This window comes from Balaenoptera physalus (genome assembly GCF_965194825.1).
Source record: "Balaenoptera physalus genome assembly, chromosome: 16".
Taxonomy (NCBI): domain Eukaryota; kingdom Metazoa; phylum Chordata; class Mammalia; order Artiodactyla; family Balaenopteridae; genus Balaenoptera; species Balaenoptera physalus.
In genome coordinates, this window is record NC_138898.1 from 45,281,133 (window position 1) to 45,493,067 (window position 211,935).

The 211,935-nt window shown below is 47.5% G+C and overlaps 4 protein-coding genes across 23 annotated transcripts; 1 reads left to right on the forward strand and 3 right to left on the reverse strand.

Moving 5' to 3' along the window:
* Positions 1–3,565: 3,565 nt before the first annotated feature.
* Positions 3,566–30,997, reverse strand: GINS1 (GINS complex subunit 1). 4 transcript variants are annotated; one of them, XM_082428650.1, is made up of 7 exons: positions 27,322–27,538; positions 22,603–22,667; positions 19,004–19,102; positions 18,301–18,391; positions 15,804–15,920; positions 10,916–10,990; positions 3,566–8,012 (listed from the first exon to the last, which is right to left on the reverse strand). In XM_082428650.1, the coding sequence occupies exons 1-7, from the start codon at positions 27,394–27,396 to the stop codon at positions 7,944–7,946; spliced, it is 591 nt and encodes a 196-aa protein (XP_082284776.1). In that variant the 5' UTR covers positions 27,397–27,538; the 3' UTR covers positions 3,566–7,943. The 4 variants fall into 4 exon arrangements, with proteins under 4 accessions (XP_082284776.1, XP_082284775.1, XP_082284774.1 ...); XM_082428649.1 differs by lacking the exon at positions 27,322–27,538 and adding an exon at positions 27,117–27,304; XM_082428648.1 differs by lacking the exon at positions 27,322–27,538 and adding an exon at positions 26,606–27,019.
* Positions 30,998–31,286: 289 nt separating this feature from the next.
* ABHD12 (abhydrolase domain containing 12, lysophospholipase) lies at positions 31,287–104,864 on the forward strand. 7 transcript variants are annotated; one of them, XR_014254559.1, is made up of 14 exons: positions 31,289–31,632; positions 78,996–79,120; positions 85,486–85,591; positions 87,815–87,934; positions 90,531–90,561; positions 90,996–91,041; positions 93,093–93,222; positions 94,359–94,396; positions 94,732–94,811; positions 95,759–95,841; positions 97,455–97,533; positions 98,525–98,652; positions 101,581–101,668; positions 104,329–104,864. XR_014254559.1 is itself a non-coding variant. In XM_082428611.1 (13 exons), exons 1-13 carry the CDS (start codon positions 31,442–31,444, stop codon positions 99,196–99,198), a joined length of 1,383 nt encoding a protein of 460 aa, XP_082284737.1. In that variant the 5' UTR covers positions 31,287–31,441; the 3' UTR covers positions 99,199–99,605. The 7 variants fall into 7 exon arrangements, 5 of the variants coding, with proteins under 5 accessions (XP_082284737.1, XP_082284740.1, XP_082284738.1 ...); XR_014254560.1 differs by having other exon boundaries at positions 101,592–101,668; XM_082428611.1 differs by lacking the exons at positions 101,581–101,668; positions 104,329–104,864 and adding an exon at positions 98,973–99,605 and having other exon boundaries at positions 31,287–31,632.
* PYGB (glycogen phosphorylase B) lies at positions 102,321–162,206 on the reverse strand. The gene is made up of 20 exons (XM_082428595.1): positions 161,840–162,206; positions 143,275–143,376; positions 127,243–127,321; positions 124,962–125,065; positions 122,088–122,219; positions 120,257–120,368; positions 119,882–119,964; positions 118,927–119,070; positions 118,314–118,406; positions 117,218–117,364; positions 116,379–116,542; positions 115,571–115,685; positions 114,547–114,648; positions 113,812–113,959; positions 110,476–110,534; positions 108,583–108,724; positions 106,809–107,016; positions 106,103–106,237; positions 104,886–104,952; positions 102,321–103,776 (listed from the first exon to the last, which is right to left on the reverse strand). Exons 1-20 carry the CDS (start codon positions 162,080–162,082, stop codon positions 103,624–103,626), a joined length of 2,532 nt encoding a protein of 843 aa, XP_082284721.1. The 5' UTR covers positions 162,083–162,206; the 3' UTR covers positions 102,321–103,623.
* A 12,162-nt stretch (positions 162,207–174,368) lies between these two features.
* ENTPD6 (ectonucleoside triphosphate diphosphohydrolase 6) lies at positions 174,369–195,274 on the reverse strand. 11 transcript variants are annotated; one of them, XM_082429764.1, is made up of 17 exons: positions 194,571–194,721; positions 193,892–194,132; positions 193,298–193,439; positions 191,132–191,249; positions 190,365–190,697; positions 188,668–188,744; positions 186,260–186,403; positions 185,270–185,345; positions 184,142–184,177; positions 183,323–183,411; positions 182,051–182,130; positions 181,305–181,369; positions 179,563–179,664; positions 177,337–177,477; positions 176,400–176,456; positions 175,402–175,514; positions 174,369–175,298 (listed from the first exon to the last, which is right to left on the reverse strand). In XM_082429764.1, the coding sequence occupies exons 5-17, from the start codon at positions 190,654–190,656 to the stop codon at positions 175,200–175,202; spliced, it is 1,371 nt and encodes a 456-aa protein (XP_082285890.1). In that variant the 5' UTR covers positions 190,657–190,697; positions 191,132–191,249; positions 193,298–193,439; positions 193,892–194,132; positions 194,571–194,721; the 3' UTR covers positions 174,369–175,199. The 11 variants fall into 11 exon arrangements, with proteins under 11 accessions (XP_082285890.1, XP_082285891.1, XP_082285888.1 ...); XM_082429765.1 differs by lacking the exons at positions 193,892–194,132; positions 194,571–194,721 and adding an exon at positions 195,137–195,274; XM_082429762.1 differs by lacking the exon at positions 193,892–194,132 and having other exon boundaries at positions 193,353–193,439.
* Positions 195,275–211,935: the final 16,661 nt, after the last annotated feature.

The window sequence follows — 211,935 nt, forward strand, 5'->3', positions numbered from 1 at the left end:
GTTGGTAGGACTGTAAATTGGTACAAGCTTATGGAGAATAGTACGGAGGTTCCTTAAAAAACTGAAAATAGAACTACCATATGATCTAGCAATCACACTCCTGGGCATATATCTGGAGAAAACCATAATTTGAAAAGATACATGCACCCCAACGCAGCACTATTTACAATAGCCAGGACATGGAAGCAACCTAAATGTCCATCGACAGATGAATTCATAAAGAAGATGTGGTACATATATACAATGGTATATTATTCAGCCATAAAAAAGAACAAATAATGCCGTTTGCAGCAACACGGACGGACCTAGAGATTATCATACTAAGTGAAGTAAGTCAGACAGAGAAACACAAACATTATATGATATCATTCATATGTGGAATCTAATTTAAAAAATGATACAAATTCTGTTTACAAAACAGAAACAGACTCAGATTTTGAAAACAAACATATGGTTACCAAAGGGGAAATGGGGGGGGTGGGGGAAGGGATAAATTAGGAGCTTGGGATTAACATACACACACTACTATATATAAAATAGATAACCAACAAGGACCTACTGTATAGCACAGGGAACTCTACTCAATATTCTGTAATAACCTATATGGGTAAAGAATCTGAAAAAGAATGGATATATGTATACGTATAACTGAATCACTTTGCTGTACACCTGAAACTAACACAACATTGTAAATCAACTATACTCCAATAAAATTAAAAAAAAAAAAAAAAGTAGGTTCTTCTAAATTAGAATTCAAGACCAGAATGACATCTGGAAAATCCCAAATATTTGGAAACTGAAATTACCCACAAAGCAATGAAAAAATTAGAACATATTTTGAATTAACTGAAAATGAAAACATATTAAAATTTGTGGGGGTGGAGTAAAAGCGGTACTTAGGGGAATATTCATAGCACTAAGTAAATGGATCATAAAAGAAAGGTCTGAAATCAGTGACCTCAGCTACCACCTTAGAAAAAGAGCCATAAACCCAAAGTAAGCAGAAGAAAGGAAATAATAAACATCACTGTAGGAATAAGGAATAGAAGAACAGGGGTTGGCAAACTTCATGCTGTGTGTGAAAGCTAGCCCCATGGCCTGTTTTTGTGCTACAACTGAGCGCTGAGCAGCTGTAACAGAGACTGTGTGGACTGCAGTCTAAAATAAAGTTTGATGACCCTAATAAACTAAAAGACAAAAACTCTATGATCATCTCAACAGATGCAGAAAAGGATATGACAAAATCCAACATCCATTCCTGATAAAAACTCTCAGTGAACCAGGAACAGAAGGGAACTTCCTTAACCAGATAATGGGCATCTACAAAAAACTCAGAGTTATGTTATACTTAATGGTAAAAGACTGAGTGCTTTCCACCTAAGATCAGGAACAAGATAGGGACTTCTCTTCAGACCACTTTTATCCGGTACTCTCCTAAAGGTTCTAACTAGTGCAGTTAGGCAAGAAAAAGAAATAAAAGGCATCTGGATTAGAAAGGAAGGAATAAAACTTTTGATTCACAGAAAACATGACCGTGGCGTAGAAGACTTGATATAATTTACAAAAAAGCTATTAGAACTAAAAAGTGAGTTTAGCAAGGATGCAGGACATAAGTTCAATATCAATTGTATTTCTATTTATAAACAATTAGAATGTGAAATTTAACAATACCATTTACAACAGCATCAAAACTATGAAATGCTGGCAAGAGATACGATGGACCTGTATACTGAAAACTACAAAATACTGCTGAGAGAAAAGGAAGAAGACAAAAATAACTGGGCTGTTTATGGGCTGAAAGGTTCAATGTTGTTAAGATGTCAATTCTTCCCAAATTGAATCACACAGATTCAATGCAGTTCCAAACAAAATGCTACCAGGTCTGTTTTTGGTAGAAACTGACAAGCTGACCCTAAATTTCATATGAAAAGCAAAGGACTTAGCACAGCCAAGACAAATAAGAAAAAGTTGAAATTTGGAGCAAACTAGATAATGCTATCTATTTCTAGAACTATTCTAATCAGCGACCTCAGCTTCCACCCTAAATAACTAGAAAAAGAAGAAGAAATTAAACCAGAAGTAAACAGACAGAAGGAAATCATGAAGATCACTACAGAGGTCAAGGAATAGAACAGAGGTGGGCAAACTCCATGCTGTGGGTGAAGCCCAGCCCCAGGGCCTACTTTGTGAATAGACTGCTTGGCACAGCAAACCATTCACTTGCATATTGTGAGAACAAGGTACTAGAGCAGTTGAATATCCATATACCACCCCCACACCCCTGCCGTGACCTTGGATCCACACCTTACACCATATACAAAAATTAACTCAAAAGGGATCATAAACTTAAGTGTAAAACCTAAAAGTTTCCTTCTAGATGAAGGAAAAAAATTTTTGTGACCTTGGGCTGGAAAAAAATTTCTTAGATATGACTCCAAAAGCATTAAAAAACACGAATAAATTTGATTTTATCAAAACCAAAAATGTCTACTTTTCAAAAGCTTCTGTTAAGGGACTGCCCTGGTGGTCCAGTGGGTAAGACTGTGCTCCCAATGCAAGGGGCCTGGGTTTGATGCCTGGTCGGGGAATTAGATCCCGCATGCATGCCGCAATGAAAAAGTCCGCATGCTGCAACCAAAGATCCAGCATGCTTCAATTAAGACCTGGCACAGCCAAAATAAATAAATAAATAATTTAAAAAGGAAAAAAAAAAAAGATTCTGTTAAAAAAAAGGAATAGACAGACAAGCCACAAACTGGGAGAAAAATCTTTGCAAAACATATATCTCATACAGGACTTATATCCAGAATATATAAAGGAACTCCCAAAACTCAATAAGAAAACAACCTAGTTTTTTAACAAATGGACAAAGATTTAGACAAACTCACCAACGCAAGATATACACATTCCAAATAATCACATGTAAAGATATTCATCATCATTAGTCATTAGTCATTAGGGAAATGCAAATTAAAATCTTAACAAGATAGCACTACACGCCTATTAGAATGGGTAAAATTTAAAAGGCTAATCGTAGCAAGTGTTGGAAGAACTGGAATTCATACACTGCTGGTGTGAATGCAAAATGCACAACCACCCTGGAGGAGTTTGGAAGTTTCTTAAAAAGTTAAAATTACACCTACAGTATGACCCAGCCATTTTACTCCTAGTTATTTGCCTCAAAGGAAAGGAAATACATGTCCATAAAAGACTTGTATGCAAATGTTCCTGGCACCTTTTTTGTAACAGCCCCAAACTGGGAATAACATACTATTAGCAAAGGGGGTAAGGGGGAGTGACTCTCATTATTTCTGGTGGTAGTACAAATTTTAATTCCTACATATTGTGGCAAAACCCATCAAAATTATAACTGTCCTATACACAAAGCTGTATATGTATAAAATGATATATGTACAAGGTTACTCACATAGGTTTGTCTACAATAGCAAAAGGATGGGAACTGTTCAAGTGTCCATCAATAAGGAAATAGATTTTTTTTTCAAAAGGTATTTAACACACTCTATTAGTTTGCAGGGGCTGCCAAAACAAAATAATACAGACTGGGTGTCTTAAACAAAAGAAATTTATTTTCTTACAGTTCTAGAGGCTAGAAATCCAAGATCAAGGTTATTAGCAAGTTTGTTTTTCCTGAGGCCTCTGTCCTTGACTTGCAGATGGCTGCTTTCTTTGCTATTACATTTTATACTATATGAAAACATTGTTTTTTGTAAAGTTACAAAATAGAATAAATTCAACTCATCCAAAAATACTATCAATTGTGAAAAGCAATAGATCATCTGAAATCTACATCTCCCTCCTCTAAATCCTAAAAGATTAATGCATTATCATTACAGATACTTCTTTTAGTTATATGACTAAGACAAAAAAGGGAAGACATACATATTAGGAATGACCATATGTAGAGAAAAGAAAAAAATTCCTCAGAACATTTGGAAATATAGAATAAAATATTTAGAAAAACATGATTAACTGAAATTTACTTAAGAAAAAGTAGAAAACTTGACCATAAACTAAAGAAAATAAAAAATTCATCAAAGATCATCACCTCTCTCCAAAGAAGACTCATACTGAGATGGTTCTGTAGGTATTAATGCTATTTTAAAAGGTACATTTCTATTAGAAATAAAGTAACAAGCACCACTAAAAAGAGACACCAGAACACTGACACCCCATCTGACTGTGGGGCCTCTCATTCTGCCTTCATGTGGTTCACGTGGCCTCCTCACTGGATCTGGGGGCCTATGACTGTATTAATTGACTGGATTTGGCAGAAGTGGTACTAGTTCAGTACTAGGCCGAGCCCTTCAGAAAACTAGCAGTGGGACTTCCCTCGTGGCACAGTGGTTAAGAATCCACCTGCCAATGCAGAGGACACAGGTTTGAGCCCTGGTCCAGGAAGATCCCACATGCCGTGGAGCAAATAAGCCTCTGTGCCACAACTACTGAGCCTGCGCTCTAGAGCCCGCGAGCCACAACTACTGAGCCCACATGCCACAACTACTGAAGCCCGCATGCCTAGAGCCCGTGCTCCACAACAAGAGAAGCCACCGCAATGAGAAGCCTGCACACCGCAACGAAGAGTAGCCCCTGCTCGCCGCAACGAGAGAAAGCCCACACGCAGTAACGAAGATCCAACACAGCCAAACAAATAAAAAAATTTTTTAAACAATAAAAAAAATTTAAAAAGAAAGAAAACTAGCAGCACCCACATCCACCCTCTTAACCCTGCAGGAGTCCTAAGCTGCCAGGTGAGAAGCCCAGCCAGCTTGCTGGAGAGAACCACGGGAGAGGCCCACATGGAGACCAGAGGCCAAGCCATCCCAGCCAGGCCACCACCTGAATGCAACTGCATCAGGGACCCCAAGCAAGATCTGCAGAACCTCCCAGCTGAGCCCAGTCAACCCACAGAACTGGGAGAGCTAATAAAATGGTGTCATTTAAAGCCACTGTGTTCAGATGGCTGTTTCATAGGAACAGATTATTGAAAACACTGACAAAGTATAGACACAAATGTGAAGACACACACGGTTCCCTCTTCCCAAACACTATAAACCAGCATCACTCACAGTTGCAAAATTCCACAATAAAATAACACCAAATCAAATCTTGCAGTTCACTAAATGATTAACACACCACAGCCAAGAATGTTAAAAATGGAATGCAAGATAGTTCAACAATAAAATTCTATATATGTAATTCATAAACTTTAGGGAGTTAAGTGAGAAACCATATATGATCATCACTCAAGTTCCCAAAGTGTACGTGGAAGAATCATGTTTGTTAACTACCACTGTTTTGTTTTATTATGGTATTAAATTTATTTTGAGGTTTCAAGTTGCACTGGCCACAAGTTTTGGTAGTTTTCCTGGAGAAGTATGGGATAGAGAGATTAAGAAGACTGTGGCATTCCAGTGAAGTCAGGAAAAAGATAAGTTGTCAGCTATTACCAGCAGTAGTCAACATTTTTCTGACAGTTCTAGACAACAAAATCAATGTGAAAAAGAAATGAGTTTATATAGGAATGTGGCCAAATCATCATAATTTACAGCTTTTTTATATGTATCAGCCAAAACCAATCAGAAAATATAATCGAAAAGAAGATTCCATTCATATTAGAAACAAAAACTGGAAGGTAATTGGGAAAACACTAAAAAGAAATGGGCTTGCACTTATATCCGTAACCAGTTAACAGTGGACACACTGGATGGTGGTACTCATTTTTTACACTGTATTTTTTTTTTACCTTTTTAACTGTGCATATATTACCTCTATAATAAGAAAAAAACATATATTTTAAAATTCTAGCCACAAGTCTAGATCCAGTCAACATAAATCAATAAAACCTACAAAATTTTAACTTTTCAACAAGCATACATTCACTTCAAATAAGGAATATACTTATTATATTCTGGGAATTAAACAGAAAAGTACAACATATATCAATAATTTATGTACAGGAATGATGCTGGGCTGGCAACAGGGCAATGGCCTTCACTGCTGTCTATCCTCACGGCTGATTCACATGGAATCTAGGATCACCTGCACGTGGTTCCACATGCTTGGAAGAGCAAAATGCAAGGGAAGGAAGTGACCATTGATGGACAGTTAAAACATCATCCATCCCATTCACTAGGGAAATATTCCATATTGTTTATTGGCAGAGATTCAGATGAAAATCTGATGTGGCTACGAACCTATGGGAGGAATTATTTTTAAAAATGAGGGAATTCCCTGGCAGTACAGTGGTTAGGATTCTGTGCTTTCACTGCTGAGGGCGTGGGTTCAGTCCCTGGTCGGGAAACTAAGATCCCGCAAGCCGAGTGGCACGGCCATAAAAATACATAAACAAAAACAGTCTGTCAAGGGCTGCCTACTGACCTAGGTACGTGTGTTGTGAAAATATGCAGATCCACACCCTAGGTAGAGCCTCTCTATAGCTTGATTTCTTGACTATAATTCTGGCCAGAAACATTCTCCTGTTTAAGAAATAAACTGCACAGAGAGTGTCAGGTACTGGGTTTATCAGGATTTTAAATTTGAATGCCTCTGAGATTACAGCCCAGCATCATTCCTGTACGTAAATTACTGATATATGTTGTACTTTTCTGTTTAATTCCCAGAATAAAATAGTAAGTATATTCCTTATTTGAAGTGAATGTATACTAGCTGAAAAGTTAAAATTTTGTAGGTTTTATTGATTTATGTTGAGTGGCTCTAGTCACTGGTCATGGAGGGGACTGGTGCGGAAAGGCCACTGACCACCAGGCAAGACCACTCTGTGCCTCTCCAATGTCTACCATTTTCAGTTTATCAGGCAACAGAAACTGCGCTCCACTTAGCTGACCAGCTCTTCACGTGACTTTCTGGTCATTGGGACTGTTGGGGGGAAACTGCACAAAGTTCCTTTCCTAGCCCCAATTCCAGTTTCCCTTTCCGAAGGGGAGATCCTGGTGCTCACCCCGCAGGCTCGCAGACAGGCATGAGCCAGATCAGCCACCACTGCTGGAAAAGGGCAAAATCCGTTGTGTCCTTCCTTTCTTCCTAAACAGCCAGGTGATAAGTTAACATGTTATTAAACATTAAATATGCTGAAAATTTTATAGGCCATCAGCTCCACCTGCCCATGTGATTTGGAAACATGAATTGCAGAAATTCAGCTCCCCGGCTTGCACAATGCACACTTCCAGCAACACAAGATGCACCAGGACCCCCTATCTCCCTATACAGCCAGGTGAAACTTCCTCATTGTTTAAAGGAGATTAAAATGTAATATTGATAATTTACTTTCATTAAACAAAAACACACTATAGTATTTTGGGAACTGTATATAGTATTTTGGGAATTGTATACAGTATTTTGGGAATTGTATACAGTATTTTGGGAATTGTAGGAATGTTGTGATTACAGATACAACTTACCACACAAAGGGGAGAATCCTGTACAATAGAAAAATAAACCACTTCCACCTTGTGAGCACAGAATGAGAAGATGGCGGTGTATGAACTAGGAAGCACTCTCTTCAGGCACAGAATCCGCTAGAGCCTTGATCTTGCACTTCCCTCTAGAACTGTGGACAGCAGATTGGATATGTGGAGTCTCTGTATGGCAAGAATTCAAACTCTCTATTGAGAACTGATGCTTCAAAATGCAAGCATACAACATAGATTCAAAAATATGTTTACCATGGAAGGTTATAGAATTATATTTGGAAATTAAATAAAAGAGAAACTCAGGTTCAAATGAAAAAAAAGAAAAAGAAAAACAAACCATACTCCTTGGCCAAGCAGTCCTGGTTAAAGAAAGTCTAAATTTTAAAACCAAAAAGTGGTGGGCCTGGGGGAGGTGGAGAGGGAGGTGGAGAAGTGTCCTTGGTTGGGTCCAGCCTTGAATGGGGGAAGCCTTGGCAGCCATCTGGTGCGAGGTCACGATAGCACGTGCTCCAGAATGCCTTGTCTAATCAGCTGCTCGCACTTCCACCGAGGTAGAAAGTGCTGAGGGAAGAGGGGGAGGAAGAAAAAGGAATGAAAAGAATGTTAAATTATACGATGCATCATTAAGAAGCAGCAACGCATTATATATATATTTCAAACTCCACCAGCTAAGTAGTTAAAAGCTAAACTTAAGTATTTTTGCTATTTTAATCAACTGAAATGGATGTCAGCTAGAGCTGTACTGAAGTCTGAATTTTATAAACAAATTCATGTTTTGCTTAAGTTAAATGTAACTATAGAGTTCTGAATTCTAGTAGGTATTTTCCTTCCTGTTTGCATTTTAAAATCTACGCACAGAAAACCCAGGTAGGTGAGATTTGGGGCGCTGGATCACAAGTGGTGCAGCAACAGCTCATTAGGAAGGCAAGCGGAAGGAGTGTCTTCTCCACTAAACCTCTTCTAGGATCTGAGTCTGAACTGTCATTCTTCTACTAACAGTGCAACTCTTCTCCCATGCTTCCCAAGGATTAAAAGTCATGGTAACCTATGACATGGGTGCTGGTCACACGCTGTGTGTGAGGATGCCAGTGCCTGGCTAAGGCTCATCCTCAACGTCTCCTGAGAGGACACTGCTCTCGTTCTGAGGTGGAAAGGAGTCTCCTTGTCTGATTCCCTCTCAAAACACCAGGGCTTAAAACAAAAGTGAACATTTACTAAACTCTGGAGCGGGGAGGTGCTCTGGAGGTGAGGCAGGAAGAATTTCCAAGCTCACAAGTGACCAAAGAAATCTCAAAGACGAGACAGAGATACTTGGGTAAAAACAAGAAACAGTACATCAGAAAGTGCAGTGTAGATAACCCTAGAAAGTAACTGAAGGAGAGAGTATGCAAAGTATTCAAGGAAGCGGATGCCACTTCAGTGCACCTGACAGTCCTCCACAAACTCAAAGACCTCAGGTGAGACCCATGACCAAAGAAACTCCTCCAAACCAGTCATGAAGACCCATGGGCCAAGGACTGTTGTCTAGCTTAACTGAATTTTAAAAAATCCTTAAGAATATAAAATGTAAAAAAAATAATAATAAAGAGAGAGAGAAAAAACTATGGAGTTGTTCATTTAACAATTATTCCAATATCTACTAAAAAGAGGGAGTTCTGATTTCTGGACAACCAGAGAGCATGCTTGCCATAGAGTCAATAATAGAGGAATGTACAGTAGGAAAATGTTTACCTATTAATATTTTACATTATGTGGGTGATCTACAATACAGATTTTATAGAAAACTGGTTTCAGATGTGCTCAGACATTTCTGAAGCCCCTTAATATCAATTACAGTAGATTATGCTTTTAAGTTTCCCCGTTTTTATAGGGTGATACTGAGAGACAAAGTCTCATTAAGAGGAAGGCTTCTGAATGCGCCACACAGTAAACAGCAATCGTCTAACAGCAGCAGACGGAGGAGGGACTGGGTTTCGGCTGCCCTGGCCCCACCCAGGCCCTCCCTGCTGAGGAGTCTTAGCACACCTGGTGGGAAGACTGGCCACAAAGCTGGAGAAAGAAATTCAACCACGGGACAGTGTTTGGGGTGAAGTGCATTTTCTCAGATCTTGCTTTATGAGGCTAGCTTTGTTCTTGTGAACCCAGAGCTTCACCATCTATTTTCTATTCATTAGTATCCTTGGAAGGGAAACTTTTGCCTTAACAACCAAAGATTTTAGGGTACCCTGAAAATCTGTCTTTAATAATTTCAACTTTTGTTTCAGGAAACTAAAACTCCAAGGGTACTAGTAAAATAAGAGACCAACTCACCCTCCCTTAGGGAAATGAGCTAAGAACCACATAACCAGAACCATTCTTCGGCTCAACAGAACAAACAGAAGTCAACAAAAGTGACTAGGGTCATTAAATACCGACCGTCTCATAACAAGATGGCAGGCAACAAAGGAAAGAGTGGTTTTTACTAGTTCACCTTTCCTCCTATGCTAATATGACTACAGAAAATAGAGATAGGATAAAATAAATTTAGCTAATGTGAATTCATCTAATGTGAACTTGAAGATTTCTAAGGAAACAATAAATTGAGATTCTTCGTAAGGAAAAATTTAGTGAGTTACAATTTCAGTCTTTCCCTATTAACTTCTATTATGTTTATATATTAAATACTTAGAAATTTTTTGATCCATATCACTATTTGTTAACTAAAGAACTAAGATTTAAAAGGTGAAGAAGTATAGGCTGAAAACTAGTGCTTAGCACCTTTTTAATAAATAATAATTTGAAGAAAGGAGCTAAATGCAACAACTTAATAGCCCCTTAACTAGAATAAGACCCACTGTGGCAACTTCCCAGGGAAATGCTTAGTATTAAATTCAAGCAATACCCTAGTAAATTATAGCTAATGCTTGAGCATGGGTTTGAACTGCATGACTCCACTCAAATATGCGGATATATATATATATATATATATATATATACACACACACATATATAAAACCTGTATTGTCATTTTACAGATCTTTAAATTGACTAAGTATGGGGAAAAGTTTGTGTTCGATTAGAGATCACAAAAGGTGGGATCAAAAGAACTAGGGCTTGGGTCCTAATTCTATTCAAACTGTTTTAGCTTCCAGCCTTTGGGTGAGTCATTTATCAATCCCTTTGTTTTTGAGGCAGAGATAGAAGTACTCAGATTTCCGACTGTGTGGGGAGAGGGGAGTCTGTAGGCACCCCTAATCCCTGTGCATTGTTCAAGGGTCAACTGTAATTAACCCTTTCTTACTATATGCAACGTTTGCTTCATGTCTTTACATATTTAGAAAAAGGACAAAAGAGTATTTTATAATAAACATAATTCCTACAATACAAATGATCATCACAAGGTGATACTTACTTTGCTACTGATTCCAACATTTTCGTCATTCAACACTCTTACAAAATTTAAAGTATCTTAAGACAATAAATACCTGGCTATTTTTTTTTAATAGGACTGAAGTACCATCATCAACTTCAAATTCTCCATAGTCTTTTAGACACCGCACCTGAAAAGAAAAACTGATGTCTTATCTAAATTACTTTATAATATGTAGAAACCATAAAGTAGATGGGGATTTATATATACCCATATGAAAAGTATTAGGCTTTCTCTTTATTTCTTCTCTGTGTACTTAGGCCTAGTACTCCTTCCTGTGGTATTCTAGTGGTTCTAATTGTCCTGTTTTGATGGGGAGGAAGAAAAATGGCAAATCTCCGAATATATGTGTACGTCAGCACTGACAGCAAGGAAACCTAAGGAGCTGCCAAAAAGAGACAACGTCACTGGATTGTTTTCCCTCTGCAAATTGTGAAAAATCAAGCAGTTGAAAACACATCTACAGGGACTTCCCTGGTGGTCCAGTGATAAACAATCCGCCTTACAATGCATGGGACGCAGGTTCAATCCCTGGTCAGGGAACTAAGATCCCACATGCCATAGAGCAACTAAGCCCATGCAACTAAGCCTGTGCACCATAACTACTGAGCTTGCGCACCTCAACTAGAGCCCACGTGCCGCAAACTACAGAGCCCACGCACCCTGGAACCCTCGTGTCACAACTACAGAGCCCACATACCCTGGAGCCCATGCACCACAACCAGAGAAGAGAAAACCCGCACGTCACAACTACAGAGAAGCCCGCGCACCACAACGAAAGATCCCTCATGCCTCAACGAAGATCCCACGTGCCACAAACTAAGACCTGACGCAGACAAAAATAAAATTTAAAAAAACCCCAAAAAACCCCCCATATCTACAAAGAAAAGAGAACGTTTTAGATCTACCCCAACCTGCCTCTTACAGATTCCTCCCATAAAGTATCAATATCTGAGAACAGGACATAAATCTACAAGATTTGTTTTACAGATTCTGCCAATCTCCTTTGATTGATTGATTCAGACTCTTTCCCAGTATTACTTAGAAGCACACTAGGAAAGAAAAGATACAGACTCATGCTACAAGAATCAGGAGAGGGTCTTAGTTGGACGGTGGGAGGGGTAAGGAGCCTGATAACCACTTCTGCAACTGCAAAGAAGGAACATTCAAAGGCAGCCCCAGAAATCTCAGACCTGGCTCAGCTTCAAGTGCTGCCACAGGAAGGCGGGCGGGCATTTTCATCTCCTATGAGAGTTCAGACCTCAGTTTATTCTCCAGAGTACTAGCACTGGTGTTGGCAAAGCCAACTCCAATGGCAAGTCTCAGATTCCTACTATTCCTGGATAATTTCATGTCCTGTGATTCCTCTGCAATCCTACCATGACTCCCAAAGGTATTTTAAGTTGGTTTGAGAAATACAAGAAAAATCCCCCCCACCACCAGCATTTTGCTTCTTTAAATAGACTTTTATTGTGGAAAATCTCAAACACACTGAAAAGTAAAAAGGCTAATAAACTCAATGTCCCACCAACTGGCTTCAACAACTATCAGCATGTGGCCAATCTTGTTCCCTCGCCCACTTCTGGGTTATTTTGAAGCGAAACCTAGACATCATTTCATTTAATCTATAATTATTTTAGTGCTTATTTCTATAAAATAAGATTTTTTAAAAAAAATCCCAATTATCACATCTTATTAATAATTTTTTAATATTATGAAATACCCAGTTAGAATCCAAATTTCCCCATTTTGTCTCATGAATTTTTTTTTAAAGTTGCCATGCTCAAATGAGAGTCAAACGAGAGCTACACATTACACATTTCTGATATGTCTCTAAGTCTCCTTTAATCTACAGGGTTCTCCCCCTTCCCCTTCCCCTTGGCAACTTGTTTGTTAAAGAAACTGGGAAGTTTGGTAGTTTCCCAAAAAATAGATTCTGTTGTGGACTCCTGTGGGGTCATTTAACATGTTCCCCCATCCCTGAATATCCTATAAACTGGAAGTTAGATGTAGGGGCTGGATCAGATCAGGTTTAGTTTTCTGGCAAATGGTGTTATGATGTTGTGAAGCACAAAATGTCTGGTGTCCCTTTTTGTTTTTTGGGTTTTTTTTTTTTGGCTGTGTTGGGTCTTCATTGCTGCGTGTGGGCTTTCTCTAGTTGCAGCGAGCGGGGGCTGCTCTTAGTTGCAGTGCATAGGCTTCTCATTGCAGTGGCTTCTCTTGTTGCAGAGCACAGGCTCTAGGAGTGCGGGCTTCAGTAGTTGCAGCACACAGGCTCAGTAGTTGTGGCACACAGGCCCTAGACCACACAGGCTTCAGTAGTTGCAGCATGTGGTCTCAGTAGTTGTGGCATGTGGGCTCTAGAGTGCCGGCTCAGTAGCTGTGGCGCACGGGCTTAGCTGCACAGGCTTAGTTGCTCTACAGCATGTGGGATCTTCCTGGACCAAGGATCAAACCTGTGTCATCTGCATTGGCAGGCGGATTCTTAACCACTGTGCCACCAGGGAAATCCTGGTGTCCCTTTTTGGATGTTAAGATTGATCAATGGGCCTAGGTGCTATCCATACCCATCCACTACTAAGGTCTCTATTAAGCTTTTCACCTAATGCTTTAGCAGCTACTTGCCTCCATGCATTAGGGCTACAAAACGGCATTAATCTAGTTTTTTTATTCCTGCTGCATTTATTAGCTGGAATTCTTCTATAAAAAAGAGATTTCCCTCGTAAACAATTTGGCTACCCTGAGATAGAATTTGTGCAGTAACGGCAGATGGATGCTTGACTCCATTCTTTCATTTACCATTTTCCAAAATGAGTTGCATCCTTCATATTCTCCAAGGAGCCCCAAAGAGGTTTCAGTTTTAAAACTGTTATTTTTAGGTGTCATTATCATTCATGCTTCTAACGCAACTGATGTGATGCAATTCACTGCAGTTTATCATTTTGATGCTCAAATTGTCCTTTCTTTGGCTAATGCGAGCTCCTTCGAATTAGCTCCCAAGTCTTTTCAGCACTCCCCTTGTAGTCCTTGATACTTTCTTTGCTTTCCATGCTCAGCTTGTACATCTTTAATCTATATGAGACCTGGAATCAGCCATTTTCCCCCCAAGAGTCCTGGTTTCCTTTCACGGGAAATGGCATATAGACTCAAGAATGTGAGGCTTCCCTGGTGGCGCAGTGGTTGAGAATCCACCTGCCGATGCAGGGGACACGGGTTCAAGCCCTGGTCTGGGAAGATCTCACATGCTGCGGAGCAACTAGGCCCGTGAGCCACAACTACTGAGCCTGTGCGTCTGGAGCCTGTGCTCCGCAACAAGAGAGGCTGCGACAGTGAGAGGCCCGCTCACCGCGATGAAGAGTGGCCCCGCACTAGAGAAAGCCCTCGCACAGAAACGAAGACCCAACACAGCCAAAAATAAATATAAAAATAAATTAAAATAAATTAAAAAAAAAAGATAGGCCTAGAGCTAGAGAAATTCCCTTTAAAAAAAAAAAAAAAGAATGTGGATGCTCATGGCTACTGGGTTGGTCCTTGTTTCTAGGACTTTTCAGTGGACAGAGCTAAGAAATACTTCTTTAGAAGAGATGATTCAACATGAGTCCATGCTATTACTTTTTTGCTCTATTCTTCAATATATAAACTGTTTATTATTTAAAGAATATTATATTATTCTTAGGAATATTATTACTAATAACATTATTATTAATAATATGATTACTAAAAACAGGTTAAGATTTCTTTGTAATTCTTTTCATCCTTAGTATGTACCCACTAGGGAAATACAATCAATCTATGTGTTTTAAAGTAATTTAAATAACCCCAGTTTGACTAATCTACCAACATGAAACACAGGTTCATTTGTTTCATTTTGTTTTCAAAATGTGTAGGTTGGTTTTCCACTTTGATTTCATTTTGTTTTAACAATATGTAAAATATTTACATGGTTCCAAAGTTAAAACTTTTAAAACAGGTACAGTCAGAAAATTTTGGCTGTTCCATCCTATTCCTGCCACCACCTACAGGTAAAATTTTGGTTTGAGTTTGTTTCCTTTCTTTTTTGTGCTTTGCTTTATTGTGCTTCTCAGATATTGCGTTTTTTACAAATTGAAGGTTTGTGGCAATGCTGCATTGTCAGATGATGGTTAGCATTATAATGCTAATGCATATTCAACAGACTACAGTATAGTGTATACATAACTTTTATATGTGCTGGGAAACCAAAAAATTTCGTGACTCACTTTATTGAATATGCACTTTATTGTGTGTCTTAAACCAAACCCATGATATCTCCAAGGTATGCCTGTATAAACTAATATATATTCATATACCCCTTTTCTTTTTTTTTTTTTTAACATCTTTATTGGAGTATAATTGCTTTACAATGGTGTGTTTGTTTCTGCTTTATAACAAAGTGAAGCAGCTATACATATACATATATCCCCATATCTCCTCCCTCTTGCGTCTCCCTCCCACCCTCCCTATCCCACCCCTCTAGGTGGTCACAAAGCACTGAGCTGATCTCCCTGTGCTATGTGGCTGCTTCCCACTAGCTATCGATTTTACATTTGGTAGTGTATATATGTCCATGCCACTCTCTCACTTCGTCCCAGCTTACCCTTCCCCCTCCCTGTGTCCTCAAGTCCATCCTCTACGTCTGCGTCTTTATTCCTGTCCTGCCCCTAGGTTCTTCAGAACCATTTTTTTTTTTTTAAGATTCCATATATATGTGTTAGCATACGGTATTTGTTTTTCTCTTTCTGACTTACTTCACTCTGTATGATAGACTAGGTCCATCCACTTCTCTATGAATAACTCAATTTCGTTTCTTTTTATGGCTGAGTAACATTCCATTGTATATATGTGCCACATCACCCCTTTTCTTAGACAAAAGTCATCACAGTCTATGCATTAAAGAAAAATCCATTTTAAAAAGGTATACTTACTTCTATATATAGGCTTTTTGGAGGTTTCATATCCTGTGTGATGTCCAAACCTTCATCTCCTCCCAATGACCTCATGTAGGTAGCAAGGGACTTTTTGTAATGATTGAACCATTCCATCTACAAACATAAAGATGGCCATTTGACAAAGCTGTAAGAAAACAAACTTGCAGAAATTATATACTAATCCTTTCAGAAACAGCACACATCCCCACATGGATCATTACTACGACCATTCATTCAAACTACAAATATTAGTGACTGCCTGTTATGAACCAGGCACTGGTCTAGGTACTTAGGATCATTTAACAAAGTGAACAAACATCTCTGTTCTCACAGAACTAGTATCCCAGCATACTTAATCACAGACCTAAGGAACTTTCCACCAGAAACCAAACCACGAAAAATACACCATTTCAGAATTATGATCTCTTCAAACTTCAAACTCTGTATTGACAGGTTTTCTGAAAGCTATAAAATGCTGTTGAGAAAAACACCCAAATGTCCATCAACTGATGAATGGATAAGATGTGTACATCCCTACAATGGGATTATTCAGTCATAAATCAGAGTGGAGCTCTTATATGTGTTACCACATGGATGAACCTTGAAAACATGCTGAATGAAAAACACAAAAGGCCACATATTGTATGATTCCACTCATATGAAAAATCCATACTACGCCAATCCATGAAGAAAGTAGAGCAGTGGTCTCTAGGGCCTGGGAAGAGGGGACAGAATATGTTCTGGATAAAATGGTGGTGATGGATGCACAACTCTGTGAATATCCTAAATACACTGAACTGTATACTTTAAAAGGATAAACTTTAGGGGATGTAAATTATAGCTCAGTAAATCTGTTTTTTTTTTTAATTGTTGAGAGAAATTAAAGAAAACCAAAATATGTGGAAGGATATACCACTTTCAAGGATTGGGTGATTCAGTATTGTAATAATGTCAACTGATCTATAGATTCAATTCAATCTCAATCAAAACCCCAATTTTTTAAAAAATGGAACTTGATAAATTGAGTCTAAAATTTGCAAGGGAATGCAGAAGGCCAAAAGCAGTGAAGACATTGAAAAAGAAGAACAAGATGGGAACACTTACTCAAGACTTATTATAAAATTCCCATAATTTAAACAATATGAAATTGGTACAAGGACAAATAGACTAAGAAGAGAAAGTCCCCCATCCAAAATCCACAGATATATTGACATTCAATTTATGACAAGTGGCACTATGCACAGAGCAAGGGGAAAAGAGGACCTTTTCAATAAATGATGCCATCTCAACATCCGTACTCGAAATGCAACTAGGCTCTTACATTATTCACAAAAATCTATTCCAGTACTGTAGATCTCTTTGTGAAAGGTAAAACAAGATAACTTCTAAAAGACTATACACATAACCTTCATTAGTAAAGTGTGTGTGTGCGCATACATACACACACCCCTCCCTCAGGTTCAGTAATTTGCCATAATGACTCACAGAACCCAGGAAAGCACTACACTGACAATCACAGTTTTATTGCAGATACAAATCAGAACGAGCCAAAGGAAGAGACATCAGGATGAGGTCTGGGAGTCCCAAATGTGAAGCTTTGAGTATCCTCTCCCTGAGGGATCAGGACACACCACCCTCCTGGCACAGTGATATGTAACAACACACACAAAGTACTGTCAACCAGGGAAGCTCACACAGCTCTGGGGTAACATTACATAGGCTTGAGAGATTGATCAAATCATGATTGATTGAATCACAGGTGACTGAGCTCTACTTCTAGCTCCCCTCTCCTCTCTCCAAGTTGGACTAATATCAAGAGGCTAAAAGCCCCAAACCTGAGGGGATGGTGGGAACCTCTGAATTTGTAGCCAGCTGGTCAGAAGGGAGGGTGGCCTTGGGAACCTCAAACTTTACGGCTGGTATCTGAAGTGAGAGCAGTCTTAACCTATGAAGTTTGGTCTAACTTTAGGTAGTGTCCAAAGTCACTGCAACACCGTAGGCAATATGACCCTCACTTTGTAAATGAGGGAATTTAGGCACAGGGAGAGGTCGAGTCACTTGCCCAAGATCTGACAGTGGCAGAGCCAAGGTTTGTACACAGGTTTGCTTGGCTCCAATCCTGTGTCCTTAAATATTGTCCCTTAATGACTGGATAAATCAAGAATTCAAATATTCACATTGATAAGCAAATTATGTATACCCACATATTTTATGGAAAATCTCCCAATAATAATGACAGTTTTCTCATCCTACTGATGGATCACTAACAAGTAACATAATGGGACCCTTTATTTTGTTAAGTAATAGTAGTTTTCCATATAGCATTTAGAATTACTCCTACCATTCTCATCACAGTATATACTACAGACCAAAAATTACTGAAAAACAAATGCTAAAACAAAAAAAGAGAAATACTATAAATACTATTACAGAACACTGCCATAACCTCAGCGATTTTCCAAATTCACAAACTTGAACAACAGTGCTGACTTACTTCTTCAGCAGACATGTGAAATCGTAAAGCACTTGGCAAGACACTGCCACATTCCCACCTGAGTGCTCTAATCCGAAGCAATCGGTCATACCTAGGACATTAATAAGGTATTAGATGGCATAACAGAGGGATATCGGAAGTTGTTTTGATCAAGAGAGACTCCAGACTCAACCACCAAAATTTAACATGTGGACTTTTATTTGGTTCCTGAGGCAAACAAACCATTGTAAGAGGACATCTTTGGGACAACAGGGAGAATAGGAATACAGACTGGATGGATGCTGTGAAGTCAGGTTCATTCATTTAGGTATGAGAATCATAGTGGTCATGTAAGAAAAGGTCCAAAAGGTCCTTATTTCTTAGAGATGCATACTAAGGTATTCAGTGGTAAAATGCCCGATGTTCTACAATGTTTTAGCATAGACAAATAAAAGAAGATGAAGCAATTATGGCAAAATGTTAAGAATTGTTAAGCCTATATGATAGCTCCATGGGGGTTTGTAACATTATTCCCTAATTTTATGAATACTGCAATTTTTCATTATAAAAAATGTTTAAATAGAAAAAAGAGAAGAATTTAGAATGCTTATAAAAGAGAAACAAATCTAAGAATTTTTGTTATCAATATAAAATGGTTAATTAGGAAACCACATGGGAACCCTCCACTGCTCCCTGCCACCCCAGCAAACACAGAGAAGCTCACAGGTATGCTACAGTGCAGCGCTGATTTCTTAACAAAGAACAGTGTCGAAACTTGATGGTTGGTATCAAATCACTTCGTCCACCTGACTTCGCTTCATTCCTGGTAAAACATTTAAGGAGGAAAAGAATGTCTATTTCAGTATAAGTCGAATTTTCCAAGCCAACTAACAACTGACTCCATGCTTGTTTTTATCCATTTATGTTAGCAGTTAACCTACCCAAATAGTACCTGCCTCCACATCAGAGCTTTTGCTAACATGTTAAAAGATAAAAAAAGCCAAAAGCTAACTAATTTGCCTAGGATCACACTCCCAGTGTTTTGTTTAGCCATGTGGCACTTTGCATTTTGCACACTGATTAATCTTCATTGTCTCCAAAAGACAAATAACGTGTTTCTTCACTTTTTGGAATCCCTTTTTCATGGTGGGATAAGAGACAGATAGAATATCAAGGTGCATAAGATTATGGCCTCACATCATGTTCTTATCCTATGGAGTCCTCTTTTTGTGGTACTTCCAAATCCTCATTCTAATAAAGTGAGCTAAGAATTCTGGAGTCAGATGGTCCTCCACTCATCCAACAAATATTTATTGATCTTCAACTATGTGCATGTTCTGTACTTTAGGGTCCTTCACACAGAGAGGGAGAAAATTTTGGTTTTACCCTATAAAATATATATCTCCTTGGATATTAGACGAGTATTGCACTTTGAAACCAATGTATGGGAATTCCCTAGTGGTCCAGTGGTTAGGACTCTGCACTTTCACTGCTGAGGGCACGGGTTCAATCCCTGGTCAGGGAACTAACATCTCGCAAGCCTCAAGGCGCAGCCAAAAAATAAATAAATAAAATAAAATAAAACCAAATGTACGATTGTTTAATGGGTATAGTGTTTCAGTTTTACAAGATGAAGAGTTCTAGAGATGATGGTGATGGCTATATGACATTATGAATGTACTGAATACACTGAATTGTACGCTTAAAAATGGTTAAGATGGGGGACTTCTCTGGCGGTCCAGTAACTGGGACTCCGCACTTCTGCTGCAGGGCAGGGGGCAGGGAACTAGGATCCCACATGCCCCACAGTGTGGCAAAAAAAAAAAAAAAAAAAAAGTTAAGATAGCAAATTTTATGTGATGTGTATTTTACCATAATAAAAAAAAACTGGAAACAAAACAAAACAAAGCCAGGTATACAGAATGAATTAGAATCTAATCTGGGGTTTTAAAAGGAAACAAATACAAAATATATGTGCCTGCTCCAGGCCCTGAAAATAGAGGTAAAATATATGTCCCATTTTACCATGTCTTCTAGATCTGTTCTATACACTTCTGCCACTCTACAAACGTTAGATTTATTCTCCACATTTTTTTTTGTGGTTTTTTGTTTTTGGCCACACCAAGAGGCTTGCAGGATCTGAGTTCCCCAACCAGGAATCGAACCCGTGCCCCGTGCAGTGGAAACACAGAGTCCTAACCACTGGACCATCAGGGAATTCCCTATTCTCCACATTGTTTACAATGTGCTCTGGATTATAAAGAAATAGCACAAATAAAATACACCCAACCTAACATCAGAGTACTTTATTAGGTACATAAGAACTTCCTTAAAAAACTCACATTTACGCATGAGTAATTAAATAGGAATAGATTTCTTCTGACAAATAATTTTAACCAGAAACTGGTAATAGTGACTGACCCCCGACAACCAAACTAGGAGGACAGGGCACAGAATTTTGGATCATGAATTTCCAGATGGTTGAATACAGGAAAATCATCCTCTTACTGGACCAAGGCCTGTTAGGCCACCTCCTAAATATGTCTATAAACTGTTCACTTTCTCCCTAGTCTGGCTTACCTCTCTTGTCACCTGCATGACCAGCATGCCTCCCTATCCTCTCAGCCCCTCCGTCTACTATCCACACAGAAGCCAGGGTGGTCTTTTAAAACACAAACATGCCTCCACCTGCCCCACATGCTTAAAAATCTCACCCGGTGTCACCCTTTGCCTGCTCACTAAGTTTCAGCCACACTGGCTTTCTTTAATGATCAGTTCCCTGAGCATCCCACCCTCTTTCATGACTCAGGGTCTTTGCATATGCTGTTTCTTCCACCTAGAATGCTCTCTGCCCCAATTACTGCCTCGCTAAAACCTGCTTCTCCTTCAGGCCCCAGCTGAAATGTCTCTTCCTTGGAGAGAACTTCCCTGATTCCTCAATCTACTAATATTTTCAATTCATTATTCTCTCTCCTAGTGTTGTTGTTTTCCTTCATAGCATGTATTCCAACTTGGTGTATCTGTATTTAATATCTGCCTTCTGCCTTACACTGTGAGGGTCATGGGGGCAAAAATCTTGATTATGTTGTTCACAATTGAAATACCAGAGCCATTTATCAGCTCATAATTGTTTAGTACATATCTGTTGAATGAGCAAATGAACAGTTTGGGAACCTGAGTTCAGGACTTTACATTTCCCTTACATTTACTGCAGACCTGCTGCAGTTCAGTTCCTTGTTCCATCTTATCTATCCTTAAATACAGTAACTGCAAAATGTGCCTACTGTTCTGTGTACTCCACAAATCTTAACAGCATGGTACTGATTTCTATGTCCAACTAACTGATGAAAACACTCCCTAACAAGGCCAAACATGAAACCTCATATTGCAGACAGGTTGAAATCTGAATACCTTGCCTTTGATCCAGCAGTTAGTACTCTGTGTCTTACCCTTCACCAAATCACAGGACCCTATGAAGTTGGTCATTCAGCCCAAATTCTCCACTGGGCCAACTACCATGCTTGGCTCTAAATAGCCTGTAACTCAAGAACCCTCTCACCTACCAAGCCTTCTGTAGCACTAGTTCTCAGTGAACTCCATTCAAGATATTGCAAGTCACTGCTGCTCCTGCTAAGTTTACAAACTGCCTGTTCTCCTTTTAACCCACTAAGTCTTCTACTAATGAAAACAAGCAGTGGAAACAATACATTTCACTTATTAAGGTTGTTACTTACTCCTGTCTCATCTCTTTTAGGTCCACCCCGATTCCTTTCAAGTCATATCAGTCAAACAACAAATATTTATTGAACATCTACCATGTGCCAAGCACTGTTTGAATCCCCATGGACATAGCAGTGATTAACACAAATCCTTCTAGTTCTGTATAGTTAGGGTATGATCAGGCTCACAGAGAATTAGAAAAAACAAATCATATCTAAAATCTAATGTTGGGACTTCCCTGGTGGCGCGGTGTTTAAGAATCTGCCTGCCAACGCAGGGGACATGGGTTCGAGCCCTGGTCCAGGAAGATCACACACGCCGCAGAGCAACTAAGCCCGTGCGCCACAACTACTGAGCCTGCACTCTAGAGCCCGCGAGCCGCAACTATTGAAGCCTGCACGCCTAGAGCCCATGCTCCGCAACAAGATAAGCCACCTCAATGAGAAGCCCGCGCGCAGCAATGAAGACCCAACGCAGCCAAAATTAATTAATTAATTAATTAAAAAAATAAAAAATTAACAAAAATAAAACTAATGTTAAGATTATCTGATTTCAATATCATACTTCTTAAATTGTTTTAAAATATCAATCTTATCAACTTACACATCAGATTGGTTTTGTTCATATAAAGCTTTCATCTCCTCCAGAACTTGCCTGAGTCCATCCTCCTAGAACATATAAAATTACACTCATTAATTCCCCCACCAAGTTTGTAGCAATATTTTATCTGTTTATCTTTGATTTATGTATGTTATCAAAAACCAATAGTACGGGACTTCCCTGGTGGTGCAGTGGTTAAGAATCCACCTGCCAATGCAGGGGACACAGGTTTGAGCCCTGTTCCGGGAAGATCCCACATGCCGCAGAGCAACTAAGCCCGTGCGCCACAACTACTGAGCCTGCGCTCTAGAGCCCACGAGCCACAACTGCTGAGCCCATGTGCCACAACTACTGAAGCCCGCATGCCTAGAGCCTGTGCTCTGCAACAAGAGAAGCCACTGCAATGAGAAGCCCATGCACCACAACAAAGGGTAGCCCCTGCTCATCGCAACTAGAGAAAGCCCACGCACAGCAACGAAGACCCAACGCAGCCAAAAAAAAAAAAAAAACCAATAGTCCTTCCACACCTACTAGGATGGCCATAATAACAAGTGTTGTAGAGGATGGGGAGAAATTGGAACACTTGTACAATGCAGGTAGGAATGTAAAATGGTACAGCTCTGTAGAAAACAGTCTGATGAGTCCACAAAACGTTAAACACAGAATTACCATATTATCCAGCAATTCCACTCCCATGTATATACTCAAGAGAACTGAAAACCTATGTTCATACAGAAACTTGTACACAAATGTTCAGAGCAGCATTATTCATAACAGCCAAAAAGTGGAAACAACCCAAATGTCCAATTGATGAACAGATAAACCAAATACTGTATATCCATTCAATGCAATATTATTCAGCCAAAAAAAGAAATGAAATACTGATACATGCAACAACATGGATGAACCTCGAAAACATTATGCTTAGCGAAATAAGCCAGACACAGAAGGACAAATATTGTATGATTCCACTTATCTGAAATAGGCAAATTCATAGAGACAAAGTAGATTAGAGGTTACCAGGAGCTGAGGGGAAAGAGGAGTGGGGAGTTATTGCTTAAAGGTTATAGAGTTTGTTTGGGGTTATGAAAAGTTTTGGAAATAAGAGTGATGGTTGCACAACAATGTGAATATAATTAATGCCACTGAAGTGTACACTTAAAAATGGAAAATTTTAAGTTATGTATATTTTACCATAATTAAAAAAAATAAAAAGGAATGAATTACTAACACAAAATACACAATTAACATACTGATTAAGGATAATCTTGAATATACGGTACTGAGAAAAGAAGTCAAACAGAAAGGAGTACACACTGTATGCTTCCAACTGGCCCAGTCCAGAAAAGTTTGCAACTCCGAGCATGCTGACTCCAGAAATACATTTAAAAAGACAAATATAATCTGTAGCACAGAAAGAAAATCCATGGTTGCCTAAGGTTGCAGATGGGAGGTAGCTAGTAGCTACAAAAGAGAAAAGGGAATCCTTGGGGTGACAGAAATCTTGATTGGGTTGCTGGTTATAAGGATTGTATACATTTGTCAAAACTCAAATGTCTATTAAAATGTGTATTTTGTTGTATATAAATTATACCTCAATAAAACTAATGACAAAAAAAAATCAATAGCCCTACAGAAGCAATAATGCATGACAAAAGTACATAAGTAATTTATTATTTACTGGAAAATGATCTTAAAAGGTTACTACCAAAAAAAAAAAAAACCACTGCTAGAATAGAAAATAGAAAGGTCAAAGGAGATTTTCTACTTGAGCAAATCATTAGAGAAATCATTAGGCAAATCATTAGAGACAAGCAAATCAAAACCACAATGAGGTATCACCTCACACCAGTCAGAATGGCCATCATCAAAAAACTACAAACAATAAATGCTGGAGAGGGTGCGGAGAAAAGGGAACCGTCTTGCACTGTTGGTGGGAATGTAAATTGATACAGCCACTATGGAGAACAGTATGGAGGTTCCTTAAAAAACTAAAAATAGAACTACCGTATGACCCAGCAATCCAACTACTGGGCATATACACTGAGAAAACCATAATTCAAAAAGAGTCATGTACCCCAACGTTCACTGCAGCACTATTTACAACAGCCAGGTCATGGAAGCAACCTAAATGTCCATCAACAGATGAATGGATAAAGAAGATGTGGTACATAAATACAATGGAATATTACTCAGCCATAAAAAGGAATGAAATTGAGTCATTTGTAATGATGTGGACAGACCTAGAGTCTGTCATACAGTGTGAAGTAAGTCAGAAAGAGAAAAATAAATACCGTATTTTAACGCATATATATGGAATCTAGAAAAATGGTACTGATGAACCTAGTGGCAGGGCAGGAATAGAGATGCAGACATAGAGAACAGACTTGTGGACACAGAGGGGAAAGGGGAGGGTGGGACGAACTGAGAGAGCAGCACTGACATATATACACTACCATGTATAAAATAGATAGCTAGTGGGAAGCTGCGGTATAGCACAGGAAGATCAGCTCGGTGCTTTGTGATGACCTAGAGGGGTGGGATGGGGAGGGTGGGAGGGAGGCTCAAGAGGGAGAGGATATGGGGATATATGTATACATATAGCTGATTCACTTTGTTGTACAGCAGAAACTAACACAACATTGTAAAGAAATTACAATCCAATAAAGATATAAAACACACACACACACACGAAATTTTCCCTTGGAAGGATAAAAACATTAGAATTATAAAATTCATAAATGTCACACAAGTCTGTCAACAAGCAACCCCTACACCTGAAACATTGTAAACCAACTATACTTCAATTGAAAATTTTTAAAAAAGGAGAAAAAAACCACTAATGCTATAACAACAACCAAAAAAAACCCACCCAAAACAAAACAAAGATAAGCAACCCATCTACTTTTAGAGCCAAAATATATGCATTAGCAAAAGTGCTTTGGCACTACTGGTATAATTACAGAATTACACTTTACTTAACCCTGCTCGAATATAAGAAATGATTCCTGATGAAAAATGAAAGCATGATTTCTACCTTCTCTTTCATCAGCTGGTTAAAAAGAGATCATGGAAAAGTCTGATTTATTAAAATTCAGTTAAATATTCCATTTATTACAAATATTATTTTAAGGAATAGTTGAAACTCTTGCACAATTAGTAGATCAGCAGGTATACAAAAGAGAAGTGTGAAATAATTTTGTAAAGATACCTAAAATAATTTTCCTAAAAACTCACTTAAACTTTTACCAGTTCTGCATGTAGAAAGTGCATAATCATTCCAATTTGCTGAATACAGCACCTAACCATGAGGGATTCTGGAATGAACAAGGCAGAGTCCCTGCTCTAAACCAGCCATCATCTGCCTGGGAAGAATAATTCTTGAAAGTCTGTGTGGTCAAGGGTGTGTGGGGTCAATCAGATCAATTCTTGGTCTCAGCTCAGCTGTGCCAGTGGCTGGCCCCGAAGGCAGGCACGACTGCAAGAAAAGGTGCACCTCCGCCAACTAAGACCCAGAAAAGCGAGTGATTTTACAACTTCTAAGTCCGCCCCTGAGCCCCCCACCCCGAAGTGCGAAACCAACACTTATCCTAAAATGTGAGTGAAAAAGAGAGCTGGACTAAGGGTCTGAATAGCCAGCACCGTGGGCAGTCTCTGAGCCTTTGGGCTGGTTTCCTCCCATGTACCACGACCCCCAAAGGACCTAGTCTTCTGACCCCAGCGGGGCCACATTTGACAGCCTCCACGCCTCTGCATTCCAGCGTCTCTACTGAACCTCCCACTGTGGTCTCCTAACTTTTTAGATGAAGTAACTGTCTGAAGTTGCAAGAACAACAGACTGGACTCTAGGAAACCTGTATTCAGATTGAGGCTCTGGCTCCAATATGCTGCAAGTTCAGGCAAGTTCCTTAAACTGGATCCATAATTTCCGCGGCTCAGTTTCCCCATCCGTTAAATGACCTAAGTGTCAAACTAACTGCTCTTTAATGTTCAAAACAAAACTCACCTTCTCCAAACACTCTTCCTGCTGACCTCCGATGTTTACTCCGCTACCAGAGAGAGAAGCCTCCCGAGATGCCGACCTCTCTCCTCCCCCACTATCCATCCCGTCTCCAGCCCTGTCCTCGTAGCTACAAGTCCTGCTGTCGCAGGACACGGCTTTCAGCGCCCGTTGACCGGGCCGTTCGGACCATACACAACTCTCGTGTGGTCTACTGTAACCATCCAGAGCCATTCTTTCTTCTCTTCGATCCATTCCCCAAAGTGCCGCCACAGTTATCTTCAAAACACGAAGAGTTACCCCATCGCTGCCCTGAAATGCCTTGTGAGTGAACAGCAAACCTCCCGGCCCCGGAGCCCCCGTGCGGCCCGCGCACCCCGCGCCGGTCACCCTTCCCCGGCGGGGAGAGGGTGTCCGCACCGCCGGCTCCCCGGCAGGGCTGCGCTCACCGCATCCTCCCAGGCGCGGCCCTAACGCCCCGCTACCCCGGTCCAAACCTCCCCAGTGCAACTCACACCTGCGTTCCAGCACCCGTCTCCGGGCCTCTCCAGCGCGTCACCTGGGCGAGACGCCGACCGTCCAGCCCGCACGCGGGAAGCCGCAGAAACCAACCCGGCCACATCCACCGCGGAGAACCACGGGCACACCCGCCGTCCCGTCCCGGCTGCACAGCCCCCAGAGAAGCCACCCCTGGGAGGCGCCCGCCCGCTCGCCGCCCTCACGTTGAAGGCCGGCAGCCTTCCCTCGGCCGCGCGGTGCAGCTCGCGGACCAGCTCCATGGCCCTCTCGCAGAACATGGTGGACGCGCCGGCCCTTACAGACCACCGGCTCTCAGGCAGACGGCCGCCGACCAGGCCCTACGGTTTCAGCTCCTACAGGTCCTCGACGCGCGGGGCCAACCCCGCCTCCGCCCCGCTTTGGCGCCCAAACACGCGACCAATAGGAGCGCACTGCCGGCCTCCAGGCTACGGCGGCGGCCACGGGACATTTGCCTCCGCTGTGCAGCCGCAGTGCCACAGGGAGCCCCGCACCTGGGCGGTTGCGGACCTTGGTGTAGCTTCAGCCCAGCCCTCCTGTCCAGGCCTCGGTCTGAGCTCAGGCTGAGCCGCAGGACAGCTCCCGCGCAGCACAGCTCGGGATGGACGTACGTCCCCTTTTCCGTTGGATTCATTCATTCTCGTTTAGGTTAACAGGGGCGCGCACGATGCGGTCTACAAGGCAGACCCGGAAAAGGTGTGCAATGATGCTAGCACCCAGCGTTGCGTCTGTTCGGTTTTGCAGTGTGGGTTTGTTTGTGTGATGGTAAAGGGAAAACAACTTTTATTGGGTATCTCTTGTGTGCTAGAGACTGTGACATACTTCACGTAATTCTCACGATTATCCTTAAAGTGGTTATTAAGACTCTTGGTACTGATTAGAAAACAGAAGTTAGAGAACTTGCCCAAGGTCACACAGTTCGTAAAGTGACAGACCCTGTATTTAAGCCTTCAACTCCACCGTACTACATTTGATATTAAATCAGTCATTTAAAGACTTGTGTACAATAACTCACAAGGTGGTGGTGGGGGATTGCCCTAGATTAACATGAATACACATAGCCATATTCCCGCCGAGATGATTACGGAGATTTTCATAACCATATAGAATCAAAGGTGGGAATTACTGCTACGGAAACAATTCGTTTTATTTGGCTTTTTTTTTTTTTTTTTTTGGCCCCGCGGTGTGACATGCGGGGTCTTAGTTCTCAAACCCATGCCCCCTGCAGTGGAAGTGCGCAGAGTCCTAACCACTGGACAACCAGGGAATTCCCGTGGCTTTTTTTTTTTTTTAAACAGGGTTACTTTGGATTTCTGTGGAAGTCCAGTGGTTAAGAATCCACGCTTCCACTGCAGGGGGCGCTGGTTCGATCTCTAGTCTGGAACTAAGATCCCACATGCCAAGCGGCCAATAAATAAATAAAACAAACGTTACTTGGATTCATTCTATCTAACCCTAGAAACTTTGTTCCTCTTTTGCAAGTATAGATACAGTAGATGTGTGGTCTGAGAAATGAGCCTGGGAATGGCCTACAAAGCCTCTGAATCTTATCCTTACGTTGAGTGACCTTTCCTTCCCAGCTCTACAGTAACAGATAATTTAGCTAAGTGTTTTTATTAAATACACAGTTCTGTAGTGTAATCCAAAGAACACCAGTATCCACAACCTTCCTTTGCCATAAACCTTTTCAATTTCAGACCTCAGGCCTGAGACTCACTTCCTTACCTATACAGTGGGGGCAGTAGTACCCACTTCTGGGGGGTTGTGATGATTCATTATTCCTTCAGCAAATATTTATGAAGTGCCTATTCAGCATTGTTCTAGACTCTGAAGATAAAGCAGCAAAGTCCCTGTTGTCAGAGTCTAAGTTCTAGTGTGGGAAACAGCAATACGCAGATACAGATATACTGATGACAAATATATTGGTGAAAAGTGCTAAGAAGAGTATAAGTCAGGGCATATATGTATAAAATAGTCAGGGCATATGGGGAACTCTGCTCAGTGATCTGTGGTGACCTAAATGGGAAGGAAATCTAAAAAAGAGTGGATATATGTATACATCTAACTGATTCATCTTGCTATACAGCAGAAACTAATACAACAGTGTAAAGCAACTATACTCCAATAAAAATTAAAAAAAAAAAAAAGAGTATAAGTCAGGGAAGGTGAACTGTGACAGTGAGAGGGCCAGAAGGTTTCGAGTTAGTGTTCAGAGAAGGCACAGACCTTAAGTGGAAGGGAGTTAGCCATGTGGATATGATGACTCATGTACATGCCACCCACACCCTGGGGCCCCTGCCTCAGCAAGGAGGCAGTGATGCTGGAGCCAGGTGAGCTAGAGAGAGGCTGGTGGCTGAGAACAGAGTGAGGGCTGGAGGCTGAGGCCAAGTCAAGTAGGGCCCGTTGGCCCATTTCATAAGCTTTCAGTTTTATTTTCCACGAGGTGGGGAGCCATTGAAGTGTTTTGAGCAAATAAGTGACAGAACTGGATCTAGGGTTTTTTAAAAAGACCTTTGTGGCCACTGAATTAAGTAGACAGAAGTGAGGCAGGAGACCATTTAGGCTATTAAAAGAATCCAAGTGAGGGATTATGGCACTTTGGCCCATGGTGGAGGTGGTGAGAAGTGGTTGATCCTGGATAGATTTTGAAGGGAGAGCTGACCAGGCTTGGTGATAGACCTGCTGTGTCCTGAGAAGGGAGGAATCAAGGATGACTCCAAGGTTTTGGCCTGAGGAACTCTAAGGATGGACTTAGCATTCTGGAGGTGGGGAAGGTTATGGATGGAGCTGGGGTGGGAGAAGAGCTGAGAGCTCAGCTTTGAACATGATTTTAGGTGCCTGTAGGATGTCAGAGTGGATGAGTAGACCACTGGATAGAGGAGCCTGGAGTTCAAGGAAGAGGTGTGGACTGGAGATACAAATGTAGGTGTCCCCATTGTAGGGTGGCCTGGATAAGATTACTTATACTTATAGAGTGAGTGTGGACCAAGAGTTGAGGACTGGATGAGCAAGGCCTAATACCAGCAAGAAAGACTCAGTACCCCTTAGTCTCTTCTTTCCAGCCCTCCCTTCCTAGCTTTTTTGTTTTCCTATTGATTGGAAAGGATTTAGTGAGTGATAGAGTAAAAAAATGTTTTACACTTTATTTTCTGGATTCCCAGTCTCCAGTATGTGCTTCTACATTACTTTAAAGAATTCACCAAAAGTATATTTGGACAAATATGAATGCTGGTTGTGATATTTAGTAATATGGTCAGTGAAATTCTTTTGCAATTTCTAAGTATCATTACTAAGCTAATATAAGGAACTATTGAATTTCTAAAGACGTTTCTAATTGATCTTAAATTATCAGTTGCCAATAGTTTTCACTGGCACAAATGTTGAAATTACAAGTTACTTTGGAATAAATAAGCGAATCTCTTGGTTGTAGATCATTTGTAAAAAAAAAAAAATAATGCCATACTAAAGAAAGCCAAAGCTATAAAACTGAATAGGTGAAACTGCTCTTTCTTTTCTGTTTTTAGGATGGGTTGAATTAGTACTTAATTTGTGTTTCACAAGTGGGAATTTGTGAAATGGATTCTTCCCCCATCAGCTAGTTCTGCTTTATAAAAATCTAAAATCTAATACTGTTTTTTTAAAAAAGTAAAATTTTTAAGCAGCTCAGTTTTCAAACGTTCGGCCCCCCAAAAAATAAAAAGAAATATCTATACATTTCTGTTTCAAATTAATAAACAAAACTACCAGATCACATAGTTTTTAAAGAAAAGTCCTTGTGGGAAAATAGTTATAAATCATTATTAGGACAGAATTGTCATGCCACCTTTTTCTTTTTGTTGTGTAAATTCTTATAAAACCCTGTCGGGGGTTTCCACTGTTGGGAGGAGTCAGAGAGCCGGGGATATGAGCGGAGCACCCTTCGGGCCGCTGCAGTGGGCACCAGGCGGCCTCGGGTCTGACCTAGCCCGACCCCTGCCCGGCGCTACTCTGCCAGTCAGCCACGCCCGAACGGTGACGCACCTTGCGGCTTCGTTTGCCCGTGTCCAAGATGGCTGCGATCGCCGCTGGGGATGTTGGGCGCGCCGGGCGCCGGGTAGGGGGCCCCGGCCGGCGAACCCGCCTACAGCCACTCAGAGCCGGCCAATCAGCGCAGGTAGGCCACCGGCCCCGCCCCGACCCCGGCCGGCAAGGACGTCAGGGCGGCGGGCTCGAGGCGGTGGCGGCTCACCTGAGCGGCTGCTCCCCTGAGCGGCGGCCGGCGGCGAGGGCCGGGGCGAGGGTGAGGCCGGCGGTGCTGGCCACGGGATGAGGAAGCGGACCGAGCCCGTCGCCCTGGAGCATGAGTGCCACGCCGCCTCGGGCTCGTCCTCCGCCGGCTCGGCCGCCGCGGCGCTGGACGCCGACTGCCGCCTGAAGCAGAATCTGTGCCTGACGGGCCCCGGGCCGGCCGAGCCGCGCTGCGCCGCCGACGCGGGCATGAAGCGGGCGCTGGGCAGGTGAGCGGCGGAGGCGGCCGGGACCCACAACCCTCCGGAGCTACTTGCCCTCCACCCCGCGTGCCCCCCGATCCTCTCCGGGCGTCCCCGGGTGCCTCCCCCGTGGTCCCCCTCTGGCCCCCGCACCCCCTTCCTTCCCGGGCGGGCCTGGGGGCCCCTCTAGCGACCGGCCGGTGAGCGCCTCTCGACAAGGGTGGCGAGCTCCTGGACGCCTGGGAGCGCGGACTCCGCTCCGACCTTCTCTGCGTCCGACTCCGACCCATCGTCCTTCTCGCTGGGTGGGCAGCTCCCCGGTGCCTGAGTCTCCGCGGCGCCCTCTGCTCGAAGCTGCCGGGCCCTCGGGGACGGTTGAGGGGTCGGCCGTGTCCAGGGGCAGGGGGTGCACCGCGTCCTCGGGGAAGGTTGAGGGGTCGGCCGTGTGCAGGGACACGGGGTGCACCGCATCCTCGGCTGTCGAGGGCGTGGGGGGGAAGCCCGGCGTTCGCGAGCAGCTGGCTGGTGGTACGTGGAATGTGTCCACAGGAGTCGTCTCCTTGGGAATCTCCGTCCCGTCCGTAAGTTACCTGGTTATTTTCGGTCTCTCTTTGGGGAGATGAATGCGTTTATGTTAAATTAATCTCACAGTTGGGATAGGGGCATATTTCACGCGGGCAAGTCTCTCCCCGTAGGCTGGCTGTTTGTAGAACATATCACTCATGGCAGTTTTGAAGTCTTGATGTTTCATGGTGTTTGAAGAAGTTAGTATGTAATATTCTCAGGTGTTGTAGCAGAGTCACTTATTTTGGGGTCAACTGGAATGCCCTTAATTGACACTGGCCACTTCCGTGTAAAATACTTACCCAAATAGCCCCTAAAAACATCAACTGCATTGCCTGAAAGATTATGAAATTAAACTATATACTTCTCTAAGTCAGTGGTTCCCAGTCTTGCCAGAAGTTCAGACACTGACAGTATTTTTGTTTTTGTGTAAAATTATCTAGCAACTGGTTAGTATCTTTTGTGAAACTAATCTATTCTGTGGAAAGGTTTATTTGCATTAAAAACTCACAATTGGCTTTAATGCACTTTTAGTAACAAGGTTGACATAACACTTAGGTTGGGAACTCTTCCTCTGAAGAAATCACGTTGTGATGCACAATGTTTGGGGAAACAGTGCTGGCCTGGCACCTTCCTTGAAAGATGTACTGTATTAAAAGGATCTGATTATTTTTATTTTTGAGTTGAGGACAAAGAGAGACATTCAAGTGGTGCCATATCCTTTGGATAAACAAAAGGCTGTTACAGGAATAAAAAGAAAAGCAGAGGGCGGGAAGGCCAAATTTGTGTGTTAGCCCATGGCTTCCTTCCCTATTGCCTGAAATGCTCTCCTGGACGTTCTCCTGCTGTGTTTTCTCCTTCAACCAGGTCTCTGCTTTACTGTCACCTCTTCAGAGAGGCCTTCCCAGACCAGCACATCCAAAATAGCCTTCCTGCCGCCCCCAACCCCCCTATTCTGTTTACTTGTTTCTTCATCGCACTTATCCCTTAGCTCAGGGGTCCCCAAACCACCCCCCCACCCCGCCCCCAGGCCACACAGCAGATGAGCAGAGCAGCGGGCAAGCAGGCAAAGCTTCATCTTCCGCTCCCCGTCACTCCCCATTGCTCGCGTTACCGCCTGAACCATCCCCCCCATCACTCACATTACTGCCTGAAACCATCTCCCTCCCTTCTGTGGAAAAATTGTCTTCCATGAAACTGGTCCCTGGTGCCAGAAAGGTTGGGGACCGCTGCCTTAGCTGACGGTGTGATTGCCTGCACACTTGACTTGCTTTGTGGGTAGTCTCCTTCATGAGAATGGAAGCCCTCTGAGAGCAGGGACAGTTTTTCTCTCAGCGTCTGTCTCCAGGGCCTGGCACATAGTAGGTGGGAGAAAATACTTGTTGAATGAATATCTAGAATAGATTCCTAGAATTGGAATTGCTGAGCCAAGGGGTGTGTGTTTATGACTTTGAAAGCGAGGGCCAAAGCGCCCTCCCAAGAAGTTGTACTGATTTGTACCCCCTCCAGTAGTGTCAGTTGCCTCCCCCCGAATATTGAACATTACCAGATATTTTGATCTTTTTCTACTTGATTGATGAAAATGACATCTGATTTGTAACTTTAATTTGCATTTCTTAATGGTTAGGTGGCAATTTTTGTGTGTTTTTCTAAGCTCATTACACGTCTTTGGGATTATTTATGTCTTTAATGACCCGCCTTTGTTTGGGTCCTCCTGCACATTTCTTTTAACCTTCTATTGTGCACGTGTTCAAATATACAAAAGTAGAGGAGACAGTATAATATAATATAATGAATAGTCAATAGTTTTCCATGTTTTGCCAATCTTGAATCATCTCTTCCTCCTCCCCTCCGTTTTTAGTATGGTGGGGGACTAGGCTATTTTAAAGCAAATGATTTCATCCATAAATATTTCACAGTATATCATGAACAAATAAGGACTTTTTGAAATATATCTAACCCCAAAGCTATTATCATATTGTATCAAAATTAACAATTTATAATCTGTAATTAATTTAATATTATCTAATATCCCGTCTACATATACATTTCCCTGTCTCAGAAATGTCTTTTTAAGTTAGTTTTAAAATCCTGTACATTTCTTAAGTTTATTCCTAGTTATTTTATCTTTCTGTTGTTATTGAAAATAGAATATTTTCTTATATTACATATTGTAACTGGTTGTATTACTTCTGTAACTAGCAACTTACATAGTCTTAGTTTCAAGTAGTTTTTGCAGTTGCTTCTCGAATTTTCCAGGTATACTATCATGTCAGCTACAAATAATAAGAATTTTGTCTCATTTTCTACTTTCTTATGTCTTTTGTTTCTTTCTCTTTTTTGGTTACATTGTATTTCCAGAACAAGGTTGAATAATAGGGATGATACTGGGTATCTTTGTCCTGTTCCTTACTTTAAAGAGAATTCTTTTAGTGTTTGTGCCACGTTAGTTATTTTAGTAAGGGGTGTGTTGCTGTTTTGTCTTTTTTTAAATCAAAAATGGTTGTTGAATTTTATTAAATGCTGTTTTAGCATCTGTGAAATGATCATATAAATTTTCTCTTGACCTGTTAATATGCTGAGTTGTAGTAATAGATTTTATAATATTGAATCATCATTTTATCTTATTGAATCATCATTATTGAATCATCAATGATAACTCTTATTATGTAGAGATACAGGACACAAATCTCACCAACGAGGTGCGAAGTCCCAGGGTCCCTATTCTATTTATTAATATTTTACACCATTATTTGTGAGACTAGTCTGTAATTTTCTTTTTCAATGCCATCTTTACCAGTTGTGTTAATGTTTTCTATAGCTTTATTAAAAAGTTTTCTTTTTCTCTTCTTTAGCCAGTTTAAATACTTTTGATATGATCTCTTTCTTTAAATTTTGGTAGAATTCACCGGTAAAACTACCTAAGCATGGTGCTTTTTTTTAGACTGTAGCACTTTGATAACTATTATAGTTTCTTAGATTTGCTCTCTCTTTCTGGGTTCAGTTTTGGTGATTTATATGTTTATAGTAAATCATCTTTTATATCTAGCTTTTTCCTCTGTACCTGGGGCTGTTCCCTAGTCTTGTTTCCTATTTTATATACTTATACTTTTTTCCCCTTTTTTCTTGCTCTAGTACGCACACACATACACACACACACACACACACACACTAAAGTGGATTTTTTCCTAAATAAAAAAATATTTTTTCCCAAAGAAAACCTTTTTTTGTTTATTATTCTGGGAGGCCAGGATGGAGAAAACGTGTTCTATCTGAAGGGGGCAGCAGCTACTGCATTCTCTCCTGTTGCTCCCCAGCAGGAATGTGGCTCCAGGGCAGCCAGATCTTCCAGTCTTTCCTGAAGAGTAGCTGAGTGTAAGCCTGCATCTGTGATCTCTAACTTTTTAAATGTTGCTGGCAACTAATTCAGATGAAAACAACAACCTTGGAGGTAAAACAAAACCAAAACCAGTTTGTGTGTGTGTTTTTAATTTTATTTATTTATTTATTTGGCTGCCTTGGGTCTTAGTTGGGGCATGTGGGCTTCTCTCTGGTTGCGGCTTGTGGGCTCAGTAGTTGTGGCGTGCGGGCTTAATTGCCCCAGGGCATGTGGGATCTTAGTTCCCTGACCAGGGCTCGAACCCGTGTCCCCTGCATTGGCAGGCCGATTCTTAACCACTGGACCACCAGGGAAGTCTATGTGTGTGTGTGTTTAGTATAGTTGATTTACAATGTTGTGTTTCAGGTGTACAGCAAAGTGATTCAGATATATATATATGTTCTTTTTCAGATTCTTTTCCCTTATAGGCTATTACAACATACTGAGTATAGTTCCCTTTTGGTTTGTTTTAATTGTTGGACTAAAGGGTTATTTTTGAAGGTAAATGTTTATCTGACTTACATGTCAACTGTGTACTCCATAAGAGGAGGGACTGGATACTATTTTTGCTTTGCGTATGTCTGGTACAAGGAGGCAAATGAGGGATTCTGTGGGCCTTTCATTTTCTTTTCTGTAATCTTGGAGTTCTTGGCAATATGCAGTAAAGGCATAAGTGGTCTAAATTGGCCCTAAGGAGGCAGTAATGAGATGTATAGGTCTCTGTTTCAGTCAACTAGACTGTCCTTTGACTGTCAACTCACAGGCCAGATCTACCAGATAACTGAGATCAGTGGACGGCCTGGGAGATTTCACAGCAGATGACCTTTGTTTGTAAATACAGAAGAACTCAGGCATCACCCTTGGTTCCTTCTTCATCCAAAAGAAGGAACTGCATGCAGGGCTGCTAATGGCTTCACCATAACCCAGAAAGGCAGGTGACCAAGGTGAATGTCTGTCTCGGAGCTAGGTTTTGTCCTTAAAGTCTGGTTTTCTCCATCCCCCTTCTCCTCCCACTCCCCAGAGCAGAGTCTGTGCCTGGACCATGACAAGCAGGGGGGCAGGCTTTGTTATGGTGCCTCAAATGGGGCCCCCAACTGGGTCCCTCTCTTCCCAGTTGTGGTTTATCTTATCAGGGACACAGTCCAGCCCTGGACCCGGGACCCTGGGACCCTGGGACTTCGCACCTCGTTGGTGAGATTTGTGTCCTGTATCTCTGCTTGTTTCCCAGTTCCTTTCAGCCAGCATATACTCTCCCTTCTCAAGGGAGTGTCTGTCTTCTACAGTAATGTTGAGCATACACTGCTCAAATGCAGGAGATTAAAATCTCCAGAAGATACTTATCACAGAGGTAACCTTGGAAAGAGGCTTAGAAGATGGGTCATCTTCTCAGGGTTCTGCTGACAGCAGTGGAGACAGGATGCCTTTCCAGACTCATGATCCTCCTCCTCCTCCCACTAGAGCACTTTTCTTCCAAAATGCAGTCTATGGGAAAATTTTAACTGCAATATGATCTTGAAAACTGACAGATTAAGTCAACGCTTTTCACCCGGACGTGATGCCACAGAACTTGGGTGTCCACATGGAGAGTGGGTAGGTCATTTGTCTTTTCCTGAACTGAGGGCCAGGGTCTGGAGTGTCAGTGAGGACACGGGCTGCTGACACAGGGAAGTGTGATGCCAGGAAACCCAGCCTGAGGTGTCCAGTTGGTAGAAAGACCCGTTGTTTAGGCTTGCTGCCCGTCTTAGTATTGTTTGATATTTTAGGGGAAAGCTTGCATGGATAACTGAGTCTCGAGTGTTTTCAGGTTTGTGGCTTGGGGTGAGTTGCTTAACTATGAGTTTGTTTCTTCCTCTATAATGTGGGGATAAAAATATCTTCCTTATAGGATTGGGGTGAGGGTCCAGTATATGAAAGAGCCGGGCACACAGTGAGCACTCAATCAGTGGCATCTTGGTCATCCCCAATATTATTGCTAGTGTTATTTGTTGGGAGTATTGAGAAAGCTCTGTTAACTTAGGTCAAGAAGCATGTACCCCTCCCTCCCTTTCTGCCCCCAAACTTTTTTTTTAGTTAATTAATTTTATTATTTATTTATTTTGGCTGTGCTGGATCTTCATTGTGGCACACAGGACCTTTAGTTGTGGCATGCGGGCTTCTTAGTTGTGGCATGCGAACTCTTATTTGTGGCATGCATGTGGGATCTAGTTCCCCCACCAGGGATGGAACCTGGGCCCCCTGCTTTGGGAGCACGGAGTCTTACCCACTGGACCACCAGGGAAGTCCCTGCACCCAAACAATTAAGTATGTCTTCTCAGCCAATTGTCATGCATGTAGTTGTCATCATGATCAGTTAACACATCTGTTGGTAATAGAACGTTTTAAGCAATACTTTTTGGTTATTCAACACTTTTTTTTCACTTGTTCATTTAGCAAAGTTTGATGTATGTACAGTAACTCTTCTTAGTGCTGAGGCTGCAGCAGTGGACGTGGGTCATGTCTTGTGGACTTTACCTTCTGGTGGCAGAGGCAGGTGACAAGCGAACAAGTATGTGCTGTGTCAGGTGCTCAGGGCTTGAGGAGGAAAGTAGGGCCAGTAAGGAGCAGCTGAGGCGTGTATACAGGAGGCCTTTCTCATAAGGGGACATTTGAATGGAAGCCACGGGCTGCTTTAGAGTGGAGGAGTGCCTGGGTATGATGTATGTCATTGACATGTCACTCTGATTGCTGGGATGAAGACAGACTGGAAGGGCAGCAGGAGCAGGGGGACCCGCTAGAAGTCATCCGGGCAACAGATGATGGGGACTTGGGCCTGGGGTAGCTGTGGATGTGAGAAACGTTGCATTCTGGATCTGTTTCCAAGGAGGTGTCAACAGGATTTGCTGATGGATTAGTAAGAAAGAGCGAGGACAGTCACAGGCTTCACCAGTTCTCTTCTGAGCAGTGGAAGAGTGGAGCTGCCATGTGCTGAGATGGGGCAGTTGTGGGAAATGAGTTTGGTTTGGGGCATATGGAGGTGCCTATGAAACATGCAAGTGGAATAGGAAGGAGGAGTTGGAGTTCAGGGGAGAGCTGGGGCCAACATCTGACGTTAGCCTGCAGATAGTGTTCAGAGTCACGACAGGATCCCAGGGCTGGACCCTGGGCCCTGGACAGGTAGGGGCTGGAGAAGAGGAGCCTCAAACCAAGGAGACCTGGAGGGAGGCAGCTGAGAGGAGAGCTGGGACGAAGGGGTCAAGGGAGCTACTGGAAGAAAGCCTGTTGCAGAGGAGAGTGTGATCTGCCATTGGATTTGGAGACATAGAGATCAGTGGTTGTTAGTGTGGTTAATTTGAGTGGTGGAGGCAAGATCCTGATGGAGTGGCTCAAGGGAGAAGTAGGGAGAAGAAATGCAGATAGCTTTTCCAAGGAGTTTTGCCATAAAAGGCAACAGAAATGAGAGGGTGGGTAACGAGTAGGAGGAATTTTCTGACCCGTGCTGTAGAGTGCCTTGGTTTGCTCCTGGGGATAGTCCAGGAGGGGAAAGACTGGTGATGCCGAGCACTGGTGGCGTGGTGTCTTTGGGACCCAGTACCCCAAGGCCAAGTCAGCGGTCCCCAGACAGGGAGGTAGGCCGAGGGTGCTGTGAAGTTGCAGGGAGGTGGTTAGATGTGTAGGGGGAGCACTGGAGGTTCTCTTCTGGGTGCTTCTGTTTTCTCTGTGAAATAAGAACAAAGCCCTGTGCCGAGGGGAGAGGAGGTACTGCAGGTGTTTCCCTTTCAGTTCTCAACCTGGACCCAGTCTTACCTCTCTATCCTTAACCTAATCAAATGTTTCCTACCATTATTTGCTAAAGTCTCATTAACACGGACAGTCAAGCTCCTTGACAGAGACTCTTCTTTTTGACATGTGGTGTTGCAAAAATGGATGACAGAAGTGGTTCTCATGGGAAGTCGTTTCAGCTGTGACTTGCTGTGTGTCTGAGAAGCCATGTGCGTTCTGCACAGCTGAGTACTGCCTGGTCCTGGGGGGCCTGAGGGCAGCTGCCCCCCGGAGGGCCCTGCACACGGCCCAGTGACGGGGGTGTTAAGCTGGGTTTGAGGTGGAGGTGGGGAGAAGATCAACATAAACGGAGGGCAACACAGAGTGAGTATGTGGGACGTAGGCAGAATTCTTACCTCTCAGGTTTTGCTAATACACAAATAGAAGTTTCTAAATAGAATTTGTCTTGAGGTGATACTTATGGGCTTTAATTGTCTTAATCATGTGTCATCTGTTTACCAGGTATGGAAATGGCCTGAGAAGGTAAAAAGAGGAGGGGGTAGATGAGTGTCAGTGTGAGGAGTTTCAGAAGGAATTTCATTTTGCAAAGATGAAGGCAGAGAAGGAGTGTCAATGAAGGAATACAAGCACATCTCAGGAATGCTGCAATTTAGGGTTTGTCCTTGAAGCTTGAAAGTTGTCCTGAGCTTTAGGGTAAAGAAAAGAAAGTTGAAATTATTTTCAGTTCTTATCACACTTTCAGATTTCCACATAAGGTTTAGAGATATATATACATATATATTTTTTAATAAATTTATTTATTTATTTTTGGCTGTGTCGGGTCTTTGTTGCTGCGCTCGGGCTTTCTCTAGTTGCGGCGAGCAGGGGCTACTCTTCATTGCAGTGCGTGGGCTTCTCATTATGGTGGCTTCTCTTTTTGCAGAGCATGGGCTCTAGGTGCGCAGGCTTCAGTAGTGTGGCACGTGGGCTCAGTAGTTGTGGCGCATGGGCTTAGTTGCTCCGCAGCATGTGGGATCTTCCAGGACCAGGGCTCGAACCCGTGTCCCCTGCATTGGCAGGCGGATTCTTTACCACTGTGCCACCAGGGAAGTCCCAAGGTTTCGATATATTGACTGAACTATTCGTAATGGGAAGGGAAGAATGTTCAGTGTTGAAGCAGGTCGTTTGGATGCCGTAGTTCAGGGTCCTGAAAGAGATATATGCCTTTTAACTTTCAACTGTTTCTTTCTCCTAATAATGTGTACAACACAGACTCTTTACCGTTTCATGTTTGACTTGTGCCATTCCTAGGCCTGGAACATCATGTGGTTCCTACCTGAAAGTGGCCGTGTCAGTGTTGGGTGCTTATAGGTTATTGTATTCAACAAACAGTTAACTTGCTTCTATTGTTTGTTTGATGTCAAGCTAGGCACTGGGAAAGCTGAAAGATGGCAGTATCTGTACTCAGGGAGTGTGTTGTCTATAAGTTTTTATGTGTGGCAGCCATCTGCTCTAATACTCAAACATTTTTTTTAACGTTTTTATTGGAGTATAATTGCTTTACAATGGTGTGTTAGTTTCTTCAAACATTTTTATGATGTCTATAGAAGAGACAAAATGCAAGGATGGCTGGAGATGATTAGTCTGATCTCATATTCATCCTTTGTTTCTCTGACATTTTTTGTGCAGATTTATCTTCACAGTATCTCATCTTTTAGGCTCCCACTTCAATGACAGGATATAACTCATCCTGTCAATGCATCCCTGGCATACCAAGCTTTCTGTAGATAAAAGAAAAGAAATGTTCGCAGTTTAGGGACACGGCACACCTTGACAAGGCATGTCATGGCAGAACCTACAGGAAGGAAAATAAGACTGCCATTCTAGGACATCGGATACTTGGTTTTGGGTTCCAGATGGAAGGGACTGTTACACCAGTGGAGGCCAGCTGGGAGCCTGCCAGTACAGCCCCAGGGCCTCAAGAGAAAGCACAAGGGAGATTCTGCAGCGACCAAGGCAGGGATCTCCAGGTATGAGGCCACAACAAGGGATGGCAACTGCCGTGGTGAAAGGCAGCCCTTGAGAGATCCTGTCTCTTTCCCTCTGTTCCTTTCTCATTTTGTTTTTTTCCTGATTACAAAAGTAAAAAAAGATTTCTTAATACAAATTTAAAACAGAGAAAGTGGAATTATCCCCTGGATAATTACTGTTAACAGTGTGACGTATATTGAGAAGATTGCTTGCATGTTTATTCTTTTATTCATCTAACAAATACTTGTTGAAGACGTACTGTGTGCTGGAGGCTGTGGATAAAACGTTACACAGAGTCAGACAGATCCCAACTCTTGTGGAGCTCACATTCTCCTCGTGAAGGAGAAAGAAAGCAAAAAAGGTACATGTAAATACACAGTAAATTTCAAGAGGTGGTAAAGTGCTATAAAGAAAAACAGGGCTTCCCTGGTGGCGCAGTGGTTAACAATCCGCCTGCCAATGCAGGAGACACGGGTTTGAGCCCTGGTCTGGGAAGATCCCACGTGCCGCGGAGCAACTAAGCCCGTGAGCCACAACTACTGAGCCTGCGCTCTAGAGCTCACAAGCCACAACTACTGAGCCCGCATGCCACAATTACTGAGCCTGTGTGCCTAGAGCCCATGCTCCACAACAAGAGAAGCCACCGCAGTGAGAAGCCTGTGCACTGCAACGAAGAGTAGCCCCCGCTTGCCGCAACTAGAGAAAGGCCGTGTGCAGCAACGAAGACCCAACGCAGCCAAAAACAAATTAAATAAATAAATAAATAAAGCAAGATAGCTTTAAGAAGAAGATAACAAACCCAAAATGGAGTTGCTTATGCTAAATAAGCCCCACGTCACCGAACGGGGACTTAACTTCATTACAGACTCAGCTCTCCTAGAAATGGGTTCTTAAACCAGTCAATCAGGAATCGCCTGGTTAGCACTAATGTGGTCATCTGCCTGATAGACCCCTGTCGTCTCCTAAAGGAAAGTGGCCATGGAATAAATAACCCGCTCCTTTTGTCTTATAAAACTTACTTGTTCCCGCTCTCTTCTCCCTGTGAAAGTCTTTCATTTTGTACAGCTCCTTGGAGTTCCTGTTTGCTGCATGAGATGCTGCCCGATTCATGAATTGTTGAATAAAGCCAATAAGATCTTTAAGGTTTGCTCAGATGAATTTTGTTTTTTAACAGGAGGTAAAACAATTGTGTATGAAGCACTTGAAAATAAGCTATACTATAGTGATAGAACATCCTTGTCACTGTCAGGAGAATAAGGCCTTTTCACAGTAGGTCACCCAGCTGTTAAACTCTGCCAGCATCCTCATGACTTTCTGTTTTCTTCTCTGGGAACAAAGACATTTATGGGATTTCACTTGTGTATTTTATTAAGGCCTTAAAGCTTTTAATTCTGTTCAGTGAAATTACTCCCAATACTGTGTTTGAATAAGAGTTTGAAGATTGTTCTTAAGGTTTCCACCTATAAACTAGGTAGAAATCCACCTATTAGTCTTGGGGAGTGAATTTTGGATTTATTCTTTTGTTCCTTCTGAGAGAATATAATGAGATAATAGAATAGAATATATATATGTATGTACACATATATATATGATGGAATATATAATATAAGATGTATTTTGGAATATATCTATTAATATAATGGAATAAAGCCAAAAACTCTTCCTTAATGATTTTGATGGTTACAGTAATGGAGGAATTGGTGAAAACTAAATATAGATACTTTTTAATAGGAATACAGTTCTTCCACTTCTGGCCACTGAAGATAGAGTAACAGGGACTGAATTTACCCTGAAATAACTAAAACAACAACAAAATCCAGACAAAATGCATGAAACAAGGTTTCAAAACACTGGCCACTGGCAACGAGAGACAGTAGTCTCTGAGAGGTGACAAACAAAGTGAGCCCTACAACAACTGCAGCTTACTGCCGTGTGAGAGTTTCCCCGCTGTATCACAGGGACAAGGAAATTGATGTGGAGCCTGGTGGACTTCCTGAGCTGTGGATAAGGTGCTGAGAGTCTGGGGACACCAACATGCCTACAGTTTATAAGACAGGGGACCAGGGAGAGACATCGGTACAGAGAGAACTCTGGAGATCTGCAGAGGAGAATCTGGAGATCTCTACACCTTGAGTATTCAACACAGTGCTGCTCAGCACACGTGTGTGAGGAAACTATCTGAGGCTGGGGAGAGAACTTCCCTAAAGGTTTAGATGAAACAGTTCCAGTTCCCTCTAACAAGACCATAATTCACTGAACATTGGGTAGAACACTCAGGAATGTCATGCTTCAGTAATGGGAAATAATTAGCCCTAGGCAGAGTACTGCTCTGGACCCACCTAACAAATCATAAAAACAAAACCCAGAAGAATCAAACTGTTTCCAGTTCACTGCATCCTGAAACAAGATTCAATATTTATAGGAATATAAAAATAACCAGCACCCAACAAAGTAAAATTCACAATGTCTCGTATCTAATCAAATATTACTAGATGTATTAGTTTGCTTGGGCAGCCATAACAAAGTACTACATACTGGGTGGCTGAAACGAGAGAAATTTATTTTTTCACAATTCTGGATGCTAGAAGTCTGAGATCAGTGTGTTGGCAGCATTGGTTTCTTCTGGGGCCTCTCTCCTTGGCTTGTAGATGGCCATGTTCTCCCTGTGTCTTACATGGTCTTTCCTCTGCATGTCTGTCCAAGTTTCTTCTTATAAGGACACCAGTCTTATTGGATTACAGCCTACCATAATGACCAATTTTTCTTTTTAACATTTATTTATTTAGACTGCGCTGGGTCTTAGTTGCAGCATGCGGACTCTTAGTTGCGGCATGTGAACTCTTAGTTGTGGTATGCATGTAGGATCTAGTTTCCTGACCAGGGATCGAACCCAGGCCCCCTGCATTGGGAACGCGGAGTCTTACCCACTTGACCACCAGGGAAGTCCCCACTAATGACCGAATTTTAACTTAATTTAACCTCTAAAAGACTCTATCTCCAAATACAGTCACATTCTTAGCACCTGGGGTTAGTATCTAAATGTATGAATTACAGTTGGGGAGCACAGTGCAAGGAGACAGGAAAATGTAACCTGTAATGAGAATAAGCAATCAATGAAAACCAATCCAGAACTGACACAGATGTTACAGTCAGCAAAGGACATTAAAACAGTTATTACAACTATATTCCATGTGTTCAAAAAGTTAAGTAGAGTCATGGAAGATATGAAAATTACCCAAATCAAGTTTTTAAAGATGACAAACTACAAGTGTGTTAAGTGAAAGATACACTGAGGGGCATTAATGGCAGATTAGATGTTGCAGAAGGAAAGATTCAGTTATCCAACATGAAACATATAAAAAAGAATCAAAAAATTTTCAGAAGTAGCACTGAACTGTGGAACAACTTCAGGCAGCTTAATATATGGGTAATTAGAGTTCCCACAGAAGCAGGAGAGAAAGAAGAAATAGGTGAAAGAATAATGGCCAGAAACTTTCCAAGCTCGATGGAAACTGTAAACTCAACTCAGTGAATCACCCACACAAAAAACAGGAAGAAAAACTATACCAAGGCACATCATAATCAAATTACTCAAAACCAGTGATGAAGAGAAAAATCTTAAAAGCAGCCAGCGGAAAAAAGACATGTACAGAAAAGCAAATATGCAGGTGACAGCAGATTTCTTGTGAGGAAAAAAAAAGTAAGAAGGCCATGGAGCAGCATATTTAAAACACTGAAAAAACAAAAAAAGAAAACCAAAAAACCACTGTCCACCTAGAATTTATTCTCTCTTTCTTTCCTCTTTTCTTTTTTCTTTCCTCTTTTCTTTTTTCTCCTTCCTCCCTGCCTTCTTTCCTTATAAATGAAGTATAATTGACTTACTATATTAGTTTCAGGTGTACAACATAGTGATTCAGTATTTTTATACATTACAAAACGATCACCATGATAAGTCGCTACCATCTGTCCCCCTACAGAGTTATAGTATTATTGGTTATATTCCCTGTGCTGTACGTTTCATCCCTGTGACTTATTTTATTGGAAGTTTGTACTTCTTAATCTCCCTAACCTATTTCACTTATCCCCCTACACGCCTCCCCTCTGGTAGCCACCAATTTGTTCTCTATCAGTCTGTTTCTGTTTTGTTATGTTTGTTCTGTTCTTTAGATTCCACATACAAGACAAATCATATGGTATTTGTCTTTCTCTGTCTGACTTGTCTCAGCATAATACCTTCAGGTCCCTCCATGTTGTCGCAAATGACAGATTTCATTTTTTAAAAAAATAAATTTATTTATTTTTGGCTGTGTTGGGTCTTTGTTGCTGCATGCAGGCTTTCTCTAGTTGCAGCAAGTGGGGACTACTCTTCGTTGCGGAGCACGGGCTCTAGGCACACGGGCTTCAGTAGTTGTGGTGCTCGGGCTTAGTTGCTCCGCAGCATGTGGGATCTTCCTGGACCAGGGCTCAAACCCATGTCCCCTGCATTGGCAGGCAGAGTCTTAACCACTGCACCACCAGGGAAGTTCCCAGATTTCATTTTTTTTTAATGGCTGAATCATAGCCTATTGTGTGTGTGTGTGTGTGTGTGTGTGTGTGTGTGTGTATCACATCATTATCCATTCATCTGTTATTTGTTGTCTTTTTTGATGATAGTCATTCTGACAGGTGTGAGGTGATATCTCATGGTTTTCATTTGCATTTACTTGATGATTAGTGATGCTAAGCATCTTTTCATGTGTCTGTTGGCCATCTGTGTATCTTCTTTGGAAAAATGTCTATTTGGGTCCTCTGACCCATTTTTTAATTGGGCTGTTTGTTTTTTGATGTTTAGTTGTATGAGTTCTTATACATATTGGCTATTAACCCCTTATCAAATACACTGTTTGCAAATATCTTCTCTCATTCAGTAGGGTGCCTTTTTGTTTTGTTGATAGTTTCCTTCACTGTGCAAAAGCTTTTTAGTTGGACGTAGTCCTATTCGTTTATTTTTCCTTTTGTTTCCCTTGCCTGAGGAGATACCAATATATCTATATATCTATATCTATCTGATGTCAGAGAGCATACTGCCTATGCTTTCTTCTAGGAGTTTATGGTTTCAGGTCTTACATTTAAGTCATTAATCCATTTTGAATTTATTTCTGTATATAGTGTGAGAAAGTAGTCCAGTTCGCTTCTCTTGCATGTAGCTCTCCAGTTTTCCCAACACCATTTATTGAAGAGGCTTTCTTTTTCCCATCATATATTCTTGCCTCCTTTGTCATAGATTAATTGACCATATGAGTGTGGGTTTATTTCTGGGCTCGCTGTTCTGTTCTGTTGATCCATGTGTCTGTTTTTGTGCCAGTATCATACTGTTTTTTTGGTTTTGTTTGTTTATTTATTTATTTATTTATTTAGGCTGCACTTAGTTGCGGCATGTGAGATCTTTCTTGTAGCATGTTGACTTGCAGCATGCGGGATTTTTAGTTGAGGCAGGCAGGTTTCTTAGTTGTGGCACGCATGTGGGATCTTTTTCCCTGAGTAGGGATTGAACCCAGGCACCTTGCGTTGGGAGTGTGGAGTCTTACCCACTGGACCCCCAGGGAAGTCCCACTGTTTTTTTTTTTTTAATTGAAGTATAGTTGATTTACAGTGTTGTCCTACTGTTTTGATTACTCTAGCTTTGCAGTGTAGTTGGAAATAATGGAGCATGATACCTCCAGCTTTGTTCTTTCTTAAAATTATTTCAGCTATTTGGGAGTCTTTTGTGTTTCCATACAAATTTTGGCATTATTTGTTCTAGTTCTGTGAAAAATTCTGTTGGAATTTTGATAGGGATTGCATTGAATCTGTGGATTGTCTTGGGATTCTTCCAATCCATGAACATGGTATATCTTTCCATTTGTTTCTTTTTAGTTTCTTTCATCAGTGTATTATAGTTTTCTGGGTACAGATCTTTTCCCTCCTTGGTTAGATTTATTCCCGGATATTTTATTCTTTTTGATGCAATTGTAAATGGGGTTTTCTTAATTTCTCTTTCTGATAGTTCATTGTTAGTGTACAGAAATGCAACAGATTTGTATTATTTTGCATCCTGCAGCTTTACTGAATTTATTGGTGAGTTCTGATAGTTTTTTGATGGTGTCTTTAGGATTATTTTTATATATAATGTCATGTCATATGCAAACAGTGACAGTTTTACTTCTTCCTTTCCAACTTGGATTCTCTTCATTTTTCTTGTCTGATTGCTGTGTCTAGGACTTCCAATACTATCTTGAATAAAAATGGTGACTGGGCATCCTTGTCTTGTTCCTGATCTTAGGGGAAATGCTTTCCGCTTGTCACCTTTTTGTATGATGTTGGCATAGGTTTACCATAGATGGCCTTTGTTATGTTGAGGTATGTTCCCCCATACCAACTTGGGTGAAAGTTTTTATCATAAATGGGTATTGGATTTTGTCAAAAGCTTTTTCTGCATCTATTAATATGATCTTATGATTTTTATTTTTCAATTTGTTATGTGGTGTATCACATTGATTTCTGGATATTGAAACACCCTGCATCCATGGGATAAATCCCACTTGATTATGGTGTATGATCTTTTTGATGTATTGTTGAATTCATTTTGCTAATATTTTATTGAAGATTTTTACATCAGTGTTCATCAGGGATATTGGCCTCTGTTTTCCTTATTTTGTGGTATCCTCATCTGGTTTTGCTACCAAGGTGATGCTGGCCTTGTAGAATGAGTTTGGAAGCACTCGTAACTCTTCCTTTTTTGCAGTAGTTGGAGAAAGATAGATATCAATTCTTCCTTAAATGTTTGGTAGAATTCATCTATAAATCCATCTGATCTTGGACTTTTGTTTGTTGGGAGTTTGTTTTGTTTTTTGTTTTTGTTTATTTTGCTGATTCAGTTTCATGACTGGTAATCATTCTGTTCAAATCTTCTGTTTTTTTCTGATTCAGTTTTAGGAGATTGTACTTTTTAGGAATTTATCCATTTATTCTGGGTTGTCCATTTTATTGGTGTTTAATTGTAGTAATCTTTTATGATCCTTTGTATTGCTGTGGTGTCATTTATAACTTCTCTTTCATTTCTGATTTTATTGATTTGGTCCCACTCTTTTTTTTATTGATGAGTCTGGCTAAAGGTTTGTCAATTTTGTTTATCTTTTCAAAGAACCAGCTCTTAGTTTCATTGATCTTTTCTGGTGTTGTTTTAAGTCTCCATTTATTTCTGCTCAGAACCTTATTTTTCTTTCCTTCTACTAACTTTGAGTTTTGTTTGTTCTTCTATTTCTAGTTCCTTTAGACGTAAGGTTAGATAGTCTATTTAGATTTTTCTTGTTTCCTGAGGTAGGCTTGTATTAGTATAAACTTCTTTCTTAGAATTGCTCTTGCTGTGTCCCATAGGTTTTGGATCATTGTATTTCCATTTTCATTTGTCTTCAGGTATTTTTTAATTTCCTCTTTGATTTCTTCAGTGACCCATTGTTTGTTGAGAAGCATATTGTTTAGCCTCCACATGTGTGTTTGTGTTTTTTGCAGTTTTTTCCATGTAGTAGATTTCTACTCTCATACCACTGTGGTTGGAAAGGGTGCTTGCTATGCTTTCCATCTTAACTTTATTGAGACTTGATATATCTGTTAAGTTCATCTGGTCTAATGTGTCACTTAAGGCCAGTGTTTCCTTATTGATTTTCTCTCTGGATGATCTGTCCATTGATGTAAGTGGGGTGTTAAAGTCCCCTACTATTATTGTGTTACTGTCAGTTTTTCCCTTCATGTTTGTTAATATTTGCTTTATGTATTTAGTTGCTCCTGTGTTGGGCGCATATATGTTTACATTTGTTATATCTTCCTATTGGATTGATCCCTTGATCATTATTTAATGTCCTTCTTTGTTGTTACAGTCTGTTCAAAAATCTATTTTGTCTGCTATACGTATTGCTGCCCCTGCTGTCTTTTTATTTCCATTTGCATGGAATACCGTTTTCCATTACCTCACTTTCAGTCTCTGTGTTTTTAGATCTGAAATGAGTCTCTTGTATTCAGCATATAGATGGGTCGCGTTTTTTTTTTAGTCTGTTCAGCCATTCTGTGCCTTTTGATTGGAGCATTTAGTCCATTTACTTCTAAAGTAATTATTGATAGGTATGTACTTATCACCATTTTTTAAAATAAATTTGTTTATTTTTGCTTGTGATGGGTCCTCATTGCTGCACACAGGCTTTCTCTAGTGGAGGCAAGCAGGGGCTACTGTTCGTTGCGTTGTGCGGGCTTTTCATTGTGGTGGCTTCTCTTGTTGCGGAGCATGGGCTCTAGGCACGTGGGCTTCAGTAGTCATGGCATGCAGGCTCAGTAGTTGTGGCTCGCGGGCTCTAGAGCGCAGGCTCAGTAGTTGTGGCGCACAGGCTTAGTTGCTCCGCAGCATGTGGGATCTTCCTGGATCAGGCTGGAACCCATGTCCCCTGCATTGGCAGGCGGATTCTTAACCACTGTGCCACCAGGGAAGTCCCTACTTATTTCCATTTTGTTAAATGTTTTCTGATTGTTTTTATAGTTCTCATTTGTTCCTTCTTCTTTTGCTCTTCTGTGATTTGATGATATCTTTAGTGTTATATTTGGGTTGCTTTCTCTTTGTGTGTGTGTGTGAGAGAGAGAGTTGTAAGTTTTTGGTTTGTGGTTACCATGATCATACATAACAATTACAGACACACATATGTAATATATGTTAGTAATAACGTGTTATTATTTTAAGTTGATGATCTTTTAAGTTGAAATTCAGTCTAACAACCCTGCATTTTCATTCTCCCGCTATGTTTAATTTTTTTGACATCATGTTTTACATCTTTTTGTTTTGTGTATCCCATAACTACTTATCATGGATATAGATGATTTTACCACTTTTGTCCTTTACCCTTCCTACTAGCTTTATAAGTGGTTGATGCACTACATATACTGTATGTTTGCCTTTACCAATGAGATTTTTTCATTTCATAATTTTCATATTTCTAGTTGTGTGGTTTTTTCTTTTTTTTTCTTTAATCCTGCTTAGAGAAGTCCCTTTAACATTTCTCATAATGTCAATGCAGTGGTGCTGAATTCTTTTAGTTATTGTTTATGTGTAGAACTTTTTATCTCTTCTTCAAATATGAATGATAGCCCTGCTGGGTAGGGTATTTTTGGTTACAGTAAGTCCCCTATATATGAACCTTTAAGTTGCAAACTTTCAAAAATGGAAATGTGGGGCTTCCCTGGTGGCGCAGTGGTTGAGAATCTGCCTGCCAATGCAGGGGACACGGGTTCGAGCCCTGGTCTGGGAAGATCCCACATGCCGCGGAGCAACTAGGCCCGTGAGCCACAATTACTGAGCCTGCGTGTCTGGAGCCTGTGCTCCGCAACAAGAGAGGCCGCGATAATGAGAGGCCCGCGCACCGCGATGAAGAGTGGCCCCCACTTGCCACAACTAGAGAAAGCCCTCGCACAGAAACGAAGACCCAACACAGCCATAAATAAATAAATAAATAAAAATTAAACTTTAAAAAAAAAGGAAACGTGCTCACATGTCCAGTCATGTAAGTTAGTTCATGTGTCTGGCATACACTGTCACATGCATGCATCCTCTACAAGTGGTTGTCCTTTTGTGTACTTTACTGTACAGTAGTGTATAGAGTACAGTAGTACAGTGTCTTTATTTCAAGCCCAGGATATCTGGAAGCAAGTGTAAAAGCAGTGATGATGTAGCTGGACTTTTCAAGGTACTGTACTGTAAGATTTAAAGTGTTTTCTTTATTTTTTGTGTTTGTTTTTTATGTATTATTTGTGTGAAAATTATTATAAACCTATTACAGTACAGTACTGTACAGCCAATTGTGTTTGGGTACCTAGGCTAACTTTGTTGGACTTACGAACAAATTGGACTTAACAAATGGACTCTTGCAATGGAACTTGTTTGTATGTAGGGGACTTACTATATAGATTTTTTTCCTTTCATTACTTTGGATATATCATGCCACTTCCTTCTGGCCTGCGAAGTTTCTGCTGAAAAGTCAGCTTATAGTCTTTAGGGAGTTCCCCTGCACATAACTAATTGCTTTTTTCTTGCTACTTTTAAGACTCTTTATCTTTAATTTTGCCACTTTAATTATAATTTGTCTTGGTGTAGATCTCTTTGGACTCACCTTGTTTGGGACTTAGTGCTTCCTGGACTTGGATGTCTGTTTCCTTTTCCAGGTTAGGAAAGTTTTCAGCTATTATTTGTTTGAATAAGTTCTCTGCCTCTTTCTCTCTTCTCCTTCTGGGACACCTATAATGTGAATGTTAGTATGCTTGATGTGGTCCTAGATGTCTCTTATTAAACTATGCTCATTTTTAAAAATTCTTTTTTCTGTTCAGGCTGGATGGTTCCACTACTCTGTCTTCCAGTTTGCTGATTTGTTCTCATTCACTGTCCATTCCTTCCAGTATAGTTTTATTTCAGTTATTATGTTCGTCAGCTCTGTTTGATTCTTTATATTTTCTAACTTGTTGAAATTCTCACTGCATTCATCCATTCTTCCCCCAAGTTCTTTAAGCATCTTTATGAATATTACCTTGAACTGTTTGTTGGGTAGTTTGCTTATCTCCATCTTGCTCAGTTCTTCTTCTAGGGTTTTGTCTTGTTCCTTTATTTGAAACAGATTCCTTTGTTGTTTCATTTTGTCTAATTCTTTGTGTTTATTTCCCTGTATTTGGTAGGTTGGTTATGTCTCCTGATCTTGGAAAAGTGGCCTTATATAGGAGATGTCCTGTGTGGCTTAGCAGTCTACTCCCCTCTGGCCACCAGAGCTATATGCTCTAGGGGTGCCCCCTATGTTGGCTGCATGGGCCCTTCTGTTGTGGCAGGGTCTACTACTGTGGGCATGCTGGGAGGTGGGCCTGGACCCGGGCCAGGTTGACTGCCAGGTCCTGCCTCATGCGGTGGCTGTTGGCCCATTGGTTGTTGGGGCCGAGTCCTGGTACATCTAGCTGCATGTCCTGGGGTGTCCTGGGGTTGTTGCCAGCCTGCTAGTGGGCGGATAAGCCCCTGACCCTAATAGGCTAAAGGGAAGACTCCAAAATGGTGCTTGCCAGTGCCACTGTTCTTGTGGTAGAATGAGCTCCCCAAAATGGCTGTCACCAGTATCTGTGTCCCCAAGGGGAGTCCCAGTTGCCTCCTGCCTCTTCAGGATGCTCTCCAAGATTAGTAAGTTGGTGTGACCCAGGCTACTTTCAAATTACTGTCTCTGTGCTGGGACTTGGAGCATGTGAGATTTTGTGTGCACCCTTTAACAGCACACTCTCTGTTTCCTGTAGCTCTCTAGCTCTCCTGTATAGAAGCCCCACTAGCCTTCAAAGCGAGATGTTCTGGGGGCTGATCTTCCCGGTGCAGGAACCCTGGACTGGAGTGCCTGATGTGAGGCTCAGACCCCTCACTCCTTGGGGAAAACATGTGCCATTGTGATTATCCTTCTGTCAGTGTGTTGCCTACTTGGGGTGTGGGTCTGCCTCTCCTATCTGTCTCATTGTGGTTCCTTCTTCATACCATTAATTCTGGAAAGTCTTTTCTGCTAGTCTTCATGTTCTTCTCATAGACAGTTGTTCTGTAAATAGTTGTAATTTTGGTGTACCTGTGGGAAAAGGTGAGCTCAGGGTTTTCCTGCCCCACCATCTTGGCCACACTTCACCTAGAATTCTTTACCAGGTGAACACGTCTTCCAAAAACAAAGAAGTTTTCAGACATATGAAAGCTGAAAGAATTAATCACCAGCAGACCCACACTGTAAGAAACGTTAAAGGATGTCCGTCAGGCAGAAGAAAAATTATACCAGATGAAAACCTGAATCTACACAAATGAATGAAGAACACTGGAAATGATTATGAGAGAAAATATGTAAGCTATATTTTTTATTATTTAAATATCTTTATATTAAAATTGCTTACATAAAAGTAGTAACAATGCTTTGTGAAGTTTATAACATCTATAAAGTAAAATTCATGACAACAAATGGATATAGGCCAGGAGAGAAGAAATGGAAGTAAACTATTATAAGATCTTTATGTTATATGTGAAATGGTATAATCTCACTTGGATGGCAATATGATAAAGATGGATACTGTAAACTTTAAGGCAGTCACTAAAGTAACAAAACCAAGAGTTAATAGGAACCCAACAAAGGAAATAAAGAGAAATAATAAAAAAATGCTTGGTTAATTCAAAGGAGGGCAGAAAAAGAGGAAAAGGGGAACAAAGATAGATGGAACAAATAGAAAACAAAAAACAAGATGGTCTAAACACCCAATTATAAGGCAGAGATTATTCAGATTGGATAAAATAACAATATCCAACTATGTGATGCCTACCAAAGAAAGGCATTTTAAATATAAAACAAAAAGGTTAAAATTATATGAATGAAAATATATACATACCGTGGTAACACTAGTTAGAAGGTAGCTGGGGTGTCTATATTAATATCAGATGAAGTAGACTTCAGAGCAAAGAATATTACCAGAGATAAAGAAGACCATTTCATAATGACAAAGGGATAAAATAATCAAGGGGACATAACAGTCCTAAACATTTAAATACATAATTGACAGGGCTTCAGAATACATGAAGCAGAAATAGAACTGCAAGGAAAATAGACACATCCACAATTATAATCAGAGATTTCAATAACGGATAGAAGCAGGAGGCAGAAAATCAGTAAGGATATAGTACGCTTGACCAACATTGTTCACCAGTTTATCTTGGTTGCCAGTTCCCCCAACAATAGCAGGTACACATTCTCCTCAAGTACACATGGAACATTTACCAGATAGACCACATTCTAGGCCATAAAACAAGTCTCAGTAATTTAAGAGAATTTATGTCATGCAAAGTCTGTTTTCTGACCACAAAGATTTAAATTAGAAATCAATAATAGAGGATGTCTGGAAAAATCCCCAAACATTTGAGTACTGAATAACATACATTTGAATAAGCCACCAGTCAAGGAAGAAATCAAAGGGGAAATTAGACAGTAGTTGGAACTGAATGAAAATAAACATGTATGCCCCTAAAGCATCCTTGGGGAGTTTATAGCACTAAATACTTACAGTAGAAAAGAAGAAAGGTCTGTAGTCAGTGACTTTAGCTTGTTTTAAGATACTAGAAAAAAAGAGCAAATTAAACCCAAAGTAACCAGAAAGAAGCATATGATAAATACCAAACAAATCAGAAAAATAGAAAACAGAAAAACAATGTTTATAGCAGGTTTAATGTATAACAAGCAAGTAATGGAAACAACCCAAATGTCCAACAACTGAATGTAAAAACAAATTATATATCCCTACAATGGAATATTACTCAGCAATCAAAAGGAATGAACTTGGAACATAGAGGATATATTGGGCAATGAAACTACTCTGCATGGTACTACAGTGGTGGATACATATCATTATACATTTGTCCATACTCTTAGAATGTACACTGTGAGTGAATCCTAAAGTAAGCTATGGACTCTGGGTGATGATGTGCCAGTGGTGGTTCATCAGTTGTAACAAATGTATCACTGGTGGGGGATGTAATAGTGGGTGAGGGGACTTCCCTGGTGGTCCAGTGGTTAAAACTCCATGCTCCCAATGCAAGGGGCATGGGTTCGATCCTTTGTCGGGGAACTAAGATCCCGCATGCTACATGGTGCGACCAAAAAAAAAAAAAGTGAGTGAGGTTGGTGGGGGGGAGGTGTTGTGTATGTACCTTCTGCTCAGTACCGCTGTAAAGCTAAAACTGCTGTAAAAAAGTTTTTTTTTTTTTTCAGGATTATTCTCTCTTTTTTTTTAATTTATTTAATTTATTTATTTTTGGCTGCATTGTGTCTTCATTGCTGCACGCGGGTTCTCTCTAGTTGCGGCGAGCGGGGGCTACTCTTCGTTGCGGTGCGCGGGCCTCTCACTGTGGTGGCTTCTCTTGTTGCGGAGCACGGGTTCTAGGCGCGCGGGCTTCAGTAGTTGTGGCTCGTGGGCTCTAGAGCGCAGGCTCAGTAGTTGTGGCGCACGGGCTTAGTTGCTCCGCGGCATGTGGGATCTTCCCGGGCCAGGGCTCGAACCCGTGTCCCCTGCGTTGGCAGGCGGATTCTTAACTACTGCGCCACCAGGGAAGCCCAAAAAGTTTTTTTAAATGAGTGAACTATTGATACAGACAGGAGTAAGTGAACAAATGAATCTCAAAATAATTGTGCTGAGTGAAAGAATCCATTTCATTTAGGTAAAACAAGGAAATTCAAACTAACCTGTAGTGATAGAAAGTCTGTGGTTGCTTGGGGGTGGGGAATGGGGACCAGAGAGGGGCAGGAGGGAGGAATTAAAAGGGGCAAGAGGAAACTTCTGGGGTGATAGGTATGGTCATTATCTTGAATGTGGTGATGGTTTCACAAGTGTTTAATAGGTTAAAACTTATCACATTATACACTAAATATGTGCAGTTTATGTCAATTATATCTCAGTAAATGTGTTTAGAAAACAAAATAAATATTATTGAGCTTTTACATGAGCATTTTGAAAAAAGTTCCCCCAGCTTTCATTCTTGTCCACGTTGTTGTCACCACCTGCTCAGTGTAGAACTTCTGTTGGTTTTATTGCCACCAGCCTCTGAAATTACGGGCATTGTCAGGTGAGTTGAAACACCAAGGAGAAACCCAGGTGAGCTGAGGGTCAAGTTACTTTTTGGATTTCTAGCAATGTTTAATTCATTTCCAATGAGGATTTGGTGGAATGGAAAGAGTGGGCCAGACTGAGTGGCCCAGGACACGAGCTCATCCTCAGCTGAGGCCTTACCTTGAGCAAGTGAATTAATAACTGTGAGCTTAGTTTTCATATCTCTAAAATGGAAGTGTTACCTATTTTACCTGCTTCATGGAGTTGTAGTAATATTTCAACAAGTTTATATCGGTATTATACAAGTATAAAGTGAGTGGTATAATGGGTTTTTTTCCCTGTACACTTACCCCATCTACTTTTTCTGTTAATTTAAAAGAAGTTCACAAGAGACACCTGTTTTACATGTTAATTTGTTTTCCTTGTTTTTATACTTTTTTCTGGAGATAATTAAATTACCTGTATTGTTAAGTCCTTATTTTTTTGCTTTGTATTGCTACAGGTTTCAGAACTTTCTCAGATACTTTTTTGCTATGAAAATAGCACTGGAGAGTAAGTAGTTTCTAGTTGGTAGGGTGCTTACTACTTTGCTTAGAGACTTGTATTGTCTCTTACTGACAATTCTAGTGCTAGGCAAACAATGCTTCTTGAGTGAAAAGGGAGTTATAATGATTTCCCAAGTGAGACAGCCTTTTAAAAAAATTTATTGTGGTAAAATATACAAAGCAAAATTGACCACTTTAACCTTTAAGTGTATAGTTCAGTAACATTAAACACATTCACTGTGTTTAAATGTCTGTGTTGCTGAGGGGGCCTTTGTTAAGAGCCAAGGCTACACTCAAGGTCTTGGTCTGCAGTCCCTCAAGAGCAGGAAGGCTGTGTTTGCTGAGCTTTTAAAGCAGTACTCTTGTATCCTGGATGCCCCACTGTCTTTCAAAAAAAGCATCAAGCAAGTTGGTATTTGCTGAAGATGGGGGCAAGGAAAGTGAAGGAGAGTGGTAGAGACAGAACAAAAAAGAAATGAAGAGAAGGAAAAGGAAAGAATCAATAAAGATAGTCACAGAAAGAGTTAATAAAAATAACATTGAGGGGCTTCCCTGGTGGCACAGTGGTTGAGAATCTGCCTGCCAATGCAGGGGACACGGGTTCGAGCCCTGGTCTGGGAAGATCCCACATGCCGCGGAGCAGCTAGGCCCGTGAGCCACAATTACTGAGCCTGTGCGTCTGGAGCCTGTGCTCTGCAACAAGAGAGGCTGCGATAGTGAGAGGCCCACGCACCGCGATGAAGAGTGGCCCCCACTTGCCACAACTAGAGAAAGCCCTCGCACAGAAACGAAGACCCAACACAGCCATAAATAAATAAATAAATAAATAAATAAATAGATAGATAGATAGATAGATAAATAGATAAATAAATAAATAAAAATTAAACTTAAAAAAAAAATAACATTGAGTGCTTTATACCAGATACCATTTTCTTAAGCACTTTACATGTTTTAACTTTTTATTTATTTAAAAATTATTTTTGGGCTTCCCTGGTGGCGCAGTGGTTAAGAATCCACCTGCCAATGCAGGGGACACGGTCTGGGAAGCTCCCACATGCCACGGAGCAACTAAGCCTGTGCACCACAACTACTGAACCTGCGCTCTAGAGCCCGCGAGCCACAACTACTGAGCCCGCGTGCCACAACTACTGAGCCCGCGTGCCACAACTACTGAAGGCTGCACGCCTAGAGCCTGTGCTCCACAACAAGAGAAGCCACCACAGTGAGAAGCCCGTGCACCACGATGAAGAGTAGCCCCCATTCGCCACAACTAGAAAAAGCCCGTGTGTAGCAACGAAGACCCAATGCAGGCAAAAATAAATAAATTGAAAAAATAAATTGAAAAAAAAATAAAAATTATTTTTTATTTATTGTTATTATTTTTGGCTGCACCATGCGGTTTGCAGGATCTTAGTTCCCTGACCAGGGATTAAACCTGGGCTACCACAGTGAAAGCACTAGTCCTAATCACTGGACCACCAGGGAATTCCCTGTATTAACTTTTAAATGTTTACAACTACCTCACAAGGTACTGTAGTCCCCATTTCACAGATGAGGAAATCAAGGCACAGATAGGTAGCTTGCCTAGGGTCACACATCCACTGGAGGCAGAGCAACAAAAATTGGTTGTGAGATATAATGGAAGAGAAGACCAAATAAAGTCAATAACAAAAAATGCCTATAAGGAATAATGCCTTGGAAAGAAGTATGCAAAATCTGTAAAAGGAAAACTTCAAACATTCTCGGAGGACACAGAAGTAGACTTGAACAAATGTAAGGACCTATTTGTTTTTGAGTTGGAAAGCTCACATCATAAACTGCCTAATCTCCCGAAGTTTGATTATTCATTTAACAAAATTCCAAGTAAAAATGCCAACCTGGTTCTCTCGGGTTCCACACGAGCTGATTCTGAACAAACAACATACAGGAGTGCCAGGAGCCCTGTGGAGGGGAGTGTGAGTAGAGACTGGACCATGCTGCCGTGTTCAGGTTCTGCAGGATGGCGGCAACTCTGAGTAACAAGCCATTGAGACAGGACGGAAATTCTAGAAACATGAATACAAAGAACATCTGCATGATATCACTAATGAAAAAAGAAAAAAATATTTGCAACTCATTTAGATAAGGAGCTAATTGCTCTAATAGATAAAGAGGTTCTGGGAATTGAAAAGAAAAAGATCAAAACCCAATGAAAAATGTGCAAAGGGCATGCATAATTAATAGAAAAAGAAATACCATATCCCTTCAGTATGTGAAAGGGTGCTCAACCGTACTTATTCATAATTAGAGAAATCAGATCAAAACTACACCAAGATGCCATTTCTCACCTATCAGATTGGCACACATGCATCTTAGACAACCATTTTGCTAGTGAGGCTTTGAGGGGAGCAGGAATTTGAGAGTTATCTCTTAATCACAGATGCATTTACTGTTTGATCCAACAGTTTCCATTCTGGGACTATCCAGTGTGCACTTGAACATACAAAATTGCAGTTGTACAGGTGATTCGTGGTGCACTGACTGCTGGAAACAGCCTCAGTGTCCAGTGGTAGGAGACTGGTTTAATGCCCTAGGATGTATCAACCCAATGAAATATTGTGGGGCTGCAACATAGCTGTGAATTGACAGGGAGAGACTGCCCGGGTATATTGTTGAGAGAGAAAAATCAAGATGTGAAACAGTTTACAGTGTGTAGTGTGCCCCCTTTTGTATGAGAAAGAGAAGGATGAGAACATGTACATGTATTGCATAAGGAAACACTGGGAGGATAAATAAGTATCTAATAAAAGTGGTTATCCAAATGCATGGAGGCGAGTTGTCAGTGAGACTATATTGTTTTACTTTTTGAAATATGTCAACATGTGACCTTTAAAAAATTTATTGGTAAACGAAAAACAAAAATAAGCATGTAGAATATAAGCTCATGTCAGCATGATACCAGCTACTTTACCAAATTAGTACCGACAACCACACGCACATTGCCAGAATCACATTGCTCTGGTGAGCCTGCTCACCCAGCTTCGCCTGCTCCCCAGGTGGGCTGGAAATGTAGTCTGACTGGAAATGTAGACACTTCCATCATCAGCTCTGCCCTAGGGAAGGGTGAGTACAGACTTCTGGAGATCTGCTAGCCATCTCCACCACAGATCCTGACTTTATATGGAATCAAGTTTATAAGAACATACTATGCTAGTATATTAACAGAGGCTCCTATAGGATCATATGATTTGAGGTTATTTTTATTCTCTTTTCAATGCTTTTATGCAGTTTGCAAGTTTTCTACATTTATCTGTTATCAGAGAGGGCATAAAGCTATGAAAAAGTAATCCCTGTTGAATATTGTGAGCATATTCCATTTTCCTCTCACAGACTGTGTTACAGAGAGGACATCTGTAACACGAAGGCAGAGCCTTCCTGACATGCTAGAATGCTGTCCTCCTTTGTGGTCAGTCCTTCAGAGTGGATGGAATTGCTTGGTCAGAGAGCAGGGCCCTCTGGCAGTGGGCAGGGTGTTTGCTCATACTTACTGTTTTGGTATTGTCAGTATTCTTTTTTTTGCCACTGCGCAGCTTGATGGATCTTAGTTCCTGGACCAGGGATCAAACCCATGCCCCCTGCAGTGGAAGTGAGGAGCCCTAACCACTGGACCACCAGGGAATTCCCTGTCAGTATTCTTTTATACATATAAATTTATTTATTTATTTTTATTTTCGGCTGTGTTGGGTCTTCGTTGCTGCGCGTGGGCTTTCTCTAGTTGCGGCAAGCAGGGGCTGCTCTGATGCGGTGCGCGAGCTTCTCTTGTTGCGGAGCATGGGCTCTAGGCGCACAGGCTTCAGTAGTTGTGGCATGCGGGCTCAGTAGTTGTGGCTCACGGGCTCTAGAGCGCAGGTTCAGTAGTTGTGACGCATGGGCTTAGTTGCTCTGTGGCATGTGGCATCTTCCCGGACCAGGGATCGAACCCGTGTCCCCTGCATTGGCAGGCCGGTTCTTAACCACTGCGCCACCAGGGAAGTCCCCCCTGTCAGTATTCTTATTCTTTGCCAATAACATAGGTGAAGATGGAACTTCATTGTTTAATGTGTATTTCTACATGTGCTACGTGTTTCAATAACAGGAAATGTCACAAAATACTGTAGCTGTGTAGCCCTTTGCACTGAAGATAAATTCTCACAGTATTGTCTCATTGTGAGTCTTTGTTTTGGTCAAATGAAAATGGAAGGAGAATGAATTCAAGAGCTACTTCAATAGAGTCTCAGAATGGCCTTGACCCAGAGGGCAGGATGGCATGGTCCTGGGGCATTTGGTCACCCTGTTTCCTGCTGTGGTGCAGCAGGAGGCTTTTCTACTCCATTCGCGGCGGCTAGAGAAACACCAGGCTTAGAGATTCTCAAGTGGATGGATATGCAGATGCTTACGTTTGTTTTTTCTAAAGCTGCCTTTTGTACCTTCATATTCTACTGTTTCATTGACAAGTCTACTATCTATTACACTTAACATTAAATATTGATCAAAGACATCTATCTCATCAACCAACATTGTAATGAAAAGTAAAATGTCAAACATTTTATTTACTGCCTGGCACGTAGTAGATGCCTGATAAATATTTGTTAGATGAATGGAAATTGAAGTGGAGAAGCAAGACTTTTCATCTGCACTCACTGCTACTGTAAAATATTATTCTGAATACTCTAGATATTATGGGAAGTTAAGAAAATGTTAAAAGATAAACCTATAAAGAGGAGCAAAAATTTTCATTGCTTGCTTGCAGATAATGAATTTTTAACTGGAAAACTCCAATAAAACTCAACCAAAAAATTCTCAGAACTAATGGAGCTCAGTTAGATTTTCAAATGCAAAATAAATATACAGCAATTAATAGCTTCCTTATATACCAGTAACTAACCAGCTAGAAAAATGTAACAGGATAAGCTCTATTTCACATTAAAGACAAGAACTGCATAATATCTAAGAATAAATATACAAGAAATGCATAGCATCTCTATGAAGAAAATTATTCAGCTTTACTGAGAACATAAAATAATACTTGTTTAAGTGGAGAGATACATTTGTTTTTAGATGAGAATCCATAATATTGAAAAGATGGTGTTTCTTTCCCAAATAGATTTAATGCAGTTCTGCCTGGGATCAGTCTGCCTCAGTTTTCCTTTAGGGAAGGCAGGACGCAAGGTCATGAGTAGTTCCGAGGAACACACGTCTCCCACAGTTGCAAACAGGAAGCCAGGGGCCGGGGACTGGGTGGTCAGCAGAAGGGTAGTCAGAGTGGGGAGGCTGCCCTGTATTTTTTGCTCCTGAACTCACCACCTCTCTGGGAACTGAGGAAGAAGACTGGGATTCTCAGCATTCTTTTCTAAACTTTCATGTATTTCTTCTGTTTTTTAGAGTATCTGGCCCTCTGTAGTCCAGAAACCTTCTGTTTACCTTTTGCAGAGAATAAACCTTCAGTCTTTTGGTGGGGTGGGGTAGTGGCCCCACCAGTGAAGTAGGAGTCCGGAGGGATTTTTCACATTGTCCTCCTGATTTGGGTCCCAGCCTGAGCCCCTTCCACAGGCACTGGAGCCACCTGTCACGTGCCTTATCTCTTTGCATGCTGGATTAGGACTCTCCTGGGGTGTCAACTGAATTTGGAAGCTTTCCAGCTTCTAAAATTTGGGTGTCTCTCCTCTCATTCTTTGCCCCTAGGGTTTTATGCTTAAAAACAAATTACTGTCATTTTTGTGGGGTTTTGAGAAAGAACAGTTAAATCTACCATCTTTAGCCTTGTATATAAAATTTTAATGTCTCTTCAAGGTGGCATTTTAGATGGAGAGAAACTTTTGGGTAACTATTTAGGAATATATAAACTCAATCCTTCTTCCCACCATATTCCAAAATATATTCCAGGATTAAATGTAAAATGTAAAGCTCTAAAAGAAAAACAAGAAAAATTTTTTTTTTGAAGTATAGTTGATTTACAGTGTTGTGCCAGTCTCTGCTGTACAGCAAAGTGACGCAATTATACACATATATACATTCTCTTTTTATATTCTTTTCTGTCATGGTTTTATCACAGGATATTGAATATAGTTCCCTGTGCTATACATTAGGACTTCGTTGTTTATCCATTCTAAACGTAATAGTTTGCATCTACTAACCCCAGCCTCCCAGTCCATCCCTCTCCCTCCCCACCTCCCCCTTGGCAACCACAAGTCTGTTCTCTCTGTCTATGAGTCTGTTTCCGTTTTTTAGATAGGTGCATTTGTGCACCTATCTAAAATAATATGGCATTATTTCATTCTTTTTTATGGCTGAGTAGTAGTCCATTGTATATGTGTACCACATCTTCTTTATCCATTCATCTGTCAGTGGACATTTAGGTTGTTTCCATGTTTTGGCTATTGTGAATAGTGCTGCTATGAACACAGGGGTGCATGTATCTTTTTTTTTTTTTAATAAATTTATTTATTTTTACTTTTGGCTGCCTTGGGTCTTCGTTGCTGCATGTGGGCTTTCTCTAGTTGTGGTGAGCAGGGGCTACTCTTCGTTTTGGTGCGTGGGCTTCTCATTGTGGTGGCTTCTCTTGCTGTGGAGCATGGGTTCTAGGTGTACGGGCTTCAGTAGTTGTGGCACGTGGGCTCAATAGTTGTGGCTTGCAAGCTCTAGAGCGCAGGCTCAGTAGTTGTGGCACATGGGCTTAGTTGCTCCACAGCATGTGGGATCTTCCCAGACCAGGGCTTGAACCCGTGTCCCCTGCATTGGCCGGCGGATTCTTAACCATTGCGCCACCAGGGGAGTCCTGCTTGTATCTTTTTGAATTATAGTTTTGTCCAGGTATATTCCCAGGAGTGGGATTGCTGGATCATATGGTAATTCTATTTTTATTTTTCTGAGGAACCTCCATACTGTTTTCCATAGTGGCTGTACCAACTTACATTCCCACCAACAGGTGGGAGGAGGGTTCCCTTTTCTCCACACCCTCTCCAGCATTTGTTGTTTGTAGATGTTTTAATGATGGTTATTGTGACCAGTGTGAGGTAGCTACCTCACTGTAGTTTTGATTTGCATTTCTCTAATAATTAGTGATGTCGAGCATCTTTTCATGTGCCTACTGGCCATCTGTATGTCTTCTTTGGAGAAATGTCTTTTAAGGTCTTCTGCCCATTTTTCGATTGGGTTGTTTGTTTTTTTGTTGTTGAGTTGTATGCGCTGTTTATATATTTTGGAGATTAAGCCCTTGTCTGTCGCATCATTTGAAAATATTTTCTCCCATTCCATAGGTTATCTTTTCGTGTTTTTTAAGAATATTTATCCAGTGTCAAGGTCAGAGAAGAATGTATACCCTTAGAGGAAGAAAGCATAAAGAAAAAGACTAATACAATAAGAACAGAAAAAAATTAAAAATTCTCTTATAATTACAGATATTCCCAAATAAAAAGACAGATGACAGAGGGAAATATTTTAGAAATATATAAAATGTCAGACAGAGGGACAATATCCTTAATATATAAGTAATTGTAAGAGGAGAGCACAATTAGATTGAACAGCCAGGGAGACTTTGGAGCACACAGCCTTGAAGCTGAAACCTGGAGGAAGCACATGAACCAGGGACATGAACCAGTCTCAGAGGTAGGGAAGCATTAGGCCCGTGCAGGCAACTGATAGCTGGAGGGTCAGAGGTGGGCAGTCCTCCCGGGACCTGTTTCAGATGCTCTTGCATGTAAAGGTTTAAGTGAGACAGTGATATGACCAAGTTTGCCTTTGAAAAGGGCCTCTCTGGCTGTATAGCAGGCAGGCGGAGGTTGGGGTTTCCATTTAAGAAGTCTCTTCAGAAGACCAAGGTATTGATCTCCAAAATGGGATGGGTTCACCCAGGAGTTGGGTGAGACACAGTCATTAAGATATGGGAAGGAAATATTGGGACTTCTAATTATATTCATATTCAGATATTAACCACCCAGTTATACATGTGTATAATTTAAAACGAACGTATATATTGAGGACATGTTCCAAAAATGTTACTGATTGAATGTGTAATCAAGAAAGTTTAGGGCTGCTGGTCTAGGTAAGATATGTGGCTGGCCTGGAGCAGAGAGGCAGCAGACGAGGTGACTAGAGGTGTATGTTTTGGAATGTTTTGGAATCTTGGTGTGCATTGGAAGTGGAGGTGGGGCAAGAAGGGGTATCAGGAATGACTGCTGGGGGTCTGCCACAGGCACAGGTATTTGCTGAGATGGGGAACTGGAGGGGAAGCAGATGGAAGCAGAGGGGCAGAGGGTGGAAGATCAAGCATTTGGTTTTGGACATGGTAGTTTTGATCTGCCTGTGGGACTCCACATGGAGACACCGAAGATAGCTGGGTATACAGCGCTGCACCTGGAGCTCAGTCCTTTGAGGCCTGCACGTTGTTGATCTGGCCTGAGTGTTGGTCAGGGCAGACCAGGTCATGCAGCAGAACCCCTGGGTCACTGGTGTATTTCTTACCCCACTGTGTGTCTGGTGTGGCCTCTGCTTGTTGTGGTCACTGAGGATCCAGGCCAGCAGGGCCTCCAGCTCCACACACCCTCGCTCCACCTTGTGGGCCGTTGCTGCTCCTGAAGTGGAAGGGACATGGTCTCTCTGCTCACGTTTCCTTAGCCAAAGCAAGTCACTTGGCCGCCCCTAACTCTAAAGGGGGAGGGGGACGTGCCATCCTACCCTGGGCCCAGGAAGGCACAGAGCCAGAGAGAACGGTGAGCAGCACTGGCGACTGCCATGTAATTGTGTGCAAGAGCTGATGGGCTCGGCCGTTTTTAGCCGATGGCAGTCGAGTAGCACTGGGCCCGCGCAGCACAGAGCACTGGGCTCCTCTCTTCGCTGCCTTAGGGCACGTCCTGGGGGCCTAGGGCAGAACACCACTCAAGCTGAACAGGAAGGTCCCGTGACTCTGCTAGAAAACGCAAGTGTCCTGGGGACCGAGGGCCACAGAAGTGAGGTGGGTCTGCCTGTGAGCTGCCAGGGCCGGGTGGGGTCCACCCCGGAGGAGGCTGGCAGCCCCACCACAGCCCTGCACCCGCTTCCCGCTTAGCTTCCCTTCTGATGCTGCATGCCACGTTACTGGTGTCATTCCTGAAGCATGAAACCACTGCTTTTAAGCACTAACGTGGTTAAAGAGTAATTGTAATTTAGGATACCAGAGCAGGAAATTAGAGCTCAGCTGGGTAGTTCAGCCAAGCAGGGCTGGACAAAGCCAGCCCAGGACAGAAGCTGTTTCAGTTTAGCTCAGTGTTCCTTCTCCATGTGCGAGACCAAGACCATGACCGTGCTGAGCATTTCATGTCCTTGTTCGTTTACTCTGCACAACGGGCCTTTCAGGTAGATTCCATCAGAGTGAGGGAACCGAGGCTCAGAGAGTCGGACTGTGAGGAGTGACAGGCCATCTCTGTCTCCACTGCTATGCAGAGCCCAGGTTTGGGAGCACGGTGCCTCGCACTTTACAGGTGCTCCCGCTGGAGGGAAGCACCGCAAGGGCCCCAACTGCCTGAGGGGCTGTTTTACTGGATGGGAGCCGTGCTCTGAGTCTTCACCCAGCACTCTGTTCCCTCCCCTGGCAGAGGAATCAGGCAGGTTATTAAAACATCTAACTTGGGAACAGTAAGGTGAAAAGCAAATCACTGTCAATTTGGAAATCGGAGGGGAAGCAGGTGCCATTCCTGCACCTGCCTCCTGACTCTCACACATTTTCCCAGAACTGCAGCCCTTCTGCCTTTCTGGGCGCATCTGAGGGTTGCTCACCGGGGCTCGTGGAAGTGGAGTCGGTCCCCAGGTTGGTCCCTGAAGGGCTCCAGTCCTGGTGCTAGAAAGGTGGACACGTCCACGGCAGCAGTGGGTATGCTGGCTGAGGTCACACGTCCAGGAAAGAGAGGGTGGCCAGTTCCCAACAGTTTTAAACCATTGGGTGTCAGAGCAGCGCATGGGAAGCGGCTGTTTGGAAGCAGATAGGCTTAGTTGCATAGAGACTCTTGCAAGCGCTGAGCATTTATTGCCTAAGGAAAGTCTGAGAGCTTGTGCCAGCTGCCCTGCAGAGGGCCTGTGGGAAATGAAGCCTCCTCAGCGTCAGGTGCTGGGAACAGGCAGACCAGCAGGAGTTACTGTGGGGGCCTGGCCTTAGGTATCATTTCTCCTGTTCAGTTTGGCAGGTGCTGTTTGACTGGAACACACTAAGGTATACTTTTGTTTTTCATCTCCATAGTGCAGGAACTATATTGATATAAACAAGCTCATTCACTGAAGTTTTCCTCAGTAAAGAGCATCTTTTGGGCTTCCTTGGTTCCTAGATTTGGCTTCTGTTCTTTCAAGAAAGGTCTCTCTCTCTCTCTCTCTTTTTTTTTTTTTTTTTAATTTTATTTATTTGGTTGCACTGGGTCTTAGTTGCAGCAGGCGGGCTCCTTAGTTGCGGCTCGCCAGCTCCATGGTTGTGGCATGCGAACTCTTGGTTGCGGCATGCATGTGGGATCTAGTTCCCTGACCAGGGATCGAACCCTCCCCCCTGCATTGGGAGTGCAGAGTCTTAACCACTGCACCACCAGGGAAGTCCCAAGAGAGGCCTCTCTTTATCTACCCATCAGTGCTTCATATTATTGCCCTAGTTTCACAGCTCAAAGTGGGGAAAAAGAAGACAGCCTCCTTAAAGTATAAATGACAACTTTCATTTGGTGGCATGCAATGAAAAATCTTTAAAAATATATACCTTCTCAGTTTGCTCAAAGAAGGGGTTTTGCTCTTTTAGCAGGAAATGGTTAAAAAAAAATTTTTTTTTTAATGACGGCTCCATCCACAGGAAGTTTTCTTAGGCTGAGCTCAGAGACACAGCCTTTCTCATTAAACGTGATGAGCGCAGCCTCATTCTTATTTTGTCTTGACCTTAAAATGGGGACAAGGCTTTGTTGTTTAAAATCTTCATTTGTTATCTGCCTGTTTTCCTTTGTTAGCAGAGAATGAGAGTGAACCCCTCCTAGTCTTGATGTCCTGCATGAACTGTTTTCCAGCTGCAGATTGACAGAGTATCAGACAGGGTTCACTTCTTAACACCTGCTGCTTCCATATAATACAGAATTTCCAGCTCTAGCCTCGCAGAGGACATGGTAGTGTTTATATGAGGTGGGGGCCTTTGGGAATGATTGTACTGTTATTTTTCCTATTTCCTGTTCCAAAGACAGACTTTGACAGCTCAGACCTCTTACAAAGAAATAATGCTTCCATTGTTCAAAGCAGTTTAATTATGTTTGAGTATCTCTTTCGAAGGCACAGAAGGAGAAGAAAAAGAGAGGTAGGAAAGGGAAAGCCCAGGTCAGATAAGCGAGCAGACAGAGAAGCGATGGGGCCAGTTTCTTGGTCTGAACTGCTGGAGGGGGTGTGAAGACTGTCGTTCTGAGAAGATGGGACGGATGGCCAAGAGCTGAGCAGACCAGACCAGTTCGTTTTTCTTCTAGTGTAACCTTTATTAATTTTTTCTGACAGTACAGTCCTGTCTTGCATAGGATTTTGCGGACTCAGTAGTTTGGCTTGCTGGATTTTGTTTGGTGTTGTCATGTTCCCCCGGTCGCTTGGGATCCTATGTGTCTCTGTGAATGGTCTGACCCAAGAATGTTTGTCTCGGACATCAGGAAAGATGGGCTGCGTTCAGTTCCACATGGACCGTGTGCTCGTACATGAGCCTCGGTTTCTCATCTGGAACCTGGGACTTATATACAACATTTTAGCCCAGAAGGCATGAGGCCTGGCAATTGATGTCGAAAAGCCAGAACGCTTAAAAAGTCAGCCATATTGGGCTTCCCTGGTGGCGCAGTGGTTGAGAATCTGCCTGCTAATGCAGGGGACACGGGTTCGAGCCCTGGTCTGGGAAGATCCCACATGCCGCGGAGCAACTAGGCCCGTGAGCAACAACTACTGAGCCTGCGCGTCTGGAGCCTGTGCTCCGCAACAAGAGAGGCCACGATAGTGAGAGGCCCGCGCACCGCGATGAAGAGTGGCCCCCGCTTGCCGCAACTAGAGAAAGCCCTCGCACAGAAACAAAGACCCAACACAGCCAAAAATAAATAAGTAAATAAATAAATAAATAATTAATTAAAAAAAAAAAAGTCAGCCATAAATGTGAGTGAACTTCTGTGGAAGGACCTATTTTGGCACCAGAGCTGAGGTCAGTTGCGGGAGGGTCCTCCCACTGTGGGCACTGTGAGCCAGTAGGTGTCTCCTTCACTGCCCTTCCTGCCCATTCCCGTCCTGCTTCTGGGACAGCATGCACCCCTGTGTCTGGCTTCCACCTTCCACAGCGGTGAACTGGCACTGCAGGTAGGAGCAGTCCTTACGGCCAAATTCTGGTGGTTGGTTGTTTGCTTAGTGCCAGATGCAGTTTCCTGCTTCATTGAGTTTATTTGATCTGTCGAGGCCAGAAACTCCTTTTTGATTGTTTGCTTATGAAAGTGGTTTAAGTCTTAAAATTAGAACCTTCAGGTCCTGTCCTGAGAGATTAAAGGGCTCCTTTGGCCACTCCAGGGTGGCTTCCTTTGTCCCCAGTTCTCTGTCCCTCCTAGGTTTTTACGGAGACTCTCAGGAAGGATTCAGGCGTGCTCAGCACCCTTACTGGCCTGTTCCAACCCCAGGGGAAGGGAGATGCCATGGGAAACTCTGAAGTGCGGGTGATGGCACATTAATGATCATGGGCATTGAGTCTGGCTTGGCAGGGACAGAGGGAAAGGCCACGAAGGTGAAGTAAGTGGCAGTGTCGCAGGAAACAAAGTGGGGCCAGAGAGGATGGTCACGTCCCAGGTCTCAGGTTAGTCCCTGGGACGGGGGATGGCCGCCAGTGTGGGTTCTTGGCTTTGCGCAGGAAAGAATTCAAGAGCGAGCCATAGTAAAGTTATTAGAAAGTTTATGCGGGGACTTCCCTGGTGCGCAGTGGTTAAGAATCTGCCTGCCAACGCAGGGGACACGGGTTTGAGCCCTGGTCCGGGAAGATCCCACATGCCGTGGAGCAACTAAGCCCGTGTGCCACAACTACTGAGCCTGCACTCTAGAGCCCACAGGCCACAACTACTGAGCCCACATGCCACAACTACTGAAGCCCGTGCACCTAGAGGCTGTGCTCCGCAGCAAGAGAACCCACCGCAATGAGAAGCCTGTGTACCTCAACAAAGAGTAGCCCTGCTTGCCGCAACTAGAGAAAAACCCATGTGCAGCAACGAAGATACAATGTAGCCAAAAATAAATAAATAAACTTATTTTTTAAAAAAGGAAGTTTATTCAGGGAGATACACACTCCATAGACAGAGTGTGGGCCATCTCAGAAGGTGAGAGGCACCAGGGTACGGGGTTGTCAGTTTTTATAGGAGTGGGTAATTTCATAGGCTAATGAGTGGGAGGATTATTCCAACTATTTTGGGGAAAGGATGGGGATTTCCAGGAATTGGGCCACTGCCCACTTTGTGACCTTTATTGGTTGGCCTTGGAACTGTCATGGCGCCTGTGGGTGTGTTATTTAGCATGATGTATTACAGTGAGCATATACTGAGGCTCAAGGTCTAGTGGAAGTCAACTCGTCCACCATCTTGGAGCTAGTTGGTTCTAACCAGTTTATGTTGTGTCCTCGATGGCTGTCATTCTTTTAAAGGTTACGCCCTGCCCCCTTCCTGTCTCAGCAAGTGCTGAGGTGCTCAGGGGCTGCTCAGGTGGGCAGACGGCTGTGGTCTCCTCAAGTGTGGTCAAGTCATACTTCAGACCAATAAAACTAGAATTTCTTTTTTTTCTGTCTTTATTTTTATTATTATTTTTTCTTTTTCCTGTTTTGGCCATGCTGCACGGCATGCACGACCTTAGTTTCCTGACCAGGAAGCAAACCCATGCCCCCTGCAGTGGACCGCCAGGGAATTCCCCAAACTAGAATTCCTGAAGCAAGTTCCAGGCATTGATATTTTGTAAATTTCTCCAAAGATTCTAATATACAACCAAGTGACTGTCAACCAGAGTAACTTTCAGTGTAGATGCTTGGTTGAAGACACAAACTATGAACTAGAAAAAAACTGTGGAACTCTTAAGTGTAGTGGGAGCCCAGAGAAGTTGGTTGTGGTTCTGATAATTTTCTGCATTAATGATCATGGGGCAGTAATTCTTTGATCCAACATTCACTGAGCACAAACTGTAGGCGTGGCGTTGACTTAGCTACCACAGAGACAAAGGTGAAAGACAGGGTCCCTGCTGGAAGGACTTCATCTGTTGGAGAAAGAGGGCCAGACCCCATGATTATGCTGCTGAGAGAAAAACTTTTCCAGCATAAATTTAGATCTGAAGTAATTGATAATAGACAGATTAACAGGAGAAAAGTTTATTATGCATGTGGGAGTGCTCTATAAAGAGAGTAGCTCCCCAAACAGCCAGAGGGAAAGGGTTTATATTGCCAGTTTCATAAAGGGGAGGGGCAGGACTAGGGCTTTTAGGGCTTTTAGGATGGAAGGTTCCGATGAAGCTTGTTGATACAGTGTTTTTAGATGTCCTGTGCCCAAGGTCAGTCACCTCCCTGACTGGAGACCTCCCCAAGGGCGGTTTGTGGCAGCTGCTCTTCTAGAGCTCTGCCTTAGGCAGAGGAGGGAATTTCCAATGAGATTTCTTTCTGCATCTGTTAGAAATCAGATGTTTTCATTTTGAAGTAATTTTCACCATTTCTTTTGGGTTATCAGTCCCCACATTCCCCCCAGTTGAAACTTCCCAAGAAGTTTCACAAGCAAGGAGCTGGTTGATTGCTGCAGAGAGAAGACTCAGCTGAGAAGGTGAGAAGTAGGCAATCTGCAGTAAGAAAGAAGACCTTGGGTTAGAACAAGCAAACAAAAAGAAAAACAAAGGTTAATGGTTGGAGCAGATTCTAAACCCATTTTCTGAGTCCAGAGGGCAGTCAGTCGAGAAGACATTTAAACATTGAGTTTGAAGCATTTTTAGGTGGTGGAGGGAGGATGGCAATAAGATGGATTTCCTGGTTTGCAGTTTGAATGTCTTTGGTAATGGCATCCCACACATGATCTGCTGTGGTGAAGCCTCAGAAAGGTTTACATCAAGTTGACCAGCTTCATCCGGAAGGACTTTTCAGATCCTCGGGGAAGGGGAAACTGCACGACAGCCTGGAGTCCCAGTGAGGATCTGGGCAGTCAGGTCACCTCGAGTCAGGAGGGTGTGAAGAAAATTAGAAATGTTAACTTGGAGGGTTGTAACCAGGCATTGAAGGAAACCCAAAGAATTGAGAATTTGGTGAAGACTGATAAAATGTACAAGAGGGCAGGATCTAGACCAGTTTACAGATAGATAATAAAACCTCAAAGATAATGAACAGGACTAGAAATCTGAATAACCCACAAGGGTGTGTTACAGTTTTCTGTTGAAACATAAAATTTCTCTCCACAGTCGTGTCCTTCTTTGATCAGAGATACTCAAAAGTAAGATTATTTTTCTTTATTTAAAAAAAAAAAAAGATTTGGCCTAATCATTTACGTAAGTGCAGCAAGAATGCCAGTTGACCACATAAGCCTCTTAAAAGTTTGCTTTGCTGGAACGTTTTATAAGGAATCTCAGACTTTTAAAAGTCTTTCACAGCTAGGAAGCCAAGCCAAGAACTGCAGTACCTATAGATTTGGATGAATTCCTATCTTTCTGAAGTCCTTAAAATATCCTACAGTTTTGGGGGCCTGCCAGGAAGTGACCTGTAAGTAAGGCTGGGAACTATGTAAATTAGGTACCAGGCCTGTTTTTCTAAGAGGTGTTTCTAAACATTGGTTCCATAAAGTCAGCCTTAGTTCCTTAAAGCTGTCTGGTCGTATACAATTCTGTGAATCATTTTTAAATATGCCATTCCAGTCAAAGCCTTGGTTATATAATCAGTGTTTCCAATTGTGTTCTGTACAAGGAGGACGGATTCTTGCTGAACTTATGCAAGTAACTGCATTGCCATGAAAATAAGAATAGTCAGTCAGAGTCTCTGAATTCTGGAAGGATCAGGCAGGGGGAAAAAGATAAATGTTTGTTACCAAAGTTAGTGTGCCCAATGCGCAGTGAGGCCAAACAAACCAGAACATCGGAGTTTGGAGCAGAGAAAGGTTTATTGCAGGGCCAAGCAAGAAGAACCCCGGTGGCTCGTGCTGAAAAACCCCTGATGGTTTTGGTGGAAAAGTTTTCATAGGCAAAATTTGGGGTGAGGGCTGCAGGGTGTGTAACTTTCTTCTGATTGGTTGGTGGTGAGGTATTATGGTGGTGCTACAGGAATCTTGTGCTCAGCCTGAAATTACCACCCTCCACCTGGGTGGGGGCCTTAGTTCCTGCAGAAGAAACTCAAAGATATTGTTTTGTATATCCCTTGAGGAGGAACCAGGACCCTGCCCCAAGGGTGCACTGTTGTTCTTGACTGCCCCTCCCTTGTTTCTCCATTGCCTCCCTTCCCCAATTAGCAACTGTTTGAATCTGCCCTTTGGAAATCAGGGAAGGTCAAGGAGGCTGAGTGAAGCCTATCTCCTAGAAACAGGGGGTGCAGAAGGGCTTTTGTGCCCAGGAGGGCCCCACAGAGTCCTGCTTGGTTTCAGCTATTGTTGAAAAATCCATTCATAAAACTTTTATATCACATCAGCCTGATACACTGGTTCTTTTATATATCTATACATTTATTTATTTATTTATGGCCACATTGGGTCTTCGTTGTTGCTCATGGGCTTTCTCTAGTTGCAGCAAGCGGGGACTACTCTTCGTTGTGGTGCATGGGCTTCTCACTGCGGTGGCTTCTCTTGCTGTGGAGCACGGGCTCTAGGCGCGCGGGCTTCAGTAGTTGTGGCTCGTGGGCTCTAGAGTGCAGGCTCAGTAGTTGGGGTGCACGGGCTTAGTTACTCTGCAGCATGTGGGATCTTCCGAGACCAGGGATTGAACCCATGTCCCCTGAATTGGCAGGCGGATTCTTAACCACTTCGCCACCAGGGAAGTCCGATACACTGGTTCTTAACAGTTATACTGGGATTGTTCATGAATGCTGTAAGCTAGCCATCATCAAGTTATTTCCCTGTTTATTATTTTTATAACACGTGTGTTAGGCAAGTTTCAAAAAAAAAAATCACAGAATAAAAACCTTAGTTAAATACGTGGGTTTTGTTTTATTGCTGCACTTGATATACATGAAATAATGGATTTCAAGCAATTTTACTGCATATCTACTTGTACTTTTATTCTTAGGTTGAGTTTATAATTTTTATAATCTTAATAATCTAGTATATTATATTAGGTTGTTATTCTACCTGGGTTTATTAGTCAAATAATGTGTGCACATATTATACTTAATGCTGATAACTCAGAGGGAAACCATGCACTTCAGGTGGGACTTGAACCTATATGCCGGGAGTCGAACCTGGTCAAAACCCACTGTCTTTTAATTGAGGTCACACATCTGGTCTCAGGTCTTAATGAAGCTCAGGTTCTTTATGTCTTGTCGAGTGAGAGACAAAGTGATAGGTAGAAGTGGATTTATTTAGAGAGGAACACACTCCACAGAGTGTGGGCCATCTCAGAAGGTGAGAGTCCCCGAAATATGGTGTGGTTAGTTTTTATGGGCTGGGTAAATTTCATAGGCTAATGAGCAGGAGGATGATTCCAACTATTTCGGGGAAGGGACGGGGATTTCTAGGAATTGGGCCACCGCCCGCTTTTGGCCTTTTTTGGTTGGCCTCAGAACTGTCATGGCACTGGTGAGTATGTCATTTAGCTAATGCATTACAATGAGCATATAATGAGGCTCAAGGTCTACTGGAAGTCGAATCTTCCACCATCTTGGATCTAGTTGGTTCTAACCAGTTTTTGTCATGTCCTTTGGCTATGTCATTCTTTTAAAGGTTGTGCCCTGCCCCCTTCCCTCCTGTTTCAAGAGGACAACTGCTTTTATTAAACTGACACCACTAAACTGGTTTTATTTATACATGAGCTTGAAAAATATTTGGGTTCTTATACTTCTGGGAGTTTTAGGAATATTTAATTTGCCACTTATTTCTCTTTAAGCCAATTGGAACAGAGCTCCTTAAAGGGATTTTATAAATTAATTTGGTAATAACCATCCAGGGCTAGGAAAACATCACAAATACAGTGGACCCTTGAACAACACGGGTTTGAACTGTGCGGGCGGGTCCACTCATAAACAGATTTTTTTTCACCAAAGACGTACCACAGTACCACATGATCCACGGTTGGTTGAATCCACAGAAGCAGAACCGCAAAAATGGAGGGCCAACTTCAAGTTATATTCAGATTTTCAGTTGAATGGAGGGTTGGCACCCCTAACCCCTTCGCTGTTCAAGGGTCAGCTGTAGGTTACATACGTACATACATACACACACATATGTCCATACATATGTAAACAGTCAGTCAGATACAAAGAGATCTTACTGCACTCATCCTGACAGCTGAGCCACCAGTCAGCATAATCACAGTCACACAAAACTCAGCAGTTTATGTAATGTAAGAGTTGGTTCTCATCTTTGCCCTGCTTTATTTATCTTTTTATCTGAATTTAGTTTTGGGGAAATGGAACAATTTAAGGTAAACTGCTCAAGATGAGGACTAATGCTTTTTTACTATATTTGACTTTTAAGATTTTCATTTCCCATGATATGTAATCTTGTGGAGGCAATGGACTAAATTTCAGGTGAGGGACTTTTTGAGAATACCAAGCAGCAGTCTGGGTGTTTCCACAGCCCAGCTGCGTGGGTAAAACATCCGACCTGTTTCCAATTTGTCATTTTTCCTTTTCATCCTCAGGTAGAGGCTGTGTGGAGTCCCTGAGTCCCTTAACAGCCCCCCGTGGAGGCAGGGGCCTAAAGCTCTAGTGGCTGTAGGGAGGTGGGGCTGGGGTGGGAAGGAAAAGGCCTGGCAGGGTGGACAGAAGGAGCCCGTAGAAAGGTCAGGCCCGCATACAGCCCTGTCTGGGATGCCTTCTGAGGAGACGGCTTGGGATTTCCAGACAGAAAGTAGAGTTAGGGGATCAGGGGATGAAAAATTATTGAGGAGACATCAAGGGTGGGGGGACTCTTGCTAAAGGCAGGTCAAGGGTTTAGACGTCAAAGGTGGGGGGATGAGGGACTTGATCAGATATCAAGGTGGGGGATGACTTAGCAGGATTCTTGCTAAAGGCAGGTCAAGGTCAAGGCAAGAGGGCTCAGTTCTTGGTAAAAGCTGAGAAACTAAGTGAATGTCTAATGACTGCATAAAAATTTTACAAGTCAGGTGGTGTCAAATTCTTAGCTGTCAACAAAAATGAAAAAGGGCTTATTTGAGTGTTTTTACTGTGTGATTTTGAGCATATAACCCTGAAGAAGTGGTGATACTAGTAAACTTCCATTCCCTTTTACTGATGTGAACAAGTTCTCAATACTTATATTTTTAAAAACCAAAAACAGAAGTAGAATTAATGCTAACCCCCCCTTTTTTCTATCAATAAGTAATATATAGAGACATGATGCATTTGGGAAAGTAGTGGAATCCATCTCATTTAGTCTGTCATACAGAGTGAAGTAAGTCAGAAAGAGAAAAACAAATACAGTATGCTAACACATATATATGGAATCTAAGGGAAAAAAAAAAAAAAGGTCATGAAGAACCTAGTGGCAAGACCGGAATAAAGACACAGAACTACTGGAGAATGGACTTGAGGATGTGGGGAGGGGGAAGGGTAAGCTGTGACAAAGTGAGAGAGTGGCATGGACATATATACACTACCAAACGTAAAATAGATAGCTAGTGGGAAGCAACCACATAGCACAGGGAGATCAGCTCGGTGCTTTGTGACCACCTAGAGGGGTGGGATAGGGAGGGTGGGAGGGAGGGAGATGCAAGAGGGAAGAGATATGGAAACATGTATATGTATAACTGATTCACTTTGTTATAAAGCAGAAGCTAACACACCATTGTAAAGCAATTATACTCCAATAAAGATGTTAAAAAAAAGATGTATTTTCAATAAAATTTTACTTTTCATGCTTAATAATAATTTACCAAAAATATAACATATTTGTCATTTTGATTAATGTGTATGATAATAATTATAATGATAACTCAATCCAGAAGAAAATGATTTTAATGTAGAAGAGCCTTATTGCTACAGGTATATAAATTTTTTTCATTTCTATTTATATATATATTTTTTGTTCAAGAAGGATATGACAGCTAATAAGTGGTAGATTGGATGCTGGACCAGATCATTTGACTTCAGAGCCGGCACCTTAACCACTACATCCTATGCCTTCCCTCAGTGAACGGGTAGATTGTGCATGGAATTTAAGATGCCCTTTTAAACTTCTCCTGCATCATCTGGTTAACTCCTGTATTCCTGACTTAGTGTTTCCACCAGTGGCCCTTTCCCTGGAAGCCCAGACTAGGTCAGGTCACCCTGCACCAGATGCCTCTCTCACAGCCCTTTGTCTGCCCTGCTGAGCTGAGAGCACAGCAGAGACGCAGATGGCATCCTCTGCTGCCCTTATTGTCCACTGCCCCAGGAGTGCCCAGTGCTCAGTAACGACTGGTGGATGAGCCAGGTGAATGAGTGAAAGGATTACATTGTCAGATATGCATTTGTCAACAGCTTTATTGAGGTATTATTTACATCAGCTTTGTTGAAGTATCATTTACATGGGATAAAATTTACCAACATACACATTCATGTGTCCACAACCACAGTCCAGATAAAGAACATTTCCATTACTGCAAAAGTTGCCTCGTGCCCTTTGCAATCTCTTCCCTCTACTCCCAGCCTCTGAGGTCACTGTTCTGCTTTTCTGTCTCTGTAGTTTTGCTTTTTCTGGAATTTCAGACAAATGGGATTATACAGTATGTAATCTTTTGTGTCTGTCTTATTTAACTTAGCCTAATGCTTTTCTTAAAAAAATGTATTTATTTTTATAAATTTATATATTTATTTTTGTAAATTTATTTATTTATTTTTGGCTGCATTGTCTCTTCGTTGCTGTACTTGGGCTTTCTCTAGTTGCGGCGCGTGGGCTTCTCATTGTGGTGGCTTCTCGTTGCGGAGCACTGGCTAGGCGCGCTGGCTTCAGTAGTTGTGGCACGTGGGCTCTAGAGCGCAGGCTCAGTAGTTGTGGTGCACGGGCTTAATTGCTCTGCGGCATGTGGGATCTTCCCGGACCAGGGCTCGAACACGTGTCTCCTGCATTGGCAGGCGGATTCTAAACCACTGTGCCACCAGGGAAGTCCCTAGCCTAATGCATTTAGATCCTTCTGTATTGTTGCATGTGTCAGCAGTTCAAGGTGTATTTTTTTAAACCACCTTACTTTTTTCGAAATAGTCCAGAAATAAATAACTAAACCCATTGAGGTTGAGACTTGATATGCTGAGATAAGCAGCAGTTTCCATGTGTGCTTGGGTCTCATGGGGTCCCCAGAACCCTTCAGCATGTCCGTGAGGTCAGAGAGATTTCATGGTAACACTGAGATGCTGTTTGCCTTTTTCACTTTCATTCTCTCATGGGGTTTCGGGAGCTTTCCAGATGCTGCGTGACGTGTGGGATTGCAGCAGATTGAATACAGAAGCAGATACGAGAACCCATCTGTCTTCTGTTAAGCTGTCTGACTTAAAGAAATTTGTAAAAATCTCACTAAAATTTTTCATTTTGGAAAATATAATCATTTTTTTATAACAGATGTTAATTATATTAACATGTACTGGGTTGTTTATTGTTATTAGATGACTTAATAGATATTTTATATTTTTCTTTAATTTCTCATAAAACAAATCATGAACAGAAGCTCTTTGGGGCCCTCAATTTTTCAGTTGTAGAGAGGCCCTTAGTCCAAGAAGTTTGAGACTCTCTGGGCTAGGGACATTTTTTAACAGGAGATCAGGAACAGGATGAGGAAGTCTTGGAGCTGGTTGTGGATTAGAAGAGAGTCTTGAGACCTGGGGTGATGACCTGGCCCGAGGTGCCCAGAAAAGGGGCCTCTGGAGGGTATGCGGGCAGAAATATGAGAACATGCAGTGATGGCCAGAGCCTTGTTCTCAGCGCCTGCTGCCTCCCGGGACCTGGTGTGGCAGGTTCTGTCGCATACGTGCTTCCTCTGATAGGTAGCCCACGCTTGCTTGCAGGAGGGCAGTCAGAGGCTCAGGGGCAGCCACTCTCTTGAGGTGAAGTTGCAGCTACTGTCTGACATGAAGTTGGGCACTTTCTGAGGATCTGATGGCTGTGCTGGGTTCTGATCCCAGGGCACACAAAAGAAATCAGCAGGACTGTTTCTTTGGCTTTCAGGAAACACATTTTACCCTTCTGGTAGAGTTCTAAGCACAAATTAAAAGGAAAAGCAGGTGGGAGGCTCCTCTTATCATTGGTGATATTCTTGTTGGAAACAGTAGGTGTGGATCTTGGTCAGTGATTTTGACGATGCTGTTACTAAACCACAGCAGACTCACTCCTGTCTTTGACCTGCTCACTGCTCTTCTCTTGCAGGCGAAAGAGCCTGTGCTTCCGACTGAGGAAGATACTCCTCTGTGTCGTGGGGTTGTACGTGGCCATTCCATTTCTCATCAAACTGTGTCCTGGGATACAGGCCAAACTGATTTTCTTGAATTTCGGTAAGTGCTGTGTGTCCATTTTTCCTTTCATTTTAGTAAGAGTTCATTTTCATGGTGATTTATGTATTTATATATTCACTACTCAGATCAGGAAATAGAGCCTTTTTATTGTCCAGAAGGTTCCCTTTGCCCCTTCCCAGTTAAAAGATGTTTGTAACGAGGGCATTGCTCTTCAGGGTTGGCATTTGTGTGCACAGGTGACTACTGCATGGTTGCGGGGGGCGGGGGTCTTTCTTCAGCTGAGGTGGGTAGAAATGTTGATAACATGGAGAATCTTCTGCAGCTGTCATGTTGGGGATGCTCTGTCCCTTGTGCAGTCTAGGAGGTTAACTATCCTTGGAAAAGGTGCCCACTGAAAATTGTGCCTTAAAAATAATTAGGCCTTTTTTCTTTAAATTTAAAAAAAAAAATCTTTTTTTTCCCCCTTAAAAAACCCTGACATACTTTGGTTTCTGTGGAATTATATGCTGGCTTTAGAGGTGTTATAGTCTCCTTCAGTTAACTTGGACCTGGTGTGTTCCAAAGTTTGTTTGTTTGTTTTTTTCATGCTATATGTTTACTTTTGGGCAAGTGGGAGGACAAAGGGTAGAAGTATCAAGTTTATGAAGTGGAAGGTATACGGTTGCCAGGAATAATCCTTTTATGGAGCATCCTTTTACACTTTCAAGATGAGGCCAGGCGGGAAGAGACTGCGCATGTGGGCGTTAGAGGTCAGCGGATAGAACGTGGCGCTTGGCACACAGCAGGTGCCTCGTGAGTGATGGCCTTGCAGTCGGGTGTGGGGAGCACTCAGGGCAGATGAGGCAGGCTCTGCACGCTCTTGGCTGTGCTGGTTTGCAAAGAGCGGGTTTGAACTTGTGTGTGTCGGAGCTGGAGGCTTGGGAAGCTGGGCTGGTGCTATGGAGGCAGCAGGGGAGCTGGTGAAGAGGAGGTGGGGGGAGAGGACAGACAGGAGGTGTTGAGGTGTCCTGTGCGACTGGCCTGGGGCAGCAAGGCAGGGGGTGGGTGGCCCCTCGTCTGTAGTAACACCAGTGCTGCAGACTCTGCAGAGGCCCGTGTGCATTGGGGCATATGAGTTTGGGGTGTTAAGTCTGCAGTAGACTTGATCACAGAAAAGTGGACGTCGCTGCTAAAAGGGAATGTCTGCTCTAAAGAGAAGCAGGAGGAGGAGGAACAGAAATAGTAAGGTGGATATTTAATACTTCATAAATCTAAAATGCGTTTTTTATTTGGGTGTCATAAAGTAAGTGTAAAACACATGTAGGTACACTAAGAGGCATTTGATTTTTCTATCATAAACGTGGCTACACTTCCAGGAATTTATCATCCCTGAGTTTTCACCGCTTGTGAGAAGCACAAACTTAGAAGGAACTCACAACCTATTAAAATCAAGAAAGTTTTGGTTTTTTTCTGACTGTAATGTCCCTTAAATGTCCACAGTCAGTCTAGCACAGAAGAGAGTTTGGGTAACACGCAAACACGAAGCCACAGGCTGCAGATTTCCCGATAGCAGACCTTAGAGTCAGCCCTGCACAGCTTTTGCACAAGGCAGGCCTCCGGACACCTTCAGGCCCCTTGGGCAGGTGTCTTGGCAGCAGGTGGCCTGCTGCCCTCTGGGCTGCCACACCGTGGGGTCCCAGCAAATATTTGAATTGAGTTGATTTCCTTTAGGTCAATCCTTGGGGTAACTTTAGACACAGCCCACAAACTTTGCGCTGTTGATTTCCTACTGAAATGGCAGGATGTTCCTGGGTTCTCTGGGTCGGGCTCCATGGCACAGAAGAGGAGGGCCAGGCTGGGCCGTGGGGCCGCCCTGCACCCCCCAGAGAGACACCCGTCCCCAACTCCTTGTTTCCATATGCCTGCTGTGTGGAAGCGGGATAGTTGTCTGTGCCCCTCTCCTGTGGAGGAGATGGGGATCTCCAGGCTGTTTTGCAGTGTGACTTGGCAGTTTCATCTCATGCTTCTGGAGGGCCTGCGTGTTCGGGGGGCATCTTCGTTCTTGTCTCCTCAAGATGTGAATCGTGAGCTGTGGATTTCCATTTGGACATTGAAGGAAGTGTAACAATCTTTTGGGCCCCAAAACATGATTAAAGTAGTCTTAAGTTCATAGCAACTCTATCTGAAACTAAATGTGTAACTCAGATAAATAAGCATTAGATGAAGGATAGCATCTATGATTTAAGGCATTATTCTACTTAAAACATATTTTTATAAACAAAAAATACATGATCTTTCTAAAAACAAAAGATTAACTGAAAAACTCTGAATGGCATGAAGAAGAAAATGAAACTTGTTCAGAGAAAATTGCTGTCACATTGTTTATTTCCTGCTGGTCTTTTTGTGTGTGTGTCTGTACATGTAAGCATAAATATATGTGCTTTTCAATACTCACATTCAAAAGTCGGTACCCCCGCCTCCAGCCCAGCGATGTTGTGGTGATACCAGCCCCTTGTCACAGTCTTTGCCCTGGGATTTAGAACCATCTCCTGGCGGGAAGGAGTGTTTCACTTCAGAGGCTGGTGCAGAACTGCTCTTGTCTGCACACTGCCTTGGGCCTTTTTTGGAGATTAGGGTTAATATATGAATTGCTCATTTGTTGTTCAAGCAGAAGGTCAGCCTGTCCACTACAGCTTTCATGGGATGGCAGTCCTTCAGCCTCCTTTTTCCTTCCCCTTAGCAGTCCCTGTGACCCCTGATAGCTTTCTTTCCTTATCCCTTTCTTCTTATGGAAGCCCAGAGCCCGTGGGGAGCTGGAGTTTGATAAAACCCAGAGGGCCTTCCCAGCCCTTCCCTTGTCGGTGCCCCACCTCTTCCCGTATGTCAGGGTGGTCTTTACTCAGTGCCTGGGATGGGGCATAGCCCCGATGTTCAAAGTTCTCAGGCAGTCAGACGTGTTCTCTGCAGCCCAGGAGTACTGGCCTCTCACCCCACCAGTATCTTCTAGATTGGCTGAGGAAAGGATGGCAGACTCAGTTGTTTTCTGTTCATTCATGTGTTTACTCACCGTTTACCGAGCACCATCTCTTGAGGGTCCTTTCTAAATCGCTCTCGATGATGTTTGTGGTTGCTGATAAATGACAGTGAGGCCAGAGGGTGGATAATACACAGCTGGGGAAGCAGGAGAAACCAGAGGCCTGGTCCTGACAGCTGCACGGGCCTGTGTGCTGGGTCCCTGGGCTGTGCACTCAACTTGTGTGTGAGGCGGAGCTTGTAATTGATAGCGATGAGGAGCTGGGTGGCTGTCCCCGGCTCCCGATTCCTGCCCCTGCCACCTCAGGGGACTGCTGGCAGGCTGGGTGCTCTCTCCTTGCTTCAACCCTGCGGTGGAAGCAGGGGCCAGGAGGGTGGGCTCCAGCCTGCATCCCAGAGTCACGGGCCAAGGGCTGTGGCCACACGAAGGCCAGCAGGAGTGAGCCACGTTCTGGTCCAGGCAGATCCTGGACCCTCCTCAGGCCAGCCTGGGGCTCTGCAACCCTTGACTCCGTTCCTTTGTCTTGCAGCAGTCCTGCTTGCTTTTACCAGTAGTGGCCAGGTGGTTCCTCTGGGGCTGTCTCATCCCCCGGGACTGACCAGGCACCTCTCGCTAGCTGGAGGGGAGGCACACGGGCGGCACCTGCTGCACGTGGTACATTAACTGCATCCTTTTCCACGTTGTTTCTAAAACAGAAATGAAAGTGAACCGGAGGACGGGCTTGGTGGGATGAGTCTGTCCTAGAGCAGAATTGAGTTTCTTGGTTCTAGATTTCTCGGGCTTGGAAGCTTTTAGGATTAACTGCTAATCCTTGGAAGACGCTTTTCACTGGTAGGGGCCCTCTCAGAGCTCTGGGGCAGCGTGTAAGCCGCATGGCCACCTTTTCTGGAGAGAACCCATGAGGCCTGACAGCAGTGCCCTCAGCCCTCGATGGCGCGCCCCTTCCCTTTGGCACGGGCACTCCAGCCTCAGGAGCAGAGTTGATTGAATCAGCACTTGTTGGACATATTCAGAGTTTTACTGACAGAGTCGTTTCCCCTCAGTGGTCAGATGATGAACTGCCACCTGATGCTGCAGCCTCGGCTTCCCCAGCACGGAGCGGTCACTGGGGATGGCAGGAGCGGGCACCTCTGTCTAAAAGAGACGCGTCCAGGGGAGACCTTTCTAGGCCTGCTGGTCAGGAGCCCTCCCTGAGGATGTTGTCAGAGTGAACTCTGACTCCACAGCATAACAAACACCACAGACGAGGTGGCTTAAAACCACAGAAATGTATTCTCTCCCAGTTCTGGAGCTTCGAAATCCCTGTGTTGGCAGGCCTGGGCTCCCTCTTCCTTGCCTCTTCCCAGCCTCTGGTGGTGGCTGGTGTTCCTTGGCTTGTAGCTGCACCACTGCTGCCCCTGCCTCCGTCACACGGCTGCCTTCTCCTGTGACTTCATGTTGTCTTCCTTCTGTCTGTATCCAAATTCCCTTTTGATAAGGACACCAGTCGTATTAGATCAGGTCCACCAAATGACCTTACTTAAGCTCGATTATCTCTGTAAAGACCCTGTTTCCAAATGAGGTCACCCTCTGATGTGCTAGGGGTTAGGACTTCAATATATCTTTTGGGGGGACCCAATTCGAGAACATTCAGGGCCCACCAGGATCAGAGCCAGTTTACCTTCTTCACTTCCTGTCCGATTAGTCAAGAGTGTGGGCTATGGAGTCGGGCTGCCTGGGTGCAAATCCCAGAATCATCACGTGTGACCCGTGGTTGAGCAAGTACTGTGGTCACAGTGGTACCCGCTTGTTTCAGGGACGGTGTTCAGAGTACCGGGAAGGTGCGCCAGTAAATAGGATGCCACCTCCTTTGAGTGCCGGTTTTCTTTTGAGAGAAAATAATTAAAGTTTTTAAAATGTAGCCTGCTGCTTGGAAAAGAGATGGATTAAGAAGCTGGAGGTTCAAAAGCAGCCCTGGTGGGAGGATTTGTCTTCCCCGTGGTTTGAAATGCTCAGGGAATTCCTGGGGGAAGGAGCGTGTGCGTATCCCTATGTCCTCGTGAGTTGGCTATTTCATTTCTTCAGTGAACGTTTACTGAGCCATGGGGACATTTGACGAAGTAAGAGCTGGAATGTAGGTATGTGGGCGCAGAGTATTGGGGGGGCAGCAGGTGCAAAGGCCCTGGGGCATGAGGTAGGCATGCAGGGCTCTGGTGCCGAGAGGCCGTGTGAGTTACACAATGAAACTACTCTCTTCACCAAAGAAAACCAAAAAGTTGCATGACTTCCTTGTTGAAGGTGGGACTGGCTGGAAGTCAGGGCTACACTGCCCATTGTCCCCACCCCCTCTGGGAATTGACATTTTATAATGTGAGTAAATCCCATCTCAAGGTTTGGTTTTTTGTTTTTGTTTTTCATTTTTCAACTAAATATAACTTCAAAAATTGTGTTCATCTCAAGCAATAAAAGTGCATTGGTATACAAGGGGAAAATTACACGCTCGCCTCCACCCCCCACACACACACTTTAAACCCATGTTCACAGCCTGGTGTGTCTCTCTGTATTTCTTTCCAAGCCACACTCAGTGTTGGTGTTGGTATTGGCGTTGGTGTTGCTTGCTTGTACAGTGATGACATGGGATTACGTAACAGCAGCACAGTGATCTTACCCTCCTTCCCTGCTCTTCTCACCTGCCTGTAATTCACGGAGGTTCCTCGAGGTCTGTGGATATCGGTTGCCTCTGTCTGAAGGCCCAGGGCTTCCCATCGGTGGGTACACCGCAGTTTATCAGCCGTTGCCCTGTCGACAGGTCACCTGTTAAATTCAGGGCTGAATGAGTCGCTGCTGTCTTGTTCCCATGACTTCGCTCGACTCTGTGTGGCTTGTGGGTTCTGTGGATTCCTCCACCTCTGGCACCCACTCCTCATCTTCGGCCTCACTCTCTGTTAAATGACAGCACTGGAAACCTCAGAATCCCACTTTCCTGGCCCGCACCCACATTCAGGTGGTCATCAAGCCCGTGGCCCCAGGTCCAGAACACACGTCCATCTGTCGCCTTTCCCACAGTCCCTCCCCCAGCACCCTGGCTCCAGCCTTCAGTCGTAGCCTCCTTGTCTCAGCCTCTCTCATGGCCAGGCCGACCCTCAGGTCTCCCAAGGATCTTTCCTTCCCTCCTTTGCATCTTCTCACACCTTGAACAACCTTCAGTGGGTCTCTGTTTGGACCTCGTCCTTGCCGAAGGATCTGTAGACACATCTACCTCCAGCCCCACCCGAGGCTGGAGGGCCCGGTGCCCCAGGCAGTATGGCGTTGGGAAAGTACTTGGCACTTTTTGAGAGCTTCACCTCTGCTGTGTACGTGTGTGTCCGTCCACCCTCACTAATCCTGGTTTCCATCTCTTTGTCCCCCACAGTTCGCGTTCCCTATTTCATTGATTTGAAGAAACCGCAGGATCAAGGTTTGAATCACACCTGTAATTACTACCTCCAGCCAGAGGAAGACGTGACCCTCGGAGTCTGGTGAGTGTGCAGCCTCAGGGCTGCAGGGCCGGGCGCCGGCTCTGCGGCCTCTCCAGGAGGCAGAAGGCCTGTGAGATGTGGCCACTGCTGTCCTGACAGCGGAGCCGTCTCTGAAACTCTAGCTTGTCCTTTTTTACCTTTTACCTGCTGTTTCCAAAGGAAAGATCTCAGCTAAATTCCTTGATAATGGGGCACGAGATGGCAGCACCAGCTCTGTTCTGAGGTTTGCAAACCAGATTGGTTTTTGCAGAAAGCCTCGTTTCCAGGGGAGAAGAAAGCCAGAAACAGAGAATATATCACAGAATCGTGAGCGCAGGCTTGAGCCACACCTGTCTTGCAGAGAAAGGCCCACCCAGTTGTTGAAAACAGCTGCATTTCTTTCACACACAGCACTCTCAGCTCTTGATAGTGGTGGTCTTTGCTCTTTTCTTAGCGTTTACTTTTTTAGCCATAAATTTCGGTTGGGCCTAAGTTCTGTGACTTCTTGGCATTTCTTTCGAATATGATTTAATGCTTTTTTCTATGGACTAGTTGGTGTTTACAAACAACAGAACCAGAGCGGACCGGCTTTCCTGTGGCGTCTTCTCTTTCTCTCAGAAGCAGCTCTGAATTGCTGCCTTTGTCTCAGTAGAACTGCTGTGGACGTGAGAAGCTTCTGAGTGAAGTGCTCTGAATCGCTTCCCTGTGCTGTGTGGAGGGCAGGGGGTCCTGCGTAAAGACCAAAGAGTGAGAGGGAGGTTCTGGTTCTTAGTGGCTGAGGCTGGGACTGTCTTTGGTCATTTCTGGTTGGGTTTAATGGAGCATTTACAACCAGTGTGTGCATGCAGGCCGCTGTGCATTTTCATTTTCAGTCAGAAGCCTGACATGTTTTGCTCAGAGCTGTTTGGGGGAATTGGCGGCTCTCCTGATGGTTAATAGGGTCTGTGCTTTGAAGATGTGGGCTCAGCCAGGCTTCTTCCTCGAGCAGAGCAGCCGTGTTACAGGACAGGTATTTGTGGACAGTTACCTGTGAAGGTTGTGTTGGTGATGACCACGTGAGTCTCCGGGAAGCGACAGCCGCTGTGTGCTGGTGGGCACCACTGCCCGCCCAGGTCTGCACCCTGTGCTGTCTTGATGGCAGTGCGGGCCCTTGGGTGGCAGCAGCTCCATTCACCACCTGCCCTCACTGGCACCTCGCCAGGTCCTTCTGCTGCAGAGGAGCTGGAGGCGGGTGGTGGTGGGAGGGCAGCTCCTCTCTGCTTGGCAGGGGGAGGAGCCCAGGGATGGAGAGCTTGCCTGGGCCTTCGTCAGGAGCTCCGAGTTCGGGTAGGCTGGCTACTGGAGGCGTATCAGCTCCCAGCACCTTCCAAGTGTACCTTTCCATCTCATAGGTTTGTAATTGTGGGAGAGTGATAATTGCAGCGGTCAGAACCACCCAAAATGCAATCCTCTGAAATGGGTCAGAGAGACACGTTAGAAACGAGATGCTAACACTTAGAAAAGAAGAAATCGGCCATGTAATGTTTTTAAGACTTCCCAAGAATGAATTTGAATAAGTTTTACAGAAAAAAAGTATTAAATCAGACCCTCCCCAGTGATGAACAGTGACTTTGATGTGTCCTGAGTTAAGATGAACCAGAGCACCTCTCTAAAGGAGGGTTTGGCCACATAGACAAGTGTCCACATGCCTGGCCAGGCGTGGAAGGACTGCCCACGTGGGCCTGTGACATCTCCTGCAGAGGTGCGTCTGTGCCAAGACGGCTTGTGGACAGGCTCTGTGTTAGAAATGGTGCTTTAAGGGTGGCCGGGCTTCCAGTCCAGCCCGTAGACCCGTGTTGCTGAATTAGTACATATAACAGCACGACATGTCTTACGTCGTGAGTTCAGTTATGTACTTCAAGACATGGATGACTTTGAGGGGACATGGCGTTGCTCAGTGTCCATTCAGTGCCCATTCTGTGCTGGAACCCAGCTGGAAGGGGTCTTAGCTCACATAGCTTCCCCTTTATACAGGAGGAGCGGCTGTCGCCCCACCCCTAGTAACTGCTGCCGGGGCAAGCTTCTGGGGCCCAGAGAGGGCCCATCCGCGAGTCAGGAAATGACCTGCCTCAGCTGCCAGAAGCTGCCCTCACAGCTTGGAGTCAGCCCACCCGGCCTCCTGCTCTCCGCTCAGTTGTGACTTGAGCCGTGGGCATCCTGTCTGCAGGCGCGTCACCTGCCGCTCCCCTCTGCTTCTGCTTCCAGGCACACTGTCCCCGCTGTCTGGTGGAAGAACGCCCAAGGGAAGGACCAGATGTGGTATGAGGATGCCTTGGCTTCTAGCCACCCGATCATCCTGTACCTGCACGGGAACGCGGGCACCAGGTGAGGAAGGGCTCCTTCATGGGACCCATCGCAGTGAGAGCGTGGGTGCACCTGGGACATGGGCGTCCTGAGAACACAGGAAGAGGCAGGGTTTGTCTGGGGTTTGGGAGAAGCTTGCATGAAGTCGTGTTCCCACAGGCCCAGAGCGGAGCAGGGCTGTGTGCAAGGCGGACCGGGCCTGTTTGCTTGGAAACCACCTGCTGAGCAGATGTGGGCAGCTGTGTCCAGAAACCCCTGGTCTGAAGCTCGTGCCTGGGGTGGGATGGAGGTTGCTGCGTCTGTCAGAGCGACCCAGAGCCTCAGCCAGAGGGGTGTCCTTCTTCCTGGGTTAGGGAACAAGGCTTCTCAGTGGGCAGGAGGCATGGTCCCTGAGCCGAGGTTTGTTGAGACCCTGCAGAGCCACCGTGTGCCCAGGAAGTCGCCCCTGCTCACCCAGCATCTGCTGTCTGGTCTGAGGACACTTTCTCGCTGGCAGGTGTGCCCTGCTGGAGGGGGAGGCATGCTTCCTGGGGAGGGGCGAGGGTGACGTTGAAGGTGGGGTAGTCCCATGAAAAGACCCAGCTGATCATGCAGGGACAAGCTTGTCCTCGGGGGCCGCCATGCCACGCTCTCAGGCCAGGGTACTTCCAGCCCTGAGCCGGCAGTGCCAGCGCATCCCACTGGGCCATCAGGGAAGCACCTACGTCTGTGCAGATAAAGCCCTCGCCCAGGTTTATCCCAGGTGCTGTTCAAGAGTAGGTTTAATGGATGTCTTTCAGACTAGCGGGGATTGGAGCCGTTGTTTAAAGAGGGCTCCTTCCAGCCCACATGGTCAGCCTTGTTGAGAAGAGTCTGCAGGAGAGCTGGTGGGGTGAGAGGAAGAGGGGCGTTTTCTGAACAAGCATTGCCTGAAACTCCTGGGAGGGTCCCTGTTCCTTGGGTCTCGTGAGAGAGAGCCAGCAAGAAGCAGCAGGAGGCTGGGCACCACGGGGCCAGGCTGGGGTCAGTCATTTCACAGGCAGAACCGGCGAGGAGGACAAAGCAGGCCACAGCGGGCGTCTGGGCAGAGGGGCTACACAGAGGATGTAGCAGGATGTCCAGGAAGTGGGGCCCACAAGGACACTCTGAGCCGGGAGAGCAGAGCGCTGAGCTACTGACTCAGCACGCACTTGGCAGTCTGCTTTCCCTTCGTCTGGGACAAGCTACAGCGGGTTTCTCTTCCGCTTTTCAAAGAGCAAGTGAATACAAACAGCTCCTGTAGCCTCTTTCTATAAATGAGGGAAGTTTGGAGTTCTTTGTGAGCAGTGCCAATCACATGGTAAAGAAGACAAAGTCTATCTGTAACTTCAGGATGGAAGGAATCTTGTGACTTTGAGGGTTTGTGGCCCCCCCCCAACCCCGCCACGTCCCCAAGGACTACTCAGGCTGCAGATCTTGGCGGCCACCCGGCCGGGCAGGACAGCAGCAGCCATAGTTCCCTGAGACTCGGACCCGCAGGATTCCCCCAACCCCATCACGCTCTAAATCCCCCTTCTTGCTCAAGGTAGGGTATTGGGAAAATTTAGAAAAGAGCCATGACCAACTGTTGCAAAGATAACTGAAGACACTGCAGTATTTCTTTCTGGTCTTGAAGCTGAGTCCTTGGAATGTTTGTTTCTGGGTTATATTGGCTTTCCTCCTTCGTCATGTTCTCGCCTCCCCTGAGGACACTCGCTCCGTGGACACACACCCCGGAAACTGGCCAAATGTTCCTCATAAAGAAGGGAAGGAGCTGAGAAGTCTGGCGAGGGTGAGCCTGCCTGCTGATGTGCTTCCCGCTCCCGAGGCAGCTCTGTCCCCGCTTGGGTGTCTGTGCACGGTAACAGCCGGCCAGCATCTGGGCAGAAAGTGGGAGAAAGAGATGGACAGAGGTGCAGGCGTGAGGTGGTGCCAGCAGTGGCGCCTGCTTGGCCGTGGTGTTTGGCCGAGCCACTGAAGCTGGAGCCTGCTGGTGAGGGGCTGGGAGGCTCACAGTGGCTGTCAGATCACGATGGCACCTTCAACCCAGCATCCACCCGCGGACATACGTGTGTGGAAGGACATCGGGGGGTGACCGCAGCAGCAGAACCTCAGTTAGCAGCAGGTGGGAAAGAGCCAAAGTGACCACGAGGGGAGGGGGTGAATGGCCGAGGAGGAGAGTTCTGAGAGTTGGCTGTGGCTCTGTAGGTGAAAAGGTTGGGGCAGGAGGTGCCTGTGGCCAGTCCCCGTGGTGTGTGTGCCAGCAAGGAAGTGCTTTCCTCCTGTTCATGGGTGGTCCTGGACACTAGGGAGCTGAGGGGCCCTTTGTGTCTTCTGGGGTTTGTACTGAAGGTTTGTATGGCCTACTCAAACCAAAGGTGAGGTAATAGTTAAGAAATATCCCCCAAATGCTCAGACTGTCTCTTGTTTGGCACCATACTGTGGAGGCAAGCTGGGAGCCATGTAGGTGCCCTGAGGAGGAGGTGACCTGTCCATCACCCTCCCGTGTAGATTTGGGAACCAGGCACTAAGGGCCCAGATGCTACAGTGTTGATCCTGGGCCCCCTTTCTGAGAAGATGCACTAACAGCCATGCTTGTTTCCTTTCCCTGATGATCTAGAGGAGGCGACCACCGGGTGGAGCTTTACAAGGTAGGTGAGGACGGCACACAGTTTATGATGGACAGAGCGGTGCCCTTAGCTTATGACGGACAGAAGAGGCCACACAGTGGACAGATGGATGGAGCAGTGCCCATGGGGTGTGACCCACATGGTCTGTGGCAGATAGAGCGTTGCTTGCCTCCTGCTTCTGGCTGTTCTTTCCAGGACGCATGAACAGAAGAGGGTCCCCCTAATAATTTTGAGTTAATCCTCATTGGTCTTTTTAACACTGCCTGTTATGGACGTCTCCCCATGGAATGCTTCCCATTTTGCTGCCTCTGGGGATAGTTTCCAAGATCAGGATGAATGGATTTTGTGGATCATATGCCAGAAATTGGCAAATTACATAAAGTCACTTAAAATTGTTTGGGTTTAGTGGGTTTAGCCAGAGCCATGTTGCCCAGGTGTTTGTTTTTCACTTCCAGGTGCTGAGTTCCCTTGGCTACCACGTGGTTACCTTTGACTACAGAGGTGAGGGCTCCGTACTTGCCCCGCTTCTTCCAGGTCGGTGTGGGATATGCAGGTGTCGCTCTGAGAGGCTCCTGCGCGGCTGGCGGCTCTGCCGTGACCTGTGGCAATTGTGAGCACGTGGAGGTGGTGGAGGTTCAGGGTCTTCGGAGGTGTGCCCTGCGTGCATCCGCCCCTGTAGGGTGCCTGGCACGCCAGCACACACCCTCTGTCAGCCACATTTTAAAAGTAGAAAGTACTGTCTTTTCTTTATTGGACTCAGACTTTCCCCACAGCTGGGCACGTTTCATGCTCAGCACAGCTGGTTTTGTTGACGTTTTGGAGACAGGGAAGAGAGAGACTCATCTTCTCGCCCCTCAGTATTTCTTCTTTCTGGCATCCCACAGTTTGATGTGTGAGGAAAATGCTTTGTGTTAGCAGGGAGCAGCTGTGTGGGAAGTGTGTGCCTTGGACAGTCCTTGGCGGGAGAGGTCAGAGGGCTAAAGGCCTCTTGTCCAGCTCACCCTGACTGGGGGTAAGGGGGACGGTCCACATCCGCAGACCCAGGAGCCGGTTGACATCACCTGAATGTGAACTTTGGAAGAGTTTCCTCTTGCTGCTGCAACAAGTTACCACAAACGTAAATGTCTTGAAACAGCACGGACTATTATCTTGAAGTTCTGGAGGTCAGAAGTTCAAAGTCTTTAGCCACTGGGATAAGTGAAGATGTGGGCATGGCTGGAAGCTCCAGGGGAGAGTCCAGCTCTCGAGGCCATCCTCAGTCCTTGCCTGTGGCCTGAGTCTGCATCACTCTGGCTCTGACTTCTGTCTCCCTTCTGATCATAAAGACCCTGTGATTACTTGGGGCTCACGCTGATCGGGATAATCTCCCATCCCAGGGTCTCCTGATTCGCAGCCTCTTTCCTTCTGCACCCTTCATTCCCCTTCCGTGTAAGGTACCAGAGGCACAGGTTTCAGGGTTGGACGTGGACATCTTTGGGGGCCATTATTCTGCCAACCATAGGGTGAGGGATGGTTCTTTTGTGGAAGAGTGTTCCATCAGGAGGAAGGTGCTGGGCTGGAGAAACTCTGAAATGAGGCTCATCCTTTCCTCCTGCTCCTGCTGCTGGAACCTCGGGGTAGTGAGAGGGGTGGCGCTCTTCCTTGTTCGCCTCCTGGTGCTTCTAGCAGAAATAAAATCCCATCTAGCACTTCCTCTTTTCATTTCCTGTTGAGGCTCTGCCTTTCTAAGCCGTACAAGAGTTTGTCCCTGTCTCTGTCTCTCTGTGTCTCCCCCTGTCTCTTTGTCCCTGCCCCCACCAGTGCCCCGAGCCCTCACACTGCCCTTGTCCCTGACATTGGCTCCTTCCCTAATCTGGGTCTGGGATGCCCCGGGGAGGTGGCCGGTGGTGCCGCTGCCTCTGGGTTTTGCTTGTGTAGCAGGACTTGCTCTTTCTGAGCCTTGTGGTGCTTTCAGATCATTTGATGATGACTCACTGCTGAGCTGCTGGAAATGACAGTCACACTTGACTTTTCTGAGAATCTGGAGGGAAGGGCCCTTGGGAGGTCGAGGTTTAGGGGCCGAGACAGTTGGCTTTCCTCTGTTAAGCAAACCGGATGCTAAAAGCCCCTTCCTTTCTGGGTCAGAGTTGCCCTGAGCCTGGAATCTGCCTGTCTGAGGGCCTCTCCACGCCTGTCCACAGCTGGGCCACAGCTGGGCCATGGAGTCAGGGCTGGGCTCAGGGGCCCCAGGGCGGACTGGACTCTCACTGGCTGAGCCTGTCCGTGCCTCATCCTGGTGCCAAGCCCCAGGTGTTGGTGCCAGCAGCGGTCTGTGTGTCTGACCACCCCGTCTGCTCAGCTGCTCATCGAGACTCAGATGAAGGCGAGTGGATGGCCGTTTGGGTTCAGAGGTTGTGACAGCTGAGGAGGTGGGAGAAGAAGAGCTGGCTTGGCCAAGACCTTGAGGCCCCGGACGTTCTGGGCCTCCTGCTGAGAAGGGGGAGGAGGTGGGCTTGCCCCTCGAGGTCCCCTGGGCTGCATGTGACATCCTACTCTTGCTGCTGCTTTCCCAGGTTGGGGTGACTCAGTAGGAACGCCGTCGGAGCAGGGCATGACGTACGACGCGCTCCATGTTTTTGACTGGATCAAAGCGCGAAGTGGAGACAACCCTGTGTATATTTGGGGCCATTCCCTCGGCACCGGGTAAGAATTCCCCGCATGGCCTTTGCAGGAGCAGGTCTTCACGGGCGACTGTCCAGCCCAGGCTCTCCTAGGGGCCCCGGTGTCCTCTGGACCCTGTAGCACCATTAGTGCTGTGATGGGGGCAGGGGATGAAGCACCACAGAGACCACGAAGGGCTTGAGATGCTTCAGCTCCTCAACCCAGGAAGTGATGGGAGGTACAACAGCAGTCGTGGAGGTGCCGTCTCCTCCGCAGGGAGGATGCAGACGCGCCTCAGCAGGACTGTGCCCTGAGGAGGTGGGTCCGAGCAGAACAGGACAGGGCACTCGGGCTTCCCTTGGCCTGGCTGAGGACGCATGTGCTGCCCAGCAAGCTCAGGAGCCGGGGCCTTGATTCTGTTTGCAAACAGTGGGCCCCTTAGCCCACGCTTGGCGGCGTCACCAGAGAACTTGGGGAGGCAGCAGTGCTGGTTCCCTTCCTCCATCTGCCAAGACAGGAAGCACTTAGATGTTCCGCGTGAGCCGCCTGCATTGCTTCCACGGGCTTAGGGGCCAGTGTTTCTAAAGGAGCCCAAGACCGGCACCTGCTGTTTTTCTGCTGCCTTTCCTTTGGACGCGGTGGCTGCAGGCGGGTTGGGACCGCAGGCTGGGCAGTGCTCGGGACAGGGCCTCCTGGCCCGCCCTCGCGGGGAGACTGAGCCCTGGACAGCGGAGCAGGCCATCCTGCCCTGGGTGTCTGCATGGGACCCGCCCAGGTTGGTCCTGGGAAGGCAGGAGGCCCCCAGGCCTGGCAGACTGCAAGTGCTGCCGCCCTCAGGAGCCATGCAGGCAGACTGCAGCCTCCTCCCTGCTGACGGGGCGGCCCTGGGCCCTGCTGTCCTCCTCCATGTCCCGGCGGCACCCATACGGGCCGGGTGTGAACTGGGGCACCGCTGTGTGGCCTGAAGGGGCTGCTCCAGGTGAGGTGCATGCCTTGGGGACATGGAGGTGCCCTGTCAGAGGGGCTGGCTGACGGCTGGGGCATCTGTGCTCCCCCTGCCCAAAACCCCACTGGTCACTTCGCAGATCCCGGCTTCCTCGGTCACCTTTGAGTATTAGGATGATCTCATCTGAAACAATTTTTGTCAAAATTCAGCTGAACTTTTTTCTTCTTTCCAGAGTGGCCACAAACCTGGTGCGGCGCCTCTGTGAGCGAGGTAGGGGCTCATGTGGGGTCACACGTCGTGGGGATGGCCCGGCTCCCGTGGGCAGGTGGAGTGTTGGGGAGCCGGCTGTGCTCCAGGCGCTGGGGCTTCTCGTGAAGTGGGTGGTGGTGGACGTGCCGTGCGGTGAGACGAGAGCCAGCTGCTGAGGTGGGGGCCTGAGCAGACCCTTGAGGGCCCACTCCCATTCCCCCAATCCGCCAGCGGCTGGCGGGGCCTCACCGGGGCCGGGGCTCCGCTGTCCTGTGGAGGGTGGGTGGATGGGGGCGGGAGGAGCGTGTCTCGCTGGGGCGTCTTGCTCACCTCTCAGTTCCTGTCTGTTTATCTAGAGACACCTCCAGATGCCCTCATACTGGAATCTCCATTTACTAATATCCGTGAAGAAGCTAAGAGCCATCCATTCTCAGTGGCAAGTACAGATCTTGTTAAAAATGGACTTATTTTTATAATGAAAATAATTGCTATAAAATATAAAAATGACTAAGTAAATATGTATAATAAATAAATTAAAATATCATAAAATTATTATTTAAATAGTCTATAAGGAATACAAACTTTATTAAAAGTTAATTCTCATTTAGTTCTGGGGAGAACCAGAACCTGACTACAGAGCCGCTCAGGATGTTTGTAACTTCGTGCCAGGTAGAAGGATGAGGTCATAGCCAGGTTGCCTGAGGGCGGCTGTACCCACAGGAGGCCTTGCCCCCTGGCACGGTTTGCCCCCCTGGCATTGCTTGCCCATGGGGCTGAGTGCAGGCTGAGGGCGCTGTCCTGGCTGCCTCCCCAGGAGTGGAGCTGGTGGGCACCCCAGGGAAGCCCTGGTGGGGATTACATGCTGTTGGGCCGTCACTGGCCGGATTCGAGGCCTTGGACTCTCCATTTACAGGCTGGGCCCAGAGGAGGGTCCTCTGTACCCTGTTGCTTCCTCCTCCCTCTGCTTCCGTGTGTCCAGGGGAGCCATGTCGGCCCCACCCGACCTCATGCTGCTCCGCTGCAGACAGAAGAGTCCTTTGTTGGGTCTCCTTTGATGTTGCTCTTCTCCTGAGTTGCACAGACCCCATTCCTTGGGGGTGGCAGCCTGTTGTGTGTGGGAAGCCTGGTCTCCTAGTCTGAGGTGTGGGAGCCCTGTTTGCAGGCAGCCCCCCTGCAGCCGGTCTGGGGCCTCTTGAGCAGGGAGTCTGAGGGCGGGGGGCAGGGAGGGCAGGGGCGCCCCCCCCCCCAGCTCCGGGGGGCCCACAGGTCAGCCTGCTCAGAAGCAGGAGTGACCCCTGGGCACACGGCACCTCTGTCTGGACCCTCAGCCCTGCGGGGGTGTTTTAATTGATCCTCTGCTTATTGTCTACATGTTGCCTCCAGATCTATCGATACTTCCCTGGGTTTGACTGGTTCTTCCTTGATCCCATCACAAGCAGTGGAATTCAGTTTGCAAATGATGAAAAGTGAGTACCATGGAAGAGAATTTAGAAAAACCCCAAGAACCCCCAGAATAAGTGTCTTGAGTCACGTTAACCAAGTGGGATAGGATTCTGAATACATAGGGATCTTTTCTAAGCAACACATCTCTGTAAAGGGAATGTCAATTAGAGAAGGAGAACCAGGAATGTGGAAAGACTGTAGGATTAGATTAAAGAAGTAGGAAGACAACATATTTTTGGTCCATAAAGCTGTTTTATTTGAAAATTATCTATCAAAACCAGAACTCCTAAACAGGTATTAAAGCAGTAATAGTAACTGTTATTCAAAAAATGACTTTGCCTCAGCCATTTGTTTTGTGTTTGGTTATGGAAAGATGTTACGAAGTTTAATATTAAAAATATTTCTGAGGTAAACCAGCCGTTACATGTTCTATTTAAGGACTGTTTGAACAACGTTCAGATTCTGTTGACATAATCTTTGTGATATCTTAATTTCATGGGTTTTAATTTCTTCAAAAAAAAGAAAAAGGAAAAATCCTTATCTGAATATGCAGTTAACATTTAAAAATCTACATTTTTTAAAGAAGGATTATCTGAATAGACTGGGTTCCCTCTAAAAATGACAATGGTGAGAAAGCCACCTTTGGCTGTCCCCCAGCTGAGCCTGTGTGAGTGCTGGTGGGCTGGCCGGCCCTCACCCACTGGAAGTCAGGAGCCCCTGCTTGGTGGGCAGGTCTGTTTCCAAATATTTGGTAAGGTGACAGCATGTGAGGGGGGCCTCCAGAGTCAGAGAAGCTACGGAGCAGCTTCGTGGGTGGAAGTCCAGAAAAGATGTTGCCCAGCAAAGCGTGACTCGCACACCAGCAGCGCTCCACCCTAGGAGTGGAACGCGGTGGGCGGGTGAACTTGCGAGCCGCTAGCAGCAGTTGCAGACTGCCAGAGTTAGGCCTCTGAGGGGCGGCGCGCCCCCAGGCCTGGTCCTGCCAGGTGCCAGGCTTGCCCCAGGGCTGCCCTCGTGAAGCCCCCAGATCAGCATGGGATCGCCAACAACAGGTGTCTGCGTCCAGCAGCTCCCCGTGAGACCTCAGTGAGGGGCGGCTAGGAGACCCCGGGCCCATCCAGTCCTTCTGTTAGGTGGTTTGCTGAAGGACAGGATCCTGTGAACCTGTTGAGAATGTTAATTTACTTGAAACTCTCAGGAATGACCTTAAATGTCATTTACACGAAAGATAAATTAGAGGGTGGCTCTTTTGCCAACAGATGTCCAGTAAAGTTCATTTGCGTGAGTTTCCTGGCCCACCTAAATTACTTAGTTTGTAAATATTGTTTTGTAACTTTTTAAGAATAGTCTACTGGCAAAAGAAATAATTTTTAATTTCCAGGAAATATTCAGGGACCCTATTTGGTGAATGAATTGATCTCTAGATTTGACTGACACCTGTCACCTAGAATAGATATTGATGGAAACATCTAAGAAATCAACTGCTAGTTCTCTATTAAAATGCCCACAGTTTGAGGCGTTCCACACCACGGTGAAGCGCTCCCTAAGCCAGGTCCCTGCTGTGGGCAGGACTGGGAGCCCAGGAGACCCCAGCTCCTCCTGAGGGCCGATCCAGCGCCTTTCTCCCTCCCTGCAGCGTGAAGCATATCTCCTGCTCCCTGCTCATCCTGCACGCCGAGGACGACCCGGTCGTGCCCTTCCAGCTCGGCAGAAAGGTGGGTGTCCGGCGGGCGTCGGGCAAACTCATGTTCGGTCCAGGCTAGGCCAGGCAGGTGTGGAGGAGGGTCTTGCTGCTGGCAGGGCCCCTTGTGAGGGAGAGGGCAGAGAAGGTTGGCAGCAGGGTCGGGGCGGGGCTGGACAGCTGATGCCGCCCCAGAAGGAAATGTGAAAATAAGCAAATGAATATCTCCTGGGTCCCCCGTACAGGGGACTCAGCCAGGAGGGCTTGCCAGTTACTGGCTGGAGGGAAAGAACCCTTGATGGCGAGGCTCCCCCAGTGGCTGGAACTGGTACAGAACTCTCACCTGTTCTCTTGCCTCTGGGATGGAACTGACAACAGAAGGTGCCATGTTGCCTCTGTGTCAGCTTTTGCTGTATTTGCTTAGCCTTTGCTGCCAGGAAGCCTGATTAGATTTGTAGGTGGGGGTAGGGTGGGAGAGAGCACTGTCTGGCCGTGGCGCTGGCAGGCTAGAGGGCGCGACGCCCAGGCCACCTCAGACCAGGCCTGAGGCAGGTGTGCGAGGGCCAGGTCCTTCCCTCCAGCTGGTCCGGGCACATGACCTGGCCATCCCGGGCTGGGAGTAGGGGGCTGAGGTGGCATAGATCCTGAGCCACCTTGTTGACGGGCCTTGACCCAGGCACACGGCAAAGTTTGAGGCACACAGCCCACCCAGCCCCAGGGACTGAGTTATCGAGGCTGCTGTTGGCACTCGGGCCACCACCGCATCCCGTAGCAGGTGGCTCTCTGCAGTGCTGCAGGCCCCTGAGGAAGGGCGGTCTGCAAGACGGGCGTGAGGACGGAGAGGGTCTTGAGTGGTGGCCCTGAGGGTCCCTGCTGTGGCCGAGGAAGGCTGCAGGGTGCTGTGCATGGGGGGCTTGGGCTGCTCTTTGGAGACAGCGGCCATGGGCTGCTCTCTGTTGCAGGGGGAGGCCAGTAGGCAGGTCACCCCCAGGCCCCGGGCGCTGACCCACCTCTCCCTCCCCCAGCTCTACAACATTGCTGCACTGTCACGCAGCTTCCGAGACTTCAAGGTTCAGTTCATCCCCTTCCACTCGGACCTTGGCTACAGGCACAAGTACATCTACAAGAGCCCTGAGCTTCCACGGATCCTGAGGTGAGGCGCTCTCCTCTCACCTGCGATGCCGTCCTGCGTGGTGATGGCTCAGGCAGGCGTGTGCGGCCGCAGCTACAAAAGCCATTTCGGGGCCGAGTCACAGTGAGGGGTCAAGAGTGTCACCCCTCCCTCCTGGGCCGTCCCCACGGTCAGTAGGGCTGTGATCTCCCTGTGGTGCAGGTCGTGCAGTGCAGACACCACAGCTGCTTCGGGTCAGGCCTCCGTCCCTTCCCACAGGCCCGTCAGGTTGCTGCTCCTGCGCGTGGGGCACAGGGGGATGCAGGTCTGGGCCAGCTCCTCAAAAGCCTGTTTGTCCCCAGCTGCTTCTGGAAGGGAGGCTGTGCCCCTGGCTGCACTGCGCTGGCCGAAATCCTGGGCCAGGATGTGGGCTGCCGCCCCGGGCACCCATCTCGAGCTTGGGCGCAGAGCCTGAGGATGAGGGGTGTGCTGGTGGCAAAGCGAAGGGTTTGGGTGGACCAGGCACTCCCTGCCTCCCGCTGGAGGGTGCAGGCAGCCCGCACGTCCCGGCTCGGGGGCCTCTGCTGAGCCCGGGGTGCTGGAATCGGCCCTCGGTGAGGTGTGTGCCGGGTGGTTACACTTCGCCCTTGAGGTTCCAGGGGCGTTCCTTTGCAGTTTCTTGCCTCACGGATGTAGGTTGCTGCGAGGGGACAGTGACGAGTATGGGTTTGCTCTGGGACTGTGGCTTTTCCCCATAAAAGGAATACATTACACAAAATGTAGACCAGAGAATGGCTGCAACATTGGGGTGCAATTAGTGACCCCATCCTTGCTCCTGTGTGTCGGGACTTGACTTGGGTGCTGCTGTTGGCACCCTGGTTGTTTAACTCCACGGGGTTTTCTGAGCGGAAGTGTGGTCCTCCAGGCTCCTTTGCGGCCTCCCCGGGTGGGCTGTAGGAGGACCACAGGAGGTGGTGTCTCAGGTTTGGCCTCAAGAGGTTTGGCCGACAGGTGTCCTCCTCTGGTCCAGGGAATTCCTGGGGAAGTCGGAACCAGGGCGCCAGCACTGAGTGTTACTCGCCACCTGAAGGAGCATGAAGATGTCTGCCCTTGTCCCCCGCTTCCTCTGGCCAGCCCGGCACCCTGAAGATGCGCCTGGAGAGAGAACTCGGATGCCAGCGGGCCAGGGAGAGGAGGCCCTGGCAGACCTGAGGCACCCGCCCCGGGTGGCTGGGAGCACAGGTCTCTGTGGACAGTGTGGGTGGCGGGCATGTGGCCCTCTCTCCCTCTTGCTGCCACTCAACCTGAGGTCTTGTTGGGAAGACGGTGACAGAGCTTTCTGGCCGTCGGCTGGTTGATCCCACACTTCCTGAGCTGGGCACCGGAAGCCTGGGGCAGGAGGCGTGGGGTCTTGGGACCACGTTGAGCTTTCTGACACCACTCTCGAGAATGTGGGGAAACTTGGGTTCTTTCTGTCCCTTCCCAGAACGGACTCTAGTGGTTCCATCAGCCCCTCCCGCCCTGTGTACCCCGCTTGCCTTCCTTGGTGTCCCTGCCTCCCTGGGCGGCCCCACTGCTCCCAGCGGGGGAGGTGCCCATGGTCTGCCTTCCTCCGATTTCCACCCACCTGTCTACCTAACCTGGCCTTAGACTGAGCATTTATTTAAGAATAAAATCGTGGTGGTGGTCTGTCTGTTTTCTCAGTGACACCTCCAGCCCAGGCCCTATGCACAGCCCCAGGCCACTCTCAGGACCCGGCTGTATGGGAAGAGATGTTGGCTCTGTAAGGCCAAGGATCATGGGCCCTTCTTTCCCGCTTCCTTCCAGACACTGAGGCCCAGCAGGGAGGGGCATTATCTCTGGGGAAAGGCCTGTTCACGGTGGGGAGGTGGGGACGGCTTCTCCAGGTGGAGCAGATGGCATTTTTCTAAAAACCAGGCCTACACAGGTGACCTTTCCAACCTTACAGTTAATAAGCTCATTGAATGTTGCCGTGTCGATGGACAGGTGGTGGGGTTCAGGCTGCTGGAGTGCAGGGACTCTTCTGGCCCACGAGCATCGCCCTGTTCACTCACTGGTGGTGGCGCTTGTGTTGGGCTTTTTGCCAACCCAGCCTCCCTGCACGTGTGCCATTCCCAGCCAGCGCCTGCCAGCTGTCCCACTTCTCACCTCCCTGCTAAGTGACCTCTCTCCCAGGAGAGGGTGTGTGGCTTAATAAGGGGGCTTTGAGCTGTGCAGTACAGGGTTTGTCCCAGGTCGGAGGACTTCAGTCCACCTAAGTCTCTCCTGATGGCAGGCCTTCCTCCCCTAGATCGTCAGGCTCTGGCACTTTCCAGTCCCGGCAGCACAGAAATTCCCCAGGGTGGGAAGGGGCTTGTTTACCTGCCCCCCTTGTGGCCTGTTAGCAGCTGTGCCCTGGCTGGAGGCCCAGAAGCAGGTTACACCCTCTTTCTGAAGCACCTTAGAGCTGCCCATGGTGATTCTCATATCTGGAAAACCCACGTCTCTCTTAAACCAGGTTTGAAACGGAACAGACTCTCCTGAGGTCAGTTTGTCAGTTATCTTCTACTGGATGGGTTTGCTCTGCGCTCCTGGTATCTAATTCAGGTGTGAGCACGGCTTGCAGGGCCCCACCCCGTCCCCCAGCTTTGTGTCTCCTTGGATTTCCGTCAGAGCTGGGACACCCATCCCCACCTGACACTGTCTTCATGTAACTAAAGCATGAAGTGCCCGCCTGGCCAGGGCAGCCCCTTCGTGCTTTTCTTAGTCACTGAGGCTCCTGGAGGCTCTGCAGCTCAGAGCCACATCCCCAGCTCGTCTTGACCAATGAGGCCGTCTAGACCTGGCCTGCTCTGCCTGGGCTCAAGTCTGCATCTTGTTTTTCTTAAAATTTTGTGTATGTAAGTTGCCTCAGATTTTCTGGGGGGGGGGGAATAAGGTAGGCTATAAAGTAAAAATACAAGCTGTTAGTGTTTTTACAGGTGTCTGACAGTCCGAAGATAAGGAAGCATAAAAAGGGATCGTGGAGCTGGTAGCTGCCGCCCTTGTCAGCTGTCAGGTAATTAGTAATCAGGTCTACACATCTCTGCCTGGTGGCATCTCAGCTTATTACCTCGGTCCGAGCGACTAAGCTTAAACTGTGGGTTAGGACTGACCCTTTAACGGGTCACAAAAGTCAGTCTGTGGTCAGGAACAGCAAGAAATGTGCACAGCTGTGAACTGTGGTCGTCAGATGCATGTGTCCCAGGAACTGCCCCAGACCTGAGACCAGGAATGTGCATCTCAGGTGCCCCCAACCAAGGGGTGCCTTGCACACCCAGCCACCAGCAGGGGTCCACGGTGTTCTTGGGTACTTTGGGTAACAATGAGCCCCGAGTCATATCCCTCTGGGTTTTTGATTTAACCTGCAGCCATACAATTTGGGGTGGGGGGAGAGTTTTGGTCCCCAGGGCGTTCCACTTCCCAGGACCAGGAGTGGGTAGCAAAAGATGGGTGCAAAAACCAGTACAATTCACACCAAAAATGCCAACACCCAGGAGACAGTTTTCCAAGTGGCTGGGTTTGACAGTTCAGGCACTTGTGGCTCTAAGTCCCACATGCAGCTGGGGGTGAGAGAACTTTCTGTTCTCAGTCCTGGAATGATGGACCATAATTTAGCCCGGCTGGGACATGGACTGCCCTGGGCACAAGAGTGACACACAGAGGCCAGATCAACTGAGCACAAGCAGGAAGGTTTAATCCATTTCTCACACGAGGCAGTGACAGTGAGGGGCACAGTGATGGTTACACTCAGCCTAAGGGACGGGCAGCAGAGGGTGCTGGGGATGCAACCACAGACCCTCATGCCTCTGGTGAGGTGAGCAGTCAGGACGGGGATGAGGGCAGGACCCTGTGCCACCCAGGTCCAGCATTTGATGAGACAGCCTCAGGAAGCTTCCGCCCGCAGCTCCTGCCTGCTCCCTGGCCCTGTCCTTCCCTGGCCCTGTCCTTCCCACCTGCTCACCCGCCCTCCCCAGCACCAGCCTGCTCTCTGGGCAGAATGGAAAGTGGGCTCCTCTGGGCCCACTCAGTCCTTTTCTAGACCAGGTTGTCATGCTGCTGGAAGGAGGGAGGCTGGCCTCCTGAGAGACCGGAAACGCACCCTCCTGGACTCGACGGGCACAGGGAGGGCACAGATCTGCAGCGGGGCTGGGTGTTCAGCTTCACTCAGCAGAGGTGGGGACCCCACCTGGGTCCCCAGGGCCAGGTGAGAACATCCCAGCATTGCCTCCCCAGGCACTAAACTTCAAAAGGGCTATTTTTAGTTGCTAAAACAAGGAAAGGCTTCAGCTAGTTTCATTTCCTTGTGAAAAATCTTATGAAAAAGCAAAACCAAACCAATTCTGCATCAGCCAGCCTTGTCCCAGCCAAAGCTCCCTAGATGCTGGACACAGGTGTCGTCCCCAATGTCACTCTCAGTTGTCCTGGGGCCTCTTTATCTGATCAATCTGGAAACCCCGGGCAGGGTGCCCACACAGCAGCTATGAGGACATGGCCTAGCACACTGGACCCTCCCTGCATGGCCAGGAGGCAGAGCTGGGCCAGGGAGGACTGGGGCCACACTGGACGGCCAGCCCAGGTGCTGCAGAAACTTACACCGCCCCAGGCTTTACCACGGCTACCTGGCCGGACCCCAGAATCCAGAGGCTCAAAACTAAAAACGAGCTCACACAAGGTGTGTGCAAGGCTGCGAGGAGCCCAGCAGACAAGTCCACCTTCCCGCACCTCCAAGGGGCGGGTGGGCAAAGCAGCAGGCCGACTGCCCTGCTCAGTGCTGCGGGCTCCGCTTTCCTGCAGGGAACGGGGGAGCATCTCACCTCAGCATCTTCCCCCAACCCGACCCCTGAAAGCCGCCACCCGGATCCCTATGGCCCTCCCGGAAACAGCACTGAAAAAAGCAGGGTGCTGGCAAAGTGCTTGGAAACGGGCAGAGTCAGCAAGAAAACAAATGCCTCTGGTCGCGAGGGCGGGGGCCTAATCTCTGGGGAGGCTGGGGGGCGGGGTCTGCAGGGCAGAGGGCTCCACGCCCCAGATGTCCCGGGCGTACTCCGTGATGGTGCGGTCACTGGAGAACTTGCCCGAGCAGGCGATGTTCCTGATGACCTTTTTGGTCCACTCCTTGGGGTTCTGCAGAGGGAAGCGGGTGCTCGGTGACCTCGGGCTGTTCCCAGATGCACTTAGGCCCTGGGCAGCCTGACGGATGACGAGCACTCTACAGCCAAGAGTTCACCGGGAAGGGGGCCCACCCACCAGGAAAGTTTCCAGATGACTAGACAGAGGTCCTGCTGGGGTGCGGCACACACAATGCACAGACACTCCACCAGAGGAGCATGCGCCCCCAGACTGCGGCCAGCACCAGGAGGGGCCTCCCCGAAAGGAAAGCAACGGTTCCTCCCGGAGCCCAGAAGATCACTCGGTTTCTAGGCCCCCTCCTGTTCTGTCACAGGAGGGAATATCAGGGGCTGTTTCCTCGAGTGGGGGGGGAGGGAGGGGTGAGACGTGGGCAACAGCTCAGACACCCAAACCCCTCAGGCCGCGTCCAAGAATCTGCTTTAACGGCCTGGGCCATGAACCATCTGACCCAACAACTGCACAGTCACGCCCCCGTCGCCAGTGTCCCCTCCTGCTGCCGTCCTTGGCTGGGTGCACCGGGTGGAACACCCTCCTTTACCTCCCCAGGTTCAGGAGCTGAATCTTCCCAGGAGACCCCACTGGACATGCACGCTCTCTGTGGGCCACGCCAAGGCAGGGACACAGGGCCGTGGACTGGGGAGCTGGCTCCCACAGCCCCACCTTAGAAACTCCGCTCCTTAGAGCTACAAGTCCTTGTTCTACTTGCTGTCAGATCTGTCACTTTTACAAGGAATTGTTCATCTTCTCATTTTAAGCACAGAAAGGTCTTCACTGCTCACAAGGCCCATCCCTCACCTCAGGCTCTCCTGATCACACCCACATGGGCCGTCAGACCGCAGGCTAGGGTGTGCAGAGCCTCCAGAAGGAAACTCCTGCCCTGCTCACCTGCGCTCTGTGGCAGCTGCCCAGAGGCTGCAGGGGAAGGTGCGCTGGTGTGGACAGCAGCCTGGGCAGAGGGCTAGCCGAGTCAGTCCCTGGGCAGGAAATGAGGAAGCCCAACCTGCTCTGGGCCACTAGATGAACTGTGACCTCCTGGGAGTGGCCCGAGACAGCAGGACACAGTCACGCCCTGCTGCTTTCCTGCCAGGGCCCAAGGACCTTACCCGGTACAGCTGGTCCACCCGGGCCTGGCACTCCACGTATGCCTCATAATCCGCAAACACCTTGAACCTGAAATGGGAGACAGGAAGCTGGGCTGGATGGGTGACAAGTGGGAGGTCAGGAAACGGGCCTGGCTGGCTGCATCATCATGCTCTGCAGGACAGGGGTGGCCACGGGGACTACTCTGTGAGCAACACTTCTGTCCTGGGGACGCTATTCTAGAAAAACCTTATTTTAACCCAGTGTTCTTTAAAGAACCCGTGCACATGGGTTAGAGCTGCACAGGCTGAGGCCTCCCGCCAATTTCACCTCCAGGGGAAGGGCACAGGGTGAGCACAGGCTCCATCACCATCTGTTCTCAGGTCTCACAGGCTGAGAACTGGTGGTGCAGGATTTATGGACACAGAAACGTTTTGTTTACGATTGAGTCAGAAACACAATTCATAAAACCCTGTAAAGTCTCTCCTTGATCACAGACCTCAGCAGGGCCAAGCTCCCAGCCCCAGGCGTGTGTGGAGTTAACGATTGGGTTTGACAGAAGCCAGCTGACAGCATTCGTCAAAAAGTGACAGACTAAACCAAAGGAACTGAAAGTGGAGTAGAGGTGGCAGCATTCATCAAAAAGTGACAGACTAAACCAAAGGAACTGAAAGTGGAATAGAGGTCGATTCTCAGCCTTTGACAGACTCAGCTTTTACCACCTGGGTGGAGAAGAGGCCTGTCGTCAGAGGAGGAGGCACTGCCAACCTATAACAAGTGCTGTGCAAGGCTGTGCCCCGGGGCGGGTGGGGGGAGCAGAACCCTGTGTCAACGGCCTCATCATAAAACACCAACCATGTGGTAACTCATGGCCTCACAAGCTCATTCCACCTGAACCACTCCTGGGCTCCCCGTTAAACCCAGCCTCCCTCTGCCCCAAGGAAGTCGCCTCCAACCCACCCAGGTGACGCTTGTCACTCCCGTCCAGGAGGTCAGTTGGTGCCGGGGGCCTGGGGCTGGACCTGGCAGCTGGCAATCCTGCCACCAGGCCCCCAGGCTTGCTGAGCACCGTCAGAAGCCCCACAAACCACGGGCCCTGGGTGTGGCCGAGCCTCTGGCCGTGGGCTGAGGTGGGGGTGAGCCTCACCGAGGCCCAGGCTTGGCCCCAAACAATGTGCAGTTTTCAGCCCACCAGGGGGACCCTTTGACCCATTGGGGAGGGACAAGGGGCCTGCCCCACCTGTCATGGTTCAGCAGCATGTCGACGACACCCTTGAAACAGTCAGGCTCCCTGGGGGAGAAGAAGCCGCTGCTGATCTGGTCCACGGCCTGCCGCAGCTCGGGCAGACAGTCATAGTACTCCCGGGCGTTGTACCTGCGGGGAGATGGCAGCCTCATGGGCAGGTGCTGAGGCCGTTTGTGCCCTGGGCCCAGGACAGCCAGGTGGGGTTGGCAGCCGCAGGCACTGGGAGGTGGACATGGGCCGTGAGCACATCAATTCCACCTCCTCCTTTTACTGTTACAGACACGTGATTGCTAGAGGCCATACAAGTCACGTGCACGGAGGAGGACGGCTCTGTCGCTGTCCTCCTCGAGAGGATGCTCAAGCAGCCCCGCCCCCGCCCCCAGTGCCAGGATGTTGCAGAAGAAAATGACATGTGAAACCAAGTTGGGGAGACACCCTGCAGCCATTAGGGAGTCTGGGGAGAGGGAGGCGTGTGGCAGACGTGGGACAGGGCCAAAAGGGCCAGCGCTCACAGGCTGACAAGGTTCTGACTGTTTGGGTTCAGCAGCCGGTGCCTGAGGCTTCAACAACTCCCCTGAAGAATTTTAGGCAACTAGGCAATTTCAGTTGCACAGAATTAGGCTGGGCTGGGACCCCTCAAGGTATCCAAGGGTGTGAAAAACAAGTAGAGGAGATCTGAGGTCTTGAGAGGGACACACACCCTTTCCGGTCCAGGGCTTCCACGTCCTCCACCCGCAAGCCAAAGATGAAGAGGTTCTCCGCCCCAGCTTCCTCAGCCATCTCCACGTTGGCTCCGTCCATGGTGCCAATGGTGAGGGCCCCATTGAGCATGAACTTCATGTTGCCTGTGCCCGAGGCCTCAGTGCCCGCGGTGGAGATCTGCTGTGACAAGTCGGCGGCGGGGATCACTGCAAGCGGGCAAGAGCAAGACCCGTCAGCCATGAACCACTCAACACGAGAGCAATGGGAACAGCACAGAAACACCACGCACTGCCCGCACCACCTATACGGCTCCCTTTTTTGACCCAGGGCAGCCTGAGGCAGAGGATCCACAGTGGAGACGCCTGAGAAGCCCTGCAGGTGGCAAAGGACCTTTGTTCTGGAAGCTTCCGCAGACGAGGGCCAAACCAAAGCCTGGCGGTGTCATCATTCCCTTGTATCCTGACATCACTGCTGTCTTATTCGATCAGCCCCGCAGGCTCCTTAAATGGCTTAAAGAGGAATCCGACTCACAGCACCAGAGGACTGGGGACAGCGGGGGGACAATCTTCTTGTGGCCACATGCACCGAAGTCACTCTGTGCCGTTTACAGACTGGCATAGCGGCCAAGACACGACCCCATCCACGGCCCTGCAGCTTCTCCCAAGTGTGGGTTCCCTGCGTGAGTTTCTCCATGTGGCAGCAGAAACGCAGCCTCCGTCCTGCCTGCCTTGGCATCCCTGCCCCCACGTCCTCAGCTCGTCCTCAGAGCTGATGCTGCTTCCCTAACCCAGCTGAAGGGCACTCAGGGTCAGCCAAGACCAGAGCCCAGCCCCTTCTTCAAGGTCAGGTCCAGGTGCCAGGATAGAGAGACAGGCACCCCCGGCCCCTCAGGCAGAGGGACATGGGCAGACGGGATGGTGGACACGTTACCACAGCCAGTTCAAGAGCTGGGGGAGGGTGCGGGGCCCAACCCCAGGCTGGCTGTCCCCAAGGTCAGTTCTAAGGAAGCGCAGGAACTGGCCTGGGAGTGCCAGGCGGCGGCCGTAAGTTGCTTTAGAAGCTCAGTGAAACACTAACCCCAACCCAACCCCCGAGCCACACATGGTCCATGGCAGCGGCGGGACCACAGGGATGGTCCTGATGACCCGGCCGCAGTGGAGGAGGAGGGAGTGCGTGAGCCTGCCCTTCGCTCAACGGCTGGAGGGCAGCGCGCAGTCTCATGGATCAGAGGGGCTGCTACTCGGGCCACAATTCCAGGCTCAGGTGTCCCAGCACTTCCTGCCAGGTCTCCGGAAGTGGCCGGCTTAGAAAGGACTGTCCAGCTCAGGACAGCTATGCTCCGAGGCACATTTGGCCACAGGCCCTTCTCCAGATGGCAACACATAGCCAGTACCCCCGAAGTGGAGTGGCCCCAGGCTAGACCCTCCCAGAGCAGGTGCAGGACGCGAGGCCAGAGTGAACAGGTGGGGACGAGCAGAAGCATCCTCTGGGGGACGGTGAGGGCCAGCAAGAGGGAGCCCCGGGGCAGAAAGGCCAAGCTGAGGGGCAGAGGAGCGAGGAGGGGGAGCAGTGGGAAGTTCAGAGAGCAAGGATGTGTGAGGCCAAGGATGACCCACAAACGTGGTGGCAGCAGGGCTCCCCCAGAGCCAGACCGGGGGTAGGGGGGGCCCTCCGGCTGGGCAGCCTGGTGTTGGGGCCGTTAATCTGTTTGAAAGCAAGACAGGCCCTGACCAGAGAGGACCACTGGCTGCGCCCAGGGAGGGCAGGCTCACCTTTCTCGGCCAAGGACACTCTGTAGTTCTCCAGGAAGATCACTTTGAGCCTGTCGCCCACAACGGGATCGTGGTTGACAACGTCGCCGATGGACGTGACCAGCTTGATGATCATCTTGGCCATGTGGTAGCCGGGCGCTGCCTGGAAAGGGGGAGGGGTGCTCAGCAGACACCCTGTGCTCAGGTGCAGGGCAGCGGCGCTGGAGCCTGGGCTGGACACGCCCAGCCTGGACACACCCAGCCGAGTGGCTCTGCCAGCAGGGGGCGGGGGGCTGAGGCCATGGCTTCCCTGTGTGTCCTGCCCTCAACCTGGCAGACGGACCCACGGGGCACGGCGCCCCACCCGCTTCGTTTCCAACCGAGCACCTCTCATGACGGCACCTCACCCACGTGCACAGATCTGTCAGCCTCAAGCTTGGTTTTCTGATTCTAGTTGGTTTTTTCAGAAATGGAGAGAGAGAGGGAACAAGGACCTCTGAGAACTGACTACCCACTTACAGGAAACGCAGGGAGCCAAGGAAGGTACTGGGAGATACCAGAGGGACATGGTTTGGGGAAGACACACAACATGATTTCTGTAACAAATTGCAGGGGGAAAAAAGAGGGGGACATGGAGGAAAACTTACAGATGAAGAGATTTAAGAGACACAGCCGCCCGTCGCCACGTGAGAACCTTGCTGGGTCCTGATTCAAACAAGCTCAAGATATTTGTAGCTGTCACAAGACAGCTGCATGTGGCCCTGGCTGGATATTTAATGATGTGGAGGAATTCTTGTCAAGTGTTTTAGGTGTCATGGTGGCGCTGTGTGGTTTTGCAGGAAAACATCACTGTGAAGACAACTGATTAAGTTCTTAGGGTTGAAGTGTTATAATGTCTGTAATCTACTATGAAATGGTTCAGCAAAAGTCTGGGGGACAGGTTTGTGGATGTTCTACAGTTCTTTTTTTCTCTTTTTAAAAATGTTAATTTTTAAAAAATTAACATTTTTTAACTTTTTGAAAGTCCACATCTCTAAGAAATGCATATGGCAATACTGACAAAACAGCACGCTGGGGTGGGGCGGTGGTGGGATGAATTGGGAGATTGGAATTGACATATATACACTAATATGTATAAAATAGACAAGTTAAAAAAAGAAAAGAAAAGAAAAACCCCAGCACGCTGTCCGGAGTCTGCTTTAGAAACATCAGGAGTTGGTGGGCCAGGGGACGGTGGCAGAGACAGAACAAGACGGGCCTGCCCATGAGGTGCCTCCACCTTCATATGTGCTCAAGTAAGAGGCAAGGACAGTCCTGGGCCCACCTGCAGCCCCCGTGAAGCAGCTGTGCCCAGGCTTCTGGGAAAAGTGGCAGAGGGTGGGGACGCAGGCCCTAGAGTGTGGAGCCCGATGAGGGGACCCACTGATGCCTGCCGGCGATACCCTGGGACTCTGAGATCCCATGTCCAAAAGCACATGTAAATAAAATGAATAAGGCCAGGCTGAGCCGAGAGCAGGCGCACATCTGGCTGACGGAAGCAGCCAGCGACTCATGTCCACTCGGCACACAAGTGCAGCGGAGGCGTGGAAAGCCGGCAGTTACACAGAGAAATGGTGCTGCCCCATGAGAGGCAGGGGCCAGCAAGCCCAGTAGAGACTGGCCCTTGGGGCTGGGGACCCCACTCCCCTGGGCCGGGCAGACAGGGGCCCCATCCAGCTCCCTCCTGTGGCTGAGCTGATGGAGCCTGACCTGGCCCAGAGGCACACCTGGGGCCAGGGCCTCTGGGCTCTGTGTGCAGGTTGGCGCCCGGCCACCCGCAGCATCCAGCCCCGACGCAGAGGCACTGCTGAAAAGCATGGTGGTTTGTGCATCCCCAACCAACGCCAAGCAGGAGCAAAGAAGACGTCACCTCACCTTGCCCCCGATCATGACAGTCCTGGGCACAAAGGCCTGGGCTGGGTCCTTCTTTATTCCTGCAGGACAAACAAAAGAGAGCCACGTGAAGCCCCTGGAGCCAGACATGCCTGAGCCCTGGGACAGGCCTCAGTGACAGCGTCCTCAGAGGCCAGCCCAACACAGGTGTTGCACTGCCAGGAGCTCCCGCTTACAGAATTCTACACTTGGTCCAGGTTGGTTTGGAAGGCCAGCCAGGAGCAGACTCTTCCAGAAGGTTCAGTGGAAAAGCTGTGCCTTTGCGTCCAAAACAGCCCAACACAGGAGCTTCTTTGGGTCTGGTCACCAGGACTGAAGGCCCTTGCATGTGATGGGTACTCAAAAATGGGGTGACCTTGGGATGGTGATGATTCACCGTCAGCCTGCGAGGGATGTCAGTGAGACCCCAAGCCCCCTCCGTCACTGGGACAGAGGGTAAGAAGCCCCCCCCAGACCTTTTCTGCACAGGAGCAGACAGCTCACCTCCAGCCCCAGCAGAATGAGGTGTCCTCACCAGGCCACTGGTTTCCAGATTTCAGCTGGGGGTTGGGGGCAGGGAGTGTCTACAGAAGTGACAGGCTGCCCTAGATGGCATTCACCAGAGTCAGGAATCGGCCGCAAGATTTACAGGAGCCACTAAAGGGTCACGGCTGATCTTTAACGTCTGACTTCAGGTTCTAGTAGGAACGTGACCGCCCCTTAGTTCTGAATCTTCCCGCTTCCAGATTGTGGACAGAGTAACAAAGAGAACAGGAAAAAAAAAAAAGCCAAAGACCCACAAACTATATTTTTACTAAAACTAGTAAAGAAGAAAAATACGCTGACTCCAGATCATTGAGCAAGTCCTGCCGGGTCATGGGATGGGTGCGAGACAGGGCTGTGAAGTCAGGGTCTCAGGAACCCCAGCCTCCTGGGGGCTGTGAGCGGGGGAAGGGGAGGCAGGAAAGAGCCCCAGGGGGCCAGGTGGGCAGACCCTGTCGGCACCCCTCCTACAGGGAAACCTCGGAAAGGGGGTCTGGACATCCTCGTGGACAGAGGCCCACAGGGCCATGACGCCTCCTCAGCCAGCCTGGACTTGGAGCCCCAGAGAGGTGTCACAAGCTGGGGAGGCCTGCGGCTGCCTTGAGCTCACGAGGCCCGGCCAGAGTCCTGACGCAGCTCCTCAGACACAAGCGACCAACCCGAACACACAGCTTTGCCACAGACGAGGGAAGTGGAAGCAGCCTCCCTGTGAGTCCCCAACCTGTGAGGACTGTCAACACAGACAGGAAACCATAGCGCCGAAACGCAAGACGCCGGGAGAAAGCAGAACACAGGCGACAAGGCAGAACCGCCCCACAGAGTGCAGCCCGATCACAGAAGCCAGGAGGGAGGGGAGACGCGCAGAAAACACAGAAGACACACACAGCGTGGAAGCGGGACCAGCAGACAACATGGAACAGAAAAGGAGGGAGAGCTACCAACAGGCAAAAAGAAGGTGGTGGAAGAAACCAACCACACACCTCACTGGAGCCGCAGTAGAAGAAAGCCAAACACATGTTTTAATGTATTTCAAGGAAACTTCCTAGAAATGATACAAGATATCAACCACCATCCTCAGAGTGCCGGAGCATCAGGAAAATTGACCCACAACAGCCGGCACCCAAGACACAGCCGAGTAGAATGAGCACAGGCCAAGAGAGCAGCTCACTCCGGACCCACCCTCCAGATGGTGCCGCTCAAGGAAAGAATGGGAGACTGAGAACATCGCTTCCGCGGAACCACCCTTCCTGCAAAAGGCCACAGACTGCTGTGGACGTGGAAGACCTCGGGGCACAGGAGCTGGGCAGAAGGGCGACCGGACGGCCCTGTAAGAGGACTGGGCGTCTCATCGCAGACTGAAACCCAGGTCAGATCGAGGCGAGGATGGCAGAGCAGCACCACGTTGTGCGCTGCATACACGCAGGTGGACGAGCGGGTGGGTGACACGTGCCCTGACGGCCCCATCGGAATGCCGCGGGCGCCCCGGGCGCTCACAAGCCGAGCAGAAGCAGCACCCTGGGCAGCAGGAAGGCAGCGGCCACAAGAGGTGACGGGAGGAAGGGCAGGCCACCCAGCGACTGGCCCTGCTGCTCATAGGCAGGGGACTCGGGGACACCGCCGGGGAAACGACAAAGAAAATGCAGAAAAATCACAATTGCAGAAGAAAACCACGGCAAAGAGCACAAAACGAAGTCTCCGTGAACTGCTGTTTCTGGGCCGGGAGGCACCCCCTTCAGCCACACACACAGGAAGGCCCTCACCTGGGCCTTTTCTGAGGGTCGGGTCAGAACCACTCAACCCAAACTAGCATCCGTCCTGTCACTTCACTGTCTCACGAGCGAGCGGATCCCTCAAGACAGAGTCTCCCTCACTGGCAACTGGAGACCTGATGTCCTTGAGGGGAGCTCTGCGTCTTGGAAAGTATTTGGTTCCTTCATTTTCAAAATTAGTATTTGCTTTACTACATTACAAGATTTTAAGAACCAAGTTTTGGGCTTCCCTGGTGGCGCAGTGGTTAAGAATCCACCTGCCAATGCACGGGACACAGTTCGAGCCCTGGTCCGGGAAGATCCCACGTGCCACAGAGCAACTAAGCCTGTGCACCACAACTACTGAGCTCACGTGCCACAACTAACTGAAGCCGGTACACCTAGAGCCTGTGCTCCGCAACAAGAGAAGCCCGCACAATGAGAAGCCTGCACACCGCAACCAAGAGTAGCCCCCGCTCGCTGCAACTAGAGAAAGCCCGTGCACAGCAACGAAGACCCAACGTGGCCAAAAATAAATAAATTAAAAAAAAAGAACCAAATTTTTCCTTGAGGCTTTATTATCTTATTTATAGAAGTAGCAAATGTTCATAGTTACTTTTAGGTGGGTCTTTGATTCACATGTGCTTCAAAATCAAATGCCACTTAAATAGTTTAAGGTGTATAGATGTAACATACTATTTCATCTTCTATGAGTATACTTCAAATGCCTCACCTGCTAAGTATAATCTCTCCAAATAACTTGAGAGGAGTCTAATAACGATAATACCTAAGTATGAAAGAAATGCTACACCAGACCTAAAACCCAGCCTCCAAGTACCCCCAAGCCTCCACTCTGGAGGAGGTGCAGCCCCTGGGCCTCAAGCTCCCCAACCTCTGAGTTCACGTCTCACTCCTTGTAGCTGCTCTGCTCTGAACACAGAAAACCAGAAGGCGCCACTCAAAATGAATGTGCAATGTCCTCCCCAGTGGCCATGTGAGAAAAGGGCCTGGTCGGAGGGTGGGTGGGGCGCAGGGGCGGAGCACTCACGGTTGTACAGGGTGACCACGTGCAGGCAGTTGAGCAGCTGCCGCTTGTACTCGTGGATCCTCTTCACGTGCACGTCGAACATGGACGAGGGGTTGACCTTCACCCCGTACTCCTTCTCCAGGAAGGCAGAGAACTTCGCCTTGTTTTCCTGGGAGAACAGAGGTAAGGATGGTGGGATGTTCACAGGGCCGAGCCCCCAGGGCTGGTGTCAGAGACGCAGCAGGGTGGGGATGCCCAGGACGCGCTGCCACCCCAGGGAAGACACAGAGGGACACAGAAGGTCACCGGAGCCTGGTGGGCAGAAGGGGGAAGCGTGATCCTGAAAGCGGATCCGCATGAGAGCACGGAGATAAACAGGGAAGTAGACACGCAAACCCAGGAAGAGGAGCAAAGGATGAGAAAAGCAGAAAAAGGAGACGAGGAGACCTGGGGCGGGGGCGAGACTCCAAAACGAAGACTATTTCTGGGCCCCCGAGGCCAGGCTGTTGGCACAGTGGAGGGTCAGTCTCGGTCTTCAAAGGCCACCCAGTGGGCCAGGCCGCCTGGCGGTGAGGTGGCCACAGGGAGGCCCAGGTGTGTGGACAGCATGTCAAGTGCAGACGCGAGACCTGCATCGATTCCCACTGCTTCCCTCCAGAGGAGCTCTCCTCCGGACCTGGGCAGCGGTGCGCTCAGGGGTCAGCGGGGCCCCCTCTGCAAGGCTGAGTGGGGGGATGGGCCCCTCTCCGGGCCTACCTGCTTGACCTGGGCCACGTCCCTGATGAGTGCCTCGTCACTGACCAGCTGCAGCAGTTTCTTCAGTTGGCTCAGGTCCGTCAGGAAACCCTCCCCGATTCTCTGCCGAGCCATAAGGGAGATGCGGTTTCTGCACCTCTTCTCCCCCCCTCAGCCCCAGGCCCGCTCCTCTCCCACGACACCCCCTCCCAGGAAACACCGCACACCCGGCGCCAGTCAAGTCCCGACCACTGAAACGTGCCCTCAAATGCACGCGCCTCCCCTGGCTCCCCACAGGCCTGAAACCTGGGGTCCCGTCTCCGCCCACCCCCAAGGCCCGCACCCACCAGAACCGCGAATGGACAGAGGCTTTCCGGCTGCTCCCGCCCGGCCTGGGCACCCCACCCTGCCCCCGACGCTGCAGCACAGCGCTGTTTCCAAACGAACCCCAGCTTCAGTCTCCCTGTTTCTAATTTAGGACCGAGAGGAAAACTCCTGGCCTCCAGACACCTGGGCCGTCTCCGTGGCCTCGCCCTGCACCGAGGCCGCACCAGCCAGGCTGCGGGTGGTCACGTCCCTGCAGCGCTGCTCCCGGGCCCTCCCAGTAACTGGGCAGGCAGACCTCGGCTCTGCCGTCCCTTTCCAGAGAAGCCTCCTTGACACACAGCCCGCCCCCCAGCACCCCCGCCGCATCCCCATGTCCAGCATGCGGCCTGGCCCCTGCGTGACTTGTCTCCTTCCTCGCTGAGCGCGTGAGCACGGGAACAAGTCAACAACGACCGCGTCCCTGGCTCACAAACCTCTTCAGGGGCAGCTGGGCCTGAAGCCTAGGACTTCCCCTCTGGACTCCTGCACAGGCCGCCACGGCTGCTGACCGACCGCCCGGCCCCCCACACCCGAGGCGACAGTGGGTCCCCACCGCCCGCACCGTCCAGGAGCCATCACTGTCCACACACAGAGGAGCAGGTCGCCGCCCACACGGCCCCAGGCAGCTGCCGCTCTGCCTGCCCACAGCTCCAGGTGGGCTCAGAGGCGCCGGCCTCACCTCCACGATGGTGTCCGCCAGCCCCGGGTTACACAGGAGCAGCCACCGTCGGGGCGTGATGCCATTTGTCTTATTCTGGAACTTCTCTGGCTCCAGCTCGTAAAAGTCCTTAAAGCTAAAAACGCAGACAACGGGCAACTGTCACAAGCGCTGTTTCAAACAAGGTGAGCGAGAGGCACAAGGCCCTCTGAAGGGAGCTCCTGGGCGATCCAGAGCCCAGCCTTTCTGTTCCAGCCCCCAAGGAGCCCAACTCCACGCCAGCATGTGGCTGAAGCCTGGCCACCTCCCAGTTGTCGTGACAGTGGAGAGTGGACGGACAGTGGGGATTAAACAGTACATCACACAAAGCCTCAGGCCAGCACCGAGGACACGGAAGCCGCCACACGGACAGACCCGTCCAGGACTGCCGGGCGCTCACACGAGGCGCTCCACAGGTCTGGGGCGAGGATGGAAAGGAGGAATTCCAAGACCACATCCCACGAAGAGGGGGCAGAAGCAGGGAATCTGACCTAAGAATTCCTCCTTCCTCTCGGGGACGAGCCCCAGCCCGTCACACCCTAACCTCCACCCTGGCGGGGCCCAGGACTCTTGTCCCCAGGCGGGGCGCCGAGGCCCACAGCCAGCGGCACGCGCTCCAGAAGGAGAGCCTCTGCCTGGACAGACCGAGAACGCAGACAACGGGAAGGGCTCCTGGTGACAAGAGGGCTCGGCTCCCCAGCATCGTGCACCGAGTCAGGGCCTCACCCTCCCACCGCCGCGCTCTGGCAGTTCACGCGCCCTGGCGCAGGCAAGCGCAGGCCCCACTCACACTGACTGCTTCACGATCTCCGAGTGGATCCTTGCCACGCCGTTGACAGCGTGGGACCCGATGACACAGAGGTGGGCCATGTTGATCCGCTTGCAGTCCCCTTCCTCGATCACGGACATCCTCCGCAGGCGGCCCACATCCCCGGGGAACAGGGCGGCCACGTGCTGCCGAGACAGAGCAGTGAGCAGGAGGGCGGGGGGCTGCTTTCCCCAAGAAAGGCCCAGGGCGGCTGCAGCCCAGCCTGACTGGGCCCCGGGCGAAGGTCTGCCTCGGCCTGGGGGCAGCGGGCCCGGCCCATGGGCTCGGAGGGGCTGAGGAGGCGCCGTGTGCTGTACAGGAAGAGATGGGGATGCTGCCCGCTGGCCCAGGCAGGGTGTAACCGCAGTCTACCAGTGAGAATAGCTACTCTTTCACCGAAAGATTAAAAAAATGAACTATAATCACACCTGAATTCTAAGTTCCCCTGTGGTGGACCACTATCCTTTCTGTGGGTGACAGAGGAAAGACAAAGGTGATTTGTTTCCAAATCACCCAAACGCTGCAGTGATGTCTCAGGACAAAGGCCTCTGGCATTCCAGGAACAGACACTCACATCTAAACCTGCTCAGAAATGAGAAGACTCCCCACCACGCAGCAGGGGTCCAAGCGAGGGGACCAGCCAACAGCTCTGCCAAGTGACAGCCCCAGACCCCAAAGTCCTCTTCTTGAACGGCTATTCCCTTCAAGAAGTAAAGCACCTGTCCCGGGCCAGACGATCTGACGTGGAGGGCAGAGGAGGGCCTGTCAGAGCAGGGCAGCCCTCTCCCCTGCCCGCATCACCATAGGAAGGGCGTGCTCACATCCAGGTGCCTCTGGTTGATGGCGTAGACGATCTCCAGGTGCCGTGGCAGCAGCTTCTCAAACATGGACACAGGCCAGCGCTCCAAGGCCTCGGGCAGCACCGTGTGGTTGGTGTATGCACAGGTCTTCCTTGTGATTTCCCAGGCCTACAACATTCCAGAACACCCCAATGTTTTATTCAGAAAAAAGCAGCTCGTGGCCAGATGCCAAGGTGAGGGGAACGTGTAGGGTCAGAGGCAGGTGTTCAGATGCCACCAGGGAAGGCCCCGCACGTTTCTGCTCTCCGGGGCCCAGAACTTCCTAAACCCACAGTGAGCCCTGCGCCCTTCACTGTCCTGACGCGCCCCACGTGCACCTCACATCCTGACCCAGAGCACACGCAGAAATGAGCACCTTACCTGCTACCTGGGAACCACCGCAGGTGGTTTTCCTCTGTAAACCAGACAGAGCTCCAGGCAGCTTTGCTTTATTTCCACCAAACTGACTTCACACCCACAGTCCAGAGAAAACTGGTAAAGTGTGTGGCCCTGCCCTCCGCTGGCCAGGGGTGAACAGGGTCTGCCCAGCCCCACCCAGAAGTGCAGCCCCAAACCAGAAAGGGGCTCTGGTGCTAAAAAATGGGGTAAAAATGGTTTTATATGTTGATTTAAGTAAATGAGATCAACAAAACCCCACTAAAGAATCTAGGACCAAAATAAGTGAAGCAGGGAGAACAAGCCTATAAATGTGTAAACGAAGTATTTCTTTAAACTGAACACTTCTGGGTTTTTCGCCACAATTCTAAGATGAAAAAATATAGGTGAGAAGCTCTCAGAAGTGTCGGAATCCTTTTCTTGTCTTCCAGAAAACCACCCTTCTCTGGCCTTTAAACGGCTGCTCCCACTCACTGTGTCCTGCCCTTGGGAGAAACCCAGACCCGCTCCTGGAACGTCCTTCTCCCCATAGCCCCGTCTTCCCAGGGACAACTTCCTTCTGTTGTCCCGAGGCCACCAGAGAGGCCTCCCTCTGCGTCCCAGGACCAGCTGTAGGGAGAGGCGGGGAGGTCACCCCGTGCCCCGGTGCTCGGGGACACTGCGCTCGGGCGCTTGGGCTCACCTTCTCCCAGTCCACCTTCTCCACGTCCACCAGGATCCGCATGAGCTCAGGGATGGCCAAGGCCGGGTGGGTGTCATTCAGCTGGATGGCCACCTGCGTTTACACGGGGTGACCCCTTCAGTCCCTTGCCTGCGTGTGCAGAACTGGGGTCCTCGGCTGCCTGCCCCGAGGAGCCTGGCCATAGGGCTGGCAGCAGGAAGCGGACGGCGCTGCACGGGCTCCGGGCCCAGCATGGAAAGCCGCGGAGGAGCAGGGAGCAGGTCAGGGTGGAGGACCCGCAGGCCAGCCCCGCAGCACGCGTCCAGAGCCCTCCCCGCCTTGGAACGCTGCTCCTGCCCGACGGACACTGGCCGGTTGTGTTCAGATCACTGAACTGAGCCTGCAAACTGGCCGCTGGGCCCGACGGAGCCTTTCACAGCGTTCCCTGCTGCCTCGACGCCTCCTGAGGCCCAGGGCAGCCCTGGTCGAGGAGGAAGGCGGCCTGGTCCCCGGGCACGAGGAGGCCCAGGTTGGGGAGCGGCTTCCCGCCCCGCCCCCACTGCAGCTGGAAGGAGGACGCCCAGTCCGGGAACGGCCCGTCTCCGGCACAGCGCTCACCCCTCTACACACGCACCTTGTCTGGGAACGTCTCGAAGGAGGTCCTTACGGGGTCGCGGCAGCCGAACTTGGACGACTTGAAGCGCCGGATGATGTCTTGGAGGGTGGCGGCCACCACGAAGTATTCCTGCTTCAACCGCAGCTCCTTCCCCTCAAAGAACTGAGGACACGCCCGGCTCAGGCCCCGCTGCATGGGCCCTTGGGGCCCCCGAACCCAGGACAGGGCCCAGGCTGGGGTGCGGCCCAGGGGTGAGATGCCTCGATCCCCGGTGCTGGGGCCGAGGCCCGGAAAGCAACCTCCCGGGTGCCTCACGTTCCAGGAGACCTCACGCCTGAAGCATGAGACTCTGCTCGGAATCTCGGGGGGTGCTGGGGGAGGGCATTTTCTTATGAGCCTTTCAGCACAGGGGCCTTTGCACATATTTCCCTGATAAAATAAGAGAAACACACAACCCACAAAGATGGGCAACTCCTAAGGGCTCGTTTGGTGGCAGTGGATCATGTGGCTGAGGCCCCCGCCACACAAGTGGGGACACCCGCTAAGAGCGTTCCAAGCCATGACCATGTGGCGTCTCAAGGCGTCCCTGCAGAATAGGGACTGCTGGCCCCACGCGACAACACGCCACCCAACTCTTGGGGAGCTGGCACCAGGTTCTGAAGAGCAGAAACGGCTGGACGTGAGGTCAGGGCTCCGCGGCCCTGCACTCGGCGGTCGTGTGTTTATGGGGAGGAGCGTAGGTGTGAGGCCAGGAACTTCCTAAGAGCTCCCCTGGGCGGAGGGCAAAGGAGGGGCTACCAGCACACAGGTGCTCCTGGACCCCGTCAGGGATGCCGTGTCCGCCCTCACTCTCGTGGCCTCACCTGACAAGCCTGAGGCCAGCACAGGGGCCCTTCTGGAGCCCAGCCCTGCAGGGGTGCTTCCTACACTGGAGGAACGGCGCGGACGAGGACCTCCCGCAGCAGCTACTCACGTTGTCGTTGGGATACAGGACTCTGGAGATGTTCTCGGCCAGGTTCCGGTCCAGGACCGCCTCGATGTAGCCGCCCACGTTGACTGAGGGCAGAGAGCGGAGTCAGGACCCGCGTACCCGCCGAGGCTCCCGCGTGCCCTGATCGGTCTGAGGGCAGCGTCCCCGAGCAGAAGGCGCCCCGCAGCTGCTGTGCCGACCGGCCCACACGCCGCCCCAGGCCCCTGGCTCTTTCCGGAGGGCGCGGGGTCCCTGGGAAGTCCAGGGCTCACAGGGAACCCGCCCTCAGCCCTCCCGCAGTGGGGAGCCTCGTGGGCCGTGGGTGCAGACGGGGTCGGTCTGGGATCAGCCACCGGATGGGGACAGGAGGGGACGCACAGTCATGGAGCTTGAAGTCGTTGGGCGCCTTGGCGGACCACAGTCTCATGGTGTTGACGGTGTCGTTCTTGTAGCCCGGCACCGGGGTGTCGTACGGCATGGCCAGCACCACCTGCCGAGGGAAGACACGGTTCCCAGGCCTGGGCCACCTCCCCCCATGGGCTGGGGCAGCTCGGCCTCGCAGGAAGCGGCCCACCGGCCCGCCCTCCTCCGGCTTCGCTCCTTCCTCCTCAAACACACCCAACCTGCCCCGTGTCCCTCGCACCTGCAGCCCCGGCTCGCACACGTCCTGAGCCGGGAGCACCCGAGGCCGCCTCCGGTGGGCCCTGACCACACGCCAGGCCTTCTCTAGCTTTACCTTCGACACCGGCGTCGACTGTCACCTGGCTCCTCGGTAGCCCCTCCTCCCGTGTCCTCGGCCTCCCCCTCCACGCCTGCCCTCTTCTCACTCAACTCTGCGTGGGCGATTTCGGGACTCACCTAACCTCTCCCCACAGACAGCTGCTATTTCAGACCATCTCCCACGTCTGCGGCGAGGCTCCTCCTGTTGCCTTGACCTCGAACTTCAGCAAAACCAAAGCAGCCTGCACACTCCCTCCCGACAGAAAACACTGGACCTGCCCCCCACCCCCGTCCCAATCCCCACCTGTCCAGAAGCACCAGCTCTGCTCTTGCCGAGCACAGGAAGAGGTGCACAAGCCTCAGGTCACTTCCACCCGCAGACCCTCCCACGGGCTTCTCACACTCAGGCCTGCTTTCGGGGTGCTTCGTGTGCGGCTTCAGGAGGTGAAGGCAGCTCCAATGGCCACAAAGGACTGCGGGGCCCCCGGGTTAAAGCCCCAGCATCACCCTTCCCTTCCCGTCTCCCCGCAGCCCTGCTCCGCAGCCCTGCCTGGCCTTGACAAGCCCTGTAAAGCACGTGCAACCTGCTCCTTCCCTCCCCACGGCCAGTCCCCCAGGGGAAGGCCCTCACTGCATGGCGCCTGGGGTGCCAAGTGGTCTCCAGGCCTCCTTTCATTCATCTTCTACAAGCACACGCACCTAGAAAACCAGACCCCCTTCTCTGCTTTTCCAAATTAAATACAACTTATTCCGGCATCTTAGGCCACCAGCCTGCCCTGGCTCCATGAACCGCAGTTAAGACTTGAATCTGGATGACTCACTTGACCCCTGTGACTCACAGGCTTGCCCTGTTTATGCTCTACTGCCCACATGGCTGCGGTGGCGTCTTTCTTACTTATTGCAACCCCCCGCCGCCGCCCGCCCCCCGCAAGAAGCTCTCCTCCGCCCTCCGCGGTCTCTGAGCCCGGGCTGGACTCCGCGTGTGCACCCGCCGGTACGGCACCGCGTTCCGCCAAGCACTCGGTGCTCCTGCCCTGGCGCCCCCAGGGCCCAGCTGGGGGGCGGGGGTGCCGTGCTCCGTTGCAGGGCATCCACCCAGCCACCCCGCACGCCCAGAGCTCCGACAGCTCAGAATAACCAGTGAGCTGCACTGAGAGCCGGGGCCACAGGCGGGACCGGGAGCGAGGGGTGAGTGCCTGCCCCACGGGGATGTGGGGCTGGTCCTACCCCCTCTACTAGGGTCGGGGCGGCAGGGGTCAGTGCCCTGCCCCTCCCAGCGCCGATCCGCTCACCACGAGACCCCGTCAGTCTCAGCCGACACGGCTCCCGTTAAACTACAGAGTGTGGCTTCACAGTTGGTGTCTGGACAGTCCCGATCAAGCGTGGGGAGGTGAGTCCCACAGGGAAGCCCCAAGGGAAGCCGACGCGACAAGGCGAGTCGAGGGTCCCCGTGCTCAGCCCCCCACCCCCCAAGAAGCGCCCGTGGTACCTGTGTGTCCAGCCAGCACACGCCCTCGGGGCTGTGCTCCACTCGCCCGTAGAAGTGCACGGGCAGCATGTACTCCGGCCGCGCCTTCTCCCAGGGGTTCCCGTAGCGCAGCCAGTCGTCCGCCTCCTCCACCTGGAAGGGCGGCAGGTGAGGGCGGGGGAGACGGTCCCGGGCATTGGCGGACCCTGCCCTCCGCCCGCACTGGCCACGCCATCCAGACGATGCTGCCCGGCATGGAAACAAAACTGCAGCCTATTTACAGCGCAAAGGTTTCCAATTCTGGTCAAGGCTCTGTTTAAAAATGAACACTTTGGACTGTTAAAGAAAAAACTCATATAAAATTAGAAGAATAAATCAAAGTAAAAAGATGTTAAGAATTGCTTGAATTCAGCAGTAAAAGGAAGAAGTCCTGGGGCACATCAACGGACCTCGAGACGTTACGCAGGGTCCACACATGACTCCATCCACGTGACGTGACCAGGACGGCCAAGTCACAGACAGAAGGATGGCCCTGTCTACACCACACGTCCAGGACAGCCAAGTCACAGACAGAAGGATGGCCCTGTCTACACCACACATCCAGGACGGCCAAGTCACAGACAGAAGGATGGTCCTGTCTACACCACACGTCCAGGACAGCCAAGTCACAGAGACAGAAGGAAGTCAAGTCCCCAGAAAGAGCATCTGGGTCATGCTTTTAGGACGGTGACGTGGCTGAGGTTACTGCTTCACTGTGCCCGTCTCCACAGAACTCCCGGCAAGACTGTCCTGCCTGGTGCAGGCAGATACTCATCACAGGACTGGTCCTGCCTTTGACCTCCTGTACGTTAGTGAGATTCCAACATCAGAGCCTGGCCGTCTCCACAGAGCAGTTCAATGAGCTGTCTACAGAAGCAGCATCTTCCCAAGTACACGAGGCAAGGGGGTCTCCCTTCTGGAGCCCCTTCTCTGATAGGAAGGCTGGTCTGTGGCCCCCGTTGGCCACCAATGCTGCTTTGTGACCACTGCCCACGTTTACTTGTGCTAAAGCTAAACTCCGCTAAAAGCATTCTGACTGAGCAGCTCCCTTGACAGAAGCGTGGGAGTTGACAAGTTGACCACCGGCCTCTCATCCTAGGACTGTCTTTAAATTGTTATGCAAGATGGCAAGAGGCACAGGAACAGGGAACCAGAAGGAAGAAGTGTCTGTGGTCAAACAGATGGAAAGAGACAGAAACGACCACCCAAACCTTCCTCCTTACGACCGTAACACCCACCGGGCAGGGAGGAGCCGCAGAGTCTCTGTCTTACAAACACACACATCGCCTCAACTACGAAAGAGCTGGAATGGGCCACAGACCACACGTGTACAAAGGCTGGCTCACATCTGACAGATACACACACATAAATAACTGTGACTAGGGAATTCCCTGGCAGTCCCGTGGTTAAGACTCCGCACTTCCAATGCAGGGGGTGCAGGTTCAATCCCTGGTTGGGGAACTAAGATCCCATATGCAGCGCGGTGTGGCCAGAAAATAAAAAAAAATTAAGAAAAAGAAAAAAAAAAAAAGAACCGTGACTAAAATCACCCAGAAGGTGGCAGGAGGAAAAGTGCATTTCTCCTTTCAAGGTCAGAGGGAGTATTTCTATAAATTAACCAGTGGCTACAAATCTGTTTTGTTTCCTTTTACTTTTGGCCATACTTTTCTTGGCTAACGTTTTATTATGAGCATTTTCAAACGCACAGAAATGCCAAGGAATTGACAGTGAACTGCACACCCTCCACCCAGGCTCTGTCACTGCTACCATCTTGCTGTACTTGATAACCACGTCTCCTTCCATCCATCCATTACTTTTCTGATGCATTTCAAAGTGAGCAGTTCATCCCAGACATCTGTCCACTCTTCCCCTGAACACTTCAGCAGGCATGTCATTAAGGACAGTCCATCACGTGTTTATTTTTTAGGTTAACAGACGCACAGTGAAATGCATAAATCTTAAGGACAACATTGGTGAGTTCTGACAATTGCACACACCTGTGTGACCCAAACCCCATCAAGACAGAGGACATTTCCGTCACCCCGATCATTAGCTTCTTCGTTCAGACTGTATGACTTTCCTGTTACCAGCTTTTTGATCCTAACTCCAGCCCTGCTTTATCTGTGACTTTTAGACCCCAAATTATTTAAACTATTCTCCACCCAAGTGGAAGAGTGCTGCCTTCCTTTTTGAAATGCCAAAGTGAGGGGAAAGGCCCACCTCACCTAAGAGGAGGAAGGTGGGACTGCGTTTTGAATCCCCCGTTTACCAGCAGGGTCTTGACCGTGTTACTTCTCTGCCTGACGCTTTAGAATTGAGGCTCATTCTTCCTAAGAGCCACATTGCTTTGCAGAGTCAGCCCCTAACCCCACAGGACGCCACCACCTCGCTGGTGTCAGAGAGCGAGGGCAGGTGGGAGCAAAGCCTGCAATAACTGTTCTCCTAGCGACTCCAGGCCAATCCTCCTCTGCGGTGGGGGTGGGCTGAGGGGGTGCCTTCGCTCTGTGAGAGACGACAGAAAACAACACCAGCTGGTGGCATCCTCAACCCACAGTGTCTCCTGTGAGGCCCAGCTGGGCTCTGGCCCCAGCCCACCAGACGTCCTGTCGCCACGCAGAAGCCGTGTGCAATGAGCACATGTGGGCGACGGGCCCTGCCGGCCGTGGGGACGATGTGGAAAGCAGGGAGTGCCCAGAACTCCCAGCACTGCCCACCTGCCCACCTCCGCTCTGCCAAGGACCAGCACGCAGCCTCTCCAGGAGGAGCAGAAAGCCCAAAAGCAGAACCGACAGTGCCTGGCTACTTTCTTGTGTGCATGAGAGCTGCAAGTGAGCAAAGGAAGGAAATCGCACCCACCTGCCAGCCATTGACAATCTTCTGGTTAAAAATCCCGAACTCATAGCGGATTCCATAGCCGTATGCTGCCAGGCCCAAGGTGGCCATCGAGTCAAGGAAGCAGGCTGAAAGTCCAAACACAAAGAACTTCTTGGGATCAAAGACAGTCAGTAGACCCAAGGCCTCTGGAGTCAAGGCCCAGACACCAAGTCAAGTAGGCGCCGGAGGGCCGGCCCCCAGGGCGTCAGGCAGTGGCCCAGTGGTGACCGGTCACCTTCAGGTCTCATGAAAAGGAAAATGGAACCCCACTCTGATGCCCTTTGGCTTGAGAGCCCAGGGCCAGGCCAAGACAACATCCACACGGGGGTTACTTGGGGGTGTGGGAAGAGGGACGAACCCCACAGAGGACACTGCCAAACTCAGCTCATCTCAACACACTGTCCCCTCCTGCCAACGTTCTCTTAGGGACCCTCGCTCAGTCTGCAGGCCTCCCCACCCTCGCACGTTCTACTTGAAATCCAAGCAACACCACAAAACATCTCCCCACACACTGGTAAAGAAGGCACAGAAGTGGGGCCTGCAAATGTACATTTCAGCACCCACAGCGCCAAATACCCAGGTGCCAAAGTGCCACCAGGGCCCCCGGAAGGTGCCGCCAAATGGAGCCCTTGTTCCGATCAAAGTGTCTTGAAAGCAAACCACCATGATTTGAATAAAGATTCAGAAGGCAGCCTTATTAAACTTGTGGATTAAAAAGAACACAAAATTTTAACAACGGAACACCAGCACATAAGATACATGCCAATTTACCAAACACGCACAGACCTGGGGGTGCCAGGCCCTCTGCTGAGGAGGAACGACAAGAAGACCCACAAACTAAGACCTGGGCTCTCGCTCTGAGGAAATCATTCTTGCAGGAAGGACGCCGCACGCGAGCTACCGCAGGCTGGGGGTGACCCAGGTCTGCACGGCGAGGGGAGCCGTGGAACCAGAGGGGCCCAGAGGAGTCCAGGGGGAAGGCCGGTGGCGCCGCCCAGTGGCAGGAAAGGTGCCTGGAGTGGACGCGAAGCAGCCTGATGTGGCCTGAGGACCCGCGGGGCGGAACGGCCCACGAGCTGACACGCCGGCCTCAGGGTGGGCGGCCTGGAGCTTCCCTCGAGCTTGGGGAACAGGTTCAGTTTTTACTGACTGAGCAAGGACTAAGTGGGGAGATGACCACGCTCAACGGAATGCCGTCAGGGCAAAGGGGACCGAAGCCCGAGGGGCTGCCCTCTGCCTGCCGGCCTGGACGCCATAACGCCATCTGCAGCGGGAAGCGACGGCTTAGCGTGGTGCGTGTGACCTCACCTTCGCAGGCCACACAGAGCCCGCACCCGCCAGTGGGGCACACACGGCCCTTCCTCTGGAGGCGGGGCAGGCCTGGCCGAGGGTTAACCTAGAGCCGGGTGCTGCTGTGCTGGACAGAAACATACGCTGCACCTATAAGTTTTCAAGAATTTAACTTAAATTCTGAAAACATGAACACATACACACAACTCACCCAGATAAATTTTAGGGCGTTTGCTCCCTTTACAAAATGACAGCTCTCAAAAGGGGCAGTAATGCAAAGTGTATTACTTTAGGGCCCCGTACACACAAGGGCAGCACAGAACTTGATCATCTCTGCTCCAGAAGCACTGTGCCCAAAAACCTTGAAGGACACAGTGACATCAAATCTCACTGTGACTGCTGTTTCCACTTCTAAAGTTCTTAACCCAGCTCCTTCCCCCCATAAAGGCTGGCGAAAATAATTAAAACAGAAAAAAAACCTACAAACTTCAAACTGGGTATATTCTCAAATAGGGTGGCCCAAAGGAGCAGTAGCTCCAAGAGAAACAGCTCTGCTATTTTAGAGCAATCTGTTTACTGTAGTAAAGCAGGAACAGTTGCTTTAAGCTGGGCTACATTCATAAATTGTGCGTGTGTGTTTCTAGCCCTCTGTCTTTCTCCCAGTTACTGGCTGTGGAGGTGGTTGGTATATTGCAAACCCCTTCTGGCACCAGTTCCCCAATACTGGCAAGCCTGGTCACCATAATTATGAAGCGCCCTTTGTCTGAAAGAGAATATATAATTTGCATTTTTTTCCCCTACTGGTGGCAAAGATTTTGACCCGGAGGACACACTGTCCCATCCACTCTGAGGGACCAATCTATCCCCACGGACCAGTGCTGGGAGTATGGCTGATCTTGGCCTTGCCATGTGCTGCTCTCTGACCAAGGCACTGTGTCAGGAAAGGTCTGTCCTGGACAGGAGCCCGGGTTACCTGCCAGCCTCCCCAAGCCTCCGTTCCCCAGGCCGGCATCCTCTTCTATTTCCTCCAGTTCTTCCAAGTCCAGCCCCAACTGTGAATAAAAACAGAGGTAACATCTTAATATTACTTAACATTTTCCCTCAGTGATAGGTGGAAAGATATTTAAATCTTATGAGCTTATATCAATCAAAGGTTAGAGTCTGCCTTCTTTTAGACTTGCAAATACAACATTAAAATCTGGTGTTAGGATGCGGAGAAAGGGGACCCGCCTACACTGTTGGTGGGAATGTAAATTGGTGCAGCCACTGTGGAAAACAATATGGAGGTTCCTCAAAAAACTAAAAATAGAATCACCATATGATCCAGCAATCCCACTCCTGGGCATACATCTGAAAAAAACTCTAACTGGAAAAGACATATGCACCCCAATGTTCATTTCAGCACTATTCACAATAGTCAAGACATGGAAGCAACCTAAATGTCCATCGACAGATGAACAGATAAAGAAGATGTGGTATATAATCTACTACGGAATATTACTCAGCTATAAAAAAGAATGAAATAATGCCATTTGCAGCAACATGGATGGACCCAGAGATTATCATACTAAGTGAAGTAAGCCAGACAGAGAAAGACAACTATTATATGATATCACTTATACATGGAATCTAAAAAAATAGTACAAATGAACACATTTATAAAACAGGAACAGACTCACAGATACAGAAAACAAACTTATGGTTACCAAAGGGGAAAGTGGGGAGGGATAAATTAGGAGTAGGGGATTAACAGATGCACACTACCATATATAAAATAAACAACAAGGATTTACTGTGTAGCACAGGGAACTATATTCAATATCTTGTAATAACCTATAATGGAAAATAATTGAAAAAGAATAAAACTGAATCACTTTGCTGTACACCTGAAACTAACACAATATTATAAACCAAGTATACTTCAATTTTTAAAAAATCTGGTGTTTAATCAATGCATGAAAATGAAAGCTTCCAGGTGTTTCAAAAGCTGCCGAATGACTTAAGAATTAAGTCAAAATGAGACATGGTTTAATAGCCAGAGATATTGACTGCCGCGTTATTAACCTACTTACAGTGGTCAGATTATAACATGTATCCTAAAAAGAAGCCAATGCTTTTAATAACTCTCTACCTTCCCATGGTCTAATGATATTTACACGACATCTTGTAAAGCCAAAGCCTAAAAGCACTTTTCCTATCTATTACAACTGCATTCAAACAATCTTGTGAAACAGATATAGTAGGTTAAACATCAGAGAGAAAGCACCTGATTTAAAACCATTCAAGAATGCAGATCTTGGGGCTTCCCTGGTGGCTCAGTGATTAAGAATCCGCCTGCCAACGCAGGGGACACAGGTTCGAGCCCTGGTCTGGGAGGATCCCACATGCCGTGGAGCAACTAAGCCCGTGCGCCACAACTACTGAGCCTGCACTCTAGAGCATGCAAGCCACAACTACTGAGCCTGCATGCCACAACTACTGAGCCTGCGTGTCACAACTACTGAAGCCTGCACGCCTAGAGCCCATGTTCTGCAACAAGAGAAGCCACTGCAATGAGTAGCCCGCGCACCGCAACAAAGATTAGCCCCTGCTCAGCACAACGAGAGAAAGCCCGCGCAGCAACGAAGACCCAACGCAGCCAAAAATAAATAAACAAATAAATAAAAGAATGCAGATCTTAAGGCTCTCAATTAGGATAGATGGATAATTGTTCCATTAATCTGGCTTTAGTGTATTAAACTTGACAAATTGCTCATTAATTACTTTTTTTTTTTTTTTTGGCCATGCCACATGGCTTGTGGGATCTTAGTTCCCCGAACAGGGATTGAACCCTCACCCTCCACAATGAAAGCACAGAGTCCCAACTGGACTGCCAGGGAATTCCCTCATTAATTACCTTGATCAGTGTGGTTTCTAAACTTTTTGATTTCAGGAAGACCTAAAGAGTTACTGTTTATTGAGATTATATCTATCAATATTTATCAAATTAGAAATTAAAATGGAGAAATTTTTTGAAGTATATATGAATTCATCTTAAAAGAACAAACCCATTACATATTAACACAAACAACACTGTTTAATGGAAAATAACTATATTTTTTAAAACAACCAAAAAAAATAATGAAAAGGGTGGCACTGTTTTACATTTTTATAAATCTCTTTAATGGCATTCAGTCTGTTAAGATATCACACACAATAGAGCCTCTGGAAAGCCTACCGTACATAGACTCATGCGAATAAGAATAAATAGTTCTGACCCAGAGGACCCCTTGAAAAGGTCTCAGGGACCCCGGGGATCTCCAGACCACACTTTGAGGATCTGACAAACTGCAAAGGGTGGAAGCTAAGTTGTGAGAAAATTAAAAACATTAGTCATAAAGAAATGATTTAGTATCTATTAAATCAAATGGTATTAACACGTACAACAATCTGATTAAGATTTCAAAATAGTGACTTCCAAATTTCAAATTTGAATTTCAAAATACTGACTCTTACAGCAATTTCAAAGAGTGTGTTCCACCAAAATATTTTGGGTGTGTGGGGGAGACAGGATGTACCTAATAACACGTTACCAGCTCAACGTTAAGAAACGTGTTTAACTGCCACATTTTCCAAACTTGACGCTGGAACCTCTTACTCCTGACACGTCTCTTAGCTCAGAGACCAGACACTCAAGGAAGACAGGCCCAGGGTGCATGTGGGCAAGATGTTTTGTTCCTTTACGTTTTTACCTGGAATGTTGTAGGCACACCTCAGCCTAGGAAGACAAATTTTGCCTTGATTTTGAGAGCATTCAGAAGAGGCACAGAAGTAGCTAATTGACAGAAAGTCTAAAACCTTCCTGGGACTTCCCTGGTGGGGCAGTGGTGAAGAGTCTGCGCTCCCAATGCAGGGGGCCCGGGTTAGATCCCTGGTCAGGGAACTAGATCCCACAGGCACGCTGCAACTAAGAGTTTGCATGCCACAACTAAGAGTTTGCATGCCACAACTAAGGAGCCTGCCGGCCGCAATTAAGACCCAGCGCAACCAAATAAATAAATAAATAATTAAAAAGGGGAAAAAAAACACCAACCTTCCTAAAGTGGGCTTCGGAAACAAAGACAGAAACTGAGCACAACAGAGCTCTCTTAACAACCTGACTTTTCCTTATTGAGTTATAACCCACAGACCACAAAAGCGAACAAGTTGATGGTTTTTAGCATATTCACAAAGCTGTGCAACTATCACCACTATCCAGTTTTAGAACTTCACCCCCCCAGAAAGAAACCCCCTACTCAGTAGCAGTCACTCCCTATTTCTCCCTCCCTCCCTTTTCTACTTTTTGTCTGTATAAATTTGCCTGTTCTGGACATTTCTTGTAAATGGAGACATACAATATGTGGCCTTTTGTGTCTGGCTTCTTTCAATTAGAATACTATTTTCCGGGTTTATCCATGTTGTAGCCTGTGTCAGTACTTTTATCACTGTGTAGTAGTCCGCTGTATGGCCACGCCACATTGAAAGACATCTGGTTGTATTCATCTTTTGGCTATTATGAATAATGCTGCTATGAACATTCATGTACAATTTTTTGTATAGATGTATGTTTTCTTTTTTTAATTTTAATTTATTCGTGTATAGTTGATTTACAATGTTGTGTTAGTTTCAGTTGTACAGCAAACTGATTCAGTTATACATATATTCATTCTTTTTTAGATTCTTTCCTCATATAGGTTATCACAGAATATTGAGTAGAGTTCCCTGTGCTGTACAGTAGGTCGTTGTTGGTTATCTATCTTATGTACAGTAGTGTGTGTATGTTCATCCCAAACTCCTGATTTATCCCTCCCCCCCCGCCACTAGAGGTATGTTTTCATTTTTCTCAATATAAACCTTGGAGTGGAATTGCTGGGTTACACGGTAATTCTATGCTTAACTTTTTGAGTAGTTGCCAGACTATTTTCCAAAGTGGCTCCACCATTTTACTTTCCTACAAGATGTGATGATGAGTTGCTGCCTCGGCATTTTACAGTATGACAGCTCTGCTCACACTCAGAGTCTGGGCATTTAGATAAGGACTCAAGCTGAGAATTCCCAACCCACGTTCCCACTTTGCTTTTCCCAGTAAAAATAACCTTTTAAAATAACCACTTAGAGTTGGGCCTGAAACCACCTTGTAAGTACTAAGTGCTTACTGCCCTGCTCTCTATCTCCTGCTTGCTAGCAACCTGGGACAGAGGACTGCCCTTCCCCGCAACCCCCATTTCTGTAAGCAACAAGTCTTGTGACTTTACTTACTTTATGTGGGTGTATTGCAACTGTACCTTCAATCAAAGTGATCCCAGGGTGTGTCTTTCCCCAGAGTGGGAGCATGGATGCCGACCCCACGTGGGTGGCTTGTGCCTCCTCTTTCAGCTGGCCATAATTTGCATATTCTTAATTTAATACACTAGCTTCTCAACATAGCAGCATATGAGGGTTCCAATTTCTCCATATCCTCACCAACACTTGTTCTCTGTCTTTATGATTACAGCCATTCTAGTCGGTGTGAAGTAGTATTTCACTGCGGTTTTGATTTGCATGTCCCTGATGATTAATGACGCTGAGCAACTTTTCTGTCTGTCATTCTGTTATTTGGATGTAAGAGTTCTTAATACATTCTGGATACTAGACCCTTATCAGATTTATAATTTACAAATATTTTCTCCCATTTTGTAGATTGTCTTTTAACTTTCTTCATAACGTCCTTTGATGTCTTTTGTCCAATTTACCTATTTTTTTCTTTTGCTGCTTGTACTTTTGGTGTCATTTCTAAGAATCCATTACCAAATCATGAAGATGTACTCACATATATTCTTCTAAGAATTTTATATTTTTAGCTCTTACACTTAGGTCTCTGATCCACTTTGAGTTAATTTTATATGTAGTGTGAGGTAGGGATCCAACTTCATTCATTTGCAAGTAGATGTCTAAGCGTCTTAGCACCGTTTATTTATTCTTTCTCTATTGAATTGTTTTGGTACACTTTTCCTTTAAAAAAAAAAAAATCAATTGACCATATATGACACCAAAACCACAGGCAACAGCGACTTCCCTGGCGGTCCAGTGGTTAAGACTCCGCGCTTCCAATGCAGGGTGTGCGGGTTCGATCCCTAGTTGGGGAACTAAGATCCCACATGCCGCACGATACCGCCAAAAAAAAATAAATAAATAAAAATAATAATAATAATAAAAAAATTTTTATTGAAAAAAAAGCACAGGCAACAAAAGAAAACTGGACTTCATGAAAATCAAAACCTTTTGTGCATCAAAAGACATTATTGCAACTTCCCTGGTGGTCCAGTGGTTAAGACTCTGTGCTCCTAATGCAGGGGCCCCACGTTCGACCCTGGTCAGGGAACTGGGTCCCGCATGCCGCAACTAAAGATCTCACACGCTGCAACGAAGATCCTGCATGTGGCAACAACGATCCCGCGTGCTGCATCTAAGACCCAGCACAGCCAAATAAATAAATAAATAAATAATTTTTAAAAAATCTACTATCGTAACCATTTTTTAAATAAATTTATTTATTTATTTATTTTGGCTGTGCCGAGTCTTAGTTGTGGCACGAGGGATCTTTGTTGTGGCATGAGGGATCTTTAGTTGCGGCATGCGGGATCTTTTTAGTTGCAGCATGCAGACTCTTAGTTGCGTCATGCGTGAAGGATTTAGTTCCCTGACCAGGGATAGAACCCAGGCCCCCTGCATTGGGAGCGCAGAGTCTTACCCACTGGACCACCAGGGAAGTCCCTAAATAAATATTAAATAATTTTTTTTAAAAAGACATTATCGAAGAGGTACTTCCCAGAACTTCTGCTGCCAGTGTCCTTGTCCTCATGGTGAGACACAGCCACCCCCGCCTCTGCAGGAGACCCTCTGACACTAGCAGTGTTTTAAAATGGAACATTAATAATGAAACCGACTGAGCTCTGACCGCCACAGCAACAGTCAGCTCTACCCACCACCAGAGCCTCCCATCAAGCCTCTTAGATAGCCTCAACCACCAGAGGGCAGACAGCAGAAGCAAGAAAAACTACAATCCTGCAGCCTGTGGACCAAAAACCACAGTTCCAGAAAGACAGACAAGATGAAAAGGCAGAGGGCTATGTACCAGATGAAGGAACAAGAAAAAAAACCCAGAAAAACAACTAAATGAAGTAGAGATAGGCAACCTTCCAGAAAAAGAATTCAGAATAATGATAGTGAACATGATCCAGGACCTCGGAATAAGAATGGAGGCAAAGATCGAGAAGATGCAAGAAATGATTAACAAAGACCTAGAAGAATTAAAGAACAAACAAACAGAGATGACCAATACAATAACTGAAATGAAAACTACACTAGAAGGAATCAATAGCAGAATAACTGAGGCAGAAGAACGGATAAGTGACCTTGAAGACAGAATGATGGAATTCACTGCTGCGGAACAGAATAAAGAAAAAAGAATGAAAAGAAATGAAGACAGCCTAAGAGACCTCTGGGACAACATTAAACGCAACAACATTCGCATTATAGGGGTCCCAGAAGGAGAAGAGAGAGAGAAAGGACCCAAGAAAATATTTGAAGAGATTATAGTCGAAAACTTCCCTAACATGGGAAAGGAAATAGCCACCCAAGTCCAGGAAGTGCAGAGAGTCCCATACAGGATAAACCCAAGGAGAAACACGCCGAGACACATAGTAATCAAAGTGGCAAAAATTAAAGACAAAGAAAAATTACTGAAAGCAACAAGGGAAAAACGATAAATAACATACAAGGGAACTCCCATAAGGTTAACAGCTGATTTCTCAGCAGAAACTCTACAAGCCAGAAGAGAGTGGCATGATATACTTAAAGTGATGAAAGGGAAGAACCTACAACCAAGATTACTCTACCCGGCAAGGATCTCATTTAGATTTGATGGAGAAATCAAAAGCTTTACAGACAAGCAAAAGCTAAGAGAATTCAGCACCACCAAACCAGCTCTACAACAAATGCTAAAGGAACTTCTCTAAGTGGGAAACACAAGAGAAGAAAAGGACCTACAAAAACAAACCCAAAACAATTAAGAAAATGGTCATAGGAACATACATATCGATAATTACCTTAAACGTGAATGGATTAAATGCCCCAACCAAAAGACATAGACTGGCTGAATGGATACAAAAACAAGACCCATATATATGCTGTCTACAAGAGACCCACTTTAGACCTAGGGACACATACAGACTGAAAGTGAGGGGATGGAAAAAGATATTCCATGCAAATGGAAATCAAAAGAAAGCTGGAGTAGCTATACTCATAGCAGATAAAATAGACTTTAAAATAAAGAATGTTACAAGAGACAAGGAAGGACACTACATAATGATCAAGGGATCAATCCAAGAAGAAGATATAACAATTATAAATATATATGCACCCAACATAGGAGCACCTCAATACATAAGGCAACTGCTAACAGCTATAAAAGAGGAAATCGACAGTAACACAATAATAGTGGGGGACTTTAACACCTCACTTACACCAATGGACAGATCATCCAAAATGAAAATAAATAAGGAAACAGAAGCTTTAAATGACACAATAGACCAGTTAGATTTAATTGATATATATAGGACATTCCATCCAAAAACAGCAGATTACACGTTCTTCTCAAGTGCGCACGGAACATTCTCCAGGATAGATCACATCTTGGGTCACAAATCAAGCCTCAGTAAATTTAAGAAAATTGAAATCATATCAAGCATCTTTTCTGACCACAACGCTATGAGATTAGAAATGAATTACAGGGAAAAAAACGTAAAAAAGACAAACACATGGAGGCTAAACAATACGTTACTAAATAACCAAGAGATCACTGAAGAAATCAGAGAGGAAATCAAAAAATACCTAGAGACAAATGACAATGAAAACACGACGACCCAAAACCTATGGGATGCAGCAAAAGCAGTTCTAAGAGGGAAGTTTATAGCTATACAAGCCTATCTCAAGAAACAAGAAAAATCTCAAGTAAACAATCTAACCTTACACCTAAAGAAACTAGAGAAAGAAGAACAAACAAAACCCAAAGTTAGCAGAAGGAAAGAAATCATAAAGATCAGAGCAGAAATAAATGAAATAGAAACAAAGAAAACAATAGCAAAGATCAATAAAACTAAAAGTTGGTTCTTTGAGAAGATAAACAAAATTGATAAGCCATTAGCCAGACTCATCAAGAAAAAGAGGGAGAGGACTCAAATCAATAAAATCAGAAATGAAAAAGGAGAAGTTACAACAGACACTGCAGAAATACAAAACATCCTAAGAGACTAGTACAAGCAACTTTATGCCAATAAAATGGACAACCTGGAAGAAATGGACAAATTCTTAGAAAGGTATAACCTTCCAAGACTGAACCAGGAAGAAACAGAAAATATGAACAGACCAATCACAAGTAATGAAATTGAAACTGTGATTAAAAATCTTCCAACAAACAAAAGTCCAGGACCAGATGGCTTCACAGGTGAATTCTATCAAACATTTAGAGAAGAGCTAACACCTATCCTTCTCAAACTCTTCCCAAAAATTGCAGAGGAAGGAACACTCCCAAACTCATTCTATGAGGCCACCATCACCCTGATACCAAAACCAGACAAAGACACTACAAAAAAAGAAAATTACAGACCAATATCACTGATGAATATAGATGCAAAAATCCTCAACAAAATACTAGCAAACAGAATCCAACAACACATTAAAAGGATCATACACCACGATCAAGTGGGATTTATCCCAGGGATGCAAGGATTCTTCAATATACGCAAATCAATCAATGTGATACACCATATTAACAAACTGAAGAATAAAAACCATATGATCATCTCAATAGATGCAGAAAAAGCTTTTGACAAAATTCAACACCCATTTCTGATAAAAACTCTCCAGAAAGTGGGCATAGAGGGAACTTACCTCAACGTAATAAAGGCCATATATGACAAACCCACAGCAAACATCATTCTCAATGGTGAAAAACTGAAAGCATTTCCTCTAAGATCAGGAATGAGACAAGGATGTCCACTCTCACCACTATTATTCAACATAGTTCTGGAAGTCCTAGCCACGGCAATCAGAGAAGAAAAAGAAATAAAAGGAATACAAATTGGAAAAGAAGAAGTAAAACTGTCACTGTTTGCGGATGACATGATACTATACATAGAGAATCCTAAAACTGCCACCAGAAAACTGCTAGAGCTAATTAATGAATATGGTAAAGTTGCAGGATACAAAATTAATGCACAGAAATCTCTTGCATTCCTATACACTAATGATGAAAAATCTGAAAGAGAAATTATGGAAACACTCCCATTTACCATTGCAACAAAAAGAATAAAATACCTAGGAATAAACCTACCTAGGGAGACAAAAGACCTGTATGCAGAAAACTATAAGACACTGATGAAAGAAATTAAAGATGATACCAACAGATGGAGAGATATACCATGTTCTTGGATTGGAAGAATCAACATTGTGAAAATGAGTATACTACCCAAAGCAATCTACAGATTCAATGCAATCCCTATCAAATTACCAATGGCATTTTTTACGGAGCTAGAACAAATCATCTTAAAATTTGTATGGAGTCACAAAAGACCCCGAATAGCCAAAGCAGTCTTGAGGGAAAAAAACGGAGCTGGAGGAATCAGACTCCCTGACTTCAGACTATACTACAAAGCTACAGTAATCAAGACAATATGGTACTGGCACAAAAACAGAAACATAGATCAATGGAACAAGATAGAAAGCCCAGAGATTAACCCACGCACCTATGGTCAACTAATCTATGACAAAGGAGGCAAAGATATACAATGGAGAAAAGACAGTCTCTTCAATAAGTGGTGCTGGGAAAACTGGACAGCTACATGTAAAAGAATGAAATTAGAATACTCCCTAACACCATACACAAAAATAAACTCAAAATGGATTAGAGACCTAAATATAAGACTGGACACTATAAAACTCTTAGAGGAAAACATAGGAAGAACACTCTTTGACATAAATCACAGCAAGATCTTTTTTGATCCACCTCCTAGAGTAATGGAAATAAAAACAAAAATAAACAAGTGGGACCTAATGAAACTTCAAAGCTTTTGCACAGCAAAGGAAACCATAAACAAGACGAAAAGACAACCCTCAGAATGGGAGAAAATATTTGCAAACGAATCAACGGACAAAGGATTAATCTCCAAAATATATAAACAGCTCATTCAGCTCAATATCAAAGAAACAAACACCCCAATCCAAAAATGGGCAGAAGACCTAAATAGACATTTCTCCAAAGAAGACATACAGACGGCCATGAAGCACATGAAAAGATGCTCAACATCACTAATTATTAGAGAAATGCAAATCAAAACTACAATGAGGTATCACCTCACTCCTGTTAGAATGGGCATCATCAGAAAATCTACAAACAACAAATGCTGGAGAGGGTGTGGAGAAAAGGGAACCCTCTTGCACTGTTGGTGGGAATGTAAATTGATACAGCCACTATGGAGAACAATATGGAGGTTCCTTAAAAAACTAAAAATAGAATTACCATATGACCCAGCAATCCCACTACTGAGCATATACCCAGAGAAAACCGTAATTCAAAAAGACACATGCACCAGAATGTTCATTGCAGCACTATTTACAATAGCCAGGTCATGGAAGCAATCTAAATGCCCATCAACAGACGAGTGGATAAAGAAGTTGTGGTACATATATACAATGGAATATTACTCAGCCATAAAAAGGAACGAAATTGGGTCATTTGTTGAGAAGTGGATGGATCTAGAGACTGTCATACAGAGTGAAGTAAGTCAGAAAGAGAAAAACAAATATCGTATATTAACACATGTATGTGGAACCTAGAAAAATGGTACAGATGAGCCGGTTTGCAGGGCAGAAGTTGAGACACAGATGTAGAGAATGGACATATGGACACCAAGGGGGGAAAACTGCGGTGGGGTGGGGATGGGGTGTGCTGAATTGGGCGATTGGGATTGACATGTATACACTGATGTGTATAAAACTGATGCCTAATAAGAACCTGCAGTATAAAAAAACAAACAAACAAAACAACTAATACTAAACTTTCATTGGGTTATTTGTATGGAAATGTTAATATAAATGTTTCAGACATTACATGAAATTTCTAAAAATCTTATAAAAAAATAATGAAACCATTTTCAAAAATTTTAGATGTTAAAAATAAACAAATGGGACAAATATATATGTATATGTATAACCGAATCACTTTGCTGTACACCTGATACATTGTAAATCAACTATACTTCAATTAAAAAAACAGTACGTTCTATTATCGTTTTAAATGTAAAAAAAAAAAAAAAAAGACATTATCAACAGAGTGAAAAGGCAACCCAGAATTGGAGAAAATATCTGCACAAACTACATATCTGATAAGGGATTAATACACAGAATAGATAGAGAACTCCTAAAACTCAACAATAAAAACACCAAGCAACCCAGTTCAATAATGGACAAAGTACTTGAATAGACATTTCTCCAAAAGAAGACATATAGATGGCCAATAAGCACATGAAAAGACACTCAACATCACTAATCTTTAAGGAAATGTTAATTAAAATCACAATGAGATATCACTTCACACCCATTAGAATGGCTACTATCAAAAAAAAAAGAAATAAAATGATAAGTGTTTGTGAGGATGTGGAGAAATTGGAACCTTTTACACTGTTAGTGAGAATATAAAAGGGGTGCAGCTGCTCTGGAAGACAGTATGGTGGTCCCTCAAAAAGCAAAACAGAATCACCTTATGACCCAGCAATCCCACTTCTATATGTACACACAAAAGAACTGAAAGCAGGGCTTTGAAGAGATATTTGTATATTCATGTTTAACAGCATTATTCACAGTATCTAAAAGGTTGAAGCAATCCAAATGTCAAAGGACAGATGAATGGATAAACAAAATGTGGTATATACATACAGTGGACTATTACTCATCCAGCCTTAAAAAGATTCTGACATATGCTACAACATAGATGAGCCCTGAAGATATTAAGCCAGTCACAAAAAGACAAATACTGTATGTTTTCACTTATGTGAGGTACCCAGAGTATCAAATTCAGAGACAGAAAGTAGAATGGTGGTGGTTAAGGGCTGGAAGAAGGGGAGAATGGGGAGTTAGTATATAATGGATATAGAGTCTCAGTTTTACAAGATGAAAGAGTTCTGGAGATGGACGGTAGTGACGGTGGCACAATGATATAAATGTACTTAATACCACTGAACTGTACACTTAAAAACAATTAAGATGGTAAATTTACATTATGTGTATTTTACCTCAATTTTTTTAAATTGGGAAAAAAATCAATTATAAATGTGACGGTTTATTTCTTGATTCTCAATTCTATCCCACTGCTCTATCTGTCTGTCCTTATGCCAGGACCACACCTGTAGCTTTGTAGTGAGTTTTGAAATTGGAAATGTGAGTCCTCCAACTTTGTTCTTCTTTCTCAAGATGTTTTAATTAATCCTGATCTGTTGCATCTGCATCTGGATTTTAAAATCAGCTTGTCAATCTCTGCAAAGAAGCCAAATGGAATTTTACTGGGGACGGCAATGAGTCTGTAGATCAGTCTGGGGAGTCTTGCAATCTTTATTTTTTTGGCAGCGTGGGTCTTTGTTGCTGCACGTGGGCTTTCTCTAGTTGCGGTGAGCGGGGGCTACTCTTCGTTGTGGTGCGGTGGCTTCTCTTGTTGCAGAGCACGGGCTCTAGGCACGCGGGCTGCAGTAGTTGCAGCATGTGGGCCCTAGAGTGAGTGGGCTTCAGTAGTTACGGTGCATGGGCTCAGTAGGTGCAGTGCCTGGGTTCTAGGGCACATGGGCTTCAGTAGTTGTGACACACGGGCTCAGGAGTCGTGGCTCGTAAGCTTAGTTGCTCCATGGCATGTGGGATCTTCCCAGACCAGGGATCAAACCCGTGTCCCCTGCATTAGCAGGTGGATTCTTAACCACTGCGCCACCAGGGAAGTCCCTGCAATCTTAAAATTAAGTCTTCCAAGCCATTAACAGTGGATGTCTTTCCATTTTTAGGTTTTCTTTCTCTCAACAATGTTTTATAGTTTTCAGAACATAAGTTTGTGTCTCTTTTGGAAATTTGTTCCTAAGTATTTTATTATTTTTGATGCTATTTTAAATGGAATTGTTTTCTTAATTTCATTTTAGGATTGTTCATTGCAGGTATATAAAAATACAACTGATTTCTGTATATTGATCTTTATCCTGCAACTCTGCCGAACCCATTCATTTGTACTAATACATTTTTACTAGATTCCTTAGGATTTTCTAGGTCATGTCATCTATAAGTAGAGATAGCCTCCCTTCTTCCTTTCCAATCTAGATACCTGTTATTTCATTTTCTTGGCTAAATGCCACAGCTCCATCAGTACAATGTTGAGTAGAAGTGCTGAGACATCCTTTGGACAAAGCAGCAGGTTAAACACAAGCTGGGGACACTCTACAGAACAAACCCAGTTTCAACAAATACACTGCAAGGCAGACAAATTAAAAAAGAGGAAACGCTAATAGATTAAGAGAGATTTAAGATACATATTAACCAAATGCAACTAAGTTTCTGAACATAATATTTAAAAAAATTTTAAGGCGATCAGAGAAATTTGTACACTGCCTGAAAAACTGATATTAAAGAATTAATTGTTAATAATTTAGAGGTCATAATGGTATGACTCTATCTTTAAAAATATCCATTGAAATATTTACAAGTGAAATATTATATTTGACATTGGCTTAAACAATCTGGGAGTGGTGGGGGCATAAGGGAAACAAGACCGGCCATGACTTGGGCTTGAGGACTGGTGAAGCCAGGTGATGGTATGTGGAAGAAGTTCATCATAAGAGTCAACTCAATTTCCATATATGAACTTTTCTACAATAAAAAAATTTTAAATGTGTCCTTGATAGCTCAATCAGGAGATAGTGGCTTCTTCTGAATTTCTAGTTTTTAGTGTATCCCGCTCCCAGAACTAGCCCTGGGTGATGCAGTGGTAGCATGTTTTATTTTTGACACTGCACTGTCACTGGGGAGCCTGGAGGCAGGAGGCCTCCAGCCCTGCATCACTGACAGTCCCACCCACAGCATCTGGTACCCGCCTTGTGCCTGGAAGGAAGGCCAGGCAAACGTGTGCCTGAAGATGCTCAAGTTCTGTCATCGTGGAAACTTTTCAAACACAAGCTTAATTAAAAGCTAAATGGCAAGTGAAATACCATTTTTAGGGAAAAAAATGTACAATGTTTAAAAAGATATATGTCTCCCTGTATTTTCTAAGTTTCTACAATTAACATCTTGTTTGTGTAGTGAAAATTATAAACAGGGAATTCCCTGGTGGTCCAGTGGTTAAGACTCTGTGCTCTCCTTGCCAAAAGCCAGGGTTCAATCCCTGGTCGGGGAACTAAGATCCCACAAGCCCGCAGTGTGGCCAAAAAAAAAAAAAAAAAAAAAAAATTTGGCTTCAGGAATAATAAACAGCCATTTTAAGTAAATATTTTAAAAACATTATAAACAGATAATGCATATTTATGGTATAAACATTCCCTAAAATATTTACTATCTGTTAAGAATTATATACAGAGAAAATGTTTCAAAAAATGAAATGCTTTATACGACTGTAAATTCCACTGTTCTGTGGTCCTTATAGACATGTTCTAACATTCATAGTCAGTAAATGAAACTCAAATGACAAATCACCTGGGAGGAAAACCTCCATCTTTTTAGATAACTGTGAGCCTAAGGTTCCTATTTGGGGGAGTCAATTTTTTTTACAAGTTTGTATTGTGCCAACTGAAACCACTTGCCCCACATGCTTGGCTCCCCTAAGTCCTGGAGGGGAGACAGGAGCCCCTGTGATGCCAGGGCCTGACAGCTACAGGAGGCTCACACCACCCTGCTTCCAACAAAGCCCCCAGAGCACCTCCCACCCCAACACCAAAACCAAACAAAAGCAAAGGCAGGGGCAGGTGCTGGGGGAAGGAACGACTCTGGAAAGGACCCTTCCACATACGTGCAAAGGGCAGGGGTGCTGCCCATTCACCCTCTAGAAATCCTACACTGAGCGTCCGGTGCGGGAGGGAGACAGAGTCCACAGAGGGGGTACGCAGACAGTAAACAGACATGGCCAGTTCCAGCTCTGCCCTAAAACTGCGAATCAACTGTGAAAGGGTGAGGCCTCTGAGCGAACAGCTGTCAAAGACGAACACTCAGGCAAAGGCAGTGTTTACTCTGAGTAGGGGAGAAAGGGCAAGACCAGTGTCTTGGGGTGGGGGAGGGGAGCTGGCGGTGGGTCACTGGCTCAATAAAGTGGAGAGAAATGGGACGATACCAGCCATTTCTGCCACGTGGTAAACCCGCCTGGGGTTGGGGTACGGAGTGCAAAGGTCTAGAAGCGTCAAGCCTTGGCATCACAACGCACCCCAGTCCTTGACCTCTAGCGCATTAGCTCCCATCCACTTCTTTTTTTTTAATTAATTAATTTATTTATTTATTTTTGGCTGTGTTGGGTCTTTGTTTCTGTGCAAGGGCTTTCTCTAGTTGCGGCAAGCGGGGGCCACTCTTCATCGTGGTGCGCGGGCCTCTCACTATCGCGGCCTCTCGTTGCGGAGCACAGGCTCCAGACGCGCAGGCTCAGTAGTTGTGGCTCACGGCCCCAGTTGCTCCGTGGCATGTGGGATCTTCCCAGACCAGGGCTCGAACCCGTGTCCCCTGCACTGGCAGGCAGATTCTCAACCATTGTGCCACCAGGGAAGCCCTCCCATCCACTTCTTGCTTTCTCCCCTTGAGCAGGAGTGTTGCCCACCAACCCATTCTCCCTGACGCCTGAGCCATTTCTCCCGTCCCAGACGGCAGCGCTCACCTCTGCAGGGCCTGGATTAAGACTCAGTGCCCACGAGAGGCCACCTAGCAGCCTGGCCCCAAGGACCCATACCTGATAGATGGCTTCGTCACAGGCGTTCTGAAGGCCCAGGTTCACCATTGTGTTCTGTAGTGTGCGGCCCATGTAGAATTCCAGGGAAAGATAGTAGATGCGCTGAGGAAGTAAAAGGAAGCATCTTAGATTGTGCATTCCACCCCACACATGAGAAGATTCCGGTGCTAAGTAGACCTTCTTAGGGGCTTTGCTCAGTCAACCCTGCACTTACCTGCACATCCCTAAAATGGGCTCACTCCCTTCAGCCGTGGCCAACCTCAGCTTTCCAGGGGCAGCCCCCCTAGTGGGGGCCCTTCGAAAGTAGTCTGTTCACTGCCCTTCTGGAGTCCCCAGGGGGATGGAAATGAACCGCTGCCTGAGGTAGGGAGGCAGGGCGGGGCAGTAGTGGGGAACAGACTCCCAGGACAGACAGAGCCAGGTCTGAGCTTGGCGGGGCCTCTTCCCAGCCACGCCCTCAAGGAGGAGACCACATCGCTCACAGAGGGTGAAACAGCCCTGCAGGATGAACAGCTTCTGATACCTGCACTAATAAGCACTCAGTGCAAACAGCACGGTCAACACAACGGGACAGACCGATGCACACGTCTACTTCCACCTGCTGACTGTTTGCTGGCTTTGGGGAACTGAGAGGTAAACCTCCGTGAAAACGAGGTGACGACCACCAACACTCGCTGGGGGCCACGCAGGGTTCAACACTTCCCGCACCTGGTGCCATCTGCCCACACGACCACCCAATGGGCCACGGGAGGCGGTGGCAGAGCTGAGATCTGGCCCACAGAGTCCTGCTCTCATACAGGGCTCCATGCTGCCTCCAGCTATCAAGAGTAAGGCCTTAGGACTTCCCTGGAGGTCCAGTGGTTAAGACTCCACGCTTCCAATGCAGGGGGCACGCGTTTGATCCCTGGTTGGGGAACTAAGATCCCTCATGCCACACAGCACGGACAAAAAAATAAATAAAATAAAACTAGAACTCTCAAAAAAAAAAAAAGAGTAAGACCTTGATGAGAGAAGGGAAAAACGCTTCCCTACAGAAGAATTCTGATTAATAAACGCAGAATGAATGGGAGGAATGGAAAACCACCATGAGAACAGCACAGTAACAGCTTGCGCAGGTGACCACCGTGGCTCCAGGGACTGACTGGATATTCTGCACAGCCCTCCAAGTGTCTCCCCCCAAATAATCTTAATCACCGTGGTGGCTTTAGCAAATGCCCCCAAATTATCTGGTAGCCTTCACTCCAGGAGGTGGTGTAGTGCGCAATCCCCCTCCTGCTGAGGGTGGGCTGGTCGTGGCAGCTCCCTCCCGACAAATAGTCTGGAAAGGGAAAACTGCGAACTCACAATTTTGGATTGTGACGACACCTTCCCCACATGATCAAGGTTAACTTCACCAGTAACAGGTCGGGTGATATGCTGTCATGAGAAGGGGACCTCACCTCCACGGTTTTCCTTCCAAAACTCCCAACCCCAGACTGACGGTGAGAAGCATCGGTCAGACCCAACGTTAGGGACATCTGTGGAAGTGCCTGACCAGCACCCGTCAGATCTGTCAAGGTCACAGAGGACAAGGAAAGACCAACAACCACTGCAGATAGAAGACTAAGGAAATAGGACAACTAAATGCCCTGAGGACCTTGGATTAGGTCCGGGACAGAGAAAGGCCATCAGAGGAAGAACTGACAGGAAGTGCTGAGCCAGAGCTAACTTCTTAGTTTTGATACCTGTGCTGTGGTCACTCAGGATGTTACCATTGCGGGCAGCCGTGAAGGGCACGTGGGCATGCTACACTCTATTTGCAACCCTCTATCAATCTAATATTGCCTCTAAGTAAAAAGTAAAAGAGCAAAACCAGGCCTTGAAAAGGTGTGTGTCTGTGAGCTGTGCACGTGCACGATGACGAGAGAGCATGTCTCGGTCTCAGGTGTGAATCCAGGGGAGAGTGTTGGCTGCACTACGGTTTGACCTTTCCTATAAAATTTCCAAAATATACAATCTAAAAAATCTATTTCCCTATGGGCTGCAGAATGCAGGGAGAAGAAAGGCCTGGATTCCTTCTCCTCAGGTGGCCAGAGAGCTGCTGGGGCCTGTGCACTTCACGGAGACACCTGCAGAGGACGACCTGCTGAGTCCCGCACCAGCAGCTTCGGAGCCCACCATTTGGGCAGAGACACGCTGAAGGTGCTTTCTTACACCTTGTTTAGAATTCTGACCAGCAGCTGACCAGAAACATCTGAGGAAACCTGGTGGCCATCTGCCAGCCAAGAGCCGTTTTAGTGGTGCTGCCCTTTGGGTTTTTCCAGCAGCATTCACACCATTACTTCACACTTCACTGTAGTTGTTCTTAAACTACTCTCCTCAGAACCAAGAAGCAGCCTGAAAGGATGGGCCAGGTAGAAAGAGGCTCCCAACTTGCAAAATACACAGGCAGGGGACCTATGTACATGGAGAGACATCCCATGTCAATGGATTGGAGGGCTTAACGTTGTGAAGATGGCAATAATCCCAAAATGCTCTACAACTTCAACACAATCCCTGTCAATGTTCCAGCTGGCTTCCTTGCAGAGTGACGAGCTGATCCTAGCATTCAGATGGAAATGCAAGGGGTCTGGAATAGTCAAAACAATCTTGAAAAAGAAAACAAAAGTGGAGGACTCACACAAATCTCAATCCTTACTATAAAACTACTGTCAGTGAGACTATACTGGCATAAAGAAGGACACACGGAGCAATGGAATAGCACAGAGAGTCCAGAATAAACCCTCACATTTATGGTCAACTGATTTCCAACAAGAGTGCCCAGATAATTCTGTGGGGAAGAATAGTCTTTTCAACAAATGGTGCTAGGACAACTGGATATCCACGTGCAAAAGAATAAAGTTGGGGGCTTCTCTCGTGGCGCAGTGGTTAAGAATCCGCCTGCCAACGCAGGGGACACAGGTTCGAGCCCTGGTCCGGGAAGATCCCACATGCTGCGGAGCAACTAAGCCTGTGCACCACAGCTACTGAGCCCATACACCACAACTACTGAGACAGTGCTCTAGAGCCCGCAAGCCACAACTACTGAGCCCAAGTGCCACAACTACTGAAGCCCACGTGCCTAGAGCCTGTGCTCCACAACAAGAGAAGCCACCACAGTGAGAAGCCCACGCACCGCAACGAAGAGTAGCCCCCGCTCACTGCAACTAGAGAAAGCCCACACGCAGCAACAAAGACCCAACACAGGCAAAAATAAATAAATAAGTAAAAAAAAACAAAAATAATAAAGTTGGACCCCTCTTTCATACCATATACAAAAAATTAATTCAAAATGGATCAAGAACATAAATGTAAGAGCCAAAACTATAAAACTCTTAGGAGAAAACACAGGGGTAAATCTTTGTGACCTTGGATTAGGCAATGGTTTCTTCTGATATGACATCAAAAGCACAAGTGAAAAAACAGATAAACTGGACTTCATCAACATTTAAAACATTTGATACAATTAAGAAAGTAAAAAAGACAACCCACAAAAAGGGAGAAATTTTTTTTAATTGAAGTATAGTTGATTTACAATATTATATTAGTTTTAGGTGTACAACATGATTCACAATTTTTATAGATTATACTCCATTTAAAGTTATTATAAAATATTTCCCTGTGCTGTACAATATATCCTTGTAGCTTATTTATTTTATACATAAGGGTTTGTACCTCTTTATCCCCTACCCCTGTCTTGCCCCTCCCCTCTTCCCTCTCCCCATTGGTAACCACGTTTGTTCTCTGTATCTTCAAGCCTATTTCTGTTTGGTTATATTCATTCATTTTATTTTTTAGATTCCACATATCAGTGATAACATACAGTATCTGTCTTTCTCTGTCTGACTTGTTTCACTTAGCATAATACCCTCCAAGTCTACCCATTCTTCTTTTTATGGCTGAGTAATATGCCACTGTGATAAACATATCACATCTTCTTTATCCATTCATCTATTGATGGACACTTAGGTTGCTTCAACATCTTGGTTATTGTAAATAATGCTGCTATGAACACTGGGGTGCATACTTTTGAATTAGTGATTTCTTTTTCTTTGGATGTATATTGTTTTATGAGTAGTATTCCACTGTGTATATTGACCACGTCTTCTTTATCCATTCATCTGTTGATGGTCACTTAGGTTGCTTCCATATCTTGGCTATTGTAAACAGTGCAAATATCTTTTCAAATTAGTGTTTTCATTTTCTTCGAATGTATACCCAGGAGTGGAATTGCTGGGTCATAAGGCAGTTACACTTTGAGTTTTTTAACGAACCTCCATACTGTTTTCCATAGTGGCTGCACCAATTTACGTTCCCAGTGTAGGAGGGTTCCCTCTTTTCCACATTCTCGCCAACATTTGTTATTTATGGTCTTTTTGATGACAGCCATGCTGACAGGTATGAGGTGATATCTCATTGTGGTTTTGATTTGCATTTCTCTGATGATTAGTGATTTTGAGCGTCTTTTCATGTGCCTGTTGGCCATTTGTATGTCTTCTCTGGATAAATGATTATTCAGGTCTTCTGCCCATTTTCCAATCAGGTTTTTTTTTTTTTTGGATATTGAGTTGTATGAGCTGTCTATATATTTTGGATATTAACCCCTTATTGGTCATATCATTTGCAAATATTTTCTCCCATTCAGTAGGTCTTGTCTTTTCGTTTTGTCAATGGTTTCCTTTGCTGTGCAAAAAAAGCTTTTAAGTTTAATTAGGTTCCATTTGTTTATTTTTTATTTTGTTTCCTTTGCCTTAAGAGAAAGATCCAAATAAAACTGCTAAAATTTATGTCAAAGAGTGTTCTGCCTGTTTTCTTCTAGGAGTTTTATAGTATCTGGTCTTACAGTTAGGTCATTAATCCATTTTGAGTTTATTTTTGTACATGGTGTGAGGGAATGATCTAATTTCATTCTTCTACATGTAGCTGCCCAGTTTTCCCAGCACCACTTGTTGAAGAGACTGTCTTTTCCCCATTGCATATTGTTGCCTCCTATGTCCTAGATTAACTGCCCATTAAGTGGGTGTGTTTATTTCTGGGCTCTCTATTCTGTTCCACTGATCTATGTGTCTGTTTTTGTGCCAGTACCACACTGGTTTTTGTTAGCTTGTTTGTTTTTGTTTTTTTATTGGAGTATACTTGATTTACAATGTTGTGTTAGTTTCAGGGTGATTCAGTTATACATATATATATTCTTTTTCAGACTCTTTTCCCTTATAGGTTATTACAGAATATTGACTAGAGTTTCCTGTGCTATACAGTAGGTCCCTGCTGATCATCTATTTTATATATAGTAGCGTGTATATGTTAATCCCAAACTCCTAACTTATCCCTCCCCCACCCCCCTTACCCCTTTGTTAACCCTAAGTTTGTTTTCTATGTTTGTGAGTCTGTTTCCTTTTTGTAAATAAGTTCATTTGTATCATTTTTTTTTAAGATTCCACATATAAGTGATATTGTATGATATTTGTCTTTCTCTGTCTGACTTACTTCACTTAGTATGATAATCTCTAGGTCCATCCATGTTGCTGCAAATGGTATTATTTCATTCTTTTTTATAGCTGAGTAATATTCCATTGTATATATGTACCACATCTTCTTTATCCATTCATTAGTCAATGGACATTTAGGTTGCAGTATCATACTGTTTTGATGACTGTAGCTTTGTAGCTTTGTGACTGTAGTCACAGCATGATACCTCCAGCTCTGTTCTTCTGGGAGAAAATATCTGCAAATCACATAGCTGGTAAGAGATCTGTATCAGGAATATATATATACAATTCAATAATAAAAAGACAGCCCAGTGGTAGGTTGGGCAAAGGATCTGCACAGACATTTCTACAAAGAAAATACAAATTGCCAATAAGCACATGAAAAGATGCCTAACATCATGAATCGTAAGGGAAATGCAAATCAAAAGCACAATGAGATACCACTTCACATCCACTAGTACAACTATGATCAATAAGCCATCAGATAATAACAAATGGTTAGCAAGGATCTGAAAACTAGCTGATGAGAATGTAAAACGGTGCAGCTACTCTGGAAACCAGTCTGGCAGGTCCTCAAAAGTTAAACAGTTTACCATTTGGCCCAGCAATTCCACGCCTAGATATATACCCAAAAGAAACGAAACCCTGTGTCCACTAAAAGACTTGTATTTAATAGTCAAAAGGTGAAAACAACTCAAATGTCCACCAACTTATGAATGGATAAATAAATGTGGTATATCCATACAGTGGAATATTATTTGGCCATAAAAAGGAATCAAGTACTGATAAAGCTACAATGAGAATGAACCTAGAAAACATTACGCTAAATGAAAGAAGCCAGTCACAAAAGACCACATATTGTATGATTCCATTTATATGGAATATAGGTAAATCTACAGAAACAGAAAGTAGATTAGTAGTTGCCTAAGACAGGCGGACAGGGAGTTTAGGGTGGGTAACAGCTAAAAAGCGTGGGGTTTCTTTCTGGGGTAATGAAAATGTTATAAAACTGACTGTGGTGATGGTTGCACAACTCTGAATATACCCAAACCACTGAATAAGCTGTACACTTTAAATGGGTGAATTGTATGGTATCTGAATTTTATCTTACATACAATAAATATTGTATGTAAGATAGAATACTTCCAGTTGTAAAGGTGGTAGGATAAAAATGTCTCTGCCCACTTCTCCCTAAAACTCACTGACCCTAGGAAAACAGAGGTGGAAACTGAGGGAGGCAGAACTCAGCCAGAAACTGCCCCTTGTACCACTCCACCACCAAGCTGCAGGGGAGGGACGAGGGTGACTGTCCACTGCTGGTCTCTGCGTTCTGAGGCCGATGAAAGGACAAGGCACTTCACACTCACATGCGTGCACACTCACACACCCACACGTGTACATGCATTCAAACCCACGGTGCACACTCGCTCACACCTGTGTGCGTGTGCGCACACACACACACACATCACAAAACTGGGAACCAGGAGGGGTTGCTCCCTCCATGCTGCACACAGCAGGCCCTGCCCCATCATCCAGCTGCAAGCAACTGGCTCAGGAAGAATCCCCTCCACTCAGAGATGGAGCTCAGGGTCTACACCCTGAGAAGAAAAACAGAAGAGACAGGAAATACAACAGGCAAAGAACACCCAACATTTAGCAAGGGCCACATGAAATCCATAAACACAGACCCATCTAAGACATCAAGAAACACTGATAAGGTAACAAAGGGACTCAACCAAGCACGGGAAAGAAGTAAAATAAATAAAGAGATAAAACCACCACAGAAATGGAGGCAGCAATGAATGCAAAACAGCGGCACAGCTGAAAACAAAAAGCTGGCTGGAAAAGTGAGCAAAGTGGGGGAAAATCATGAAGAGGACTGGAGAGAAAAATACCCATACAGAAGACAAAGAATACTTAACATCTGCTTAATTAGTGTTCCCGAAGAAAGAAAATGAATAAAATGTTAAACAATTTTTCAATATGTAATTTAAGAAAACTTTACATACATATTAAATCTACAAATTGAAAGAACATGCTTACATACACAAAAAATTCCAGTGTCCTTTAAATCACAAACACGTCGCAGTGTAACGAGTGATTCTGCAGAGCTGCCCTCTGCTCCACCACTGCTGTCACTGCTGCTCACGGCCCATTGCTTCCTCCTGACTTTTCATCGTCCTGGACGCTATTTACTCTACACTTGAACTGATTTATTATTATATGGGGTTCCCATAGCACGGTACCACACCTCCCTCCAGGTGGGGCTTAGTAATCAACGTGAAAACACTCTGAGACGACAACACCCAGCTGTCCGAGAGAGTGAGTGAATGTTTTGAGCCGCCGTTCCCTTCTTCTAGGCACACATGAAGGCCATGCCTATTTCTGGGGTTCTCCCAAGAGGTTTTATAAAAAGTTGCCAGGGGACTTACCTGGTGGTCCAGTGGTTAAGAATCTACCTTCTGGGACTTCCCTGGTGGCGCAGTGGTTAGGAATCCACCTGCCAATGCAGGGACACGGGTTCGAGCCCTGGTCCAGGAAGACCCCACATGCCACAGAGCAACTAAGCCTGTGCGTCACAACTACGGAGCCTGCGCTCTAGAGCCTGTGAGCCACAACTACTGAGCCCTTGTGCCATAACTACTGAAGCCCGCGTGCCTAGAGCCCGTGCTCCGCAATAAGAGAAGCCACCACAATGAGAAGCCCACGTATTGCAACGAAGAGTAGCCCCCATTCGCCACAGCTAGAGAAAGCCCGCATGTAGCAATGAAGACCCAACGCAGACAAAAATAAATAAATTAATTAATTCATTAATTTTAAAAAAAACCTTTAAAAATAAAAAAAATAAAAAAAATAAAAAAAAAAAAGAATCCACCTGCCAATGCAGGAAACACGGGTCCCAGCCCTGGTCCGGGAAGATCCCACATGCCGCGGAGCAACTAAGCCTGTGCACCACAACTACGGAGGCTGCGCTCTAGAGCCTGAGAGCCACAACTACTGAGCCCATGTGCCACAACTACTGAAACCCGCATACCTAGAGCCCGTGCTCCGCAACAAGAAAAGCCACTGCAATGAGAAGCCCGCTAGCTGCAACTAGAGAAAGCCCATGCGCAGCAACGAAGACCCAAAGCAGCCAAAAATAAATAAATTTATTTAAAAAAAAAAAAAAAGAATCCGCCTTCCAGTGCACGAGACGCAGGTTCGATCCCTGGTTGGGGAACTAAGATCCCACATGCTGCTGGGCAACTAAGCCCGTGCGCTGCAACTACTGAGCCCATGCACTCTGGAACCTACACACCACAACTAGAGAGAAGTCTGAGCGCCACAATGAGAGATCCTGAGTGCCGCAACTAAGACCCAACACAGCCAAAAATAAATAAATATTATTTTTTAAAAAAGTTAGCATGTCAAAGATATGATCAAGATGTTTTTATTTTGCCTTTAACTATAAGTATGTATTTTAAAAGTTGTAGTTCGATCTTTCTGCTAAAGTTTCCAACTTTTAACTAGCACTATGAAAATAGCTTGATTATCTCTTTTTCTAAGAGAAGGGTGCTGAGGGATAAAATGTTGGGCCCAGTCTTAAAGCCTCTGAATCTCTTTCATTTTCCTCCCAAGTTCAGCATTGGGTGTCCAGGGTTCAGCTGTGTATTTAGTTCTGTAAACCTGCCCGGGCAGCCTCCTGCGGCATCCTGAACAAGAGGGCAGCAGGAGCAGCATGGCACCCAGGGTCCCCACAGCACTGCCCACTCAGAAAGGACCGACCACGGTCAGCTCTGCGCCAGGCACCGCTGCAGGCTGTGCTTGGCTGGAGCTCTGGACTCAGGGTCTGTGCCTTGTTTTCTGTTGCTGTTTTTGTCTGTGTGACTTGAGAACTTCTATTGTTTCCTCACATATGTTGATTTTGTTCTCCCCAGTTTCCTTAAGATGGTTCAGCGTGAAACCATCAAACTGAAGAAGGCGCTTGAGAAGCCGGCCAATGACATGAACAGATTTTGAACCACGCGGACTGGGTCCCATCCCGGCTCCTGCAGCGGCCAGTGGGGCGACCTGGTCACTTTATGTCTCTGATAGCACCATGCCTACCTGGGACTCGGCAATGCTGGTCCCCTCACCTGGCCAGATTTTCAGGGAGGGGTGTGGAACCTAAAGAACAGGGTGACAATTCTGGAAAAAAAACCACCTGCAAAGGGCCAGCTCCTTGCCGGGCCCAAACTCTGCTGCTGCAGGCCCAAGGCCATCGCAGGCCCAGCCCAGCCCCTTCCTACCTCTCCAGCCCTCCAGCCTCCCCAGCGCCATCTGTGCAACCTTGGACAGGGCTTCCCAGCTCAGGGGTGCCAATCGAGAACCAGATGTTCACCTGCTTGAGCCTGAGAACAGCAGGGATCCCTTAACCTTGCCACACAGCTCTGGGGGGCCGTCTGCAGGCCTGAACTAGGTCACTGATCTTTCTTGCAGAGTCCCTTCTTTGCAATATGGCTGCAACAAGTGTTAAATGGCCTAGAGGCAGCCTTAATTTTTTTATAAATTGAGTTTATTTATTACATGCAAAGCCCACACCAACAGGTTACATCACAGAAAAGCATAAACAAAGCTCTTCGACACAGATGAAAATATGATCAACATTATACAACATATTAATCTCCTAAAGAATCTTAGGAGTTAATGAACTCTGTGAAAATGGAGTTTAATGTCAATAGGTAGAGCCTCATTTTGCTCTCTATACAACCAAGATTAATACATAGAATTGGACTTTCAGAGAACTCCAATTTCTTTTCCCTCTCCTAAAAGTGTGTTTAGAGTCCTTGTTTAACAGAAGGGTCTGAACACTCTGCAGGAAAAGGAAAGAAAGAACTTTCAACACTCAGGGCATCGAAGCACTGACTGGGGCAATCGACTTCACCACCAGCAAGAACCTGATTCTACAGGCAGATCCGGCCAGAAAGGTGTCCGCCTGCGCCAGGAACACGCAGCCTCACTCCTCTTGTCTATCAGATCCTGTCGGTGCCGCAGCGGCATCTTAGCCCACGAGCTGCCCTCTCGCAGCACAGAGTGGCTCCCGCCAGACAGAGCGGGCCCTGACATGACACAGGGACACTGAGCACTGACCCAACACAGAAGTCAGCTCCGGTGGGCCCCCCAGCCTCTACAAAGGCACTGAGACCACCTCCAGCCTGTCGCCCTGCCCGAGCAGCCCAGCGAGAGGAGGGCTGCTGGGGGGAGGGGCCCTTCCACCCCTGTCCTCACTGAGCATGTCCCCGCGTACACGCCACTGTGTCTGAGGGGCTTTTTGGAGGAAAGAGCTTTATAAAACCACTACTGTGCTTGTGTGAGGATGCTGAGCGTTATCTACCACACCTCTTACGGCCCAACCTATGAAGTCACACTCGTACTTTCTTTCAGAGCGAAGTGCCAGGGAACGTTGGCTTCCCCTAACTGGTGGGTTGTGTCTCAATGTGGACCATGAATTTCGTTCTTTATTTTAGGTACTGGTACCTAGGAGTAGAACACAGGTCTGTTTGCGCAAAGTCAACTTGGAAAATGTAAAATATGATAAAATTACAGTATTTTATCCCTGTAAAATCTACAGGGATTTTACACTCAGAGATAACTTAGTTCTGCAGGAAACAAATTCACTTTGTGCTACATGACGTCAGTGTCACAGTCCTCTGCCTTCCACCTTATGTGCCGTTAAGCTCTACAAAGCGTCTACTCACCCCATCCCAGAGCCAGATAATCATGGAGGCCACCTTGTCCCTGACAGATAGCCAGAGCCTAATCAATTTAGAGTAAGTGATCTGGACCATGTCAAACTACACTCGTGACTCAGTGTTATAAGTCAGTGTTCTCAACAGAGCTACTTTCACCTTTAAAAAAAAAATGGTGTTTCAAGGCTGAGAAAAGACACTCAGCTAAAACTGAAATTACATATAATTCCTACTCCAGAAGATCCTGTTGAAGGCATTGTTAACCAGACTTTTTTTTTTTAACATCTTTATTGGAGTATAATTGCTTTACAATGTTGTGTTACTTTCTGCTGTATAACAAAGTGAATCAGCTATATGTATACATATATCCCCACATCCCCTCCCTCTTGTGTCTCCCTCCCACCCTCCTTATCCCACCCCTCTAGGTGGCTGCAAAGCACTGAGCTGATCTCCCTGTGCTATGCAGCTGCTTCCGACTAGCTATCTATTTTACATTTGGTAGTATATATATGTCAATGTTGCTCTCTCACTTTGTCCCAGCTTACCCTTCTCCCTCCCAGTGTCCTCAAGTCCATTCTCTACATCTGCGTCTTTATCCCTGTCCTGCCCCTAGGTTCATCAGAATCTTTTTTTTTTTTTTTAGATTCCATATACATGTGTTAGCATACGGTATTTGTTTTTCTCTTTGACTTATTTCACTCTGTATGACTGACTCTAGGTCCATCCACCTCACTACAAATAACTCAATTTCAGTTCTTTTCACGGCCGAGTAATATTCCATTGCATATATGTGCCACATCTTCTTTATCCATTCATCTGTTGATGGACACTTAGGTTGCTTCCATGTCCTGGCTATTGTAAACAGTGCTGCAGTGAACATTGTGGTATATGCCTCTTTCTGAATTATGGTTTTCTCAGGGTATATGCCCAGTAGTGGGATTGCTGGGTCGTATGGTAGTTCTATTTTTAGTTTTTTAAGGAACCTCCATACTGTTCTCCATAGTGGCTGTATCAATTTACATTCCCACCAACAGTGCAAGAGGGTTCCCTTTTGTCCACACCCTCTCCAGCATTTATTGTTTGTAGATTTTTTAATGATGGCCATTCTGACTGGTGTGAGGTGATACCTCATGGTAGTTTTGATTTGCATTTCTCTAATGATTAGTGATGTGGAGCATCTTTTCATGTGTTTGTTGGCAATCTGTATATCTTCTTTGGAGGAATGTCTATTTAGGTTTTCTGCCCATTTTTTGATTGGGTTCTTTGTTTTTTTGATATTGAGCTGCATAAGCTGCTTGTATGTTTTGGAGATTAATCCTTGGTCAGCTGCTTCGTTTGCAAATATTTTCTCCCATTCTGAGGGTTGCCTTTTCATCTTGTTTATGGTTTCCTTTGCTGTTCAAAAGCTTTTAAGTTTCATTAGGTCCCATTTGTTTATTTTTGTTTTTGTTTCTATTTCTCTAGGAGGTGGGTCAAAAAGGATCTTGCTGTGATTTATGTCATAGAGTGTTCTGCCTGTGTTTTCCTCTAAGAATTTGATAGTGTCTGGTCTTACATTTAGGTCTTTAATCCATTTTGAGTTTATTTTTGTGTATGGTGTTAGAAGTGTTCTAATTTCATTCTTTTACATGTACCTGCCCAGTTTTCCCAGCACCACTTATTGAAGAGGCTGTCTTTCCTCCATTGTATACTTTTGCCTCCTTTATCAAAGATAAGGTGACCATAGGTGCATGGGTTTATCTCTGGGCTTTCTATCCTGTTCCATTGATCTATATTTCTGTTTTTGTGCCAGTACCATACTGTCTTGATTACTGTAGCTTTGTAGTATAGTCTGAAGTCTGGGAGACTGATTCCTCGAGCTCTGTTTTTCTTTCTCAAGATTGCTTTGGCTATTCGGGGTCTTTTGTGTTTCCATACAAATGGTGAAATTTTTTGTTCTAGTTCTGTGAAAAATGCCATTGGTAGTTTGATAGGGATTGCATTGAATCTGTAGATTGCTTTGGGTAGTATAGTCATTTTCACAATGTTGATTCTTCCAATCCAAGAACATGGTATATCTCTCTATCTGTTTGTATCATCTTTAATTTCTTTCATCAGTGTCTTATAGTTTTCTGCATACAGATCTTTTGTCTCCTTAGGTAGGTTTATTCCTACATATTTTATTCTTTTTGTTGCAATGGTAAATAGTAGTGTTTCCTTAATTTCTCTTTCAGATTTTTCATCATTAGTGTATAGGAATGCAAGAGATTTCTGTGCATTAATTTTGTATCCTGCTACTCTACCAAATTCACTGATTAGCTTTAGTAGTTTTCTGGTAGCATCTTTAGGATTCTCTATGTATAGTATCATGTCATCTGCAAACAGTGACAGTTTTACTTCTTCTTTTCCAATTTGGAGTCCGTTTATTTCTTTTTCTTCTCTGACTGCTGTGGCTAAAACTTCCAAAACTATGTTGAATAATAGTGGTGAGGGCTTCCCTGGTGGCGCAGTGGTTGAGAATCTGCCTGCTAATGCAGGGGACACGGGTTTGAGCCCTGGTCTGGGAAGATCCCACATGCCACGGAGCAACTAGGCCCGTGAGCCACAACTACTGAGCCTGCGTGTCTGGAGCCTGTGCTCCGCAACAAGAGAGGCCGCAATAGTGAGAGGCCCGCGCACCGCAATGAAGAGTGGCTCCCGCTTGCCACAACTAGAGAAAGCCCTCGCACAGAAACGAAGAGCCAACACAGCCAAAAATAAAAATTAATTAATTAATTAAAAAAAAAGAAAAGCCAAACACATTTCTATAAAAAAAAAAAAAAAAGAAAATAGTGGTGAGAGTGGGCAACCTTGTCTTGTCCCTGATCTTAGAGGAAATATAACCATACTTTTCAGTTGTCCAATTACCTTTCTAAATTTCTGTGTTCATTTCTCTTCCCTTCGCCATATCCTAAGAGCCCCATTCTCTACAAGGTAGAAAAGAGCCAGCTATCTGTTGCCTGCTGTTTACCTGCTTCATGTCTTAAAATGTGTGGGTTTCCATATGGGTTAGAGCCTGCTCTGTTTAATGGGCAGGAAAAAAGGAGGTATATCTGGAAAGATGTGTAAAGTTCTCTCAGTTTTCTTCCTTGTATTTCTTATCAGTGGCACAGCTGACAAAGCTGAGTAAGGTCTGCAGGTGACAACACCGTGTTGGTGTGAACACCCTGAGTTTTTTCCAAATGCTCTGGTGGTATAAGGGAATCTCCTTGATTTTCCGAGTCACACATTTGAGTTTTCAGGGGGAAAGGGGTATCAAGTCTAAAACTTACTTTCAAATGGTTCACAGAAAAAATGTATTTATACAGAGAGAAAGACATAACAAACGTGTTAAAAATGTTTCATGTTTGGGGAATCCAGATAAAGAGCATATGGGAATTCTTTGTAACATTCTTGTAACTTGTAAAAGTCTGAAATCACATAAAATAAACGTTTAAAAAATCATCTATAAAGGGCTAGGATGCAGAAATGAGATCAGTTACAATATTTCATAAAGATACAAAGGGTTAGCCATCCACAGCACCTGGGTATAAGTCAGGGTTCCCCAGAGAAACAGAATCAACAGGATATATACACAGAGATTTATTTTAAGGAATTGGGTCACATAATCATGGGGGTCCAAGACCAAAATCTGCTGGGGTGAGCCTGCAGGCTGAAGACCCAAGAAGGAGCGGCATTTGGAGTCCAAAGGCCTTCTGCCGGAAAATTCCTTCTGGCTGGGGAGGGATGTGGAGAGGAAGAGCGGGGAGGTGGGTATGCTGGGGGTATCAGTCTTTGTTCTGTTCAGGCCTTCAACTGATTAGAGGCCCATCTACATTACGGAGGGTAATCTACTCTCCTCAAAATCCACTGACTTTAATGCTGATCTCATCTAGAAAACACCTTCACACAAACAACCAGAATAATATTTGACCAAATATCTGGGCACCATAGCCCAGCCACGTTGGCACACAAAATTAACCATCACAGCCTGCAGGAGCAGAGGCTAGACTGTCTTCTAAGAAAAATCACGGCACACACCCAAAGCTTCCTAATCTCATAAATGACGGCTTCAGCCTACCTTCCATTTGGCAAGCTGTCAGGGTAATCAGCAACACGAAACATCTGCCCCGCCCCAGCTTCTGGCCAGAGAAAGTAACTGAGCTCTCTGCTATCAGGGAAGCTTGCCCATGGGATACAAGGTCAACTTCACACAGATGAGGGCAAACACATCAGAACAGTTAAGTGGGTCAAAAAGATCCCAGCGCTGGACCCACTCCTGCCTAATTAAAACAAAATTTCAGAAGTAGGGGTTGTGTGCAGCCAAGGCAACAAAGAACTGCTCTAGATCATCTTCCTTTAACTCCCAGATCCAGCCAAACCATAAGATTAATTGTATTCATCATGATTATCTTACTAGAAATATTAGGACAGCAGTTTGGACCCAGTGGTAGAGCTCCTTTCCTTAGTCCACCAGTATGGTTATGCCAAGAGCTCATGGGGAAGAACCATGGTAAACTGGCCAGTCCATCCACTGCAGGGATGCAATCAGGCCAGCTGTCCACATCGTACAACGTCTGCTTTAAAGACCCATGGAAGAAATCTCGCACCTGCTCATTCTAGAATTTACTGCAGAGATTCCATGACTCCCATAACTGGGCATGATCTGCAATCTGCTTTGGTTGCCAGAACTTACATCTGCATTTTGTGTCCTGACCATGCATCTGAACTTAACCCACCTTCCTACCCTTACTGTCTTACCCCAACTTTCTCTTTGAGGTCTTCTATGAAGTTGAAACTTTTGCAGCATATCTTGCTTAAGCATTCTCAAATTCTTTTTGGATGGAATGTTAATATAAAATGAAAACATTTTATCAGCAAACACAAAGCTACAATGTTTTAGAACAGCAAGGTACTCAGGGATGGATTACCTAGCTTGACCTTCCTTATTTTAAAGATGAAGAAACTGAGGCCAAGAGAGGTTAAGAAATCCACCCAAGCCCAAGGGTCAAACAGGCCAAACGGTAAAGCCAGGACTTGAGGAGCCTGGATCTGTGTGAGCCATCCCTCACCACCCAGCTCTTTTCCGTCCCTGAGTTTGCAGTGGAGTCCTGACCTTGCCATCACTTCAGAGACTCCTGGAGCCGTCTTTAGAACTAAGCCTGCCTCCTGCCAAGAGCAGACTTCTTAATTTTAGCCAGATTCTTTGACTTGCTGATTTGCCAGGCAGCTTACTTGAAAACTCTTCCTCTGAGCACTGAGCTTCAACTGTTTCTACTATTACCAAAAATAGAGTGCTTGAGAGTTATGAAACAATAGGTGCAGCACAGCACTATACTATTTTGTGTAATAAAAACAAATGTTTCTACCTGCGCAGAAAAAGAGATGTGGAACACAAGATGTTTGTAGCATTTACAGTGCTACCACTAGGTGGTGAGATTACAGTTAAGTTTTTCCTTTTGGCTTATCTGTGTTTTCTAATTTTTTCTCCAATAATCACAAGGACTTGCATAACTGTTTTAAAGTAAATAAAAATATTAAATAAAAGCACTTTAACTTATTGTTTAGATCGTCAGGCTGCCTAAGTCTGCAGTGCAGTGGTACACATCCTTGAAGCCATTCTTAGGCTGGGGATGTGGCTCTGCAGGATTATTACTGGGAGACCTTCCACTTCCTCTCAGCTCTGATCCTCCTGGGGCTTGTTTCTTGTCCGTTACAAGCAAACATGTAACTTTTGCAGAAAAAGGAGATGATGAGCTTATTTTCAACATGAATTAGCCAGACTGAAGCACTCAAATTCCAAGTTTCCACTTTCAAATGACCTTCCTATCCAGGACAAGCAAACAACCTTCCATTTACAGGCTGTGTGGCTTTAAAGAAGAGAAAGGTTTACACCTATAGCCACATAGCAATCAGCGAGGATCAGCAAACCTGTTTTGTTAGAGGGATTTAATCCTGTTCATGAAAGGTTATTTCCGTAATCCCTGAGCCCATCACTAGCCTTTTCAGGATCTAAATATAGATGAACACTCTAATGGGACCCCACGGTGTTTCGGTGTGTTCTGGTCCAGCTGCAGGGAAATACCCTTGAATGTGCTGTCAGAGATGTACCTTGTCACCTGCTACATGAATAACAATGATATTGCAAATCAGAGCTCTGCCATCAGCAGGGAATTCTGGGGGAGCCACTGCCTGTTGGCCAGTTTCCCTGGCAAAGTCATCCCAAGCCCTTGTTGAAATAACCTGTTTCTGCCATTTGGTGCCACTTCTTTCTTCACTGTCTTGCATACTAAATATGAAGATCCTAGTTGGTATTCTAACAAATCTGTCCTTCTTACCACCTCTCTTTTAGAAAAAAAGCGTGCCCCAGAATAAGTTTGGAAAAGCAACCAATCTCAGACTTAGCAATTATTAAACATTTAACGCCCTACAAAAATACTGTAAATTACTATCAACAAAGCAACTGCCCGGTGCTCAGGTGTACACTGCAAGTCAAATCCTTGCAAATTGGCTTCAGGCCTGCAAGTGTGGCCTTTCCTCACCAGTTTTCACTCTACATTAGTATAGTAGAAAGGATAAAACTCTCCATGGTCAAGAGGAAAAAAACAAAAACAAAAAAACAAACAAACAAAACTGGTAGCAGGGGCCTGGCCAAGCCCATACCCATCAAACTGAAAACTACCAGTTTGGAGAATCATATTTACTGACTTAGAAAGCTGTTGAAAAAGCTACAAATGTTGATGAATGAAACAGAAGAGCCACAAAATTGTATATACAACATGCTTTTTAAAAGTGTGCATATATATTCAAGAACAGGAAAAGATGTAGAAGGACATGCACCTATATTTTAACACAGTTAATAACGGAGGTGATGACCAAATTTTCTCTCGTGTATTTTGTACTTTTCTACCATAAACCTACATGTGTGTAAAATGTAAAAAGAATAAACAATTCCTTAACGTCGGCCAACCTTAAGCTAAGTGAAGCTCTTCAAGGTAGGTGTGAGCTCCTGGAAGGCAGAGCCCATCACTGCGGGCTCCTTCTCCTCAGCAGGCTTCCCAGTGACGCCCCCCATCTCTGCCCGCCCGGACAGCAGGCCGCAACCGCAGGGCTCCAGGCCACCCAGTACGGGAGGTTAGGGTTAGGCGACGCCGTGTGCGGTGATGCCTCACCCGGTGGTCTCTCCTCAACTGGGGAGAGGGGGGGTCGCTCCCCATCTCAGGGGACTCTCTTCACCTTGGGGGGGGTCTCTCCTCACCGGGGGTCCCTCCCCACCCGGAGGGCGGTCTCTCCCCATCTCGGGGGAAGGTCCCTCCTCACCGGGGGTCTCTCCCCACCCCGGTGCCGCCTCACCTTGGGGTCGCGCTCGTAGTAGTGCTGCTGCGTGCGGATCCAGCGGCCCACCAGGTGGTCTCGCACCGTGTGCGCCAGCGCCAGGTAGTAGTCGCGGCGCGTGGCCACGTTGCGGTCCTTGACGAGCGTGAAGTGCAGGTGCCGGTTGAAGCTCTTCCGCACCTCGGCCACGTCGCCCAGCCCCGCCAGCCCGCGCACGCTGATCTGCTTCCGCCTCTCGCCGTCCGTCAGCGGCTTCGCCATCGCGCCGGCAGTCCGAGGAGGACGAGGACGAGGAGGGCAAGATGAGCCGCGGGGACACGCCCGCACGGAGGATGCTGCAGCTTCGCCGGCTGCCAGGCCGCGCCTGCGCACTGCGCTGCGGCGGCGAGGAAGGGAGGTGCTGAGGATGCGCCTGCGCGCTGCGCCGGACCAAATGATGGGCGGGGCCTGAGGAAAGGCGGGGTCGCAGGGTGGGAGGGGCCTCCTGGAGGGGCCGTGCACCTACCCCTGGGTGAAAGAGTATTGCGGAGTTTCTCAACTTGCAGAGCTGAGGATGAGGTCCTGGGCTTGTGGCCCATTCTGCCAGCAACCCTCTTCATGTCCACTCCCTGAGACAGTGTCTCCTCCTGCTCCTCCCCCTCCCTAAAGCTGCTCACCTGGTTCCTACCTGCAGGTCCTCTTCTGGGGCCCTCTTGCTCGCTCTCACCAGCAACCCTCCGGTCTACACCCACTAGCACCACCGCTGCTGTTCCCCAGGGCCGTCTTCGGGTCCCTGGCTTCAGGGCTGCTCCCACTGCTCCTCCCTGATCCTATCTTGGCCTCTGGGGTCTCTGCATCAAGGAGAGTCCTTACAGGTTGGTTTAACATTGAAAAACTGGCAGTATTCACTGAAGCTAAACACCTACTTCTGACCCAGCAATTCTAGTCCAAAGAAAATACCCAACAGAAATGAATGCTTATACCAACCAAAAGGCATGTACAGAAATGCTCGTAATATTCAAATATTCAAAATAGTCCCAAACTGGAAACCACGCAAATGCCCATCAATGCTGGACTGATAAATAAACTGTGGCATATTCCCACAGTTGCATAGTCCCCAGCCGGGAGAATGATCGACCACATCCAATACGCAGACGAACGATGCTGAGTGAGAGTAGGCAGCGCTAAAGAGCACAGACTGAAGGATTCCACTCACGTGAGTTTCTAAGACTGGCCAGTCTCTGGGCCTGCAGACCTAGCATGGTGCTGAGCCTTAGAGGTGGACATAGATGGGGGGAGGGGGTGGGCACGGAGGGGGAGTGGGTGAATCCGTGGCGTCTGGAAAAGCTCTGATTACATGTGGTGTGCAAGCTCATCACTGCACACGTGGCAGCTACCCCATGTGGGGAGCGTCTGTGGGTGTGGTCCTGGGGCAGGGCCCGGTGGGGGGGGTGGGTCACAGGTGCGGCCCAGGGCCTTCCACCATCTTTCTCCACAGCTCATCCTGTTTCCTTGCCCTCCCTCCACACCCAACGGGGCTCCAGATCCTTCTTTAGGCCAAAGCCTTCCTGCTTGCTCCCAGATCCAGTGCCAATAACATCAGGCCTGGTGGGCCTGCCTTCTCTCCCAAGCTCCCAAGGGCTCTCTCAGGAGCCGGTCCTCCAAGAGGAAGTCTGGGTCCTCCAGCCATTTCATTCCCTCTGTATCTAGTCCATCCTTAGCTGCTCTTTTGGGTCCTCTTGCTGGGATTCCTGTGGTAGTTTCCTCATGGGCTCTCCTGCCTCCCAGACACTCCCCAGAACCATCCTACCCAGGCTGCAGACTGCACAGCCCCTCAGCAGAGGGCTGACCCCACCTCAGCTCCTGCAAACCACAACCCCAGCCAGGTAAGCTTGCTAAACCAGTCTCAGGCCCTCCCTAGCAGGTCCTCAGGCTGGGCCTGGGGGACTTGAGGGGACAGGTGAAGGCAGGCACCCAACTGCAGCGGGCAGGCATTCTCATGTGTCCCATCCCAAAGGGACCAGGCAGAAGGGGAAGTGGTCAGAGCTGAGGTCAGTGAGAGAGCTGGGGGTGGGGAGAGAGAAGGAGCCCCCAAACTGTGGAGCCTGTGGGGCTGTGAGGGGCTGCAAAGGACACACAACCAACATCCACAGGCCTCCCTGGTCTGGATCTTGCCCTCTGCAGCCCTCACCCCTGGGGAGTCCCTCACTGGAGGGGCAGATTTGCAGTGAATGTCCTGCAGCCTGGTTTCGAGCTGCATCTCGGGGGGCTGCCTCTGCCCACCCTCAGCCCAGGCTGGCCCACCACCTGTTTTTATATAGTCCTCAAGTTAGGAACGCTGTCTACATTTTTATTTTTTACTTTTTAAAATAAATTTATTTATTTTATTTATTTATTTTTGGCTGTGTTGGGTGTTTGTTGCTGCGTGCGGGCTTTCTCTAGTTGTGGCGAGTAGGGACTACTCTTCGTTGTGGTGCGCGGGCTTCTCATTGTGGTGGCTTCTCTTGTTGCAGAGCAAGGGCTCTAGGCGTGCGGGCTCAGTAGTTGTGGCACGTGGGCTCAGTAGTTGTGGCGCACGGGCTTAGTTGTTCCGTGGCATGTGGGATCTTCCCGGACCAGGGCTCGAACCCGTGTCCCCTGCATTGGCAGGTGGATTCTTAACCACTGTGCCACCAGGGAAGCCCTACATTTTTAAATGATTGAAACAAGTGAAAAGAAGAATAATTCATGATGTACAAAAATTACATGAAATCCAAATTTCAGTGTCTACAAATACAGCTACACTCATTCCTTTCTATTTTCTCTAGGGCTGCTTTCACACATCCATGGCAGAGCTGAGCATCGTGACAGAGACTGTATGGCCTGAATCCGCCCCTTACAGAGGGTGCTGCCCCTGACCTGGAGTGTACGCTCCTGGGGGAGGGCCCCATGTCCCCAGCACTGCCTCACACTCGCAGTACCCCGAATAGAGCAAATCCCCACGGTTCTAGGTGCCGCATGCCAGGCAAGGGTGGACTGAGGTGTGGGAGGTGGCTGGCCTGGGCAGAATTCTTGAAGCCTCTTTAAAATTCACTAGATCGCATTGGGAAAACGCACATTAAAACCCCAGCGGGCAGCAGGACTTACCTGCTACATACAATGGTCAACATGAAAGTGACTGACAGGGACTTCCCTGGTGGTCCAGTGGTAAAGAATCCGCTTTCCAATGCAGGGGACGCAGGTTCGATCCCTGGTCAGGGAAATAAGATAAGATCCCACATGCCACGTGGCAACTAAGCCTGCGCACCACAACTGCTGAGCTCGCACGCCTCAATGAGAGAGCCTGCATGCTGCAAACTACAGAGCCCACACGCTCTGGAACCCATGCGCCACACTAGAGAGAAGCCCGCGCACCGCAAGGAAGAGCCCGCATGCCGCAAGGAGAGATCCCATGTGCCTCAACGGAGATCCCGCATGCCACAACTAAGACCCAACACAGCCAAAAATAAACTAACTAACTAACTAAATAAATAAATAAATGCTCTTTAAAAAAAAAAAAAAAAGCAGCCTTTTAAAAAAATAAAGAAAAAAAGAAAGTGACCAACAGCACAGAGTGGTGGTGAGGCGGCGGAGTGCTGCTCAAGGGAGTGTAACCATTACAGCCATGTTGGAAACAGTGTGGCAATTTCTTATAATAAAATAGTCAATAGTTAAACATACACTTACTATGTGGCCCAGCCATTCTACTTTTAGGTATTCATCCAGGATAAATAAACACCTATGCCCACAAAACAACTTGTGCAAGGATGTTCACAGGAGCCTTATCAGTAATGCTCCAAACTGGAAACAGCCCAGGTGACTATCAACAGGAAAGTGAAGAAACAAAGTAGGATATTGAAATAGTGGAATACTAACTCAACCATAAAAAGGAATGACACCGGTGAATCTCACAAATATTATACCGAGTGGAAGGCCAGACACAAAAGAGCACATATTGTACAATTTCATTGACATGAAGTTCCAGAATTGGCAAAAGTAATGTGTTGTGATGGAATTCAGAACAGTCCCCCAGGGGCCAAGGGTAGGGGGATTGTCTGGGGAGTTTCTGGGGTGACAGAATAGGGATATGGGCTACATGAGTGTATCTGTCACAGTGGTTTGAACTCTATTCTTAAGATCTGTGCATTTTACTATATGAAAATACCTCTATAAAGATATTCTTTAAAAAAAAAAAAAAACTCACTAGGTCAGAAGTAAAAGCTAGAAAGAGCTTAAGTACCAAAAACAGCCTCCATCAAACAGGAAGCCTTTGCAAATCCAAGCCTCTAGGAAGCAACACTGAGTTCCTCCTGAGATTGATTTTGTGCAGAGACATTCCAGCTGAAGCTTTGAGCTGAGTATGAAGAGTCCATCCAAGAGAGAAGTGAAGGAAGTCTTCTTGCCGAAAGCCTATTTGCTTTGCTAACCCTTTAGCCCTGCTGTTTGGTTTGGGTGGAGTCCTACCAGGAACTCCCACTGGGAAAACAAGAGAATATTTGGCTCCACAGGAAATTTGGGGGGCAGAGAGGGAAGGTCAGTGTCCCTGTTCTCCGGATTTTCAATTCTCCTGCTTTCTTTTAGGCAACATTTTGTGACTCAGTAGGCAGTCGAGGACCCCTCCCCATGAGCCCAGCCCCTGCAGTACCCAAGGCTTCATCAGGAAGGAGCAGACCTGACCCTCCGCCTGCCCCAGGGAGGGAATCTTCTCTCAGCCTACAGGCCTGAGGGGAGACAATGAGGAGACTGAAAAAATCTAAGGGTTGCCTTTTCAATTTGTTGATGGTGCCTTTGCTGTGCAGAAGCTTTTTAGTGTTTAGTGTTTATTTTTGCTTTTATGGCCTTTGCTTTTGGAGTCAGATTAAAAAAAAAAAAAGTTATTGCCAAGACTGATGTCAAGGAGTTTCTACCTATGTTTTCTTCTAGGAGTTTTACAGTTTCAGGTCTCACATTCAAGTCTTTAACCCATTTTGAATTAATTTATGTGTATGGTGTAAGATTGTGGTCCAGTTTCTTTCTTTTGTATGTGGTTGTCCAGTTTTTCCAGCACCATTTATTGAAGGGACTGTCCTTTCCCCATTGTATATTCTTGACTGCTTAGTTGTAAATTAATTGACCATATATGCATGGGTTTATTTTTGGGCTTGCTATTCTGGTCCATTGATCTATGTGTCTGTTTTGATTATTATAGCTCTGCAGTATAGTTTGAGAGCAGGGTGCATGATGCCTCCATCTTTGTTCTTCTCTCTCAAGATTGCTTTGGTTTTTCAGGGTCTTTTGTGACTCCACACAAATTTTAGGACTGTTCTATTTCTGTGAAAAATACCATCAGAATTTTGATAGGGATTGCATTGAATCTGTAGATTGCTTTGGGTAGTATGGACATTTTAACAATATTAATTCTTCTGATCCAGAAGCATGAAATATCTTTCCATTTATTTGTGTCTTCTTCAATTTCTTTCATCAATGTCATATAGTTTCCAGTGTACAAGTCTTTCAAAAGCTTCTGCACAGCAAAGGAAACCATCAACAAAATGAAAAGGCAACCTACTGAATGGGAGAAAATATTTGCAAATCACATATCTGATAAGGGGTTAATATTAAAAATACATAAAGAACTCATACAACTCAATAGCAAAGCAAAAACAAAAACAGAAACAAAACAAACAACCTGATTAAAAAATGAGCAGAGAATCTGAATAGACAATTTCCCAAAGAAGACATACAGATGGCCAAGTGCATGAAAAGACAAGTGTTGGCAAGGACGTGAAGAAAAGGGAATCTTGTGCACTGTTGGTGGGAATGTGCAGCCACTATGGAAAACAGTATGGAGATTCCTCAAAAAACTAAAAAGAAGGACTTCCCTGGTGGTCCAGTGGCTAAGCCTCCACGTTCCCAGTACAGGGGGCCCGGGTTCGATCCCTGATCAGGGAACTAGATCCCACATGCCGCAACTAAGAGTTTGCATGCCGCAACCCCCAGCCATATGTGCTGAGCACCTCGAGCCCTGGAAGTTATGTTTGGAGCCATCCCACTGCCTGTGTTCTGTGCCACAAACATGCAGCTCTGGCGCTCTCCTGACCTTCAGAGAGGCCTCTGGAGAGGATGCCTTATAGGGGGATATCTGCTTCTGAGCCACATCGATCTGAGGCAGACACTGAGGTTTACAGGACTGCACTTAAGCTCTTAGACAGAAACCTCTATCCGCCAATAAATAACACAGAAAAGCAAGACATCAGGGACTGTCAAAATGATAGAGGCAGTCAGGCCTAGTTTTTATTTCTCTTGACTCTATAACTATCTTTCTAAATATTCCATGCTTGCACTTCCCTGGTGGTGCAGTGGTTAAGAATCCACCTGCCAATGCAGGGGACACGGGTTTGATCCCCGGTCCAGGAAGATCCCACATGCCGCGGAGCAACTAAGCCCGTGCGCCACAACTACTGAGCCTGCACTCTAGAGCCCATGAGCCACAACTACTGAGCCTGCCTGCCACAACTACTGAAGCCCGAGTGCCTAGAGCCCGTGCTCCACAATAAGAGAAGCCACCACAATGAGAAGCCGTGCACCGCAATGAAGAGTAGTCCCCACTCACTGCAACTAGAGACAGCCCGTGCAGCAATGAAGACCCAATGCAGCCAAAAATAAATAAATTTATATATATATAAAAAAGTATCCCATGCTCATTATGATCGTGATGATTGATTCTTCAGCAGAGAAACCTGCTTTTGATAAATAGCTACATGCAAGGTCTGATGTGATGAAAAATTTCGTCTGGAGACACTCTTAACTTGGGAGGCACACCAGCTTGGGGTTTGGAAGCCTCCAGACCTAGGTCCTAGCGGGACCCTTCAGCTCCTCAGCCACTGACCTTCAGCTCAGACAGTCCCAGCCTCTGGGCTGCGTGACAGAGATGACAGGTACCTGCCCATGGCTGCTGTGATGATGAAATCACTGGCTCCATGCCTGACACCCAGTAAGCTCTCCATCAACACAAGCCATCGTCATTACTGTAGCTCAAAATAGAGAGATGCTACATGTGGTATGCTTATCCCGCCACGAACTCAACATAATTTTCAAGGCGAATCCAAGGACCTTGAGTGTGAAGAGGCCTTGGAGGTGCCCGATTCTGACCTCTCACCCCCAGCAGGGACCCCTTCTCGGGCACCCTTGAATGCTGACGTGAGTGAATGAAGAGCTGTCTTCTTTCAGGACATCTTTCCTCATCAGCAGCTTCCCTGTGAGTCTGAGCTCTGGCCTCTGGAGCCACACAGGCGGGGCCAGGCTCTGACAATCCTTACAGTATTTTTTGGGGGGGAGGGCAGGCAGATTGCAGGATCCTAGTTCCCTGACCAGGGATCAGACCCGCGCCCTAGGCAGTGAAAGCGAGGAGTCCTAACCACTGGACCACCAGGGAATTTCCAACCCTTACAGTATTGAGAACAGCTGTCGGAACCCCACCCACCTAAAGCCTCTTTCCAGGCCTGTGATGTCATGATTTATAGTACGAAATATATGTTTGGTCTTCATCCCTCCTCCTGGCTCACAGCTCCCCGAACCCTTGGGATTTCCTAAGAATAAGAGCAATGGGAGCATCTTTTGTTGCATTTGGTCTTTTGTCCTCAGTCCTATTAGCCCTTTCAATCACACTTGAATTTGCATTAATGAGATGATTTTTGGAAAGCCTCTAGGTAACCACAGGGTGAGGGCTGGTTGCCAGGGGAACCAACCAAGTGATTAGAGGGCTCAGAGATTCCGCCTTTCCTAGGCCCAACCTCTGGGGTGGGGACAGGGGCTGGAGATCAATGACTTCATCAATCAAACCTACGTAATGAGGCCTCCATAAAAACCCGCAGAGTACAGTGTTCGGAGAGCTCCCAAGGTGGTGAGGTGTCGGGAGGGTGGTGCGCCCGGGGAGTGTGGGAGCTCTGCACCCTCCCCGATGCCTTCCCCTCATGTCTCTTCCGCCTGCCTGTTGGTTTGTATCCTTTGTGATAAACTGGCAATAAGAACTAAACTGTTTTCCTAAATTCTGTGAGCCTCTCTAGCAAACTGCAGAATCTCAGGAGTGGGTCATAGGAACCTCTGATTTACAGCTGGTTGATCAGAAGCCCAGCTGACTAGCTGGACTTGAGAAGGGCCTCAGAAGGGCGGGCAGTCTTGCAGGACTGAGCCCTTAACCTGTGGGGTCTGACGCCGCCTCCAGGTAGATGGTGTCAGAACGGAGTTGAATGCTGCGCACACAGCTGGTGTCTGAGAATTGCCTGGTGGGAAAAGCCCCATACGTCTGGTCTCAGGGTGAAGCACTGAGAGCCTAGTGAGGGGTGAGTGGAGAAGTAGAAGGAGAAAACAGAGTCTCCTCTACAAGAATGAACACTCCTCACATTTCATGGTCTCCAAACAAGTCATTTAAAACAACTTTACCACAAATTGCACACCCAAGTGTGGCTTTTCACAGTTCTTACCTTGGGAGACTCTGTATCTATATTACTGACCTGTGATGATTCTGCACCCTTCTGAAAGTTCCCTTTGGGAATTGCCTCATGATCTTATTGCCATCCTTGATTTTATCCAAAACTGGTATTATCCCAGTTCGAATATCATATTTGCCTTCCAATGATTCTATTGTTCTAAAAATCATATCCACCCCGAAACAATGATTTGCTGTGCCTGAGAGTATTCAAAAGCATGTGTGGGGGGTTCTTAAAGTAATGTAAAAGCTAAAACTGTATTTTAAAAAAGCTGTTTTGTTAACTTTTAAAACTGTCTCATTGGGGAAGCCTTTCTAACTATGACACAAACCCCAGAATGCATCAAATAAGATAAATTATATCAAACTGTAGTAAATTAGATACATTTAGGAAATTCTCTTGTGGTCCAATGGTTAGGACTTGGCGCTTTCACTGCCGGGGCCTGGGTTGAAGCCCTGGTTGGGGAACTAAGATCCCACAAGCCTCACAGCATGGCCAAAAAAAAACCCAAACAAACAATTAGATATATTTAAATACATTAAAATAGTAAAATTGTGTATTGAAAAAATACTGTAAAGTCAAAAAGTAATAATAAAATGGGGGAAAATGTGCAACACATTCTACCACAATAGCCAATTTCCTTAACATATAAAAATCTCTTAAAATCAGTAAGAAAATGACCATAATCTTACAGAATAATTGGCAATGGACATGAACAGATGTTTCACAGAAAAGGAAATACTCAGACACACACACACAAGATGAATTAGATCAGTGCCTAGTAAAACTATCAGTTCTCATTTTTTACCTGACAGAATGGCAGAGCAAACAGCTTGGCCATGGCTGTGTTGATGAGGGCTTGGGAAGCAGGCACCAGAGCTGCCAGTGGAGTTGTAGGGAAATCTGGCAAAGCAGCCACAATTTAAAATGTTCTTGCCCTGAAGAGCAAAGCAAACCATCAACAAAACAAAGAGACAGCCTACTGAAGGGGAGGAAATATTTACAAATCATATATCTGAAAAGGGGCTAATATCCAAATTACATAACAAACTCATATAACTCAATAGCAAAAAACAAAACAATCTGTTTAAAAATGGGCAGAGGATCTGAATAGACATTTTCCCAAAGAAGACATACAGATGGCCAACAGGTACATGAAAAGATGCACAGCATCACTAATCATTAGGGAAATGCAAATCAAAACCACGAGATATCATCTCATGCTTGTCAGAATGGCTATTATCAAAAAGACAAGAGAGAAGTGTTGGCAAGGAGGTGGAGAAAAGGGAACCTTTGTGCACTGTTGGTGGGAATATAAATTGCAGCAGCCACTGTGGAAAACAATATGGAGTTTCCTTAAAAAATAGAAAATAGAACTACCATATGATCTAGCAATCCTACTTCTGGAAATATAGCCAAAGGAAATGGAATCACTAATTAGAAAAGATACATGCACCCCAATGTTCATAGCAGCATTATTTACAGTAGCCAAGATATGGAAGCAACCTAAGTGTCCATTGCTGGATGAATGGATGAAAAAATGTGAAATATTATTCAGCCACAAAAAAAGAATGAAATCTTGCCATTTGCGACAATGTGGATAGACCTAGAGGGCAGTATGCTAAGTGAAATAAGTAAGACAGAGAAAGACAGATACTATGTGATCACACATGCGGAATCTAGAAAACGGAAGTCACAGAAACAGAGATCAGACTGGTGGTTTCCAGAGGTAAGGCATGGGGGGGGGGGTGAAATAGATCAAAAGGTACAGACTTCCAGTTATAAAATAAAAGCCCTGGGGATGTAACGTACAGCATGGTGGCCATAGTTAATAATATTGTACTGTACATTTGAAAGTTGCTAAGAGAGTAGATATCACAAGAAAAAACATTCTGTAACTATGTGACAGATGTTAACTAGACTCACAACATATACAAATGTGGAATCATGTTGTACACCTAAACTGATACAATGTTATATGTCAGTTGTACCTCAATTAAGAAAAGAACAGTTCAAGACATGATGTCGTGTCTTGCCTGGGGAATCCGTTCCCGTTCTGCATGAGGTGGCATAACAGCAGCAGGCAAACCCTTGGGGGTATTTCAAGTGAAGTCCTTCCCGAAACTCCTCCAGGGGTCTCACAACTCTGTCTTCTGGAAAAGTGTCGCTTCTTAAAAGGACTTTGCTCCCACCAGGGCCCCGATCTTCACAGGTGCTTGTCACCTCGAGCGGTTCCCTAGATCAGCAAGGCTTCCCCTTCAACCACTCCATTTATATCACTCTTAAGACTCGTCCACCTCCTCCAGGAGGGCAGGGAAAATAGACCCCAACTCCACACAACACCCTCTCACAACTGGACCCCAGAAGTCAGGGCAGGGTCTCCCAGTGGGACGCCTCAGTGAGTCACCTAAGACACAGAGCTCCCGGCACATTTTCTATTTTCTCAAGATACTTAAACCCGTGAAGACAAAGGGGAAGTACGTTGAACTATTCTGAGTATCGAGAGGGTACATTACATATTAGGGAGTAAAAATCAGTTTAATTCCATTATTTGCTAATTTATGTTGATCCAAGCCTCTCCACCATCTTTCAGCTTAAGCTGCAATTTAATTTAGATTTTAAATTCCTTATTAAAATACCCTTCTAAGAAGCACCCTAAGACAAAATAAAGCACGTTCCTGCAGTTGGGTCCGCAATGTCAGGCCAGCTCACGCACACGGGGGTGGGAGTGCAAACAGCTGGACACCACGGGGTTGTCATCCAGACGGGGCAGCTGTTCTGAGTGAGGGCGGGAAGGTGGGGTGCGGGACACACGGTCTGGGCACGTGGGTGGGAGCCTCTTGCCCACGCGTGTGCATCACTCACAACGTGTTGGGATGTGCACGTGTGGCTATTTTTAAAAAACAAGAGCCTACTTCATTATCACAAAGACACTCAGTGAATGACTTGCATATTCTGCTCAGCTCAAAAACATTCCATGACTTATTTGGGAATCTCTTGGGAAACGTCCAGTTGTTTATTTTTTCAGATGTGAGATCACCAACCTATAAACAGACCAAATCAATTTTCACTTCTGCCTTCATGCATTTTTGATTCCTTGCCTCCGGAGTCCATTAAGTATCTAAACTGTTAGGTATCATGGAAGGAAGGGGCTGGGAGGCCCACCAAGGCAGGGGTACTGGGTGGAGGGGAGCTGGTTTTCATGTCCTTGTCAAGTAGAGCCTGGAGCTTTAGTGCTGACGTGGCTTTCTGTCTGGGGGAAGCATCTTCCTGCTCTGTCTTTTCCTGCTGTGTCGCATGCAGACCTCTGCCCCCTACCCCAGTACTGACACTTCAGGCAAACCACCGGGCAGAGGACAGCTGGCTCCAGTTTCCAGTGTTTGCATCCTGGTGGCCTCCCTCCAGCCCTCTAGAGTTGGGGTTGTGGCGACGCCCCGACCCAGACTGGGTCAGGACACCCAGGAGGGGGTGGGGACTCCCCGTGTGGCTGTCCTGCAGGCTCAGCGCTTCTCAGGTTGTACACCTGCATCCCTCTCCTGGCCCTGCCCACTCGGGGGTCAGGGCTCCGTCCCCACAGGCCTAACACATGGGCTTATTCAGCAGTCACGTCACTCTGGACCCGCTGCAGCCCTGGGAGGGGTCTGTCCAGTCTTTGTCCGGCCCGTGACCCCCTTCCGACTGTCCTGGATTAAAGCCAGATCCTTGCTGAACACACTGCAACCTGGAGCTCGGCGCTCGCTCCAGACCCCACGGCCGCCGGAGGTGATGAGCCCGGATCCTCACCCGGCAGTGCCGCGAGTCACAGTCGAGGGGGCTCTGCCCTGCCAGACCCCGGAACAGCCTGGGCCTCCACAGGGCCAGTCCCAGACAGGGGACGCCAGGAGGGCCCGACGGGGGCTTCTGTGTGTCCTTCTGCTGTTGTCTCCCCAGGATGTACCGACAGGATTTAATCCTGCCATCACATGTCACCCACTTGGGCAGGTTTTTGTTTAAACTCTGGTGAACAGGGACCTCAGGTGCCCAACACCTGGGGTGGAGGGACACGGCTGGCGCTCACCGAGACGAATCAAAGGAGCAGAAACCCTGGAAAACCCTTTATTTCAAGTGGAACCCATGAGGTTCAGCTTATTCCGTGAACTGTGCATATGCCACAGGAACGGCTGCGGGCCTGGGACACGTAGCATCCTGTGCACAGCTCAGCCAGCATCCTGCGAGCCTGCGGGGACGGGCCGTGAGAGGGCGCATCTGGGGCTTCGGCCCGACTGACACCGACACCGCTTGGCTGCAAATGGCTCAGGGCAGCGATACATCCACTGGGCTCAGAACACAGCTGCTACACGAGCACTCAGCACCACACAGACATCACTCACTCACAGACACAGATATCTCACAGCAGCTCACGCTCACGTTTAGACCGCTTCGAGAAGCCAGGGCACACGGGCCACAAAGAGGCATTTCCTCCAGCCCCTCTTTCCAGTCTCAGCGCCAACCCGCCAGCTAACCCTGAGCCACCCGAGGACCCAAGGAAGCGGCTTCTGGATGACGTCACAGTCCACACCCACGCAGGAGATGCCTGGCCCGCCAGCCCAGGGGGCTCCCGCTGGGGGCAGTGGGACAAAGCAGGACTCCCGTCACAGGACGTGTGCCACAGCTGCCCCAGCCCTGCGATGGGACGGTGGGGACAGCGGCTGTGCCACCCTGGCCTCGGCCTGTGCCCTTTACCCTGTCTGGTCACTGCCCACCGGGAGCCAAGGCCTGGGCCGTGTTCCAGCACGTCCAGGGGCCGGTCTGTGAGGTCACGGGGAGGAGGGTCTCAGCCTGTGCCGTGACCCCCTCCCCGCACACTGGGGGTCCCAAAGGGGCCTGTTCTCGCAGAGACAGTGCTTCTACGGGGACGGCCGGCAGCTGGGCTGCTACAAGGTGGGGCTCTTCTGTCGGCTCAGGGAGTCGATGTAATGAAAAGTGGCCCCCAGAGCCCAGCTGGTCTCCACGTTGTCAATCTTCCGGGTCAACTTGAAAAGACAAGGGGTGGGGGGTGGAAGGGAGCATGTGCGTGTGAAAGGCGGGCATGTGCTCGCGACGGGCGGGGGCTGGGGGCACCGGGGGAGTCCCCACCTTCAGCACTTTGTCCCCCGGGAAGCCGAGCCCTTGGAGCAGCGAGCTGACGTAGGTGAGATCCAGGCACAGGAAGGGGCTGCGTGGCGGCTGGGTCTCCGCCGTCCGGCACACTGGTGGGGAAAGGGCTCCTGGGTGGGGGAACGGGGGCAGCCGGACTCCACCCACCTGGGGCACCCACCCCGCCAGGCCCTGTGCCACCCGGGGCCTCACTGCTGGTCAGAGCACAGCACAGGCAGGGACTTGAGGCCAACCCAGTGCCCACTGCCCGCCTCCAGGCCCCATCTCTGCACTGTGACCCCGGACACCTCTCCTCGGCGTGGACCTGGGCCTTCTGGGGACTGGAATCACCAGGCTGGCACAGAACACCCCACCCCTGTTCACGACGGGGACGACAAACCAACCCACAGCCTCTGCTCGGAACCTTTTCTGGCTGGTGTCTGGGAGACAAACCCAGAGGTGACGAGCACGATTTTAAAAAAGCCTTTTTTCAGGGGAGGGAGAGAAGGTGTTTCTATGGAGAAACATACAGAGTTTAACCCCTTTGACCCGCAACTGGGAAAGGCAACCAAAGAGCAGAATCTACAAGCAGCCCGTACACCCGGCCATGGAGGAGCGAGGGGAGTGGCAGCCACCGGCCACACCCCGGGGGACAGCTCTCCGTCCCCCACACTGGACTCTGCGGTGCAGGGGCCCCTGGCAATTGTGAATCTGCTGGGACACTTTTGGGAGTTGAGGTCACCCGAGTCACAGAGAAAGAGTCAGAAAAAGTGAAATCAAGGGGGTCTGTTCCTCACAGCCCTGGGACTAAAAACCCCATCTCCACCACCCGGGCCACCCAGGACGCGGTGGGCCTGTGCTCTGGGCTAGCTCAGCGGGCCCTACACACTCTCACGCCCCCGAAGCCTCGTCCGGTCGACAGTCAGGGGCCGACCGGGAGCTCTGGGGCCGGCGCCTGCCTCACGCCCGGGCCAGCGTCCTGCCTCCAGGCCACTCACCGTACTTGGCCGCAGTCTCGAAGTCTCCGACCACGAGGCTGCCTCCCTTCTCTGCATCTGTGGAGGAGACGGGGCACCCAGTCTGCACCAGCGCCGTGGAGCCGAGACGGCACTGAGGCCCCCGGGCCTGCGCCTGGGGTACCCTGGGGGTGGGGGGTCAGATGCGGGCGGCCGCACGTCTGGGCAGCAGCGTGCAGACGAGGGTGCCTTGGCTCCAGCTACGGGGAGCCCGCAGACCAGGCGGCCGAGGGGCAGCTGCTGGGGTGCCCCAGAGGGAGGGGCCTGGGCCTAGGTGAGGGGTGAGAGGTCACCTTCTGCCTGGACCGGCAGTGTGGCTGCCGTCCACACTGGGCCCGACAGTGTAGCCCAGCAGGCCCCAGGGAGCCGGAAGCTGACGGCTTCGGTCTCTCCAGGGCGGCTTTCTGTGGACATTCACGTTCTCACCCTTGCCACGGGCAACACGTTCTAATATCCTCAATCTATTTCATCAAAAGACATGTCCGGTCACGACCCACTGATGTGACCTCACAACCCTCTCGAGGGTTTCCAGTTGGTCTGACCAGCACCGGTCCCAGACTCACGATACCGTCTTCTGTCCTGACGGCACCGCGGGCTGGGGAGGGGTCAGGGTGATACCCCCAGGCTCCTGAGGGCGATCTGAGGGGTGGGCTGAGCCCTCCTGCTGGCCTGGGTGCCAGCGGCTGACGGTTTGAGAATCACACAGGTGAAAGGAGACTAAACCGACAGCGAGGAAGCCTTCCTGCACCGAGCGGCTCAGAGAACTGACTTATTTATAAAAAGGGGGCCTATTACTCTCTACTCAGTGACACGTCCCCCGCCCTCCCTCTATTTCTATCACCCTGATGTGACTGACGGGCCCTCCGCCCAGGGACCCACACCCAAGTCCCTGCACAGCCCAACCGAGCCCCACCCTTACCTATGAGGCCCACATTTGCAGCAAGGTCATAATAGTAGGAAAAGGCATAAAAATCGACGTCCTTCACTTCCTCTGTCCTGTGCACTTTGTTTCGGAGGATCTCGGACACTCGGCGGGCACACAGCTGGTAGAGGCTCCCCGCTGGGGCGAAGGGAGAGCAGACTCAGCGGTCAGTGGGCTCTGGGCGCCTGACCACACAGCTCAGGGTGACTGCGACCTGGGGGCGCTCACCAGCAACTTTTCAGGGGCCGTGTGCCGCGGCCAGCTCAAGGGGAGAAACTGCGAGCACAAAAGGTGGCCGGAGAGAGTGCGGCCCGACCCTGAAGGTCACGCGCCTCCAGCTGGGCGCCTGCAGCTGCCGTGACGCAGCCCAGTGGGCCCACCCCACACTCACCCTGCCAGCCCTGTGCTGAGCCCGAGTGTGCACTGTCCCACCCCATCTCACCAGCCGCCTGGGTGGGGCCTGCACCTCCCTCCTGTCACAGATGAGGAAGCTGGGGCCTGCAGGCAGCTTGCCAAGCTCACAGGGCTGGTCGCTGACTCCTTGCTCAGAAGGATAGCGACAACACAAGACTGAGTCAGTGGACATGGACGGCCCACAGCCCACACCTGGGCCCAGTTCTGATCTTGCCCCAGCCCTGCTCCACGTCTGACGGCAGCTCCATTTAGCTCTCCCAGGGCCCTGGGAGCTGCACCCTTGCACTTGGGACCTCATCTCCCTGCACTCTCCCTCGTCTGACCCGTCACACCACCTCTTCCATGCTCCTTAAACACAGCAGCCGCCTCTGGCCCTTTGCATGTGCTGCTCCCTCGGCTTGGAGCTCACTTCCCATTTCTTCACGTCTTGTCTCAGGTATCGCCCCATGAGGCCTTCCCTGGTCATCTTTAGACCGCAATCCCCCACCTGGCACTCCCAGCCCCCTTCCGTTTATCACTGGATAGTAAGGAACATGCATTTGTTCTCCACCCTGGGTTCCTGGCACAGAGATTGTAAAGCCTCGTGAGACCCTGACTGGTGAGAGTGAGAGAGGCGTCTTGTGATTCATAATAAGCCCCTTTCAATCCTCCTGGGTTGTGCTAATGAGGTGACTCCTGGTGGGTCCCTCAACAGCTTCAGGATGGGAGCTGGTGATTAGAGGGCTGAAACTTTCAGCCCCGCCCCCGAGGGAGTGGGCAGGGGGCTGGGGATTAAGTCAGTCACCAGCAGCCACTGAGTTAATCAGTCCCTCTGCCATGAGCCTCGTAAAAACCCTACACGACGGGGCTCAGAGAGCTTCCGGGTTGGAGACACGTGGAGGTGCTGCTCCTGGGGGGAGGGTGTTCCAGGGGGGAGGGGGTGCTTCTGGGGAAGGGCGCTCCCGGGAAGAGGGGGGCTCCGGGTGCCCTCCCCACACGCCTGCCTTGTGCCTCTCTCCCATTTCACTGCTGCTCAGCTGTGTCCTTGATAAGAAACCAGCGATAGGAACATGTTCCCTGAGTTCTGTGAGTGCTTCCAGCAAATTATCGAATTTGAGGAGGAGGCCGTGGGAACCCCTGATTTGTGGCCGGTCGGTCAGAAGAACGGGGGGCCCAGCACTTGCAAAGGTCGGGGGGGGCTCATCTGATGAGGGCTGCACTGACTCCGGAAGTCAGTGTCGGAACGAAGTGAGTCGCAGGACACCCTGCTGCTGCCAGAGAACTGGCCGCTGTGGGAAAAACCCCACACGTTTGGCGTCAGAAGTGCCGTGAGTAGCAACAGCCCTGTCACCAGAGGCAAACCTCACGCCCACATACCCAGCCTGGACACAGTGTTTCAGCATCTCTTTCAGAAGAAACTCAAAGAGCACAGAGCCACGGGACCCTGTGGGGGAGACAGGCCTGGGGCTCTGTGGCCTCTCCCGCCCTCGCCGGAGCACAGGCGGCGGGTGTGGGAGGAGAAGCCATTTCCCGCAGAGCTGCCAGGCCCACGGCCGCGCCTGGCTGTCCGCTCGAAGCCGAGGGACGTCCAGACCCTCCCTCACTGGAGGCTTGCTGGGAAATGGGGTCCCTGGAGGAGCGGCAGACAAGGGAGCCCCGTGCAGGGACCCTGCAGGAGCCGGGGGTTCCAGAACCGTGTCCGGCTTGCGGGCAAGTACACACTTGTCTGAGAAGGAGGCTGGACGGTCCCCCTGCTTCTCTGAGGTGTCCGGAGGGAAGGGGCTGCCGTCGACCCTCACGAGCCACCCACGGAGGATAAACGTGCCGTACCTGCCTCCTGTCCCGAAACCCTGTACGTTACTTCAGCGTGCTCCCACTCTCCTCTGAAACCGGGAGACAAACAAGGGCTGACCAACTCTGCTCCATCCTCAGCTGAAACAGAAAGAGACAGAGGCAGATGAAGAGCACTGACTGTGATGGGGTGAGGGCACGCCTGGAGCTGAGACGGGACCCGCTGAGGGGAGGTCGGCAGCACTGAGTGTCTCAGGTCAGCGCCGAGGGCCTCGGAGGGTCAAGGGAACACGCTTCCTTTTTGCCGCGGGATGGACTTGCGGAAGCGTCCTGAGTCAGCTTCGGGAAGCAGAAGCCCCAGCAGAGCCACTCCCAGCTCACGGCCACAGAGGGGCTTCGGGGGTCCAGGCGACGCTCATGACGACCCCAGCGGCTCCCCGTGGGGGCAGCCTCCAGGGCCCCAGGACGCCAACCCTCGGGGACACGCCTGCTGGCATCCTGCCGAGTGGGTCCCTGTCCCCCCACCCCCGATCCTGGCCTGGGCCCGCCTGCACCAGCGGAACGTGCAGGACACAAGGCCGTGGGACCTCAGGAGGCTTTCCTTCCTCTGACCCGCCAGGGAGAAGTGCAGGCTGCTCTGCGGGGTAGAGGCCAGACATGCGTCCCAAATGCCACCTCACAGGACCCCGGGGACCCCAGCAGAGGGACCGCCGAGTGGATGCCTGTGCAATCCTGAGATAAGACGACTGCTGTTTGCAGCTACTCAGGGCAGTGGGTGGTCTGCTGAGTGACAACGGCTCACACGGCAGGAGACGCCTCCCTGGGGCAGCGAGGGGTCTGCACCCCTTCTGACGGCTGTCACAGCCCCACAGGAAGACACACGGCTCCCCACCGCTCTGCCGGGTCGGGGTGCAGGAGGGACAGGACCCTGAGGCCGGCACAGACGGGCAAGTGGGTGCCTGCCATCCTCCACTGGCTAACAGGTGTTTTCTGGCCCAGAGTGTGGTCGTGGGTGTTTCTGAGACGTGGATGCGTTTTTGGTTTGCAACAAAGGGGCCACTGTTATGAGGTTAAACAACAGGATTCGAAATAAAGGAGCTGAAGCAGGATGTGCGTGGAAAACAATTCCAGCGGAACATTCCCGCTCTGTCAGCACGGCCAGGCCCTGGAAGAGGCAGCGGAAGTGTTGGGCCAGGGGTGTGCGTGGCCGAGAACACGTGTGGGCTTGCTCACGTCTGACCGAGGCCTTCGGGGGGACAGGCCGAGGCAGCCTCAGAGCAGGGCCCCCACTCGCCTCGGGCATGTGGTCCCCTGAACGTCCCAGGGGCTCGAGCGCCCGCCAGCAACGCCTGGCTTGTCCCAAGCCAAGCATGTCAGGGCAGGATGGCACAGAGAGGGCCTGGGAACAGACACAGGCTTCGTCCCCAAATGCCATGTCTGGAGGAAGGCAGAGCCCGTTCCAAGTCCCCTCGAGAGCAGAAGAACACAGGGGACGTTCTCAGGAGCCAGAACCTCCCCTGAAGCACCCCTTGGAGCCCCTCCCATGTGCCCCGTGGTAAATCCTTACCAACAAGCCAACTCTGATCACATCCAGTTCCTTGGGTTCCTAAGAACCCCCTGCAACTCAGTGATTCAGAAACCGCTTCACTAGCATCTTTCTTTAAAAGTAACTGAGAAGGTCTTCAGGGGCCCACCAACAAGGTCTCGGGGTGGCGGGGGCGCCCTCTGGGGCTCCCGAGTCGTGTTGGCCGGGAAGGCTCTGAACACTGTACCCCACTCACCAGGCTTTCCCTCCTCGCCGCCTAGAACCGCCAGCCGCGCTGACATCAGGCCGAGCCCCAGGTAGCTGCGGAGAGAGAACCCAGGTGAGCGGAGGCCGCCCTCAACTCCACCTGCAGCACGTTCACCAGCCTGGATCCAAAATGTGGGGGGAAGGAGGAAACTAGGGGCAAGGCAGCAGCTTCCTGCTTCTTCCAGGAGCTCCCTCAGTGGGGTTCAGGACATCCAGCTCCTCAGCACAACAAGCGAAGGCTCTTACTTGGTGGGAGCTCCTCCAGGAGCTGTGGACACCGGCGAGGGCGACAGACAGGTCCCCACCTTTATGGTGTGGACGAGCCTCACAGAAAGAACCTATTAAAAGCGCCACGTGGCAAAAAAGACGGCCCAGAAAATTCCTGCACCATCTATGGACTCTTCCCCACTTTCCCATAAACCTCTTCCAAGGCAGAAGAGAATAAGTACAAAAGAAGAAATGTAATCTTACTACAGGTGAATTAAAAAAAGAGGGAGAAGGAAGAGGAGGAGGAAGAAGAGGAAGAAAGAAGGAGGGCGGGAGGGAGGAGGGAGGGAGGAGGGAGGAGGAAGAGGCTGCAGGGGGGTCCACAGCAGGGATTTTGGGACTGAGTCTATGGCCCGGCACCCTGGTCACTCCCCAGGCGGGAGGCGGAGGCTGGGGGAGGCCTGCAGTGCTAAGCTGAGCCACATGCCTGGACGGTGGACCTCTCCACCCTCAGTCCTGAAAACAAACCTGTAGGAGTAGAGCCTGTAGGTTCTATTAAACATCTGGAGGGACGTGAGGAAGCCGGGCGGGGAGGTCTGAAGGGTGCCCTGGGGAAGAACACAAGGGTTAAAGCACCTTTCCTGCTGGCCTTTCTAGAAAATTGTCCCCCACTCCCTCAATTCATTTGAAAGAACAGGGATATGCACAGATGTATTCAATTAAATTAGCCTTTCATCAAATCACATGCTGTGAAACAGCTTGGAGCAAGCAGTGAAACACTTCGTCTTTCCTCTTTTTTTTTGGCTGCATCAAGAGGCATGTGGGATCCTAGTTCCCCGAACAGGGACTGAACCCACACCCGTTCCAGTAGAAGCGTGGAGTCTTAACCACTGGACCACCAGGGAAGTCCCGTGTCTTTCCTCCCTGTGAGTAACATTTACCCATTCTGGGAAATACGGCCCAACCAGAAGAGTTATGCGTAAATTTAAGGCTATTCCATTAATGCTAAGTTTTCTTTTTATTTATTTATTTTTTTGGCCATGCCACGCGGCATGCGGGATCTTAGTTCCCCAACCAGGGATCGAATCCATGCCCCTTGCACTGGAAGCACAGAGTCTTAACCACTGGACCGCCAGGGAAGTCCCAAGGCTCTTCCATTAAAACTAAAAATAATAGTAATAATTTAAAAAGTGGCAGATGAGGAAGGTACTTTTTAAAAACAGCACGCAGTCCCAACTGGAAGCGTTTTCATGTCCCTTAGAACAGCGGTCCCCAACCTTGTTGGCACCAGGGACTGGTTTCATGGAAGACAAGTTTTCCACGGACAGGGGAATGGTTCAGGCGGTAATGCGAGCTCTGGTTCTGGCGGTAATGCGAGCGATGGGGAGCCTCAGATGAAGCTTCGCTTGCTGCCCGCCGCTCACCTCCTGCTGTGCAGCCCGGTTCCTACCAGTCCGCAGCCTGGGGGCTGGGGACCCCTGCCTTAGAACATCCACCCTGAAAAGGCCTGCAGCTCTGTCTCATCTGAGTCAGACTCCGGCCCCTCCCTGGAAGCCCTTGCGGGGGTGGGGAAAAACCCACCCCACACCCTCTGCCCCAAGGTCTCCAGGTAGTATCTAGTTTATCACCCCGCTGAAGACCAGATTTCTATTTTTTTTTTTCCAGGCAGAGTTAAAATCAAACTAAGAAGCATTCACTGCAGGTGATCTGACCCTCAGGAGAGAGGCTGAGTGCACAGACCTCCCTTGGGGCTGAGGTTCCCCCATGGGGCAGGTGGCCTTGGGGGCGGCAGCGGGTTACCTCGAATCTCGGGAGGAAGGTGATCTGGGTGGACCCTCCGCCCAGGTCCAGCATGCCCACGTTGCTCCTCCCGGCGGTCTTCAGACTGCCTGTAGCACCGGGAGTGAAATCCACACAGCAATGCCCGTTAGTAAACAGACAGAACAGCAGAAAAGGGGAGGTTAGAAGCCAGGCCCTTCCGTGGAAAGAAGAACAAGACAGACAGAAGCTGTGGCCACTTGAAAATGTCCATGTGTGTTTGGGGGGCGTGAAGGACAGCTGCCCCGGTGGTGGCTTTCATCTGAACGAAGGACAACCTGTGCTCCTGGGGCCTGGTCTCCTGATCTGTCACCTGACATGGCTCCCCATCCCCGGGCGGCAACTCCTACAGGAAACTTCCTTCTTTCTCATCCATGTGTCAGACACACTGGTCTTGTCCATAATTACAACAAAGGGACAAAAATCCACATCCTGAGAGTAATCTAAGAAAAATGACTCCTTGACACCTGTTCCCTGTTCTACCTACAGCAAGATTTCAATTATAAGGTGATCAGCATTCGCATCACGTTCAATATTGACTAGTGTGACTCGGGGCTTCTCTCAGGAACGAGGACGGTGGCCAGGGGACGCTGCCGTGGGAGCAGAGGCAGAGCTGAGCCTTTGGAGAAGGACCCCCTGCATCTCCAGCATTTGCATCTGCAAGCTCGGTGCCTGCCCCACCCATCCCAACACCCTACTTCGGGTCAGCAACCCGAAGGGGTTATTTTAGTGTGGAAATGAGGCCCCTGCTCTAAAGACCTGTGTCTGTGAACTGCTGGCTTTATGATGAAGGGAACCCACCTGTTAGGAAGTTCACGGTGATCCACGCGGAAACACCTGCAAGAGAGGGTCACAAACAGCATCTGAATCACCTGAGAGGCTGTAAACAGTAATGGGGACTCATGACAGCTTTCCGATTTCAGGAGCGCAAGGAGACCACTTCCTCACTACTCTCAGCCTCCAGATCAGCTACAGAAACGGGCATCACTCATAGAACCATCCAGCTGCTTCTGGCAGACTGCTCTAGAAGACACCACACTAAAAATCAGAGCGCTCAGCCAAACTGTCACATCTCTTGGTCACACTCTTTATCAGTTGCCTCTTTTTGGAAGAGGTGGGATGAGAAACAAATGTTCCCTTTCCCTCCACCCAAAAAAACTCTTAAGGTCACGTTTAAAGTCAGGGGCTGGTAAGGAACCTTATGAAGTGACTCTCTCTTAGAATTAATGCAACAGCAACGTTCTAACACATCAGCAACTGGGGATTCTCTCTAAATGTTCTTAAAATAGAAAAGATGGGACTTCCCTGGTGGCGCAGTGGTTAAGAATCCACCTGCCAATGCAGGGGACATGGGTTTGAGCCCTGGTCCGGGAAGATCCCACATGCCATGGAGCAACTAAGCCCGTGCGCCACAACTACTGAGCCTGCACTATAGAGCCCATGAGCCACAACTACTGAGCCCGTGTGCCACAACGACTGAGCCCGCACACCACAACTACTGAAGCCTGTGCGCCTAGAGCCCATGCTCCACAACAAGAGAAGCCACCGCAGTGAGAAGCCCACGCACCGCAACGAAGAGTAGCCCCCGCTCACCGCAACTAGAGAAAGCCCACGCGCAGCAAAGAAGACCCAACACAGCCAAATTAATTAATTAATTAATTAATTAAAAAATAAAACAGAAAAGATGATTTGTTTTCAGAAACGTGATCTATGCCAGGCTTGGAGCCAGTCACGAGGAGAATCTGTCTCTACCACTGGCCCCAAGAATACAGTGCTCTGAGACGGTCAGACTGCGGACTGGGGTGGGACCGGCACTTTGGTGTCTGTGCCTCCAACCAGGGAAGGTTCCCAGCACAATGCTGACAGCAGCCCTGCGTGCAGCCCGCCTCGAGGGGCAGCCTTATGGCACATGGCGCTTCTGGTGACTACCTTCGTCCGTCCCGTTCATGATGGAAACACAGTCGTCCCCTACGAGGAATGGCGACGCCTCAAACACTTCTTTCACCTAAATGTAAAGAGAGACAAGCCTTTATCGTTTAGAATGTAAACTCACAGTCCCAATCATTGCCCTGCTTTAGGACAGGCAAGAGGGGTGGGAAGCCCCACAAGGCGGATCCCAGCCCTGGGCCGCCACGTGGCCTGGTGGGCACGTTCCTGGGAGACGACCTGGCACGGGGAAAGCGAAAGCAGTGAGCAACTGCGTTTGGCTTTGTTTTCTTCTCCATTTTTTTTTTTTTTTAGCAATTATTGATACATAGAAACTTCAGTCTCACAGTCCAACTTGAGCATGTGAAGGTATTCAGTAGTTTTTATAAGGGACCTTGACAAACCTGCAACAATCTGTCATTTAGCAGCTAACAGGTTCAGAAACAGTGCGGAGGAGGAGGACTACTTTGCTGAGAACACTTTCCCTGATCCCTGATGGTAAGAACCCTGCAAGCACATGCCAAAGACAGGCTCCAGAGCCGCCTGCGGGGAGGTGCAGGGCTCGGGCAGACACGAAGGGGCCTCCTCAGCAGTCACAGCTGAGCATCAGACCAAGAGCGGAGCCCGCCACTTCCCACGAGGACGACTGGCTTGAGCCGAAATGTCAAGAATTCAGGTCCCACGGCCTTAGACACTCGGCAAGTTCTTGGATGGAAGGAAGCCCTTCAAAAGCACAATATATTTTTAACATGAACTTGTTCTTTTTATAAAACAGATTCATTCTAGAAAACATGAATAGCTTTAAACATCCTGAGAAAGAAAGCATCATTCATCCACAACCCCTCCACCGAAGGCGACACTGCTAACATTTCGACATGTTCCCCCTCCTTGGGGAGCTTCTCCGTGGCCTGTCTGCCTGCGTGGACGTGGGCTGATGTTCCATGTTTTCAGTTATCACAAGTCACCCGCCCCGGGGTAACTGGATGAGCTCACCTTTCGCAGTAACTTCTGAGCCTTTTCTCCTGGTAGCAGACGTAAACCAGCTGTGGCCTTGAGGACCAAGGGGGTGGCCTTCCAGAAGTCAAAGGGTATGTCCTGTTTAGCAATGTCCAGTAACTCCTGAATTCCTGGGGTGCTCTGTGAACATGGTGGGTAGAGCAGGGTTTGCGCTCAGCGTGCAGGGTCACAGGTGCTCCCCACCCTTTTGGTTTTATTCATTTATAAATATATTTTTTCTAATTTTCCAAATCAGCAGAAACAGAGACTCAAGAGGTGCAGGCAGGAGCGTGGGGCGGACCCTCGGCAGCGGAGCGGGCCAGGGTTCTACGCGCCTGGCAGCCGGCACCCCGCCGGCCCCGCCACCAGCCCCGGGCAGCCTCGGACGAGCTGCGACGCCCCTGGACACCATGAGTGAATTCTGGGGTCCCTCACGGCACTAAAACCCGTGAAGTGCTACACCGAGGAATCACGTCACCCGCCGGAATGCTGAGCTCTCCATGCTGGACCAGGGCCCGTGGGGGGCGGGCTGGGCAGCGCGGGGGACGACTGCGTGAAGCCTCGCCGGGCGTGTGGAGGGTACGATGCTGGGGGGAGTTTAGCAATGTCTGTGGGGGACACGCGTGCCTCTCACTCGGAAACCCCCCAAGAGTTCACCCAGGCAACGCCCTCGCATGTGAGGGGAACGAAGTGTGCATAAGGTGACACAGAGCAGCCTTTCCCAAACTGTGAGGAGCGAAGGGTGGGAGGTCACCTACAGACCCTCTGGAGGGGCTGGCTCTCCAAGTGCAATGTGCACATGCACGGCAGGACAGAGCACTCTACTTCCTGACGGGGCACGATCTCCAAGGCACACTGCTCAGCCCCGGGAGCGAAGCGCATACAGTGTGAACGTGCTCCACTGTGCGTGTAAATAGAGGGGACGAGAACACAGAAGGACAGCGAGAAACCAGGGACACTGTCCTCCTGGAGGAAGTGGGAGGGGTTCGCTGTCCGCTGGGAAGCTGTACAAGTCACCCCACGTGAATGTGTGCTGCCTGCTTGAACAAGTAAGATTTAAAAAGCCCCATGAGGGGCTTCCCTGGGGGCGCAGTGGTTGGGAATCCGCCTGCCAAGGCAGGGGCCACGGGTTCAAGCCCTGGTCTGGGAGGATCCCACATGCTGTGGAGCCACAACTACTGAGCCTGTGCTCTAGAGCCCGTGCGCCACAACTACTGAGCCCACGCATCACAACTACTGAAGCCCGTGTGCCTAGAGCCCGTGCTCTGCAACCAGAAGCCACCGCAATGAGAAGGCCACGCACCGCAACAAAGAGTAGCTCCCTCCCTCTGCAACTAGAGAAAGCGTACGTGCAGCAATGAAGACCCAACGCAGCCAAAAATAAATAAATAAATAAATAGATAGATAAATAAATTTATAAAAATAAATAAATAAAAAGCCCCATGAGTTTATTCCAAGATATATCATTTAATCAGGTTTAACCTCTAGAGTCACTCATTTTGATTTCTGTTTTCAATTTGTTTCTTAACCAAGCTACAAGAAACCAAGGCCGTGACTTCACTGTCTGGTATCAGGATGCATCTGTGGCAAGAATGCCACGTCAGCTTCTGATTTAAGACGTGCTGGGACCAAAGGAACTGACAGCTGCATGAGGGGGGCTGCTTTCGGGAGCCCCCTGGGAACGCAGGTGCCCTGTGTTCGTGCAGCTCAGAAGTGTAAACGCCACCAACTTACCAAAGTCACCACTTGACAGTTCAGCTAAATTTCTTTTACACTTATTTGGTTTTGTGGATTTTGCATAATACATTTTTTTGACTTTAATTTTTTTAGTGAACATTTGTCAACTTCAATCAGAGAAACCAAAACAAAAAAAAGTTAAACTTTCAAATAATGCTTTTTCTAAGTTGCAGCGTTTGTGCTTTTAAATCACACCGTGACTTCTGGGTGGCATGCGGGCCAGCTGGGGGATATATGTGGTGTGTGTGTGTGGTGTATATGTATGTGTGTGCTGTGCATGTGTGGTGTGGTGTGTATGTGGCGTGGCTGTGTATATACGTGTGGCTGTGTGTGTGTGTGTATATGTGTGTGATGTATGTGGTGTATTTGTGTGTGCTATGTATGTGGTGTGGTGTGTGTGTATGTGGTGTGGTTGTGCATGTGGTGTGTATGTGTATATATGTGCAGTGTGGCTGGTGTGGCATGTAGTGTATGTGGGGTGGTGGTGGGACCTCCTGTGGGTACCAGTGTCCTCCATAGACTGTCCTACGCAGTGAAATGTCCCAGGTAAGCACAGCAGAGACGCTGCTCTGGGAGGACGGCTCTGCATCTGAGAGAAAGAGAGTCACCTTAACAAATAGACAGGAGGCAAATTTGATGAGCAAAGAGAGATGAGAGAACACCATTACCTTATCAACGTCGTCAGCATAAGCAGAAAGACCTGGCTTCAGTGCTTTGAAGGTTTCATGGGTCAAGGTGGGAGTTTCTAAAGGAAAATCATGTTTTAAAAAAAGTACAAGTGTGAATACAAACACAAATACATGAACCTATACAACTATGATGAGCCACACTTTCAAGGCAGACTTCTGAAAACAGACCTTCATTGTTTCTCATCGAAACTCTGCCTCTTTAGTTTGGCTACACGATGAATATTATACTTAATGTTTTGGCCAGAACTTTTCCTATTTAAAAAAAAAAATCAACTTTATTGAGGTATAATTTACATACCCAAAACTACCCATTTAAAATGTTAAATTTTAACATAGTTAATTCTTGCTGATTCAACAAATAGAGAAGCAGGGAATTCCCTGGTGGTCCCGCGGTTAGGACTCTGTGCTTCCACTGCAGGGGGCATGGTTCGATTCCTGGTTGGAAATTAAGATCCTGCATGCAGCAGCGTGGCCAAAGAAACAAACAAACAAAAAAACAAACAAACAAAAAACCCAACAGAGGAGCAGGGCAAATGATTCCAAACTGCAAATGTGAAAATCATTTTCTTAATTCTAGATAGGACACATTATACATTCTAAAGAATATTTAATTCTTTTTTTTTTTTTTAAAAAAAGAATATTTCAGTCTTCTTTTTAAAAATTGAGTGTTTTAGATTTTTAGGGGCCTGGACTCATGTGCTTACAGCAAGGGAGAGTATTCCCAGGCACACCGAGGCCAAGGGGTGCTGTCCGAATGCAGACACAAAGACCAAGGAGAAAAAATCAGCAACAAACTTTCTGTAAGGAGGTCTCTCCAAAGAAAACACGCCGGTACATGGCTACTGAAGGATTACATGCCAACACACGTTGCCTTAAACTTAGCTTCAAAACCAATTTTGGAGGTCGGTTAAGTCCAGCGTATAAATATCTAACTATTATAACAAGTTTAAAAATAAAGCAGGTGAAAAGTAGATAAACGTGCCATGAGAGGTTTGAAGAGACCTACTGAAGGCATCCGGAGCCAGCAGTTCAGTTAAACGCCCAGAAGGGTCAGCGCTGAAGCAGAGGGGAGGGACCCCAGCTGTGAGCACCGACCCACAAGGGGTGGAGGGGGGACTGGGCAGCGCTGGGGGTCTCCCCACGGGAGAAGCCCACTGGTGAAGATGCCCAAACTCCACTCTCACTCCTCCCCAGCCCCCCACCGGGAAGAAAGGCCCGCAGGCTCTGGTCCCAGCTTTACTCTCACTGAGGCCACTGCCATCTGTCACCCCTTGTTGCCTGGTCCCACTGGGCAGTTCCGTGTTGGCCTGGGCTCCGGGTCTTTGCTCATGTACCTGACTTTCCTGGACTCCCAGCTCCCACTGGTCTGAACCTGGGGCTACTTCCTTCCTTAAACTCACCCCATTTGACCTCTGGCCTAAGTCATGGTCCTAGCCACCCAACCTGCCCGGGATGCTGGGAGGGGGCAGGCCACCCCAACGCCCTCTGGGATCTCAGCTGCCCTTAGGTGGTCACCAGATGCCAGTGCGAATGAGGACATCTGGGACTCCCGGGAAATGGCACTGTCGACAGGCTCCCCGGGGAGTCCCAGGCCGGGGGTGCAGCCCACCCTGAGGGCCCATGCTTTGCTGTGAGACGAGGCCAGGGGAGCGCGGCCAGGGCTTACTACCCGGTACCTCCAGGCTGCCGGCTGAACTGGAAGATGTGCACTCGGGTGCCAGTGCTCCCCGCGTCGAACATGATGCCGTAGAAGAGCTCAGGCCCGCGGGCAGCCGTCCCCGGGGGACTGCGGGACTGCTGGCCCCTCCGGGCCCCCGTGGCCACCTCGGGGATGCCGAGGAAGGCCTGGGTGGCGGAGGCCCAGTGCCACTTGATATAGGCGACGTAGATGAACAGGCACACGAACAGCCCCAGTGGGTACGCCACCTTCGTCATCCTCAGGTTCCCATTGTTTGGTATTTTTCTCATTTCCTTGTCTGCTGAGGACTGTGCCACAGTGGCTGGTGGAACTGGAGGAGAGGCAGGAAAAACCCGTTAGGCTGCGAGGTTCTAGGGCGAGTCAGAAATTCCTGCACTCAGGGACAAAAAATTCCTTCAACCAGAACTTTTTCCACAGGTCTGCATTTTTCCTGTGGAGTCAGAAGTTTCATTTGATCCTCAGAATGATTCTGGAAGGTGGGATCCCCATTTTGCAGAAGAAGAACTGAGGTTCGTAGAGACTAGACAACCTGTCCAAGGCTGCCGGTCCTGCAGGTGCTGACCTGGGCCACAGCCCCACAGCCCGAGGATCCCCTCTAGGTGCTAGCCCAGGCAAACGGCTCTAAACTCGCCGCTATTTTAAAAGCCACGTGGGCATGGTGTCCCCAGACCTTTCAAGGTAACAGAGATGTACATGCAGTCCATTCTCTCCACTCGCACTTTTTCTCCCACGGTGGTAACTTACTTTTAAAGGTTTAAAATCCTGTCCCTTGGGGACTGCAGAGCCACAGACAGATCAGAGAAACGGCTCATTCTCCTGGGAGTTTCACAACAGATACCTCTTGTCATTCATATACATGTTCCTGCCGAGAAGGAAATAATGCCCATGTGCTTTCAAAGCCCAGAGCAAAATAAATCAATTCAGCACCCCTAGTTTTGGTTCAATGCACCCCAAAATGGAGGCACTTGCTCAGCGGAGGCACCGGGTGGGAACCCGAGACTTCAGAGGACGAGAAGCGAGCCGCCTGGTTCTCGGGGCTCCCCCTACCCTTGGGGACGTCCACCATCTGTCCACCCTGGCTGTCAGTGTGGGAGGTGGAGTGGACGCCCCGGGGGGAGGGAGACAGGCACGTGCCGGGTGGGAAGCAGGGCGAGTGCCTGTGGACCAGAGCCCTGGGGGTGTATGGGCCGTGCTCAGGACACACTGATGGTGGCGGGGGAGGAGGGCTGGAGGACAGCGTAAAGGCCCTCACAGGGGAGGGGGAGTGGGGGCCAGGCCTAGAAGCGCAGGGGGCAGCCTGTGGTGGTCTCACGCCAACCCCAGGCTGTCTGGGGGTAGGAGAGACGGAACAGTGGCCCTTGGGGGGAATCCAGCCCTACAGCCACACCTGGATGCCCGCGGCTCCTGGAGCACTGTCCAAACCTTGGGCCAGCCCTGTGCCCCTGCCAGGGGAGAGGCCCGCCCAGAGGCCCACCATCCAAGCTCGGACGGGGCGGGGGGGGGGGCAAGACAATGCACCCCTCCCTGAGCACAAGGGGCCTCAGGGAAGGCTCTCTCAGCAGCTCCCTCCCCAAGACTCACCCTCCCCAGCCCCAGCTCCGGCCTCACTTTACTCTCAGAATAACGTCATACCCCTGCCCAGGCCTGGCCCCCTTCGGCCTCTGCGCTTAGTCTCTACCTCTCTTGCCCCTGCTCAGGTGGGCCAACCTGGTCCTCATCCCTAAGCCTCGGCTGACAAGCTGTCATTCCCACCTTCCCTGACCACCTCCACCCACTATGTGCTCCGTGACTCCCTGCCCCCTCCTGACCAAGCACCACCATTATCTGTGATGACCATGAGTCTGTGGGATTTCTTCCTGAAGGTCTGTGTCCCCTCGAGGCCATCAGCCCCCAAGCGCAGGGACTTAGCCTGTCTTGTACTGCTACAGCAGTCTGGAACACAGGCCTTTATCTAGGACAGCCTTAAATATCCTTTTTTTTTTTTTTTTTTTTTAAGCATCCTATTTCTTTGGTCCTTTATCCACACCCCTGCAAAACCTACCCAAGATGCTATGCTCACTGCCACTCTGAACCCTGCAGAGGGAGGCTTTGTGTTCCTTGGTGCTCTCCACTCTCACTCCCTGAGTAAGCTGCATGTGGAGTTGTTCATTTGTGTCTCCCTTCCCTCTGGTGAGATGGTGCCTCTCTGGAAGCAGGGACCAGTCCAGTCATCCTGACCTCCCACCCATGACACAAGGCCAGAGCCCAGCATCTGCTCAGCCATCACTTGCTGGTGAAGAAAGCGAGCTGATGACGTAGCAATTCACCAAGAGGCATGGATGATGCTTCAGGACCCATGTGATGGCCATGTGGGATGGGGCAGAAGACAGCAGTGACCAGGTTTTCTACATGTCAAGTTTGAAATGACAGCAGGACATCAGTCAGAAACAGAACTGAGCCTTGTGAAAGATGACAGGTTTGGGGTTGGCGCTTGAGGAAGCCATCCCCAGGCAGCCAGCTCTCACCCAGCAACAGGCCCTGTCAGAGGTCTCCTTTGGTTAGGTTATAGTAATCCAAAGTTTCCCACTGCTAAGTGATCATTTAACAAAAAAGTATTTCTTGAGAAAGTTCTAAAGCTACTATTTCCAAGGATGATTAGTGAGGACACAAAAACAATACTAACATCTTACAACTCTGAAAGCGTTTTATAAAATCTTTTTACATAGTCAAATTTTATCATGTCCTATGTTAGTCTAAGAAGCATAACATACATGATCAGACTAACAGGTAGTATATTAAATTTCGAGGCAAAGGTTGCTCTTAATTAAATTTGTCTACCCATTTAAAAAATACCCCTTTAAATATGCTAGATCCTGTTACCAGAGGCCCACAGGCTGGCACTTATATACCACACGATATATGATGACTTACTTCCATACAACAGGACACAGGACCAAGGCCCGGGAATGTCTATAAACGGACTTGCCTGGGATCACACAGCTGGCACGCAGCAAGGCAGAGGAGTTTCTGGCTTCTGTCTCCAAATCAAATGTGCTTCATCACTTCACTTTCCCTATTCATATAAGACTACTTCAGACGACCAAAAAACACTCATGTGAAATTACATACACATAATCATTCAAGTTACACACCAAGTTCAGGGTGACATAAACAGAAGCCAAACAGAACATAACTCTGAGGGGGCACAGAGCCAGGAACAGCCTGGCCCACAATCACCTCCATGGCCCTGAGGCCCAAGCCTAAAAGCCAGTTTCATTCCATGGGGTAAGGTGCTTGTCCAGAGCTAAGGAGGGGCAAATCACATTTCTGTGACACCACTAACACCACAGTGGCCCTCCCCAGAGGATCACCAAGGAAAACAATTTTAGATGAGTTTTGTTCTTTAAAGGAGAGTCTAGAACAAAGCTGTAAGGAAAGGTAAGCCTGGAGGGAATGAGGAGTAGGCTGGGAGGTGGGGGCAGGATGTAGGTGCACAAAGGCAAACAGAGGTTTGGCTGAGCTAACCTTGCTCTCAGTGGGCTCCTGGGGCGGGGGTGCCTCCCTGTGTCAGGGGGAGGCGGGGTCAGAGAGGAGAATCTCGGTGTGGGGCTGTGGCAGTGATGTCCGGACGGGGCCCGCCCCATCGCCCGACTAGCTTTCCAGGAGCTGGGGACGGCAGCTCGGCTCTCGAAATACAAGTTCTATCCCAAGGTTAAAATACCCAAAACGGCCGTGCGTGCAAATGACTGCCGCACATGCTTAAAACCTATACAAAATTAAAGCACATGAACAAATACTAAGTCTCCTGGTAGGTTTAAACGGGCTTTTCTCCCCTGCCTGTCCTGCCCCTGTTGGATCTCCTGCGCCCGGCACAGAGCTGGGAGCGGGTCAGCAGACCCTGGCTGAATGAATGAAGACAGCAGGGCTACAGGCTCCCTGGGGGTGGAGACTCTGACTGTCTTGCCCACTCGGTGCCAAAACACCGACCGCGCCCCTCACTGGTCAGCGGAGTCCTGGCTGCCAGTGACCCTGAGGCCGCCTCCAGGCGCTGCCGCTTAAGACCGGCGAGTTGCCAGGCGCTGGGTCTGCGCTCCGGAGGCCCCCGGCCCTGCTCCGCCCCGGCCCTTCTCCAGGGCGCAGCGCACCGTGCCCGGGGGTGCCCACGTGCATAGATATCCCGGGCCCTGCGGAACCCGCCGCTTACCCTGCAGGGCCCTGTGCCCCACCCACGGAGCGAGATGCCAGTCCCCGGGGAGTGCGCGGACCACGGAGATCGCTTCCCAGCGCTCCCGCCCCACCGGCTTCAGCGAGGCCTCCACCCCCGGGCTGCGGGAGGAGGATCTAGAGGCGGGGCTTCGCCCCCGTGCACCGCGCGTCAGCCCAGTGCGCAGGCGCGGTGGTGCGGCCCACTGCACAGGCGCCGTGGCTCCTCCCGCCCGGGTCCGCCGGCGGTTCCCTCTAGCCTGGAGCCTGGAACCTGGAGCCTGGTCGGTGTTGTACGGGGAGCGGGGTCTCGGCCGTGTGGCCTCCGCTCCTGGCCCCGCTTATAGGGTCCCCCGCGGCACGGCGGAGAGGGCCTTCGTCGTGCCTGGCCGAGGAGTCAGCCCTGCAACCTCACAACCTTGACCTTGACCAGCTGTGGAAATTTTGGTTTTCCTTGGGCCCCCCCCCCCCCCACCTAAAGTCCCTCTTTTCCCTTAAGGTAACGCACGATAGAAAATGCCACCACAACAGGACAGGCAGTGCCACCAAGCCCCTCCTGTTCCTGACCCCCATTTTCTTGTCTCTTCCCGGAGGCCGCCAAGGTTGCCGGCTCCTGCCTGGGTCAGTCGTCCATGCGGCCCCGTTTACTCAGGGTCCTGCTGGCAGGGCAGCCCACGTGTCCCCTCAGTCAGTCTCCTCTCCTCACCAGAAGGCAGCCCGGCTTCCAGCTTCCTTTGCTGTGGGTGTGCACACGTGACGGCGTCTGGCCAATGGGGTGTGGGTGCGCCCCTTCCAGGCCTGGCCCTCGGAGAACCTTGGTGGTTCTTGAACCCCTCCCCGCCCCTCCCCGTGGCCTGAGTTTGTTGTTGAGTCATGGACACTTGAGAGTGAGTGGGTGCTGACAGGTGGGATGTAGGGACAAAGTACTAGGCCAGGACTGGGCAAAGCGAGCGTGTCATCACTGCCAGCACCTGGTGGGACTCTGGCCTCGTTTATCAGGTTGTTTGGTGAACACTGGCTCTGTTTGGTCAGCTCCACCTTGGGCCCACAGTGCTACCGCTTCCTTATTCTGGGTGACTGAACTTTAGCCCACTCACAAGTAATGAGCCCAAGCCAGTTAAGCTCCCATCAACTTTTACCCTGGCCTCCATCTGATGTGAAAACTGGAAGAGTGCCTTTTGCTGATGCAGACGGTTAAAGGTCGAGACCCTCCTCCCCAGCAGATTAAAAACCTCTGGTTCCCGTCAGTGTGGATGTGCTTCTCTCCAGTAGTCAGATTCTATTTTTAGCTTCGGTCCCTTTAAGTTTTCCTGTACCCCTTTGACAGCAAGGAGTGCAGTTGTGAATGCCTCTGGATCGTCCCTCCACCCATCTGCCTGTGTATAAGTTACCCACAATAAACTCCATAATGGCATTATAGAGCTGCTGCTTCATCTTTCAGTCTCAAGGTTCCTTCTCAGGTCGGAGGATATTATTCAACGTCTCCGCCACCCAACACAGACCAAACCGGGAGATCTGGTTGTTCAGGCAGCAGTTAGCCAGCACTGTCCCTTGTTCCACAAGTTTGCTGTCATGAATAATGCTACGAGGACTGTCTCTATGCACATGTGGAGGTATATCCGTGGGGAAAATGCCTAGAAGAGGAATTGCTATGGTAAAGGATATGTCCTTTCCCTTTTTTTCTTTTAAATATTGGATCCATACGGCTAAATTGCTCCTTACGTATTGTACTAATTGACATGCCCACAGTAGCGTATAGGAGCATGGGTTTCCGCATTCTTTTCACCAGTGGAGTCTTTCCAAACCTTTGGATCTTTGCAATCCAGTTGTACACAATTCTTTCTTATATACAGTCATAAAGCTTTAATTTACATTCTAATGTTTTGAAATCATTGATCGAGGAACTATGATGGCTGTGCTTCAGTCTACCTCACTCACAACATCACTTTCACAATACTTCACTCTTAGAATTTCTAGAATTAGTCAGTTTTACTAACATAGGCTTTGCATATGCTATTTACTGCTTGGAAATCTCTTCCCCCAGGTCTTTCCTTAGTAAAATGCTATGGTCTGAATGTTTGTGTCTCCCCAGGTTTATATGTTCAAATCCTAACCCTCAAGGTGATGGTATTAGGAGGCGAGGCCTCTGGAAGTTGAATGGCATTAGTGCCCTCCTCAAAGAGCCCCCAGAGAGATCCCTCACCCCTTCTGCCACGTGAGGTTGCAGTGAGAAGCCAGCACTCACCAGACCATGAATCTTTGTTTTATATGTCTAAATTTCTCTCATCTTCATTATTTCTTTCTACTTTTTAAAAATGTATTCTGTTTTTTGTTTTTCTAACTAATTATCTCATTAATTTTCAGCCTTTTTTTTTTTTGGCATCGCCATGCAGCATGCGGGCTCTTAGTTCCCCTACCAGGGATCAAAATGCCCCCTGCAATAGAAGCATAGAGTCTTAACCACTGGACTGCCAGGGAAGTCCCTTAGCCTCTTTTTCTAATAAATGCATTTAAAGCTTTCAATTTCCCTTTAAGTACCACTTTAGCTTTATCCCACAAATTTGCATTATTGGCTTTTTAAAATTATCAATTTGAAGTTTTTTCCTAAATTCCATTATTATGTTTCTCTGTCCCATGAGTTATTTAGAAATGTTTTAAATTTTTGAATTAATTTAAAAAATCAACCAATTACTTAGTAAATTCTCAGTTGATTGCATTGTGGTCTAGGGATATAATCTCTGTAACACTCATTCTTTGAAATTTGTTGAGACTTGCTTTGTAGCCCCATCTGTGGCTACTTTTTGTAAATTTACCATGAGTACTTGAGAAGAATGTGTGTGTTTCAGCTCTTGGGTGAATAAAATACCCATTAGGTCACACTTGTGAAGTGTCATATAAACTAGGATAAAGCAAAGGGCTGAAACAATGATACCCCACCGTAGGTTTAAGCAAACAGAAGAGGATAGCTCCCCATCTCCCTGACCCAAGGCTGGGAGCTCCACTCCACACCGTCAGTCATCCGAGGACCCAGGTTCATGGGGCTCTGCAACCTTCAACATGTGCTGTCCAAGGCCGTCCTCTCAGGAGAGTCTAAACCTCAGGAGGGCAGGAATGTGTCTGTTTTCTTCACCTTTGTTCCTGCAGATACAGAGTAAACATTCAGGAAGTATTTGTTAGGTATATGAATCAATGAATGAAGAAAAGATGGCCTCCTTGTTAACATACTGAAATTTAATAAACAGATCTTTTTCTTTTTGGACTTAATTTTTTTCAGTTAGCAATACATTGTTATGGCTCAAAGTTTTAAAGGTATAGAAACAATAGGGACTTCTCTGGTGGTCCAGTGGTTAAGACTTCACGCTTCCAATGCAGGGGGTGCCAGTTCAATCCCTGGTCGGGGGAAAAAAATATAGTGATAGTGTTCCCAGACACACTGTCCCTCTTCCTGGAGACAACCACTGTTAACAGCTTGCTTGTAATCTCCAGAAGAATTTCATACATACACAAGTATCTCTGCATCTGTGTGGACTCATTTCTAATATATTTTTCAATTATAATAAAACGGCTCATTCTCAACCTTACTCATTTCAATACTTCTGAATTCGCACTTCTGAGAATGTGTTTGGTGTCAGTTTGTTGACGGGACGCCAGGTGGCGGTATACTACCAAGAGATGGAGGCCAAGGGCCGGGGTCGGGGGAAGGGGCTTCTCTTTCCAAAAATTAAATAGTGATTTCATGTGGTTTTCCTCTGCCTAACGGACCTTGTAAGCTCTCTGGCCGTGAGTGCTGTGTAAGTGTGCAGGTAAATGCCTGCCCAATTTCAACAAATTAAAGAGGACTTGGTTGAGTCAAAAAACTAGGGCAAAATTGAGCTGTAGGACCTGACCTAGGACTCAGTTATGTTTAGTTTATTGAGAAAAACACAATTTTGAAGCTGCTCCCAGTCGAGACTCCCTGACCAGGCTTCCTATATCATATATCTGCACTCGCCTCCTCCCTCAAGACTGTGAGCTTCCAATGACTTAAACCCACACTACAACTGTCATCTGTGGGGTTAAAGAACGAAGGAAGCCCTCTTAACTTATCCATGCTTCAGATTTTCCCTCGCTTTAAAAGATTGACTCCTTCCCCACGTGAGCACCCAACCCAGACCCAAGGCCACCCGGTTCTCTCTTCTCCTGGAGACAACGCCTTACCCCTTTCTCCTTCCTTCTAGTGACGTTCTGGGTATGAGTATATATTTCCTTTATCGAAACCCCTCCCCCCAGCAAGGAGTGCATTCACTATAGCTTGTTCTGTACTCATTTTCCATTTAACAATATACCCTGGAGATAATTACTGAGCAATAAATACAAAGAGAATATTTTTTGAAGCTTAACAAAATTGACCTATAGCTTATTACAGCTGGTGAACAACACGAATCTTGTGTGGGACCTGATGCTTTTTTGCAGACGTTCGCAACAGCGTCACCACCGACCCCTCATGATGGAGAGCACGCCTAGCTCCCAGCAGCCCCCTTGCCCCTTCCAGTCACACCCCCTCCCAGTAACCACAATGGTGACTCTCAGAGAAGAGATCAGCCCTTTGGGCGGCTGCGTGGTATCCCGACGCACTGATGTGACGTGTTTAGCCATGTGCCTCCAGCCTTTGCGGTTAGAAATAGCGGTACCCTGACTGCCCTTGCACACATCACCTCGTGTCTTCTTGCCTCTACCCACAAGCCCAAGCTCATCTCATAAAAAACACACAGAAAGTAATTTAAACAGGGGCTTTGGATCTTGCTACTTCTTCCCGTCATTTCTATCTTCCTTCTGAATAGATTCCTCTCCCTCTTTTGAATTCCTTTTGTCCTTCTCATTTTACCAATCAGTGCCCACTCTTTGCTCGTCCCTTGAAGGCGTCTTTCAGCTTCTCCCACCAGAACAGACACCCTGAGGGCCTGGACCTGGATGGACTCGACTCCGCAGTCCCAGCTTGGCACAGAGGCTGGAAAATCCAGATCTGGTTCAGCGTCTGTTGGATAAACAAATCTGTGGGCCAGTATCTTAGACCTTCTGAGTGTTACGAATACAAGAGGCCTCAAGGATGAAACCTCCGTCTGCTAAACAGTTAAGCAACAAAACTATCCATAGTAGGCTGTGGAGCAGACTCTAATTGCTTAGTTTAATAGCTGTAATTAGTCTCTTCCCAAGGTTCTTGCTAAGATGCTCTCCTGTGTAGCCACAGTGCACTTATCACAATCAGAAACTTAACACTGATTCTACACGAAATCCACATGGACCAAGGTTCACCGATTGTACCAAGAGTGTCTTTGTAGTAAAAACAAAACAGAACATAAACTCTCTCCTTTACCTTCCTTCTTTTCCGGCCCACATCTTTTATGTACTGGTCTCTGTCAGTCTCTTTCAGTCTAGAACAGTTCCTCAGCCTTCTTGTATGTCACGACCCTGTCATTTATGAAGTGAACAAGCCAGTTACTCTGTAGAATGTCTCCCAGTTGGGGTTTGCCTGACGTATCTTCACAGCAGCTTAGGAACTTCGGGGGGGTAACACCCCAGGTGATGTCATGTTCTTGTCAGTGCTTCACGTCAGGAGCCCATGATGGCTCACAATGGGTGATGTTAAGTTTACTCACTTGGTTGAGATAAATCTGCTAGGTTTCTTCACTTTGGTACATGCACCCTTTAAATTAATTCCTGAGACAATTATGATTATCTTCATTTTACAGATGAGGAAACTGAGGTACAAAGACATAGATAACTTGCCCAAAGTCATACGAGCCGTTATGGCTCCAGAGCAAACACTCTTAGCTGCCACACTGGAGAAACCAACTTGGGGCTGGAAGCCTGGATGAACTTGGTCTGTGGAGGACCCTCAGAGGACAGGGGATATTTGGGTGGACAGAAGGTGAAGGGTAATGGGCTAAGTCTGGAGTTTCTTTGTCAGCATGTCTGGCTTGGGGCTTGGTTCCTCTCTGGACACCAGCATTACTCTGTGGGTAGTTTTGTTAAGAATGGCCCGAGGTGGGAATTCCCTGGCATTCCAGTGGTTAAGACTCCGCGCTTTCACTGCTGAGGGCCCGGGTTCGATCCCTGGTCAGGGAACTAAGATCCCACAAGCTGCGTGGTGTGACCTAAAGAAAAAAACAAAAAGAACCCTAAAAAAAAAAAAAAAAAGAATGGCCTGTGGTATGGTTTGTGCTGATCTGAACCTCCTTCTCTGGAGTGTCAGGGCTGGACTTGCTGGAGATGACCACCACTCCAAATGCCTATTCTGAGGGAAAGTTCCTTGTAGTTGTTTGAAGATCATGATGTGCCCCGAATCTTGAGCTTCTTGGCTACATCTGTGGCTTCATTGTATGGCATGGTGAGGAAGTGTCCATCATTTTAAAAAAAATTTTTTTGAATTTAATTTAATTTTACTTTTTATACAGCAGGTTCTTATTAGTTATCTATTTTATACAAATTAGTGTATATATGTCAAACCCAATCTCCCAGTTCATTCCACCACCACCCCCTGCCCCCGCTTTTCCCCCTTGGTGTCCATACGTTTGTTCTCTACATCTATGTATCTATTTCTGTCTTGCAAACCAGTTCATCTGTACCATTTTTCTAGATTCCACATATATGCGTTAATATACAATATTTGTTTTTCTCTTTCTGACTTACTTCACTCTGTATGACAGTCTCTAGGTCCATCCACGTCTCTACAAATGACCCAATTTCATTCCTTTTTATGGCTGAGTAATACTCCATTGTATATATGTACCACATCTTCTTTATCCATTCATCTGTCAATGGGCATTTAGGTTGCTTCCATGACCTGGCTATTGTAAATAGTGCTGCAATGAACATTGGGGTGCATGTGTCTTTTTGAATTATGGTTTTCTCTGGGTATATGCCCAGTAGTGGGATTGCTGGGTCATATGGTAATTCTATTTTTAGTTTTTTAAGGAACCACCATACTGTTCTCTATAGTGGCTGTATCAATTTACATTCCCACCAGCACTGCAAGAGGGTTCCCTTTTTTCCACACCCTCTCCAGCATTTGTTGTTTGTAGATTTTCTGATGCTGCCCATTGTAACTGGTGTGAGGTGATACCTCATTGTAGTTTTGATTTGCATTTCTCTAATAATTAGTGATGTTGAGCAGCTTCTCATGTGCCTCTTGGTCATCTGTATGTCTTCTTTGGAGAGGTGTCTATTTAGGTCTTCTGCCCATTTTTGGATTGGGTTGTTTGTTTTTTTAAGGAAGTGTCCATCATTGAGTCATGAACAGAAAGAGTTGACTTGTGCCAGCTACAAACCTGCTTCACTGATAAGTCTCTGTGTGTTAGTGTCCACGCTCACCTCAGGCTAGAGACCCCCAAGGCTGTGAGGCTTTGTCTGAGCAGAACCATCCTGCTTCTTTGCTCTTCCCTCTGATTCTTTGACTCCTGTCTTCCCCTCAGCCCTTGCTGACCCTTGAAAGCCTCCTAGTTGCGTGCGCCCTTGCTCCCCGTCACTGCCCCGACAGTGTGTAGGGCGTCCACTCGGCCACACCTGGCTCAGCTCCAGATCACTCAGCCAGGTGTCCTCTGCTTCACAGCAATATTTCCAGATTCACACCGTCTTAGTTTGGGTCCCCCAGAAGAAGAGCTTGAGGCAGGAAGGAACTGGGGTGTTTATCTATCAGCTCCTATCAGCCATTGTTCGAGTGTTAATTCCCCTGCATGTCTGGCCTCCTGTACGTGCAAACCTTGGAAAGAGCCCTCAGGCATGGAGATCAGATACTGGCAGCTGGAGCCGACCATAGTCAGTGCTGGAAAGATAGGGTCTGAGGGCTATGGGCCAGGGCATTGGCAACCTCATTCATAGAATCTTAGGGTTTTAGAGCAGAAAGGGAGTTCAGAGAGAATCTAGCCCACTTCTCCTCGCTGTGTGGAGTCAGGGATGAGCATTGTGTCCTCAGGTATGAAGAGAAAACTCAAATGGGAAAATTTCCTGAATTTCCTCAATTTCTCTGAGCTCCACTCTTATCATGTATAATGCAGGAATGAACAACAATATCTACCCCACAGGTGGCACAGAATAAATGACAAATGTTAGATGTTATTTTGGGAGAAATAGGCTTTGCGTACAAGGTAGCTATTGCCACAATAGTGCTATGTAACAAACCATCAAGGTTGTTTTTTTAAGGTTGTTCTCTATACCTCACAGAGTTCGAGAGAGTCCTGGGCCACTTTTATTTATTGAGGTTCCAGGAATATTAAAATGCAAATTGCAAAAGTAAGTTGACTCTAGTGGGAAAAATCAATAGTTGTTGCCTATCGGGTGGGGACGGGGGTGAGTTGGGCGTGGGGCTGGGTTGACTGGGAGGAGCCAGAGAACTTATTAAGGTGATGGAATATTTTGTGTCTTGATGGGGGTTTGGCCATGGGTGCACACTTTTGTCCAAACTCTGGAATGGGGCACTTTGGAGTCAAGAGTGACATTATATATGTTTTACCTAAAAACACCCACAAACACATGTTGACCTCTGGTTAATGACGCACGTGCTGAAGCGTCTAGTGGAAGGACATGGATGTCAGCAGCTTAGATGTCAATTTAGATGGATTGATCGCTGGACAGAGGGTAGATTTGTGATGAGGCAGATGTAGCTGTTTTAATAACCGGGGAATGTACGTGGTGGCTAAATGGGGGTTCACTTTGAACTTTTCTGTATATTTGAAACTTTTCGTAATAAAATGTTGGGGAAAAATGGGTTGCCAAAGAGTTATAGTATGTTTCAGTTGTTTGCATTTAACAAGTAGATGCCTTTTATATACCAAAATAAAGTACAGTGGAGTTGTGCCCTTCACAAGGTAACTGTTGAATTCATGGAAAATACGAATTTTTAGTGTAAAGATGTGGTCTCATAATGGGACACAAGTTAAAATTAGTATGGGGGCTTCCCTGGTGGCACAGTGGTTAAGAATCTGCCTGCCAATGCAGGGCACACGGGTTCGAGCCCTGGCCTGGGAAGATCCCACGTGGCGCGGAGCAACTAAGCCCGTGCGCCACCACTACTGAGCCTGCGCCCTAGAGCCCGCAAGCCACGACTACTGAAGCCGGTGCCCCTAGAGCCCATGCTCCACAAGAGAAGCTACCACCATGAGAAGCCCATGCATCGCAACGAAGAGTAGCCCCCACTGGCTGCAACTAGAGAAAGCAAAGACCCAAAGCAGCCAAAAAGAAAAAATAAAATAAAATAAATTTATAAAAAAAATAATAAAATAAAATAAAATAAAATAAAATTAGTATGAAGGACTTTTTAACTCTTAACGTCTGACAGTGTAAGTCAGAATTACACTGTTTTGTAAAAAACTGAGACTTGTATACAAACTCCATCGGTCTGTCCAAAGTCTGAATTTGCTGGGGCCTCAGATTACATGGCCTTTGTCTCCCCTACCCCAGAACAACCCAATTGGTACCCATGGGATCCCTGACTTGCCCCACCCCCCCGTCCCCCCGCAGGCCTCTGGTTCTCTACTGTGCCCGTGAATAACAAAGCTTTAACATTTACTAAGCAGGAGGTGACAGGTCCTTCCCATCTCTTTCTATTCATGGCTTCAATTAATAATTAGTCCCCCTGCAGAATGAGGCAATCTGTTTTGTGGAGGGAAAGAACCATGAGCCAAGCCAATTAGCATCTTGGTTCTGGCTGCCTTGGGAATTTAATTTAGTCTCACGGCCCATTTAAGTTCTGCAAATATTGTTGCCTCCGCAAGATCGAAGTCATGATAGTTAAATGAGCAAAGGCCCTGGGGACCCATATGCTGAGGATGCCCCGCAAGGCGGGCTGGCCTGGGCACAGGGCCGGCGGCTTTTGTCCAGCCCACATGCCCGCGCCATTCTTCTCCCAGGACTCGGCAGCTGGCCCCGGGCAGTGCCGACCTTAACCACCCGCGGAGGGAGTGGCGGCTGCCCCCAAAGAGTTGTACACTTGAGTGGGTCTTTTGTCTGCTCAGAAGACATTCCAACTGCCCGTTAGCAGTTTGCCTGTGCACAAAAGGGGGTGACCGCCGGACAGGGCAGTCTGTCTGTGCAGCGTATTGTTGAGGGGCGGCGAGTCTGCAAACAGGCCGTCCGAGTTGTCCCCTGCATGGAGGGTATGCGGGGAACAGCCAGGAAGGACAGGCCAGGGGAGGGCTCAAGGAGCAGGATTAGTCAGACAATTTAATTAGGGACTGTGGGGAATCATGGAATCAGGATGTTGAGGCTCCAGGGGGAACTTGAGGAACAATCTAGATCTTTTCTCTCTCAGGAACCACCCAAGCCCAGCAGCATGGAATCCTCTTTTAAAAGAAATGCCAAGGCCTCCTGCATTTCACAACTGTTGCTGGAAGAAAATTTTTTGCATCATGCAGATTTAAAATCTACTCTCCTTTCTTTTTTTTTTTTTTTTTTAATTTTCTGAATGAATTTTAGAATTACTTTAATATATACACTAATAAAAACAACAACAACAACAAAACCTGTTGGGTTTTTGGTTTTTGCATATAACTTATAATCAATATGGGAAGAACGGACATCTTACGATATTGAGACTTCTGTGAACAAGGCATATCTTTTCATTAATTTAGATATCTAACATCTTTCAATGACACTGTATTATTTTCTGTATAAAAGCTCTTATATGTGTCTTGTTATATTTATTCCTAGCTACTTCTTATTTTTGATAACATAAATAATAGCTTTAAATTTTTTTGCTTGCTTTTGAATAGATATTTTACTAATAATTTTGTGTCTGGCTTCCTTGCCAAACCCTTACTTAGTTCTGTACGTTGTCCCTCTTCTTATATTTGTTTTTCTTCATCTTCTTTTTGATTCATTGGGTATGTTTTTAAAATGTTACTTCTCCCCCTTTACTAATTTAAAGGTTACACACACTGTTTCCATTCTTTTAAAGGTCATCACAGCATATTTAACTCATCAAAGCCCAAAGTTAATCATCACCTTTCCCTCTTCCCTAATGATTGGGGAACTTGGGACACTACTTCCTTCACCACTACCACCTCTCACCTCCAGATTTACACACTATATTTAAATTTTTTAACCTATACTACATTATAGTCTTACACAATTTGTGTTTATTTAGATTTGTCCTTTTTTTGTTTTCTTTTTGCCAAGCTGCGGGGCTTATAGAACCTTACTTCCCCAAACAGGGATTGGACCCAGGGCCACGGCAGTAAAAGCACGGAGTCCTAACCACTGGACTGCCAGGGAATTCCCCTGTCCTTATTTTTTTTTTTTTACCATTTTCTGTGCTCTTCATTTTTTTTTCTTGCATCTCTCTGCTCTCCTTCCTCAAGCGACACCAGTAACAGCTGGCTTTCTGCCTCCGAGGCATCAGAGATGTGAAAACAGTCGTAGATGAGCCCGCGGCCCTGACTGCAGGGCTGCCCAGACGGCTGTGCTGTCAGCCTGTGCCCGGCTCCCTTTACCCACAACGGCCTGGGAACTTGATGTTATCACCCACATTTCAGAGAGGAGGGAACTGAGGCTTTGAAAAGATGAGGGCCCAGCCCAGGGACAGCAGGGCTCAAGCCCAGAGGGGCCCATCCCAGGCAGCACAGGCAGGTCTCAGAGCCGTTGGGCAGCATAACAGTTGCTGTGAGGGAGCCAGTGGGCGGGGAAGAGTTCTCTGCCTGGCGGTGCCGGGACGAGAAATCACAGGAGGACTGTGAGAGCCCCTGGGTCGGGCCTCAGGAGGGTCTTGTCAAAAAGAGTGAGATGAACTAGGGAAGTGGGGCTGGGAGGAAACAGGGTGGTCAGAGCCTGGAGACGGGGTGGGAGGGCACGAGGCCCAGGAGGGCAGGCCCTGGGGGCTCTGTGAGGCGGCGGTGAAGATGGGCAGAGGTGCCAGGGGGACGAGCTCCCGGGAGGGCCTGGCACCTGGCTGCACACCAGGGCACCCGGCACGCCATCTGTCTGGGATCAGCTGGGAACATTCCGAGGCCCAGTCGTTTGCGAGCAGAAACCCGGACACGGCCCTTAGACCCACCACCCGGGCTCACGGCCTCACCCTGGCCGACCTCGGATCCCGGGCTTTTCAGTGACCGAGACGACCCCACTCGGCTCTCCACCTGGGGCGCCCAGACTAGCCCCTCAGGCGGGGAAGCCATGAACACCAACCAGTTCACTGAGATCACTTGACAGCGACCCAAATTACTGTCCCACAACAGCTGCTCCACTTCTGTTGGTTTAAGGAGAGGATTCTTCCTGCGGGTGGGGGATTTGGGATGGGACAAGAAATTGGGTGAGGAGGGGGCTCCCATCATGCGGCCCACGTGGAAGATGCGTGGAACCTGATCTCTGACTGTCCCGGGAACCTCGCCACCCTGCCCTGAGACGCTGTTGGTCCCCGGGGTCAGAAGATGGCACCCAGTGGTAGGGGCTGCAGGCCGATGTCCTGTGGCCTCACGGGACCCAGTGGGCCGGGCGGCGGCGGGGACCCAAAGCCAAGGGCAACACAGTGGCTACGCGTTTGGGCCCTGAGCTGGTCAGTGCTGGGTTCAGACTCTGGCTCAGTCACTGCAGCCCTGGACAAGGATTTGATGCAGGGAGTTTACCTGGGGAGTGATCCTGGGAGCGCTAGGAAGGACTTGGGTAGTGGGACAGGGAGGAGATGGGAGCCGGGCGGGTGCACTGGTACACTCGGCTCAAGCCTCCTGGGGGCCTCGGGCCGGTGGGGAGCTGGGGTCTCCATCCGCCATAAATCCTCTGTGGGTGGCTGGGGGCTGCCCCTGCAGATGTTGGCTCCTGGGCCCCTCTGCCTGCCCTGATGTGGGCTCTGTAAGGACCTCACGGGGGTTCTGGTTGGGAGCTGCTGGGGCTGAGAGGAGGGGACAGGGCATCTCCTCCTCGGGATGGGCTGGATCCCACCTCCTCCACCAACCATCCTCTAGGCCCCTCCTCTTACCCTTCCCGACTCTGCTTTGCCCAAGAATAATCTGGTGGGTCGGCCCTGGCCCTGCCCTGCATCTACCTTCTGGCCTGGGGCTCCCCAGACACGGGTGTGGGTGCCCATAGGGAGGTGACATCTCCTCAAGGCCCCTTCAGACACGTTGACCAACCCAGTAATGCTCCCCAGCATTGGTCCCCTCCTCCCCCAGCCCTTGTGCCTGCAACCCGGGATCACTCCCCAGCCTGCATCAGGCTTTGCCTTCTGGGGACCAGCTGTCCCCTCAAGGCTAGACTGAGGGACCCTATACATGCTTGAGGGCGGGCGGGCAGGAGGGGTCTTGGCTGTGTGGTCTGTCAGAACTCTCCATGGGAAGGATGGTGGTTTAACACGTGAACACTGGGCTGCAGGGCAGGCAGGCACTGGTGAGATGGTCAAATCTCTGAAATGAGTCAGCCATGTCCCCATGTTCAGAAGGGGACAGAGAGCAGGGCAGCGCTGGCCTGCTGCTGGAGGGCGTTGCTTTCCAAGGGGCAGAGATGGTTCAGGCAAGTCTCACTCCTTTATTTTTCCTCATCGTCCTGGAATTCAGGGCCACGGTGTGACACAGCCCCGGAGCTGCTGGCCATCCCTGGCGACAGCATCCAAGGGACCCCGGCCTGTCCGGGGGTGGTGGTAGGGGGACTTACATGACGATGTTACATTGTCAAAACGGGCACTACACTATTTACTATACCACAGACTTTATTTGGATTTCACCAGTTTTTCCACTAATGGCATTTTTTCTGTTTCAGAATCCAGTCCAGTAAACCATAATGGAAAAGAATACAAAAAAAAAAGAATGTCTATATGTGTATAACTGAGTCACTTTGCTGTACACCAGAGACTGGCACAACATTGTCAATCAACTCTATTTCAATAAAAATTAAAAAATTAAAAAAAAAAAATTCAATCCAGGATTCCATGTGGCATTTAGTCATCATGGGTCCTTAATCTTCCCTCTGTGACAGTTTCTTGTCTTTCCTTGTTTATCAAGACTTTGAACTTCTGAGCAGTATGTTTACTAATTTTTTAAAAACAAAGCTGGCTGACAACTGGGGGGGTGCAGCACAGTGATGGTTTTGGCCATCCTCATCCAGGAGACCTGACTTTTCACCAACCGAGGACCCTGCAGTTCTCTCCGGGTGGCTGATCCTCGAAGCCCTTCAAAACCGAGTGGAATCTCGCCCATCTCCTGCATATATGCACTTTGGTGCACTCTTGTTGTTGCTATTGGAAGGGTGTTCTTGTGAAAACGGGCAGTAGTAGCCAGTGTTTGGACATGGTCCTGACGTTGTGTTCCTGCAGGAAGTGCAGCCTGTCCCGCAGGCCGCCTGCTCCAGCCTGGAGACGAGGCTCGCTCCGCCGGCACCTGCCTGGCCTGGCGCCTCACCTCCTCAGGGAATTCCCCAAGCAGATGTCAGACTCTGCCGGTGGTGGCTCCAGGCCAGTCTGAGCTGGGTGTGAATGTTCCTCGATCCTCTTTCCCACACAGGGCCCTCCGTTGCCCCTCGCGTAGATGCAGCCCTGATGCACTTACAGAGACAAGCTCCTTGGGAAACAAATGCTCTGGACTCGACCCCTCAGGACCTGTCTCTGCAGTGAGATCATGCAGTATTTATCTTTCTCTGACTTATTTCGCTATCATAATGGACCTCCAGGTACATCCATGTCCATGTGTTTTTGGTTTTGGTATCTAATTGCCATATTAATTTTGGGTAGGATTCAAAGAGATTCAAACGCCCTTAAATCCTTGTGGATTTGATGACATAGGAGCATTCCTGAAAGCCATCCCCAAGCTAGGACGGCTGCAGTAACCTAGCTACGACCAGAAGTGATTGCATCCTCAACTCAACTTCCCCCAGATGCCTCTGACTTCCTAGCAAACTTGACACACAGGGCTGCGAGGGGGTCAAGTCGGAACGTCTTAAATGCATGTGGTCATGGTAGTTGTCTGTTGTGGATTTTACAGAAACGTATGGCTACATGAACTCATTGCTGGCCTTGGAAAGGGCATTTAATGTCCACCATTTGGGTGAAGATTAAGTAAACCAGAGTGTATCGACAAGAAGAACTATTACACAGCCAAGGGGAAAAAAACCTTTTCAAATTTAAAAGGAATCTCCTCATAATAATAAATGTGCATTAGAATAATAAATGGGCAATGAATGTGTAGGAAATTAGAAAAATTAGAAAAAAAATACACAAAATAAGAAAATAAAAACATCATATTCCTACCACGCAGAGGTTGTCACTGTTTCCACCTTGGCATATATCCTTCCAGATTTTGAAGCATTTTGACGACAGTTAAAACTGCAGGTAAATGATGTGAAGTGAAATAAAAAATCAGTGCGACAAGCTGTATCTATGGTGACACTGAGTTGTAACATTTTGTATGCATGAAATATACCAAAGGTGTTAATGGGACTTATTTGCGAGTCATGGGCTTAGGGTGATTGTTATTTTCTTATTTCCTACAACAGGCATGAACATTTTTATAATCAGAAAAGGAGTCATTTCAGAGAGTAATTTACAGTCATTTCAAAAGTGAGATGCGATTGTGAGTGTATGTAAAATAGGATAAACAGCTTATTTTGTGTCTGATGATTATGTGGTTTCAGGTTCTCCTGCCTCAAAAATAATCAAATCAGATTGTGATTTTGTTCCCTGACACTAACACGTGGGCGTTACAGGAGCGTGTATGTCACATGGTCAATTCATCGGCAGAGGATTATGTCGTCAGGGGAATAAATGCGAAATTCTCAAGGTACTTTGCTCCAGTAATCAGGACTTTATTTATCTCTAAGCTAAAAGAGGGGATTGAATTCTTTGACAATGATCAGAAAATGCTTTTAGGAAGATTCCTTTCCTATTAAAATTTTTCTTAAAGTTGCAGTGCACACAGTGTGACTTGCCATGCAGGGGGCTTGATGGGACCGTTTCCTTTGCCTTAAAGGCACAAGAAAGGATGTCACAGGATTCCCGCAGAGAAAATAATTTGGAAGAGGAAAAGGTTGAGAGCAAGGGCAGTCAACATTACTGGCAACATTATTGGCAAGGCTTCCTGGCCCTGTCAACTAGGGGGACTTTGACTTCCCAAGCAAGTGTCACTTGGTGATGAGACTCCCACCATTGGCCACCAGAGTGTCCCCTAAACTATTTGAGAAACCGAGGCCTTAAAGTAAAATCAGATTCAGCAACTTAATTGTATCTCAGCAGTTTGATTTAAGTGCAGGTTCTGTGTTTGAAATGTGAGTGTGTTGGTGGTTTGGTCATGTAAGTGGGAACAGCTGGTACCCACGAGCTGGCCCAGCCCCTGGAGACCTGAGGCTTCCAATGAGAAGACGCTAGACCACAGCCACTTACCCCACCCTTTCTTTGGGGCTGCCCAAGATACTGGGATATTACACCATTGGAACGTGACGGCAGAATCGCCATGCCCAGGCCACGCCCAGAGGAGAGGACCCACTTCCCTGGAGCAATGGCCACCTCCTCTCCTGGCCAGGAGGCCAGCAGGAGCCCTTGTCCAACAGCGGAGCTTAGCTAGGTGTCTTCTGTGCTCCTGTCCTGCGCTTCTGGAGGGGCTGGGAGGATGGGGGGACACTCCTTACTTGGGTCTGGGTGCAGACCCACTCGGAGGACGAAGAATCTACTCACGGCTCTGTGTTCAGAACCACAGACCAAGACAGCAGACAGCTGCAGCTTTGACCTGAGAGAAAGCCGCAGTTCGGACATGAACAAGTATTACGTGTCGTTCTCTTGACCCGTAAACCATATGGCATTAGCTAATGGTTTAATTAGAAAATTAACAATTTTCTGGGCACACTTGAGTATAATCTACCCCTTCCAGGTCACTGGGGAAAGCCTCATGGCTGAGAACTAAGTAAGCATTGAAATATCAAAAAATTTCTATGCAAATCTCACTAAATCCTTCTGGTGTCCTAAGGCTTTGCTCACATATACGGAACATACTGGTTGTAGGAGTCTTTTACATTCCTTATAATATGATCCTGCCTGCTTTGTAAGGAAGGTTGTGTGGTTGAAAGATCATGCCCTGTGGGGTTAGAGTGTCATGTGTTTGAATACTGTGTGTTCTTGGGCAAGTTACACAGCCTCTCTGAGCCTTAGATGCATCCTCCTTAAAAAGAGGATGATAGGGAATTCCTTGGCAGTCCAGTGGTTAGGACTGTGCACTTCCACTGAGGGGGGTCTGGGTTTGATCCCTGGTCAGGGAACTAAGATCCTGCAAGCCGAGCAACGCAGCCAAGGAAAAAAAAAAAAAAAAAAAAAAAAAAGGATGATAAAATGCAGTCACATTGTATGACTTTTGTAAACACAACTATACAAGTTTGCAGAGAAAGGGAGAGAGAGAGAAGACAGAGAGAAAGATAGAGACAGAGGC

Excerpts from the sequence above, each read along its gene's own strand:
- GINS1 (XM_082428648.1), bottom strand. The coding sequence starts at position 26,854 with ATGGATCGAAGAGAAGAAAGAATGGCTCTGGATGGTTACAGTAGACCA. Across the intron at positions 22,668-26,605 it reads AGGAAGAGTGTTTGGAGAAG|GAGGATGGACTCAGGCAAGT; the intron begins GTGAGTTTTGTT and ends TATATGTTCTAG. Across the intron at positions 8,013-10,915 it reads TATTAAAAAAAAATAGCCAG|CACTTTCTACCTCGGTGGAA; the intron begins GTATTTATTGTC and ends CTCTTCCCTCAG.
- ABHD12 (XM_082428611.1), top strand. The coding sequence starts at position 31,442 with ATGAGGAAGCGGACCGAGCCCGTCGCCCTGGAGCATGAGTGCCACGCC. Across the intron at positions 85,592-87,814 it reads GACGTGACCCTCGGAGTCTG|GCACACTGTCCCCGCTGTCT; the intron begins GTGAGTGTGCAG and ends TTCTGCTTCCAG. Across the intron at positions 98,653-98,972 it reads GAGCTTCCACGGATCCTGAG|CTGCTTCTGGAAGGGAGGCT; the intron begins GTGAGGCGCTCT and ends GTTTGTCCCCAG.
- PYGB (XM_082428595.1), bottom strand. The coding sequence starts at position 162,082 with ATGGCGAAGCCGCTGACGGACGGCGAGAGGCGGAAGCAGATCAGCGTG. Across the intron at positions 125,066-127,242 it reads AGGCTTGGGGAGGCTGGCAG|CCTGCTTCCTTGACTCGATG; the intron begins GTAACCCGGGCT and ends TTGGACTTTCAG. Across the intron at positions 117,365-118,313 it reads AGAAGGTGGACTGGGAGAAG|GCCTGGGAAATCACAAGGAA; the intron begins GTGAGCCCAAGC and ends GGAATGTTGTAG.
- ENTPD6 (XM_082429765.1), bottom strand. The coding sequence starts at position 190,656 with ATGAGAAAAATACCAAACAATGGGAACCTGAGGATGACGAAGGTGGCG. Across the intron at positions 185,346-186,259 it reads CTCAGAAGTTACTGCGAAAG|GTGAAAGAAGTGTTTGAGGC; the intron begins GTGAGCTCATCC and ends CTTTACATTTAG. Across the intron at positions 182,131-183,322 it reads CCTTCCTCCCGAGATTCGAG|GGCACCCTTCAGACCTCCCC; the intron begins GTAACCCGCTGC and ends GTTCTTCCCCAG.